The sequence below is a fragment of the Ceratotherium simum genome, chromosome 40, assembly GCF_057802395.1.
Source record: "Ceratotherium simum simum isolate JZ-2026a chromosome 40, ASM5780239v1, whole genome shotgun sequence".
In the NCBI taxonomy this organism is placed as follows: Eukaryota; Metazoa; Chordata; class Mammalia; order Perissodactyla; family Rhinocerotidae; genus Ceratotherium; species Ceratotherium simum.
In genome coordinates, this window is record NC_141939.1 from 4,405,707 (window position 1) to 4,687,795 (window position 282,089).

The window sequence follows — 282,089 nt, forward strand, 5'->3', positions numbered from 1 at the left end:
CAGGAACTGGAGGGAGCAGTTGGCATGGGCAAATTCCTCTCTCTCCCCCTGGGGGCTGGAGGAGAAAGGAGCTTGATCCGAAAGTGTGATCACGTTTTCTAACATGCAGTTGCCTTTTGTCCGTACTCATGGGCAGGCTGTGGTGTCAAAGTGGGAGCGCTCCTCCCCTGAAGAGCCGCCCGAGAGCGACCTCACTGCTTCCACTCTGAGGTTTCAGCTGTGCAGACTCCTGCGCTGCCCACAGGTGCCACGGCCACGGGCTCAGGCAAGCCAGGTTTAACAGAGCAGGCAGATTGGGGGGAATGTTTACAGAAAGGGAGGTGCTTGTATAGGCAGAGAGAGGACATTCCAGACAAAAGGAATAACTCACGCAGAAGCTTGTGTATCGGTGGGCAAGAGTCAGTTTCATCCATCTACCTGTTCCACGGCTATACTCGAGGTGACCCCAACCCCTCAATAAGCCCAGTGAGGAAGACCCCTCTGAGGGAGACAGTCACGCAAGGACCTTTCGATTTGCTGTCTCCTACACCTGGAACACTCCTCCCAGGTCTTGGTGAACCTCACCCCTTCACTTCATCTAAGCCTCTGATCAAATGTCACCTCCTTGGAGAAGCCTTCCCTGGTCACCCCATCTAAAACAGCATGGCCCTAATCCCTCTGTCTGTCCCCATATCTTGCCTTGTTTTTCTCCATAGCACTTATTGCCAGATATTAAAACACAGATTTATGTATTTTCTGTTGTCCCCACACTAGAACCTAAGCTTCGGGGGGGGGACTTTCTTATTCCCACGTAGTCCCAGCGCTAGAACAGTACCTGGTACATGGCAGGCACTCAATGCAGGAAATAGTTGTTGAATGAATGAGTGAATGGGTCTTACAATAAGGTAAGTACTGAATACTACTGGGGAGGAGCACGTAGCTCCCATAACCTTGACCCAACCTAGGCAAGATGGTCGAGGGAGACCAGCTAGAGGAAGTAACGTTTGCAGACTTGATAAGCAGGAATGAGCCAGTGAAGTCACACACAATAGTTATGGGTTTAAAACTCAAGAATAGGGGCCGGCTCCGTGGCTTGGCGGTTGGGTGCGCGCGCTCCGCTGCTGGCGGCCCGGGTTCGGATTCCGGGCGCATGCCAACGCGCCGCTTCTCCGGCCATGCTGGGGCCGCGTCCCAGGTGCAGCACCTGGAGGGATGTGCAGCTATGACATGCAACTATCTGCTGGGCTTTGGGGGAAAAAAAAAAAGAATAAATATTTAGATAAAACATGGAAATGTCTTGAACCAAATGACCAGTACTGAAAATGGCCCAGGGAGGGTCAACGAGGGACCTGAAGGTCAAGTGGCAAGTGTCTCCATTGATGCTGTGACTAACCAGGGGATGGGGCAAAGAATGGCACAGAGCCAAGGAAGAAGGCTGGTGAAGTACTGTTGAGGCCTCTATTGTTGGAAAGTCACTCTGCACGCAGCTTGGTTTGCCCTGTACTGGATTCTTTGTCCTTGAGTATGGACAGTTTAATGACCATTTGTGTTTTCCAAATGTGACCCAATTGTTCTTCTACTCCAAGCTTTTCCCCAAAAAACAAGGTATAGGTTGTTTTCCAAGGGAGCCTGAGACCAAGGAAAACATAACTTGTCAAAGGTCAGAGCCCTGTCTAAATCCATAGGGAGTTTTCCTGTCTTTCCTCTGGAACTGTTCTTGGCTAGTTAGTAACTTTTCAGGCACATGACTCCTTTCAAGCCTGTGATCCATTCTATCTCAATGTCAGCATTTTATCTAGATTTGGAGACACAAGTGAGAACTAAAGGGGCTGAATCCGTTATTTTCTTCTTCAAAGGAGACATGCTGATCCAGTGGAAAGGCTCAGTGGTGTCATAACTGCTTCTGCTGATGGCTTATTCTGTAATCTGCAAGTTAAGGCACACTACTCAAAGGGTGTAGCACCATCTGGGGTATAAAAACTGGAAACACGGAGATGTGGCTGGTCTAGTCACCGTGCTGAGTTTACAGTGTAGAAGAGACACTATTGCCATCCTTTTAAGAGTTTTTCACAAGAAATTTTTTCTTTTGGTCATTCACCATGGGTTTATTCATTTTGGCACATTACCTTCCACACAAACGTTTTCCTTGTGGCCACAGTGCCTATAGTCTTTTATATTATTTTCATGACATAGCAAATGTGTTTCTACAGAATCCTTACACAGATCGTTGTAAATGATGTGTATGAAGTCTTATCAAGGTCTACTTATGTTAGGAAATTTGAAAATACATAAAAGTGTAAAGAAAATACAAAAAAACAGTTAATCTGGACACCCATAGAGAAGCCTTGTTAGCAGTTTGTCTATTTCCTTCCAGCCACATAAAGATCATATATAATGGGTAAAAGAAATTCCACACTGTCAACGGACCATATTGTCTTCTAAAATAACTCTCCGATGAGGAGTCTCTTGAAGAGTTCTTGTTGGTCCTGTGGAGTTATTTTCCCAAGGATGATCTGCTAGAAGTGGAGCGACCAGACACAGTAATTCCTGACAGAGCTGCCGTCTCCTAATGGGGCTGGGATGGTGACGAGGGTATTAGGTCGCGTTGTAATCCAGCATCCATGCCGAGTCATGCTTCACCTTTTCTCCCGTAAAATATTAATAACACGAAGTTGCTGCGAGGATCCAATGACGTCGTGATTTCGCGCGTTTACATATTCACCATCCTCCCCGGCAGGAACGCAGGTTCCTTGAAGGCAGGGGCGGTGTCTCACGTCCCCAGGTCTCCAGACCTACAGCAGAGTGGGGCACGGTCAACAAGCATCTTCAATCATCCTTAGCTTCCCGACGCCCAGTCACCGGTCCTTCTTCCAGCCCGCCCTGCTCTTTAGGTCAGTGGCTCAAGGGGCCCTGCCCTAAGAAAACAGAGTGTCTCCCGGACACTGGAATCTCTTTCTGCAAGCCGCTCCGCTCGGCGCCCGCAGTCCCCAGCCAGGGACTTCCCAGAGCACGAGCCCGGCCGCCGGCGCGCGGGGACGGCCCGCGGGGACCAGACGCCCGCGGAGGCGGCCCAGCTCGCCGCTCTGCGTCCTCTTGTCCGAGGCCACCTCTCGCCCCAGCAGCCGCGGCCGAGCCCCGCGGGGCCGAGAGCCCCACGCCCCCGGCCCGCCCCGGGATCGCGCCGCCGCTTGTTTACTCCCCGGCGCAGCCTAGTCCGACCCTGGGGCCCGCCCCCGCCAGCCGCCTATTGGCGGAGGAGGCGCCCAGGCTGGCGACGATTGGCCGGGGGAGGCGGCGGGGTAGGCTGCACGGGACGCCGAGAGGGGGCAGCAGGCGATGGCGGCGGCGGCGGCGGCGGCGGGTCGGCTAGGCTGGTTGCTCGCTGCGTTCTGCCTGGGCAACGCCGCCGGGGAGGCGGCGCCGGGCCCGCGAGTGCTGGGTGTCTGTCTGGAGGAGGACAGGGCCGCGGGCGCGGGGTGGGCGAGCGGAGGGGAGGTGCGGGCCGCGCCGGAGGCCACCTTCCGCTTGCGCCTCTTCGGCTCGGGCTTCGCCAACAGCTCCTGGTCCTGGGTGGCCCCCGAGGGGGCGGGCTGCCCCGAGGGTGGGCCGGCCTTGGCGCCCGAGGCGGCGGCCCCCACGGGCGAGTGGCGCGCGCTGCTGCGTCTGCGCGCCGAGCTCGTGCGCCCGCGCTCGGCGCTGCCGCCTGTGCGTGGGGAGCCGGGCGGCGCGGCGGCCGAGGAGGCGGCGGCCCCCACGGGCGAGGGGCGCGCGCTGCTGCGCCTGCGCGCCGAGGCCGTGCGCCCGCACTCGGCGCTGCTGGCCGTGCGTGTGGAGCCGGGCGGGGCGGCGGCCGAGGAGGCGGCGCCGCCCTGGGCGCTGGGCCTGGGGGCGGCGGGGCTGCTGGCGCTGGCGGCGCTGGCGCGGGGCTTGCAGCTGAGCGCGCTGGCGCTGGCACCGGCCGAGGTGCAGGTGCTGCGCGAGAGCGGCTCGGAGGCGGAGCGTGTGGCGGCGCGGCGCCTGGAGCCCGTGCGGCGCTGGGCCGGCTGCGCCCTGGGCGCGCTGCTGCTGCTGGCCAGCCTGGCGCAGGCGGCGCTGGCGGTGCTGCTGTACCGCGCGGCCGGCCAGCGCGCCCTGCCCGCCGTGCTGGGCAGCGCGGGGCTCGTGTTCCTGGTGGGCGAGGTGGTGCCGGCCGCCGTGAGCGGGCGCTGGGCGTTGGCGCTGGCGCCGCGCGCGCTGGTCCTCAGCCGCCTGGCCGTGCTGCTCACTCTGCCCGTGGCGCTACCCGTGGGGCAGCTGCTGGAGCTGGCGGCGCGGCCCGGGCGGCTGCGTGAGCGCGTGCTGGAGCTGGCGCGCGGCGGCGGCGACCCCTACAGCGATCTCAGCAAGGGCGTGCTGCGCTGCCGGACGGTGGAGGACGTGCTCACGCCGCTCGAGGACTGCTTCATGCTGGACGCCAGCGCCGTGCTGGACTTCGGCGTGCTGGCCAGCATCATGCAGAGCGGCTACACGCGCATCCCCGTGTACGAGGAGGAGCGCTCCAACATCGTGGACATGCTCTACCTCAAGGACTTGGCCTTCGTGGACCCCGAAGACTGCACGCCGCTCAGCACCATCACCCGCTTCTACAATCACCCACTCCACTTCGTCTTCAACGACACCAAGCTGGACGCCGTCCTGGAGGAGTTCAAGCGAGGTAACGTCCGGGAAATCGCGGAGGGGACTCGAATGCCAGCGGCCTCCCCTACAAAAGGAGTGGGAGTTTATGGAAGCCTCGAGGAAGGGGTTCCATCCCTCTGGAGGGCAGTGAGATCTCTAAGTGCTCTTTTAAAGAAGAGGATGGCCTTGAAGCTCTGAATGATTTTTTGTAATATATAAAAGGCTGTCTTTCAGAGAGTGACAGTGCTACAGAGCGCAAAATCCCCCTTTTCTTGGTCGGCCCCCAGTTTGGGGAGGTGTGTCCACTTGGCTCTGACCCCCAGCTATTTCCCTTTCCCAGGTCATTTTTGTGGGCTTTGGCTTTGTAGCAGGTTGACACTCTTGGGTGGAAACTAAAAGAACATAGAAAAGAGTACAGTCTGCACATATCTGGACGCAATTAGCTGCACACATATGGTATCAAATTAGCTGGGCTGGTGATGTTTCCAGGGTATCGTTGTTAAGGTTGTTAAGGTCACTGAAGGGCTGCTGCCTTCCTGATTACAGAAAAGGGAATGACTCATAAATGCTTTTCTGCAGGTGTGGAAGAAACTTCCATTTTGATTTCACCAAAAGCAACTTCGTTGATGTGGATATAGTCTCCCCTTCCTTTGTCTTCTTTTCTTTCTTTCTCTTTTTATTAACTTTCTCTTTTCTAATCCTGAGTAAGGTCTCTCAAATTCTCCCTTAATTCCACTTTTTCACCCTCTCCTTTCATCTTGGTCTATCTAAACAGTTCTAAGGTTGCAGGTAAAAACTGACACCCACCCTCCCGGTGTGGAGGTGTGAGTTCCTCTGCAGTGCTCTCCATTGTCAGGCTTGGGTGTGCTCTCCAGAGCTTGGCTGCTCCTTGGTGGCCAGCCATGCTTCTCACATCTGAACTCCTGCAGGATGGGCATGGGGGACATCCCAGGACTCTGGGTGGGCCTGACCCTAAAGGCTGCATAATGTGAGGCCAGGAAGTGAGCAGAGCCCTCTGATCTTTCTGGCAGCTGCGATGTCTCCTGGCCCCAGGTGGGCTTGGGAGGTGCTCTCTGAGCCCCTGGACAGTCAGGGCAGGGAGGCAAGGCTTTGTGGTAATGACCCCATTACTCCTGCTGTCACACTGCTGTATGCCAGCCACTTGTAGGTGTTCTCACACATCATCTCCTGTAATCCTTGCAGGAGACTTGGGTGTTAATAGGCTGTTACTGTTATTACTGTGCCTTCAGATGGGGTAGGAGACTTTGATGGGCAGTTCTGATTTTTCTGCTAGAGAATATCTTGGGTGCTCCTGGCAGTTTCCTGAGAAAGTGGCCATGCAGCCCCTCTCTGGGGAGGGGAGCCTGGAGTGGGGGCCAGACAGCCTCTGGTGGTAAGTACTCCATCTGGGCCACTGCAGTTTCCGAGGCAGTGGTGGTTCTTGTGGCCTGGTGGCCAGCAGTGCTGGCCCTGGAGTCAACTGGGGAGGGTTCCGTCCCGCCCCTGCCGCCTCCCATCTTGAGACCCTGGAAGGGTGGACTTGATCGCCAGGGCCGTGGCTGTGAGCAGAGTACGGCACCGTCTGAGTGGTTTTCATAGGTCACTGACGGGTGAGGAGACCAGAGTAGAGAGACCAGTGTTTAGGGGGGTCCAGAAGAGAGATGATGGTAGGCTGAACGAGGGTGCACAGCGGGCCTGGAGAAGAGATCCAAGAGGGCCTTCGGAGGTGGAATTGGGAGGATTTTGTGGTTTGCTGACGGGCTGTGGAGCCAGGGAGAACCTGAGGATGAAGCCTGGATTCCCGGCTTGGTGGTGGTGGTGCCCTTCGCTGAGGCGGAGCACGTGCGGGGAAGACAGGGCATGGAGGTTGCGGGCCAGGCGGTTTGTTATGGACGTTGGGATTTGTGTCTGTGCAGTGGCCCCAGAGGCAGACTCCTAGGAGGCTGTTAATGTGAAATGCAAGTGAAAGAGCACGCAGGAGCAGGAGGTAAATATCTGATCGTTGGCGTAGAAGTGGTCCCTCATGCCTCAGGGGTGGAGCAGAGAGCCGAAACCCCTGGGGGGCACAAGCAGGTAAGGGGTGGAGGGCAGCAGAGGACAGCTGCTGAGGAGAGCCAGAGGCTCGGAATGTCCTGGAAGCTAAGGAAAGAGATCACGTACCAAGGGAAGGAGAGTGATCAGGAGAGGAGGTCAGTGTCATGTCATTTGGATTCAGCAACTGTGACACTTTTGAGCTTTGCAGGAGCAGATTTGCACCATGGCATGGGGCGATGGGGGAGTGCATGGGACGTGAAGAGGCACGACAGCTAACGTAGACAGGCCTTCCGTGCGGTGTGGCTGCAAAGGAGAAGCCAGAGAGCAGTGACTAGGAGAGGACGGGCTGGGGAGGCCTTCTGCTCTTTGCTTTTAAGATGGGCGAGTCGAGTGGGTTTAGGTTGCAGTGTGGGTAGGAAGGAGCCCGTAGAGAGGGAAGGCCGCAGTATGGGCTGCTCCTGCGCTGGGGCGGTGGCCTCGAAGCAGCTCTGGAGAGCCCAGCAGGTTTCGTGCAGCCTGATGCCAGACCAGAAGCTGCCTACTGACAACATGCTGAAAAGCCGCCAGCTAGAAGCCGGTGGGGGTGGGGGATCTGCAACGTAGCTGTTGAGTGGGAAGCTCTTCAGTCCCCCTCGCCCTCCTGCTCCAGTGGTGAGTGAGGGCCATTCTCCGGGCAAAATGACCACGTCTTTCCTGTGACATCCTAGAGCTTTCTGTGCTTCTCTTGTGCAATGCAAGCCTTTCGCGGATAATCTGGTTTTCCTCATTGGAGTCCTTTTTAGCCTAACCCTCTTCTTCATTCTGCTTACGAACAAAGGGCATGTTGCAGCCTCTATGGCGCCTGAGGTTTTAGAAATCACTTCCCTTCCCGTTTCTCTGGCAAGTGTATGAGGTGCTGGTGCCCTCTGAATTTCCTGAAGCCGGAGTCCCTGGCATCTTGGCAGCCGCTGTTCCAGGCCCTGCATCTTTCATTCTTTCAGAGCTCCGTCTGTTCTGGAACTTCATAATCAGAGAGGTGCCTTCCCCGGGAGGCACTCCTCAGCGTGCAGAGTTGAGATGACACCAGTTGTTTTGTGCCAACATTACCAGGAAGAGTGAGTACTTTGGAGCTGTAGTAAAAAAACATGTATTTTCTTTAAGGCCATTAACTCCCGCCTTGTCAACCCCCACTGAGACTGTGCCAGGACATTCAACCACAGGAGGGATTAGGATGGGTGAGCTTTTCAGGGTCTCTTCTTTAAACCAACTGAGTTCTGGTTCGTTGTCTGTCAGAAGTCAAAGGATTGCCACACTCTGAAGGGTCAGACGTGCTGTGTGGAATGTTAGCACAGTACTTTTCTCATAGGACATATTCGGACAAACACAAAAGAGGGAAGGCAGAGGAATTTAAGCCCCAACTGCATTTTTAAGAATAGCCTAAACTGGGGTATTATGGAAGAGTCCTCTGGCATCTATAAAATTTGTGCATGCCTTTGAGCCTGCTAACTAAAATTAAAACTCTATAGAGCTTTTTCAGAGCTCTCTGGTTGATGTTGGCAAGATGTGCCCTCTGCCCCTTGCCTGTGGCTCTGTGGAGCTTGCTCAGGGAGAGCCCGCAGGCACCTGTCTTGGGGCCTGCGGTGGTGTTTCCAGTCAGCCAGCCAGGGGCCTCATATTTTCAGGCCATCTTATCCTGTCAGACAAGAAATCAACTTTAATCCTTCCCGCGGCCCTTTCTCTGTACCCCACTGCTTTCTCGCGGTTTCCTTCTGGACCCCTCAAACATTCTGTCTTGAGATTAAATCACATGGCCACTGTTTTAGGGCATCTTCCAGGGCTCTGCGTTCTTCTCTTCATTACTGAATCATCCCATGAGGCAGATCAGTGAGAAATTTGTGCCTATTTTATAGAAGTTTGAAAGCAAGGGAGAGGCGAGTCCATTCTGTAGGTAACCTGCCAAAGGGCCTGGCTTCCTGGAAGAAGGGAGCTGAAGTGGGTCCTCTCTGCTCTTAGATAGCCACCTAGAACCTGGACTTTGGTTCTCAGAATCCAGAAAGACTGCTGACCAAAATTGTGTGTTGAGCCTTGGCCTTCCTGATCTGGCCTGACAGATTTGTATTGTGTGGCAGGGCCGCCATGGTCCTTGAAGAAATGGTGCCTGCCTGCCTGCCAGTGTGAGCCATTCCCAACACCAATGCTGAGGGTCGGGAAAGATCTAGAAATGCTGCGTTCCTTATTCAGTGCCTTTGTCTCAGCAGGAATGAACAGATAGTTCTCCAGGGACCCCTGGCCTTTTCCTCCTGGAAAGGGAGAGACAACTTAATGTGGCCATTTCCACCTTTGATTTTTGTCCGAGGGTATTAGAGCATTCTGAAGAGTGGTGCTTTCTTTTCTTTAGAAATGCCTCCATGCAGAACAGAGCACCATGGCACTAAGTCACCTAGAGGGGAAGGCTCTCCTAAGGGTCAGCTGAGCATGGTGGTTGAGAGAATGGACTCAGGAGCCAGCTGCCTGGGTTCAAATCCCAGGTGTGCACTTGGGCAGGTTACTGAACCTCTCTTGGCCTCAGTTTTCCCTGTAAACTGTAAAGTGGGAATAACAGTACTATATGCTTCATCAAGTTGTCAGAGAATTTGCTAAGTTAACCAATGAGTAAAGCACTTGGTGGCCAACACACAGTAAGCACTAAAAATTGCATTTCTTCAGTTCTCAGATGCACATTTTTTTTGCAGTTTTTTTTTTTTTTTTTTGTGAGGAAGATCAGCCCTGAGCTAACATCCATGCTAATCCTCCTCTTTTTGCTGAGGAAGACTGGCTCTGAGCTAACATCTATTGCCAATTCTCCTCCTTCGCCCCCCCTCCAAAGCCCCAGTAGATAGTTGTATGTCATAGTTGCACATCCTTCTAGTTGCTGTATGTGGGACGCGGCCTCAGCGTGGCCAGAGAAGTGGTGCGTTGGTGCGCGCCCGGGATCGGAACCCGGGCCGCCAGCAGCAGAGCACACACTTAACCCCTAAGCCACGGGGTTGGCCCTTTTTGCATTTTAACATCTCTGTAATCAGGATGTGTCTCACAATTGACGGCATCTTAGATTTGATGAAATACAGTAAATGTTATCTTTCTATTCTTTTACAGCCTCACTCCTTTCTTGATCATCTGGTTGGTGGTCTGATAATAATAATGATAATAGCTTTTGATGGACTGACATTTTGATTCTCTCCAGCTTTGGGGCAGAGGTCTTCCTGTAGCTGACCACTCGGGGGGAGGGGGTGTGCGTGGATGCTGGAAGAATGAGGTGGAGCATGCCGAATGGACTTCCAAAGGCTGTGTTTCTAAACTCAGTTCACGACACCGTAATTAAACCCAAGGTATGTGAAGTGGGAGTCACATAAGGAAGTGAACTTGACTTTTTGCTTCACCAAAGGATTCTTGAAGCAAGTACCGCCTTTACGTGCAGGTCCAGCCAGCGTTACCCTAAGCTTTTGTCGCTAGAGACAAAGAGGAGCAGGCTGAGCCGAGTTTGCTCTCAGTCCTGTGTCCTACGTGCACACCCAGCCCGGTGGCCACTCCCCACGGGTGGCCGCTGAGCTCTTGGAAGGTAACGAGTCTGAATTGAGATGTGCTGTATGTGCCAAACACGCACCTGACTTCAAAGACTTAGTACAAAAAAATAAAATCTCTCTTAATATTTTATACTGATTACATGTTGAAATGATATTTTGGCTATGTTGAGTTAATTACAATATATTATCAATGTCACCTGTGTCTTTTTTTTTTAATGTGGCTGCTCAAAAATTTAAAATTATCTATGTGGCTTGCATTCTCTGGCTTTTGGACGGGTATAAAGTTTTGTAGGTGAAAAACATGTCCCTGAAGCAGAGCAAACTCCTGACGTTTTCCCAGCATTCCCCAGCAGTCTGAGGCTTGGGCTTTTCTCAAGCTTACATTTCCTTATCAATAACATACAAAACAAATAGTGAAGCTAACCTGAGACAGACATGGAAGAGGAAGGTGAAAAGTTCCAGGCTGCCGCTCCTCCTCTCACGTGGTGTGGGCTCTGACTGGCCGGTTACTGTTTATCTTTATTCCGCTGGATGACTTTCATAGACCGTGGCTTCTGGAAATCAAGAGTAGCTTTCAGAATTGGGAAAACTTCCCTTGGAGAGTCAGATTGGGTGGGCCTCTCAGCTGCCCCCATTTAGACTGTCTCGGGAGCCTGCGTTTCTGGGGTCGGTGCCTTGTGTCTGCAGTCCTGTTGTGTCTTCTAGTCTGGATGTGTCCTTGTCTGAACCACGTTCACAGCATGGAGTCGCACTGCCCTGGGGCTGACTCTGCCTCTGCCACTGCCTGGGTGGCCCTGTGCAGGTGGATAGATGGTCTGAGATTTAGGTTTCTCATGTGAATGGAGGCTAATCCTCAGGAGTGTGTTGAGAGTCTTAAGTAAGAACCTAGAAAGAGTTTCCTCCAGCACCTGGCATGTTGTAGGAACAGAAAACATCATCAGCTTCTGTCTTTTTGTTGGGCTTGTACCAGATGGGACTAAGAAATATGAGAGGCCTCCAGCAGGCTGTAACATGAGTGTCCCCTCCCCCAGGGAAGTCTCACCTGGCCATCGTGCAGAAGGTGAACAACGAGGGTGAAGGTGACCCCTTCTACGAGGTGCTGGGCCTGGTCACCCTGGAGGACGTCATTGAGGAGATCATCAAGTCAGAGATCCTGGACGAGTCTGAAGACTACCGTGAGTCTTGACTCCCTGCAGTTGTCCCTGTCAGCTGGTCTTTCAAGCGTACTGAGATACGTGTGCGCATCAGGATGGCGGGGCTCGGGTTGCTGGAAATGGGGCTGATCTCCGGTCAGAGCTGTTACTGAGCCAGGCCTCGTTCTCCTGAGCCCTGCATAGGCCAGTACTGCCCTCTTGCTGGAGGGCCCACACCTGCGTGCAGAGCCGAGGCGGCCCATCCCTTTGGTGGTGTTGCAGTCCCAGTGCTTGCATGGGGCTCTGTTAGCATCCATACTGTTCCTTCCCTCTGTCGCTCAGGGAGGGCTCTGCCCTCAACGGATCTTGCCCATTCTTCGGTCTTGGTCCTTTTGCTTTCTCATGTTCTTTTACACATTACGGAAGTATCTCCTCCAAGGACCCCATTCTTTACTACTGAGAGGGTCTTCCCCAAACAGATGATCCTGGGGCCTGTGGTTTTGTCTTAGAAGTGTCTGCCTCTTAGGATGATGGCTGAGGTCTGCAGGGCAGACACAGAACCCATGATTGATGGCTGGGGCCTCACACGAGCACTTAGGACACTGAGCCGCCCACCCCTGTATGCTGTCAAGTGAATTGCTTTGCCTATGTGTCTGTCCCCAAAATGCAGCATCTTTAGTTTGGGTCCTCAGACTGCCATGGGCACAGGGTCACCAGGTTAGCTGCTGTTTAGCACTAGTAATCCTCACATACATGCTTTCCAGCAAGGGTCTTTTAATGGCCAAGGATGCCAATTTTCTATAAGCTGCTTTGCTATCATATCAGCATTATCTTCTCCCAGCTCCAAGGAGAGGAGCAGTCTCTTGTAGTACTTGCTCAGGAGATAGCTGGAATGTGGGCTGCTGCCCACTCTGTCCTGGGTACCAGGATTACTGTGTGGTGGGAGTGGCAGCCAGGTGCCGTCAAGGGAGCAGTGCCCAGGACGTGTCCCTGGGCCTCTGATGCTGTCTCCCCCAGGAGCCCCCAGGCCTTGGGAGGAAGGAGCAGGCCACATGCCCCTTGGTTTGGTCGTGTTGATTGGAGGGCTGTGAATGCCTGAGCGGGCTTTCTTCTCCCTGCCTAGGAGACACCACGGTAAGGAAGAAGCACACTTCCCTGAGTGCCCCTCTCAGGCGGAAAGAGGAGTTCTCCTTGTTCAAGGCGTCTGACGATGACTGCAAAGCGAAAATCTCGCCCCAGCTGCTCTTGGCCACCCAGCGCTTCCTTTCCCGAGGTGAGGGTGAGGGCGGGCCTTGTCTCTGCCTCTTGCTTACCCATCCAATGCATCAGGAGAGCCCAGGGCAGACACTGATGCTCCCCGTTCCCAGTACGCAGGAGAGTGTCCAGAACTCGGCGCTTCTCTCTGCAGTCCTGTCAGCATCCCGGGTCACCAGATGGCCAAGAGCTGGGGCCAGGCTGGTGCCACCTCTGGGGAGCCACGGCCAGGGAGCCTCGGCCGGGTGGGTGTATGTGCCTGCCCAGTTCTCTTGTCCTGGGGGGCGACTCGGCTCATGAGCCAGCCGGAGAGAGCCAGGTGGGCAGCAGGAGTCGGGTGTGGTTACGCAGGCTGCTCTGGGCCCCGTGGACACCGTCCCTTTTTCCCACCATGGGGCAGAGGTGGATGTGTTCAGCCCACTGCGAATCTCCGAGAAGGTCCTGCTGCACCTGCTGAAGCATCCCAGCGTCAACCAGGAAGTGAGGTTTGACGAGAGCAGCCGCCTGGCTGCACACCATTACCTGTACCAGCGCAGCCAGCCAGTGGACTATTTCATTCTCATCCTGCAGGTAACTGGGAGCCCAGACTGGAGCCTCCCGCTTGCTCAGAGAGCAGGGAAGGGTCTGAGAAGAGGGAGGCGCGTCCAGATACACACCCCCTGAATAATTGGGGTTGGTATTTTCTCCTGTACTCTCTTCTGGGATGAGAGAGAATCTGTCCACATCTGTTTCTCTCCCTTCACCTCCCAGGGCAGGGTTGAGGTGGAGATCGGGAAAGAGGGCCTGAAGTTCGAGAACGGGGCCTTCACCTACTATGGAGTGTCTGCCCTGACAGCACCGTCGTCGGGTAAGCTGCAGCCTCTCTTGGAGCTGAGGGCTGGGCTCAGCTGCTGGGGTGGTGAGCGCCCCCCGACCTCTGGTTGTGGCTGGGGCTCTCCAGTGCCCAGGATGCTGGCTTCCCTTCCTTCAGGGCCCACGCCTCCTACAGGGTGGTCTAGTGTGGGACGTGCTGGCTGTTCTCATCTCTAGGTTGCCTAGAGGAAGGGGCAGCATTTCTTCAGGGCTCATCTTGGTTGCTCACTCGCACCCCTGCAGACCTTTCCCAGGAGGAAGTGTCTTTCCCATCCTTTCCACAGTTCCTAGCCATGTGCCCTCTCCAGGGTGATTTGTGGGGTGCATCTTAGAGGCTGTGCAATTGTCCCCACCAGGCCTGGGGGGCTTCCCTCATCACTGATTGTTCCCTTCGACAGTTCACCAGTCCCCAGTGTCCTCGCTCCAGTCCATCCGCCATGACCCGCAGCCTGAGCCAGCCGACGGCACCCGCTTGTCTGCGTATTGTCCTGACTACACCGTGAGGGCCCTCTCTGACCTGCAGTTCATTAAGGTGACCGTCTGGGCTGCTCATTGGTGCTGGCTTGTAACCAGCCTTGTGTCCCCAAGGGGCTAGACCATCTGGTCACAAATTGGTATGGATTAAGAGTAAAGTCTGATTGAGCCTATCTGAGACTTTGCAGAGCAAGACCTTGTACTTGCTCTGAAGGACGGATGGCCTTGGTTTCCTGGAGGCCCCTCTAACTCTGGTCCCATCTCTGGCGTGGCCTCTGCACCTGGTTTCCTTCTCAGATCTTAGAAACACTTTGCTCGATTGCGTCTCTCTGCCCTTAGCTAGTTTAAGGTTCTTCCTTTTTCCTCGTCCTGCCAAATACGACTCTCCCACCTAGTTCCGGTGCTTGTGGGCAGAAGGGAGTGGTTGACCTGTCCTACGTCATCTTCTCCAATCTGGCTTCACAAGTCGCACCTGCCCAGTAGTGCTTTCTGTCCTGCAGGTCACGCGGCTGCAGTACCTCAATGCACTCCTGGCCACCCGAGCCCAGAACCTGCCACAGTCCCCTGAGAACACGGACCTCCCGGTCATTCCAGGCAGCCAGACCAGGCTCCTCAGTGACAAGACAGCCACAGCAGCAGGTGAGCCCCGTGGCCCCGTCCCGCAGCGTGCCGACCCAGAGGGCACGCGTGCCCTTTGCCAGTCCTTGCTGCTTGCACACACGGACTTGCTCGCTCTGCCTGACATTCTTCCTTCTTCTTCCCTTTTTCGCCCCATCCTTTTCTCTCCCCCTTCTCGCTGTTTTAAATAGCTCAGACAACACTGAGCTGTAGACCAGCTGGCGTTTAAAATAAGAGTATATGAAGTCAGTGTTTTCTCTTGAGGGCCTGTTAGGATGGGTTGACTTAGTTAGAGAATAGTTGCTAAATGGGAATAAGATCAAGTTCAGACAATGTCTTGGCATTTAGGGTTAGCGTGAGGCCACCTGGAAAATGATTTGTGTTACCAGTGGGCCCAGCTCAGAAGGCGGAGGCTGGTGGACACCATCCAGAAATCCAGAAGGGCACCTGCTGAGGCGTTTGGTCGGGTCAAGCTGACATTTATTTATTTATTTTGTGAGGAAATCAGCCCTGAGCTAACATCTACCAATGCTCCTCTTTTTGCTGAGGAAGATTGGCCCTGGGCTAACATCCATGCCCATCTTCCTCCACTTTATATGGGACGCCGCCACAGCATGGCCTGCCAAGCAGTGTGTCAGTGCACGCCCGGGATCTGAACTGGCTAACCCCGGGCCTCCGCAGCAGAGCGCGGGCACTTAACAGCTTGCGCCACCAGGCCGGCCCCCCAAGCTGACATTTAAAGCATGCCCCTCCCATCCAGGGTTCCATTGTGAGCACAAAGATTGCATTGGAAGAAACAGACTTTACAATGAGGAGTGGGAGCTAGGGGTGTGGGGTGGCAAACCCCACCCTTACTGTGTGAGGAGGGAAAATAACAAGGAGCCTGTGGAGAGTGAGCTTGGGGTAGGAGTGGTAATGTCGGGGAACTTTCTTGTCCTTGTTATTGAGGAAGCTACTTTTATTCTGATTGAGCTCCCAGGTTGGGGTCAGAGATACTCCAGGACTTGGCATTCCTGGAGGAGCGGGCAAGGCTTCTGGAGAGGCCGTGGAAGGAACTGCAGGCCACCCACTGGGCCTGCCCCTCTTTTCTCCCTCTCCCACCTGCCGTGCAGTGCAGTGCTGAGGTCTTATCAGACACTTAACTCTGCCAGGCACTGTGCTCAGAGCTTTCCTCGTCCTGACTTCTTTAAGAAAACTTCCCTGAAGTTTTGATGAGGCAGTAGTTATGCCCATTTTACAGATGAACAATCAGAGGCAGAGGGGCCAGCCAGGTGGCGTAAGCGGTTAAGTGTGTGCACTCTCCTGCGGAGGCCTGGGGTTCGCCAGTTTGGATTCTGGGCGTGCACCGACGCACCGCTTGTCAGGCCATGCTGTGGCGGCATTCCATATGAAGTGGAGGAAGATGGGCATGGATGTTAGCCCAGGGCTGGTCTTCCTCAGCCAAAAAAAAAAAAGAGGATTGGCAGATGTTAGCTCAGGGCTGATCTTCCTCACAAAAAAAAAAAAAGAATCAGAGGCAGAGAGACCCCCAGGCACTGGCCTGGAGCATGCCCGTGGCCTCTGGGCTGTGGGGCCTCACAGGGAGCAGCTTTGGCTACTGAGAGCCACGCTTGAGAACACAAACATGTTTTTAAAATAGAAAGGTGACAGGGCAGGTGCAAGGGACCGAGAGCCCCACGCTGGGCCACGTGGGTGGCTCAGCCCGAGTGTGGGTCAAGGGGACCCCAGGTGGGCTGTGCTGCGGAGTGCTGGTCTGGGCTCGGGTCACAGTGCTCTCTGAGTGAACGCACGCTTTCGGGTGGTGGTCCGCCTTTAAGGGCCGATCGCGCGCCTGTGTGTACACTGCGACGTTCTTTTATTCTGTGAGATGCCCCTTGTACAGAGGGTCACGCCATCTCATTAGACTTGGGTCTCAAAAGCCAAGGCCTTGTTGCTTTTTCAGAATGTGAGTCTTTGTGGCTCCATCTGCTGCTCAGACTGTGCATGTTATATTCAAGGTACAGACTTCAATCTAAGATCGATGGTTGTCCCTTCATTTCGTCTTTTTTCATATACCCAGAGGTTTTTTTAATCCTTTTTTGGCTTTAGCTGCTCATCGGACAGTCGTGTAAGGGAATAATTTATGGTGGCTCTGTGGGTCATTTTTCTCTTTGAAGTGGGTTACCATCCCCCGTTTATAGCCACAGTGTTGGTTATGTTCCCCTAAATGTGCCGGACATTTGCCCCCAGTGCGGCTTGCCTGCTGTCCTTCTGCGCCTTGCCCGGCGCTCTGAGGTCTTGCTGAATTTATCTGTTAGCCTGGCCCTGTGCTGCCCAGGAGAGCTTAGTGCCGCCACACACGTGGAGATGTCACTGGGGGCACTGCTTAAATAGGGCAGGTCAGACCATTCCCTGGGTGACTTTGGCACTAGATTCCCGGCAGGGAAGTGCCTTTACTGAAATGCTTGGAAGGCACAGTAATACAGTGGGGGTTGGCAAACTGGCGCAAGGGCCAAATCTGGCCAGCTGCCTGTTCTTGTAAATAAAGTTTTATTGAAACTTACCCATTTATTTACGAATTGTATGTGGCTGCCTTTGAGCTACAGCAGTGGAGATGAGTCATTGCCACAGAGACCATATGACCTGCAAAACTTAAAAATACTGGCCCTTTACAGAAGCAGTTTTCTGACCCTGCCATTTCCTATTTGGAATACCTCCTCCACATCAGTCATTCACAGAACTGGATTTCCAAGGGCAAGTCCACTCCAGACGCCGTGCTTCCTGATTCCATCTTGCTCTGAGCAGCAGGCGGAGTGTCTGTGCTGGGCCTTGGCTCTCCCTGCCCCGCGAGCCTCCATCTCTGCGGTGCTGCCCGAACAGGGCGGCTGTGCCGTGTCAGCTCCATAGCTTCTCTCCTCTTTGTCTCTCTCTCTCTCTCTGCTCTCTCTAGCCTTCCCAGTAGACCTTTCCCTCTTTGGCACATTTGGAAACTGCAGTTGATAATTGACTGTGGACTAGTGAGCATTTTTTGTTTTAAGAAAACACTCAAGGTAAATATCTTCCCTTTCACGTTGTCTTTGCTTTCCTTTCCCAGACCTTTGGCCACTGGGAGGAGCACTGTAAACAGCTCCCCCAGCCTGGGGCGCATTTCTCCATGGGGGGAGTGGGCCCTTCCTGTCCCTGTAGCTCCTTTTTATATCGCTTTTTTAGAAGACAGAGGGGAGCATGAAATGCTTGCCCAGCCTCAGAAACTGAAGCTTCCTTGCAGTGCAGGCTCTTGATTGTTCGGGGCAGGTTCCTCTTGCCCAGCATCAAGGCCTTGGCCTCCTGTGAGCAGAGCCCCGCCCCTGCTGTCCCCACCTCTCAGTGATGGTTTTGTCTTGTGAGGCGGAGTTAGCTAACCGTCTCCCTTACTCATCACCCCCAGCTCTGCCTTGCTACCTCCTCGGGTGTCCTGAGGCTCCTCTGCCCCCTGCCCCTTCCTGTCCCGAAGGGGATTTGAACGCTTGGCTTTGATAGGACCATTCCCGTGACCAGCTTTGATATGAATTCCCCTTTCCTTCTCTTCTCTAGGGTCCAACCACAGCAGACCGGGCCTCCCAGCCGAGGAGAGCCCTGGGCGGAACCCAGGAGTTTAACTGCTTGCCAGGAGCCCCAGGTCTGGGGAGTGGACAAGCACATGGGGAGCTGGGGAGAGCCGAGGAGTCGCTTCCTGCCAGCCTGTCCCCTTCCCCTCCAGGCCACGTTTTAGATGGCCCTTATCGATGCGGGTCCTGGGCTGTCCTCAGAACAGACTTCGGTGCCAAGAGCCTTCAGCAGGTCCTGCCCTCCTTTAGGAAACGGGGGTCAGCTGGGGCACAGCCCTGCAGGCCTGCTTCTGAGGGAATGAAAGAGCAGTGTCATCTCCAGTCCCTGGGCCCAGCCTTCTCCCTGTGACAGTGCGGTGTATTTATACCTCTTTGGGCCAAGCCATGATGTGAGTGCACGATTACTGCCTTTATGTGGCTGTGACCTGTACTCACTTTGCTTTTCATTTGCCCACCTCCTGCTGCTGGCAGCACTCTTTGAGCAAACCAAGAGCACCAGTTTTGGCTGGGGGTTCAAATCCATGGCCTTGGCCACGGTGAACTGTTTGGCTTTCCTTACATTGCTGTGTTTCAAGCACACGCCCTAGGCTGTCCCATGTGCCAAACCTAGAAGCACGATTACCCACAAGTCTGTCCCACTGGTACTGCTCCCTCCTGTGGAGGCTGCTTTTCTGCCCATCCCAGAGCACTGAGCAAGCACGCTGGCCCCAGGGGGACTAAGGGGGCCTGCTCTTTCTGCTGTTCCTCTGCCTGCCTTGCCTGGTTGCCCCTGACAGTATTGTCCTTCTCTGTGTTTTAAGAAGAGGTCACACGTGGGAGGAAGGGATCTTTCTGCTGCACCTAATGCTGTCTTCACTGCCGGGTCCCAGGGAGAGTCACTATTAGACCAATTTGGTTCCTTCCTCCTAGGCCTCTGTGGGGGTCTGTATGGCTGTAATGTGCATGGAGAACAGGAAGGGAGGGGAGGGTTGGTCATGGACCACGTACATCCCCATCACCTTTCTTTAAAAAAAGAACACGAAATCAGAGTTTTTCTTCTATCTCTGAAACATTTCAAGCTCTTTGCTTTTTTCCTGTTCCAGCTACAGGGTCTTAGAGAAGTGGCACAAGAAGGCATTTGTCTTTTTCTCCTGGTTTACTGTATTTACTTTCTGCAGTTCCTCAGCTGTGTAGAAACTGGGGCGTCGCGGGGACTTAGGACCATAGACTGGATAGGGAGGGAGAAAGATGCCTGGAACCTTTCTCAAAGGAGGTTAGGTCTTTATCTGCAACCAGTGGGAATGAAGGCCAAAGGACAGGCGCGTGCTCGCTCAGAAACGGTTCTCAAGGAATTCTCTCCAAGAGCAAACCCAGGCAGGAAACATACTGTATAATCATCTCTCTCCACCACAGTGGTTCTCAACCTCGGCTGCACATTAGAATCATGTGGCAAATTAAAAATACTGATACCTGGGGCCCACCCCCAGGGATTCTGATTTAATCAGTCTGGGCATCAGGATTTTATTTTTGGAAATAATTTTAGCTTCACAGAAGGATTCCATGTACCTTTCAGCCAGCTTCCCCCTAACGTTAACATCTTACGTAATCTTGGTACATTTATCAAAACTAAAAAATTAACATTGGTACAAAACTATTAACTAAATTACAGACTTTATTTGGATTTTACCAGTTTTTCCAGTAATGTCCTTTTTCTGTTGCAGGATCCAATGCAGGATACCAAGTTGCATTTAGAGCTGTTGCTTTTTTCTTTTTCTAATTTTTATTTTGAAATAATTATGGATTCATAGGAAGTTGCGAAGATAGAGGTCCCATGTACCCTTCACTCAGTTTTCCTCAATGGTTACATCTTACATAGTTATAATACAGTATCAAAACCAGGAATTGGATACTGGTGCAATGTGGGTGTATAGTTATATATCATCCTATCACGTGTAGATTTGTGTAACTGCCAATGCAATCTAGATACAGAGCTGTCCCATCACCCCAAGGATCTCCCTCTGACTACCCCTTTAGAGCCACACCCACCCCCTCCCTTCCGGCCACCATCCCTAATCCCTGGCAACCACTAATCTCTTCATCATCTCTATAATTTTGTCATTTCAAGAATGTTGTATAAATGGGATCGTACAGTATGTGGCCATTTGGGATTGGCTTTTGTTACTCACGAATACTCTGGAGATTCATCCAGGTTGTTGCGTGTGTTAACAGTTCCTTTTGATTGCCGTGTAGTATTCCATGGTATACTCATTGTCCTGTTTAAGGACATCTGGGTGGTTTCCAGTTTTTGGCTATTCCAAATAAAGCTGCTATGAACATTCATTACAGGTTTTTGTGTAAACATTGGTTTTCTTTGAGCTAAATGTCCAGGAGTGCAATTGCTAGGTTGTATGGTCATTGCATATTTAGTTTTTAAAAGAAACTGCCAAAGTTTTTCAGAGCGGCTGTACATTTTTACATTCCCACCAGCAAAGTATGAGTGACCATTTTCTCTGAATCCTCGCCAGCATTTGGTATTGTCTATATTGTAGTCACTCTGGTAGGTATATAGTGACATCTCATTGTGGTTTTCATTTGCATTTCCATAATGTTTAATGTATACCTTTTCATGTGCTTATTTCACCGCGTGAAATGTCTATGTCTTTTGCCCTTTTTTTTTTTGGCTGAGGAAGATTTTCCCTGAGCTAACATCTGTGCTAATCTCCCTCTATTTTGTCTGTGGGTTGCTGCCAGAACATGGCCACGGACGATTGGTGTAGGTCTGCTCCTGGGAAGCGAACTCGAACCACCAAAGCAGAGCATGCCAAACTACACCACTAGGCCACGGGGCCGGCCCCATGTCTTTTGCTCGTTTTCCAATTGGATTATTTGTTTTTTTTACTGTTGAGTTTTGAGACTTCTTTATATATTGTAAATACTAGGCTTTGTCAGGTTTTTGGTTTGCAAATATTTTCTCCCAGTCAGTAGCTTATTTTTTCATCATCCTAACAGGATATTTTACAGAGCAAAAGTTTCAAATTTTGATGAATTCCAATTTACTGATCTTTTTCTTTTATGGATTATGCTTTTGGTGTCACGTCTAAGAATTCTTTACCGAGCCCTTGATTGTGAAGATTGTCTTTTTTTCCCTAAAATTTTTACAGTTTTGTTTTACATTTAAGTCCGTTATCCATTTGGAGTTAGTTTATTTTTTTCCTCCCCAAAGCCCCAGTACATAGTTGTATATTCTAGTGCTAAGTCCTGGTTCTGTGTGAGCCATTGCTACAGCATGGCTACTGACAAACTTGAGTGATGTGGTTCTATGCCCGGGAACTGAACCCGGGCCACCAAAGTGGAATGTGCCGAACTTTAACCACTAGGCCATGAGGGCTGGCTCTGAGTTAATTTTTGTATAAGGTATAAGACTTAGGTCAAAGTTTTTGTTTTTAGCCTATAGATGTCCAGTTGTTCCAGCACCATTTGTTGAAAAGGCTATCTTTCCTCCATTGAATAACTTGGATCTTCGTCGTAAATCACTTGGGCATATTTGTGTGTGTTTCTGGGTTGTCTGTTCTGTTCCACTGATCCCTATGTCTGTTCCTCCATCAATACCACACTCTTGATTACTGGGAGCTAGATAATAAGTCTTGAAATCAGGTAGCCTGATTCCTCCCACTTTGTTCTTTTCCAAAATTGTTTTAGCTATAAATTTTAGAATAATCTTGTCTACATCTACAAAAAATCTTGCTGGGATTTTGGTTGGAACTCCTTAAACCTGTGTATCAATTTGGGTAGAACTGACATCTTTATTATGTTGTGTCTTCTAATCCATGAACACTATATTTCAGTCTTCTTTGATTTCATTCAGTAGTTTTGTAGTTTTCAGCATACAAGTCCTTACATGTTTTGTTAGATTTACACCTAAGCATTTCATATTTTTTTTTAGCAACTGTAAATGATAACTGTGTTTTAAATTTTGGTGTTTGGAGTCATGGCTAGTATGTTGAAATAGGCTTTTATATGTCTATCTGGGATCCTGAGATCTGGCCAAACTTGTAGGTGTTTAGATTCCTTAGGATTTGATTCCTTAGGATTTGCTACATAGACAAGCATGTTGTCTGCATGATGACACTGATACCTGGTTCCCACGCTAGGGATTCTGCTTTAATCGGTCTAGACATCAGGACTTCTAAAATCCTCCCTCGTGATTCTAATAAGCAGGCAAGGCTGAGAACCACTGCTCTTTGAACGTGTCCATCAATGAGCAGAGATGCCTTGAGCATAAGAGCCAAGTGCTGGGACCGCACATTTTGCACTTAGGGGCCTAGCTTGCTGTCAGGCCGGCGAGGTTGACACTTGAGCTTTGCCGCCGGGGAAGACAAGGCCCTGGGGCTAACGCACGGGCCCCCCCTAGCCCGGAACACACGACTAGGCTATGATGGGTAATCAACCAATTTTAATGAACAAAAAATACAGATGTGTATAAAAAGGTATTTTTGTCAGTTGCTTAAGTGCCCCCATTTTCTGCACGGGGAGTCGTCTTCTCTATGAACTTGAATACCTGTCTCTCCCATGGCCTCAGTGTCTGGGTGAACACTGGCTCTGTCACCACAGGGCAGGAGCTGCCCACATGAAGGAAGGAGAGCAGCCCCTGGTGTGGGGCTCTTGTCAGCTTGTCACACAGTAAGAACTGCCTTGTTCTGGGCCTGAGAAGTTAGACTAAAAATAACTGCTGCAAAATGGATGTCAAGCCAGGAACCTGGTGTGAGGGAGGCTAACCTTCATCTTGTAGCCCATCCCTCAGCCTGTGGTTCTCAATTTAGGGCAGAGTTCTTTAAAGATTCACTTTCTGGCATTTAAGGACCCAGCCCCACCAGTAGTACAGGTCTACACCAGTGCGACTGGAAACAGGAAGGACGGGGGAGAGGAAGGAGCCTTTAGGAGAGCTGGTGTTAAGTGGGGTCCTAAATCTACCACCAGCTAGCAGACGAGGACAGGAGGAGGTATGCTCCTCGCCCTCCTTGCTTCCCCTCGGGCTGAGCTCTGAGCTCCTTGGTGTCCTGCCTCTGAGGGAGGATAAAGCAGAGCAGGAGCAGCCGCGGGGTCCAGGCAAGAGTTGCAGTACCAGGGCAGCGGCAGCGGCAGCGCCTGCGGCACAGTAGGGTTACGGGCCACCGCCCCAAAAGTTGAGTGGGCCACAAGCAATCCCCAGCACCCCGGCGCTTCACCCCATAAGGAGAGCCACCAGCCGGCAACTGGCATGCAGCAGGCAGGCCTGAACAAAGCCTTTGGACAGTGGGCACGGGGTTTCCCTAAGATAAGTACTAGCTCTAGCTCATCGGTCTTGGGGCCTCTAGGGCAACCAGGTTGGTCCTGGACTTCTGCTGCAGTGGGGCCTCAAACCTGCTGAGCAGCCCCCTCCAGACCGCCAGGCCCAACTCCAGAGTCCCCAAGACCAAAGTTGTCTAGAGCCGCTCCAGACACTATCAGGGTTGCTGCTGATAGGAATGAAGTCCCCTGGAGAAACCCCGCCCGAGGGCATGGGGCAGCTGCAGAAATGCCTGGCATCTGTGTGGCCTGGATGGCGGCTGCTGGCCATGTGCTGAAGCACCACCCGACGGGAGACTGGCCCTTGTGAAGGGCAGGGACGTAACCAGTCTCCTAGACTGGGGGTCAGTGAACACCAAGGAGCTCTAGCACCCAGCCCTGGGCAGCTCGAGGCTTAGGACTTGTCATTTTCTGCTCCATCCTGGGCTCCCACTTGCATGGTGTCTCGTGTGGACCCACTTTGTTTCCTGCTTACCCATGGTCCTCTGTGTCAGCCCTTCCTAGCTTGTGCCCTGGCAGGGAATGGGCCACCCCTGAGACCTGGAGCCAGGGAGGTCTGCTTGATCTACCTGCCGGATTCGGTGCTGCTCCTCAGTCCTGACAGGGCTGCCCTGGAGGACTGAGGAAACCACCGCGAGAGGAATCAGGACTGAGAGGTAAGGACCACACACGGGTACAGGTGCTTGAGTGGCGTGAGGAGGGGAGGAGGAGAAGGGGATGGAATGGTGGCTGGAGTGACCCACAGGTCTGCTGCCGTCATTAGCACCGGGTACGGGGGTGCCCAACATGGGCCTCTAGTGCTTCCCGGATGCCCCGCTGCCAGTCTCGTGCCAGCTGCACTGGGGTCATTGAAGCCTGGGAACAAGGATGCAGGGTCAGTCCTTTCTTTCCTCTTAGGAACTCCACTCACCCTCCTCGGCCCAGGGGCCAGGGCCTTGGCCCTGCTCGTACTCACCACATTCTGCATGCCCAGCTTGGCTCCATAGAGCAGCAGCAACTTCATGGCTTTGTAGCGGCCATGCCACACGGCCTCGTGTAGACCTGTGTCCCCTTCCTGTCAGGAAAGTGGATGTCATCCTCCCAACCTCCCCATCCCCAGAAGGATCAGGTCAGCAGTACCGTCACTGAGTGCAGGCTCCCTCAGTCACTGTCCCCCAGTGGAGCTGCCCCAAGCTGGAAAGACCAAGCACCTACCTTGTCCTGTGCGTCAACATGGGCTCCACACGCGATGAGGTGCTCTAGACAGTCACAGTGCCCTGTGCGCACGGCCACGTGCAGGGGGGTGCTCCAGATCTAAGGGAGCGAGTAAGCATTAGTGTCGCTCCAGCGTGGCGAGGCCTCATCCCAACTGCAGAGGGCTCTGCTTTCTCTTCTCCAGGAACAGCCTCAGCTGCTGTGCCCGCTCACCTGCTCTTCCTAACAGCCCACCCCACAGCGGAGCGCCCCTCACCTTGTCCTGAACATTGACCTGGGCTCCCTGGTTAAGCAGCTGTTTGAGGATGTCGAGGTGTCCTCCACGGCAGGCCCAGAACACGGGTGTCCTCTCCAACTGCAAAACAAAAACAGCACAGGAACGCTGACGTGCTGGGCTGCTAGGCAGGGGTCTGCTGTGAGGATGGGCCTTCCCCGGTTCTCACCAAGTCCCGAGCGTCCACAGTGGCACCTGCCTCCAACAGTTTGTTCACAAGCTGGCTGTGACCCTTCAGACAGGCCCAGTGCAAGGCCGTGCGGTGGAGCTGGGCGTGGAGACAGGAGATCAGGCAGAACGTGTGCGGCCACTCCCTAGAGGTCCCCCCGACCCTGTTCCCAGTGCTGGATTCCCTGAACAGAGCTGCCTGCTCGCCCATCATGCGAAGGGCCTCTCCCTCCCGGCTCAGGAGGCACCACCGAGTTCGTGCCCCATAAAACAGAAAAGCCCCATAAAACTAGAACACACTGAAGACAGCACCCCTGCAGCTGCTGATGCTGCAGTCCTATTCGCCCCACCCTCACTACCTTGTCGTGGGCATCGGGGTCCCCTCCGTCTGTCAGGTACTTGTCAATCAGGGCCTCCTGGTTCTCAGCAGCTGCCTTCAGGAACATCTCCAGGTCCACAGGCTCCAGCCGGGCCTGGGGCTGCCCCTGGATGAGTTGAAGGACAAGATCCAGTCACTCCCCAAAACTGTAGCTTCTAGGACATCACAGCTTCTCCAGTCTAGCAACATGGTCCCCAAAGAGTTGGCTGAGGACAGCATGCTGTCAGCTTGTACAAATAATATTTTAAAAGCCCACCTCCAGGAGACTCCGATTGAATAGGCATTGGGTGGGGGGTGTTACAGGTTGACTTGCGTCCCCTCAAAGTTCGTACGTTGAAATCCTAACCCCAGGACCTCAGAATGTGACCTTATTTGGAAATAGGGTCATTGCAGCTTTTATTAAAGATGAGGTCATACTAGAGTAGGGTGGGCGCTAATCCAATAGGACCGGTGTCCTTATGGAAAGGGGCCATTTGGACACAGGCAAGCACACGGAGAACTCCATGCGAACCAGAGGCAGAGGTTGGGGTGATGCGTCCAAAAGCCAAGGCACACCAAAGATTGCCACCAACCGCCAGGGGCTGGGGGAGAGGCGGGGACAGATTCTCCCCAGGGCCCTCAGAGGGAACCACCCTGCTGACTCCTTGATCTTGGATGTCTAGCCTGTGAGACGATAAATTTCTGTTGTTTAGGCCCCCCAGTTTGTGGGACTTGGTTCTGGCTGGCCCAGCAAACAAACACTGGGGGGCAGGGACGGGTGGTGGCAGCTCCAGAATGGATTTTGTCGGGCTTGTCAGGCACTGGCTGTGTGGTGGTGGCCGGCAGTGAGGGGCCAGGAAGCTCTTCCTCATGAACTCTGGCCCTGGGGGTGTGCGCCCCCAACTTGTCACTCACCTTAACCTCGGGCTCAGGTGCCCTGGGGGGGACTCGGCGTTTCAGTCGCTTTTCTCTCCGTCTTTGAACCAAGTTTTCCAAGTCAGCCAGATTCTCCAAATTAAGTCGGGAACTGTTAAATCTTTCAAGCTGGGGCAGAAAGGGGGCAGAAGGCAAGCCCATGCCAGCCATCAGCCACTGTCATGGGAGCCTTGGGGGCAGGCTCTTGGTTATTCTAATCCTCGTCTTCCCTGCCCACAGGAGACACGCCAGCCGCTCAGGTGTCTCTCAGACCTTGAGTCCCTGGCTCTCCAAGGCCTTCGCTTCTCAGAGCCTGCCCACACCAGACTAGCCCCTGCCACCCCAGCATCACTCACTCTCTTCTTCTTCTCTTCTTCCAGTCTCCACTTCTCCCGGGCCACAGCCTCTTGGGGTGTGACTCCAGTCACTAGGCCAGCCTCCAGGATCAGGAACTCCATGTCCACATCCCAACACTTTCCTTTCGACTCTCTGTCCACTTACCTACAGGAACAGGATAAGGATAAAGAATCAGAAGAATTAGGAGGAGCCCTCAGAAAATATAGCTGTGCAGACCCTGACAAGAGCTGACCTACAAAGATTAGTATTTTGGATCTGAGAGCTGGCCTGACCCTTCTCAAAGCTTCCCAGCGGACTGGAACATTGGCATGCTCCCCAATCCCTGTGGCTGTTGCTGGCTCTCACCAACTGTAGTGTCGCCCAAGGCCCAGGGGGGTAGCTGACTGCTGCCTGCTCTGTCCAGTCAGTAGGATCACAAGGTCAGGGGCATGACAGCACATCTATTTATACTGCCAGGCTTGTGTCCAGGTAAGATCAGGGCAGATGACACCTCAGCTTCCCTCCTGGGTCGTTGTCCTTACATTCCTACCAGATAACGCCATATTGCCACCTGACCCAAGCTCAGAGGGACTGAGGAGAGGCCTCCTGGGTAAAATTCTGAATTCCTGGGTTCAAATCTTGGCTCTTCCTAAAGCTGTTTCTTCATCAGTAAAATGGGGTAAAACTAGCACTTACCTCATGGAGCTGTGAAGATAAATGAGTTATGGGACTTGTTCTTTTCTTCCTCCCCCACCCCGACCCCCACCCCCAGGAGTTCAGGAGCTGGGGAGCATTGGGGAGTAAGCATGTTAGGGGGAGAGAAAAGGTTGGAATGATAGGAGGGCAAAGCCTATGGCTTCCAGCCACGGAGAACTATATTCCCTCTAAAGCAAGCTCTGGCAACCTAACACTTCTCAGGCCCTGCCACCTGCCTCCCGGCAGAGGCTGTGCCAGGCTGGGGCCAGCTGCGACCCTGGCCCACGGTGGGGCTTGTGGGACAATGTGACCTCCTGGGCCTCACTACCCTCCATGTCCCACCTCACCAAAACAGACATCCCAAAGTGTCACTAGTGTCACTGTTTCTCTCACCGCCCAGGGAACTCAAGAGCCCCCTTCTCCCCCCTCCCCAACCAAGGCTGCCAGACCCCCTGGACCATTTCCAGAGCAACTGAGCTAACCAACACCCCAGCTCTGCTCATGTCTTCCAAGGCCGTCCATTTCCTGTTCCTCTGTTGCCATCACAGTCCAGGGCAAAACTCACTAAACTCCAGGATTTTCATGTGCACCATCACCTGACCTCTTTCCATTCAGTTCCCCTCTCTTGCTCCCTAACCTCCTCACCACCTCCCATGAGAACTGGGCAGACAGACCAGAAAAGAACTGCAAGTTTCTGCTCCTAAGACGTGATCCTCAGGCCACAGAAAACAGCTGCCTGCCCTCCTCTAGCCGGACCTCCTCATTCTGCTGAGACGATTGCCTGGCCTCCCGCCCCTCTGCCCCACGTCCTTACCAACTGCTGGATGCTGATGAAGTCCATAGTCCCCCGACTCCTCACACCCCCAGTGACAAGGGCTGCGCTGCTCAGCCCTGTTATAGGAGAGCCGTCTCTGAGGGGCAAGGCAGGGCAGAGCTTGCGCATGGGCCAGATAACTCTGTGGCTCTGTAACACTAACCAAAATACCAGTGTGAGCGTGCAGCCCGCTGCAGGCAGGAGAAAGGCTGTTTTGAGCTGAGTCAGTTGTATCCTCAGACACCCACTCTCCTGCACCTGTGCCATCCTCCACATCTACTCAGGGGTAATTCAACCAATAAACCATGTCCTGGGGTACCTGGACCACTAGCCCAGCTTCAGGGGGAATATTTCCCACTGTCTAGATGCCACTCGTGATAAAGAGTCGAGCATGAGCCTCCATGTTGCTGTAAGTCTTGCTGCCTGAGACCCTGAAAGACCCAGCCTGACGGCCCTAGCAAAAGCAAGCCAGAACCCTGAAGAGGACCTTGGCAAAGACAGGCCCAGGAGGTGCACCCTCCTCACAGAGGAATCCTCACAGCACCTACGTGAGGAAATCAGGCGTCAAGTGATTTCCCAACTCCCAGCCAGTTTCAAGGCTGCCCTCCCGACTCCTGGTGGTTCCTTCCCCAGACCCCTGCTTCTCCTGCACACGTCCTGTTTCTTCTCCCTCACCACTCCAGGAGCCAACATGTAAAGATACACCACCATCAGGAGCCAAGACCAGCCTGTCATCAGCACCTCATGCCTCTTGAAAAGTATTCCATGCCCCAAATGGAGGTCCCCCACCAGGCGCTCTCCTGGGCAGGGAGTGTGCCCTTCCACAGGGAAGGTGAGATTGGGATCCGCTCCAGGTCTAAGTATGGAGTGTTAACCATTAACCCAGTCGCAGAGCAATCTGTCTTAAACCACCCAAGTCAAACTTGCTAATTCTCCCAAAGACGCCAAGCCCGCCCTTAACCCAGCTGTGCCTTGAACTCTGCCTTGACCTTTGAAAGGAAATCTGATAGCTAGTAAATAAAACTCCAGAATTGGAGCAACCTGAGCAGAGACGACCAGAACAAGGAGAGAGGACTACGGGTCAAGTTCAATCCAAGGCCTCAAAGGGCCGCAAATGGTCCCACCCACAGCTGGCTTCTTGTAAGTACTTCCAAGTTTTGAGACCTGGGGAACCCAGAGCTCTTTAAAGAAACTCAGTCCTTATGCTCCAGGGTGTTTTTGTCAAAGGTGACTTCCTGCCTTTGGTTATGAGGCAAAGAGTCACCTAGACCAGACTGAGGGCAGACAGACAAGAAAAAGTCAGACTTTAGCTCAGGCGTCCACTGTCGCCACAAAAACTCCTCTCCTTCGATGTTCCAGGACAGGGGCATTTGCATCAACAGGCTTGACTGAAATTCTCAGCAGAAAACTAGTTTCTCCCACATGAAATTAATTGGTATTAACTTATTATTGCTATTGACTTATTAAAAAAATTTACCCCTTGTAAAAAATCCTAATGTAGCAAATACAGCTCAAGACCTGCTTGACTAACCACTCTCGCCAGTGGCCCAGAGGAGACCCTGGGGACCAGTGTAATTGATGTCCTCTTTACTTTTTTCCCGTATGTTTTGTGTATATACACACATATTTCTACAGACATATTTTGTTTTAGGAGGCGTCACAATGACGACGACTCGGCACTCTTTCCACAATAGCACACACTGCCCTCCGCCGCGTTGCATGCAGTGATGTGTGTACCAGAATTTAACCATTCCCCAGTTGGGGTGCACTTAGGTTACCTCCATTTGTTTTACATTACACCCCACGCTCCAATGCACATCATTGTGAATGCCCTTGTAAATAAATATTTGCATACGTGGATCAATACTTCTTTAGGTAACTACAGAGAAATAAAAACATTAGCCCTGATCATTTAAATTTTAACAGATACTGCCAAACTGCCATCTACAGTGGTTGTACCATTTCCATGAACAGATACCAACAAAGTTAAGTGACAGCATGACAGAAAAAAAAAAAAAATATATATATATATAAAACGCAAAGGATCAATATCCAGAATACATAAACAACAACTATAAACCAAAAAAAGAAAAAAATTTTAAATGGGCAAAGGGTATGGACAGGAAGTTCACAGAAGACAGGTGTTCAGCCTCACTAGTAATTAGCAATGCAAAATAAAACAAAGCAATAGCACTTGTTTATCAGATTGTTAAAATTAATGAAATTATGGTATAAACACGAGTGCTGATCAGGTCTGGGGGCAGTGGGTGCTCTGATACACTGCGTGCAGGGCCACTCTCTCCACATCCTCCCTCATTTAATCCCCACGCTGACCTGGAGGCAGGGCCCATTGTAATCATGCTCATCTTACAGATGAGGAAACAGAGACACGCCGGGAAAGTGATCTGGACCAAGGTCATGTGGCTAGAAAGCAGCTTTTAATTTGTCATATCTTCCATAGTTTCTTCTAATACTTACATAGTTTTGTGTTTTTATATTTAGATATTTAATCTACTTGAAATTTATGTTTGTGCATGGGATGAGGTAAGGATATAACTTTACTTTTTCCAAATGGATGTTTCCATATGAACTAATTTAGAATATGACCATTTGTCCAGGCTTAAGCACTTGTGGCCCCACTAAATCCACTCCCTCGCTTCCACAGTGGCCAGAATGGGGTTCTTCCTGAGTCTTCTAGCCTCAGTTTCCCACCTTGCACCATGGATGCTGACCAAGGCGAGGGCTTGGAGAGCTAGTCTGTGTGGCAGCCTGAGACAGAAGGGTGGCGATTCAGCTGGCCAGCAGGTCCCGCAGGTCACTGTTGCAGGGCAGCAGGTCGCATGCTAGTCGTGCCTTCCGATCCCGGACGGCCTTCAGGGCTGGGCTGTGTTGCAACAGGAGGGAGCAAATGTCCACGTGACCCTTTTCAGCAGCCTGTGGAGAGAGGCCTGAATCAAAAGCCATACCCCCCTGGGGCCTGCTCTTTCTTTGCTCCACTTCTGGGGATCTCTTGGTCCTAAAAAAGGTCTCCTGGAAATGGTGACTCTGGCTGTTTGAGCAGATTTCCCCTATTTCCTATGGAATCCCAATGGCTTGCATACAGACTGATGGAGTGCTCCAGTTCCTTTCTGGCAGCTAGCTTGAGTTTTTCTTTCTTGAGTCCTTTGCTCAGCAGCTGTTCTTCTTGGTCTAGGCCTGCACATTAAAGACAGGTACAGAACTCTGGATCTCTCTCTCTCTTTTTTTTTTTTTTTGGTGAGGAAAACTGGCCCTGGGCTAACATCCGTGCCCATCTTCCTCTACTTCATATGGGACGCCGCCACAGCAGGGCTTGACAAGCAGTGTATCGGTCCGCGCCCAGGACCCAAACCTGTGAACCCTGGGCCACCAAAGTGGAGCACGCAAACTTAACCCGCTACGCCACTGGGCCGGCCCCCTCTAAATGTCTTTTACGAACATTCAGATCGTCTACAGGGTGCTGGGCACCATGGGCACAAGATACCTCAGACACGGCCCCTGCCCTCTGGGAACTTTCAGATGAACAGAGAAATGTGGGCCCAGGTTCTTCTCTTCTCCTTTGAGATAGATGATCCCAATCTGGACGTCAATTTCTAACCTAGCTCCTCCAAAAAATAACTGAGTTTAAGTGATTTACAAAGACTCTCTTATTTAAACTTTCACAATAACCATCAGAGGTAGGAACTATCATTATTCCCATTTTACAGATGAAGAAACCAAGGCTTATAAAAGTTGAGTAACTGAGGCTGGCCCAGTGGCATAGTGGTTAAGTTCACGCATTCAGCTTTGGTGGCCCAGGCTTCGCCGGTTCGGATCCTGGGCGCAGACCTACTCACCACTCATCAAGCCATACTGAGGCAGCGTCCCATATAGAAGAGCTACAGCTCTACAACTATGATATACAACTACGTACTGGGGCTTTGGGGAGAAAAAAGAAAAAGAGGAAGATTGGCAACAGATGTTAGCGCAGGGCCACTCTTCCTCAAAAAAACAGGAAGTTGAGTAACTCACTCAAGGTCACAGAACTAGTGTGGCAGCCTGGGGATTCTAAATCAGGTCTGTCTGACCTCCAAGTCCGAACTCCCGATAACTATGTTATACCACTACATTCCCTACTCCTCCCAACAGACAAACTGACAGACTCAGTGGCTTTTGAGAGTTATCAAAATTGATATTAGGAGCAACCAGCATCTCAAATTTGAATCCGAATCTTTATTTAGCAGGTCCTCTTAATGAGTACAGACCCAAAGTTCTCAATTTTGTTGCCTCAATACAGGCAGTGGTATGTTGTGAGCAGTTGTGAGATGCATTCCAAATAATTTTTTGTAAAAAAGTGCCAATGTTTGCAAATAGTTATTTAGAAAAACAGAAAGAAGAACAATTCAGTTCTCACACATTTGCATTTTCTGAATGAGAGAAAAAGGGATAGAGATGCATCGAAAATGCCATAAGCTGTGCGCACCAGCCAGCTATATCATGGTGGGGTCCTGCCTGTAAGCACCCATCATGCGAGCTGCGGCAGTAAAACATCTGAGCACCACCAGCTTAGACCTTTGAGAAATAAACAATATGCTTCTCCAACTGGCAATGGTCGCAAAACAAAACGAAACCTCCAGTTGTTCACTCAGCACACACCCACTGAGCACCTGTGCGCAGTGCTGGGGCTCCCACAGTAAACAAGGTCAGGTCCCAGCTCTCTCCAGGGAGAGACAGAGCTCAAACAGGGAATTTCAGGGAGAAGAGTTGAGAAAAGTCAAGTACAGGTGCTTTGGGGCGTACGGTTGGGTGAGTTCCCATGTCGGAGGAATAGGAAAGCTCTCTGAGGGTGTGATGTAGAAGCTGAGGTCCAGAAGGAAGGAGAGAAATAAGCCAGATGAAAAACAGGAGAGGAGAGGCTTCCAGACAGGAAGAGCTTGTTACACATGGCCCGGGAGTGACAGAGTAGTAGGCTCAAGAAAGTGAAAAAGACAGCAGGGCCTGAGTGGAGGGGACGAGAGGCTGAGAGCCCAAGACAAACTGCACAGGTAGCAGGGCTAGCCCCACAGGGCCTTGCAGACCAGCTTAAGGACTCAGTAAAAGCCTCTGAAGGACTCTAAGGTATGGCATGACCAGAACTGCTTTTTAAAACCATTCCTTTAAAAGAGAGGAATAAATTTACACACATATGCCATATACATAAACCACTTCTCAAAGATGCATAAGAAATTGGTAAAAGTGGATGCCTTAAGGGAAGTGACCTAGACGACTGAGGGACTAGGGGTCAGGGGTGGAAGGGAAACTCATTTTCAAGGTACACCCTTTTGTACTCTTCAAACTGTTTACGGGCCAGCCCCGTGGCTTAGCGGTTAAGTGCGCGCGCTCCGCTACTGGCGGCCTGGGTTCGGATCCCGGGCGCGCACCGACGCACCGCTTCTCTGGCCATGCTGAGACCGCGTCCCACATACAGCAACTAGAAGGACGTGCAGCTATGACATACAACTATATACTGGGGCTTTGGGGGAAAAATAAATAAATAAAAATTAAAAAAAAAAAAACTGTTTACCATGTGTAGGTATTTCTAGTCAGAAAGCGTTTAGTTAAATGATTACTCTGGCTACAGTATGGAAAGTGGACTACAGGATAGTAGGTGCAAGTTTCAGAAAACTAATTATATGGAAAGGCATTCAGGACACATCACTAAGGGAAAGAAAAGTAAAAGGACGCTGCACATTTAATTCTAATTTACATGCACGGGAAAAAAGCTGGAAAATTGGACATTAAGCCTAAAGTGATGACAGGTGAGCACTGAGATATCAAATGATTTTTATTTTCTACTTTATGCTTTTGTGTTTTCCCCATTTTTTCCTACAGTGAACATGTTATAACTTTAATAATGACAATAAAAAAAGTTTCTGAAGGGGGAAAGGGGCCCTACCTTATGTAGACTGGTCATGCCATCATCATCTACCAACCTGGGGTTGGACCCATGAGAAAGCAGAAGCCGTGCGATGTCAGTGTGGCCACAGTAGCTGGCCCGGTGCAGGGCAGTGGCACCCCCATGGGTTTGGGCATCACACTTAGCCCCACTTTCCAGCAGGAACTGGCATACGGCGTAGTGCCCATTGCGGCTGGCATAGTGCTGCAGGGAACAGAGCAAAGTCAGACTGCAGAACCCAGGCAGGTGACAAGGGTGGTAGAAGGCTGAGAGCAGGGGCTCTGGAGCGAGAGGCCTGGAATCGTCTCAGATGCCACCCCCACTCGCTGTGTGGCCTGGGCAAGCTTCCTCATTTATAGCATCAGTTTCCTCAACTGGAAAATGGGGATGGTAACCATTCTGACCGCATGGGATTGTTATGAAAATGAAGTCACATAAGTGATGTCAAGCATTTACACTAATTTAAAAAACCCAGGTTCACATGATGCGTAACACAGAAACCCTGCTGGGGTTTCTGCTGGGAGAGAACAGGAGGGAGGAGATGGAAGGTAAGCGCCAACCCCCCTCAGAGAGCCGGTCTCCCTAAGCTGCAGCCTCTCTCCTGACTCTGGGTTCCTCACCAGGGCGGTGTAGCCGGCCGAGTCGGGCTGACTAGGGTCCGCTGCCTTCTGGATTAAATACTTCACTCGGCCCAGGTCTCCATTCAGGGCTGCCGACCAGATTCCTGTGGAAAGACAACCAAGGTAGTGAATAATGTTGAATGACTGGGGACTTTTAGTGCCTCCTTTACGTCTTGAACTCCATTTTCTCATCTATAACGTGAGGAACTCATTCATTCAACAAATAGTAACTAAGCACCTCCTCTGTGCCAAGGATTGTCCTAGGTGCTGGTGACACAGCTGTGAACAAGACAGACAAGGGGCCTGTCTAATCAGGCAGTAGGACTGGGCAGACACAGATATCCCTTCTTCCCACTTCAAACACACAAATGTTGGATAAAGCAATGTTTGAAATGTTTGAATATAAGTCAAATTCAAAAACAAGAAAAGGAAAATTGCTAGGTGCCAGAACAAGGTGAAAACCACAGCCAAAGTGGTGAGCAGGCACTGAATCTGCAGAATCCAGAGTCCTCAGAACTGGACACACATCTCAGGGGCTCTGGCTTGAACACCTGAGCAGGCTCTGGAGCAAAGGTGCAGGCCACATGCATGGCAGGGAACTAGAGCAAAGCTCTGTGCACAAAGACGGGAGGCAGGAAGCGCACATAATGGATGAATGGGGACTGAAAAATCTCCACTCCGCTGCCCTGAAGAGCAGCAGGCCACCATGCCCAGGCTCTTCACTCATTCAGCAAATGTTTACTGAATCCTTACTATGTAACTGGCACTGTTCTGGGCACCAGGGGTCAGCTGAGAACAAAAGATCCCCCCTGCCTTTTTTAGTCTTATGGAGCGTACATTCTAATTAAAGGAGACAGACAAGAAAAAAATACATATATGAAATAAGTCAGGTGGTGCTAAGTGCTATGAAGAAAAATAAAGCAGAGAAGGGGTATAAGCAGTGATCAGGGATGGCATCTCTGATAAGGTGACATCTGAACAGAAACCTAAAGGAAATGAGAAAAGGCACCATTTGAATAGGTGTGAGAAGACAGCAAAGGCAGAACAAATCTAAAAAATCAGGTACCCTGATCTATGCAACTTGAAGGTGTGGGACCTCTATCTACATTACCCTTAGGGAGCAAAACCCCTAAGCTAAGAATCTGTCATAATCTGGGTCTGTCATAAAAACTGATCCAGACAAGTGAACCCTATAAGGGCCAGGCAGAGGCAACTTGTTAAAAAAATGCCCTTGTAAGGATGCCTCTAGAAGCCAGCAAAGATATGTGTGAAAATCTCAGAGGAACCCCCCTCACTCCGTGAGCTCAAAGATTAAAAGTTGCAAAACAAGAAGCAGTCCACTGCCATGTAAGACAGTCAGCAAATACAACAAATGGGAAAATGCATGCTTCAAAAATTAGCCATAATAGCACAATCTAAAAGACTTTAAAACAACTTGAATGTGTTCAGAGATGAAGGAATAGAATCCACAAATCAATAGAACATTAAGAATAAAAAAAACAAACAAACAGGCAGATCTGAAACAAAAGCCAATAAATTAAAAAGTAGAATCCTTGAAATAAAACAGCAACAGATAGTTGAACAGTAAAGCAAACCCAGCTGAAGAGAGAATTAGTGATTTGGAAATCACACAAAATGCAGAATGGTAAAGAGAAAAATATTAAAGACAGGTAAAGAAACATGGAAGACAGAATATACAAACATATGTCTAATAGGGGCTTAACAAAATGAAAAAACAAAGAGAAACTGGACAGAATGGGAAAGAGGCAATGTTTAAAGAGAGAACATCTGAGAACTATTCTAAAGTAAAGACAGCTATGAGTTTTCAGAAGAAAAACCACGTTAAATTCCAAGAAGGATTAATAAAAACAAATCTAGCATAGTGAAATGACCGAACATCAAGAATAGAGAACATTTAGAAGTTACCAAAAAGATCATCACTCATTGAAGAATAACAATTAGATTATCAGCAGAATTCTTAACAGCAGTAGCAGATACAAGAAGATAACGGAACAATATTTCCAAAGGATTGAGGGAAAAAAAATAACTGTCAACATAGAATTTTTTTTTTTTTTTTTAAGATTTTATTTATTCATTTTTTTCCCCCCAAAGCCCCAGTAGATAGTTGTATGTCATAGGTTCACATCCTTCTAGTTGCTGTACGTGGGACTCGGCCTCGCGTTGGACGGAGAAGTGGTGCCTCGGGGCGCGCCCGGGATCCGAACCCGGGCCGCCAGCATCAGAGCGCGCGCACTTAACCGCCAAGCCACGGAGCCGGCCCTCAACATAGAATTTTATACCTGGCTAAGCCATCTTTCAAGTGCGTGCGTGCGTGTGTGTGTGTGTGTGTATGCACGCATGCACATGCTTGGGAAGCATGTGCACTAAAAAAACTATTAAAGAATATACTTCAGGAGAAAGGAAAATGAACTCTGAAAGAAGACCCAAAGAAAAAAAAAATACACCGACAAGAGATAAGGATCTTTCCCACGTGCCAGAAATAGATAATAAAGGAGTAAACACACAAAATAATTGTCAGATTGTAAAAACTGCTTTGATGAAAGCAAGCTGATTGTATCAGAGTAACCTGAGGGGAAGGGGCCCTACTTTGGATATGGCAAGGTTTCTTTGGCATTTTGGGCCAGATAATTCTTTGTTATGGGGAGCTGTCCTGTGCGTTGTAGGATGTATGCAGCATCCCTGGTCTCTAGATGCCTGTAGCACCTTCCCAGTTGTAACAACCAAAAATGTCTCTAGACATTGTCAAACACCCCTAAGGGGTAGAACTGCCCCCAGTTGAGAATTACTAGAATGGGGTATTCAAGGTGGGTCTCTTTGAGGAGGTGACATTTGAGCTCAGACCAGAAGGAAAAACATTAGCTAGCTTACAGGTTGCAAGAAGTTCATTCCAAGGAGATGGGACAGCAAGTACAGCGGCCTTAAGTGAGAAGAGATCTTGCATGTTTGAGAAACCAACAGGAGACCAGGGTTGCTGAAGTACAGTGACCGGGGGAAGAAAAGGATGAGAAATAAAATGAGGGCAGGGAAGCGCAACAGGCAGGGATTCGATCACAGAGGTTTGAGGCCATGCGGGGAATTTGGATTTAATGAAACTATCTGATTTACAACTTTGAAAAGGTTACTCTGGCTTCTGTGTAGTCAGTAGAAAACACTGTAGGCGGGCAGGAGTGGAGCAGGAAGGCCCCCGAGGGAAGTACTTCGGTGGCCCGCAGGACGGCAGTAGGCGACAGGGTGGGAAGTGGGCAGGCGCACGAGCCACCTTACACTAAGGTACACGGGGATGCACAGAGGGCAGGCGCGTCCACCCGGCGACCGAGGCCAGCCCTGTTACCGCAGGGCTGCCTCTGCGCTGACCGAGGACGCACAGGTTCCCGGGAAGAGGGGACTCGATTTTCAGCCCGACTCTGTTCCTTACTGGCGACATCATCCCCTAGAGTCGGGGCAAAAGAGCTACCTCTGGGTCCCGGAGGTAGGGAGAACGTCACCCGCCTCGAGGGCCACCTGTGCCACGTCTAAAGCATACACTGCCGACACACCGGCGCTCACGCCGCGGCTCCGCACGTGTTAGTCCCTTCGCAGCGCAGCCCCCCTGGTCTGAAGCTCCGTCCCCTCGGGGCGGTGCAGCACCCCAGCAGAATCTGCTGCCCAGCGCCTCTCTGGTACCTGAGCAAGCCTGAGTCTCCCGGGGTCGCCCCAGGTGAGGGGGGGCCCAGTCTCTTGCAAAGTTACCGACACCAAAGCCTCAGTTTCCCCACCTGCACGCGAGGCGACGTTTCTACAGGCCGAGCTCGCGCCCGGTCCCCGGCTGGCTCCCCGTCACGCGGCAGCCGTGCGCCCACCGCCCGCCCGCGCCCCCACGAGGCCCAGAGGCCCGGGTCGGGCGGGCCGGCCCCCCGCCGCCTCCCCTCGGGGCCCCGGTTCCCGGCCGCCTCCTCCGCCCCGCGGGCCGGGGCAGAGCCGGAGCCTCCCGGCCGGGCGGCCAGGCCGCGCCGCCTCACCCCTCTCGAAGTCCATCTCGTCGAGCGTCTGCTGCACGCCGCCCGCCGCGCCGCCGCGGGAGCAGCAGGGCCCGTCCGCGCAGCGCCGCGGCGCCGCCATCCCTCCTCGGCGTCCGCCCACCGGCTGGCGCGCGCGCGGCCTCGGCGGGAGGGGAGGGCGGGGCGGCGCCGCCCGCGCGCCGGGATCTGGCCACTCGGCGGCCGCGGCGCCCTCGAGTCCGCGACCCCGCGGGCCGGCCAGTCGCGTGTCAGGCCTTAGCGTGACAGCCAATCAGCGCGGCGGGGCGGGGCCGGGGGCGGGCGCCGGGCCGCGCCCGAGGCGGCCGCGCGAGGGCGTCCTAAGCCCAGCGGAGGGCCGCGCGCCGTGGGGTCCCGGGCCCGGACTCCGGGGAGGGCGGCCGGCGCGGCCGTGTAGGGTGTGGGGACGAGGCGGGCGCGGCCCGGAGCGTTTATGTAACGCTCCCCAGAACCCAGCACCCTCCGCCCCCCTCCGCTTCTCCTTGTCCCACCGGGCTCCCCGGGGCAGGGAGTCGCGGGGCGCGCCCCAAGGACCTTCGCCCCCTTTCCCGCACCACCCCCGGCCCGGAAAGACGGCGCAGGGACACCCTAAATCCTCACGCCCCTCCTGCCCGGTTCTTGAGAATCCGTGGGAGGCAGGTGGCCACAAATTACTTGCCACTAGGAGCAGCTATAGGTAAGCCCCGAGGGCAGAGACAGGGCCTTGGGTTGTGCCCAAGCCCCCAGCCCCACAGTGGGCGCCTGGTTGACTGAATCCACCTTCGTATGTCAAAACATCCTCCGGCTGACGTTTACTGACCTTGCGGTAAGGTAGCACACCCAGTCAGCAGGTCCCAGCCCTCCCCTCCAGCCACAGCAGGCGCCCCGAGACCAGTCAAGTGCACAGGCACTTTACTTGGACTGCCTCTATCTGTGGGCACTAAGTACAGAATCCAGGCTGGGGCCTGTACCACTCCTTCCATAGGACAGTGGCTTGGTGCCCACTGGGTGGCAGTGGGTAAATTTCCATGTCCCACGTAGCTGAAGCATTTAAGACTCCAACATTCCTGGAGGCTAGAAGGCTGGAAGTAATCTTTCCTCCCCTAAGCTAGTTGGGAGCCCCATCCTCAAACAAGCCAATCCACACAACCTTAAGCTGCTTCTAGGAAGTTCCCCTCCTTCAGCCCTCACTCCCAGTTCCCCTGTCCCACAGTCCTGGGAGGCCGGGCCCCTCCTCCTCTCTGGCTTTGACTCCCAATGCCCTGACTTCTCCCTTTGGCCAGGAGCCAAGGCTGGCTCCCAACAGGCTGTGGCCCTGGTCTGGTTCCCAGCCCCACAGCCACCACTGTGGGAAAACACTGGAGCCTGGGTTGTCCCTGCTCTGGAGAAGGGTGCAGGCAGGCGGGGACCACAGAAGGGGCAGCTGCCCCAGGACTATGGGGAGGTGGGGCCAGTCCAGCCTCCCTCAACCCACAGGGAGCCTTCCCTCTTGGCACTCAGAAGGCTTTATCCCAAATGTCTTATCCCCATCACAGTAACAGTTTAATTTTTTCCATTTTATTTGTCAATATAAAAATACTCAAATATTTACAACAAATAAATACGCGGGGACACAATAAGTTACACTGTTAGGAGCCCTCCTCCTAGGGCTGGGAGAGGATGTGCCACATCCACAGCATGCCCACCCTCTCTCCTCCCTCCCCCTCCCCCCACACAACCTTTCCCAGCCCAGTAATGGAGGACAAGTATAAAATACCACTGAACCCCAGGGCCCCCAGGGCCAAGTGGGAGGCCCCCCCACCCTTCCCCCCAAACACACAGGAGGCTCCATCTCCCTCCCCCCACCCTGAAACATTCACAGCCCTAGGAGCAGCACTAGGCCCACCCCAGAGCCCTGCACTCCTCCCAAAGGGGCCCACAGCACCCTGCCCAGCCCACCCCCATATGTACATCGCTGCCCCACACTGGGGACAGGGGCGGGTAGGAGAGGCAAAGTGATACGACCCCTTCCCCTTCATAGCTCCAATGACTCACCAGGAGGACCCCAGGCCAAGGGAAGCCTCGACAGAAAGGAAGACTATCTCACATACATGCACACATATCTATACACAAACACACCCGCATCTGCAAGGGAGGATGCGACAGAAAGGAAGACTATGTCACATACACACAGACACACACACACACATACACAAACACACCCACATCTCCAACTTCTGCCTTGAAAAGTTTTCGCTGCTGGGGTCCCGTGTGTCCGTGATTCACAGCCCCTCACGGAGAGGAGGAAGATGCCTTCTGTGAGGCTGGTGCCCTGGTGAGCCACACCAAGTGGCAGTGCCCGTGCTGAGCAGAGCAGGTCCTCATGGCCGGGCGGGTGCCGGGCAGGGTCTGTCCCAGGCAGAGCAGGTGCCCGCGCCATGTCCCTGAGGTAGCTGGTGCCTGTGCAAAAGCAGGAGGTGCACCTCCCACGCTGCGCCCGCCGCCGCGGTGGGGGCTCCCCTCATACCGAGGACTCCTCGGGGTTGGAGTCCGGCAGTGGCTGGCGCTGCTGCAGTTTGCGCCTCAACTCATCAGCGAGCTCTGGCAGGGGGTGCCCGAGCCCTCCCCGGTCCTCCCCCCCCAGTTGTAAGCGCACATAACCGTTGGCATTTGAGTTCCGCCCACCCCCCAGGTGAAGCCGGGTTGGAGAAGGCAGGGGCTGGCCGGGGATGCCAGGAGGCGGAGAAGGGGGCCCACCCCCGGGCTGGCACCGGGCGTGCCCAGGCACGATCTTGAGGGAGCCGTCAGAGTAGTAGTAGCCGACAGGATCCCAGAGTTTCTCATCTGTCTCGGGGCCAGGCCGGAAGGGGGAACTGGTGGGCTCCTTGGGCAGCTCCAGAGGGTACACCAGGGTCCTCTCTGCCGCCTTGGCACCTTTCTCCAGCTCCTCCCGCAGCCGCCGGCGCAGTGACAAAACCAGCAGCAGCAGCACCAGGCACACGGCCCCCAGGGCCACCACAGCCAGCCACACCAGGCCGAGGTTTTCCAGGGGTGCCCGGGCCTCCAGGGTCACCGACGGGCCTGCCACCACAGCCACCAGGTAGCCTTCAGCAGCCAGCCGTGCCCCCTGCTCCTCCGAAAAGCAGTGGTAGGCCCCGGCGTGGCGGGGCTGGGCGGCCATCACGACCAAGGCCTGTAGTCGGGCATCATAAAGGAAGGAGCCGGGCTGTTCCGCAGGCAGGTCTCGGCCCCCAAAGGTCCAGCGGGCGTGGGCGAGGTTGGAAGAGAGGCGGCAGGGCAACACTAGGTCTGTGCCCGCCACCACCGTGATGTTTTTGGGCGTGAGCCTGACTGCAGCGGCAGAGAGAGAAGAGAGAGCAGAGTCAGTACAGGAAACCCAGGGCCCATGCCACTGGGACGGGGACAAAAAAGACAGCTCACCTTTCTTATTGCCACGGAGGTTACAGATGCCCGAGGTGTCTGAGACTGTCACATGCTGGATCAGCAGGGATCTGGTGGGGGAAGCAGGGTCCATCAGCATCCTGGCTCCAACCACCCTGCCCACCCCTGCTGGTCCCAGCCCTGCAGAACCCCACTCACCCAGAGTGGCCACCCACGGCCACACAGCGGCTGGTGTTGACACTCCAGGCACAGTAGGGGTCCCGAGCGAGGACGCAGTCTGCACAGGAGCGGTACTTCATGCAGTCGGCCAGGGGCAGCTGAACCAGCTGAGAGCGGGAGCCCGTAAAGAGCAGCTTCTGCCAAAGGAGCACAGGAGGGAGGGTCAGCCAGGCCAGGACACAGCCCAGGGGCAGCTGGGAAGCACAAGGGCAGACAGTGCCAAGAGGAGGAAGAGGGCAGTGCTACCATCCCGAGGAGGGAAGTCTAAGGACCAAGGAAGGCATGGAGGGCTTACTACAAGCCAGACGCAATCCTAAGCACCTTATCGACGTGACCTTATTAGAAAGGAACGGCAGACCTGTGAGGCCGAGAAGTATAATCACGCTCACAGACACACAGACACACACACACACACACGACTCCAATGCAGTATAAATAGTGCAGGAAGTCCGTTTTCCGCAAGGCCCGTCAGCCCTCACAATAGCATCAGTGTAGCACAAGGTGTTTTCCTGTTTGAATGGCGATTGCCAATCTGTGTGTTTCTTCAACCACAGACCTTCCTTCTGCCATGATTCCCTTTTCTGGGGAACAATTTGAGCCATAGTAGTTGGTAAAAGGCAAGCACGTGAAAGTTCAGGGGTGCCACAAACAGGCCAGAAGAGAATACTGCACGAGGGTAAGACGTAAGCAGCACTGCATCTCACCAGATCCCCACCAGATCCCTGCGGATCCAGAGAGACAGGGAAGGCAGCGGAGGGGCGGGACTGGAGGGCAGTGGGGGGCTGGTAGGAAAGCCGACATCACGAAGGCATTGTGAACAAGCACAGCCCGCGGCCCAGCCAACGGTGGCACCCTCAGAGAAGAGGCCGTACGGAGCAGAGGCACAGCACAACCTCGAGGGGTCTGAAGAGATCGTGGAGAGCAGCTGCCAAGCGCCAATTCTGGGAACGCAGCCCCGCGGGGACCTGACTATATATAACGCCCGCGAGCGCAGATTCCGTCAGCACTCTGTTTCCTGGAACTGGCCCCAGGCTCAGCAAGGTGTGCTCCTGCCTCCCACCCCTATACTGGGCAAGCACCAGACGGGGGAAGGCGTAGGGACAGTGGTGGGTGGGGCCCGAGTACTACCTTGCTCCGGGATAGGACCAGGCTTTCCACAGGCTCCTGGTCAAACACCTGCAGCTCCTCGATCAGGTGGACCCAGGGCCCCAGGCTCACGGCCTTGAGCAACCAGCCGTCACCTGTGGGGGTTGGGGAAGGACAGGTGTAAATGAGAGGGCACGAGGGCCCTGGGGCATCTCCAGATCTCCCTGCCCTGGGCACACAGGCCTTCACCCAGCCTCCAGCAGCCATGCCCACACACCCACGTGCCCACCTGTGCCAATGAACAGCACTGTATACGTGGCTCCGTCAAGCCCCGTGACGCGGTCAGCTACGAGGTGAGTGAAGTTGGTGTCCTTCTTCACGAGTAGGGGCCGGCCCCACCGAGGCCCCACCTGCTCCTCCATCAGTGGGTGCTTCTTGATGAAGTTGAGGGTGTTGTCGGGCAGCTCCAGAGAACTGGTGTAGCCGTGCCGCCGGTGCCAGTTGCTGATGCACTGGGGGGTTGAGGTGGACGGAGAGCTGTCAGCCCGGTGGGAATGGCACCAGAGCTGAGGGCAGGAGCGCAGCCCTGCCCCAAGGACTCACCGAGCCGGGCCGTGGGGTGGGTACTGGGTCGGTGTAGCGGGCCCACTTCTGGGCCTGCTCACGGTACTCCTTGTAGGGACCCTCAAACACCCTCTGGATCTCTTCTAACTGGTACTCGCAGACTGCTGACAGGTCCACATCGCCCCTGTCACAGCAAGGGAAGAACCCCATGGGTCAGGCCTGGTGCCCTCTTTAGCCCAGCTCAGGGCACACAGCGGGAAGGCAGGGCCCAGCCCAAAGCAGTCATGAGTAGGCGCAACGTAAGGGCAGCTCTAAAGAGCACAGGGCACCGCTCACTTCCCACAGGGAGCTCTGACAAAGGGCAGGTGCCCAGTATCCTCCTTGGCTTCTAGACAACTGAGCCCTTGGACTTCCCCGAGGCCTGCGCCCATAAATCATCCTAATCCGCACACCTGCTCCTCCCTACCCCTAAGCATTCCTGGCCAACTCACCATCGTGCCCGAAAAACCCCAAAGAAGGTGGTGTTGTGCCAAGAGGCGTCCTGCAGGGTGTGCAGCGCCTGCAGCTGGTTGAAGTAGAGCTGCCAGTCGGGGGCCGAGCACACCAGCCGCGCCTTCAGGAACGTGGTCCACTTCCGCTGCAGGGTCCGCGCGCCCCCCATGTCTCCCTGGCAGATGGCAAGGGGACACTGCCGGTCAGCCCTGCCGGGCCAGCAAGGCTCCCAGGGCTCCCCGCCGCAGGATTCTGTACCTTGCAGACGCGGGCTACGCGAGCTACCACCTGCTCCGCGTAGCAGTCGTACTCCACCGCTCGCTCGCTGAAGAAGAAGTAGACCTTGTCATCGTCCCCCGTGAAGCTGCCCACGCTCTCCGGAACGTAGGCTGAGCCTACAAAGTGAGGTTCTACGGGAAGGGGGGGAGGGTTAGCAGACTGGGGCCAGCACAGTGCCTCCCACCCACGGCTCCCCTAGGCCCCACACCGGCTCCTTGGGGCTCACCATTGAGCCAGAAGGCTAGGTACTCCGTCTTCATGGAGTGGTGGGGCCCCATGTTACGCAGGATAACAGGCTCCGTGCCCAGGAAGTTGTTGAGCGTGGCCGAGTACAGCTCGCCGTCTGTGAGAGACAGAGGGTCAGCCAGGCCAGAGGTGAGGCAAAGATACACTCTAGCCACAAAGCCCGAGTGGGAACAAGTCCTGGGGGCCTCCCTCAGCCTGCAGTGGGGACAGCCACTCACCCACAAGGAGGCCAGTGTGGCCCTTAGCTGGGTCATACGGACACTTCCCCTTCCCATCCTCAAACTCTCCGCGCTCCAAAGTGAAGGTGAGCATGTCCTGGGGCAGGGAAGAGACAATGAGACTGAGATGCAGAAGGGCCCGGGGGTACAGAGGGGCGCAAGGCAGGGGCTGAGGGGCGAGAAGCAGCACTCACGATGTAGGCGCACTTGGGCTGGAAGGCGTAGGTGCCACAGACGTACAGGTGGGATGTGTTGTACGGCTGTAGGAAGCGGATGAAGTTGAAACACTCCGTCTGGGGAGAGAAACGCATCTAGTTAAAGGATGAGGGCCCAGGACATGGGGACACAAGGACCACGAGCGGGACCCAGCCCGGCACTGGGAACAAGGGAGTGAGTGCTAAGGAGAGAGCGTGCGCCATAAGGCCCGGCCAGCGGGGGATACTGGGGGCTCTGGCGCTCCCGGCAGTGTCGCGAGCACCCACCTGGTTACTCTTCCCTTTCTGGATACACTCAGCCTTCTTCTCAGCTGGTGCCTCCCACGAGATCTGGGGACAGGGAGGGGGCACATGAGCAACGTCACAGGTACATACTGAGCACGTGCCACAAGCACGGCCTGTGGCAGCAACATGGGGACAGCAAGTGAGAATACATGGTCCCTGTTCTCTGGGAGCCTATTTCAGCAGAGAATAGAACCCCAAACCACCCCAGTGCGGCAGAACCCAGTGAGTCCTCCAGATGAGGGGAAAGCAACATGCTCACTCTGCCCAGAGGGCGGGCCTTGGGGATGAGCAGGATTCCCACAGGGGGAGGAGAATGGGGCAGGGGCATCTGGGCTAGGGGGACAGCCTGACCAGGCGAAGCCCCTCTGGGTCCTGCCCCTCTCACCCGGCCCATGTGCCTCCCGCTCCCCCACCTCTCACCACTCCTTGCAGCTCCAGAGCCTCCACGCTGAAGGCAAACAGGGCCTCCCGGGCCCCCACGTACAGAAGCCCATTCTGCTCGGTCAGGGTCAGCGTGAGGAAATCCTGGATGCCCGTTTGGGAGAAGCGCTGCACCACTGTGGCCAGCTCTGCAGGGACAAGGCGGGAGTGAGCAGCGCTGTGGATGGGCGGGCCTTCCTGGGGCTCCAGCCCCGCCCCCCAGTCAGCCTTTCTCTATACAATGGTCTCCTGAGCCTAATCACCCGTTCCCCACATTAGAGCCAGCACCCCACAAGCAGATGTCAGCGAAGCCCCCTGACTGGCAATAAAGGGCACTTTCTGAATAGCCTTTTTGCTCTGACAACTCCCTTCAGGCCTCTTTGGCCTTTCCCAGCCCAGGAGGAGGCAAATCTGGGCTGGGGAGGAGGAAGGAAGGATATCTCGGCCACAGCTTCCGGCCAGAGGAAGCCATCAGACTGATGGCTCTCACTCTCAGGGTCAGCAGCACCTCTGGCTGCAGAGCTGGGCACTTCCCCTCCCAGCTTCCTCAGCTGCTGCTTCCGCCTTTGCTCTGCTACCCGCTGCCCACCTCGGGGTCCAGCCAGGCCCCAGCCCCTGATCCAGCAGGGCAGGACATACAGAAGTTGTCCTAGGAGACCCTTCCCTCCAGCAGGACCTGAATCCAGGCTGCCAGACATACAAGCATTGCTGGCTGCTGGGACGAGTAGGGATGGCAGGAGACGGAGTCGGGGCTAGGAGGCCAGGCCGGGGAAGTCAGAGGAAGTCAGAGGCTGGGACCAGGGATGGCTGGGAAGCCTTGCTGCCATTCACCATGCAGGGCACTACGACATTCATATAGTCACAGGATTCCTACGTCAGCCCCTAAAATAGCTGCCGACCTGTCCTCAGGGTCCCCCTAAACCAGCCTTAGTCTTTGGAGCCAATAATGGGCCTAGACACAGGCCAGCAAGGGAGGGCTTCATTAGCACCTGAGTGGAGCCTGTGGGAGGTGAGCTCATCCCAGGTCCCCAGAGCACAGGGATGATACAAACATCTGACATCACCTCTTCATACAGGTGTGTGTGCACACAAGAAGGGCTGTCAGGTGTGCTTTCCCCCACGTGAGCATGTGCACGTACACACACCCATCCAGGGCCCCAAAGGGCACGAGTGTCAGGGCAGTGGAGGGGGTCTATTACAATTGATAAAGGGACTCCTGGGGACAGAGAACTAGAAAGACTTTGGGGGCGGGGGGAGTGATACCCTTTGCTTTATGCCTATCCTGGCTCAGGTTTCTCTCTGGGCTCTCAGTGCTAGTGATAATTCCGGAAGCGAGGCATGGGGAGAGTGATGCAGAATGGTCTCTCTCCCTTGCATAACAGGGGCAGCCAGGTCCTAAGCGTCAGAAGGAGGGATATCCCAGGTCCTGCCCTGGACTACCAGTTCTGGGTCCCTGGAGCCACTCACTCACATTTCTTAGAAAGCTATGTCACATACATCAGTGTGCCCTGAGCCTGACAGAATAAAGCTGGCACAGTCTAGGGGGCAATTCCTTAGCATCCCTCTTTCCCCAGCAGTCCCTCCTGGCCGCCCACACCCCACACTGGTCCTTCCCCTTATGACTTCAGGCACTCACCCCCAGAAGATATTGTCTTCCGGGGCACCAGGTTCCACCACACCTCAGCCCCAATGCCCAGGCCCCACAGCCCCACTGTCAGCAGCCAGACAGCCCAGTGTGGGGCCATGGCACACCCCTGGCTCTAAGCTCCAGGCCAGCTGCCCTGCTGGGGGAAAAGACAGCGTCAGAATCACAGCCAGAGAAAACAAACTGGAAGGGGGCCCACAAAGCCCATGCCAGGAGGCACTGACAGGACACAAGACCTGATCAGGCCTCCCCAGGAGCCCCCATGAATTCCTCCCTTCCCCTTGTCCTTGGAGCAGAGACCGACTCCCCTTCCGCCCCTCCACAAGCCTCCACAGGACGACGGGGTCTCCCTGAGGGGAGGCGGAGGAACGGAATCAGCTGGAGGAGTGGACACTCCAAGAAACGCTCTGTGGCCTCCAGGCCCTCCCCCACTCCCTCTCCTCAACAGGAAGTTGTTTGAGAAAATAAAAAGGGGACCCCCATCCCCCACACTCAGGCCTAACAGATTCGAGGATTTCTTAAAATAACCTCTGGAAGCAAGACCTGCCCCCACTGGGGCTCCAGCCCGCCCCAAGATCTAATTCCGGGACGCAAACCCCTTAGCAGGGTGAGGGGGCAAGTGGTGGGGTAGGCGGTTGGAAAAGCCTTCCCCAGGGGGTACTTGGTGCAGCAGGCGTGCGGGGGTCCTGGCCCCAGCCTTTCCCCTCCCCCAGCGCAGACAATAGCCAGGCAGAGCCCAAAACCCCGTTCCACATCAGCAGGGCTGAAGTGGTGCCGGCAGCCGAAGGGGCCCAGCTTCCCGAGGCCCCTTTGTTGCCCAAGAAGGGAGGCAGGAAGTGGGTGGGATGGGCGTGGAAACGACCAGGGCCTCATCCTGTTCCTCGCACAGCCTCCTAGGAGACACTAGCCCTCGGGCTGAGGGGCGGTGGGACAACAGAGGCGGCTCCGGTCTAAACAGGGTTCTCCCCGCGGCGCTCTCAGGCGGGGGCGGGAGACAGTGAGGACCGGGCGGGGAGTGCGAGAGGGGTTCCTCTTGGGCCGCGGGGGACGCCCCGCGCGGGGCGGGCGCCTGCTGCGCTCCGCGGGGTCTGACGAACCTTCCCAACTCCGGGATCGCGCCCCCGGGACTCCGGCCTGGCCAGGCCCTCTGCATTAATTTGCACTGCTCTAGCTCTCCAATGCCGGACACAGACACAGAAGCTGGGGACTTGCTCACCCCAAAACAAAGGGGCCCCGTTCCTGGCCCCCCGGGTTCTCCCCTCCCCCAGCTCCGGGGATTTGAATGCAAACAAAGCGGCGGCGCTGGGAGCGTGGCGGAGCCCGGCCTGCGGGCGCCCCCTGTCGGCCTAGTACCCCAGCGCGGGAAGGGCGGGGGGTTGGGGATACGTTCCCCACCCCATTCGTCCCCAACACACCCCCAGCCCTGCCTCTGCCCCTTACCCCAGGCCCCCGCCGGACCCCGCGGCGCGCTCCGAGGGTCTGCCCGCACAGCGCTGCCCCCACCCCCAGCTCCTCCCAGGGCGGGGGACGCTGGGGCAGCCCCGGCGGTGGGGGTGGAGGGGTGCGGGACCCAGGCGGCGCGACCCCCACCCTGGCCCACCCCAAACGGCGGGCCGCGAACGGCGCTCCCGCGGCTGCAGGGCGAGCGCTCCAGCCGGGGACCGGGCGGCCCGGCTCAGGTCGGGAGCTGGCTTTCCAGGACAAGCCGCCTTCCCAGCGGAACGAGCGCGCCGGCGAGGGGCCGCGGCAGGGAAATCCGATCCCACAACATCGGCCTCAGTCCAAGCCCGCCCCAAACTTTCCGTCGGGGGTGGGGGAGCCGGGGGCAGTTCAGGGACCCGGAGAGGATCCCGGCCGCCGACGAGACAGCACGAGGGACTCCCACTCCCCTCAGCCCCGCTCCCCCTGACTAGTCCGCGCCTCGGGACCCTAAGGCTGCGGGCACTGCTCGCCCCGCTCCCGAGCCCCCGCGAGGCAGCCCGCGGGGGGCGCACGAAGGATCTCGGGCGGACAGCTGTCCCCGCCGCTGCCGCTCCCTGCACCCCCCGACCCTGTCCCTCGCGCGTGCGGCGGCCCCAGCCCGAGTCGGGGGACAAAGTGGCCGCCCCGGGGCTCCGGCCCCGCGCAGCCCTGGCCTCACTCACCTCTTCTTCGCGGCTTGAATCCCTGGGCGCCGCCCTCGCGTTCGCCTCCGACCACGGTCCGCCCCTACCCGCGCGCCGCCGCCCGCCCGCGCTCGCCCGCCCTCCTCCGCTGCCCCTCTGCCACCGCCCCTCGGGCCCGGCTCGGCTCGGCGCCCCTGGGCTCGGGCTCCCCGCGCCACCGCGGCGGGCGCCGGCTCTTTCTCCACCGCCGCGGCTCTCCGCCCCCTCCCCCCTGACGTCAGGCGGGGGGGTCGAGCAGAGGCCGGGGGCGGGACGCGAAGGCCCGCCCAGGAGGGGGCTGCGACCCGCCGCGACCCGCCGGCCCCCCCGCTCCCGGGCCGGGGGCTCGGATCCCCAGCCCCTGCTGGTGCCCTGCCGCCCCGCGCCTCGCAGTCGCGGTCTGCGCCACAGCGCCGGGAGGTGGGGCGGGGGAGGGACTCCGGGCATCGCCATGGGGGAATCGGACTCACCCGGTCTTTCTGAAGTGTCCCCCAAGGCCAACCGCGGGCTGGGCGGCCGGGCTCGGGAATGGGGCTGAGGGGCTCCCCACGCTGCGGTGACAGGAACGAACGCAAGCAAGCCACCTCAGGGCGAGTATCCGAGGGAGGAGCGCAGGGGAAAGCGAGGCTTCTCTTAGGGCGGACCAGAGTGGTCTGTCTTTTGGCTCCAAATTCTGCTTCGTTTCTTGGCTCCTACGCCCACTGGCCCCTGCAATCAGACTGGCACGGGCCTCACCAGCCAGGAAGACCCCCTAGTCGCCGGAGGCAGTTTGCCCCTTATTTCTCACGCTCCACGCAGAGGGACCCTGCTCAGTGTGCCCCTTCCCAGCTCCCGGTGAAGACAACCCTCCACTCCTGTTGCACAGAGCCCACCCCCAGGAAATGACTCCTGGTGCCACTAGAAGGCTGAATAACAAGTGACATGAGCCCTGATGTTCAGATCAGGGGCTGAGGGGAGCTAGGCAGGAGAAGATCTACTACCTTCAGAGCCGTCAGCCTCCGCCCACAGCCGCTCCTATAAGTAACTTGTAGCTCTGGCCTCCTGGGCGGCGCTGGAGTGTCCTCCTTGCCAGCTGGTCCTCGGAGCTGGGCAGGTGGGCAGAGGAACCCCAGGGAGGCCACCCCATTGGCATCTGGAGACAGATGCCACCTCCTGGCTGGGAGCAAGGGGCAGAGGTGCAGAGACTGGAGGCCCTGAGGCTTCGGTGGTAACTTTCAGCCCAGTGCAGTGGTGGAGGGGAGGAACACTTTAGGGCCTGTCAGCAGATCTGGATTATAAATCAGTCCCAACAGGAGCTTTTGTTCTGGGTTAAAACTTGGCATCTGAAAAGTGGAGCCCAGAAGAGGAGTGGAGATAGTTGGGAAAGGCAGCCCAGTTTGGATTCAGTAACAATTGGGTCTTTGCTAATACACATAAAGGCCCCTTCTCCCACGCTGGCCAAAGCCACATTTCCCAGCTCCTTTTCACCAGAAAAAAAGCTGTGCCCTTGGAGATGCTGGAGATAGGGGGCAAGGCAGTTAACAATAGCACGGGGTGGGCAGGGAAGGCTCTCTGCTTCAGCTGACAGGCAAGGAGGAGGTGTGTGGGACCCCTCATCCACATTAGAGCCTGTGTCTTCTTAAGTGGAGGTCAACTGATTGCAGACTCCCTCACCTTTGTTCTGTGCTTGAGACTTTACAACCTGCCTTCACGTACATTTTCTCACTCCATCCTCATGACCACCCTTTAAAAAGCAGGTATTGTTTCTCCCATTTTACAGATAAAATAAGTCTCAGAAAGGTTAAGCAACCTGCCCGAGTCAGGTAGATAATTAGTAAGGTCAGAATGTTAAATCAGGTCTTGGGACTCCCAATTCTGTCTTTCCACTAAGTCACAGTGTCTCCTGACAACTTTTAGGCCCCAAACACTTCATTTCTTGCTGTTTTTCCTCACCTTCAAGCCTTACCTCCACCCCCACCCCCACCCTCTAGGAGTAAGCGTTACCAGGTGGAGACTTGAGCTCCTGGCTCCACCTGCAAGATGGCCCCAGTGGAAAGTTTCAAAAGGTGGTTTGGTTTCACTGGCAGCGAGAGTTTTCTGTACCTCAGGGCTGGCTTCTCTGTTCCTGCTAACAGACCCTGGGAGCCCTTCCCTCCCAAACGCTCCTCCAAGATAAGGCTGCAGCCCCTCTTCCCTGCTTTTTCTACCTTTGCTCACTTCCGGCTGTGTTCTGTCCATTTCTAGCACTGGCCTTTTCCATGGGTGGGTGGGCAGGGGATAAGTTTCCTGCATGACTACTTGCTTATGATTCACACTTTTTAATAGAAACACAACTGGTCCAAAATGAGAATTCCTGGGTCTTAACATTAAGAAAAAAAATACTAAGAAAAAAAAAAAAGGCTCATGTACCTATCAAGTCTCCCCAGGGCCTGTCTGGCATATTCTAAGATGGAAGGTACCCATCCTTCAGCCCATAGGCCTTGACAGACCCACCTACTTGCCCCATTTGCTCAACAGCTTGTGGCCAAGTCAAGGAAAAGACAGAGATGTGCTGAATGCCTTCTGAGGTCCTCTAAGGATCCACTGGCAGTTCAGGGCAGCCCCTAGAGATGGGCCCAGGAGTCTTACTGAAAAGCAAGGCCCCCTCTCTCCCCTACACATTGTCATGCACCATGGTGCCCGTCGGCTGAGCTCCTTACCCCCTAGCTCTCGTGAGGCAGCTTTCTGACAGGAGAGGGGCCCAGCGTTCACAATGGGCCTCTCTAGTCATGCCTGACCAACTCCCAAGGGAGCCAGGGCTGCTGACTACCCACAGAAGGGAAATGAGAAAGCCTGGGTCAGCCACCCTTCAGGGATCTGCCTGGGGACCGAGGTGAGCGGGGACATAGGAAAAGGGCTTCCTCTCTCCACTTCCTCCTCAAGGAGAGTTATCGAAGCCGCCCACCTGGGAAGCCTTTCCCTTCCCAACCCCTCCCTGCCACCATCACCAAAGGAAGCAGGAAAGCATCCGTCATCACAGCCCCGGATGCTTTTCCAGTGGCTTCAATCAGGATATCCCTCAGCCTTTCCCCAGAGGCTCAGGGATCTGGAACGGGCAAGTGGAGAAGTCGCCAGCACCACCGTGCAGTTCCTGGCCTGGAGGAGGCTGAGTCTCTCACTGGTCCCGGACTAGTTTTAGGAGATCTGGTCAGCTCCCAGCCAGTTCCAGCAAGGGCCCATTACACGTCCCAGGGGATGCCGTGTGCCCTTGGGTGACCTCAAAGTGCACATCTCTGCTCAGGTTACAGCCAGGTCTCTGGAGGGACTGAGTTGTCACCCACACCTCCTCTCTCCTTGGTGTCCATTTCTCTCTTGGGGATGAGAGTGTTTGGGGAGAGGCAGGGCAGTGCACAAGATCCAGGCCTGAGGAGAAGGGCTCCAGATGTCTGCACTGATGGACAGCCTGATCCCTTTCTCAGAGCCAAGTAGGGGCAGCTTTGAGAACTGGAAACTCCCCAGTTCAGCCTCTCAGGTCTCCCTACTCCCTGTCTGCCCTTGGCAGTGAGAACAAAGAAGGGAAATTTCAAAGGTGATTTCCAGGTTTCCAGAGCAAACTGAATAGCTGAGGATTAACTGTCAGGATGTGCAGTGTCAGAAGCAGGGGCAGCCCTCAGGGAGGGTGAAGGAGGCTGGCTCACCAGGGCTGCCACACTTTTATCGGAGCATCTCAGGCCTACCTGATGCCGCTGGGGCCTCAGTGGTGCCCCCAGCCAAGGGGGCCCGTGAGGTGGCCAGGAACAGAAACCAGAACTCTCAATCAAGTGACCTGGGCACCCAAGTCACCCTGATAGAGGGTTCCGCCTCTCACCTGGCAGAGGCTGCAAGGCAGGGAGACGTCCCGTATGGCACCCAGCACTCTGCCCTGGGCTCGTGCCCTCTGAATTATAGATGACCCTCACTCCCAGCATTCTGGGGACCCGGCGAGGGAGGCAGCTGTGTCTAAAACAGCCCCAGGAAGTGACAGGCTACATTTCAGGTCTGCAAATTGAGCCACTCGGCCTGAAAGTCCTTTATTTGGTGGGAGTCTCGCTCCTACTTAGCCTGCCTCACCCTGACCCCGGTGGTATGAAAGCGCAAAAGAGAGGGACACACACACACACAGAAAGTCATAAGCACCCGCCGTGGCGGAGCTCCATCGGTGGACACTCGGGTTGAGCCGAGGGGTGGGCGCAGGCCATCCTCTGCTACTTCCTGTCTACCTCTGGTGGCCCCTGCAAAACCCATCCCAACCCAGACAGAGTCAGGAGGGGCCAGAGACTAGAAATGGATTCTCAGGGTTGGAGGAGTGGGCAGAGGGAGAAAGGGGATACCAGGGATCTCCTAGGGGTACAGAGGGCCTACTCACTTCCCAGGGCGGGCAGGTCAAAGACATCCAGCACCCCATCAGGGACCAGGGCCCACAACACTGATCTTGGCTAGGGCTGAGGGGAAGCAAAAGCAGGATCTGGAACTGTCTTTTGGCACTGCCCCCTCGCTCCTAAGTCTGGGGAGTTGATTCCAGAGCTTAACAACAAACTGAATTAAGTGTAATTACAGCCCCAATCCACCATCTCACTCTGGAGATCCTCCCCGGTGGAGGCGGCCAGTGGGGAGTGGTCCCAGACTAGGTCCAAACAAATGTTCCCCATCCCTGCTCTCTGGGTGTCTGACAGCTCTGGGGCCACAGGAATAACTGCTCTTCCTCAGGATTTACACACAGCCCTCGGCTGCAGGGGGCAGGGCCGAAGACCCGGTCACACGGCTGTCGGAGGTGAGAATCTGCGAAAGCTTCAGCAGAGACGTCAGGCAACTGGACACTGGGCGTTAGCCCTCAGGATAGGGATTGAAGGAAATCTTCTAAACCACAGATGCTGAAATAAGACTTTAGTGTGCACAAAGAAACCTCACACTGGTGACAGAGAGAGAGGAAGGAGGGTAGGGAGGCCCGGGAGGGCCCAAGAGGCCCAGGGAAACCAGAGCTGTGGAGATAAAGACCCTGGGTGAAGAGGAGAGGGCTGGGAGAGGAAGGAGAGCTGAAGGCAGGCTAGGCACCAAGCCAGGGATCCCTTGCCCGGTGGGGTCAGGGACAGCAGAGGCAGGCTCTGGCTTCAACAGACTGGTCCTCCTCTGGCCTCCATTCTTCGCTTCCTCCAGTTCCTCAGGCCCCATTCACTTCCTGCCAGAGCCAAGAGCCCTGGCCTCCCCTGCCGCGCTCTGTTAGATGTCTTTCCAGGGGCTGAAGTACTGGGCCTGTGTCAAGGAGAAACACAGAAGGTGATAGCCGGGGCCCAGGTGGTGCCCAGCGTCCATTCACCATCCTCTACTGGCCTCCTCTGTGCCAGGCGCGGAGTGACAGGAGTCCTGTGGCTCATGGTCCATGCGAGGACTCGGCAGGTCAACAGGCCACTTGACCACAGCCCTGCCCGGGTTCCCTCTACTCACTGCTTGCAGGCCCAGGGCAGTGTGAAAGGAAGGTGGAGCCTACCCCCTGGCTTGGCCAGACCACGAATCACTTTTCTCTCTTTTCATGACAAACACATTGTTTCCCACCAGAGACTAATGGGATCTAGTTCCTTGGGGATTGAGGGTGAGGTTTGCTCTCCAACTTTCTCAGAGACTTGCGAAATCTGAGACCCAAGCCACAGCCTGTGGCTGATGTGTCAGCCCCAAGTCAGAGGTTACCGGGGGAAGGACAGGCAGAGAGAAGTCACAGGAAAGGCGAGTTGGGAGCCGAGGAGCATTGGGAGAGGGGGTGGAGAAACAGTTCTCACCAGACCCAGCTGTCTCCATCAAGGGTTGGGGGCTAGGGGAGGGAAGGGCTCCTAAGCCAGCCGGTGCGGCCTGTCAGAGGGACTGAAGCCAGAAGGGAGGCTGCCAGAGCAGGGCTTGGACTGTGCTTAAGTCCGCGGGCTTGGGAGTCAGGCTGGCTCTGTGCCCTGGTTCTGACATTTACACGCTGCCTGTGTGATGGGCAAGCTATTTAACCTCTCACTGACTCGGGTTAGCTTGTTCATCTGTAAAATGGGATCATAACAATACCTGTCCTGTGGAGATTATGTGGATTCATGTAGAAAAGGGTCTTCATTCAATAAATATCAACTATGCATATTATTACCTTGAGAGTCTGAGAAAATTAGGGGTGGGGAGGTTGTTGCTATAGAAATTGGAGGGATCAGGGCAGCCTGGGAGCGTTTCTCCTAGCAGAGCAGGCGGCCAGCCTCAGGCCTGCAGATATGCAGGCAGAGGGTGGACAGCTGCTGCCTCTGGTGCCCCTTCTCGGCACTGCTCATGACCAACTGGCACTCTGGTCCAGGCTCTTCCCTCTCCAGGGCGAAGTTTTTCTTCGCATTTGCTCAGAAGCTGGCTTCTCTGTACCCTGCTCACCACCATCCCCCCACTGGGCACTGGACTCTTGATAAGAATGATGAAGGTCCTCGGAGGCATCTCCACCCTCCCCCCACATCGCCCTCTCCACCCATCTCCCAGCCAGGAGCTCAGCAGCTGCAGTGGGGGTGGACTCGCTGCTGGCTCTGGTCAGCCGCCTGACCACTTCCCTCCCCTCCCAAGTCTGGGGGCCGGAGGGGGCACCACCTGGGGCTGGCAGTGGGTCAGCAGCTCCTGCCAGCGGATGTAGGTCTGGGCTGCCAGGTCCTTGAGTTTGGTCCGGTGCATGGCCTGGGGGCTCTCTCGGATATGGGTGTTGATGTGGCGGTCCAACTGCATGCACAGCAGCTGCAGCTCCCCCTGCGGAGGCGGGCAGGGGGTGGGGGTGGCACAGGCCAGGCACATCCACAGTGGGGGAGGAGGGAGAACGAGTGAGAGAAAGAGAGGGACGCATTTGAGTGGCTGCTCAGAAGTCGGGCAGGAAAGGGAGGAGAGGGATGGGGCAGCTGCTGGGGCACAGGTCAGCATCCCCTGGGAACGCTCGTGGGAGGCTGGGGGAAGGAAGAGGCCTGGCTCCCCCAGGCCTGCTGCATTCTCAGCCTCCCATTCTTTGCAGTTCCTGACAGCGGGCTGGGCTAGCCCAGCCTCTTGGGAGACTCACCCATTGGTCTGGAGTAATGTCCTGGCAGCTGACCACCACCTCGGCCAGTGTCAGGAGGCTGTGGCACAGGTAGCAGACCTGGAGAGAGAGGACAGCGAGACAGGCTTCCCTAACTCCTTCACCTCCAGATTCCTTGTTCTCAGGCCTGGTGGGCCAAGGGTGACAGTTTCCAGTATCTTCAAGGAGGGCCCTCGGGCTCCACTCACTCAGAGCTCTCCCTCTGATGAATGACTATCCTCCCTTCCTTCAGGAAAAGAAGAAATCTCTGCCATCCAGAAACCCACTCTGTCACCCAGTCCTGTCCTGGGGCCCCAGCAAAGAAAGCCCACTGTGGGGAGGGGCCTGTGAACTCTGACCTCTGCTCAGTGTCTGTGGTCTCTGCTCTGCTCCCTGAGGCACCCACGCCCATGGCCCTGTGACCGGGTGCCGCTATCCTCTATGGGGGGAACGTGGCCCATGGGTGCCCAGTTTGCCCCTCGTGGGACACCACCTGCACAGACGGATGTGCATCCCTGTCTGCACAGGAAAACCTTGTTGATACGAGGAGGCACGCAACGAGAGAGAGGCCGATGGAGATGGTTTGGGTTAAGCATCTGCGCACCTTACCCACAAACTCATACCCTGACTCTTGCCCACTGCACATTTGAGGAGTGAAAACAGGACAAAGGCCAATTCCATCTGATCAGAGAATGGTTTGATCCCAGGATGCCCTCAGACTCTGTTGGTGCCCATTCATTTATGGGACATTCACCTGCTGTGCAGAGAAAACAAGGTACAGGAAGCACCCCGAAGACAGGCGAGGCTCCTGATGTGAAGACAGCCTGCTCCTGGGACGCTGAGCTCCTGTCTGTGGGCATGCCCCTCCCCCAGTGAGAGGAGCCTGTTGCCCGGTCCCCTTGGCCTCCTTATGTCTAAGATAGGGAGGGTGGCAGGAAACAACCTCACCATCCTGCCCGGGCCAGATAACCAGCCCTGAGGCTCAGCCGGGATGGGAGAGGCGGGCTCAAGTTTGGTGATAAGGGGGCTGGAGCTAAGAACCAGCCCAAGGCTCCCCTGTCCCCCCATTTCCCCTGCCCTTGTCATCCTCCCCTCTTAGAGTACCAGGTGGTGCTCCAGAAACAGCGGCAGCCTCTTTGCACAGACCCAGCAGCCTCCTTTAGGGCAGAAGCAAGAACCACTCTTGAGGGCACCAGACCTGGCACCATCGAGTACTTCTTGAACTCAAATACCACGGTGCAAAATCCTGAGGATGGAGACCACCTGCTCCCCTCCCCCAGCACCTGCCCTGCCCAGAACCTGGCCTGTTCTTTAGCACAACAGCTGAAGCCCACAGGTGGCCGGACCCCACAGGCTGGCCAGGTGGGTAGCCCTGCACGCCAGAGGCACAGAGAAGACACAGTGGGGAAAGCCGGGGGCCCATGGGGCGTGCCTCCCAGTGCTGCCGTGGGCTGGGGAAGATGCAGCCTCTGAGGCAGCTCCACCTGCCGGGTCCTGCAGCTGCCTGTGCCCGAGTCCCCCAGTGGGCTGGCTTGCTGGCAAGCTGCTGCTTCCCACAGGCTCCCCTTCCCCAGCCTGGCCTTGCCCTAGGGAGTCCACAGCATTTGGAACTCCTTCCAAACTCTGCAGTCCTGGCAATAGCTCCCGGCCCCCTCCTCACACAGCAGGCTCAGGCCTGTGTGCCAGACACTGTACCTTGACTAACACAGCCACAAACACTCAGACATTAGAGGGAGAAAGACACTTCATTTGGAGTCATTTGGTCAACAAATACTGAATATCAGCTTCCCCATGAACCAAAAGGAGAAAGGGTCCTTCTAGGTTTTTGGGGGTGGTGGTGATGGTGTGCAGCTCAGAAGGATTCAGGGAGGAAGTGACTAAGCTAAACCAGGCCTCAAAGGAACAGGAGGATTTAAGGTGAAGGTGGCCCTGTAGGGGCGGGGCTGTGGCCGAGATTACACCACCAGACAGATCACAGGGCTGATGCAAGCAACAGAGGCAGGGCACGCTGGGGGACTGACTGACAGGTGGCTGGCTGGGCTGGGGTGGGGGCGGGGGAAGGGAAGGGGCGCCCTGAGGACAGGCCTGGCAGCAGAGGGTCTGGACAGTGGGCAGTGGAGGCCGCTCAAGGCTCTCGAGCAGGGAGGCTGTCAGGGACAGCCTGGAAGCGCCTGGGGGAAGCAGGTGACAGAATGGGCTGGGATGGAATACACCAGAGGGAAAACGCAGCTCTCGCTGAGAAAGGATTACAGGACATCCTTTCTCATTGTTTTTTTTGCTTTTTAAGATCGTTTCTCTACAACGTGTATGCTTTACTCACATAATCAAAACTCAATGGAAGTTTTTAAAATTTAATTTTAAACAAGACCATGCCAATTATAATTGACTGAGTCTAGTTGGGTTTGGGGTGGGTGCAGGGCAAGGGAGAGGGACATGACCGTAAAAAGCAGCAGAGACCCCAGGACTGACACCCTCTTTGAGGGAGTTGAACGAGCTGATGGTGAGGTGGCATGAAATACCAAAGAAAATGTCCCAGGGCAATGGAGCCATCGTTGGTCGGAGGATGATTGGGAAAGGGGTCTGTCTGCAGGGGGTGGGCGGGGCAGAGAGGGAGAGAAAGGGGGCACCTCTCAGACCTTTCACTTGTAAATAGTCCCCAGGCAGGGCGGGGCTCTTCCCCTGGCCCGAGGCCCAGGTGGAGGCCTTTGCATTTCAGAGGCCCCTGTGCTATGTACAATGCCGGGGGCTAAAAGGGACCTCAGAGCCGCCCCGGGATTGGTGCAGAGGCCAGTCCCAGTCCCTGGGGTCCCACCCCGGGATTGGTGCAGAGGCCAGTCCCAGTCCCTTGGGTCCCAGGCCCCCTGCCCCCTCACCACCCCCTCCTTTGTCTGCAGAGTTGATCTTCCTAGGAGGGAGGCGTGGTGAGGGTGAGCCCAGGATCTGAGGAATGCCCTGGAGGAAAATCTGTGCAGTGGGGATTTACGGAGAAAAAGCCAGAAGGACTGGGCGAGCGTGGTTTCACAACTTCGCTCTTATGCTGGTTCCCATAACTGAATCTGGAGGGAAAATCCCAGGCAAACTATTCTGAATGTGTTTGTTTTGGGGGGTGGAGGCGGGAACAGCAAGAAGGAAACAGCAGTTCTGAAGAAAAGCCCTGTTAACCATATTGTTTAAGCCGATTTTCCAAAGGCCGGGGGGGGGGGCGGGGGGACCTGCCCACTACCTGGAAGGAGGGCAGGGTGTGGTTTTTCCTTGTACTCAAGGGTGATCCCAGGAGTTGGGTCTCGGTGAGGGGAGGCCGTTTAAGGAAGACTTTGATCCAACTTAAGGGGATGAGGTTCCAGCTGTAATCAGAAATCATGACAAAGACAGCAGCAGTCATACTTTGTAGTAGCAGGACTTGAGGAAAAAAGGCTTCATCATTGGCACGGGAAGTGCCCAGACCACCATCTCCTGCCCTCACTTCCTGACACCTGAGGCCTCAGCGTTGAGGAGAGGTAAGAGGGGGTCCCATCTGGTCCAGACAAAGAAGGACAGACGGTTGCACCGGGAGCAGGCCTGGCTTCTTCTGAACTCCAACCTCCTCCCAGGCTCCTCTCCCCTGCCTTGTTTTTGTGAAGGTCGGAAACAAACATTCGCAGAAACTGGGGCTCTGCGGCTAGAAAGAGGCTGGACCTGAGTCTCCTTCTTCTGAAAATCCCGGTGGATTCTGGGAGACCAGAGGCAGGCCCAGGAGTGCCAGCGGGGGTGGGTGAGAGCGGCCGTTCCCGTAGGACACAAAGTAAACAGCCAGGTGTGAGACCTGCGTTTCCTGCTGCAGTAGTGCTGTGACCAATTCCTGAACTTAGCAAGCCCGTTCCTGTCCTGGCTGGCACCACAGTGACGTGGGACTCTGTCTTCCCTTTCAAGAGCTGGCTGGGGCTTGTAGATACCCAGGCCCCCTGCCTGCTCCCATTTCCTCCACAGCTGGAAGCACAAGGTGGCCCTTCCACAGGCCTGAGGTCCCTTCCAAGTCCCTAGGGGGCGTGTGTATGGGAGGGAGTCAGTGTAGCTTCAGGAGAGCAATGCAGAGGCCCTCCTTGAGTGGGGGGCAATGCTTGTCCAGCCTCAGGATCTTGTCTGAAAAATGGGCCCTCACCAGCTCAGGCTGCCCAGCACCTCCCTCACTGGGTGTGAGTGGAGGCTGGGAAGCCTCCATGGGAAACGGGGCCCGGGAAACCTCAGTCAACTACGTGGGGAGGCAGAGTATGAGGGCAAGGAACTGACGTGCCTGAACCCAATGCCGACAAGACAGACTGTCCCGTGCCACGGCTGCCAGCAAGGCCTGCAGCTTCCATCTTCTGGGTTTCTCCCCTGAGTCTGGCAGGCCGACTTTCCTGAGAAGTTCGGTCAGGGTGCCTCCTTCCGGGCTCCAGAGCCTTAAAGCAGGCCCTGCCCTCCCCCTGGGGAAGGATGACAAGGGTGAGAGATAGGAGACAGCTGACTAGACTTGTCACCCACCGAGGCAGGGAAGGGGAATGGGAAGGTCAACGTCTCCGTGTTCTGGTCCAGCTAGTTCTGACCCCAGGAACCACAAGTTCTCCTTTGCAGCACTTTCGTCATAAGACGAAAGGGAAAAAGGGTGGCCATTTCCCAGGAACTTCATCCTTTAGAAAATTCCCCTCTAGCTAATGCCAAAGGAGCAGGCTGTGGCCTGGGTTATTTATGCCAAAAAAGGGCAGAAAGGAGGAGGGAGAGGATCTCCCAGGAAGCCACTCACTCTGGCCAAAACATTTTGGTTTGTCCCATCTCCGGTTATGACCAAGAACCCGGGCTTACCCCAGGAGAGTCTTCAAACCAACCTCTTTCCCTGCAGGCTGCCAGGCCGGGTGGGGATGGCAGATCTTGCCATTGGCAGGAGGACCCTGTGGGACCAGGTCCAGCCAGGCTCTGGGGCAGCTGCTGTGGGGGCTTGCGGGGGCGCGGTGCAGGGGAAGAACTACGGCTGACCCAGGAACAGCTGCTGAGGAGGATGGAGACTGACCCAAGGACACTGCCCCCCCAGCCAGGCTGCTGGGGCCCAGGGGCGCACACTACAAGTGTCCCAGTCCCGCTCAGAAAACTGGCCCTGGATGCCTCCTGGTCCTGGACTCCCCATCTGGGACATAGGCCCCCAGAGCAGCCTCCTTTGGTTTTGCCTCTCCACGCTCACAGGCTCTGGGCGGTGGCTGCCCCGGAGACCTGCGTTCAGTCACAATCCGGCTGGGTCGCTCTCAGCCCCATCTAGAGAGTCTGGAGGTCCAGCCCAGCCTGACCATTGACCCCAAGAGGAGAATTCTACCATGGGTCCCATCACTGTCACATGTGCGTCCTCTCAGGGGGCTTGTTCCCTTGGAGACACTTAGCTACACACACACATGCTGGAGGTCAACTCTAGAACCAGCCGAGTCTGGGAAAGACTGAAGCTCTGCTGGTCCACCTTGACACATCTCAGACCCGAGGCTAGAGCCGGCCCCTGATGAATTCTCTTTCTTTTTTTTTTTTTTTTGTGGGGAAGATTAGCCCTGAGCTAACATCTGATGCCAATCCTCCTCTTTTTGCTGAGGAAGACTGGCCCTGAGCTAACATCCATGCCCGTCTTCCTCCACTTTATATGGGATGCCGCCACAGCATGACTTGACAAGCGGTGCATCGGTGTGCGCCCGGGATCTGAACCTGGGAGTCCCGGCCGCCGCAGCGGAGCGCACGCACTTAACCACCAGGCCACCGGGCCGGCCCCTTTCTTTCTTTTTTTCATTAAATGTAAAGCTACAGTGCCACTTCACAGTGCCCGGACCCAGTGGGGCTGGCAGAGAGAGCCCTGTGAGCCTCACTCTCAGCAGACGTGAAGCTGAGCTTGGTGAGGCCCCCCGACGGCAGAACCAGCTCCAGCAAGGCTTGGATCTGAAGCAGACGTGTGTACTCGCTCTAGCTGGACAAGCACCCCGTGCATGTGCATGTGTATGTGTGTGTGCGTGTGTGTGTGTTACCCAAAGGGGATTTCGCACCGAGACGTCCCCCTTCAGAGAGAACAAGCCCCCTGCACTGCACGGCAAGTGCCTGAGGGCCTGCCGCAGGCTGCTCCAGGGCCCCCAGCCTGAGCCTCAAGGGCACAGTCTAGGTACTCCACCACAGGCTGGGCAAGTGACAACAACAGGCATCAGTAATGAGTAATCCTGAGGTTGGGCTACTTGCGGGCCCCAGGCCAAGAGCCTCAGCTTGGTGAGAAAACCGAAGCTCACCTGGCTGTGGTTGTCCACTAGAGGGGACGCGTTTTCCTAGGTGAACCTCGTCTGGACCCTGTCCTGAGCGTGGCACCTGCCATTATCTCTAGGACGCTATCTCTTCCTTGCCCCCAGAAGCAAACTGCATGACCTACTCCCCTTGCCCACCCGGCCCCTGCTCCGAGGTTACACTCCCCGACCTTGGCTGGGGCCAGCACTAAAGCAGCAAGCAGAGGGCTGTGCCCAAAAGAAAGTTAAGTCTGGAAGTGACTCTTACAGGACAGGTCATCAGTCATACGCCCCAATGAGAAGGAAATGATGAGGACGCACGACTGCTCACTAGGAAATGAGGAGTGACCCAGCACTTCTTCCTGCCCAGGGTCCCTGAAGGCACAGGGCAGAGAGGTCAGGGGGCAGAGAGGTCAGGGAGTAGACGTCACAGGCGGGGCCTGCCAGACTCAGCCCTCCTGCGAGGCCAGACAATCAATTCTGTAAATGAAAGTGCCTGCCTGGATGGCGGGGTGGGCGGAGCCCGAAACATGGAGCAGAGATGAGCCCAATTGAGGGTGATGGGAGACAGGCTGGCAGCATCTGGACAGGAAGAGGACTTCCTGCTCAGCTGATGGGAACGGCCACTGCCTGGAAAGTTGCTCTCAGGGGCCCCGCTGGGTGGAAAGGCAGAATGTCTCTGCTGAGGCTGTTGGAGGACCTCGGAGACCCAGCACGAGTCCACCTCTTCAGACTCCTCAGAAGATGAGCCCCTCACTTATACTTCTAGCTGCCCAGAGAAAGTGAGTTCAAAGACCTGAGATCCTGAACATACTCACAAGAGACAGAGGGATTCTCTTTTAAGCTCTACCCTGAATTTGGGACTGCACCCTGAGCAGCCCTGGCCCCTGCTCTTGGTACTGAGCATAGGGAGGGGACGAGGAAGCCATGGCACAGTGGGAAAGAGATGGCGTTGGGACAAAAGCAGGAAGGTTGAGGGCTTTTTGTTCCTGTGGATCTGCTGCAGGGAGGTCATCTCAGAGCATCTGACCCATTCCTATGTCTGCTGATGGGAGGAACCGAGGGGCTGTAGGCAAACCCTCGTGGAGGGCTCCCACCCAGCCTACCCTTCCCTTCTGGCTTCCTGCTGGCCCTGGGGGGTGAGGGAGAGGACAGGAGGGGATTGGCTGGCTCTTCCTGCTCCACCAGCTGGGACTCGGGACCCTGACCCTGGGGGGATCTGGACCGGAAACCCAGCTCTACTGGCTGCCAGAGAGGGATGAAACTCTCGGTGCATATGTTTGAGAATCTATAACTGGGTGTGCACATGCGCACCTGGACGTGGGTGCCAGCACTGGAGGAGCCACTGAAACCAGCCAGGAGGTTGGCACAGGCATCCCCGCAGGGCTCAGCACAGAGCAGTGGCTTCCTCAAAAGCCATTTCCTCAAAAGCAACGGCTTCCTCCCTTCTCTTTCTTCTCTTTCTCACTCACTGAATTGTCTCCCAGCGTGTTGGCATGGCCACAGCCTGGGAGCACTGCCCTCCTCCTGCTTCCCGAGGATATCAGAGCATAGAGCCACTGCCACAGCTGAAGACCAGGGGGATGCCACAGACGTCTAAGGTTTCCGGGTGCGCAGGATCCTGCCCCCTTCTTTGTCAGAGTGTCCCAGCCTTCCGTCACCTCCACCCAGGCCACGTTGCTCTACGGTGGTGACTTCAGCCCTGACACATGACCTGGGCCAGCCAAACACTGTGGCCTGGCTATGTGATTGGCTTAGAGATGAGCAGATGACCCAAGCCAAACCAATGAGACGCAACTCTGGGACTCTGGTTAGGACTCTAAGACAGAAGCTCTTCCCTTCCCCCAGACTAGGGTTGCTGAAGGAAGGATGTAGCCTAGAGTTTCTCATAACCAGCAGGGAAAGCCTGCCTGGGAATGCACCAAAGGGCAGGGCTGAGAGACGCAGAGAGCAACACTGAGCTTTCATGACATGGCTTAGCCCCTGCTCCAGCTGAGCCTAAGGAGCTGTCCCAGGACCTTTCAGAGGCGGGTTTGTGTTTCCATCACTACAGAGTCCTGGCACAGACAGGGGAGCAGGGCAGTGGTTTGCCTGGCAACTGCTCCTGCAGATTGAGCACAGAGAGTGAAGGACCTCACACACTCTTCCTGGTCCCCTGCAGGGGCCTGGTGGGAGCTGAGCCCAAGCTGCTTGGACGCAGCACTTGGAAGGCACTGCTCCTCCACTCACACTGGGAGTTGGGAGAAGAGGCAGGTGGGAAGGGCTGGGTGCAGGGCAGGTGGGGAAGGGTCTGGCATTTCAATGGGAGTCTAGGGGATGTGGCTGAGACGGACTCTGGACCCAGCCCTTGAAGGCAACTCTGTTGAGGTGTGTGAAGCAATGTGTGGGCAAGCCACAGGCTGGGTGAATAGACTGTAATGACCACGGGAATCCAAAGACAGGAGAGACAGGCCAGGCATTGCCAGGAAGGAGGAACAGAAGGAGCAAAGGCACGGGCCTGAGAATGGAGGGTTTCTGGGAAAGACACCCACTACAGAATCAAATGGTGTGGTTTGATTTGCAGGAGAAAAACCACAGGGATGAAGTAGGCCCAGCTGACGGAGGCCGTGGATGGCAGGGTTTGAATATGATGCGACAGGCACTAAGGATTGCCTTCTCCTAAGTAAGGATGGGAGGAAGACAGTCACAGAGCTGTCCAGGAGGACTTGAAGGACGAAGAGACCCAGGTAGGCTGTTAGGTCGAAGCAGATGTGTCCCCCACATGGGGTGAGGACTGCACCCAGAGGAGGGGCCCCTGCAGGGTCCTCAGGAGGACTCGGCTGGGGTGGGGAGGGCAGAGGGCAGGCCCAGAAGATGCTGAGGACACAAGCTGCCCCCCGCCCCCAGCTTCACTCTGTCACTTCAAGGCCTACTCATACACCTGCAAAGCCGGAATTCCTGGGACCCAAACAAAGCTGGCCCAGGCCTGGGCCCGTGTGTCCTTCAGACGCTCAGAGGTACCATTCCGAAGAGGTTCAGCGGCCACTTAGGTGGGTGTGACATGTGGCCAGTGCACACATCTCCCCTTAGGGTGAGCTTCCCAGAGATCATCTCGTTGAGGTTTATTTCAAAAGATGTCTGATGTTCCTCCTTTTGGAGGAAGTCAGGAGGAACCTACCACAGACTAGTCAGGAGAGGAAGTCAGGAGTCCTGAATATCCATTTTCCGTTCCTCAAACCAGACAGTTTCCTCCAACATTCCTAATCTTGGCCTGACCAAAGTCCCCAGCCCTGTGGGGCGTAGCTCTCCCTAAGGTGCAGGGGGAGGGGCAGGAAGGAGAAGACTTGCAAGGGAGAAGGCAGAGAGTGGAGGGAGAGGGAGAGACTCCCACTCCACCTGTCCTTATGGGTGACACAGGGCAGGGGCCTGTGCTCAAGCCAAGCCTGAAGAGCACGCGTCCCCTTGCTGGTGTTGAGTGCCAGCAGGAGAGTGCAGGGGAGAGCACAGAGCTGCCAAGGGCAGCAGTACTCTCCCTCCCTCTCCCACAGCCTCCCAAACCACACCCCAGTCACTTAAGGCGGCTCTTGGCAGGGTCACCCGACACAGGGACAGGCCAGCTGTAGTCACAGCCACCAGAGCAAAAGCGGTAAAACTTGTTTGTCAACTCTATTAACACATGGGCACACCACAAAGATATAGGAGACGCACACAACACACACACACACACACACACACACACACACACGCGCGGCAGGCCCACACCTGTAGATGATGCACAGAGACCCCCAGAGGGAGCTCAAAGGAGTCTGTGCAGCAGGGTGCCGTTTACCCTAGAGCATCACCCAAGCTCGAGCACATGCCCAGCCCATAAAATCAACTCTTTACACACGCACTTCTCCTGTAAACAAGCCACCCCCAAGCCTCACGAGCTCAGAGACAGACCGTCAGCAGTGCACGTGGTGAGGAAGCTGATCGGAGTCACCTGCAGTCGGCCAGGCTCAGGCTGCGTGGTGTGGCCTCTTAGATCTGGCCCGCGGGGACAGGGACCATCACAGGTGCAGAACCCTCAGTGGGCCCCCGGCCGCCCGTCCCATGAGGACACTCATCGGGCTGTGAAGAGGACGCGCCCAGGGATCCGGCTCCTGGGGCCTCAATGCAGCACCAACTCTGGGACTCCCCACTTTGTGGGCCTTCGTTTTCTTTCCACACAATGAGAGACAGTAAACTTCCTCAAAGTTCCAAAATTTAACCAAATGGGGGAAAAACTTCCACCCCACCATAAAGATCCTGGTTCCATACACCTTCCAAATCCTTAGGGGAAAAAATGAAACCAAAAAATCCCTTCACTATAGCACCCATGTAGCAAAAGGCCGGGGGAGAAAGCAAGAAACAGCAGGAGAGTGTGGTCAACAGGAAGACAACAGCCGACGGAGGTTTAACAAGACCGAGAGGGCAATCACCTCCATAAAGCGAATGTGCCCAGACCCTGAGATTGGGCAGAAGGCAGCTAGACAAAATCCGTCCAGATACGGTTGACACAAGTCAGCTACAAGGGAACAAAAAGCCCCAGGAAACCCCTGGTTCTGAGTTGGAAGGCAGAGCCAGTAGCTTTGAGGAGACAGGGGCGAAGTAAGTCCAGTTACGAAATGTCCGTCTGCACAAGGGCCGAGAGCACAGTGTTGCACGGAGGCCTGGGGACGTGTGGGGCTCTTGCAGAACTGGTGTCCATGGGGAGAGGGAAGCACATGGAGGCCAACTCTTGGAGCATCCTCCTGCACGGAGTTGTCCTCTCCTGCCTCCCTCAGATACACAGGCCACCCGCCTCTCACGGGGCTGTCCCAGACCCCCAAGCCTCTCTCTGACCTACATGTTTATTCTCCTCTGGGAGAGCCCCTCTCAAACCAGGCAAGCACAGGGCCACCAAGAACCACCAAGAGGCTGAGCAACCATTTCTTTATCCAAAAACACTTAAAATGCTGAAAGTATTCTAACTTCTTGTTAAGAAGCAGGATTCTTATATCGTACACAAGCTCTGCAGTGATTTGCTGGGACACTTTGTGGCTTTGACCCCACTAGGACAAGCAGCCCGTGCAGGAACCCACCCCGGCCTCCTCTCCAGCCTCCCACCTGTATGCCACCCCTCGCAGTGCTGCAGCAGGAGCGTGTTGCTTCCTTTGCTGTACTTGGTGGTTCGCTTTCCCAGGCAGGAGTCTCGCTAGCTTATAATTACAAACAACGTGCTCTGATTGGCTCTCTCATAAGCAGGTAACACTTCTGAAGTAAGGGCCTCCAGCAGGAGAATCCAGGCTATAAACCCTCAGAGCCGCAAGGAAAAAGGACATTAGAAGACACGGGGGCCGACACGCAGAGGCTGGTCAGACGGTGTGCAGACGAGGGAGGTTTCCAGAAGGCGGGCAGGATGGCCAGAGTGGGATGGAAGAAGAGAAGGAGAGAGGAATTAAAAGGGCATTCATTCATTTGTTCATTCATTCACCCATCTAGTGCCAAACATACCATGCGATGCTGAGAGACACCAGCTGTGCCCACCGTCTAGCTGGGGAGACAGACAAGGAAAGAGACAACTGCAAAGGCATGGGATCAGTGAGGAGAGAGAGTCGTGCCCCTGGCACCAGAGCGCAGCTCTCCCAGCCTCCCGGGAAGGCAGGAGAGAGGAAGAAGGCTGGGAGCTCCCCAGAGGAGGGAGGAGACTGGGCCAAGGCCCCAGGCAGAGAGGAGGTGGGGAGACCAGGGGGAGCGGAGCCTGGCAGAAGTGTTTATCTGCAGGGCTGGAGGAGGGCTGTGACCCAGCAGTCGGGCAGGAAATCTCCCAGACAGGAGTGAGCTGGGCCTGGGGGATGGGGCCCAGCACTGCGGCCCCAAGGGCTGGGAAAGGGCCTGTCCCCATTTCCTCCAGGCTGGGTCGCCTCGGGCCAACCTCACTCTGGCCTTAGTTTCCCCGCTGCACCTCAAGGAGAAAGAAGGTGTACTTTGAGCTCTGGGGCTAAAAGGCCCAGCTGAGGCCCAGACCACCACTCCCTGTAAAACAGGGCGGATGACGCCACGGCTCTTTTTGGCTGGTGAGTAGCCTAATCATCTTTGAAGATGAAACATGACTGGGCCTAATGAGGAGTCAGTCGGCTGAGGTGGGAGTGGGGCTGGGCTGCGGTAGCCCAGTCACCTGCCCCACCTGGCCCCTTCCAGTCAGAACAGTACTCAGCCCAGGGGGACAGAACACTTCACATTTCTGCGCAGACCACCTGTGTCCCCCACCAGCCCCAATCCTCCCCCGCCCTCCTCTACTCTTGGCTACCTCACCCTCCAGCCAGAACCAAGCCCAAGTGGGTTGAGCTGCAGCAAAGGCACATGAGAGCTGCCTTGGCCTCACGTGCCCCTCTCACTGCTCTGGAGCAGCACACCCAACACTTTGGGGCACTCTGCAGAGCCACACCAGCCCCTCCATGTTTCTAGGCCAAACACGCCATTTCCAATACGGCAGCTGATGTGGGTGTGCACGGTGGGGTTCTTCACAGGCTCCTTCACACGTGTGAGATCAGTCCTCACAGTAAAGGATACCCTCAGCCCACTTAGTCCCCTCTCTTCCCAGGCTGTTGAGCGAACATCTGCTACCAGATGGGCTCTGAAATGCAGTGAGCCAAATGGCAGCCTCTGGACTGGCAGTAATGACACCTCTGCTAGGTGAGGTCACGGGGGTGGCCCCCAGGGTGCCTGGAGGTCGCACTTTTCACTTGGCCAGACCAGACGCAAGCCTGTCTTTTCCCCCTCACCATCCCCCTTCTTCGTCTCTCTTTTTTCCTTCCCCTAGCCCAGGACTGGGGCCAGCCCACTTGTGCCCTGCTCAAACAGACCCCCAGGGGCTGACCCACCTCCTTCCTAGAGGTCCTGGAAGACCCAGACTCAGCCTACTCTGCCAGCTCCAGCTCCCTGGGAAAGAGTTGGCAAAGGAGGACGGGGCACGTAGACAGCTCACCTCTCCCAGGAGGCAGCAGCCTCGTAAATGCACTAACATTAGGCACAACTGAAAGATAACCTTCCCTACGTGTTCCGGAAGGGGAGCCTACACCTGGGGACTATCATATCTTTTTAATGGTTTATTTGTGTTCATTAAGTAATTAATTCATTTATCTGATTTGCAGAATGATGCCCAAAGGTTGGACTTCTGCATCATCAACATGTAAGCTCTGAGTGAGCTTCTGGAATTACCCCCTTCCTAAATTAGGAAGATGTCTATCTGCATTCTTCATCCCCGAGTCCCCAGGATAGCGGAGCTCGCTGACATCTACCCCCGGCTCCCCCAGGAGCCAGGCTTGGGAATCCCAGTCTGAAGCCCCTACACTACCACCCCTGCTTGACCTTCACCCCAGGGGCCACAGGCTTCACCATTCCAAGCCCCACAACCTGCAGGCTTGGGGGTACCTCGCTGCGCCTGACTCCTGCCAAAGCATGACTTTCAGGAACGCTGGGCAACGTCTGGAAAGTCAATTAGGAAGAACTGGGGACAAGCCAAGGACTCAGCCTCCGTGACCACCACAGTGAACAGGAACAGGGAGGGTGGACCCAGTTCTGCCCTGGAAAACAGGGTGCCTGTCACCTCTGGACACTCCCTAGGCTGCTTCTTTTGTGTGCGCCCTTCCCACCCCGACTCCCCTCACCAGCATGTCAGCTCCTGCCTCCTCTCTCAACTGTGCTGTGAGATGAACAGAGCACCCCATGGCTAACAAAGCCACGCCAGGCTATACAGGACGCAGCGAAGCCCACGAGCAGGGCAAGGTGGACATTCGGCCTGCACACCTGTGCACACGGCGACCCCGCTGCGCCTCTGTGAAGCACGGGCAAGGGCACTAATTACAGGCTGTGCAGAGGTAGTGAGCACCTCCTCTCGCCAGAAGGAGGCAGCTTACTGGGCTTTGTCCCCACAGGGCCCAGGGGTTTCAGGAGAACTGGTGGTCCTATGGCCCCATAGGCTGTGCAGCGTGGACAGCCCTGCCTTCCCCGCTACCCGTGGTGCTGCACCTTGGTGGAGGGGGCAGGGGCTGGGTGCTCACCTTGTGGTCTAGCTCTGCCCTGGCCTTTGGCTGTTGCTCCCGGCAGGGTGGCAAGGTCTCAGCGCCCAGGTACTGCCCGAGGGATGATGGCCTCATGAGGCTCAGGAGCTGGCTGAGTGAGGATAGCTGCGGAGGAGAAGGGAGGCCATCACTCACAGAGGGTGGCAACCGAGTGCGTGGGGCACTTTGGGGACTCTTGGCCTGGACGCCTTGGCTGGCAGGAGCCGGTCAGAGCATGGGCTCTGGAACCAGACCTCCGGCCTCCTAGACCCGGTCCACCTCTCACTTCGGAGCTGTGTGGTCCCTTGGAGCCTGAGTGTCCTGTCTGTAAAACGGAGACAGCCACAACCCCTCTCCCCAGGAGAGGAGGGTCACACGCACACGGCACCTGGCACAGGGTGAGCCCCCTCAGAGAGGGAACCAGGAAGATCTCCAGAGGCTGGAGGTCTAATCCACTTCCCTGGAGGAAGCAGACACTCGAGGTTTAGAAGAACCAAGACCAGCAGAGAGGTCTCCTCTGCCACCAGGCAAGACCCTTCCCACCCTGAGCTGCTGCTCATGTCTGCTGGCCCACTCTCCCCTGCGTCCCTCTCTTGTCATTTAACTTGTTATCGTGGGGGTTTTCAACACTCATGACAGAAGAGAGGCTGTGTATGAACCCCATCACTGTGAGTGATGACCGCAGTCACCATCACTCTGCCTGCTCTGGTTCACCACCCCCCAACCGCCTGCCCTTTCCCTTCCAGAGAATTTTAAAGCAAATCCAAACATCATATCATTTTACCCATACAGAGCTTCTAACAGAAAAGGATAAGGATTTTTTCAAAACCCCAACATAATCACAATATCACTCTCTTGGCCAACAAAATTACCAACAATTCCTTATACAACCTAACACCTGTGTTCAGTTTTCTCTGTCTCAAAAATGTCCTTACACATGTGTTTTGTTGAAATGGGGATTCCCCACAAGGTCCACACATTGCATTTAGTTGCTATGTCACTTAATCTGCTAGCTGCCCTCCCCCCACCCCCATTTAAACTGCCCATCCTCTTTGAACAAGTGGGCTGAGTGCCCCCTCCCCCCAACCCGGGACCGTGGCCTCCACGAGTCCAGGTGTCCGCTGCGGGCCACTGCTTCCTGCCCAGCCCCTGCACTTGGTTTGGACAGCCTAGGCTGGCAGGCTCCGAGCCCCTGGCCCCTCTGAGGCCACGTGCCACCCTGGAGAAAGGGAGGATGCAGAAGGAAGAAGCAGAGCTAGGGGAGTTCACAGAGGCACCGTCTCTTCAGATGTAGCAGGTGCAGGGTGGCCAAAAGGGCTAGGGGCCGAGCACCCCCCACCCCAGCCCAGCTCCCTGCTCAAGCCCAGCCCTGCCCAGCACACCTGGCTTCCTCCCCCTGACTCACCCGCAGACACCTGCTCAGCACCTCAGCCGGCCGCGGGCTTAGAAAGCCCACAAGAGCAGCTGGGCTGAGGGCTGGAGTCAGGCCTGGGGCTCTGGCTCCTGGAAGGAGGCCAGGGCTTCTTGGCCTAGTGTCTGAGCCCTTTGGAAGGGAAGAGGAGGCAGGGAGAGAGAGGGAAGGTCTGGGCGGAGAGAGGCACCATCTGGAGCTTCACCAAAACCATAGCTGGGCTGCCTGGCTCAGGCCTTGTAAGTCTGAGGACAGTTTCCGAAACAGCCCTGCTTGCTCAGGGCTCACAGCTGTGAAAGCACAGGGGCCAGGCTTTGCAGTCCACGCCCCCAGAAGCAGCCCTCAGGCAGGCAGCCTCGCCCCAGTTAGGACCCTCCCTGCTAGGGGAACCCTGGGCGGGACTGGGCAGAGGAGCACACAACAGCGGCTCGCCAGCTCCCATGTTTTTCCTCTCACTCCACGAAAACAGCTTCCCCCTGCTCAGCGCAGCAAGCTGCCGCCTTCTGATCACTTTCTCTCTTTCGTTTCCAGCTCTGCAGCCCCGGCCAGCCCCTCTCAGGCACACAGTCCTCTCCGGGATAAGGGCTTGTTTGGGCCGCGGAGGTTCCAGGAGGGCCAGGCCTGACCAGCACATCTCCCCAACTTGGCCCACTGCTGGGAGCTGTCTCTGTAAACACAGCCCGTGAGGACAGACACCTCCAGGCAAGAAACAGGATCACCCAGGAAGGCAGGCCTCCACTGGCCTTGTCGGTTTGCCTGGCAAGAGGCGGCAGACGAGTTCCAGCGAGGCAGCGGTCCACACAGCGTGTCACTCCTGTGCTCAGATCCTGACAGCGGCTCCTACTTGCCCAGTGGAGAGGGCCAGGATCTTAAGTGTTCGCGAGGCCTCAGGTGGCCCCTGCTGCTCCCCGGAGCCTGTGCCCTGACTGGACCTTCTGACCAGACACTGCACAGCTGCCCGCTCTCCTCCTTCCAGCCCCTGCTCCAGGCAAGCCCGCCCCAGCTCCCCATCTGCCCTGCAGCCCACACCACCACACCTGCCAGTCCGCTTACCCTGCACTACCCTGGTCTCCGCAGCACTCACCACCTTCTAACATGCTATGTAATTTACTTGTTTATTATGATCATCTGTCCCCCCATCCCAACTAGAACGTAAGCCCCAGGAGGGCAGTTTTGTGCACTGCAGTGTCCCCAGAGCCTTGCACAGTGCCTGGCACGTGGTATGTGGTTAGTAAGTATTCATTAAATGCACGACTGACTGAACGTCAGGTCAGGACAGCAGTCAGCCTTTCTTGGTAGATGCAAACCCTTATTCCCCTTGAGTGTGGCCATTTGAAGCCCATGTTTTCCAAACTCCAAACTGGAAGACACGGCTTGACAAAAGAGGTTTGCTGTGTTGCAAGAGGTGGCCTGGGATAGGAAACGAGCTCCCGAGTTCTCTCCAAACCTGTTCCACCTGTGTCTTGCCTGTCTCAGTAAAGGGCTTCTCCATCCTGTCAGCTGCATAGATCTTGGGGCCTCCTTTCTCTCACATCCCACATGCCACTGGCTGTACTTGGGAAATACACCTAGAATCTGACCACCTCTCACCGCCCACACCACTATCTCCCCAGGCCAAACTGCCATCATCTCCTACCAGGAGGGCTGCAATCGCTTCCTTCCTCCCCACCCCCAACAGGCTATTCTCAGCACAGCAGCCAGTCATTTTTTAAAATTTTACAAATCAGATGTTGTTTCCCCTCTTATCAAAACCTTCCAATGGCTCTCCACTGTGGCAGGAAAGTCCAAGTCCCCACCTTATCCTTGAGGCTCTGGTGGATTGAGTCCCCATTTACCTGTTTGACCTCAACTCCTGCTATTCTACCCTCAGCTCTCTACTCCAGCCACAATGGCCTCTGTTTTTTCTCCAACCTAAGAGGGCTTTGCCTGCCCCAGGGCCTTTGCACTTGTTGTTCCCTCTGCCTGGAATGCTCTTTCCCAAGAGGCCTGCATGACTCCTTCAGGTCTATGCTCACACGTCCCCTTCTCTGTTCACCCTTATAAAACAGCATCCTCCCAACACTCCCTCTCTTCTTTATCTGGCTTTATTTTTCTCCATAGCATTTATCACTATCTGGTATGCCAAATATTTGCTTTTTTCTTGGTGCCTGCCTCCCCTGACTGTGAGTTTCACGACGGAGGGACTGAGTTCTGTTCAGAGCTGTATCTTCAGTGCCCTGAGCAGTATCTGGAGCACACTGCTGCGTGAGGCCAAAGCCCTGCTGTTTCTGGGATACTCCCAGGATTCATGGATCAACAAGGAGCAGTATGACCTTGAGACTCTTCTAGAACATGCAAGCCTTGGGGCTGTTGCGTCCGGACCACCTACAGAAGTCCTGTCCCTCAAATTCAGTTCTCCAGCACTGCTCCTGCGGCCTCAGACTGCAGCCTGAGACAGAGAGCCAAGCAATCCAGCCATTAAGGACTCCTCCTGCCCAGTGGTGCCCCAAGAATCCTCTACCTGGGCACTCACCCCAGATCCTCTCCTCCTAGACAAGTCAATTCTCAGCCCTTGTACTCTCCTTCACAGTGAATCAACTGATCGAGTTTATCAAGCACTCATGCATCGATGAAAGAAGAAGGGATGGCCCTTGTCCTGCCTGCCACGCAGGACTAAAGCTCAAGGGACCAGCAGGGCACCTTCAGCATGAAGTGGCAGGTGTGGTCCAAGCTGTCACCACAATGAGAGCCGAGGAAGGGGCTGGAGAAGCAGAGATGGGACCCTGCCTGGGGTCAAGGGCATGGACTCTGGGGTCAGGGCCCCTGGGTCTGAATCCCAGCTCCACAGCTTTCCCGGGGTGTGACCCTGAGAAGTTTCCTAACCGCATCTGCCTGGGTTCCCCCGTCTGTAAACGATGGACTACGATAACAGTCCTTACCTCCTGGGGCTGCTGTGAGAGGTAAGCTCTGAGAACAGCACCCGGGACACGGCCTGTGCCGTGCAGCAGGCTACCACCATTTCAGTTGGGATGTGATGGGAGGGGAAGGAAAAGTGCCAAGGGTGTGCAGAGGGCGGCTGGGCTGGCCTGTGAGGAGGGCCGAGAACAGGCAGCACGGGCAGGCCCGTCGAGAAGCTGGGAAAGTGGGCGTGTGGGCTTGCCGGGGCGGCTGTGGGGCCGAGGTGGCCCTCTGAAGGCGTGTTGCTTGAGGATCTGTCTGACAAGCCAGACTGGAAACGGGAGTGCCTGCAGCCCGAGACCTGGGAGGAGGCCGCGCAGCAGCCCCGGGCTCGCAGTCGGGAAGGGGGAAGCACACGGGAGGGCAGTGGGCAGGCCTGAGCTGGTCCTTCCTCCCCTCGAGCTGCCACGAGTCTGGGGCGGCTCTGCCTGGGCCATACTGCCCACCTGCAGACTCTCTCTCCTCTCTGCAGCAACAACACTGACTCATCCTTCAAGACCTGGCTCAGGACATCTCTGGAAGCCACTTCACTGCCCTCGGGCAGAGTCAGTCACTGTGCCCTCAGTCTGCCTCGCTCACACCCTCTCCTCTGAGGTCAGTTCCTGGTGCAGAGCTTGGCACACAGGGGCTGCTCAGCGAGGGTCTCATGAACAGATGGGCACATGGTGGACACGGAGCAGGTGGGTGACTGGTGTGGAGGGAACGCCCTGCAGCTGGGAGCCACATAGGCCAGGATGGACCTGGCTGGCCCCTGACAGACTGTGAGACCCTAGCCCTGGGGAGCAGCTGGGAGCTCCCAGGCCAGCTCTCCCTGGGGAGTCATCCCCACTGTACGAGCCCTGTTCACTGGCCTCCCTCGCAGGGCCCCTCCCAGCCCAGATGACCCAGCTCCTTCTCCATGACACTTCCCCTCGCCACTCTCTGGCCTCCCATCATGCTCCCCTCACTCTCTCGGGCACAGGCTCTGGCCAACAAAAAAACAAAACGAAACAAAATCCCAAGCCTTGAATTGACCCTGACGCTGGAGCACCCTCCGTCTTTCCAGTCACTGCCATTGCTGCTGGAGGGCGGCACCCTCACCCACCACCCGCATGGTCCTGCCTCTCCTGATCTTCCTCTCGCCTCCGCTCTGCTGACACTGTGCTCTGTTCTCGAGGGGCTCCGTGACCCTCCTCTGGCCAATGCCATTGCCTCTCAGCCCGGCTGCCCTCTGGAGCCCTCTGGGACCACTCGGTCTTGTCCCTTCTGCTGCATCTCTGTCTGCCCCTGCCCCTAACCCCTTGGCACGACACTGTTTGGTCCCTCTGTTCTCCTTCTTCAGAGATGCTCTGTCATCAGGTTTCCACCTCCGTGAAGTGACCCCTGTGCAGGCCACTCCCTCACCCACCCCTCCCAAGGTCTCTGCCTGGGGAACGTTCCCCTCGCACACCCCAGCTACTCAACCTCAATTCACTTGTTCACTCCATGAGTGTGCGCTGAGTTCACTCCATGAGTGTGTGCCAGGCACCGTGCTGGGTGCTGATGGGCAGCAGCGAGCGGAAACCAGTTGGTTCCTGCACTCAAGGAGCTGCTGCTGGGGTGTGTGTGTGGGTGAACACAGACCCTGAACAAATAAACAAGAAAATATCAGGAGGTGAACACCATGAATGATTTAAAACAGGGTGACGGTGCCAGGGCACTTTGGGTTGGGTGGTCAGGAAAGGCCTCCTGGAGGAGGTGACATTTCAGCTGGAACTGGAGTGACAAGAAGCTCCAGCCATGCTACGTCCTGGGGGAAAGCATGTAAGGCAAAGGGGGCAGCTGGGGCAAAAGCCAGGCCGGGCCCACTCTGACAGGCCAACCCAACCGTCACCTTTCTGAGCTCCCGCCCTGCAGTCATGGCATCTCGGACTCAACCGTACTGTCCACCCCACTCCAGGATGTGCCAGAACATTCTCTCAGCACCCTGGGCAGGGGGTTACACGGGCTTGCCTTCCACACCTCCAGCGACTAGAGACACACCGCCTCTCGCCGGGACCGTTCTGCCTCTCTCATGTTGCTGAGCTAGAGGTTCAGCTGAACCCAGCAACTGTTCCGGTGCTCCAGGGAGATTCCTGAGGTGAGAGCGTCCTTCGCCTCCCTGCTGTCCATCCTTGGGCTGTGACCCTGCTGCCCCCCCCGGTCCCTGAAGTGAGGTTCTCTGAGCTGCAGGGAGGTTGCAGTTGGAGCTTTTTGGGGAGAAGAAGACTGGGGAAAGAAGATGAAACTACCTTCCTTGCTGCACAAGAATGCCTAACGCTGGGACCGAAGGGACGCTGGGAGCAGGCAGTTTTAATTTAGCAGTATTTGTTTTCAGCTTTACTGTTTTTCCACCTATAAAAGTAACAGCCCCCCAGGCGCTGGGGGAGGAGGGCATGGGGAGTTAGCGTTTAACATGTACAGAGTGTCTGGGTTAATGAAAAAAAAGTTGATAGTAAAAAAAAAAAATTAAAATGATAAATTTTATGTTATGTATATTTTACCACAATTTTTTAAAAATGTAATATACTCTCCCAGTTCACTGCCCCATCCTCAGCGCCCAGCACACATAGTAGGCCTACTAAAAGTAACTGTCGAATGGAAGAATATGAGTGAAAAATTCAAACTCAACTTGGCTCTCCGGGCCCGAGGCTCCCAGCCTTTGGGAAAAGCAGCAGGAGTGACAGGCCATGGGGAGAGCCGCCTGCTCACCCACAGGCTTCCCAGGCCAGACGCACGCGGCCGGGCAGAGGCAAAGACTCACCTGGGCCTTCTCTTGCCAGAGAGGGAGCGCCTCTTGCTGGCCCAGCATCCGGGCGATGACCACGAGGCTGAGCTGGCTTCGAAGCTGCCTGTGAGAGGAGAGAGAGGCTGAGGGGGTGTGACACTTTGAGAGGGGGGTGGGCTTGAAGTCCACGCGGGGGCAGGACACGCCGAGACAGAAACATGGGAGGGCCACTCTCCCTCTGGAGTACTTTGGCTTTCTCCTTTGGTTTACAGAATTTATAACTGATTTTACAAGTAATAAAACATGCATATGGGAAAGTTAAAAAATAAGCAAAAAGAAAAAAAATTAAGGTCACTGGTAATTTCAGAGGCTGGCATAGCAGTGTTTTTCTTCGTTTGTTTTCTCTGTCTATACTTGTCTGTCACATAGAGAAAGGGAATGTTCAACAGCTTTTGCACAGACTTTTGCCTTTTCTCTCCTTTGCAGCATTAAAATCTTCCAGTCTCTGTAGGGTGGTGGAAGGTGAGTGACCTGGCCCAGTGAGACCAAATTTTGTTGTTTTTTTTCACCCAGCATCCAGTGACTTTCCTTTGGAGAACCCCTCCCCCATCCAGCCCAAACCCGGGCTCCCAGGGCCGGCTCGTGAGCCAGGCCTGGCCCATCAGAGTTCCTGTGACTGAGCCACTGAGAGGTGGCCTTGGGGCCCTGGCTGGAACTACCAGCAGTGTGTGTAACAGCCTTTCCAGCGAGGCCACTAATCTGGCAGGAGGTGATCCTACAGCTGCTGGTGGCCATCCTACCTCCTGTGAGAAAGCCTGGAGGATGAAACAAGCAGAGATGGAGGATGAAAACAGAGCCCTGACAACACCCAGAGCCCGCCATGTCCGAACCTCCAGCCCCTGGACCGTTTGGTAGGTGGGTTGGTTGGTCAGTTGTGTGAGTCAATAAAATCCCTTTTGCCTCAGTCAGTTTGAGCTGGGCTTCTGAGTCTAGCACCCAACAGTCCTAGCTGATTCCCTCAGGATGGAACTAGTGTCTCCTCTCTTCAAGAGTGAAGAGCTTGGATGGGGAGTTCAGACGCTACTGTTTGGGGCTCTGACTGGCATGGGTCTTTGAGGGCTGGAGTGAGTAAACAGAGAAGAGAGGCGGGAGGTGGAGACCAGAGGATGGGGCTGGGGTGGCAGTGGCTAGGGGAAGCTGGAGAGGGGCGATGGGAAGAGGGGTCGAGGGTCCCTCCTGCGCCCGTGCTCCCCTGCCAAAGCCCATCTCCACGTGAGGGTTACATCTTCCATGAACCTCCACACACTTGTTGCCCGCCACGGGCAGCAGATGGACTTTGATGTGGCCACAGTCCCTCATTCCTGCAGAAAGCCACCACCAGGGGAAGCCAAGAAGTGGTCCAGAACCTGGAGGAAACTAAGGAACATGAAGGAAGACATCTGGGATGGAACAGGCTCCCTAGAGAAGAGATGAGCTCAGGTGACCACACTGCTGGAGGAACCCCACAGGCACCCTCACCCACATCCCTGGATGATACCACAAGGAACTGCAGGACCAGACGCTGGGAACAGCAAGGGCAAGCAGTGCTCAGAAATGATGTCTCCCTAAGGAAGTACTGTGGGGGAGGCAAGACTCAGCCCGGCCACTTCCTGCTGGTGCTGAGGGCTCCACTGCAACCTGCCCAGGGCCTGCTGCTGCCCAGGCCTCACGTGGAGGAGGCTCCCAGGTGATGGGGAACTGAGGCAGAATGGCCACCTCAAAGCTCCCATGGGGCTGGGCAGGCTGGTATCTGAACCAATGCCTTATTTATTTTCTTTGCTAGCACTTTGATAGTCTAGAAAGTCAGAGGAATCAAGAAAGCAAGAAGCTCTTGATTAACAAAAGAAAAAAAGAGGCAGCAGGCAGTACCACCACACACTAGAAGGGTGAACATGAAAAAGAGGGGAAACGCCCAGGGCTGGTGAGGGTGTAGGGCAACGGGGATGCGCACGCCCAGCTGGTGGGAATACACATCGGTGCATCCACTTCGGGAGACTATTTGGCAAGATCTACTAAAGATGTACAGATGCTTACCCTACGACCCAGCGGTCCTACTCTTAGGTACATACGTATAAAAGAAAGAAAGGCAGAAGTGCAATACTGATACACCGTTAGAACGGATCAACAGCCTGGGCTCTCTCCTTACAACTCGATCCTACGTGTGATGATTACGAATGAGCTACAAGCAGATCCAACAGCGTGGATCATCTTGCCAGTGCTGTGTGCAAGAAGCCAGATACAAAAGAATACGTGTATGATTTAACTTATATGAAGTACAAAGATAGCGAAATATCAGCTGTTGGAAGTTGGGATTCTGGTGACGCTTGGGGTGGGGCTGCAGGTTCTGCTCACGTTTCATGTCTTGATCTGGGTGCTGGTTTCACATGTGTTCAACTTGTGGCAATCCACTGAGCCGCACACTTATGGTCTGTGTTCTGTTCTGCCTGTATGTTGCACTTCAATAAAACTATTACTTACAGAAGTTCAGCTGGAGGAGCAGATAGGATTACCAAATTTAGCCAATAAAAATACAGATGCCCAGTTAAATTTGAATTTCTTATAGATAAACAAAGAATAATTTTTTTAGCATAAGTTTCTCCCATCCAATATTTGTGTTTTATCTGGCAACCCTGGGAGGGACTAGCCACCCCCATCCATTTTTGATGGGAATGACCTGACAGTAACCAGTGTGGGGCCCTCCCTGATCCTGTCTCTCTCCAGCCTTGATTCCTTCCTGCAGAGCACCTCTGTACCCAACTTTCCAAGTCTGGAGGAGAGGCATCCCCATCTGGACTGTGCCATGGGACAGAAAACAGAGCTCCTCATCCTGGCGTCCCCCAAACCAGACCCTTGTGGGTGCAGCCAGACCCCCGCCTCTTACCTGGAGCCCCACCCTCCAGTCTCTCTCTGGGCCCTGGCCACATCACACACCCACATGGCCTCCACCTCACTGTCAGCCAGGACCTGCTCTCCAGCTGTTCCCCGGGAGCCGCTGCAGCAGCTGGGCCGGGAACACTGTGGGAGGTAAATGGCCCCTCTGTGCAGCCGCTCCAAAGTGAACTTGCAGCCAGAGTCAGAAGTCCTGCATCTGGGCTTCATTAATCCAAAACCCAGGCCTGCGCGGAGCTCCTTTACCCGCAGTGGGTGGGGAGGGGCCGAGCTGGGAGTGGGGGTGCTGGCAGGCCAGCAAAGCAGGACTGGGGGTGGTTCCAGAAGGGAAGAGGCGGGCCTGGGTGGGTCAGGACAGGGCTGTTGTCCAGAAACGAAGAAAAGCACCAGAAAAAGCAGTGAGGGGGTGAATGGATGAAAAGAAACCCATATCTGAGGGTGGCGTGCTCCCCTCGCTGTCCCTGCACGCCCACTGCCTTTCATCCTCCCTGCCTTTTAAACGCAGTCCCCTGCGCTCTCAGTTTCCACTGGGACACAGGGAGAGGGGACAGGACCACTTTTTTATTTTAGACTGAGAACTTACTCTACAGAAAAGAAAAAGCAAAGACTCACCCCAAACACCACCCAAACTGTGCAGGGGCAAGCAGAGGGGCCCGTGGGCCCGGCTGAGGTTGGCCACAGGCTGTTCCTCCCCCAGAAGCTGCTGACCCCACCCAGGGAGGCCTCCCCGGAACTCAAACCAGGCGGACAAAGGAGGATGCAGAAGCCAGTGGAGCCATCCCAGCCACTGTCATATAAGGCAACAGGCTCCAGCCCCCTGTGCTCACACCAGGCCAGGCCTCTGCCTCGGCCCTGCCCCCTCCACCCTGACGGGCCTCTGTAAGACCAGGACACTGGATTAGCACTCAGAAGAAGTGCCTAAAGCACAGGGAAATTTGAAAATGACTTTTCCAAACCCACAGCGGGGCCGGGAAGTGGAACGCAGGCTCTCTGCTTCCTAGTCTGCAGCCCTCCCTCCAGCTGCTGCAGGGCGCAGCCGGGCACCCTGCAGGAGCTCCGAGGAAGGCAAAGGCACCGGCCAGCATGGGCCACTAGGATGTCAGACAAGCACACGGTCAACGCAGCCCCCTCTGGTGCCCCTCGTCTTCACTCCTTCCAAGGGGAATTAGGTCCTGCTAAGGCTGAACTACCCTAAAAGGCCATCGGGCATCTGGCCAAAGGCGTGAGCTGCCTTTTCCACGTCTCTAGGGCAGCTCAGGAAGCAACAACAGCGGCCTGTTCTGCCGTGGAAATGCTGCCCAATGCCCTCCCTCAGGGCGTCTGCCCGGCTTGCCTCTCCGGGGCTGCCCACGCCGCCTCTCATGTAGCACGGCCGCCTCGAATGCCACCTGCCCCTCAGTCCTTCACTTGGAATCTTCTTTCTTGCACATGAGCATGTGCTACGCAGGCAGGACGAACCAGGGCCTGGGCTCAGGGGTTAGGGTAACCTCCTCGGTGGTCTGCCTGGTCATCCACAGGTTGGGGCACTCACGCATACGGGCATATACGGTGCGGACAGGAAGAGACAGCAGGATGCACACAGCCACAGATCCATACAGTGGACTACCACATGGCACTGCGGCTGCCACCACTCACTTCAACACGGATGAATCCCGGAAACGAAATGTTGATGCTACGCCAAGGAAGCTAGACACGAGAGAGGAGGCTTTGCGTGGTCCCATTTATACAGTCCCGCGCCGCATAAGGATGTTTTGGCCAACAATGGATCGTATTTACAATAGTAGTCCCACGAGACTATAATGGAGCTGAAAAATTCCCACTCCCTAGTGATGTCATAGCTGTCCTAAAGTCAGCGCAGCGCGCTGCTCACGCATTTGTGGCGATGCTGGTGTAAACAAACCTTCACGTCCTTCAGGAGGTATTCCAGAAGAAGGCATTGTTATCCTAGGAGACGATGGCTCCATGTGTGTTACTGCCCCTGAAGACCTTCCAGCGGGACAAGATATGGAGGTAGAAGACAGTGCTACTGATGATCCTGATCATGTGTGGGCCTCGGCTAATGTATGTGTGTCTTAGTTTTCAACAAGCGTTTAAAAAGTAAAAAAAAAAAATTTAAAACTTTAAAAATAGGAAAAGCTTATAGAATAAGGATATAAAGAAAGAAAATATTTTTGTACAGCTGTACAATGTTTGTGTTTGTGTTTTAAGCTAAGTGTTATTACAAGAGTCTAAAAGTTTAAAAAATTTAAAAAGTTTATGAAGTAAAAAAGTTACAGTAAGCGAAGGTTAATTTTTTTTTTTTTTGCGAGGAAGATTGGCCCTGAGCTAACATCTGCCAATCCTCCTCTTTTTTTGCTGAGGAAGACTGGCCCTGGGCTAACATCCATGCCCATCTTCCTCTACTTTATATGGGACGCCGCCACAGCATGGCTTGACAAGCGGTGCATCGGTGCGCACCAGGGATCCGAACTGGTGAATCCCGGGCTGCCGCAGTGGAGCGCGGGCACTTAACCGCTTGCGCCACCAGGCCGGCCCCAAGGTTAATTTATTTTTGAAGAGAGAAAAATATTTTTTTATAAATTTAGTGTGGCCTACGTGTACAGTGTTCATGAAGTCTACAGTGGTGTACAGCAGTGTCCTAGACCTTCACATCCACTCACTCACTCACAGCAACTTCCAGTCCTGCAAGCTCCATTCAGGGTAAGTGCCCTACACAGGTGTACCATTTCTTACTTTTTTTTTTTTTTTTTTTTTGGTGAGGAAGAGTGGCCCTGAACTAACATCTGTGCCAATCTTCCTCTATTTTCCATGTGGGATGCCACCACAGCATGGTTTGATGAGCAGTGTGAAGGTCCATGCCTGGGATCTGAACCTGTGAACCCCGGGCCACCAAAGGGGAGTGCGTGAACTTAACCACTACACCACTGGGCTGGCCCCCATATTTTATCTTTTATACCGTATTTTCATGGTACGTTTTCTATGTTTAGATATGCAAATACTTACTATTGTGTTACGACTGTCTACAGTATTCAGTATAGTAACATGCTGTATAGGTCTGTGGCCGAGGAACAAGAGGCTACACCACGCAGCCTAGGTGTTCAGTAGGCTAGACCATCTAGGTTTGTATAAGGACATTCTACGATGTTCACACAACAACAAAATCACCTAATGACGCTTTTCTCAGAAGTATCACTGTCATTAAGGGACACGTGACTGTATTCATGGTCAAAAACAGGCAAAACGAATCTATGGGACGGAAGGAGGGGAAGTGGTTTTCTTTGCAGAGGTGGGGAGGGGCCTGAGGGAGCTTCTGGGGAGCAGGTGACATTCTGTCCCGTGACGTAGTGCTGGTTACACAGAACGGTCCCCTTTGTGAAGTGCACTGAGTGTCCACCTCTGATGTGTCCTTTCCTGCATGCACATTATAACTAAATAAAAAGGTTACTACTATAAACAAACAGGACTACATCAGACTAAAGAGCTTCTGCAAGACAAAGGAAACTATGAACAAAACAAATAGATGACCTACCAACTAGGAGAAAATATTTGCAAGTCATATATCTGAAAAGGGGTTAATCTCCAAAATATATAAAGAACTCACACAACTCAATAACAAAAAGACAAACAACCCAATCAAAAAATGAGCAGAGGATATGAATAGACATTTTTCCAAAGAAGACATACAGATGGCCAACAGGCACATGAAAAGATGTTCAACATCACTAATCATCAGGGAAATACAAATCAAAACTATAATGAGATGTCACCTTACACCTGTCAGAATGGCTATAACTACAAAGACAAAAAACAAATGTTGGAGCGGATGTGGAGAAAAGGGAACCCTAATCCACTGCTGGTGGGAATGCAAACTGGCACAGCCTCTATGGAAAACAGTATGGAGACTCCTCAAAAAATTAAAAATAGAAATACCATATGATCCAGTTATCCTACTACTGGGTATATATCCAAAGAACATGAAATCAACAATACCAAAAGATCTACGCACCTCTATGTTCATTGCAGCATTATTCACAACAGCCAAGATGTGGAAGCAACCCAAGTGCCCATCAACTGATGAATAGATAAAGAAGATGTGGTATATATATACAATGGAATACTCAGCCATAAAAAAAGACAAAATCATCCCATTTGCAACAACATGGATGGACCTTGAGGGTATTATGTTCAGTGAAATAAGCCAGAGAGAGAAAGACAAACACCATATGATTTCACTCATATGTGGAAGATAAACAAAAACATGGATAAAGAGAACAAATGAGTGGTTACCACAGGGTAAGGGGGTTGGGGGTGGGAGAAGGGGGTAAAGGGCCACATATGTATGGTGACGGATAAAAAGTAGACTATCGCGGGCCGGCCCGGTGGCGCAGCGGTTAAGTGCGTGCGCTCCGCTGCGGCGGCCCAGGATTGGCAGATTCGGATCCCAGGCTCGCACCGATGCACCACTTGTCAAGCCATGCTGTGGCGGCCTCCATATAAAGTAGAGGAAGACAGGCACGGATGTTAGCCCAGGGCCAGTCTTCCTCGGCAAAAAAAGAGGAAGACTGGCAACAGATGTTAGCTCAGCGCTGATCTTCCTCACAAAACAAAACAAAACAAAAACTAGACTATTGGTGGTGAGCACAATACAGTCTATACAGAAACTGATATATAATAATGTACACCTGAAAGTTCACAATGTTATAAACCAACATAACCTCAATAAAAAAAAAAGCTTACTACTACTTAGTAAGTAAATGAAGTTCATATGGATAACTGCAACCCAACTTCCACCCTCCTCATCTCCCTCGCTCACCTCTCTCTCTCTTTTTGGTATTATGATAAAATCCCTAGAACCTTAGGCTTAGGAAACACCTCAAGGATCACCTAGTCTAATGTCCACGTATTCGTCCATTTAGTTCGGCCCTCCACGTACTTGAAGGAAGGTGCTGTACTTCCCATGGCTACCCCTCCTCTAGGCGCAACAGCCATACTTTTCTACCTTTCACAATCTTTTTGCCATTCTGGGTTGGGAGGTGTCAACATTCCCAACAAGTGAGGCTCTCAGAGCTGAGGCTGATGCTCATTTTCACGGCAGACCTGTGACGATGCGCAGTTAACAGATCGAGCCAAGTCTTTTTCACACGTCTTGCTGTCAAATCCCACATCCCAGATCCTGTTCTGAATTGTGCAGCTGGCTCTCTCTTCTCCACTCAGCCCATCATTATAGTCTATTGAGATCTTCTGGGATCTTCAATTTGCTGTCAGTTGTATTCATGTCACATGTCTGGCCATTGCTCCATTAATGGCCTCAGCCAAGACACTGGGTCCGCCCCTGCCAACTGTTAGTGAAGACAGAACTCTGGGTGGCCACAGGGGCCTGCCCTCCACACGGGCTCGGACGGCCAGCAGTGCCTTCTGATGAAGAGCTCATCTAATTCTACATCACTCAGCCCACTACCAAAGGCCCTATAGAAACCCAGAGAGTCCTCTCCAGAGCACCATTCAGGTTGGCCTGTCGACAAGTAAAAGAGGCTGGTCTGGGATGATGTGTTCCTAAGAATCCTGGAAAGCAGTGCGTCCTTTTCTATGTATGTGCTCACAAACCAGCCCCCGGGGAATTATGTTGAGGGCAGATCAAGCTCACAGTGCTGAGTAAAGAAGGCCCCTTCTGCACTCTTCCTCCCTCCTCCCAGGAGCTCTCCCACCTCCAGAGGTCTCCCCGGAGTCAGGACACTCTGTCTGCACATCTCCCAGGACTGATGTAGGACATCCTTCCACTGGAGGGGACTTAAACTCACTCTGCACAGCTAGACGCTGTCATACAGTCTCCTCCACTATCTGAGGCTTCAATTCCCTTGGATCAATATTTAAGTCCAGATGAAAAATTATGCAGACAAGCAAAATAGGAATTATGTAGTGTTGTTCTCTCTTCGTCTGTGTTAACACTTCACTGTCAGGCCGAAACAGCACTCCTGGCTTCAAAAATAACTACACAGAAGCTCCTTCCATGGGTCCTGGGTTTTCTAACAACACTGTCACTGGTCCATGCTATCTGATGCTTGTCTTGCTTTTGTATCCTTCTTTCCGTCTTCCATATCTTTCAAAATCTGAGATCCCACATGAGCCCTGGGTACAGCCCCTGCAGCCTTTAGCTACTTCCCCCTTTTTTCCTCACTGGGTTCACCTGCAAGCAGCATTCAAAGTTTTACTACTAGATCTCCTAGTCCACCTGAGCCGTCTTTCTTTTTGGAATCTGCTACTAAACAATTACCTCTCTCTATGCTTTCTGAAATCTGCCCTCCAGAAGCAACCACTCCACAAGCGTGCTGCCTGAGCCCTTCCGCCATGCCAGGCTCCAAGGGACCCAGAGTCACAGCAGGTCCTCAAGATGCTCACAGCCCAGGGGGTCAGCAAAGGGCACCAACCGTCAGGGCCCCAGGTTAGGGGGTTTCTCGGAAGGGAGACGCCTTGGTCTGAGCCTGGTCTTGAGGGTGAGGAAAGGTCAACCAGGCAGAGAGGAGGAGGAGGACGGCGAAGAGGCTTCTCCAGGAAGAGGGAACAGATGTTGAAAAGCTCAGAGACAAACGCTCATCATGAGTTTGGGTGGCTGCAAAGTTTTAGGATATGGCTGGAGCATGGGAGCCTGCAGGGGACGTGGGGAGATGGGGAGGGGAGAAGGTGGGATTGGAAAAGGAGGCACAAAGGCCCTGGTACACCAGGCTGCGCTGTTTGAATTTCATCCCGAGGAGAGAAGCCTGAAGGATTTTAAGCAAAGGAGTGACACAGCCAGACGAGCATCTGATGGGAGGTCACATTGCTGGACAGTGTGGGGATGGGTCAGACGGGAGAAAGCCTTGAAGGAGACAGTGTGGACTCCCCAGCAGAAATCCACGGGCGCTGCAGTAAGAGCCAGAACTGTGGCAGCGACAGTGAGGGTGATGAGGAGAGATGACTATTGCGGGAGATAGGGAAGCTTAAAGGGACAGAAGGTGCCCCAGACTCCCAGGCTTCAGGCAGTGGGCAGGTGCTGACGCCATCGTGGGGCCATGGAAGACTCAGGAGGTAGTCTTCCTTAGAAGGTGGTGACTTGTTTTGCACATGCTGAATTTGAGATACTCGCCCACACACATCTGGTGCTTAGAACAAAAGTCTGGCCAAGGGAACTGAGTTGGGAGCCCCAAGGACATAGCTGGAGTTGAAGCCACGGATGTGGATGAGATGGGATCTCAGGCCGAGTTCCCCAGGAGGTGGTCTCTGAAATGGAGATGAGTATGCAGAGAATTTATGGAGGGAAAAAGGAGAATGGTGCTCTCGGGATCGCCTCCTTTAGGGGAGTGAAGGAAGCAGGTTTGGGCCAAAGATGGGCTGTGAGGTAGTCACAGCAAAGCCCTCAGCTGACCCCACAAGGAACTCTGGAGCTGGCAAGGTCCCTGAGAGACATGCCAGAATAAGGCCATGGGGCAGGGCTGCTCCCAACCAAGGGGCCCAGCCTCGGGTAAGGTCACTACCTTCAGCAGAGGCAAGCTCTGGGGCGGCTGGCAGAACACCGTCAGCGCCTGAGTCCTGAAGTGGGGCCATATGGACAGAACACCACGGCACCCTGCCCAGAAAGCTTCCTGAGACTGAGCCAAGTGACCAGAGAAGAGGACTGGGACAGAATCCTGAGGCAAAGCAAGGCTTAAGGAACAGTGGAGGAAGGACAGTCGATGACGGCGACTGAGAAGGGTGGAGGGGGGCGGTGCAGGAATCAGGAGAACGGAACTGTGCAGCCAAGGAAGAAAATGATAAGCTCGTTCGTGAGAAAAGGCCATTGGGCCACTGGAGACAGAGCAGTTTAGGTGGAGCGGCTGGTGCCAGATGAAGTCTGTCTCCTCTACTCCTGGTTCTGCAAGTCACTCCTACTACCCCCTTACACACACCCACTCATAAAAGTGAGCCAGATCCTCTTTAGCCCTCACACTCCTGGCTTCACCGTGACCCACTTTTCCTTTGCTGTCCTCCCAGCTCCAGCCATGACCCCTTGACCCCTAGATGTGACCTTCATCTTGCCTCTTGTTACTTCAGATTTTAAGCCCTTCTGAAATCTTGAGGGCTTTTGGACCTTGGCTGCCTCCTTCTACAATGTACTGGCCTTATCCATCCCTGGAAGCCTAAATGTCTGTTTTCTCAGATGAGAACTCCCTATGATACTCTGAGCTCTGAAGAATCCAACATGTGTCCAAGGTGGGCAAGGTTCAGACAAGGAGGGAGCGAGAACTGGGGGAAGGAGAGCTTGGAGATGCAGCAGGAGCTGGAGGGAGAGGCGGGTGGAGACAGAATTGTTGTTCTAAGGTACGAGACATACATACGAGCACACGTATTTGTTGAGGAGAAAGAACCAGCAGAGAATAAAAAACTAAAGGTAGAGGAATAAGAAGAGATGACTATAGAAGGAAGGTTCTAGAAGAGACAAGACTGTCGGGATCCTGAATATGGGAGGAGGGGTGAGGAAGAAAGGAAGGAGGTGAGAGTTGTGGGTCCACTGGGTTTCCGTGGTGAGGGTGGCTGTCAGACAGCAGAGAAAGAAGGGACCCTGACGTTTGCTGAGGGCACAGAGGCTTCAGCAGCAGGAAGTGTGGTCAAGTCTGGAATCAGCTGAGGGCCCCAAGGAGGCTGCTGGCTCCTGGGCAGCCTGAAGGGGTCAGGGGCTGAGGTAGGGACAAGGGACGTGTGGTGACACTACTCCACGTAGCCGTGCAGTTTTCAGGGTAGGCAGATCTAAAGAACATGAAGGAAGGGAATTAATGGTGGAGCAGGGAGCCCCGGGGAAGCCAGGAGAGGCTGATGGACTGGGAGAAAGTGAACCGGCTCAGGGCCTGGACGTAGGGGTAAGCTGCCGGGACCGAAGGCGCGACCCTCTGTCCTGTCCTGAGGACAGTGTGGGACACAGGAGGAAACAAGGAGGGCTTTGGGGAAAGCTGCGGTGCTCCTGCACATGTCACCGCTCTCGTCCCCAGTGCCCAAAGACCTGAAGACTCCGAAGGCTGCTTTCTCCCAGGGCGGCCGGCACTTCTACTTTATCAGCCACCTCCTCCTAGGACGTCAGAATCTGGCTGACCAGGCAGTCTGCTTAAGCTGGTTTCGTCTTCCCTCTACTTGAAGGCCACAGGGAAGCAGCATGCAAAGGGTATTTAGTAAACATTCATGGGGGCGTGAAGGAGGAGGGTCCCCGGAGCCTGGGAACATCAGCTTACAGTGCAGCAGAAGCAGCCCTCAGCTTCCGTCTTCCTAACAGGGCTCTGGGAGTGGCCGCAGGTCTGCTCAGGGCACATGCTGGAGCCCCTGGACAGAAGCTGGGATGGCACTCCACTCTTCCTAAGAGTTCCCTGGGCTAGCCCAGAGGGGCCACAGTCCCAAGACAGACTTTCCCCCCAGAACCTCCTCTCCCCATTGGCCCCATTTCAGGCGGTGTGCTCTAGTATTTACTTTTACATTTCATGACTAAGCTCAACTTTGCTTTAAATTTACAGCGTGCATCCCCTGAAGCCTTGGTCAATGGGAGCGGGGGTGGGAGTGTGTGGGGGTGGGGGGTGGGGGGCGTGCATCACACAAATGTTGGTGGGGGCTCTCACTCTGTGTTTAACCAGTCAGTAGACTATGAATGTGACAGCCCATCCAGCAACAATACGCCCTCCTTCCTAGGGTCAGTCTGGGCACTGAGCCCAGTAGGGCAGCCACCAGCGAGCGCAGAGCAAGGCTGCCAGCAAGCTTCTCCAACATCACCACCACAGGGAGCGGGGGGGCTAACTAAAGACCACAATGCATACAGCGCAGCTGTGAAAAAGCATCAGAAGCTCTTTCTGATCCAATTTGGAACAACCGCCAAAACATAGGAGGTGGGGAGAACGTGCATATAAGCTCAGATGAGAAAGGGTCACAGGCTAGGCGGCTCAGCGGAGGGGAAGGGACACATTTACAATATGTACTCCTTGGTGCCTTTTGAATTTTGTTCTATTTGAATGCCTTATCTATGTAGGAAAAAAAGAAACAAAATTCCCAAGTAAATGAATAAATAACACCCATCCAGATGATGAACCCTTCTTCCAACAAAAGCTCTTGGCAGGGGGGACCGCCCTAGTTGGTGTGTCTGTTTGACAGGGAGGTACAGCTGCTCCATCACCTCACTCCTGGCATCTAAACGGCACTTACAAAGGGCCCTGGAGCTACAGGGAGACCTTGTAAGAGACACTGATTCCTGAAATCACAGTTTGACGTGGCTAACAGACGAGTGACAAATTTAGGATATGACCAAGGTAGTTTCAAATCAGTTGGGAAAGGATGGATTATTAAGACACAAAACATTGGTGTTGGGTCCACTGGCTCTTTGGGGTGGAAAAAATCAAGTTAGATCCCTGTCTCATACCTACAAAAGACAGATTCCAGGTGGGATTAAGAGCCAACAGAAACAAAGAAAATAGAACACAATATTTTCATGCTCTTAGGGTGCGGAAGGCCTTCCTTTTCAAGAGAGAAAGATTCAATTACAATCAACTTTCTGTACTATCCATGGAACTTCTCTGTAAATCTAAATCTATTCCAAAATAAAAAGTTTATTGAAAAAGTAAAAAAAAAAAAAAAAAAAAAATTCAGTTCATGGAAAGATATCATACAGAAGGTTTACAAAAGGACAATTTACAGCCTTAGGAGAAAACAAGTGTCTGAAACATACATAATAAGCAATTTGTAAATCAATCTAATTAATAAGAAGATAAATTACCCAATAGAAAAGTGAACAAGGAATATCAAGAGATAATTTACAGCAAAAGCAACACAAAAGGCTAATCAACATATGAAAAGATTCTCAATTTCACTGGCAATCAGGGAAACGAAAATAAGAACCACAGGATGACATTTTCCACTCACCAGAATGACCAAAACTCACAAACAAATCTGAGAATAAACAGTGTTAATGAGAATGAGAAGAAACAGGTATTTTCACATCCATTTGGTCATATTATTATTATTCAGTATAGCTTTCTTCTGGAGGCGAAATTTTAAACGTACATACTTTAGGACTGCAATTTCACTTCAAAGAATTTATCCTATACAAATATTTGCATAGATGTGCAAAGCTTGTAAACTGGACGAAGATCCAGAATAGGGGACTGTTGTGCGCACACTAGGGAATACTATGCAGCTATGAAAAAGAATGAGGTTCATCAAATAGACACACACACATACATGTACATCAAAACATACATGTACAATACAAATACAAATAAATGTGTCATGGTTGGAGCAAATGGGAAAATGGGCTGGACAACATGTGACCTTAGATGGATGACAAGGCCACCTAAGGCATTTGGACTTGGCTGTGCAGGCTGTGGGGAACAAGGCAAGGCAGGGACATGATAACCACATGCATCCACAGAGGAGACAGACTCCCCCAGACAGGGAGGAGGAAGAGAAAATGCCACTGCCACCATCCAGGTGGGAGATGGTCAAATGAAAGTAGGAGCAGTGGAAAGGAGGTGGCTGATTTAAAGTGACCCAGACAAGGAACCTGCTTTCCTGGAGCCGACATGGAGAGGCAACCATAAACAAGGATTTAGGATTTAGAAGGGAGAACGGACAGGATGTAGTGATGGAGAGAGATAACGAGGTGGGGTTGGGAGAAGTCTCTAGGACTGCAGTTTCTGACTTATGCAACCGAGTGGATTAGCGGTTTGTGGTTGAGCAGGAAACCTGGGCAGAGGCTGGCCTCCTCTGGAAAGAAGGCCCAGGTGTCTGGGCTTAATGGAGATGGCACCCACTGAGGCACTGCTCCAGTGCTCACATCTAAAGGCCTCAGACTAGAGCTTCCAGAAGCCCAGTTCTTTTTTTTTTTTTTGTGAGGAAGATCGACCTTGAGTTAACATCTGCCAATCCTCCTCTTTTTGCTGAGGAAGACTGGCCCTGGGCTAACATCCATGCCCATCTTCCTCCACTTTATATGGGACGCCGCCACAACATGGCTCGACAAGCAGTGTGTTGGTGCGCGCCCGGGACCCGAACCGGTGAATCCCGGGCCGCCGCAGCAGAGCGCACCCACTTAACCGCTTGCACCACCAGGTCAGCCCCCAGAAGCCCAGTTCTTTCAAATATAGAGCAACAACTTCCCTTTCAGAACTGGGGAAAGGCCTCCTCTCTTTCAACTCGATTCAGAGGCAAGAGACTGAGCTTCTAGTCTCAGGACTGAAGCTGAGCGCAGGATGACTGTACCTGGCTGGGCCCTGGGGATGTGAGTCTGAATGAACCTCCAAGCCTGCTCCTAGGAACCGCCCATCCGCCCGTAGGGAGGGAGCCACAGGGGGACGGCCCCAGTGAAGGCCGGGGTCTTCCTGAAGGGGGCCCCAGGACAGGCCTGGCTGGAAGGTGGGAAGGGGTGTCACTCTAGGTGGGAGGAGCTGCTAATGGACGGGCTGACAAGGAGAGGAGATGGGGGTGGGGGGGGTGCGGGCTGGCGTGGGACGACACACCTGCTCAGGGAAGGGCAAGGAATGCCCTGCAGCTGTGGTCTAACACGGGGGAAGGACGGAGAGAGGAGCGAGACGGGGCGGCTGGTGGACGGGTCTCATCTCCCTGTGCCTGAGTTTGTTCGTTCACCTTGCTCACTCATTCGAAAAGAATTTACAAAGTGCCAACAGCGTGCCAGGTGCTGTTCTAATGTGGGTGATAGGGTAGTCACCCCAATAAGGATCTGCTCTCCTGGAGGTAACGTGGAGGAGAGGCTGCCACAAACAAGGAACAGTGAGATAATTTCGGGCAGAGATCAATGCTGCGCAGAAAATACAACATCATGAACTGAGAGCTTGGGAGAGGGGTGGGGGGGCAGTGATTAGGGGACATAACGGCAACTGAGGTCTGAATGACAAGAAGGAGCCCCCACCAAGGAGTGGGGAGGGAGCGGCAGAGGCGGAGGGTGGATGCTGCCGTCAGAAGCTAACTGTACAAGGCAATTGTTTTGCTAATAAGACTGTGGTAAGAAAATTAGTTTTTTTCTCTGTTTGTAATGAACTCATTTGTGAGTTGTATTTTTAGTTCTTTCTCCTGGGTTTTAGAGATTGAGCGGGAGGGGGAGGTTTGTGGGGACTGATGGGGGAGGATTCTGGACCCCCACACCCCACCCTGTCACAGGGCAGGGATGAGTGCCCGAGGGAGGAGGCAGAGGCGGAGGAGCACCCACCTGCTCCGGGAGGTCACGTCCAGGAAGAACTGCACGAGCGCCAGCAGGTTGTGGTGGTGATCCGACACCCAGCTCAGGGCGCAGCACAGCGGCCGGAGCTGTAGGGACAGCGGGCACCACGCTGGGCCGCCCTCCACCCTGACCCCTCTACCAGCCCACTCAGCGAGGACAGCCCAGAGAGTAAGAGGGTGGGTCACGGAGGCCAGGAACGGGAGGGAGCCGTCCTGGTATTCTGATGACCTCCAGGCAGTGCCGTCCCCTTCTAGGGCGCTCTAGGGGCAGCTTCACCCTAGTGACAAGGCCATGTGAGGAGTGCTGGGGACCTCACCCCTCCTCAGATGAGGTCAGGGGCTTTGGCTCTGGCTCTGGCTCAGGGGTTGTGGTACCTTCCCCGGCCACTCCTGGATGTTCTCGAGGAGCAGGAGCAGGAGCTGTTGCAGGTCGGTCTTGGGCAGCAGGCGGAGCCCCACGTCCAGGCCGGCTCGGCACAGCAGCTCGATCAGGACCAGGAGGTTCCCATCGGGGTAGGCCCCTGGCTGGGCCAGGGCATACAGTGTCAGGATCTGGAGAGCAGAGAGCACTAGGGCAGGGCGGCCTCCCTGGGAGACGGTCAGGGCAGGAGGAGAGGGCACTGGGAGCCCCCCCGGCCGTGCTGGGGAGGAGCTGAGAAAAACAAAAGCAGCAAGGCCGGGAGTCGAGGCCCCCCACGGGGTCCTCGGGCGGCAGACACAGGCGTGGAGAGAGCGAGCGTTCCTGGCATCGGTCCTGGCAGCCAGCATGGTGCCTACAGTCGTGCTGACCCACTGCAGGTGCTCAGTGGGATGGAGTGAAACTGCTGCATAGGTCTGGATTGTGAGCAGAAAGACGGGTGTCCGACTCACCTTATAGATGTAGCTCAGGCTCACGTCCAAGGCAATCTCCACGGGGGTGTCCTGCTGCTCACTCCTGCTCAGGCTGCTCTCACTTTTAAGCCCTCTAAGGTAAGACAAAAAGGAGTGGAAACAGGAGGAGGTGGGCACAAGAGGAGAACGGAGGCACAGAGGGAGGCCCCCACTTGCTCAAGAGCAGAGAGCCCATGGGTGACCCACGCAGCCTGGGACACTGATGCCCTGTGTGTGTGGGTCATCTGCTGCTGCAAAACAAATGACCCTGAAACGTAGAGGCTTAAAAACAACAACTATTTACTATCTCATGCAGTTTCAGAGGGTCAAGCATCTGGCAGCAGCTGAGCCAGGCGGTTCTGGCTCAGGATCTCTAGGGAGGTTGCCTCCAAGATGTTGGGGGGGGCGGTGCTGCAGTCATCTCAGACTTGACTGGGCTGGAGGAGCTGCTTCCAAGCTCACTCACATAGCCATCAGCAGGCCTCAGCTTCTTGCCACGTGGGCCTCTCTACAGAGTTCCTCAACATGGCAGCTTGACTTCCCCTAAAGCGAGTGATCTGAGAGAGGAGAATGCGCGAGACAGAAGCTGCAGCCTTTTATAACCTAATCTTGGAAGTGACAGCCCATCACTTCTGCTGATTTCTACTGGCTACACAGGTCAACTTGACTCAATATGGGAGAGGAATACGCAGGGGATGAATACCAAGAGGTGGGATCACTGGGGCGCTCTTGGGGGCTGGCTCCCCCATGCTGCCATTCCGGTCAGCCTTCAGCTTTAGTTTTCTGGAACTCGGAAACCAGAAAACCATACTCCATTGCCCCAAAAGAGTCTTCCTCAAAAGAGTTCTTTGTCCATATGGGTATGGTGACTCTTTGCATGCACTGAAAATTACACTATGTTGCAGCTTACACTGGGGTTAGTTTCCAAAGTCAGCAAGTAAGGTGAAAATCAGAGTAAAAAAGATCCTTGAAAACTCTCCAAAGGTGTCACACCAACATGCTGTCCACCAGGAAGCCCAGCATGGCCAGTTTTCCCCTAGTGAGGAAGCAGATCTGGCTGAGTCCAGATGAAGTTAGAGGCCAGGGTCATATAAAAAACCCCGCTTTGGGGCTGGCCTGGGGGCACAGTGGTTAAGTGTGCACGCTCCGCTGCAGGGGCCCCGGGTTCACGGGTTCAGATCCCAAGCGTGGACCGCCACACCACTTATGGAGCCATGCCGTGGCAGCGTCCCACATAAAGTAGAAGAAGATGGGCATGGATGTTAGCCCAGGGCCAGTCTTCCTCAGCAAAAAGACGAGGATTGGCATCAGATGTTACCTCAGAGCTAATCTCCCTCACCAAAAAAAAAACAAAAAACCCCTCTTTAAAGACCAGAGTCACACTCAGGTGGCAAGACCCTCACAGTGAGACAGGCATTAGTGGCCAGCAGTCACACTACTCTTTGCATAAGCTTCCCAGGCACACAATCACTGGAAGAAACACTGAGCAGGACCTATCTCACTAAATGGTTCTCTCTCCCTGGCCAAACACATACTGTTGATCTTACGTATGTGAGGAGAGCTTACGACAAGGCTCCCTTTGCTGTCTCACCCACTTCTCCACTCTTTTTAACTAGCTTGGGGTTCCTGCTAACAGTGTGCTCTCTACAAATGAAGATGTTGGTGATGACAACAACACTGTCGACAATTACAGCCTCTGGTGTAGCCACCCCGGCCACTGACAAGGGAAGAGTGCCGTTCCTGCATGTGGGAGTGAAAAGCCTCTGCTCTTTTTTGCTTGTTGGCACTGGTGCTCCTTCTCAGAGAGGAGGAAGGAGAAATCCATCTCTAGGCACCTGTGAAGTTGGTGCCAACAAACCAAAGTTGTGGGGGGCTAGGACTGGGCTCGCCCGTTCTTCCAGATTTTAGCATTTATTACGGCCAGAGAATGGGTGAGGCAGGCATTCGCACACCTGGGCACACACTGAGCCTGGGTCAGTACGTGAGAGAGAGCTCAGGTTTGTACCAGCCTGTGAGTGTGCACGGGACACGCAAGCATGGATGGGAATGCTCTCAGATTTCCCAAGCGGTGGGGGCAGTCAGGGAGTCGACTTCGTGACTCTGCTGAAGAGGAACGGGCTTTCAGACAGTTTGGTGCTGCCAGAGGGAGGAGGAGTGTAGAAAGTGTGAGCTTGGTGATGCGTCTTCTCCGAGCTGGGGAGGGGAAGTGTGGCTGTGACAAGCGCCCCTCTCCTCCTCGAGAAGGAATGCCAACCTTCCCAAGCGGAGAGGGCGGACAGCCTCCCGGTGCCGCACAGGCTCCAGCATTTCCCTGTGCCGCCCGCCTCTCCTCGGGAACAGCAGGCAGTATAACGAGGTCTTCTATACCCTGCCGTTCTGAGGAACCACTTGATTGCAACGACGGCGTCTGTGACTGCTGTTCTGGGATGCAGTATCAGCTGATCCTCAGGCCTCCCCACTGCTCCAGCTGGAGGCCACGGATTTCATGGCCTAATAACCGCCCTCCCCCCGGACTCAGCAGGTTAAGGGCGAGCTGCCGGTCCCACCACTGGACTCGGAGCAAAGCAGCTTCCCTGTCCCACCCGGCCCCTCAGCCCCCACCCCGCCCCAGGCTGGCTGAGGTAAGACTTGCAGCCTGTGGCCAGCATCCAGGAGCTGGAGTTTGGGTCACGACGACACTGTTCTACACTCATTAAGTAATCTTGAGAGGGGCACTCCCTGACCTCTATGTCAGTTTCAATATTTGTTTTCCTCCAGGGCTGAAAGAAATAATAAAGTTCCTATCTGTGCAGTGCCCCGACAGCCCCAGCGGGATGATGGAGAGGGAAGTGTCTGAGCACTGCTGCCACCCATACTCGAGGGCCCTTCTGAAGGCGCCCAGCGGTCAGGGGCCCCGCCACGCAGGCTGTGAGCAGGGTGCTCTGCCCTAGGCCCGTACCGCCAAGCCAAATGGACCTGTCATCTCGGCTCTACAGCCGAGGTCAATGCAGTGAAGAAGAATCGATGCTGAGCTAATGAAAGGGAGAGAGAAGCAAATTTTACCTGGATTGAATTACACTGTCCCAGGCCTGCCAGTTACCAACTGTCCCCACACTTAACAGGACGCCCTTTCTTCTTCTTTTTTTTTTTTTGTGAGGAAGATCAGCCCTGATCTAAAATCCGATGCTATTCCTCCTCTTTTTGCCGAGAAGATTGGCCCTGGGCTAACATCTGTGCCCATCTTCCTCTACTTTATATGGGACGCTGCCACAGCACGGCTTGATGAGCGGTGCACCAGTGCGCGCCTGGGATCGGAACCTGTGAACTCTCAGGCCGCCGAAGCGGAGCGCGCGCACTTAACCGCTACACCACCGGGCCGGCCCCAGGATGCCCTTTCAATGGACTGTCATTTATTTACCCGATTTGCCTCTGCCCCAGGCTAAGGTCTCAGAGAACCAACCGGACCAGGCTTTAACATCAGGCAAGAGCAGTGGCCAGTCCTGAGTATCTGACCAGAGTTCTCCAGCTGGGCTTTCTAATCAGGGAACAGCCTTCGAAAACCAGCCACTGCTACCTAAGGCCCTTTCCTGTCTTCCCAGGTGAGACTGGGGGCACCCGACGAAGAGTGTCTGTGAAGCCGTGTGGCACAAGACCCTTCTGAGGATGCTGAAGCTCTCGCTCCCGTTTCTTACTCCGTGTTCCTGCTCTGGTCCCTCCTCTTCTGCCCTTTTGCCCCCAAATGTCCTCCTGATTTCTCCCTCCCCAGCCTCATCTGGGCAGAGGGCTACTCTATTTGCAACAAGGCAGACATCAGACGATCCGCAAGGCCCGGCAGCAGAAGGGCTGTCTCTTTCTGAAAGGACATCTTGAAGCATTCGATGAGATGGTGATGGGTTTTCAAGGAAATCTGAGATTCGGAACAAATGCTGAAAGACCTGTCTTTCTCACAGGAACTAGAAAGAGAGCCAAGTCGTAGGGTCATGTGCAGAGACATCTCAGCCCCTCATTTCAGCCTTGGCATTTACGAGGCTCTGTGGGGGCCCCAGAGCATCTGTTCTGTCAGGGAAGCCCTAGATGGGGACATCCCTGGAAGTCAGCAGAGAAGTGCCTGACGTGCAACCAGCTGGCACGGGAAGAGCCTCTGAGCTTGGTCAGGAATGGATGAGGAGGACGATGGGGAGAAGGCAGCCTGTCCTGAAGTTTCCCTCGTGGCTCACGCATCCATAAAGGATGCCACAACCCTAGATGGAGGAGATGCTAGAACCTTCTTGATGTTTCCTGAATACTCTAGAGGCGTTGTCTTCCAACCCCATGACTCCCAGAGCTTCCCCAAGTGCTACAGCGAGCCAGCAACCCAGGAAACCTGCCCAAGCATCTCTGCCACCCCCTACTCCAGGGAGGTCACAGGAGAGGGCTCCAGGACATGTCTGTTTGCTTCTCAAAAGGAGGTTGTGTTCGGGCAGAAAAATGTCCCCAGGCTGAGTGGCTTGGCAGGGTGGTCCCAGGCTGCTCTTACAGAGCCACAACAGGGAAATCACCCTGGCGGCCTAGCCAGTTCTGAATCCTCTGCTGGGCACCAGTGCCAACAGCCAGTTCAAGGTGTGGGGCCCAAGGAAAGAGGCAGGGGTGTCAAACAGCACATCTGGGAACGCGACCGTGTGGCTCCGGCAGCGCTCTGCGCCGTCCTCCCACACAGGGCTGACTGCGCCCGGTAAAGCTGGAAGTCTGCACGCGGAGGTCTGTGTTCCCAAGTATGATGTTTAAACGGCCACAGGTCTAATGCCCACAGGCAGAGAGGGTGGGTTTGTCCTGAAGCATAAGGGGCAGGAAGCCTCAAATCCTGGGGGAAGGAGAAGGGAGGGCAGGGGGAAAGAGGCTCTTGGCAAAGTGCAGAGTAAAGCGGTTGGTTACAAGCCTCCGGTGCCACCTCCCACTTTCCAAGTGTATGCCAGGTGCGCCTCAGAACAGTTAGCAGTGGCCCTTCTGAACCCTGCAGGCCCCCCAGACCCTCCCCCTCACATGCATTTGTTTTTCTGAGTGTGATTCTTTCCCCGACTCATCCTAGAACGGAGTATGACTGAGGCTCTGTGTTGGGGAGGAGGCAAGTGGATTATTAGACCAGACAAGGAACTCTGAGGGGGAGGGGGCAGGAGCGCGGCAGGCTGGCACACGCGCAGGGTATTTATAGCAGAGCGAGCGTGGTTTGGTCTGGTTTGGTTTGGCAGACAATTACTAAACACAGTCGTAGAACAGGTTCTTAAGAAAGCTTTGGCCTTCCCTGACCTTCCTTGCAGAGGAACATCCTGCGAGGGAAAGGGTCCTGGCACCCCCTGGGGCCCAGGGATCACTGGCAGGATGGGGGTGGCTCCCATGTAACAGCCTGTCCAGGGTTCTAAACACTCTATCTCAAACCAACTCCTCAAAGAATTCTCAAGAAAGAGTTCGGATGTGCTATAATGTATAGAATAAGCTTATGATATGTAACACTTTTGCAACCCAGATCTAGTCACCATCCACCCAACGACAGTCATTTACGTATTCTATGGCTCTGTTCCTAGAGGGCAGAGACAACACATATGCAAATTAGCATCACTGTCCTCCTCACCCCGGAACCCAACCCAGTGCACAAAGGGGGCACCCACAAAACAAAATTGAGCACTGTGGAAATTACATGTAAAACTGCCTTGTTGGCCATGAGTTGATATTAGGTAATGGGCCAAAAGAGAGGCCTGGAGATAGACCAGAGAGACTGGGACAGGTCTTGGAAGAGGAGGGGCAGTGAGGGCTCTGAGTCAGGAAGGGGCAGGAGCAGACGTCAGCCAAAGCAGCAAGACTCTTCCCGGCCTGGTTCTTCCTGGCCCCCGAGGCTGGGAGCGTGGTAATTCACACGCCATTCCTGGTGTGACACTTATATCCACAGGTACTCGTGTGTGGTTGTTCTGTAATTCCCTCAGACTTTGCTTCACCTGGTGGGCTAGGATAGCCACAGGTACTCGTGTGTGGTTGTTCTGTAATTCCCTCAGACTTTGCTTCACCTGGTGGGCTAGGGCCCAGAGTTCAGTAACTTTTTTTTTTTACTTCAAAAAAATGCACATCATTTTATATAATAACCAGAGGAAATCTTTCCTTTTTCTAATTTATGCTCGTTGAGCTGAGGATGCATAGCACAAACAATACTAAAATCAACAGTTTTGTACAATGAATGGCCAGTTGTATTACATTTATAGAACAGGAAATACTTTAATATTTCTCAGCATGAATATGTGTTTAGAAGAATCTCTCTTTCTTTGGTACTATTTTGTTGTTTTTAAACATTTTTACTGAGGTGTAACTGGTACGGAAAAACCTGCACATATCTAATGTGTACAGTTTGATGGATCTGAACTGAGTTCAGTACCTGCTGAACAAATGAGAAACGGCCGTGAGGAAGGGGAAGTACTCACCTCCCACCGTGCCGGAAGGGCCCTTGGGGGTACAGAGCAGGGCTGTAGGCTCCCAGGCTGTGAAACGCCTCCTTGACCTCTTGCAGCGAGGGGCACCACAAGTGCGTGTCTTCATCTGTCAGGCCAAGGGAGGGCAGAGGGTTAGAGGGGCAGAGGACAGGACACATTCCCTACAGGAGGGGCTGGGCATGACGACCCCCGGCCCGAGGGACCAGTCTCTGGCACTGTAGGTGTTATCTGCACAAATGAAGCAACCAGTGGTTCTCAGACACTTGCTGGAGCTTTGGGAACCTCACGTTCATTCTCCAGTCTTCGAGCTACGGCCACCTTGAAGTGCAAGGGCCCGGCACGGCGGGACCCTGACCATCTCCATCAGGCAGCCTCAGGGCACTGAGCCGCCCGGAGCTGAGCCAGATGAAGAGTTCTGAACCAGAGGCCTCAAAACTGCGAGACTCAGAAGACACTAGTCTCAGCACCTGGGCTCTCTGCCACTTAGGGCTGAGGCCAGCTCTGAGCCTCCTGCTGACTCCACATCGCCCTTCCTGCAACATCTGGGTGTTCCCAGGGCCACAGTCCCTGCCAGGGGCACTCTTTGCAGCCTGGGAGGTGTCTTCTCAGCCAGCTCGAACTGTGAGTACCATTCTCTCTTGACTAGTTTAACAAAACGTGAATGATAACCTGACCACATCAACAAAGAGGAAAAACCTTAGGGACCCAGGGCCTTTTCTTCTGTCAGACTATTTAAGGATATTTTCAGAACCAAGAGAATAGAAAAATAAAAATCAATGTGGCAGAGCATACTTCCCAAAGATGGGACAGTACCTCCCATCCCACCCGCTCTTCTGCACTGTGACCTCCCTATGTGTCATCAAGAGGCAGAGTCCATGTCTCCACTCCAGCATCCCTCCACACTATCTTATTTATTGGTCTACGTGCTTCTGGTCAGTCTCTGCCCATTAGAATGTAAGCTCCATGAGGGCAGGGACCACGTCTCTGTTGTTCACCTCTGCACACCCAGGGCCCAGAGGAGTGGCTGGTGTGCGGAGGAAGCTGAATGAACAAAGAGAGAGAATCCTAAACAAACGTGACCAAGTAGTACACCACTAAGAGGGAAACCGAAAACAAGTCACAAGATAAACTGGCAGCGTCAAGAACACAAATGTTGAATTTGACAACGGGTGAGGCATCGCAATGAAGAACCTGGAAACTGGGCTCGGGGCACATGAGCAGTGCCGGCTTGAACCTTCGCCATCCTGGAGGGTATGTGTTCCCTCCTAAGGGCCCACCTCCAGGCAGCCCACGTGTGCAGGAACCACGCCAGGTGCCAAAGATAAAAAGGTGACCTGGTGGACCCCTTGACCTCAGGGAGCTCACAGTCTAGGAGGAAGAGGAGCCAAGCAGATAAATAATACAAGAGAGTGTATTTGTGCAAAACCCCAAGCAGGTCAAAGATGCAAAGCCTGCTCAGAGGACCGGGAGTTAATTGGGGGCAGGAAGACAGGGGAAGGCAAGGAACACACCACAAGTGATGGGAAAGGAAGCACACGCCCAGTGAAGGGACAGAAATGACAAAGGCAGAGAGGCATGAAAGGGCACAGCAAGTCCGTGACCCAAGGCAAGAAACAGAGCATCCTAAACTCAACAAGAAGTTTCGGAAACAGTCTGGTATGGCTGCAGAGCCAGCAGATGCAGGAACGGCGGGCAGAGGGTCTCTGAATCCCACCCCAGGACGTTTCTTCCAACGGCATCCAATTGTCTCCTTCTTCGGAAATGTATATGGGTCGGGCTCACCCAACAAGTAATTAGACTCTCGGAGGAGGAAAAACTTTCTTGTTTGTTTTTTTCCTCTCGGGCAACTTAACAAGCAAGAGAAGGGTAATGATACCCCTTGCCCGCTTCTCAAACGACCTGGGAAGAATGAAGTCTGCAAAACACAATGAGACTCCACTCGAGAGAGGGAACTGTGTGCCAGTGCCCTAGGGGGACTGTGCACGTACGTGCATGAATGTGTGGGCGGGCCTACGAACTTTCCAGGGAGGGGAAGATGCGTGTGGAAAGAGCATCAACCTCGGGCGAGGCCCTGGGAGGTCCAGCTGGGTGGGAACATCCTGCCAGCAGTCTAGGACCCCAAAGGCTGCTGTGCGGCCAGCCCTCGGCCTCCCACCTCTGCCCCACAGGTGCATCTGCTGCTGTAAATGCCCTCGACAGAGGCAGCGCATACTCCACCCGCTTCAAGCCTGGAGCCTGCCACCGTGCCTCTTCCCTGCTCCTACCCAGTAACTACTCCAGGCCACAGCTTGACCCAGGCTGTGTGTCAGGCGCAGTTTCAGAGAAAGGGGCCCGGGCTGCCTCGGGGTAAATCAGGCTGATCACCAGCCCCGGAAGTTGGTGAGTGACGACAGGTGCTGAGAGCCCATAATTAACACGGCTTATGAGCAGGCCACGTGCTTTTCCTGAGCGCTGTTTGCCCCGAATGAGGGTTTTCAGGAGAGCTGACACAGAAGCAGCTCAGACGCGAAGCTGCCAGCGCCATCTCCCTAACTCGGTTTCTCCACGCCCACAGCACAGTCATCTGAGGCGATTCCCCAGGGGAGCACCAGCGCTAACAGCCCGAGCATCTGGGCTCTGTTTAGAGGCTGCGAGTCTGAAAGCGTCCCTTTTGATGGCTTTCTGGGGATGGAACTGATGCTTCGGGGGAAGGCAGGGGAAGAAAAGCATCAGGCCTAAAATCAAAGGGACTTTTCCATCTGTGCCTCAGAAGAAGCTGTTACTTCACGTAACGCCACCGTGCTCCTGGCACCGTTTGTGTGGAATGGGAAAACCATGCACATTCCAAGAACCTCCTCGGCGCCCGCCTGCCTCCCTAGGCCTCCACCATCCCTTGGTCTCACCCACCAGCTCTCATCTTGGGCCTTAGGGGTAAGACGACAGAGAGCAGGGTCCACAGTCCTCTGTTCTTGTTCGCCCCCCTTTCCCGCCCCCCCAGTCAAGCTGCCAATGAGCATTGTGGGGTGACTGCACTGGGAGGCCCAGGCGGCACCAAGTGCCTGGGTCCTGATTCTCTGACACCACCTCAGAGACCCCACAGTGCACAGCAGGGGGAGTTCCCACCAGCCTTAAAGGCGGATGCTGGTTCCTAAAAGAAAACAAGCTACTGACCCACCAGACTGAGCCCCAATCCTAACTGGAGTATGCGGCTCACAACATTTAGGGGAGGCTTAAAATCTTATTGTTTCTTATCTTCCCAACTCTAATTACCTAACTTTCCTCAGCGCTTTTGTATTTAAATTTAAACTTGTTTCAATATCAGCTTTAGCCTTAGTCATTTAAAATTTTTATTTGCTCAACAAATGGTAACTGAACACCACGGGGTGTTCTAAATACCGGGGCCCAGCAGTGAACAAGAGACAGAAGTCTTGGTCTCAGGGAGCTGATGGTTTGGTGGGGAAACAGACAACGTACATGAAAAATAAATATACAAACGATGCCAGGTGGTATAAATGGCATGGAAGAAAGGTGGTCAAGGGGTTGCGGGGGACGATGTTACAGACAGAAGAAAGAGCCTCGCAGAGACCTGAGGCCAGGGCGCAGTTCCCTGCTTCAGGTCCCCAAGGAGCCCAGGGTGCTGGGGCAGGTGCAGAGCCCAGGGGTGGGGGGTGAGGACAGAGGGGCGGGAGGCTGGGGAGAGGGAGAGGGATCCGCCCACTTTGCAGACTGGGGCAAGAAGGAACGGCAGGGCCGGCTCCGTGGCTTAGCAGTTAAGTGCGCGCGCTCTGATGCTGGCGGCCCGGGTTCGGATCCCGGGCGCGCCCCAAGGCACCACTTCTCTGTCCAGCGTGAGGCCGAGTCCCACGTACAGCAACTAGAAGGATGTGAACCTATGACATAACAACTATCTGCTGGGGCTTTGGGGGGAAAAAATGAATAAATAAAATCTTTAAAAAAAAAAAAAAAAAAAAAAAAAAAAAAAGAAGGAACGGCAGAGGGAAGCAACCGGTCTTGTGAGGAGGGAGTGCCATTATCAAAAGGATTCACGTCTGGGGTGAAAACACAGAATCCTATCAATTCCATCTTGTAAAAACGTGCACAGTCCATTGCCGCGACTACAGTGTGAGCACAGGACGGAGCCTAACGCTCCTGCCCCGGACGCTGCCTCTCATCACAGAGAACTGCAGCCCAGAAGGACCTCGGGAAGCTCCCACCCCCACTGGCTCCTTCTCCAGACCTACTCTACCCACGTTCTTTCAAAATCTTTTTTGTTCCTTCTCTGCTATGCAATCCACCCCACTGGCCCCTTCATCTTCCCTTTTCTTCCCACTCAACCTGAGCTGAGGCCCTCCCTTTGGCGCCCCCATAACCTCCCTGCCTGCCTTGCTGTAACGCAGCCTGCACCCACTCCCCCCACACACCCATACGCACACACACACCCATCCAGCCACCCACCACACCCACATGCACACCCCACACACACCCATACATCCACCCACCACACACACATGCACACCCCACACACACACCCATACATCCACCCACCACACACACATGCACACCCCACACACACCCATACATCCACCCACCACACACACATGCACACCCCACACACACACCCATACATCCACCCACCACACACACATGCACACCCCACACACACCCATACATCCACCCACCACACACACATGCACACCCCACACACACACCCATACATCCACCCACCACACACACATGCACACCCCACACACACCCATACATCCACCCACCACACACACACACCCCCCACACACACCCATACATCCACCCACCACACACACATGCACACCCCACACACACACCCATACATCCACCCACCACACACACATGCACACCCCACACACACACCCATACATCCACCCACCACACACACACACCCATACATCCACCCACCACACACACATGCACACCCCACACACACCCATACATCCACCCACCACACACACATGCACACCCCACACATACCCATACATCCACCCACCACACACACATGCACACCCCACACACACCCATACATCCACCCACCACACACACATGCACACCCCACACACACACCCATACATCCACCCACCACACACACATGCACACCCCACACACACCCATACATCCACCCACCACACACACATGCACACCCCACACACACACCCATACATCCACCCACCACACACACATGCACACCCCACACACACCCATACATCCACCCACCACACACACACACCCCCCACACACACCCATACATCCACCCACCACACACACATGCACACCCCACACACACACCCATACATCCACCCACCACACACACATGCACACCCCACACACACACCCATACATCCACCCACCACACACACACACCCATACATCCACCCACCACACACACATGCACACCCCACACACACCCATACATCCACCCACCACACACACATGCACACCCCACACACACACCCATACATCCACCCACCACACACACCCATACATCCACCCACCACACACACATGCACACCCCACACACACACCCATACATCCACCCACCACACACACACACCCATACATCCACCCACCACACACACATGCACACCCCACACATACACCCATACATCCACCCACCACACACACATGCACACCCCACACACACACCCATACATCCACCCACCACACACGCACATCCCCAAATGTACACCCATATATCCACCCACCACACATGCACACCTCCCTAACGTGCACCCATATATCCACCCACACCACACATGCACACCCCACACACGTACACCCATATATCCACCCACCACACATGCACACCCCCCACACGCACACCCATATATCCACCCAGCACACACACCCCCACACGTGCACCCATATATCCACCCAGCACACACACATGCACATCCCCAACACGTACACCCATATATCCACCCACCACCACACATGCACACCCCACACATACACCCATATATCCACCCACCACACATGCACACTCCCCACACGTACACCCATATATCCACCCACCACCACACATGCACACCCCACACATACACCCATATATCCACCCACCACACACGCACATCCCCCAAATGTACACCCATATATCCACCCACCACACATGCACACCCCCACACGCACACCCATATATCCACCCACCACCACACATGCACACCCCACACATACACCCATATATCCACCCACCACACACACATGCACACCCCACACATACACCCATATATCCACCCACCACACACGCACATCCCCAAATGTACACCCATACATCCACCCACCACACACACATGCACACCCCACACACACACCCATACATCCACCCACCACACACACACCCATACATCCACCCACCACACACACATGCACACCCCCACAGGTACACCCATATGTCCACCCACACCACACATGCACACCTCCCTAACGTACACCCATATATCCATCCACACCACACATGCACACCCCACACACGTACACCCATATATCCACCCACACCACACATGCACACCCCCACACGTGCACCTATATCCACTCACCACACACACATGCACACCCCCACACACACACCCATATATCCACCCACACCACACATGCACACCCCACACACGTACACCCATATATCCACCCACCACACACACATGCACACCCCCTACACATATACCCATACATCCACCCACCACACACATGCACATCCCCAACACGTACACTCATACATCCACCCACCACACACAATGCACACCCCACACATACACCCATATATCCACCCACTAGACACATGTGCACACCCCACACATACACCCATACATCCACTCACCACACACACATGCACACCCCACACACGTACACCCATATATCCACCCACCACACACACATGCACACCCCCACACATACACACACACCAATCCAAACATACCATATACACATACCACCTATCCACACACACACACCCAACACATGCACACCACACTCATACTCACCACACACATACCACATATACACACACATATCCCCACACACATATACACCCATGTACTCACCCCCTCACACACACCCCACAACACCAACACACCTCACCGATCCACACACATACATCCCTCAACACACACACACACACACACACACACACACACACACACACACACTCTCTGAGACTCTGTCAACCTCTGGTCCATTTACTCATGGGCGTGAGGGTGTGTACAAGGCAGATGATGCCGTCCCCAGGCCACCTCTCCTCTCTCCTGCCCTCTGTAACTCACACCACTGCCTGGTGTCACCTAACATCGTTGAGCATTCTGGGCCCCCGGGTGTAGGACAGACTTGCATTGTGCCAACACTGAACCACTCGTATCTGCTAGAATTAGGTTCAGCTACAAATAACAAAAAGACCAAAAACGAAACAAAAAACTCACCTGGGCTAAAATAAGTTAGAATTTTATTTCTCACTGATGAAAAAGAAGTCTGGGGGCCGGCCCCATGGCGTAGCGGTTAAGTACATGCGCTCTGCTGCTGGCAGCCCGGGATTCAGATCCCGGGTGCGCACCAACGCACTGGTTGTCAAGCCATGCTGTGGCAGCATCCCATATAAAATGAAGGAAGAAGGGCACGGATGTTATCCCAGGGCCAGTCTTCCTTAGCAAAAAAAAAAAAAAAAAGAGGAGGATCGGCAGATGTTAGCTCAGGGCTGATCTTCCTCACCAAAAAAAAAAAAAAAAAAAGAAGTCTGGAGGTAGGCGAGCCACACTGGTGCAGGGACCTGACTGGTGTGTAGGATCATGGGTGCCCATCTTCTGCTCTGCCATTCTTGGCATGTTCCTCTCATTCTCAAAGTCACCTCAGGGTCCAAGGAGGCTGGTAGGGGCCCAGCTACTACATCTCAACTCCAAGCAACCACTTCCTCACTTTGCTACCTAAGCATGCATTCTTGGGTTGTTCTTAAGGATGCAAGGCCCCCTCAGTGTGACTCGGGAATGCAGTAGCAAATCACCCCCTCAAGTTTAAAAAGAAGAATTTGAGACTGATTTAGACTCAAACAAAGAGCTCCCAGTAATGTCCCTGAATGCAGGGCCCACAAGGTTCTCTCTCACTTTGGATTTCTGAACTTGAGATTTCTGGAATATTCCTGATCTCTGGAATAAAATGAAACCAGAAGACACCAAATGCTGGCGAGGCTGTGGAGCAACAGGGACACTCATCCATTGTTGGTGGGAATGCAAGACGGTACAGCCATTGTGGAAACGAGTCTGGCAGTTTCTTACGAAACTAAACATATTCTCACCACACAATCCAGCAACTGTGCTCCTTGGTATTTACCCAAATGAACTGAAAATGTATGCCCACACGAAAAGCTGCACATGAATGTTTACAGCAGCTTTGTTCATAATTGTCACTAAATGGAAGCCACTCAAATGTCCTTCAATAGGTGAATGGATAAACAAACTGTGGTACACTCAGACAATGGAATACTATTGAGTGATAAAAAGAAATAAGCTATCGAGCTACGAAAAGACATGGAGAAACCTCCAATGCATATTGTTAAGGGAAAGAAGGCAGTCTGAAAAGGCTACACACTGTATGATTCCAACTACATGACATTCCGGAAAAGGCAAAACTACAGAGACAGTGAAAAGAGCAGGCGTTGCCAGGGGTTTGGAGGGAGGGAGGGAGGAATGAACAGGCAGAGCAGAGGCTTTTTAGAGCAGTGAAACTATTCTGTACAGTACAGTAATGATGGACATGTCATACATTTATCAATCCCATAGAACTGGACAACACAAAGAGGGAACCCCAATTTAAACAATGGATTTCAGTTAATAACAACGTATCAATAATGGCTCATCAATCCTAACAAATATACCACACTAATGCAAGATGTTACTAACAGGAGAAACCCTGTGTGTGGGGTAGAATATGGGAACTCTCTGTACTTTCTCACCAATTTTTCTGTAAGCCTAAAACTGCTCTAAAAAATAACAAGTACAAAGAACTCTTAAAAAAAAGAAAAGAAACTTAAGAAGAGGTCTGCACATAGAGCACCTTGGGCAGCGGATCCCCGCGGTCTCAGGGATGGTGATGTTTGCCGTATTCCAGACCAAGGACCCAGCTGAGAACCTAATGCAGCGGTTCTCAGACTTGTCTGCACATTTTGGAATCACTTAGGGAGCAACTTCAAAAATTAATGCCACCTGTGTCCCACCCCCAGTGACTGTGGTTTAATCAGTCTGGGGTGTGGCCTGGGCTTTGGAATTCTTAAAAATCCCCAAGTGATTCTAATATGCAGCCAACTTCGGGAACCACTGAACTAAGGAAAGCCGTGGCCCTCGCTCCAGAACAGAACACAGGAGCCCATCCTCACAGGCTCTGACAGGTGATGCGAGGGGGCGGGGGGAAGGGAAGGAACCAATGGAAGGCAGCCCCAGCTCCCCATCAAACCCACAGCTCTCAGCCTTGCACCTGAGGCCACCCGCCTGTGGCCCAGTAGCCCAATGGCTCTCAGCCCTGGCTGTTTACTGGAACCATCTGGGGAGGTTTTAAAATGCCCACTCCCAGGCCACACTCCAGACCAATCTCAGAGGGCGGGACCCCGGCCTCACTACTTTTTAAAGCTTGCCACAGCTGAAAACCGTGGCTGCTGGAGCCTGAGTCCTGGGGGAGCCACCAACACCCTCTGATCAGTCTAAAAGACAAGCATTAAGAAGTGCTCACTGGGGCCAGCCCGGCGGCATAGTGGTTAAGTTCGGGCGCTCCGCTTTGGCGGCCTGGGGTTTGCAGGTCCAGATCCCGGACGTGGACCTATGAATCACTTATCAAGCCATGCTGTGGAAGGCGTCTCACATATAAAGTAGAGAAAGATGGGCACGCATGTTAGCCCAGGGCCGATCTTCCTCACAAAAAAAAAGAAGGAGAAGAAGAAGTGCTCACCATGTTCAAGTCATTTAAATTTATTTCCCCCTCATTTTAAAAGACGGGTTGTGAGTCTCCAGCTAAAGAGGTGGGATAAGCCCCTGTTATTGCCTGGCCTCTCTCTGCTCTGCCAAAAGGTGTGTGCACTCGGTCAAAATCCTAACCTGGTGCCTTCTCAGCCTGGCTGCACGTTAGAATCACCTAGGAGCTTTAAAGGGTCCCGTGCCAGGTACTGTTCTAAGTGTGTTACAGGAGTGAACCCACCTGCGCCTCAGCAGCACCCATCGAGCGGCAGCACACAACCCCGGCTGTACATGTGGTGGGATGGAGTGGCGGGTCAGGAGGCGAATGCTCCAGAGGCAGGGAGACAAGGGAGACGCCGGCCGAGCTGGGGTAAAGCACGTGTACCTGTCCCTACGGAGCCAGTGGATCCCACGTCCTGACCTCAGAGGACCAGACAGCATGTCCAGAGTTTGGCCGGCACACGTAGCTCCACAGCCAACCAACTGCGCAGGATCAGTGGAGCTGGTGGGGAAAGATGCTGATGTCTGCTGTGGGCAACGCACAGGTTCCCCTAGGCTACTCCACTCATGCAACGAATACTACCCGAGTTCTGCTGTGTGCCCGGCTCACGTAGCTGCCAGGAACTCAAGAGACAGCTAAAGCTAAAACAAGCAAAGACATGGTCCCCATGCTCTGGAGCTCACAGCCTAACAGGAGACAACATGAATCAAAGAATCCACACGTCAACTGAAGAGCCACAAAGAGTGGAAAAGGAAGCTGTGAGAGCACAACGGAGGGGGACTGGACGGGGGTGCAGCAGATCTCCCTGAGGAGGCAATGCCAGAGAGCTGAGTGATCCAGGGGAAGAGATGGAGGGAAGAACGAAAAGCCAGGGAGCTGCTGGGAGGAGGGAAGGGACCATCGCAGGCGGAGAAACCGGCACATGCAAAGGCCCTGAAGCAGGAGGCGAGATGAAAAGAACAGAAGGCCAGCAATCTGGAGCACAGGGAGCGAGAGAGACTACGATACAACGAGCTGGATGAGGGGTCGGGCGACCACGCAAGAGACTGTGCATCACATAAATAGTGGGAAGCTTGGGCTTTCCAGCCCCCTGACTATCCGTAAAATGGGAAAATAACAGTGTCTACTTGTTGGGAGTGTTGCAGTGATTAAATGAGATGGGCAAAGCCTTGGGCTCAGTGACTGGCACAAGCTCTCTACAAATGTTAGCTATTATTTTCAACGAAACTACTTTTATTATCACGACAGACAATAATATGTTTTAAAAATGAGGATCAATTATGAAGTTGAATTACTGTTACTGTCGCATTCCAACTGGGACTTTGAAGCGAGGAAACGACAGCTCCGAGGGAGCTGGGTGAGGGGATCTCCTGGGTGGTCCCCCAAGTGCTTTCCTGTCCATTTGGGTCTACGCGCAATGCTCTCACAGGACCAGTGTGGGGATTAAGAGCACAGCTGGGCGGCAGACCTGGACCCCAGCCTGCCTCTCCGGGCCTGGGGAGAGAGGCACCTGCCCTGCGAGGTTAAGGAGTGAAAGGCACCCACACATGAACAGAGAGTTGTGCCCTGGGCCTGGCACACAAGTGTTCCTCACGTGTGGGCGGGTGCTGCTGCCACCATGAGATGTGATCCACTCACAAGGCCGTGTGGAGTCCCAAGGGGTAGCTGCCCACAGGTGGGGCCTCCACTCTGGGAGGCTCCAGGAGGCTCTGAATGGATTGCTTCCTGCCACCCCAGCTGGAGACTGTCCTGACTACCATGACAGGCAGATCAGACAAAGTGAGAACAGCTCCTAGTAAGACAGCACAGAGCAGTAAGTGTGAACTGGACATACAGACTAAGGGATTTTTGACTGCTTAAAAAGCATGTGAGAAAACAAAAAGAAAAACACCAATCATCTGAGAATAGGCTGAGACAGAAATGGCCAAAACAAAACTATAGACACGAAGAGGTACAGATAGTACAGTCATATGCCGCATAATGACGTTTCGGTCAACAATGGACCACATATACGACGGTGGTCCCATAAGATTAGTACCACATACCCTAGGTGTGTGGTAGGCTATGCCATCTAGGTTTGTGTAAGTTCACTCTATGACGTTCACACAATGACAAAACGGCCTAACGATGCATTTCTCAGAACACATCCCCGTCGTTAAGTGACAATGACCGTAGTTAGAATATTTGTGCTACTTAGTTCCTTCGGTTTATCTAATGATCTCCAATTCATAAAGAAATACATTTTTGTTTTGATAATAGCTATCATATTTTGAGTGTATACTCAAATATGAGTATACACTCAAATATGAGTATATACCAGGTGCTTCACACATGTTAGTACTGCCAACTCTGACAACAATCCTGAGTGCTCCGTGCTGGCCACTCAGGTGAGCACTCTGTCAGTCTGACGGCCGAGCTCCATCTGTGTCCTGATGCCGCTCCATGCTGCTGCACAGTTTTTCCAAGGGAGTGACTGTCGGACATCCTGTCTCCATTCTATCCACCCCATCCTACGCTCTGTCATCCATCATGCATCCCCGTGTTCCCATGATATGTTGTTGCTCAAAATTTCCAATAAGGAGTGAGCTCTAATCAAAAGCTTTTGCTGGTCTACAAATTTTTTTGACAGTGCGTATCTATCATTAAAAACATTAATTTATACCTCCAATAAATATACATTTATAAGCTATATAAATGTATCATGATACTAATATGCTATGTACATGACATAACTAACATTACAGAGAACTTAAAAAAGATGAGCTACTATGATCTAAGTTTCCACCTTAAGAAACTGGGGAAAAAAAGAGCAAATCAAACCCAAAACAAGCAGAGGAAAGGAAATAAAAGTATGAGCAGCAATCAGTGAAATAGAAAACAGAAAGGTCATAAGGAAAATCAATGAAACCAAAAGCTGGTTCTTTGAGAAGATCAATAAAATTGATAAACCTGTAACCTGACTGATCAGGAAGAGAGAAACACAAATTACCAATGTCAGAAACAGAAAGAAGTCATCATCACTATCCAATGGACATTAAAAATAATAAAGGAATATTATGAACAAATCTATGCCAATAAATCAGACAACTTAGACGAAACGGACACAACTAACAAAGCTCACTCAAGAAGAAACAGATAGTATAAATAGCCATATATCTAGTTTAAAAAATCAGATTTGTAGTTAAAAATCTTCCCACAAAGAAAACTCAAGGCCCAGATGACTTCACTGGCTAATTTCACCAAACATTTCAGGAAGAAATAATGCCAATCTACACAAACTCTTTCAGAAAATTGAAGAGGAGGGAATACTTCTTAACACATTCTATGAAGCCAGCATTACCCTGATGCCAAAACCAGAAAGAGAAAACTACAGACTAATATCTTCCATGAACATAAATGTAAGAGTTCTCAACAAAAATTCAGCAAACTGAATCCAACGATACTTGAAAAATTAATACATCATGACCAAATAGGATTTATTCCAGAATGCAAGGATGAATGAATAAACATTCAAAAATCAATCAATGTAATTCACCATATTAAGAGACTAAAGAAGAAAACCATACAATGATCTCAAAATCCAATATCCATTCCTGATAAAAATTCTTAGCAAAGTAGGAGCTTATCAAGATTGTAGGATACAAGGTCAATATACAAATATCAATTGTCTATCAGTACACTAGCAATGAACAATTTGAAAATGAAATTAAGAAAACAATCCCATTTACAATAGCATCAAAAATAAAATAGGCATAAATTTAGCAAAAGAATTGCAAGACTTGTACACTGAAATGTTGAAAGAAACTAAAGAAGATCTAAATAAATGGAAAGACATCCCATGTTCATGGATTGGAGGACTTAATATGGTTAAGAGTGTCAATTTGCCCCAAATTGACCTAAGATTCAGTGAAATCCCAATAAAGACTCCAGCAGGATTTTTTTTTGTAGAAAATGACAAGCTCATTCTAAAATTGATATGAAAAATGCAAAGGACCTAGAAGAGCCAAAACAATTTTGAAAAAGAAGAACAAAGTTGAAGGATTTAAACTCTCTGATTTCAACACTTACAAAGCTACAGTAATCAAGACAGTGGCAGTAAACTTAGACATAAAACAACGAAACAGAATAGAGTCCAGCAATATACCCACACATATATGATCAACTGATTTCTGACAAAGGTGCCAAGATAATTCAGAAAAAATAATCTTTTCAACAAATGATGTTGAAACAATTGGATAGCCATATGTAAAGAAATTAACCTTATCTTATACCATAAACAAAAATTAACTTGAAATTGATCATTGACCTAAAAGTAAAGCTAATTATAAATTATAAAACTTAATTATAAAACTTCTAAATTATAAAACTTCTAAAAGAAAACAGGAAAAGATCTCAGTGACCTGGGTTTCACAAATATTTCTTAAATATGACAAAAAAAGCACAAACCATAAAATATCAATAAATTGTACCTCATTAAAATACAAAAACTTTTGTTCTTCAGAAGATACTGTCATGCAAATGAAAAGGAACGCCACGGATTGGGAAAGAATGTTTGCAAAACATGTATCTGACAAAGAACTGTAACTAGAATATACAAAGAGCTCTTACAATTCAATAAGAAGACAAATAACTCAATAAAAAAACGGACCAAAAAAACTGAACCGGCACTTCACTAAAGATATACAGATGGCAAACGAGCTGATGGAAGGATCATCAGTCTTTAGGGAAATGCAAATCAAAACCATGATGAGCTACCAATACATACCTATTAAAAAGACTGACTATACCAACTGGTGGGGAGGATGTGGAGCAACTAGAACTCTCCCACACTGTAGGTGGGAAGTGGGACAACCACTTTAGAAAAGAGTTTGGCAATGTCTTAAAAACTTAAGCATGTATATACACGACATGACCCATCCTATCCACTTGTAGACATTTACCTCGAGGGGAAAGAAAGCAGAGGTCCACACAAAGCCTCGCATAAGAATGTGCACGGCAGCTTTATTTTAATAGCCCCCAAACTGACAACAACCAAAATGTCCACCAATAGGATGACTGGATAAACAAACTGTGGTGTGCATACAACAGAATACTGCTCGGCTATGAAAAGGAATAAATTACTGATACACACAACAACATGGATGAACTTCAAAATAATTATGCTGAGTGAAAGAAGCCAGACAAAAAAGAAGAGTCCCTACTGTATGATTCCATTTATATAAAATTCTAGAAAATGCAAACTAATCCGTAGATTAGTGGTTTCCTAGAAACAAAAAGGGAGGGAGAGATGAATTAATTACAAAGAGTCACAAGAAAACTTTGAGCGCAATGGACATTATGATCTTGACTGTGGTGACAGTTTTATGGGTATATACACACGTCAAACTGTACACTTTAAACGTGCGCAGGCTAATGTATGTCAATTATATCTCAATAAAACTGCTTTTTTTTAAAAAAGATGAGCTAAAATATAAATATAAGTGTTAATGTTTTCTTTTTGCACCGTGGTGGCTCACCCCACCTCCAGGACCCTCCACTCTGGAGAACGCTGGTCCAGAAAACCCTGCCTGACTTGTATGGTGCAGGCTGTCACCTCTCCTGACATCCAGGGGAGAGAACAGGGAAACTTCTAGAAGAGTAACTAGAGATAATTTCAGATGACTACCAAAGTGACAGAAGAAATATGATGTGAACAAGTCTATAAATATAAAAACACGTATTATGTGGACTGTGCATTAATTTTGCGCCTGGAAATAATCACCAGAAACTGTTGACGATGAGTCCTTGGGGAGAGGAAGTGGCCACGGGGAGTGGGGGGAAGGAGGCTTTCACTTTTTGGTTGGCACCTTTCTCTAGTATTTGAATTTTCTGCACTTGCTACATAAAATACTTAAAAAACATAACGACAGGGGTTACCTGGCTACTGAGATTATTGGTCTTTCGTTCGTTTGTTTTATTCTTTTTATAAGAAGGAATCTTACAAATATTATCTGGGAAGGAGTAAGGAAGGAAGGTAGAGAGGAGGAAGAAGATACAATGCAAGCAAGCATGACAGAAAAGAAAGTGACCCACAAAATAGGGGCCTGTCCAAGAGAGCCCCAAAGCCCCCACGACCACAACACTGGAGCTCCGGGGACAGAGGGAGAAGCATGGTGACCAAGTGAGGAAGAACAAAGCGTCCACAGACACGCTCATGGAAATGAAACTAATTTGTTCTGAGAGCTAAATTTCTCGCCCACTTAAAAAATATCCAAAGCATGTACCGGCCAGGGTCATTGTATTTTATTATACTCTCCCTCTCCCACACAAATACTATAGAAGCTGGCATGGAATGGAAACGGTAGGTAAGAATGAACCACAGTGTCTTGGAAGCTAGTGGGAAAGAACCTAGGCGTGTTTTCCTGCTTTTCTGAAGTGTTTCAGTCTCCCTGACGGAGCTCCTTTCCTCCAGGCACTGCTGCCCACTCAGTAGGATTGGCACTGGGTTACTGGCCAGGCCCACGCTGGCACAGCCAAAGCATGGTTGTTAAAGAAACATGAGGTCACTTCTTTCAAGCAATTAGTTGCACAAGAATATGTTTGCTTTCAAAACCAAATTCTGCCATAAAAAAAAAACTATTAGAGTTAATAAACGAGTTTAGCAAGGTTGCGGAATACAAGGTCAATATGCAAAAATCTATTGTATTTCTAAGTACTAGCAAGGAACAATCTGAAAAGAAAATGAAGAAAACAATTCCAATTACAATAGTATCAAAAAGAATAAAATACTTAAGAATAAATTTAACAAAAGAAGTGTAAGACTTGTACACTGAAAACTAGAAAACGGTGGTGAAAGAAAGTAAAGAAGACCTAAATAAATGGAAAGATACCTCATGTTCATGGATCGGGAAGACTCAATATCATTAAGATGGTAGTAAAACTCAAAGTTATCTACAGATTCAACACAATTAATATCAAAACTCCAGCTGTCATTTTTGCAGAGATTGACAAGCCAATCCTAAAATTACGACAGAAATAAAAGGCACCCAGAATAGCCAAAACAATTTTGAAAAGAGCAAAGTTGGAGAACTCACACTTCCCAATTTCAAAACTTACTACAAGCTACGGTAATCAAGAATTTGGGGTACTGGCACAAGGACAGACACATAATATAAATCAACGGAATAGAATTGAGAGTCCAGAAATAAATTCATACATCTACAGTCGATTGATTTTCAACAAGGGAGCCAAGACAACTCAATGGGGAAAGAACAGTCTTCTCAACAAATGGTGCTAGGACAACTGAATATCCATACGCAAAAGAATGAAGCTGGACCCCTATCTCACACCATATACAAAAATCAACTCAAAACGGATCAAAGACCTAAATGTAAGAGCTAAAACTATAAAACTCTCAGAAGAAAATATAAGGGAAAATCTTCATGACCTTGGATTAGGCAATGGTGTCTTGACACCAAAAGCCAAGACAACAATAGAAAAAAAATAAATTAGACTTTATAAAAATTAAAAACGTTTGTGCATCAAAGGCCACTATCAAGAGAATAGAAAGACAACTCACAGAATGGGAGGAAATATTTGCAAATCACATATTTTCTAAGAGTCTAGTATCCAGAGTATATAAAGAATCTTGCAACTCAACAAAAAAAGACCAACAACCCAATCAAAAAATGGGCAAAGTATTTTAATAGATGTTTCCCCAAAGAAGACATACAAATGGCCAATAAGTACATGAACAGATGCTCAAAATCCTCAGTCATTAAAGAAATGCAAATCCAAACCACAAGGAGATACCACTTCACACCCACTAGTTTGGCAACTATCAAGAGATGGACAATAACAGATGTTGGCAAGGATGTGAAGAAACTGGAACCCTCATACATTGCTGGTGGGAATGTAAAATGATGCAGCCACCTCAGAAAATAGTTTGGCCGTTCCTCAAAAAGTTAAACATAGAGTCACCACATGACCCAGCAATTCCACTCTTAAGTACATACTTGAGAGAACTGAAAACATATGCCCCCATGAACACTTGTGTTCAAATGTTCATAGTAGCATTATTCACAATAGTCAAAAAGTGGAAACAACTCAAATGTCTATCAACTGATGAATGGATAAAATGTGGTATATCCATACAATGGAATACTATTCAGCCACAAAATGGAATGAAGCACTAATACGTGCTACAATATGCATGAACCTTGAAAACATTATGCTAAGTAAAAGAAGCCAGACACAAAAGGTCACATATTCTATAATTTCATTTATATGAAATGCCCAGTATAAGCAAGTCCATGGAGACAGAACATAGATTAGGGATTGCCAGGGCCTGGGAGGAGTGGGGAGTGGGAACTGACTGCTGATGGGCATAGGACTTCTTTTTGGGGGTGATGACAACATTCTAGGATTAGATAGTGGAGGTGGTTGAACAGCTCTGTGAATTATACTGAATTATACACTTTAAAAGAGTGAATTGTATGGTATGTGAATTATATCTAAACAACAACAACAATTCTGTCCTGGTCTTGCCAAATATTAACAAAGCTTCACTGTGCCTGCAATGGCCCCCACTGTCCTCCAAGATCTGGCCCCGAACATTCAGTCTTATCTCCGACTCTGCCCTCTTTATGGAAGCCCCAGTCTCCCCACCTACTTGTCTTTGTTCCCACTGCTCCCTGCTTCTCTTGCATCTCTCCACGTCCAAATCCTACCCCCAGGGCTGCAAACCAGTGGAGCTATATTCCATCTACAGTCGAATACAGTCTGCAGATGGGTTCACAGCGGGAGTTTTTTGGGTTTTGTCTCTTAGCTGAATTAGTTACCGAGAGACTTCACGTAAACATCCATATCCTGCGGACGGCAGATTCTGCTGGCTGCCTGTCCAAGAGCCATGCTCCCCTTCCTCCCTGGTGAGGGAGCCCTGGTTTTGTTCTGGTGACTGCGCAGGGAAAGCAGGTCCCCCCCAGCAGATGCAACACATCATCCCACTTCTCTTTGCAGGGACTGGTCTAGGGTGGCAACTGAAGCCGTCAGAGCTCTGAGCCACAGGCAACAGAAACAGGCTCTGGCTGTTCGAGCAGAAAACAGTTTTATTACATGTCAGGAGCCAACTGACCATAAAGCTAATGAAGCTTAAGTGCCAGGGCCCCTCGCTTGCGCCACCCCCTGTGAGTGTTCTAGGTTAGGTAGGGAAGCCAGGTGGCAATCAGCAGGCATTTCTGCACGAATATTTCTGGAAAATATGCTAAAGAGATGTAGGAGAAAGGGACCTGAACCTCCCAAGGTCCAATATTTGGTATGATTTCTTTACTCGGCCTAAATAAATGTTCACTTTCATACTTAATTTTCCAAGTAATGAATTGATGATTCAGATGTTAGAACTACATCAAAAGATTTTAAAGCAGCTATTATACTATGCTAAAGGTAGTAAGTGAAAATATGCTCATATTGAATGAACAAATAAGAGATCCCAGTAGAGAAATAGAAACTATAAAATAACAATAAAGAACTAAATGGAAATTCCAAAACTAAAAATTCAAATACTTGAAAGGAGGCTGTAAAAGTGAATCTCCTGGATCCTGCCCTGGAGGGGCAGGATTCATGAGGCTGAAAATTCTTCAGACATAGCCACGCTGTTCAAAGGGCACCGGTCAGTCAGGAAATACAGCCGGTGTCCTCTAAAAACTGTGATACAATTCTAATGAAACAAAATGGACAGAATGTCCTCATAAAAAGAGAGAAAAGTATGAGAAGAGATGGGCTCTTATCCTCCACCTTTCTCCTTTCTGCCTTGAACACTGTTGTCTCATGAGAACATGATGGTGCTTGGAGCTATGGCAGCCATTCTGCAACGTTGAGGGGAAATAGTGAGAAGTGAGACACAGAAGCTAAGTGAGAGCCCTGATACTGTAGATCTGCTGTATTGCCACTGCCTCCTTTCCATCTCCTATCGTAATTGCCTCTTTCATCCCCTCCCACTATCAGCTATCAGTCTTCTGTGGGCAAGAACCATGCCCTATTCATCCCTGTCTCTCCCTCTGCCATCTAGCGAGGTGCCTGAATATAGAAGGCACTCAATGTGTGTTTGCTGAATAAATGAAAAAATACTCCCTGCAATGAAGAACGTCAGTGTTCCAGAATATCCCATTCTCCAGGCTCACCAAGAAGCCTTCAACAGGTGACGTGTGCTGCTTCTCTTTCCAGGAAAATAATTCTCACCACACTCTAATACTCCAGCAAACCCTGGGCGGCTCAGCGCTCAGCCCCAGGTACCCGGAGCACATTCAGAACAGTCAACTCTGCAGCCTGGGTCCCAGGCCCCACCAGAGACCTGGGCCCCTCAGCTCTCCCCTTACTCAGGAATGAGTGGGATATAAAGGCGACTGTTAAGACTCTTCCCAGGACAGTCTGGGAAGAACCGCTGGTCACCACACACTCCAGGAAAGGGTGGAAATTTACACACACACCAATCTCCCGTTTTACAAAAGAGAAAGGCCAGGCAACTCAAAAACACACACACCAGTGACGGATCTAAACGGGAGGGAAGGCAGCCCCCCGGTTCTGCCCCAGAGGCAGTGCTCCCCACGGAGGACGAGGACACTCAGAGCACCCTGAGTTGCTGACGAATCCTGAGGAGCATGACTGCCTTTCGTATCAATCCTGGATCTAATTTAACCTTACAAACGCTTCCTGAACTGGCAGTTGATTTTCAGTTCCAGCTTTGGGCAGATTCTTTCCTGGCACCTGGACTTGGATTTTTTTTTAAAAATCATGGTGAAAAACACATAACATAAAATTTGCCATCTTAACCATTTTAAAGTGTACAGTTCAGTAGTGTTAAGCATATTCACATTGTTGTGCAATCATCATCACTATCCATCTTCAGAACTTTTTCATCATCCCAAACGGAAACTCTGTACCCATTAAACAATAACTCCCCATTCCCCCTTCCCCCAGTTCCTGGCACCACCATCCTACTCTCTGTCTCTACGAATCTGACTACTCTAGGTACTTCATATAAGTAAAATTGCACAGTATTTGTCCTTCTGTGCCTGGCTTATTTCATTTAGTGTAATGTCCTCAAGGTTCATCCATGTTGTAGCAGGTGTCAGAATTTCCTTCCTTTTCAATGCTAAACAACATTTCAGTGCTTGTGTTTACCACATTTTGTTTATCCATTCATCCATCAGTGGACATTCGGGTTACTTCCACCATACGGCCATTGTGACTAATGCTGCGATGAACACTGGTGTATAAATCTCTCTTTAAGTCTCTGCTTTCAGTTCTTTTGTGGACCTGGCCCTTGACGTGCCCTGAATCAGTCAAGATGGTGACCTCGGGCATGGAATCCTCTAGGCCAGTCTCTATTCGAACAGGAGGGAAAGAGAACCCCAGGCTGGGCTCTTAGGTGATGCCATGAGAAACACCCTGGAGTCAAGAGAGCCAGAGCTGCACTGAATAGGGACTCAGAAGCAGGTTCCTGGCCGCTCCTGATGGGGGGGGGGGGCGCATCAGAGACAACGTGGCAAGAAGCAAAGAGGAGTGGGACGTCCCCTTTGTCTCTGCGGGAGGAGACACATACCACTGCATGGAGGAGAAGAGCAGGACAAGGGAGGCTTCTGTTCCCCAAAAGGGCAGGCATGCCGCAGAGGCGGCCCCAGAGGCTGGAGAAAGGGCAGCCCAGGCTGCGGGGGCAGAGGTTATGAAAAGGGAGAGCACGTCGAGACTGGTGCTATTCAGAAGACCTCAGTCAGACGGGTCCCAGGTGTGGGGGTGGGGAGTGGGGGAGGGGGGAGCAGGAGGAGTCTGGAATGCTCCAATTTGACAGATGGCCCCCAGCTCAGCCAACTCCCGAAGGAAGGAAGGCACAAAGCAGAAATTCAAGGGGGGGGGGTGGTTAATGGTGCACCGTGGGTCTATAACCTTGACCTTCAGAGCTACAGGCTTCAGTGTTTTAGTGGGAGGGTGGGCAGACTACAGCCAGTGGGCAAAGGCAGGGTCTGGACACCTGTGAATCCCTCTCAGCCTCTGCTGCGAGCACCTTTCAACCCGTTACATGACATTTTTTGGTGCAAAGTGTCTGGATTCAGGTACCAAATGATGACAGCCTGGGAAGGGTGCAGCCACTAAAGGGAAAACTGATCGCTTCTGCGGAACTCTGAACATCTTGAAGTATAAACACGACTTAAATGTACCCCTTAAATGTCAGGACCGAGGTACAGCGTCAAGGCTCTCATTTCAGCCCAGACCAAACTTAGGGGCTCTGCTGATACCACAGGAGCCCAGGAAAGCTGCTGGTGGGGGCACAGCTTCAGGGCCCTCCCCTCGGTGACTCCAACCCAAAGAGCTTTCGTGATCTGATGTGGACGCTCCTGGAACCCTCCCAAACAAACCGGGGTTTTCAGGAAGAACTCAGAGGCCAGCTGTCCCCTTAAATCCAGAGAACCCACCTCCCAGACTGTTCTAGGATCCCAAGAGTCTGCAAGGTCACCCTGGACTTGGCCACGGTGACATGAATCTGAGGGCAGATTAAGGTGCCAAGGAGCCTGTTGGCTCAGCTTTTTACCAATGCCAGAGCCAGAGCCAAAGATGGCCTGATGTCTCATGTCCCAGTGATGTAATGTCCCCATCAGCATCTCTCCTGCCTGCCGGCTCCAGGGGGATTGAGAGCTGGGAACTATACAGGCTCTCGAGCTTCGGTACTCAGGACACAAGTCTCCAACCCACATCCTAGTACTGACCGGACTGACAGAAGAGCCCATCCACGCTGAGATCCCACAGGAGACCAAAGGCTCTCGAAGAAGTTTCTGGAGGCCATGTCAACAGCTGGGAGGAGAAAAACAGGTTAGCTGGGTCATTCCCATGGAATAACAGTAGTAAACCTTTATTACATATTAAATAAATCCCATTTAATCCTCACAAGTCCATGGGGTGGGAGGATATTGTCACTATTACCATTTTACAGATGAAGAAACCAAGCTCAGAGGGGTCAAGCAACTTCCCCAGGGTCACACAGCTAGCAAGTAGCAAAGCCAGGATTCAATCCCAGGTCAATGTGACTTAAAATCTACTTTGCCCAGCTCCTCGTGTGGGAGTCTTGGTCCTTCTGCCCCTCACTCCCTGTGGTCACAGCCTTGCCCCTCCAGGGCAGGGGCCAGAGTAGGGAAGAGAAAGAACTCGAAAGCACTGACCACAGTCAGCTGAACGACAAGTTGGACCCTCTCTGTGACCCTCACATGGTTTCCAGGTCAGCACCTTAACCTCTGAGACCCCCAGCTCTGGGAGGTCCTCAGTACTAAGTGCAGAGCCTCAAACAACCTGGCAGGGGGCAGGTCATCCCCCCTGACTCAACTCACTGGGATCCTTACTTGAATGCTTCTTGAGTCTGAAGGTCATAAGCTGGGGATTTGGAATGTGAAGAGAGCATGACATGGAGATGGGCAGTGGGACAGCGCCCTCTCCATCAGTGCCATCCAGTCTGGGGACACACAGCTGAGGCCAGACCTCAGAGGTAAGGCAGTGCCTTGGCAGCCCTGCTCCTGGCTGTGGTTGGCCATCCTCCCAAGACTGCTGAGGAAAGCCCGCTGTGGTGGGTGTTGTGGGCACACCCCCTTTAGGACTGAGGCTCTCAAACCCAGGGGCTGGGCACTGTTGCCGGCTGGGGGCCCTGAGCTGAGTCCCTCTCTGGGCATTAACCTGGGAGGGAGGGAGGGCCTCACCCAAGGTCACACCCCCTCTCCAAGTGCAGCCTTCATCTGATAACTGGCTGATGAAGGGTCCAAAGGCCTGGACCCCTTGCCTCAATTGGCACAAGTCTAAAGGGTCACTCCAGTTCCAGAGCCCCCTGCAGGACTGGCTGTGGGCTCTCTTGCATTTGCTTTGCCAGTCAGCTTCTCTCTCTGCAAACCTGCTGCTCTCCCTCCCTCACTGGAGTGGTTCCTGAGTGTGCTCCCCAGGAGACCTACAGAGAAACCACCTTTCCGAGTCTGCTTCCCGGGGATCTGACCTAAGACACCAGGACTCCGTCTTCCTCTTCAACTTCTTCACAGCTGAACACTTGATCATTTCCCAATACGAATGTAAATTCATTGAGAGCGCATGCTACCTGCTTTTGTCTACCCTCCCCAGCAAAGCTCACCAGGCAGGTACACACCGGGTGATGTGCTTACGTAATCCGTGAGCACTAAGGCCGAAGCCCATTCACCCAGCACCCACTGTACACCCCACTGAAGCCCCTGGGGAGGGGGAGGGGGGTGGGCAGCAGGACGTAGTCCCCATGGGAACTCAGAATGTTTTTTCCAAAGAAACGGCTGAATGAGCAGGGTTGGGAGGCCTGCCCAACTCACCCATCCCCTAGCTCTCAGAATCAACCCCAGGTACACACCCCTGAGACCTTGCGCACCTAGCTGCCTTTGATTGGACCCTTTGACTGGGGGGTCACTTAACCCCTCTTAGGCCAACCAGACTCTCCTTCCTGGGAATTTTCTTGGCCCTGGAGCCCGGGACATAGAGAGAAGGTGAGGCCTGTCCTAAGATCCCAACCCTTCTCCATCCTGGTTCCAGCTCTTCCTGAGGCCCAGCTGTACCCCTGCCCTTGGATCCCACGAACTACCCCCGCACCTTTATAATAATACCCCCAGTAGCTTCAGGGAGACCCCATGGACCCTGCCTCTGCAACCAGAATCCTCACTTATAACGGAGCTTCTGAAGTTCGCTGAGCACCACGGCCACATTCTGTGTTTACCTGGGACACCATTTCCAACATCTAGCGCTTAGGACGTAGCAGGTCCTCACGTCTGCCCGTTAATGAAGGAATGCTACTGTTCCTATGGGAAAATATGTCCCAAGTGGCAAGAAAACCCAAACCTCAGAAGTGAAATATCAGAGTGCATCCTGCTAAGGCCTGTCATGAGACCATGTGAGTGGCCACATGGTCACTGTGCTTGGCAGACGTCAGCGGCCCTGCCCCTGCTTCCGCTCCAGAGACACAGACGTTGGGCAGAGTCTCGCCCAGAAGGCTCCCCAGGCCCAGTGCACCCCTTTCACCGATCTGGCTTCAGCAGTGGGGGAGGGAGAACTTTTGTTTCTCCTTCCTTAAGATGGAGAACCAGAACCAACCGCTGTGCTAACACCGTTCCTTCCAGATGATGCCCAGGCCCAGGGCAGAGCCATGGGGGGACTGTAAGGACAAGGCAGGTCCCAAGATTTCCTCCTTTCACCTTCACATGGGACTATCGGCCCCAGTTTACAGAGTAAGAACCTCAGAGTAAGGCACAGAGCTGACATTAAACAACTCACTCAAGGCCACACAGTACTAAGTAGCAGAGCTGGAACTCACACCTAGGCTGTCTGGCCTCAGAGCTGGCTCCTCTGCTCCATGGCCCCCTCCCAGGGTGACAGAGGTGGGAGAAGAGACGCGAGGGCTCGCTCACCCCTCTCAGGGCAGATCGACAGGGAAGGGTCTCCACGCCATGTCAGGGTCACACAAGGACCCTCTGTGGGCGACGTCTCAGACGGGCTCTTTGTACCTCCCAATGCCCGATTGTGCATTTTGTCATATACTGTGCAAGGAGCAATGAGGCGCTGCACTGACTGGAAGGCAGAGAATAATGGCTGCACTGTTCCCTGTTACTGGCCTCCATTCCCGCTGGGTCTGGGGGAGGGGCAAGGGCCAGAGCCACACACAAGGGCCCCAGGAGCCGAGAGTGTCTTTTTTCCTCTGGGGCAGGAAGGGGCAACAGGAAGGATCCCAGAGGGAAGAAGAAAGAGCTGGAGGGCTCTTTCTGGAAGGCAGCCAGTCTGCTGATGCTGAGAAGTTCCTAGAACAATCCACCCCGCACAGGGGCTCTAATTTACAGCTGGGGTCCAGGCTCCAACTGGCAGGAATGAGACCAGCTGGAACTTGTGACCTGCCCATCCCCAGGCAGGGATGGGCCTGGGTGGAGGGCCAAGGCCGCATCCTCATGCCTTGCATTCAGATCACAGCAGCTGGCTCCTGGGCTATCCCTGCTGGCTTCTCACTGTCTTTCTCAGGACAAAGGTTTCAAGCATGGGGTAGAACGCACGTTCCCCCAAGACAAAATGTCCCAGCAGCAACCAGAAGAGAAGATAGGGGAAGACAGAGCAGCTAATCTAGGCTTTTCGAGTCCACCTACAACTCCAGAGAGGGAGGCAAACGCTCTAACATCCCAGCTCTAAATTCACGAGGTGTCTTCACACGTCCAGGGGTGCTGCAGGGCTACGGTGGGCCTGAGCAGCCCTCCTGCTGCGTACGGGACGAGGGCCAGGACCTGTGACTTGGAGGAGAGGTGAGTTTGGACACAACGGCAGCACCCGTTGAAGAGCACGGACTGAATCTCAGAGAGGGCTTCTGGTGGCACAGGCAACGCCCTGTGAAGCACATGCTCTGGGGGGAGTGGAGGGAGACCACAGACTGCTCCCTGCACCTCCCTGACTCTGTCGTCACAAGCCTTCCTCCCTCCTCTTGCCTCAGCTAGGACTCACGCAACAGCACCCAGGACCAGAAGTGGGTACGCGCCCAGCCCCTCCCTGCCCCGGCTATTCGGCCGGAACGCTCCTGCCACCTAGCGGCAGGTCTACGGTCCTCACCTGAAACAACCACGGGAGCAGGGGCGTGGGGCAGTCACGTATGTGCAGGTAGAGGTTGCTCAGGAGGCCGCTGCGAAGGAAGGAGAGCTGCTGGGCTGGCGGGGAGCTGTGGGGGGCAGAGGAGCAAGGTTAGGGGAGGCAGCCTGCAAGCCTGTCTCCGTGAAAACTGAGGGGCATTCTCATATTGCAGCTTCACAGGGACACTAGAATCATATCAGTAACTGCTATGGACAAAACACTTGTAGAGCCCTTGAGGCAAGCAGCTGCTGGAAGGAAAACCACTCACGCCTTGATCAGAGCCATTTGCTCTCTGTGAACGCATCTCACAGTGTTTGAAACACGCAACAGGTAGTACACTTTGTCCTTTCCATTTGAAAGACGGGAAAACTGAGGTATTTATCAGCATTGCGAAAAGGATCTGTGTCGAAATGAGGAGAGAACCCAGGAGTCACACCTCTTCGCCACGGGCTCCAGGCTGCACCAGGCAGACAGAATTACCCAGGAGGCCCACGTGGGGCCAGCGTCTAGGGTCTAGTTACACAGAGCGTTTCTGCCCGGGCTTGCGTTTTCCAAAACAAAGGGGACATCTGAGAAGGTGGGAAAATAACAGAAAGGGGCCCAAGATGGGGAATTTCTGGGAAGGAAATAACAAACAAGGGTGCCACAGAAGATTTTTAAGAAACCACATGGGCAGCCACTGTCGCAGTTGAAGGGGAATGGCGCTCAGACTCGCCACGCGCCAGTGGCCATAACCTGCATTTCCGTTCACGACGGGATACTGTCAAGCCTCTCCCTTCTAACAGGAGCTCTCAAAATCAAACTGCTGGGCCTGCCCCGTGGCTTAGCGGTGAAGTGCGCGCGCTCCACTACTGGCAGCCCAGGTTTGGATCCCGGGCGTGCACCGACACACCACTTCTCCAGCCATGCTGAGGCAGCGTCCCACATACAGCAACTAGAAGGATGTGCAACTATGATATACAACTATCTACCGGGGCTTTGGGGAAAAAAGGAGGAGGATTGGCAATAGATGTTAGCTCAGAGCCGGTCTTCCTCAGCAAAAAAGAGGAGGATTAGCATGGATGTTAGCTCAGGGCTGATCTTCCTCACAAAAAAAAAAAAAGAAAAAGAAAAATTTGAAAAAAAAAAAAAAAGTCAAACTGCTGGGGTGGAGAGGAGCTGGCTTTGAGTACATTGTTGCCCTGGCAGATCATCTGGCCCTACAGGGTCCCAGGGCCCTGTAAAATGAGGAGTTGAAATATCTCACGTGGTTTTAGGGCCTCTGCTGGAAGGTCATTTCAGAGGGGGTTGCTGGATTTCATCACCCTCCCTGTGCTCCTGGTTGTCCCCGGGGAGGCTGGGTTTGGGGTAGGATTCTCCAATTCTCTCCGCATTTTGTGAAAATGTTCTTTTGCTTTCTCTTTCTAGATAACGTCCTAAAGGCAATTAATATGGATTCCAGGAAATGAAAAAGTAATTTCATGTTTTTTCTTCTTTTTAATGGCCAAATCCATGCAAAGAACATTACTGATGGCATTTAAAGTCATGACTCTAGATAGAAATTTCCTTGGTCAGCCCAACCTCCTTCTCCTCCTTTTTAAAAAGGACATATTTTAATCTGCCAGGAACAGAATGCTCCCCAACAAAGATTCTCCTCCGAGCCAAGCTGCTGTCTCCTTGAGTATGTCCAGGCAATTAACAAATTGTATATTTTTTTTCCCCAAATCATTTAAGTTCAGAGGAGAAAGAGGCTTTGTTCCTGTGTTTGTGAAGTTGACCGCTCTAAAATAGCCCTTTATTTGTACATACAGACACGTGTACACCCCAGGGCTGCTGGCACACTCCACTCTGCTCCACGTGCTTGGTCACAGGCACACTTTCATGGCCTGACCCTGCGGTGCATGCATGGTTCAAGCACAGCACCCCAAATGCAGACAATAGCCAAGCAAACAATGTCTGGAAGACCTCACAAATTGGCAGGACCTGGCCAGGGGCCATGTGGCAAGGAGGCGGGCACTCTGAGGAGGTTCTGGCTCTGCCATTCTGCTCAGGGGGCACCCCGCCAGTTTCTTAGTAGGGGAATTGATTGTACAAGCCCCTGTTGGCTCAGATCAACACATTTCCAACTGCTGCTCCAAGGGAGAGACACCTCCCAGGTTGCAACATCTCCCTTCTGCTACGCCAGCCTTGCAGCATAGTTTCTGCCACAGAAATATCAGTCTGCCTTCAAGTTCACTGCCGCTGAGTTAGGTTTAGTCTGTAAGACCAGGAGCAAGAGACAGGCAGAAAGAGCTTGGTCCAGTTGTGTCCTGAAGCAAATGGCTTTCAAGGAATTCTGTGCCTGGAGCTACACGAGACCGCAAGGAATCTCCTCTGCAGGCTGGATCCCACGCCGAGTGTGTGTGCCCGGCTCGAGGGGAGTGCTGCTCCACCTCGGCTGGACCACGAGCCCTCTCACTGTTCAGTGGAAGGTGTGAGGCTGACGGGCATAAGTGACCTCCAGCCTGGTGGAAAGGCAGGGACAGGCTCGGCTTTGCGTGCAGACGCTTCCTCATCTGAGGCAGGAGGGAGAGTCCCCACAGCGGCACCTGTCCAGGAGGGCTGGAGGAAAAGCGAAGGAGGTGGGAGGTGCGTGCCCGGAAAGCTCCAAAGCCTTGGGTTACAGAATGAACTGTTAGAGTCACAAAAACCCACATCTCGTCCACGAATCAAGAATGCTGACACTGGGTCCATGTGGGCGGACGCTAAGGTCAGAAGTTACCCTGAGAATGTCAGAGGACCTGGAGCGAGAAGGGGGAGGACAGAGCCTCCCTTGGCAGCAGATGCCATGCGAGCATGGCTGAGCGCGAAGCCCCAGCTGTCAGTCCTGAGGATCCCAGTGAGGGGGTTCCCACCCGGGACAAGGAGCAGCCACAGTCAGAATACTGTGAATCCCCAGCAATCACGGCCAAGACAGAGGGCCACAGGAACAGAAGGAAGAAAGGGGGGAAGTGAGCCAAAAAAGGGGAATCACACAAAATAAGGGGACAACAAGAGAGAGTGCCAGCTTGGGTCAGCATGCTGGGCTCCTGGGCAGAGCTCTGACTTGTACTTTCTGTTCCTGATATCGCCCAAGTAAAGCTTCCCCCAGCCTCTACTCCTCATCTATTTTATGGGCAGCAGTCCCAGAGGGCAAAGTCTCTAAATGCCTTGGGAATCCCAAGCGATGGCAGAGGGATAAACACCAAGTGTAGTTATTTATACAGCATTAATCTCTGTGTCTTTGCCAAGTTACTCAAATGAAAGTTGAGATGCCCAGGGAGAAGAGACACGAGTAATGGTCAGAGCACTCGTCCCTGCTCCTCCTCTTTTTCTTTCTTTCGTTTAGAGATAAGTGAGCACAACCCCCGTCAGGAGCCCAGCGACCCCAGCAACGCCCCAGCTGGCTGCTTCTGCCGCCTCTTGATTTTCGGGGGCTGCTGCAGCCAGCTAGGCAGCTCAGCCCTGTGCACACTCTGTAACTGCTGAATTTACTTCACCCAGGCTTCAATCCAGCATGCCAGGAAGAGGAGGAGGGGGTGGTAAAGCACGAGCTGGGGTCCATTTGCATCGAGGAAGCTCAGATCCCCCCACTTTCTCCTGCCTGCTGAAGTATTCCTGGAGGAGGCCCCCGAAAGCGTGTCGGGCTCCCTGAGAACACTCTGCAAACACCTCACTAGAACAGTGGCAGATGCACCTGGAGGACAAACGTGGGTCCTGACACTCCTGCGCACACTGTGGGGGCCCGGGGAGGACCAGGAATAATTCAGCAGGCAATCTCTACCCTTCTCATGGAGCCTGCTCCTGCCTCTGAGCTCCACGTGGGCGTGGGCCCTGAAGCTTTTCCACTCAGGGGGATCAGATTTCCTTTAGAACTGCTATCGAGGGAGGAGGAAAAAGTTCAGCCCCTGGTACCAACTTCTGTCATAAAGGCATGTGACTTTGGTCTCAGGGAACTGACCTGCAGTCACACATCCAGCCAGGTGAGGAAAAAGAGAGGATCATCCGGGCCATTTCCAATCCCACGGCTGTGGGCTCCGGGGAGACACGCTCTGGCACAGAAACCTGGGTAGGTCCAACTCCAGAGGACGAGGATGCGGCCTGGAGCTCAGACACTGAGGCCACTTGCAGTTGCTCTGCGATCTGAGACAAACTGCTTGCTTACTCTGTGCCAAGATTTCCCACTTTGTGTGGTGGGAAGAAAGATAATATCCCCCTTCACAGAAAGGTAAGGAGAAATGCATCTATTTCCAGAAGTGATTTTATAAAATTGCATTCACTTTTTTTTCCCAAACCTCTAATGATAAAAATGATACATGTTCATTATAAAAGTTTGGAAAATACAGAGGAACATAATGAGGAAAATAAAAATTACTTGCAATCTCACAAAGTGTTAACTTGTTGTATGGCAAAAAATTGAACCATATCGCTTTTTGAGAGATCAAGTAACCTTTTATTCTTCCTCCATTTTCATGTTTCCTGCTGAACACAACGGGATAGTTACTGAATGACTAGCCTCTCCCACTCTTGTGTCTGCACTGGAAGTCCTTGGCACAAACAGGAAATAAAAGATGACCCCAAGGCTAAATGGTGACCTTCAGGAAGTGGCCCTTACCCACTGCATAGCAGGAGGCCCCTGACCTGACCGTGTGCGAGGCGGCGGGCATTCCTCCAGAAAGCCCCTGGGAGCTGCGGCGCTGGCAACACCACCTCCTCTGTGCTTCATTAGCATACTTGAGGGAGGAGGGCTGAATTCCTCGCTCCAGGGAAGCTGGCCGGCCACCTGGCCCCATTTGGCAGGGCTGCTCTGATCCCAGGTCACTGCTCCATGGGCCATCTCATCTGTCAGACACTTCCTGTCTGCCATCCAGCCCGGGACAGAAAACCTGCTGTCAGCACAAACCACGAGGCCGAGGCTGGAGCAGCCCAGGGAGATGCTTCCTTTCTCGGCCCCTCTCCACCCCATTCCTGCCCAGGCCATGCTTTGTCCCTCTCCTTTCTCTAGCTCCACTTTCTTTCTTCTTTTCCCTTCATTCCTTTCTTTTTCCCTTTTCATCGTGTCTCTTTTTTTTTTTTTTGGTAAGGAAGATTGTCCCTGAGCTAACATCTGTGCCAGTCTTCCTCTATTTTGTATGTGGTTCGCCACCACACCATGGCTTGATGAGTGGTGTAGGTCCACACCCGGGATCCAAACCCAAGAACCCAGGCTGCCAAAGCGGAGTGTGCCAAGCTTAACCTCTACGCCACTGGGCCAGCCCTTCATCATCTCTTTATTAGATACCTTTTCAATTTGGCAAAGTGAATCTTTACCAATGTTCATACACTCAGACCCAATCATCTCACATCACATCCAGGGATCTAGTCCAGACCTCCAGACAAATATTTACATATAAAGACATTCTCTAACACATTATTTATAATAGGGAAAAGTTGGAAATAACGTGTATGTCAAGAAAAATGAGGAAAATGGTTAAATATGTTGGGCCATCAATGCCATGCAGCATTATTTCACCATTAACGTTACACTGCTTACTTGTAATGTTTGGGCCTTGTTTAGATCCTGATTTGACCAATATATTAAAAACAATAATCAAGGAAATCTGAGCACTGACTGATATTCATGATATTAAGAAATTACTATATTTTTTCAGTGTAATAATGGTATTTGATGGTATTATGTTGAGATAGAGTCCTATCTTTTAGAGACACAAACTGACGTACTTACAGATTAAACTATGTGTGTCTGGGATTTGCCTAAAGATAATCCTGATGGGATGATGTTAGGGGGCAGGGTTAGAGATGGAACAAGATTGGCTTTGAGTTGATAATTGCTGAAGTTGAGCGATGAGTACACAAAGGTACATTATACGGTTCTCTCTATTTTTACGTAAGCTTGCAACTTTCTGTGATAAAAAGTTTTAAAGGAAACACGTCAAAATGTGATCTTTCTGTTACAACATAAGATGGATTTAGAATTAATGAAACGACATAAGAAAGCCCTGAATAGCTGGAAAAGAGAACAAGATTCCTGCATTCAAGTCCTAATGTGGCTGAAGCGGCTACAGAAGCAGCCCAACCTCTGTGCTCCTCACGGGCGAGGGTGGGCCAGGTGGCTGCTTCTCCATCCCGTGGGCAGCCAAGGCCCAGCAGGGCGCCGGCCTGCGTGAGCACCCAGTGGACGGCTACTGCGCTGAATCCTGCCAGCTTTCTCTCTCTCTTATTCTTAAAGCAGCACAGTGGTTAAGTGATAATGATTGTGAACTTACTTCCAAAAAGAAGAGGAACCAGCAGCTGTCCTAATGCTAAACAGAGCGTACTTGTGGCTGGGGACAAAGTCTTCAGTGTTAGCATCACAAACAGACTGAAGAAGCACAGTGTCTCCAATGAGTAGATGGAAGGGACGATGAGGTGCTCTGGAAAACTACTGGCTGGCCCAGAAAGTGGCTCCAGTGTTGACGGAGACATAACCCTAAAGGCATGTATGATGAGCTGCCTAAAGTTGTTCCATGAAACTAGGGTGTGGGGGAGGGAAAAGCCATATGAATATGTCAGTACATAGTCTAATATTTGCTGGAATGTGGGATTTTTAAAAAACAATGTGCATCTAAATTAGTAAATTAAATATTATAAGTAAACACCTGTGACTATTTTCATCTCTATTGCTACAAGTTGACATATCCAATTGGCCAAACACAGCTTTGGATTTCCTCATTTGGGGTGGTTCATAATTATCACTGGGTTCCATGAGGGAAGGGGCCTGGCCACACACACCGACATGTACCTTAGGAACAGCCCTTCCAGGTGGCTGCGTGGCTTCAGGTGTGAACAGTCCAGGATGCAAGGCAGAGGGTGACGCCTGGGTAGAAACACGGTCTCGCCCGGATGTACTGGTGGGATGACCTGCAGTGACATGGAGAACCTCTCCACCAGCATCCTGGCAAAGCAAGGGGCAGGAGAGCCGGGCGTCAGCTGTGTGGAGGGAGGCCAGGGATGGCCAGATGGCTGGCTGCCCCTGCCCTGCAGCCGTGGCCTGGTGGGGACAGGACCAGGGGGCACAGCGCCACCTGCTGACAGAGAGAGAGCCCATGAGAGGCAGACGGAGGAGCCCTTCCCTTCCCACCCTCTGTAAACACCCTAATCCTTTCCTCAGGGCCTTCGTCCAGGAGCCAGAAGTCCTGGTCCCAAACCCAGCCCCACTGGTGGGCTCCAGTGCAAACTTTCACTGAGTGCCCACAACATGCAGGTACCAGGTGCTGAAGGATGAGTCAGCATGAAGGGCGTGGGCTGCCCTTGTAAGCCCAGGAATAGTGTAAACAAATCACCACAATACCCTCCAGCAAGTGGACCGGCCACAGAGCTGCCTACAGGGTGCCGCCAGGGACCAAGGAGTGCCAGGTGCAGCCAGGGTCAGGGAGGGCGCCCGCGCAGTGAAGGAGCCTGGACTCTTCCTCTGGGCAGCAGTCCTCAAGCTCTCGTGATCAGGAGGACTCCCCAGGGAGCCTGCTAAATGCAGATGCCCAGGGCCTGCACTGCCTGGGAGTCTGATTTAGCAGATCAGAGCTGGGGCCCCGGGCCAGGGAAAGAACAGGGAGGAGGAGGGCATGCATTCCAACTACATCGGGAGGGGTAAAAACCGTCAGCACTTGATGACCCATTTCTGAGGGAAGGAGGGAAAGACAGGCAGCTAAGATGATTCCTAGAATGAGGTAAATCTCTACACCATGAAGGACTGGAATGAACACCTGACCACGGCACACTGGTGGTGAAAACAGCAAGCTGCAGAATAGGAAGTGTGCGTGCGTGTGTGTAGACACACAGACATGCGCACACACACATTCTTAGACACACGCCACACCCCACACACACCTGACACACCCAACTAGGGATGGTGTCAGGTCATCCCTAGGGGACACAGCTGCGGGAGGGGGAAGGAAGGGGAGATATTTCCTGTTTCCTTCATAGAGCTGTGTTCTGCTTGACTTTGTAGTGATATAACACACATTTAACAACAATGACAACAAAATAAACAAGCTACAGGCACTGCGTCCCCTCCTCTCACAGAGACCAGCCATACCCTGGTTCCCAGCGGGCCCTGAGACAGGGAACACGGAGAAGGAACAGTGCTTGGGGCTCCTGTCAGGTTCTGGGGCACAAGCAGCTGGCACTGGGGGCAGAGCAGCATGGCTGGCGGCCTGCCACTGGTCAGGTGAAGTCTGTCTCACTTTCTGGCCAAGTGACGCAAGGTAAGGCACCGACCTGCATCACAGGGTTGTCCTGAGGATGAAATGGCACAACGAACGGGAATGACATTGGAAAACCGGGAGATTCTGATCCTGCAGCCTTTTGGAAGCAGTCTCGGCAAACCACCACCCAAATGGTAAAACAATTTTCTGTTTTGTTAATTTCTTTGCCGCTTGAGTTTGTATCTATGGCTTCCTATGTCGCTTTTATAATTTTAAAACACATACAAATTATTAAACATCTGTAAGAACTAGGCTCATCTGTAAAAGGCTCTTAGCCCTGTCCCTCAAACCGTCATACAAAGGGACTTTTGTGATATTAAATATAATGTATGTGCATTATTAAGAGTTCTCAGATGACTCTCATACATCTAATTGAGGATTTCCTGTGCAGCCCAAAAGTGAGGATAAAGGATGATGTTGTGGTCTAAATATCCTCCCCTCCCCCGCACCAGCACACACATAAGGTCTTTTAAATTAAGAAATAGAGAATGTAGGACATCACCCATTCAAGATGCAAGCCAATCCTTAGAGCAGGAGCAGATGACCTGCTCGGGATGCTCCCGTCCTTTCCACGATGAGCGACTGTGGCAGTCACGTGACTCCTGGTCACAGGCAACTTGTCTGGCAGATGATGGCTAGCCCCCAGCCTCAACCTCACCTCTTCCAGACCTACACCCCTCCTTGTTCCTCCCTGGCCCCATTCAGGGATGGAAGAGGCTGCTGGCTTTGTACATCAGTGAGTAATTTTCTTTGAAGCAAAGAGTTGAACAGTCCCATCAAAATGATCCCACATTAAAACCACCACATCAAAGTGGCTGTTGTCAAAAAGGGTTTCTCACAGTACTACTTGAAAATGTCATGGACCCAGAAAACTATTAGCGATTTCAAAGTCTGGAACACCTTCTGTCTTAAGCCAGCTGCCCAGATAACTCCCTTCCTGTGGGGAATTTCAAAACATCCAAGCCGTGACTTCCAGAATCCTGGATGTACTCAGTAGAAAGGCAAAGAGCTGGAATAATTATGCTTGCTACAGAGATTTTAAAAGGTTTTGAAAGATTTAATTCCAAGGCTGTCTATCCAGGGAATGGGGAACCTGGAAATCACTCCACAAGCCCCGACAGAGAAAATTGCTTTCACCACCCATGATGCCGCGGAGGCATTCCTGTCCAGGGAGGCCCTTAGCTCAAACCTGCTGTCTCCACTCAGTCTGCGTGCCCCACATCTCCCCTTCCGGGGTTCACCTGGCACGGCACCCTTCCCTGGGTCTCTCTGGGCAGCATGCGAGCAGCTCTCAGCCTATCTGGATGGCTCTTCAAACGTGAACGCTCTGATTTCCACAGTGAAAACTGTACTGGTTAGGAAGCAGAGGGCCTCTTACTCCAGGCCAGGGGTCAGCAAACTACAGTCTTCGGCCAACTCCTGCCCGTTTCTGTAAATAAGGTTTTACCTCAACAGAGGCCCCCTCACCATTTACGTATCCTCTGCAGGAGCTTTCCCGCCAAAACAGAGACTGTGTGGCCCACAAAGGCTAAAATAGTCACTAATTACAAAGTTGACAAAGAGTTTGCTGATCCCTGATCTAGTCCAGATATGATTATCAGAAAAACCTGAGAAAAAAAAGCAAACAGCCAGCCAAGGTGTTGCTCATAATCATCTCTGGGCAATAATGACAATGTAAACAATCTGGGGAGCCTAAAAGTGGGGGCCCCGAGGAGGTCTGTATGTTATCGCTCACAGATCCCTTAGTAAGTGGATGCAGATGCTAACCTAGAGTGTGCATCACACCTTGACCTGTCACCGCCCGGACCAACGCTCAATAACGTAACTCAGACTTGCAGAAAAAGCAAAGCCTGGACAGGCAGATGATCCAGGGCGTGTTGACCTACCTGCCCCCAGTCACGTGGCTGAGGTGGCCTCCTCCTGTAGCCCACCCCAGCTCCTCCTGGCACATGGTCCCCGAGGGAGGGAGAGAGGGAGAGGAAGAAAAGAAGGAAGGGAGGGAGGGGAAAAAAGGAGACAGACAGACAGTCAGAAAGATCTACCCTGACTCCACTTCTCTCTTCAGCTACTGCCCATTTTTCTCTTTCGACCTCTCCTCCTGTTCACCTATAAACTTGTTCCAGTCTGGTGCACCCCAACTCGTCCACCAGACCTGTTCTTCTCGAGGTCACTGTGCCCTCCACGTTGCACCCTTGGGCCCCTGCTCTTCTCTCTATAAACTCACTCCCCAGGTGACTTCATCCAGTTCTGTGGCTTTAAGTGTCACTTACACAAGGTGACTCCCAAGCTTGCGCCTCCAGACAAGGGTGTCCAAGCCACCTACTTGATCTCACTCCTGGGATCCCCCAAATGAACTCTTGATCCCACACCCCCACCTCCACCCCAGCCTGCATCACTTGGTCTTCCCCAATTTAATTAAAGACAACTCCAACCTTTCAGTTGCTCAGGACCCTCAGGTCCCCTTTGATTCCTGTCTTTCTCTCATATCCTCCATCCAGTTCATCAGTAAATCCAATCAGTACTACCCTGAAAATATATCCAGAATTTGCCTACTCCTCACCACCCCACCCTCACTCCCAGCCACCACAACCTCTCTCAGATTACTACTGTAGTGTCCTTTGCCCCTCTGTCTCCCTTCTTCCACCCTCGCCCCCCACGCCCCTCCAGTCTACCCACAACACAGCGGCAGAAGATCCTGTTCAGATGAACGGTGGCCAGCTCAGGCACAGGGAAAGGTCTGGCTTCAAGCCCACCCTCAGCCTCCCTGACCTGCTCTCCCCCACCTGCCCCTTCTTGTGCTCCCCCAGCACACCAGGTGCACTCCCGCTGCAGGGCGCCCCCCAGAGCTGGCTCTCACCTCCTCTAGGGCTCTGCTTAGAAGTCATCCGCTCACGGAGGCCTTCCCTGACTCCTCATCCAAAACCTCACAACCCTCCCAACCCTCCTTATGCCCCTCCCACTTTATCCTTTCTCATTAGCAGTGTCACACATCTTCACTCATCCTGCTCACTGTCTGTCTCCCCGCCCGAAAAGCGAGCAACATTGAGGGCAGAGGTCTCTGCCTGGTTTTGTTCCTGCTGTATCCCCAGAGTCTTAACAGAGTCGGGCACAAGGTTGGCACTCAAGGGAGGGAAGGAGGGAAGGAGGGAAGGAGGGAGGGAGGGAGGGAGGGAGGAAGGAAGGAAAGACTGATAGACACATGGATGGGTGGATGAGAGGGTACTCTGAAGATGGATTCAAGTGCAGTCCTCGGGCATCTCTGAGACCCTGTGGTACAGATGAATCCAGCCCTCCCTCCAGCCAAGAGGCCCGCAGACTCCTGCCTAGATGACAGCACTGACAGAAGCCACCTTCTTCTCTCCAGACAGGGGAAGATGAAAAAGGTGGGTGTACTCTCCCCTTTAAAGGCAGTTTTCGTTTAGACTGTGGTTTTGTGTAGTTATTTTCCCAAGAGATCTGGTTCTATAAATTTGGGCAGACAAGGCGCAAAGCAGGCTGTGTTTTACATCTGTGTCCTCAAAGGCCCACACTAGACCCTGACACACAGGTGAATAAATATTTCTCGAATCAATGAATGAATGTGGGTTTAAGAGAAGGAGGCAGCTTGGGAACTCACAAATGTACACAAATTGCTGGTTGAAACTCTATCCAAAATCGAGAGCAGGGTGGGCACTTAAACCCTTTGTCTTGAGAGGTAGGTGCGGGTACCCCACCCCAAGTGGGCTGACCATTGCCCCCCACCTGTGCCCACTCCCCCCACCTGTGCTCGGGTGTGAGAGACGCTTCATCTTCATTGAGATCCACGGAGCTGAGGTCAGGACAGCCCTGCAGAAGCAGCTTCTCGCGCTCCTGCTCCAGGGCCTGTTCCCTGCAGGGAGATGAGAACCAACGACAGGGGTCAGCGCTGCTCTGGGTCATGCAGCCCTGTCACTGGGCTGCAGGGACCCCCACGAACACAGCAAGACCTAGGAACGGAGGATCAGGGGGTGCACTGCCCCGGTCTCCCTGCGAAAAGGCTCCCACACTGAGATTCTGGGGGGCAGGGGAGAGGGACTGCATCGCATCGATTGTGCTGTCTCTGAACGAGCAGATGATTTTCATCACACAACTTCAAACACGCCTTTATCTGTGTACCTTGTTTTGGCATTTGCTCACTTTTTAACACACCAAGGCCTGTGCCTAGCCCTTCTGCTCCTCCTGGGGTCCAGCCTCACTGACCAGGTGAGGGCCCTGTGCCCAGCGCTCCCCGGACCCCCGACACATGGCCTGCCTCTCCAGCCCCAAAGGTGGCCCGTCCAATCCCGCTCATTCCCTGACTCTCCCTACCCTGTGTCCTTCAGCCCCAGAGGCCTGGAGGCCCACATTCTCCCCCTGGGCCTGAGTGCCTCACTTCTCATTCGACTGGCCCCTCCACAGGCCCTGAATGCCAACGTTATCTCGCAGGAGCCCCGACTTCTCCCCCTCCCTCCTGCCCTAACCACACGGCAAACCTGAGCCGGCTCCAGCCCAACCCTTACCTTCTCTGTCCTTGTTCCCTCAGGCCATTGAGGGAACCCCGGGAGCCTCCTCAGCCCCTGTCCTGCCCCTCCAGGTGCTCACCCTGGCTTTGCCCACAGGTCCTCATTTCTCAAAGATTTTTGTCTCCAGCCCAGGCCTCTGTCTTGAGTTCAGATCCTCCTAGCCAGCCATAACTGGATGACTTCCAGCTGAACGTGCCCTGGCCCCTCTGACACCACATGCCCAATTCTGAATTCCTTTCTACACAGGTCCCAGCCACCCAGGTCAGCAGATTCACCAGGGTCCCCATCGCCCTCCTCCCAGGGCCCCATCTCATTTCCATTCACCCTACTTCCTCTCTCGCCCTGACCATCCTTTCTCCATAACGCAGCCTGAGTGATCTCTCTTAAACACGTGGGAAAAAACATGTCACTACTTGCCTAAAATTCTCCCACGACTCTACCTTATGCTCTTGAGGTCCCTCACGACCCAGCCTGCACACTGCACACTCGGCTGTATCTCCTGCTATGTCCATCCCCACCCCCCACTGCCCAGCACTGACAATATCAGTCCTAGCCAGCCACCAGAATTTCTGTCCCACCTACCTTTATGTGTATGGTCACCCCTGCTGTCCCCTCAAATCTTCTTATCCCCCAAGGTTCAAGGACAGGGACACCTCTGGGGAAACTTTTCTGACCCCCAGGTTAAGTTGGGCCCTGGAGGGCCCCTCCATGGCAACTCTACAGCATGGTAAATACTAGAATCATCCTATTAAATCACCAGGCGAGCAGGGGCTGCACCATCAGCTCCGCATGTCCACTGCCTGGCCCAGGGCCCAGGGCAGAGCGAGAACCTCCCAACGCCAGGCGCACTGATGAGCAGGCATGGCAGTTCCCCACAACTGTTCACTTTCCTGGCTTGAGGACCAGAGCATCTACGGTCAACCTCAAACTCTGGACCCAGAGACACTCCCTGCAACTGAAATCTGGGACCCACTCGTCTCCCATGCTCAGCCCCAAAGCTGAGGTCTGGGACCAAGGGATTCTCAAATCCTGAACCCTGGACGAAGGCCCCAGCTTTGAACCCAGGTCAAGGCATTGCCAAATCTTAAACCCAAGATCCAAGTGTTCCCAGTCCCCACCCTGGTGGAGGATTCAGGTGTCCTGACCCTGTTAAACCCTTGGTCCCGGGTGACCCCAACACTCACCAGTCCCACTTGCCTCCCTCTAGCTCTGCTTAGGGATTCTGATCCCCCACCAAAGTTCCACAGTGGCCAGCACCAAGTGGTGGGGTGAGGTGGGCGTAGGCCCAACCGAGAATGGGGCATATATATCAGTGTTGCTGTAACAATAAAGGCTGTTGCATCGCTCAAGCCAAAAAAGGAAAAAAAAGCATCTACTACATTTGCAGCACAGAGCTGGGCACTGCGGAAATATATACGCATGGTTCCTCCCCTAACTTACACTCCAGGCATAGGAGAAAACATACTCAGGTGAAGGAGTCAAACTACAAAAGCCATGAGTTATTAAGAGCCCAGAGGTGTGGTATGGAGGAGGGAGATGACGCTGGGGTGGGCCAGAGGGCCAGGAATGGACAAAGGGGAGAAAACAATAATTCGTCCCACACGTATGTTCCATCAGAGAACATGCCCAGGAGTGAAGCTGACCTGGACGCAGGAGCATGCCATCCCAGCCGGCCCCAGTCCTTCAAGCAGAGTGAGGAACCTACCGTGTAGAGCAGGGTTCTAGTGTTTTCACTCAGAATGGGCCCTCAGGGTAAGCCAAGCACTTCACCTGGTGTTGGACTAAAGAAGAGCACGGGTGGTGTTGGCCTGTTGGTCTCCAAGGCCACCTCTGCCTCCCTAAGGGATTTCCTATTCTGATTGGATGTGACTTTGCCTTTAGAAACTAACTTCTACGTGCCACGAGGCTCACCATCACACCAGGGAGAAGGCAGACGAGAAACAGATGCAGTGCTACGGGAAAATGAGCAAAGCGTGATTAAGCGCCAGAGCAGAACGGGGCAGCAGGAAAGGCCGGCACTTCACATCTGCCCTGCATCCTGTCGAGGCAACAGTCAGGCTGTACCCCTCTGTCGAAGCTACTCCTCTTTCCACTTCTCTCTAACAGAACACGTGAATGGGTGTGGAGACCCCCCAAACTGGCGTGAACTGCACAGAACAGAGCCCAGGGCGGGAGAGGACCAGGAAAGACGGGTCTGTACATGGTGGGGGTCTGGGAGGCAAGCTGTGTAGGGGTGGGGTAGGCTGCTTTATCCTGAGAGGAATTTACTATGAGTCTTAGAGGATGACCCTCCTGAAATTACTGCCAACCCCACAGAAACGAACAACCCAGGATGGATCCTTTCCAACACTTACCTCTTCTCCTGCAGTAAGTATTCTAAGCTATTGATGTAGCTCTCTGAGCCCCCAGAGGCAAACTGGAGAGACAAGACATGAGAATGGGGAAGAAAGAGAGAGACAAAGATGGGGGTGGGGAAGAATAACATTTAATCTAAATTAAGCCCTTTATTTATTTTGTCTACTTTTCTGAATAGGCAATACATTCACATGATTAAAAAATCAAAAAGTACCAAGGCATACAGTAAAACATCTCCTCCTCACCCCATCCCCAGCCAGCCAGGTCCCTCCCGACAGGTGACCATGGGTGTTCCTTCCCCGGTGTGCTTTCAGAGACATTTTACGCACAGACAAGCAGACAGTAATGTAGCATAGCTTCCCTACTTTAGCACAAATGATAGCATACTCTACACCATGTCCTGCACTTTGCTCTTTTCAATTAGCAGTCTGCTTGAGGGTCATTCCATATCAATACTAAAGAGAGGGTATTCTGATGTATGACTAGAACATAATAATTTATTAGTTCCCTAGTGGTGGGCACTTAGGTTATTGACAACCTTGGGCTATCACAAATAATTAAGCCCTATTTTTAGAATAAATTTCCTGGGTCTATGTCCCCACAGTCTACCTAGCAACAGCAGCTCATTCCCAACTTGAAGTTCATCACTGAAGCGTGCATTTAGGAATATGGATCCACTGGACCAGAGTCAGCTCGAGTCTTTGTGCCTGACCTAGACCAGACCCCAGTAACACGGTCCCTCCTTTCTCCAGGGCCATAAACCCAACGTTGGCTGTGAAGGCCTTGAAGGGCCCTACAGAGGAGCGGCATCAAATTTGGCACCACCCCCACGCCATCTGTTAGCAGGAATTAAGAGCAGAAATAAAGAGAGAGGTGCAGCCCAGCCTTGGGGGCCCCAGCTCCCAGCCACGAGGGGGCTGGGGAGAGATGGGGAGTATGAGGACGAGAAGGGATGCTCAAGGGGAGGTAGTTGAAGAAGGGCAGTTGGGGCGTGGCCAAGGAGTGGCCAAAAAGGGATGGCTTGCGGGCGACTGAGGAGTGTGGCCGAAGAGGGGTGGCCACTGGCTTACCGAGGTGCAGGTGTCCACCACTGGAGCTGCAGCCTTCTGACGAGGGCCTGCCATGTTCCAGAACAGACCCCCCAAGGAGGCCAGGCGCCCCCTGTGGTCTGAGTCCTGAGGCTCCTGCTGTAACTCCTCGGGCAGCTGGCAGGCCAGTCTCCTGAGGCCCTGAGGCCCCCCCGTGCCCATGCAGCTCTGGGCTGGGGGGCCCCCGCCAGCCTGCAGTGCCCTCGGGTTCAGGAACTCTACAGGTGGCGGGCTCCAGTCGGTGGGGAACATGTCCCCGGTTGCCTGCATCCTGGGCTTCTTCGATGATTTGGGAGCGGGAGCTGAGGCGGGACTGCAGAGGCGCCGGGTGGGGCGGAGGCGCCGCTGGCGTGGAGCATGATCAAAGCAGCTGTGCTTCAGGCCCAGCAGGAGGACGGGCTTGGCGGCGGCTGCCTGGACCTCTGTGGATGGGACATGGTACTGCAGTGTCCCCACCTGCCCACCACCACCCCAGCCACCACACCACGCTGGGTGAGGAGAGGGGGAGCTCGGAACTGCTGTGGGCAGGATACAGCGGAATCCCTCAACCATGGGTTTCCACTCCCTTGTGGCCCCAAAGCTCAGAAGGGCTCTACCTGTGCAGGTGAGAGACACCTACCTTCTCTCCGAGGAAGGGCTTGCACAGTCTTCTGGGGCCTGGCCATCTGCAGACCACTGGACGTCTTGTCCTGGAAGGAATGGCCTGTGAGGTGAGAGAAGCCTCCGGAAGAAGCCCTAGGTTCCCCAGAAGGGAGCGCCTGGCCCACCAGTGCTGAGGGGGGAATCCTCCCTCCAGCTCCACCCCAAAGACCGAGCACGTGCACCATGATCAAGCTGCTGAGGTGAAGGGGCCCTGATCTGACCTCTCATTTCAAGGGTGTGACGGGCAAGTCTAAGGACATCAACATTTGTTTAAACCTGCATAAAATTAAAACCAACACAGCCCAGTAGAAAAGTTGTGTTCCGAGATGACATCCTGCACTGTCTCGCTTGCTTGGTGTCACCCTCGCATGGCTGTTTGCTCACAAGGGGTGGTGCAGGCTGTCTGGTCACTGCCATTTCCCCAGCACCAGCACAGACGTGGTACACAGTAGGGCTCGGTGCATTTCTGTTGAATGAATGAATGATTTAAAGATCCCCCAGGACTGGTCCAACAAGCCTCTTCCACTGCTTGGAGCTGCGTGCCTCCAGCTAAGACGGACCATGCCACATACACAAACATCTCTCATCATATTGAGCCCAGGCCCAGAGGAACTGAAATGCAGATGAAAGGCTAATATCTGAACAGGCTCAAGAGTCTAATGATCAAAGGAAACAACGGTTTACAAAAAGACAAACACTAACTCAACAAGGGTTCAAATTCAAAAATAGTGAAAGAAATGCAAATCAATATGACTGTGAACAATTTATTACTCAATAATAACTAAATCATCAAAAAATTTTAAATTTATAACAATGCATGTTGACAAGGCTGTGAGGACATGCATTGCTGATAGCAAAGTAAAACAGTTGACTCTTTTTAGAAGGCAATCTATCAGTAGAAAAATAACTGTAAAAATATCCATACCTGGGAGGAGGGAACCCCAAAAATCTGTCCCTTCACAAAAGCAACGATTAAGCTGGCAAAAACGGTCAGAACCAACACTTACAGAACTCTGGCATGTAATAAAAAACTAACAACAAGTAGGGGAATGCTTAATGAAAAAAGAACCTGCTAAATTTCAGTAAGGTTGTGCTCTGGCTTTCGAACTTACTCGCCTATCATCCCCCATTCCCCAGCTCAGAGGCAGCCATGGGGACTGCATTCCTGGTGTGGCCTGCTGGTGCCAGAGGGGGCAATACAAACTTGTTCTCAAAGAATTGTAGTTGTGTGTTTTGACCCGTCAGGTGGCTCCCTGAGGCACTGACTCAGGGCCTTGCCTTTGTTTCACTCCCCTCAGAACTTTCTCAGGGCTGGAGTGGTCTCCTGGGCAGCACTTGTCGAAAGTGTTTAAAGGCAAATCTAATGGCACAGCCACTTGGGGCAAGGGATAACAGATGGGGCAAGCAGCAGAGAGACTGAATGGCCTGAAAAGGAAGGGGCTGAGGAAGGAGATATGCAGAGGAATACAGGTTTTGAAAAGCTCCCATACAAACCAGAGAGTCGAGAAGGCCCCATGCATGCCCAGGGCTAAGGCATGCTGAGGAAAGGCCTGAGAAGACGGTAAGCTTTCACCCGTGGCTGCCTGTTAGGCTCTACATAACCCGGCAGTGAAGGCAAAGGCAGAGTTGCAAACAGCCTGGCTAAGCATCGAAGGATTGCTGCAACACAGAGCCAAGCTGCAGAGACCAGGAAAGCTTTGTTGTTGTCAGGGTTTTTTGTTTTTTTGCTATAGGCATTTAAGGAAATCTCTATCAAATCACCAGTTGACCACTGAGCTAAAGGAACAGTGACTTCAATGACTGTACAACAAAATAATACAGTCTTTAGGAAAATAGTTTAGAAAGTCACTAAACAAACAAACTGCAACTCACAACAAGCAGCAATAACAAACCCTGAGGAGGGGGTAGAATCTTATTTTCAGGGTTACTGCATTATAATATTCAAAATGTCCAATTTTCAACAAAAATTACAAGGCATGCAAAGAAACAAGAAAATATGGCCTATTCATAGGAAAAAATTAATTAATGAAAAGAAACTGTCCCTGAGGAAGGCCAGACATTGGACTTACTAGACAAAAACTTTAAATGAACTGTCTAAAATATGCTCTAAGAGCTAAACGAAATGATAGACAAAGAACTAAAGGATACCAGGAGAATGATACCTCACCAAGCAGAGAATAACAATAAAGATACAGAAATTATTAAAAGGAACCAAACAGAAATTCTGGAGTTGAAAAGTACAAAAACTGAAATGAAAAACTAACTAAAAGGTTTCAACAACAGATGTGAGCAGGCAGAAGAAAGAATCAGCGAACCTTTTTTTTTTTTTCCGAGGAAGATCAGCCCTGAGCTAACATCCATGCCAATCCTCCTCTTTTTGCTGAGGAAGACCGGCTCTGAGCTAACATCTATTGCCAATCCTCCTCCTTTTTTTCCCCAAAGACCCAGCAGATAGTTGTATGTCATAGCTGCACATCCTTCTAGTTGCTGTATGTGGGATGCGGCCTCAGCATGGCCAGAGAAGCGATGCGTCAGTGCGTGCCCGGGATCCGAACCTGGGCCGCCAGTAGCGGAGCGCGCACACTTAATTACTAAGCCACAGGGCCGGCCCCATCAGTGAACTTTTAGATAGCCTAATTGAGATTACTGAGTCTGAGGAACAAAATAAAAAAATAATAAAGAAAATTTACAGAAGCCCAGAGACCAGTGGGACACCATTAAGTATATCAACATATGCATAATAGGGGTCTCAGAAGGAATTGAGAGAGATAGAGATGGGGGGATGGAGAGAGAGGGGGAGAGAGAGAGAATATTATATTTCCAACAAGCTCAACAAACTCCAGTAAGATAAACTCAAAGAGATCCACACCTAGATACATCATAATCAAACCATTAAAAACCAACAAGAGAATCTTGAAAGTAGGAAGAGAGAAGTGATTCACCACTACAAGGGATTCTCAATAAGATTAACAACTGATTTCTCATCAGAAATCGTGGCGATCAGCAGGCAGTGGGATGGAATATTCAAAGTGCTGAAAGAAAAAAGTATGGACCAAGAATGCAATATCTAACAAAACTATCTTCAAAAAAGGGAGAAATTAAGATGTTCCCAGATAAACAAAAACTGAGAAAATTCTTGGCTAACAAACCTGTCCTACCAGAAATACCAAAGTAAGTCCTTCAGGCTGCAGTGAAAGAATATTAGAGAGTAACTTGAATCCATATGAAGAAACAGGTACACTGATGAAGATAACCACACGGGTCTTTATAGAAGACAGTATAAATGCAGTTTCTCTTTATAATTCTTTTTCTCCTATCTGATTTAAAACACAGGTGCATAAAGCAGTAACTATAAATCTGTCTTGATGGTTGCACAATGTATAAAGTTATGTATATATTTATATATGTATAAATTTATATGACAATAACAGCACAAAGGGGGAGGGAATAAAGCTATATAGGTGCAAAATTTTTGTATCCTATTGAAATTAAGTTGGTATTAATCTGAACTAGACTGTGAACTATGTGATATTTATAGGTAAATAAAAATGCAAGTATTACTGTATTTTTGGTTTGTAACTCTTCTTTTTCCCCTACATGCTTTAAAAGAAAAATGCATAAAATAATAATTATACATCTATGTTAATGAACATACAATGTTTAAAGATGTAATTTGTGACAATAAAAACACAAAGACAAAGGATGGAGTTGTATAGCAGCAGAGTTTTGTATACTATTGAAGCTAAGTTGGTATTAATTCAAATTAGTTTGTTATAGATTTAAGATATAAATCATAATCTTTAGGGTAACCACCAATAAAATAACCAAAAAATATACAGAAAAAGAAATGAGGAGGGAATCAAAATGGTACACTACAGCAAAATCAATTAAACACAAAAGAAGGCAATAATTGAGAAACTGAGGAACAAAAAAGATGTAAGATATACAGGAAACAAATAGCAAAATGGCAGAAATTCTTCCTTATCAGTAGTTTAAATGTAAATTGATTAAACTCTCAAATCAAAAGGCAGATACTGGCAAAATGGATTAAAAAAACAGGATCCTTGGGCCGGCCCCGTGGCTTAGCGGTTAAGTGCGTGCTCTCCGCTGCCGGCGGCCCGGGTTCGGATCCCGGGTGCGCACCGAGGCACCGCTCCTCCAGCCATGCTGAGGCCGCGTCCCACATACAGCAACTAGAAGGATGTGCAGCTATGACAGACAGCTATGTACTGGGGCTTTGGGGGAAAAATAAATAAGTAAAATCTTTAAAAAAAAAAAAAAAAAACAGGATCCAACTACATGCTGTCTACGAGAGACTCATTTTATATCCAAAGACAGAAAAAGGCTGAAAGTGAAAGGATAAAAAAGATACTTCATGCAAATAGAAACCCAAAGAGAGCTGGTACGTAGCTATAGTAATATCAGACACGACAGACTGTAAGTCAAAAATTACTGGGGCCGGCCCCGTGGCTTAGCAGTTAAGTGCACGCTCCGCTACTGGCGGCCCGGGTTCGGATCCGGGCGCGCACCGACGCACCGCTTCTCGGGCCATGCTGAGTCCGAGTCCCACATACGGCAACTAGAAGGATGTGCAACTATGACACACAACTATCTTCTGGGGCTTTGGGGGAAAAAAAAAATTACTATGACACAAAGAAAGCCATTATATATTGACATCAGGACCAATCATCAAGAAGATATAACAATTATACATGCATCTAAAAACAGAGATCCAAAATATGTGAAGCAAAATGACACAGATGAAGGGAGAAATAGTTATAAAATAAGAGTTGAAGACTTCTATATCCTACTTGCAATAATGCAACTAGGCAGAAGATCAAAAGAAAATAGAACACTTGAACAACACTATAAAGCAACCAAACATAACAGACACATACAGAACACTTCACCCTGCAACAGCAGAATACATATTCTTCTCAAGTACAGATGGAATTTTCTTTAGGACAGATCATATTCTAGGCCCCAAAACAAGTCTCAATAAATTTAAAAAGACTGAAATCATATGAAGTATCTTTCCCAATCACAACAGAAACCAGAAATAACAGAAGGAAAACTGGGAATTTCACGACTATGTAGAAATAAAACGACAAACTCTTAAACAACCAATGGATCAAAGAAGAAATCCTAAGAGAAATTAAAAATACTTAGAGATAAGTGAAAACAGAAACACAACATACCAAAATTTATGTCATACAGCAAAAGCAGTGCTCAGAGAGAAATTTACAGCTATGACTACCTACATTAAAAAAGAAGCTGTTGACTAAGTAACCTAACTTTACACCCTAAGGAACTAGAAAAAGAAAAGCAGACTAAACCCAAAGCTTGCAGAGGAAGGAAATAATAAAGATTAGAGGGGAGACAAAAGAAATTGTAGAAAAATTACAGAGATAATCAATAAAACTAGATGTTTGTTATTTTGAAAAGACCAACAGAATGGACAAATCTTCAGCTAGACTGACCAAGAGAGAAAAACTCAAATTAATAAAATCAGAAATTAAAGTGGGGACATTACAACTGACCGTAGAAATTAAAATTACGAAAACGGAGAATACTATGAACAATTGTACACAAACAAATTAGTTAACCTAGATGAAATGGACAATTAATATACTTAGGAATAAATTTAACAAAGGTTAAACTCTGAAAACAACAAAACATTGTTGAAAGAAATTAAAGAAGACATAAATAAATGGAAAGACGTCGCTTGTTTGCAGACTGGCAGGCTTATTATTATTAAGATGGTGAAACTCCCTGAAGTAGTCTACAGAACCAATGCATCCCTCTCAAAATCCCAAAGGCCTTTTTTGCAGAAAAGACAATCCTAAAATGCATGTGGAATCACAAGGGATCTTGAAACAATTTTGAAAAAGAAAAACAAAGTTGGAAGACAAACTTTCTGATTTTGAAGCTTAGTACAAAGGTACGGTAATCAATACAGTGTGGTACCGGCATAATGACAGACGTATATATCAACGGAATAGAATGGAAATTCCAGAAATAAACACATACATCTATGGTCAACTGATTTTCATCAAAGATGCCAAGATCACTTAATGGGGAAAGAAGAGTCTCTACAACAAACGGTGCCAGGACAATTGGACAACCACATGCAAAAGAATAACGTTAGACTCGTCTCACCAGACACCATACACAATAATTAACTCGAAATAGATGAAAAACCTAAATGCAAGCATTAAAACTATATGACTCTGAGAAGAAAACACAGGGGTAAATCTTCATGACAGATTTAGCAACAGATTCTTAGATATGACACCAACAGCACAGACAACAAAAGAAAAAATAGATAAATTAGATTTCATAAAAATTAAAAATTTTGTGCTTCAAAGGATACTGTCAAGAAAATGAAAAGACAAGCTAGAGAATGGGACAAGATATCTGTAAATCATATATCTGATAAGAGTCTAGTATCTAGAATATATGAAGAACTCTTACAATTCAACAACAAAAAGGCAAAAAAAAAAAAACAGTTAAAAAAATAAGCACTGGGGCTGGCACTGTGGCCTAGCAGTTAAGTTCAGAGCAATCTGCTTTGGCAGCCCAGGTTCGTGGGTTTGGATCCCGGGCAAGGACCTACACCACTCGTCAGCTATGCTGTGGTGGCAATCCACATATAAAGGAGAGGAAGACTGGCAGGGATGTTAACTCAGGGCAAATCTTCCTCAGCAAAAAAAAAAATTTTTTTTTAAATAAGCAAAAGACTTGAATAGGCATTTTCAAAAGAAGATATACAAATGGTCAACAAGCACATGAAAAGAGGCTCAATGTTATCAGTCACTTTATTAGGAAAGTGCAAATCAAAACTACAATAAGATACCACTTCACATCCACTAGTATTGCTGTCATCAGAAAAAAACAAAAAATAACTAGTGGTGGTGAGAATTAGAGAAATTAGAACCTTTATCCACTGCTGGTATGAATGTAAAATGGTGCAGCCACTGTGGAAAACAGTTTGGCAGCTCCTCAGTAAGGTAAACATAGAATTACCATATGACCCAGCAATTCCACTCCTAGGTATACACCCAAAAGAAATGAAAACAGGTACTCAGACAAATCCTTGCACGTGAATGTTCATAGGAGCCCTATCCACAGAGCCAAAATGCAAATGTCCATTCAACTAATATACGGATAAACAAAATGTGGTACATCCATATGATGGAATTTTACTGAGCCACAAAAAGGAATGAAGCACTGATACATGCTATAACAACAGATAAACCTCAAAAACATTATGCTAAGTGAAAGAAGCCAGACACAAAAGGCCACCTACTATACGATTCTCTATATATGAAATGCCCAGAATAGGCACATCCATAGAGACAGAAAGTAGATGAGTAATTGCCAGGTGCTGGGCAGAGGGTGGGGTGGGGAGGAGGAATGGAGAGCCACTTCCTAACGGGTACAAGGTTTCCTTTTTGGATGATGAAAATATTCTGGAACTAGAAAGTGCTAACGGTTGCACAACACCGTGAATGTACTAAATGCCACCGAATTATACACTTTAAAATAGTAAGTTTTATGAAATACTTATTACACCATAATAATAGATAAATAAATATACAAATATACCAGGGTAAAAAAGTACATGTAAAATAATGTCAAGTAAGTAGAGGTCAATACAACTTGGTAGAAATCATGGATTAAAAAGAGAAAAATACTTAGAGAAATGTGAAATGACCATATTAAGTGAACGATTTATGTACAATGTATGTAATTTTTGTACAACTGTTTAAACAATAAAACATTCTGAATCTGTGCCTATCTAAGCACTGGAGGGCAGCACTGGAAGCTCCTAGGGGACCAGGGAGACAAGGATGGCACTAAAAATCATCCTTTGTCCTCGTTCTGACACCCTGCCTGCCTTTGGGCCTTTGGGAGGCGTTGCCCAGGATCACCCATCCTTCCACTCGCCAGTGGAATTTTGTTCTAGTTTTTCCGCCTCAAAAAATAACCAGTCTCTTTTCCTTCTACACTCTCTTTTCCTTCCAGTCTTCATGAAAATTGCTTCTGATGCAACCTTCCTAGAGCTTCAACTCAATCATGTAACTTCCTCTGCTCAGAAGCCATTGCCGGGCAAAGGTGTGAGAGGGATCTTTAGAGGATGACGAAAATATCCTCCATCTGGATTGTGGCAGTGGTTCCTCAAACCATATACACTTGTCAAAGCTCACTGAACTGCACCTCTAGAAACGGTGAATTTTACTGTATGTAAATTATACCTCGATAAACCTAGCTTAAAAATATCACCAGCTTCTACTTAGCAAATGTTGAGGCCAGCTTTTCAACATATAAAATCACTTCCACATTAGAAATCATCTGAGGAAAGCACAGACGCAAATTCTGTTAAATGAAATGAAAATGCTCCCGGGATAATCAAAGCCATCTTTGCGTAGAAAGCGTCCACCGTTGGCCTTCCCAGTCCTGCCCTCCTAGGGGACCCTGGTAAGGAATCACTGAACTGCCCCTTGTAAAGGAGAAGTGGGAGCAGGGGGAAGAGGTGGTTCAAGGCTTGACAGGAGTCCCTGATGGCATTCTCTCCCTGCATGGGGTACTTGGCCAGGGTATGCCTTCTACCCGGGAGGCACCGCTGGCCCTGGGGAAACAAGAAGGACCAGGGTGAGACCAAGGGGAAAGGCAGCCAGAATGGAGGCTTCAGGATGACCCAAGCGGAGGATATGGTCTGGGACTTAGGGGAGCAGTTGTCCATCAGGCCCACAGCACAAGGTGTCAGGACAAAGCAGCATCAGGGTGCACGCATCAGTCAGCTCAAGCTGCCATAACAAATACCACAGACCGGGGGGCTTAAGCAACAGACATTTATTTTCACAATTCTGGAGGCTAGAAGTCCAAGATCAAGGTGCTAGCAGGGCTGGTTTCTTCTTCTTCTCCTTTTTTTTTTTTTTTTGGTGAGGAAGATCAGCCCTGAGCTAACATCCGTGCTAATCCTCCTCTTTTTGCTGAGGAAGACCGGCTCTGAGCTAACATCTATTGCCAATACTTCTTTTTTTCCCCCCAAAGCCCCAGTGGATAGCTGTATGTCATAGCTGCACATCCTTCTAGTTGCTGTATGTGGGACGCGGCCTCAGCAGGGCCGGAGAAGCGGTGCGTCGGTGCGCGCCCGGGATCCGAACCCGGGCCGCCACTAGCGGAGCGCGCACACTTAACTGCTAAGCCACAGGGCCGGCCCGGGCTGGTTTCCTCTGAGCCTCTCTCCTCGGCTTTCACGCGGCCGTCTTCTCCCTGTGTCGTCACATGGTATCTCCTCTGTGTGTGTCCGTGTTCCAATCTCCTCTTCTTATGAAGACACCAGCCATACTGGATTAGGGCCCACCCTCGATGACCTCATTTTACCTTAATTACCTCTTTAAAGACCCTATGTCCAAATACGGTCACATTCTGAGGTGCAAGGGGTTAGGACTTCAACATATGAATTTTAGGGGGTCACAATGCAGCCCATAACCGTATATTTGGCGGCAACGGCACTGAGCTCCGTGGAAGGTGGAGGCTGGTGGTGGAGGCCTCTGAAAATGTTAAAAATCGTTTGTGTGTATCAGAAAGAGTGATACTCAAAGTCCAAGGTCTTTCCTATGTTCCTGATTCCGACATCATTTTGCTGCTATGGCCACGACATCAGCATGATCACAGAGGACAATCCAGACATCAGCTCAAGCAACCAGAAGTTGTGAGCAACCTTCCACCTAAACGCGCAATGGTTTAACATGTAGGTGAGATCACAGGTCAAGATCAGCAAAACAAATTGCTCCTCTAACGAGAATTAGCTGAAAAGCTGTTTGGTCCATAAATAACAACGCAACTGGGGGAAATGTCTCTATTCCTAGGAGCACTGAGGACTTGTAGAGGATGAGAAATACATGGAGAGCAGGAGGTGTAAGTGTGGTGCTTACACTGTCAACTTTTTTATGAAAGTATTTTAACAGACAACTGCGAAGTTGGTCAGTAGTACAATTTGCAAAATCCTACAAAAGTTAAAGAGCAATAAATTATTTCCTTTGCTTACTGATAACGCAAGGAAAAGGGCGTCGGAAAACAGCCTGGCAGTTCCTCAAAGGCTAAACACAGAGGTACCACGTGACCCAGCAATTCCATTCCTAGGTGTATACAAAAGGGAAATGAAAACATACGTCCACACAAAATCTTGTACATGAATGTCCAGAGCAGCATTATTCACAACAGCCAAAAAGTGGAAACAACCCTAATGCCCATCAGTTGCTGAAAGGATACACAAAATGTGGTATAGCCATATAACGGAATATTATTCAGCTACAAAAGGAATGAAGTAGCGACACATGCTACAACACAGATGAACCCCGAAAACATTACACTAAGGGAAAGAAGCCAGACTCATAAGACCACATGTTGTGTGGTTCCATTTATATGAAATGTTCAGGATGGGCAAATCCACAGAGACAGAAAGCAGATTAGTGGTTGCTTAGGGCTGGGAGGGAGGAGGGAAGTTGGGGGGTGATAGCTAAGGAGTACAGGGTTTCTCTGTGGGGTGAGGAACATGTTCTAGAACTGACCAAGGTGATGGCTGCAGAACTCTATGAATTGTATACTTTAAGTGGGTTGAACTGTGTGGTATGTGAATTGTATCTCAGTAAAACCGCGTTTAAAAAAAGAAAGTACAAGGAGACCAAAACTGAAGGTCACCCCTGATGGTGCCGTTGAACCTCCGAGAGCCCCCAGGAAAGCTGGAGAACACGTTTAAAGCTGTTCACACTGTAGATGCTAATCAAGAAGCAAGACGGGAAAGAGAAACGACGAATATAAAGCATCACTAAAGTGTTCCAGAAATAGTCTACGTGAGTGACAATGCCTTTCGAGAATTTACTGGGGAGAGGGGAATTAAAGTTGCTCTTTAAAAGATCTTTTATTTAGGGAACTTAGAGTACCAAGTTGAGTCTGGAACATTTACCCAAGACAAGAAAACTGCCCTAAACCAAGCAAACGCTTCAGCGTTCAGAAGTCCATGGAGATGATAAAATAAAATATAAAAAGAATCAGAAACTGCTGACGCAACCAGACCAATTCTATGCAGCAGAAGCTGCGTGCGACGGAGGGGGCAGGGGGAAGGATATTTTCTCCTTTTTAAATTGGTTTCTTTTCTGAGCACAAGTGCTTTCTGTGTCTTCCTAACAATGCAGAGCCCACTGAGTGTAGGAAACACAGCACCAGCCTTTGTTCCACGCCAGAGCTGAGGGTTTTTGCTGCTCCCCAGGACCGTGAGAAGCAGCACGCTCCGGTTTCTGGGAGCTCAGCCCTTCACTCTCCAGGTGGAGCACAGAGCGGGGGGCACTCTGAAGTACACCAGAGGAGCAAATGTGTCACTGCTGCCTGAGGACGCCGCACGGTTTCTCGCCCCTCCTCTCCACCCTCACACACTTCACGCATCTTTACCACACTGATGACTTAGTTCTCTCCTTGAGTCACTTGAGAGCACAGATCCAGTCTTGTCTTGGTCCCCAGCACTCAGCCCAGGCTCCTCTCGGAAAATTCGGTGGTTGATGCTATTGTACGTTTATGTGTGTCTTAGTCTGCTCAGGCTGCCATACCAAAATACCATAGACTGGGGGGCTTCAACAACACGTTTATTTCTCATAGTTCTGGAGGCCCCAAGTCTAAGATCAAGGTGCTGGCAAGGCAGGTTTCATTCTGAGGCATCTTCTCACGGCTTGTGGGGGGCTGCCATCTCACAGTGTGCTCACATGACCTCTCCTTTGTGTGCTCATTGTATCAGGGGGGAGAGAGAACACGTGTGCAAGCTCTGGTCTCTTCCTCTTCTTATAAAGACACTAATCCCATCATGGGGCCCCATCCATCATGACCTAATCCAAGTTTAATTACCTCCCAAAGGCCCCATCTCCAAATACCATAACACTGGGGTTTAGGGCTTCGACACATGAATTTGGGGGGAGACACAATTCAGTCCACAGTGACACGCAATATACCAAACATCACTACGCTAGGGACAAATAAAATCAGTCAACTTCAAAGTAAAGTACAATATACACACAGAAAAGTGTACCAGAGTAAGAATACAGCTTGATGAATTTTCGCAAAGCGAACACACCTAGGTAACCATTACCTAAGTAAAGAAAATAGCACATGCCAGCACCTCAGAGTCCCCCTCATGCTCCCTCCCAGTCAGTACTTCCACCCTCTGCCCCAAAGGGAAGACCTTACACCACAGATTCGTTTTGCCTGTTTTTTTTTTTTTTTAATAATGTATAAATAGAATCATACAGTATGGATTCTTCTGTGTCCGGCTTCTTTTGCTCACTTTTGTGTGTGTGTGTGTGTGTGTGTGTGTGTGTGCGTTCATTTTCATTGCTGTATAGTATTCCACTATACGAATATAGGCTTAACTCTTCCACTACTGACGGACATCTTTGTTGTTTCCAGTTTTTGACTATGATAAATAACGCTTCTATGAACACTGTTATCCTTGCCTTCTGTACACACACACCCACACATCCAATCACAAACATTTCTGTTGGGAATACACCTATGTGTCAAATTGATGTGTCACAGGAATAGGTGTGTCCATTTGCGGTAGATAAAACCAAACAGTCTCAAAGTGGTAGAATGAATTTACCCTCCTACTAGCCATTTTTCAGTTCCCCTATCTATAATTCTTATTGGAAAAAATTGTAAAAACCAGCCTTTTCTATTTTTTATTGTGAAATAATTCTAGACTTATCAAAAATAATATAAAAAATTCCCATATGCCCTTCATCCAAATTCTCAAATGTTAACATTTCACTATATTTACTTTATCATTAATTCTCTCTCTAATGTGTGTGTGTGTGTAAATATGTGATCTTGACACTATTGAAGAGTACTGGCCAGTTACTTTGTAGATTCTATAAATTTGGGTTTGCGTGATGTTCCTCATGATTAGATTCAGGTTATATGTTTTGGGCAGGAATACACAGATGTGATGCTGTGTCCTTCTCAGTGTGTCATATCCAAAGGCACATGGTGTCGATTTGTCCCACTACTGGTGTTGCTAACTTTAATCTCTTGGCTAAGGCGGTATCTGCCAGGTTTCTCCACCATAACATTATTTTTCCCTTTGTAATTAATCAGTATCTTATGGGAAGAAGCTTTGAGTTTATGTAAACATCCTGTCTCTCATCATACTTTCATTTCCTAGTTTTAGCATCCTTTGATGATTCTTGCCTGAAACAATTTTTGTGGGAGTGGCTGAAAACTAGTTTTTGTTTGTTTTTAATAGCTTCAAATTTTTTGACAACATTATAGTGATAATCAGTAATTCTCACAAATCAAACTGAAATCTGGAAGATCATCAGACATTTACCATAAAAACATCCCCAAAGTCACCATCAAAGATTAAAAAAATAATGCTGGCCAACTGGTGGTGGCAGTGGCAGTGGCAGCCTTTCCAAGCAATGTAACCCTCTCCTGGAAACCTGAGAGTCAGCCCAAGAAGAGAAGGAACTCACCTAAGTCTCCACTTCTATACACTCTATATGGGGATGGGGAGCAGGGGTCAAAGCCAGCAAATCCTGAGGGCCCCCAGGATCCCGCCCACGTCTTCTCTGGAGACAAAACAAAAGGTGAACTTTGGCCTTGTGTTTCCAGGAGATTCTCACTCACCTGTCTAGCTCTCCCCAGGCTAAGACCTGCTCGCCTCTTTAACCACCAAACCCAGCAGAGACAACCTGCTGCACCAACCAGGACCCTAGCATCTTGTGGTTTAACTAGTGATGCTCTCCGGGAGCAAAGTCACCAAGTGGGTTGACATACAGGCAGGTTCCAATTTAGAAGTGGACTAAGTCCCCAAAGCTCATCCTGCAAGCCAAGGGTTAGAAATAAGAATGGGGGTTGGAGGTCTCCAGGTAGGCTCACAAAACCAACAGCTCACAAGGCAGCTGCACGGAGGATTAAGGGCTATGAATGGAACCTTCACCCAGAACATGATTCCTACGAGATAAAGACTTTGACTTAGGCACCAGGAAGACAACTTGCCCCAACTTGTCCAGTATAGTTCTGCTCAGTAAACCCCAATTTAGCATCCCTGATGTGTCAGGCACTGTGCTGAGCATGGGAAACCAGGACGGGGAAGATATGGTCTTTGCCCTTGAGAAGCTCACAGCAGCAGGTCACCAAGACTCCAGCAGATGGTGGAGCCCGGGTCCCACTGTCCCAACAGGTATATCCAGACTGGCTGGTCATGAGCAGGCTCACGGGCCTGGGCTGCCTGCCCAGTGGACAGCTAAGCCTGGCTGCCACGAAGCAAGGTTCACTCAAAGGTATCGATCCACCAGTGGTTATACGGCAGCCCAATTTTACCTGGAAAGGAGACACAACCACCAGCGACTTCTTCCCTCTCCAACCCATGAAATAATACGCTCTTCATACTTGAACCTGTTGTTCTGGGCTTTTACCAACCCCCTCCCTCACATTCCTTGAAAACATGAGCATTTAAAGAAAAAGAAATGAATGACAGTAGAAGGGGACAGTCTGATAACAGGTCATCTTTTCTGCCTGAGCCTCCAACTCTGAAACGTGCAATTACTGGACCAAGGTCACAGGAGACTACAGTGCTTCATCAGAGCTACATGCTGCTGATGTTAAGAGCACCGTGACTTTCTGTGCCACCAAGAAAAACAAAAAGCTACCAAGAGAACGATGACATAAAGGAAGACATCACCCATTGTGGGACCCAGCTCAACTTCAGAGCTGTTAAAATGTGAACAAAGATGCGTCCCAGAATCTATTAAAAATGACAATTCTGGGGGGCCAGCCCCATGGCCTAGTGGTTAAAGTTCTGCACGCTCTGCGTCGGCAGCCCAGGTTTGAGGGTTCGGATCCTGGGCCCCGACCTACTCCACACCTCAGCCATGCTGCAGTAGGCGTCCCACCTACAAAAAATAGAGGAAGATTGGCACAGATGTTAGCTCAGGGCTAATCTTCCTCAAGCAAAAAGAGAGGAAGATTGGCAACAGATGTTAGCTCAGGGTGAATCTGCCTCACCAAAAAAATAAAAATAAAAAAAAAGACAATTCTGGTTAATCTGACATGCTCCAAGCACTGTGTGTTAGGTGTCGAGACAGGAACACAAGAAGGGACAAAAGCAGCGATGTTAAGGACCCACCTTACAGTCAAAAGGGGAGACACACTCAACATCGAAACTTTACTTCTCCTTCTGCCCTCTCCCTCCCAAGTCCCCAACACCCAACCAGCCAGGACCCCATTCCTCCTCAATCTCACTCATATTCTTTCCAGGCTAAGGACTGACACCATCTTGTTTCATCCATGCTCTCTCCTCTCCAGTCCAGCCCAGAGACTGCAGCTCCATCTGCCTAACACATCCCACTGCAGGGTTAGCACCTCCTCCAATCCTGCAAACCCAAGTCCAAAGCCTTTATCCTTCGTTCAGCCTCCCTCCCCAATCTCCCCACTCTCCATCACTGTCTCACAGTGTGATTTCAACATGTCACCTCACTTTTTCGTTCTTTTACTTTCCTGGCTACAAGAAAAATAATGTCTTGCATTTTTCCAAAGAAGATATACAGACGGCCAACAGTCACATGAAAAGATGCTCAACATCACTAATCATCAGGGAAATGCAAATCAAAACTACACTGAGATATCACCTTATACCCGTCAGAATGGCTATAATTAACAAGACTAAAAATAACAAATGTTGGAGTGGATGTGGAAAAAAGGGAACCCTCATCTACTGCCAGTGGGAATTCAAACTGGTGCAGCCACTATGGAAAACAGTATGGAGATTTCTCAAAAAATTAAAAATAGAAATACCATAGATCCAACTATCCCACTACTGGGTATTTATCCAAAGAACACAAAATCAACAATACAAAGAGATTTATGCATCCCTATGTTCATTGCAGCATTATTCACAATAGCCAAGACGTGGAAGCAACCCAAGCATCCATCAACTGATAAATGGATAAAGAAGATGTGGTATATATATACAATGGAATACTACTCAGCCATAAAAAAGGACAAAATCGTCCATTTACAACCACATGGATGGACCTTGAGGGTATTATGTTAAGTGAAATAAGTCAGACAGAGAAAGACAAACACTGCATGATTTCACTCATATGTGGAAGACAAACACACACACGGATAAGAACAGATTAGTGGTTACCAGAGGGGAAGGGGGTAGAGGGTAAGGCAAAAGGGGTCAAGGGGCAGATATATATGGTGATGGATAAAAACTAGACTATTGGGGGTGAGCACAATGCAGTCTATACAGAAACTGATATATAATAATGTACACCTGAAGTTACACAATGTTATAAACCAATATGACCTCAATAAAATAATTTTAAAAAATAATAATCTGTTTTAAAGTATAGCCATGAGGCCAAATAATTATGCAATCCAAAATGCATCGAGCCTTGATGTAAAAAGATCCAAGATTAACTCAGAATATTACAACTGTCCTATTTCTATGAATACTGCTTTTTCAAGATGCCTTATTCATAACACCATGCTTTATGTCTGTCCTTTTAAACAAATATTTGATAGTTTAGGAATGTCAGTGAGAGCAGTGGCCCTGGTCAGCAAGGACTCAGCTCGCAATCTCAAAGATGAAACGAGATGAGTCTAACCCACAAAGAAAAGTTCAACGGTCTCTAATATAAACTGCACATCCATCACACTGGGAACAGAAAGCCTTTCTTTCCAGAAAAACAGCAGCTACCCTTTGTGCCCTGGGAAACATTAAAAAAAAAAAAAAAAAGCCAAATCAACCAAAACATAAACCAATTCCCACATTAGTTTGGAGAAAGTTCCACCTCAACAAAGCAAACCATGCCTTGGCGACCGTGCCACCCAGGAGAGGAGGGCTGGCCCGTCTGGGTCTGGGCTAGCCGTGTGCCCAACACAGTGCCCGGTTCAGAGCAAAACGCGCACACACACGTGTCGAAGGAAGGAATTCATGAAAGCGCACAAGAGGAGGCGGGCAGCCGTGCCAGAGCGGACCAACTCCAGGCCTGGGGCAGGCAGGAGTCCCGGGCTGGCCATTTACTGCCTGTGAGCCCACCACAGCCCCCGAGGTGCCTCAGCCTCAGTTTCCTCACCTGTAAAATGGAGCTGCTGCCGAGTGAGGCCCGCACTCGGCAGGAAGCCTTCCCCACGAAGGGCGGGCAGGGCAGGGTCAGGAGGGCCAGGGAGGGCGGCTGGAGGCGCGGGCACGGGCCTCGGAGGACCGGGCCCGCTGGCGGGGAAAGGAAGCGGGCGCAGGCTTCCTGGACGGTGGAGGGAGGACGGGTCCCTACCTCCAGGGCCACCGGGGCCTCCTCGCGTCCCAACGTTGCACCTCGCCAGGCAACAGCCGCCCAGTTCGGGGCTCGCAGCAGCGGGACTCGCGCGGACCTGCGCCCCCCAGCCAGCCCAGGCCGCCCCGTGCGCGCAGCCCCGCCACGTGCGCACCCACGTGCCACGTGCGCGCGAGCCCGGGCGGGGGCGCTCCCTGCGGGCCAGGCCCCCGGGCCGCTCTGACCGACAGCTATCCTCTCCAGCCCTCGGTCTGTGCCCGCGCGTCACACCGCTGTACGCTGGCACGTCACTGAATGCTCACCTGGGGACGATGACTTCCGTTTTACAGATGGGGACGCTGAGGCCCAGAGGGAAAGGGCCACTTGCCTAGGGCACACAGACAGAACGGGGGCGCGCCAAGATTTGAACCCAGAACGGACCCTGGCCACTCTGCCGCTGTCCCACCGCTCAGGATCTTTCCAGAGTTGAGACACTGCAGGCGTCGCGTGCTGAGAGCACTCCGCTCATAACCTCCATCCACGATTGTTATTCCCAACGTTCTGCTTTGAGAACAGATCTGCCCTGGGCGTGTATCTGAGTGCGTGTGTGTGTGTGTGTGTGTGTGTGCGCGCGCGCGCGCGCGTGCACTGTGGCATGGAGGCCCTCAGATTCACACTCTGCAAATACTGGTTGAGTCCCTACCCTGTGCCTGGCCCTGGGCTAGGCCGTTTACACACACTATTTCTCTTTCCCAGCAGCCAGCCCTGTCATCAGTTAAAACCAACTCCTACTCTTCTGGGGAACTGATTTGTTTTTTTGTTTTTTTTTTATTGATGTTTTAATGGTTTCTAACATTGTGAAATTTTTGGGTTGTACATTTTTGTTTGTGAAATTTTTGGGTTGTACATTTTTGTTTGTCCATCACCATATATATGACTCCCTTCACCCCTTGTGCCCACCCCCCACTGCCCCTGGTGATCACAGTCCAGTTTTCTCTGTCCATGTGTTGGTTTATATTCCACATATGAGTGAGATCATACAGTGTTTGTCTTTCTCTTTCTGGCTTATTTCATTTAACATAATACGCTCCAGGCCCATCCATGTTGTTGCAAATGGGACGATTTTGTCTTTTTTTATGGCTGAGTAGTATTCCGTTGTATATATATACCACATTTTCCTAATCCAATCATCAGTCGAGGGACACTTAGGTTGCTTCCACTTCTTGGCTATGGTGAATAATGCTGCAATGAACATAGGGGTGCATAAGCCTCTTTGGATTGTTGATTTCAGGTGCGTTGGATAGATTCCCAGTAGTGGGATGGCTGGATCATAGGGCACCTCTATTTTTAATTCTTTGAGGAATCTCCATACCGTTTTCCATAGAGGCTGCACCAATTTGCATTCCCACCAGCTGTGTATGAGGGTTCCTGTTTCTCCACATCCTCTCCAACATTTGTTGTTTTTTGTCTTGGTGATTATAGCCATTCTAATGGGTATGAGGTGGTATCTTAGTGTTGTTTTGATTTGCATTTCCCTGATGATTAGTGATGTTGAGCATCTTTTCATGTGCCTATTGGCCATCTGTATATCTTCCTTGGAGAAGTGTCTCTTCATTTCCTCTGCCCATTTTTTGATCGGGTTGTTTGTTTTTTTGTTGTTCAGTTGTGTGAGTTCTTTATACATTATGGAGATCAACCCCTTGTCAGATGTATGTTTTGCAAATATTCTCTCCCAGCTGGTTGGTTGTCTGCTCATCTTGATTCTGGTTTCATTAGTCCTATAAAAGCTCTTTAATCTGATAAAGACCCACTTGTTTATTTTTTCTTTAGTTTCCCTAGTCTGGGAAGGCATGTCATCTGAAAAGATTCCTTTAAAACCAATGTCAAATAGTGTGTTGCCTATATTTTCTTCTATGAGTTTTATAGTTTCAGGTCTCACCCTCAGGTCTTTGATCCATTTTGAGTTAATTTTTGTGAATGGCGATAGCACATGGTCCACTTTCATTCTTTTGCATGTGGCTGTCCAGTTTTCCCAACACCATTTATTGAAGAGACTTTCCTTTCTCCATTGCATGTTCTTAGCACCTTTGTCGAAAATTAGCTGTCCGTATATGTGTGGTTTTATTTCTGGGCTTTCAATTCTGTCCCATTGATCTGTGTGTCTGTTTTTGTACCAGTACCATGCTGTTTTGATTACTATTGCTTTGTAGTATGTTTTGAAGTCAAGGATTGTGATGCCTCCTGCTTTGTTCTTTTTTCTTAGGATTTCTTTAGCTATTCGGGGTCTTTTGTTGCCCCATATAAATTTTAGTATTCTTTTTTCTATTTCTGTGAAGAATGTCACTGGGATTCTGATTGGGATTGCATTGAATCTGTAGATTGCTTTAGGTAATATAGACATTTTAACTATGTTTATTCTTCCAATCCACGTGCATGGGATATCTTTCCATTTCTTTATGTCATCATGGATTTCTTTCAATAATGTGTTGTAGTTCTCATTGTATAGGTCCTTCACCTCCTTGGTAAGATTTATTCCTAGGTATTTTATTCTTTTTGATGCAACTGTAAATGGTATTATCTTTTTGAGCTCTCTTTCTGTTAGTTCATTATTAGCATACAGAAATGCAACTGATTTTTGTAGATTGATTTTGTACCCTGAAACTTTGCTGTAGTTGTTGATTGTTTCTAATAGTTTTCCAACAGATTCTTTAGGGTTTTCTATATATACAATCATGTCGTCTGCAAATAGTGAGAGTTTCACTTCTTCGTTACCTATTTGGATTCCTTTTATTCCTTTTTCTTGCCTAATTGCTCTGGCCAAAACCTCCAGTACTATGTTGAACAGGAGTGGTGAGAGTGGGCAGCCCTGCCTCGTTCCTGTTCTCAGAGGAATGGCTTTCAGTCTTTCCTGGGGAACTGATTTTTAATTAGGCATCATGAATAACTAATTAATGATCCTCCTGCATGGTTCTCCAGGCAGGAGGATGGTACATCCGAGCTGAGCTGGCCAATGCAACCCTGCGCCTCTGGCAAAGCCGGTCCCCTGAGCCAGCCCTTCTCCTGGGGCCAGGTAGTGATGGGTGGAAGGCAGTGGCCCTGGTGTGTTGGGAGGCCTTCCCAGCAACATTGCTGCTTGACCTTTCCTTCCTTTGGTAACTCCTCCTAGAGTTTGGATCCATTAATTCATCTGACTTCCAGTTGTCAAAAGGGATATTGGAGAGGTTGAAAGGATCCCATCCGAACTCCTTACTGGTCTTTGGAGAACTGCCATTTTAAATGTTTTAAACATACATAGGTAGATCCCTTTTAATGAGCATTTGAAAGTTTAATATAAAGAAACAGAGCTGGCCCCAGGCAAAATTGAAAATAATAACCTACACAAGAATAATCCTTTTTCAGTGTACAAATTGCTTCCATCAACATTACCTCATTTTATCTTCACAGCAGGCTGGAGGCACCATTACTACTTTCATTTTTCCGATGAAGAAACCGAGGCTTGGAGGCCACCTGCCAGGCCCAGGGCCGTACACTGGGTTCCAGGGCTCTTGTTACTGGCCTATCTTTTTGTTGTTGTTGTTCAGGGAAAGAGTCGCCCTGAGCTAACATCTGTTGCCAGTCTTACTCTTTTTTTTTTCCCCCTCCCCAAAGCCCCATTGCATGGTTGCATCTCCAGTTGTAAGTCCTTCTAGTCCTTCTTTATGAGCCGGTGCAACGGCATGGCCATTGACAGACAGGTGGTGTGGTTCCACGACCGGGAAATGAACCTGGGCCACCAAAGCGGTGAGAGCGCTCAACTTGAACCACTAGGCCATCAGGGCCGGCTCTGGCCTATCTTTTTTTAACCCCACATATCTCAGGGTTTTGCCTTCATTTTAGGGGCCTGTTGTCCTCACTTCTTTGTCTGTTCAGGCTCCGTGTCTTTGAGGCCCTCCATGTTCCTCCCAGAGGAGTCTGGAAGGAGCAGAAAAGGAGGTTTGGCCAACAAAGGTTGCTCAGAGACCCCAATAAGGGCCCTTGCATGGCCTGGCCATGCACAGCTGAGGACCTGCCCACTATTCCGCCCTCCGCCTCAACTGCCTGCTCCTCCTCCTCCTCCTCCACATCCTTTCCAGGATCTCTGTTCCCTCAGGCCCTGCTCTGTGGGACCATGTGCTGCGTGTGCCCACTCCTACTGACTTGAGCTCTTAGCCCAGTTAAGAAGCTGTGTTTCCAAGAGTCCTTTGAATAGTGCCCCTAGTGATGGGGCTGACTCGGGAGAGAGGGGCTTTAGGCAAGTTGGCCTTGTGCCTTCTCAAGTCATCCCATGTGAGTAGCTGCTTATTCTCCCAATGGCCAGCCTGGAGTGACACTTTCGGTTATTCATTTATAGCTTCCACTTCATGTGGTATAAAGTGATAGCTCATTGCGGTTTTGACTTGCATTTCTCCAGTGACTAATGATGTTAACCATATTTCCCTGTGCTTATTGGCCATTTGTGTATCTTCTTTGGAGAAATGTCTATTTAAATCCTTGGCCCACTTGTTAATGGGGTTTTTTGTCTTTCTATTGAGTTGTAAGAGCTTTTTATAAATTCAGGGTACTAGACCATTATCAAATATATGACTTACAAATATTTTCACTATTCACTTTATTGATACTGTCCTTGAAGCCCAAAAGTTTTTAATTTTGATGAAGTCCAGTTTATTTTCTCTTTTATTGCTTGTGCCTTAGGTGTCATATCTAAGAAACCATTGCTTAACCCAAGGTCACTAAGATTTACACCTATGCTTTCTTCTAAGAATCCTATAGTTTTAGCTCTGATTTAGGTCTTTGATCCATTGTGAGTTACTTTTTGTATATGACATGGAAAGGTCCACATTCTTTTGCCTGTGGATGTGCAGTTTCCCCAACACCATTTGTTGAAAAGACTCTTCTTTCCTCCTCTGAATGTCTTGGTGCCCTTGTTGAAAATCAATTGACCATAAATATGTAAGGTTCTTTCTGGACTGAGGTGGGCATTTCTATCACCATTTGACAGAGTTCAGAGAGGTAAAGCTGCTTGGCCAAGGTCACAGAGCTGGTGAAAAAGAGGACACTAGATCCAAACCCAGCTCCTTAGATTTGTGCCAAGTGCTATGAGAAAAGAAGAGCAGGGAACAATTCACTCCCAACCCCAGGAGGCAAGTGTCAGGATTGGTCCTGATATCCCCACAGGGAAAAAGCAGAGAGGCCTTTGGGGAAACAGCAAAGAATGTGTTGTGGCCGGAAGGCCAAGGGCAAGAGCAGTGGGGGCAGGATTTAGAGACTTGCCAGGGTATTTGGTCGTCCTTCTCTGGGAGAGTGGGAGTCACTGAAGGTTTGCAAGCAGGAAGAGATGGATAGGGGAGGAAGGAGTGGAGGCGACTTGGAGGGGAAAGAAGGTGAGTTTGGATAACGTGACTTTGCAGTCCCTAAAGAACCACGAGGTGGAGATGGGGGGAGGCAGCTTAGCTGGGGAGAGCGGGCTGGGAGTGGAAAGAGGGCTCTGGTGGGCTGTGAATGAGAGAAATGGCAGCTGGGGACCAACCTCCAGTAGAGGAAGGAGAGCCAAGAAGAGAGGCCGAAAGGCAGGGGCGAGGAACCTCAGTTTGGGGGAAAGCGAGGCAGCGATGGTCAACAACGCGAAGGTGTCTAAGAGGACGAGGTTGTAAACAGAGTCTGGGGTGACAAATATCCAGGCGTGATCTTAGCGACAGAATTTCAGGGCACAGTGGGGTCAGAAGTCAGGCTGGGTGAGACCACCAGTCAGTGGTTGGTGAAGATGTAGACAGAGAGAGGGAGCAGCTCTTCCAAGAAGTCTGGAAGTGAAGGGAAGGAGAAGACAGATCATGACAGAGAGGCGCTGTACTGAGGAAAGACTTGTGTCTCGGCGTCCTTGAAGGCCAAGGGAAGGCGCCTGATGCAGGGAGAGGGTGAAGAGCCCAGCAGGTGAAGGCGGAGGCTTGGGGAGGAGAAACCCAGTTCCTCCAAGACCAGAGGGAGGGATGAAGGAAGAGGAAGAGGAGGGTGAAAGAGGAAGAGGAGGGAAGGGAGGCTGAGTGAAGTACAAGAGGGGCAGAGCTGGGGCTTAAGAATAGCGAGTGAAAGAGCCGCCAAGCTCCCAACATCAATGGCTCAGCCAAGGGTGACAGTCACAGGCCTGTCATGGTGTATGGTTTTCTCCAGCAGCGCTAGCCACCTTGGAAGCGGGAGCCCAGAAAATAAATGGCTGGGCTAATTTAGTATTGGGTACCAATGGGCAAGAGAGCAAGGAACTGAGAATGCCAGTGACAGTGTGGTTGCACCATCTGAGCAGGGGATTGTCCCAGGTAGAGACCATGCTGGTCACTCCCTGTCTGTCCCTCCAGACCCACCCTGCAGCCTTCTCTCCACTTTCTGTGCCTGAGGGGCTGTCCTCCATGGCTCCCATCAAGGGACTCTCTCACCCTCTGGTTTCCAGTTAGGTTCACTGGCAGGAACAAAGAGGGTGGGAGGAGAGAGATGTCTGCGTTTGTCCGGCACCTCCACCCCGCCCTCTCTGCCAAGGCTCTGCTGCTACAGCTCTCACCAGGTGCCAATACCGCCAGGTCCAGAGTGGTCAGAGCGCCCCACCGTGGCCGTCTCTGGTCCTCACCATCCCTTGGGGCTCCGTCAACCCTGCACATCCCTCTGCAAGCAGTTCTTTAATAACCTCTTCCATGTGGTTCAGTGGGGCCCTAACAGACTTAGGAAGAACAGGGGCTGGCCCAGCAGGAGGGGGTGAAGGCTGGTTGAGGAGGGGAAGGAAGGGGTGAATGGGGAGGAAGAGAGGAATACCAGGATTTCCCAGGTGGAGCTCAAGTTCCTCTCTGGAATAATAAATGGAGCTCGTGTGTGTGTGTGTGTGTGTGTGTGTGTGTGGAAGATCAGCCCTGACCTAACACCCAATGCTAATCCTTTTTTTTTTTTTTTTTTGCTGAGGAAGATTGGCGCTGAGCTAACATCCGTGCCCATCTTCCTCTACTTTATATGGGACGCCGCCACAGTATGGCTTGACAAGTCGTGCATTGGTGCACGCCTGGGATCCGAACCTGCGAACCCCGGGCCGCTGCAGTGGAACGCGCGCACTTAACTCCTTGCACCACCGGGCCAGCCCTAAATGGGGTTCTTTTGGATTGGGAAGGGGGGTCAACCGGTGAGAGAAGGGTACTGGGAGGGGAAGGGTGGCAATTCATGTTTTCTCCTGTGTGAGGTCCCCTGTGCTGCCCCACCAGTTCACTAGACTCCTTTTGTTTCTTAAAAAACCACACACACACACAAAACCTTTAATTAAGAAGCCTCCTCTGATCCCTCTCAGCCCCAGCTGCAGCCAGGCCCTCCTGCTGACAAAAGGTCCAGGTGATCCATTTTGGATTTGTGGCATCTCAGTTGGTTCTGACCTGGCTTTTCCGCTGGAAGGGTCCCAGCTCTCAGCAGCCTGCTGGAGGTTCAGCCGCTTTGTCACATCTTCCTCAGGTCTCCTTAGAGGGCCCTCGGGGTCTGGGCTGTCCCTGGCTGATATGGGATCTGGGCAGGCCTGCATAGAGCACCATCTCCCCCAACCCCATTTTAATTAAAAACTGGCCTAACTTGTACCTTTGTGAGTGGTCAGGGCCTCTGATGTTGGAGCTGCTCCTTCGGGCAACAGAATTGCAGATTAAGTCCCATTTTTTGACCCCATTACTTTAAGCTTGTGTGAACTCTGCCCAAACCAAGAACAACCTCCTGCCCTTTCTACTTTAAGATAGATTCAAGGCAGAACCCACATTTTACTCACTCCTGAATAGTGACCAGCCTAGGCCCATAGAAAGGACTGGATATAATCTTCCTAACATTCTAAGAGTCTGTAAGTCAATAAGATAATCTCCCCAAACAAGAATATGAATAACCAATTTAAGAAATGTTTATTTCATTTCTGAATACGTAATACATTCACATAGTTAAAACAAAACCCCAAAATAGTATAAGAGGTCTCACTCCCACCCCTGCCCTCAGCGGCCCAGTGTCCGTCCGACCCATTGTCCCCCCACTTCTTCTGCCTCCCCTCCCCAACGCATACACAGAGGTAGCTACTTGTGTTAGCTTCCTGTGCATCCTCCCAGAGTTCCTCTAGGTAAACACAAGCAACTATGAATATACTGAATAGAAGTTTTTAAGCCAGCATTAACTGAGCGCTTACAATGTGGTAGGCACAGTTCTGAGCGCTTTACAAGTGTTAACGCCTTCAGTCCTCACAACAGCACCAGAGGTAGGTGCTATGCCCATTTTAAAGAAAATGAAACTGAGGCAAAAGGAGGTTAAGGAGCTTGCCGGAGTGGCTGAGCCCGGCAGTTCACAGTAGAGTAAATGTAAATGATCAATAAACATATGACAAGATGTCAGCTGCCTTAGAAGTCAGGGAACTGAAAATGCAGACACCAAGAGCATCTGATTTTTCACTCATCCCTGGGTGAACTTTGCACAAGGCCCGCAACTCGCAGGCTGTGGCGGTAGGGACTGGCACTTACACACCCTGCTGGCGGGAGCATGAATTGCTTCCAACTTTTGGGAAAACAACCTGGCAGAATTTATGATAATGTGTAATGTACACACCCTTTGACCCTATTGCCCAGAAACGAAGGCTCCAGAATATAAGGCTATATGTACACAGACATGCACTGCAGCATTGTTTGAGAGGCAAAAACCTAGAAACCACCAGATTATTCATCAAGGGGGAAATGGTCTGGGAGATTACAGTACATTCATAGTGGGGAATATTATGCAGCAATTACATAAAATGAGTTATATCTATATGTATTGATTTATGATGTCCACAAAATATTTTTTAAGTGAAACAATCTACTTACTAATAATTTGCATAGTAGTTATATATTTTTGTGTCTTATATTCATTTATATATCTGTACACTTTTAAGAAACATCCCAAATGTGTGCAATTGTTTGACTATGTCTATATGAGCATTCAGCAGTGATTCTCAGTCGAGGGCAATTGTGCCCTCTAGGGAACACAGGGCAACGGGTGAAGACACTTTTGGTTGTCCCCACTGGGGAGTGCTACTGGCATGGCTGCTCAATGTCCTACAATGCATATAGGACAGTCCCCCACCCCCATGCCCTGCAAAGAATTATCCAGTCCAAAATGTCAACAGTGCTGAAGTTGAGAAACCCTGGCATAGAGAGAAGAAAAGGGTAAGCACAAAACTGTTAACAAGTAACTTTTTCCTTACACATACATGTTGTTTGACTTAGTATAATGTGCATTTTTGACTACTAAAAATTATCCTATAAAAGTAAAAAAATAATGCTCAATAAGTTTGCTTTGGCAAAGACAATGATGGAGCAGGAGTGGGAGACTGCTCCCCAAGCCAAACTATTTCCCAAGGAGACATTAGGGGGCAGGGGTGTGAGCGGAGGGTGGTGGGAGCTGGAGAGAGCAAGGGATGGTGGGGGTGGGGGGTGCCCTGGAGCCTGGTCCTGACAGTGGAGCTCACTCGCATAGTGTAAATAATCCCAGGGATTTTGTGAGCTGAACAAGGACCTGCAAAAATGTCCTAGGATTAGGCGAGCCTACTATGAGAGTGAGAAACAAGCCTAAACTCTATTTCCATTTCATAGTCTGGAATGAACCATCTTATGGTCAGGCGGCAGGTACTTGTGACACATCAGAACTGAAATTTCTCACTGGTCCGCTGAGAGTTGGGTTAGTAGGTGTTTCTTGGCAAAGAGTGGTCAATTAAGATGGTAAAACTCTGGCTTAAACCACAGGTAAATTAAACAGGATAGTCTGTTTCAGGCCTAATCAGAACCTTTAATATGCTAGAACGTGCATCTCCAAGAGGGTGGTCATCAAATGCAAGACTTCCGCGTCTTGACCAAGTCCTTTTTACTGAGAGCATCTCCTGAGACTAGGATTCCACGGAATACACTTTGGGAAATACTAATCTAGTCTAATCACAGTTTTACTGATGAGGTAAGGGTGGCCAAAAGAAAAAGTGACCGGCAAGCTAGCTGGTGGGGTTCCGTCCCCAAACACCTGTCTTCCAGACCAATGCTTCTTTTTCCAGTAGTCAACATCCAACCAAATCAACCATAGATTCTCGGGGAACATTCCTAGGATTTAAGGAAAAAATTTTTTTTTCCAATTTAATTTTGAGGGGTTTGTGGAGGTCAGAGAAGGGAGTAACAGTGGAAGCCATTCAAAGCGAAACCCACCTTTAAAGAGGATCAAGACATTTTTGGCCTCAGAATAGAGACCATTTTTGTCTTGGGGGAGGGGGCACCCATGGAGACGAGAGGTACTCCTGTGAAGGAGTGCTCCACCTGGTCCTTTTGAAAATAAAACTTGCACAGGACAGGCGGGAACACCTGGGCTTGCAACCCTCCCCAATTTACCTCAAATGGACTTTACTAAGCCAGGAGAAGCCCTACAAAACTGATTCTGTATATTCTGTCCAAGCAGCAAATTTACTAAATTTACTTGATCTTATTATATGCCGGGCCTCTGCAAGGAATTGAGGATTCTAAGATGAAAGGGCATAATTCCCGCCGGCTCTGAAGGGATTTTCAGTCGGGTAGGGAAACAGATACTGCAAGCAGCCAGACTGACAGGGCTACACTGACAAAGTGAACCAAGCCCTAGGAGCCGATGGAGGGCAGTGTTTACAAGGCCTTTCGAATGCCCGCCTTGCTAACAAGCTTGCACACTTTAGCTTGCGGGCAGTGGAGAGCTGTGGAAGATGTTGTCAGTTTTCAACAGAGAACTCTGGCCCCAGAACGTTCTGTCACTCCTTTTCCCATTATCAACACCCCTCCCTTAACCTCTCCCTTGGTTAATTAACCTCCCGGTGTAGTCACCCCCTCACTCCCACATCACCAAGGGCCTTGGTCCTGGGAGGGGTCCTAAATCTGGCCCTACTCTCCTCCCCTCCCCGGGCTCCGCCTCAGGGCTGGACCTCACCGCTGGCAATGACCTCCTCACCCCAACACAACTGTCACAGGAAACTGATGCCAGGACTGCGGGGAGGTCCTGCGCAGGTTGTTCAGGACTGGCCAATGGAACAAGTTCGCGGTGGCTCACCCACTGCCAGGCGAACCAGCGTAAAGATCAACACAGCGGCTTTCAGGAAGCTGCTCCTAAAGTTCAATCGTTTGGGGTCTAGCGGGCGTCGTGACAGACGCGGGCTTAAAGACTTCCATCAGCAGCCTCCAGGTTTACCGAGCACAACTATCAGGCAAGACGCACAGGAACTCCAGTATGGTTACCCATTCTACGGACGAGGTCACTGAGTCCCACGGACGCAAAACGAGTCGCCCCAAATCTCAACATTAGTGAACAGCTCGGCCCCAAAAGCCTATAACAGAGCCCGTGCCCCACCCCACACCCCCAGGGCTGGGCAGCGGAGGCAGTGAGGCAGAGCTGGGCATGCGCAGCCGTCGTCGTCCCCCGCGGCGTCACGTGAGGGGGGCGGGATCCCGGGTGGACGGAAGCGGAAGGCTGAGACGGAGGGGAAGATCCCGCCCCCGGAAGTCCCGCCCGTCTCTGGAGCCCGTTCTCGGAAGTGCTGTTGTTTGTAGCGGGCGTGATGGCTTCAAGGTTACTTCGCGGAGCTGGAGCGGTGGCCGCGCAGGCCCTGAGGGCGCGCGGTCCCCAGGGAGTCGCCGCGGTGCGCTCTATGGCGTCTAAAGGTACTCGTCCCGCCGGGCACGCCGGGGACCGGCGCCGTCGCCCTCCCGGGGTGGGGCTAGGGCGGCAAAGCGGGGCTGACCGTTCAGCTCCTCGGGGCCCCGGTGACCGCTGCGCAGCCCCCGCCGGCGTCTCCCTGTTGTTCCTGGCTGCCCCTGCTGCCGCCCTCCGAACTGACCCTGCTGCCGCCCTCCGAACTGACCCTGCTGCGAAAGACTCCTAAACGGAGGTGCCGGGTGACCTTGGGGGACAGGAACTGCAGCGGGATGTGGGAGGCTGAGCCGCCGTCAGACCCGCGCCCACCTCAAATCGGAGGAACCCCACTAGGACTCTGATGGATCTGCTTTTAGGAAAAAAATGTGTCGAAAACTTGGCCTCCGTGGTTGAAGGAAGAAGAGATTCCCCCCCGTGCTGCCACTTTTGGGGATCATTGTCTTGGGGGACAAGGTGTATGAGTAGCCTTTAGGAGTTTACGAACTGTATGCAAAGATTTATGTATGTGCGTTTTCCGTCGTGATCATTTCAGACGACATCGTAATTCACGGGTCTTCCTTTAGGTGGTGTTCCCACTGATGAGGAGCAAGCGACTGGGCTGGAGAGAGAGGTCTTGGTGGCTGCACGCAAGGGACTGGTGAGGAGAAACTCCTTTCTGTGTCTTCTCTGGAGCTCGTGGTCTTGGGTGGGATCAGAGCAGTCCCCTCTCTGGGAGCATTTGATGCAGGAATCCTGGCTGGTGGGAATAGTACAGCTAGCCTCTGGAGGGTAGGGGTCATTTGGCATAACGGCTCAATTCTTGTTTTATCAGGACCCGTACAATATACTGGCCCCAAAGGCAGCTTCAGGCACCAAGGAGGACCCTAATTTAGTCCCCTCCATCACCAACAAGCGGATAGTGGGCTGCATCTGTAAGTACCTCGCCACTGTTTACTTATCCATTTGTTTAATATATTCTGCTATACAGCATGTCTATAAGCTGCTCTATATCTTTTGCATGTCTATAAAGAGGAGATGTGTGTAAAGGAGTTATTCTAAGGGTCCTGGCCCTCTCAAGCCTCGTTAGTCTGAGTAGGTCATCCTTACTGTAAAGAGACATAGACCATCATTAATACTGGCTCATTGGCGATGCAGCATGAAGGAGTACTCCTGCAGAAAATATTGTACTTCCTCTTTGCCAGACACCATTTGAGGCACTAGGAATACATAGCAGAACGGACGCTGCTTTGGGATTCTATTTAGGCAGTGGAACTGTTAGAACTATAGTGACTCTGATACGAGGTCAGTTTACTCACAGGTAAACTCAGGGCCTCAGTTTCTTTATCTGAAAAGTGGGGAGGAGAGCTTGAACTGATCTCTTAAGATGTCAGCCATAACTTTGTGCCTCAGGTGTCTGAGGATGAGACTAATATTGCAAGTCTCCCCTTCTAGGCTGGATGGCCTTCAACCACCTTTTTCCTTTCAGGTGAAGAGGACAACAGTGCTGTCATCTGGTTCTGGCTGCACAAAGGCGAGACCCAGCGATGCCCTAGCTGTGGAGCCCATTACAAGCTGGTGCCCCACCAGTTAGCCCACTGAGCCTTTGCACTAACTTACTCAAAATGTGCTGTAAAGTTTCTTCTTTCCAGTAAAGACTAGCTATTGCATTGGCCTCTTCTCCCATAGTTGCCTGGTCTTATTTCTTCCTGGTATTTTTGGGAAGGCATGGGTGATGCTTGTATCAAGAATAGCTGTCTCTTAATATTAGCTTATCATCCACTTGCACACACCGAGATTGGCAATCTCATAATACAGTGCTTGGGACCACCTGGTATGGGGAGACCGTGGGCTGTGGAGCCAGGCTGACTGGACTTGGAATAGTGGCTCCCTCATTTCTCTTTGTCACTGGGGGCATGCTCTCTGAGCGTAGGTTATGTCTACCAAAAAAAGCTAAATACCTTCTGAGGTGTTAGAGGTAATAATAACATATAAAGAGCCTAGCAAATGGTAGGTCCTCACAGTATTATTAGAAAGACAGTGACCTTGTGAGGAGCGTTCTGGGGGCTTTAAAGTCTTGGGGGACTCAGGTTTAAAACATAGTTCATGGGGATACCATCAGCAAAATCTAGAATATGGGACAATTCCAGAAACCAGTGACCAGTTTCTTCAAATAAATTGCGAGGAGGAAAGAAAATGTAGAACCTGTCACGTGAAATGGTTGTGAGGGAGATACCAACCAAGAGCAATGTGTGGACTGTTTGGGTCTTGATTTGAAAAACCAACTGTAAAAAAAAAAAATAAGTAATTTGAACTCTGGATATTCAATATTTAGGGATTTATTAAATCTTAGGTGGTTATTAAAATTTATTAAATTTTAAATCCAAAAATTTAGGGATTTTCATTAAATTTTAAAATTTAATGAAATTAGTTTTTTAATGCTTTACAGATATGTACTGAGGTACTGAGAGGTGAAACATGTCTGGGATTAGCTTTAAAACAGTGGGAACAAGGGGGAGAGAGTAATTTGCGGTATGATTGATCCATTGTAGCCAGGTACAAGAGGGGTTATTGTTCTTTCTACTTTTATGTATGTTTGAACTTGACCATAATAATAAAAAAACAAACACAAAAACCAAGTTGAGGAGGAGAGAAAAAAAGTCCGATTCAGCCACTTTATATTTGTTACATTTTGGACAATTAACTTCTCAAAAGCTATTATCTGTAAAATGGAAATAGAACCTTTCCATTTTGTGTTTGACTTAGCCCCAGAGGTGGCTTTAGTCACTGACTCCACAAAATTAGTTCAAACTAGATCTTTCAGTTGACAGGTGATGAGAGGTGAAGAGAAAAGCCCTTTTCCCCCAGTCTTGCCTTACCTCCTTTTAAAGGTCGAGTCAAAGCTGCTTCCATTCCTTGCTATCAGTCCTCTCGTTTCCAGGAAATGCCCTGGCATGTATCTGGCACTCAAGGCCCTTCCCTTTGGGAAGGGAACACCTAGACAGCCACGTTAAATCTACCCCTACCACTCCCACCGTCAGTGCTCTTCTCAACAAGTTTCCCAATAACTTGATCATGAAGACTGCTCTGGGGCTGCCACTAAGCCCTCCTGTCTGGCCCGCCTCCTGCATTCCTTTTCTCGCTGCCTCACTTTCCAATCAAAACTCTGCTTAGGGTAAACTTTTGATCCTCCATATTATTAATCTGGTCTGTCTTCTCCCCAACTCAGCTCCAAGGCCCCCCTTGCTTTGTCTTTTTAAAATTTTAACCAATTCTCCCCTAAAGAAAGAAAAATCTCCAGTACATTTCCAGACTGGTAGGCAGAATAACGGCCCCCTAAAGATGTCCATGTCCTAGTCCTAGGACCTAATGGTCACGTAGTAAAAGGTTATTAAAGTTGCAGATGGAATTAAGGTTGCTAATCAGCTGACCTTAAAATAGGGAGAGTATGCTAGGTTATCCAGGTGGCCCAGTAATCACAAGGGCGGCAGAAGTCAGAGGGAGATGTGACTATGGGAGAATGGTCAGCGAGATGCCTTGTTGGTTTGAAGATGGAAGAAGGGGTCCTCAGGCCAAGGAATGCAGGTAGCCTCTAGAAGCTGAGAAAGGCAAGGAAATGATTCTGCCTTAATCTCCAGAAAGAACCACAGCCCTGCTGACACCTTGATTTCAGCTGAGACCCATGTCGGACTTCTATAGAACTATAAGATAATTGTGTTGCTTTAAGCCACTAAGTGTGTGATAATTTTATTACAGCAGCAGTAGATCTGAAAACTCCTGCCTCCTGAGTTAGTGGGTCTCAAATTTAGCTGCATTGGGATTGATGACAAATCCCAATGCGCAGGTCACACCCAGACCAATAAGCAGTCTCGGGGGGTGGGGCCCAGGCTTCAGAACTTGAAAGTTCCGCAGGTGATTCCAACTGCAGCCAAGGCTGAGAACCTCTGCCTCTGGCTAACCACTTAGTATGAGTAGCTCTTTCCTTTGCCTCTAGGGGCCCAGAGGAAATGTCATGTCCCCCACTAGGAGCACCAAGCCTTTGCTTTTTGGGTAGAAGTGGGCTCCATCTGAATCTTTGGCCACTTAGCAGTTTAGAAATTGGATCCCATCTCCCCTCACCAGGGAAGAATATAGGCCTCACTCTAATGGTATCTATTAAGCAATCTGCAAGTACAGAATAAAGAACTTTTCTTCTGGAACTGTTTGAGTGTAAGTTGCTGATCTGATGCCCCATCACACTTGAGTGTGTATTTCTTGCAAAGACGTTGTCTTAGGTACCTACAAAATGATCATCAAAATCAGGAAATTACAATTGATACATGTCTACCATTTAATCCTAAGACCCTATTTAAGTTTTGCTACATGTTCCTATAACATCCTTTACAACAAAAGGATCCAGTTCAGAACCACTTGTTGCCTTTCGTTGTCATGTCCCCTTTGTCTCCTCCACTCTGGAACAGTTCCTCAGTCTCCTTGACTCTTGTGACCCTGACACTTTTGAAGTTATACCAATACCTTGGGTTTGTCTGATGTTCTCCCATGATGGGATTCAGGTTATGCACCTTGGGTACAAGTACCACGAGGTGATGCCGCACCCTTCCCGGGAGGCACAGGATGTCGATTTGTCCCACTGCTGATGGGGTTCACTTTGGTCACTTGATTAAGCTAATGCCTGCCAGGCTTCTCCACTGTGAAGTTACTCCTTAATTATTAATAAGTATCTCATTATGGGGTAATACTTTGAGATGCCAATACCCTGTTCCTCACTGAACTTTCAGTTTATTACTTTATATCAGTATGGACTCGCTTTCTTATGGTATTCAGTGGATTATATTTCATAACTGTCATTATTTAGTTTTTGATGTTAAATTTGTTCCAAATTTGGCCAGTGGGAGAGCTGTGTCCTTTTGACATGTCCCTGTCATTGTTTGAGCACTTCTCTTCTGGCACAAAATGTCCCAGGCTCATCTTCCAGGCTGTTCGTATACCCATGAAGTAGGTGCTATTATTATCACCCCATATTAGAGATGGGCCAACCCAGGAAGAGCTCAGGATTACGCAGCTAGTTAGCTGTGATGGCAGGATTGTGAATCCAGGCCATTTAGCTTCAGCCTGAGCTCTTTTTTCCCCCTTTTTATTTGGAAATAATTTTAGACTTACAGAAACATTGCAAAAATAGCAGAATTCCTGTTTACTCTTCACCCAGTTTCCCCTAATGTTAACATCTGACATTAGATGATTGAAACCAGGACGTTCATATTGATACAGTGCTATTAAAGAATTTTGCCGGCTTTCCCAGTGAGGTCCTTTTCCGATCCAGGATCTCACATTGCATTTTGCTGTCCTACCTCAGTCTCCTCCAATCTGTGACAGTTCCTCAGTCTTTGTCTTCATTACCGGTCCCTTTTGAACAAGAGAATCAGTCCATTAATTTGTCGAGTGCCCTGTTTGGGTTTGCCTGTTTGTTCCTTGCTAGATTGAGGTTATGCAGGAATAAAACAGGTGACACTGGGCTCTCAGTGCATCATATCAAGAGATAGTGACTGAGTACTGGGGATGTTAACTTGGAACATGTGGTTCAAAAGTGGTATCCACTAGGTTTCTCCACCAGCAAGTTATTTTCTTTTGTAATCAGTAAGTATCTTGGGGGGAGATAGTTTGAGGCAATACAAATGTCCCTATTTTTGCTTACTAATTTTTGCCTGCAACAGTCAGTACTGTGGTGTTTGCCTAATGGTGCTTTTCTTTTTTCCATTATTCCTTCTACATTTATTAATTGTGATTCTCTTGTAAGGAAGAACTGTCCCTTCTACCCCATGTACGTATTTATTCAATTATTTCTATCAGCATGGACTCATGGATATTTTATTCTGTGGCTTATAATCCATTACAGATTTGGCCACTGGGCCCTCCTTCAAGTTGGTTCCTGTGTCCTTTAGACAAGCCCTCTTCTTTTTTTGAGCACTTCCTTACTTTATGGTACCACAAGATATTCCAGGCTCATCTTGTTCTTTCTCTGCCCTAGATCTGGAATTTCTCCAAGGAGTTCCGGTTGCTTTTACTGAAGAATGATATTTAGAAACCAAGATCTGTATGTGCTCATTGCTCCTGACCTGTCACTGCCTCTAGGCCCTCAGTAAACAGGGCTAGGAAATACACACAAGTATCCTAACCCTAGCACTCACACACAGATGCATATTTATTTCAGTATCTATCTGTATGTACATGAAAAACCATGAGTCTATACCTCCAATCCCAGTCCAACACCACAAGGTTCATTCTAGCCTTACTACCTTCTCATCTGTGGCTTTTCTCCAACAGTGAGAAATCTGGCAGGGCCAGAGCTCTGTAACCATGCCATCCCTGCTGGAAGAGAGAAGTAGGGAGGAGGTTGCATCGTGCTTGGCCTTAAAGGATGGGATTTTGACAGACATAAGGGAAAGTTCATTCCCAGCAGAGAGAACAGCATGCGTAGAGGCTGGCAGGCAAAGCAGGGCATGACGATGCATAAGCCTAAAATGAAGACCCCAAAGGGCCAGCATTAAATGCAACATCGTGTAGTCTATGAAGGTGATCTCACCAGGCAGTGGCGAACCACCTGACAGTTTGGATTAGGAAGTGGCAGAGCCAAGGCTATCTGGGCTTTAGATCCAAGAGCAAATGGAGTGGGTGGGGAGGAGAATGGAGGGGTGGTCATGAGCTGGGAGGTAGTGGCCACTATGGAACAGACATGACGGGCAGGGAAGGTACTACAGAGGAATCAACAGAACTGGGTAACTGGCAGAATGTGGAGCAGGTAAGCAAGATGGAGGAGTCAAAGCAATAAGGCTTCAAACCTGTGTGGTTGGGAGAGAGTGGTACCATGAACAGAACCCCAGACAAAGGGTTCTCTTTAAATTGTTTCCCCCCTGAAGGCAGGTTCAGGCCTAATGGCTCTGTGACCACAAAGCCTCACAAAATGCTCTCAAAGACAGGCCTGACACAGTCATCTCTCCCCTCCCACCTGATCTCCTTAGTTCTGGGCCCTTCCTCAGCCCCACCAACTCCAACTGCCTTCAACACACAGCTATGATAACCATCCTCCCATGGCTGGCTGCCCATCACCCAGGAGTTAAAAATCCTTTCAAGGCCCTCCATATGCGGGCCCCAACCTACCTTTTTGGTTTATCTTGCCTTATAGCCAGGGGAGACCACTTACCCTTCCCTGCTGACTTGGTATCAGTCGGGGCCATGCCCTTCTGTCCAGTCCCACTGGTCCCTCTTACCTCTGCCTGGAACACCCTCCCCTACCTGGATAACCCCTCCTGGCCCATGTAAGTCAGCCTGCACCACCTGCTGGGTTAGATGCCCCTCCTCTTGGCCCCTCACCTCTGTACCAAAATGGCCTATCTTCCTCCCATGACCTGTACATTTTTGGAGGCAGATGTCGTTTACCATTGGCCCCAAACACATGGCACCCTCCTGGACATACTGCAGGTGTTCAAATACTTGATGAAGGAAAGGGCAGACACTCTCTGAACCCTCTCGTTTCTCACTGCTCGCTCTGCCTCCACCGCCCTTCCTCTCCCTGCCACTCAGCCTCTTCCTTCAGAGCCCAGCTCATCAACAGCCTTCTCTACCTCCCCATCACTCTCCTTCCTGACCTGTCTGAATTCTGAGCCTGCATCATTGTTGGTCTGTCAGCCTTAGCCACTTCTGGGCGGGGCAGCAGAGGTACTCAAAGAGCACAGGGGAGGACGTGGATGCCCTGCCTGCCACGAGGCCCTGTCCAGGGATAAGGCAGAGAAGGCAGCCTTGTTCTTTGTTTCCAAGTTCTCTGCTTCTCCTGGTGGACTGCAGCAAGAAGGTAACGAGGCTGGGGAATTCTGCCACCAGGTGGAGAGCCCAGCCTCCTGGGGCCTCCTGTGCCACTCTACCCTGCCAACCACTGAAACCGTTAGGCTTCTGAGCTGGAGCCAGTGCCATGCTGCATTCTTGCCAGTCCTTTCCAAGTCCCCAGGGATGGATGAGCAAACAACAGCACAAGGAACCACGAGAAAAAAGAGCCACACACCAGTCCTTGTCCATAATTATTACTATAATGACTTACAAAAAGTTTTTTTCAGGCAACTGTGTTAAATTATTGTACATATGTGGGAGAGGGAGGTGGGGGTCCTGGCCACAGAGGGTAAATGAAGACCTCTTCCGTGGGAGAAAGAAATGTGTCCCCCTCCCGCCTCTAGGTCTGACTCCTGATTAAGTGGCTTCCCCTCAACAAATGAAGCCATCAACCCTTTCCCGTCCAGGGTAACATGGTAACAGAGAGGGAGCAGCAAGTCCATGAAGTGCTTTGAAGGGGAGAACACAACCAACTGTGGCCGCCTGACCCCAGGCACCCTCTGCCCTGGCTCCAAAGGGTCTGACCTTGAGCCACACCCCCTCACTGGGGACGGGAGACTGCCCAGTACTCAGTCTACACCAAGGCATCCACCCAGGAAGACGGGAGGACAGAGTGTGAAAGGTCAGGGATGCCTGGGTGTGGCCCTCTGGGCTACCCTTCGGGTCAGGAAGAGGAGGTGGCACGAGAAGCAGTGGTGCACCAGTGGGGAGCTGCTGGCTGCCCCCTCCCCCACCCCACCCCCCAAGGCTAGTTACACAGGCATCCAGGCACTCTGGCCCTGGGAGGGATCCTGTCGGAGGAAATGGCGGGTGTTTGAGTATCTGGCCTTGGCACTCGGGGAAGCAGCCCTGAGGGTCAGAGCAAGGAACCATAGGCCTAATTGGCCCTGCCAAGGGGGATCCCAGAACAACCCAAAGCTGGGCTCTTCAATTCCTATATTTCAGCTCAAGACTTCCATCCATGCAGCTAAATGTCACTGTGCGTGCGTGCGTGTGTGTGTGAGTGTGGAGGGAGGGCTGCAAGGAAGCACAGCTGTACCACCTGCCCAGAGTTCAGGGCATGCAGGGGACCCTAAGGCTTAGAATGTGAGCCCAAACCAGCAAGGTTAAAGGCTCTGGCTCCCCTTTCCTCCCATTCTCCCAACACGCTACACCCTCCTTCTTGGGCACTAGAAGGTTTTACGATGAATAGCACGGGAGCCATCCTCTTCATACTCCTTTTTGGATACCCACATCTTCTTAAAAGTGTCCAGGGAGGCCAGGATGGAGCCACTGTGAGGAGGGAGGGATAGTATTCTTGTGGACCTGAGGGCTGAGCCAACTGCCCTCCCTGGGCACTCAGACCTCCATTTCCCTTACCTGGGAGGGAAATCCACCCACCTCCACCTGGCCTGGGCCAGCCCAGGGAGAACTGTCCAGGGCAACACGGTCTCCTCCCAGAGCCCTCCCCGTGAGCCCCGCCTCACCCGATCCACGTGGAGTACAGCCGTTCTTGAGGGGCCGAGATCTAGGGGAGCAAGTGGCAATGTCACTGCCCTGTCCCCATACAGCAGCCCCTGTCTCAGCTTTGGGGGCGTTTCCGCCAGGGCCCGAGGCCAGACAGCAAGGGCATCAGCTGGGAGCAGTGGGAGCAGCCGAATGGGGAGGAGCAGACTGCGGTGGGAGTGAGAGGGGTCTGGGGGTGGCACTTGCCCTTTCCTCCCTGAGTCAAGGTTGCCCAGCACCCCCAGGACCCACGGGGGCTCCTCGTAACCTCACCTTGATTTTGACATCCTTTGGGGCAAGCTTCTTCACTTCACTTAGTAATCGGTCGCCAAAGCCTGTGAACACAAGGCTGGCTGAACCCAGGGTCCACATCGACCCTGACCACTAGCTGCCCCGTATCCGCCCTCTGCTGCCCTTCTTTCAGCAGTTCTCCCCAGGATTAAGGGTAGGGGTGAGCCACTCCAAGGGCAGAAAAGATCCAGCACCATGCCTGCAGGGCCCAGCTTCCTCAGAGAGGCAACATGAGATGGAATGCCAATCCCAGAGCTCTGGCCGACCCCACACTCCTCACCCAACACTCCAGGAGCCAGAACCACCAGAAGCAGAGTCAAAGGCAAATGACAAAACCGGAGAAAATGCCTCCCATTTCTCCCCATCAGATGGGCAAGGATCAGTGTGGGGAGGCGGTGGGGGACTCGCATGCGTAACTGGTGGGGACATAAGTGGCACAGCCTCTCAGGCAAGATCTACCAAATACCAAATGCACACGCCCGCCCTCTGACTCAGCAATTCTACTCCTAGGATTTGTCTTTCAGGGATATTCCTATCATGTGAAATGACAGCACGTGAGGTCATCTATTACAGCATCTTTGTGAACAGAAATGACTGTATCTTAAAGGCCATCAGCAGAGCCATGGTTAAATGGCACATCCATTCAGTGAAATACCATGCGGCCATACCCAAGAACTCACACTGATAGGGAAAGAGCTCCCAGATATGGGGCTAAGGGAGAAATACACGAACATGCAGAGTATGCTACTATTTGTGTAGAAAAGGTGGGGGGAAATGCACATTTGCTTACGCTCACAGAGACACTGCTGAGAGCACACCTCAGTCACTGATACTCTTGTGACTGGGTGCCCAGGACGGTGGAGAAGGGAGACTCCACCTAATACATTCTACACCTCACGTAAACTTATCAGCTATTTAGAAAGTAAATAAAATTTAATTTTAAATCTTTCTCTTAAAAAAAAAATGCTCACTGAACACTAAAAAGCCAACAGAAAAAGGGCCCTGTCCCAGACTCCAGGGAGTGGGGTGCAGTCTGAGGGTCCAGCTGACCTCAGCCTCCAAAGTCTTACCACCACCTTTGCATCCACGGTACCTTTGAAAAGCGTGGAGCCCCCCGAAAGCACAATGTTGGCGAACAGGATCCGGCGAAGGTCCATGTCGGACTTGTGGATGGCGAAAGCCAGCACCTCGTGGAGGCCCTCACTCTCATCCCCTATGAGGTCTGGCTGGAACAGCAGCTCGGGGGCCCGGAATCGCGCTGGCCCCACCTTTGGAACACAAGATTGAGGCAGACAGGCCTCTTCTTCCTCCAGATCCCAGCAGCACCGCTGCCACCCAGTGCCATGCCTGGCAACTTACGTCGAGTGTGCTGCCATCTGGCAAGGTGTACTGCACCTTCTCTGTTTCCAGAGCCTCATCCTTCTGTGGGTTGATGGACAGGTAGCAGGCTCGCTGAGGTGGGCAGGGACACAACCCTCAGAAGGCTGCAACCAGGACACCCACACCCCAGGCTCAACCTCATGCCTTGGTCCCACCTCCCCTCATTTCCCACCCAGGTCATCCCCATGCCCTCCTGCCCTTCATCACCTCTTTGATGGTCCGGACAACCTCAAACTCAGCTGAGGTGTGAAAGTCAACTCCTTCCTTGCGCAGCAGCAGCCGGAGATAGCGGGAGACGTCGCGGCCGGCAATGTCCACCCGCATGATGGAGTGCGGCATGGCAAAGCCCTCGTAGATGGGGACAGCGTGAGTGACCCCGTCCCCCGAGTCTAAAACCACTCCTGTTGTGCGTCCTGTTGCGTACCTGTCACCAGGTCAGCATTCCTTCACCTCAGCCATTGAGGCATGAGGACCTCCTCACCCCTGGAAGGGACCCTGGGACATTTCACTATCTGGTCTGAAAAACGGACAGGAGGAACTCCCTAAAGGAATAGTCATCGGGGGGCTGTCGCTACAGGGAAATTGGACACTTGGTCACCTCAAGCAGGAGGATGGCCATGGGGAGGATGGGGACTCAGGGGACCCCAGGGCTTAGAGACCACTCACAGGCTGAGCACGGCCTGCATGGAGATAAACAGGGCTGGCACGTTGAAGGTCTCGAAGAACACCTCTGCTGCCTTCTCCCGGTTCTTACTTGGGTTGAGTGGAGCTTCCGTAAGAAGAACAGGATGCTATGAGAGATGGTCGAGTTGTGGGCATGTGCAAAGACAACACGCTAGGCCCTAAAAGGATCTTTCCAGAGAGCCAAAACCCCGCTGGGAGCACGTGTAGTTGCAGCCCGCTATCCCTCCCAAGGGCACCATCCTGTTATCTGCCAGCAGGTACCCTTCCAAACATCCAGCTCTCTCTGGAAAACAGCACTTGGCAGTACCCACATGCACACAATGAAAAGGCAGCAGATGCTAACAAAACGCAGATGCTAACAAAACGCAGAGGCAACGTGGAAGCCCGACCAGGAAGGAAGCGGAGCAGGGAGAGGAGGCGGCTGAGAGAACCCAGAGCCTGGCGGGAGGGGCCGCTGCCACACCTCCTCCGAGAAGGTCTGCAGCTGGTCCTTGGAGTAGACGTACTGCCAGATGCGCTCCATGTCGTTCCAGTCCCGCACCACGCCGTGCTCCATGGGGTAGCGGATGGCCAGCAGCCCCCGGTGCTCCTGGGGGGTGGGGGGAAGACCAGCTGTAGCACCAGGCCCCTCACCCAGCAACTGCTTTCTGCCTTCCTGGACGCTGCCCCTTCATCTGCCCTGAAGAGAGCCCCCGCTGCTTCCTGGGTGTCCCAACGCCCTGTGGCGGGTCCTGAACTCAGCACTGGCTCACCTGTCCAACAGCTTCTCAGGCTCTCAGAGCCCAGCCAGCTTCAGCCAGCCAGGGACCAGCGAGGGTGGCGATGTGCTCCCTCTGTCCTGCAGTCTGCCCGTTCCTCCTCTGGCCAGGCTTCCGGAGCTTCTCTATGCTCACTGCCAGCCATGTTCTCCCCCTTCTCTCCTCACACACCGCCCAGCTTCCCTCCCCACCACTCCATAGTTACTGCTATGTCAGCACCAGGGGCCTCCTCACGGCCGATCCTACACAGCCCCCTCCTGCGGTCACCTGATGCCCACCGCTCCTCCCAGCTCTTCAGCCAGTGCTCACGTCTCTTGCACAGACCTGCCCTTCGACGTCCCCCCACAGCAAACCCCTTCTCACCATGCACTACTCGGCCTCCCTCACCCACAGCCGTGCCTCCTACTCACCCCATCTCTAAGGAGCCCCATACCTGCACCTCCACCTCAGGACCCCCAGTCCCTGGCACCCCACGTTGTGTTCCCCAGGTGCCTAAACTGCACTTGCATGTCATTCCCTGGACGCCCACATTCGCTCCTCCTCTGAAGGCCTCATCTGGCCATACAGCCCCCAGGCAACTCGCCCAGCTGGAGCACAAGAGGTGGCCCCCACAGCTCTTGTTCGGATCAGGCATCAAATCCAGGTGATTCAGATTCTTAAGTCACTTTTTAATCAGTTCTTTCCCTGTAGCTTCCAAATAGCTCCTAAGAGACAGGGCATGAAGTGGTCTACCTGTGTTTCCCCACACAGGACCCATGGCTCCACCTCACAGAGCGAAGCTTCCACGGAGCCGTACTTCAGAGCTGGAGCCTGGAGAGCCCAGGAGGGCGCCCAGCAGACGGCCCCAGAGAAGAGCTTCCCGGGGGCCTCTCTGGAGGTACAGCTCTGACCACCAGCCAATGCTCCAGACTATGAGGACGCCAAACCCAGGCAAAGGCAGGCTCTACAAGTATTACCTCTGCTTTCGGTCCGATGAAGAGGTCCCCCTCCAGGGCTCCAGCCATCACCCGCATGTGCTTAGGGCGCCCGACACTGTGAGGACAGGTCAAGTCAGCGAGGCAGGCAGGGGCACGGCCCAGCCCAGTCTAGGAAAACCCAAGTCCAACGCCGACAGTCAAGAGGGTAACTGTACTCCAAAGCGCCAGGATGCGGCCATGGAGCAAAGGTCAGAAGCAGGCCTGTGGGACACGGGACTACAGAGCAGGCCTTGGCGGGGCGGAAAGCTTGGGGTCAGAAGAAAAGGTGTTCCTTCCATTCCCCACCCTCCCTCCCAGAGAGGGCTGAGGGCTCTGGCACGCCGGCCCTTCATGGCCCAGCCCTGGCAGAGGGTCAACTTCTGCAGCCACAATGACTCAGCCCACGCTCTCGATTTCAGGAGGGTGGGGTTGCCGGCACCATCTGCAGACCAAGGGAGGATGGGCCCAGGAAGGTGGGTGAGGCTCCCTTGTGCACCCCTCTCTCATTCATTCCTGCCCCTTCCCACTGCCAGGGCTTCCAGAATACAGATTCAGTTCTTGGAAGACTGGCTGAGCTACTATTCCAAAATTTGCCCCAAGTGCCCTGCACATCAACAGGAACCTTAACTTACATCCAGGAGGAGTTCAGAAGAAAGTTGAAGCCCTACTGGGTGCTCCATGCTGGCTCTGTCCCCAGACCAGGCCTGGGGTTCTTGGTATAGCCAGCCACTTTGGGGCCCTTAGGATGCCCTACCCTTGCTGGGGCCAGTAACTCCAAAGCCTCCCGGATTTGACAAGCTGCACTGCCAAGGGAAAGCTTCCGAACGGGCTAGAGTGGCTGCAGGAGCCCTCCAGGCTTTCTCCAGGTTTCCCCACCCTTGCCCCTGCCATCACTGGCACCATTCAGGGAAAGCTCCCTTGACTGAAACAAAATATTTTCTAGAGTCTGAAAACACAAGCCCTGAAGAAAACATTTCCTGGAGGAAGTGGTGGGTGTGCATTAACTCGCCACTCCTTCTCCTCCGAGTTTAAGTGTTTCTCTCTCCTAGATGTCTCCCTTTTATTCTTGCTGCTGCTACCACGCCCTGTCCCCAGGGGAATGCTGGCAGCTTCTCCTCCTCTCCGGCTCAAGGAGCAAACAAAATCAGAGACTCCAGAGAGGAGGGGGAAGCCCAGAGCACTCGTCTTATCCTCTCAGAGCCCTCAGCAGCTTCAGCCTCACAAATCTGGTGTTTTGCCTTACAGGTGGGGACCAGAGTTGTCCTCAAAGGGAGCTGTGACACAAGGCCAATGTTCTCCCAGGAAGCAAACAAAAGGGTTAGGGCTGCAGCCTGAGCACGACTTACTAGTTTGGGAAACAGTATTTGGGAATCTGGTCTCCTGCAAAGCCAGCCTTGATCACCCCCGAACCCTGCAAGGAAAAACAATGTTTAGCTCCCAACATTCACCTCCAGCTGAAAGCAGTGCCCTGCAGCAGAGAGAGCGGGCTGCCCAACCATGCAGCCCGGGGAGGAAGCCTGAGATCCTGCCAAGGGGGCAAGATCATTTACAAGTACACCAGCGGTTCAAAACTGTGGGTAATTTTTCACCCCTTTCCCCAAATCTGACACTGTCTGCAGACTGGGAAGGAGAGGGAGGAAAGGGATGCTGCTAAACATCCTGCCATGCACAGGCCAGCTCCTCATAACCAAGAATTATCCAGCCCAGAATGTCGCTAGTATGGAGACTGAGAAACCATGAAGTACGTCCTCCTCTGCACACTCCAGGGTCAGCTCCAGGCAGGAGAAATCCGTAGCACAAACTACTCCCAAAAGCCAGCCAGAAGTGACTCCTAAACAGTTTTCTTTCAACAGCCCCTGTCCCCCTCCCAGCAGACATGGACCACATACAGGACCCACGGGGAAGATCGCTGGGTGCACGGGGACAGCTGGCACTTCTCCTAAGTGGCTTCCCCAAAGACTTCAGGGCAAGGAAAACTTGGTCCTCCACTGGTCCAGCATGGAAGCTGGACTCAGGATCTTAAAGGGAACCTGGCATCTAGAAACCTCCCACCCAAGGAAGGAAGCAGTGTCTCAACCTCTTCTCCCACAGATCTTCAACACAACCCCTCCGGTCTGTAGTGCAGAAATAAACACTCCCAAGTTACACAGGAGGGGCTGGAAGCCCACAGGGACCAAGCAGGTTGCCCTCTGAACTCATAAGCTTGTTGATTAGCCTAAGTGAATTATTTGCCCACCAAGAAAAGAAGTGGCCTGGTCCTTCCTGCAGCCTGCTGGAGAGCATCCCCAAGCCCAGTTTTAGCCTTCTTATTAAACATTCCCTGCTGAAACTCAGGGAGCCCACATGGGTACTCTAAAGACAGCCATTCAGGGATTACATGGGGGTCATGTGGGAGGGAGACAGATCCCAGAACGAGAAGTGAGTCATTATCAAAAACTCCAAAGCTCACACACCAGAGGCAGATACCCAGCTAGAGGCAGATCTACAGGTCCCTGCCCTTTATTTCCTTCTCATGGACCAGAAATTTCTGAGGGCAGAAATCCTCGAAGGGCAGCTGAAAGCATGCTGAGCCCCAGTGCTGAAGGACAAGGCCACAAGGAAGCCAGGCAACTTTCCTCTGGTTTCCAAACAATTATCCCAAACCGCTTATGGAACCAAGTGGTCCTCAACTCTCTCCACCGCCCTGCCGCCAGTGGAATTTCTGCGGGGCACAGAGAGCACTTAAGGAAAGAGTCAAAGTAGCCAAGTGGCCAACCAGGCGGTGCTGGATATGTGGTTGGCAGAGCTTAACTTGTATCTTCCCCAGTCCCAGGAAAAGAGTGCAGGAGGGCCTGTCCACTCTGGAGGTCCTGCCGGGGCTGCAGCCCCTGGGGAAGCACTGTTGTAGAAGTCACCAGGCCGACCCTCTCCAAAAGAGGCGGCCAGCAGTGTGCAAAACGGCAGATGCCATCCCTCCTCCACTAGGAGGGGCAGCCAGAGCCCGAGCCCGCGGAGGGGTAAAGGCGCTGGGCTCCAAACCTGTCCAGGGCTTCACTCTTAACCCAGAAGGGTCCGGGGTGCGTCCCCTGGCCTGACCCACAGGTGCACCGGCTGGGACGCCGAGCTGTCACGCCAGCTCTCCCGATGCCGATCAAGGGCCGCCAGACGAACGGGACGCCTGCCTCTCCCGTACCTCCCTGCCCGGCTCGGGGAGGGCTCGGGCAGGGGCTCCGCGGCGCCGCTGGCCCCAAAGCCGGGCTAGAGGGCAGCGAGCGAGACCGGCGGGAGTCCCTCCACGCGCCGCCTCGCGTGCCCCCAGGGGCGGGGCGCCCGCCCTCCCCCGGGCTGCCGGGCCTCACGTTGTCGATGACCACGGGCTGGTTGGCGATGATGTCGTAGGACTCCATGGCCGGGCCGGGCCGGCCCTGCCCAGCAGGCGGGCTGCAAAACGGACCGGCGGGCGAGCAGGCACGCGAGCGGACCCCGACGGCGGCGGCTCCAGACGCGGTGCCGCGCCCCTCCCACTCCGAGCGCGCAGCCTACGCAAGCCCGGCGGGCTTTCTGGGGGGCGGACCCCCTGGCCAATCACCGCTCCCACCTGGGCGGATTGACGGCGGGCGCCCCGGGCCGAATGCGGTCAAGGGGGCGGGGCCTCCGAGGGCCGGCCAGCCAATTGAGGCCGCCCGGAAGGACTGCCGCGGCGCTTCCAAGGTAGGCTGCGCCGCGCGGAGGGGATGATGTCATGGCTCCGGTGTTAAAGGGGACGCGGTCGGAGTCAGGAGGGCAGCGGGTTCACGTGTCCTGGAAGACGGCCTTCCCGAGTCCCAGGACCTCCGACCGCGCTCCTCGAAGCGCGCAGTCCCCGCGGAGGCCGGCGCTGGATGTCTCACCCACAGCGTGAAATTGAGCCCTGAGGATTTTTCCTTGTAAAAATTTTTCCTTGTGAAATTGACAATTTCGTGGTAACGGTGGTTCGTGTTGATCAAGCACCTGCTATGTGCTTGCGGAGCACTTGTACTTACTTTACATAGATTCTATTAAATCCTTGCAAATACTGTACCAGGTAGTTGTATTAGTACAGCCGTGGGGGCTGAGGAATTGCTTGTGTAACTTGCCCAAAATTATCCAGCTAGCAACAGCGGGGATGAGCCCGCGCGGGGGTCAACTGCTGCGGCAGTTCCAGATACCGAGTCCTAAATTCACTGACCATCCTGAGCCGAGTCCTAAACTCACTGACCATCCTGAGCCGTAGTTGTTTGCCTCTGTACCTTTCCCGCTAGATTGTGAGATTCAGTTTGGTAAAACTGAAACACAACATCACTCAGAGAAGTGCAGAAATCCTAAGTATACATTTCAATGAATTGTTGCAATGCGGACACACTTGTATAACCATCACTGAGTTGGAGAAACAGAGGAGCAGGCCTGGTGGCGTAGTGGTTCAATTCCCACACTCCGCTTCGGTGGCTTGTTCAAATCAGTGGCGGGGACCAAAGCACTGCTCATCTAGCCATGCGGTGGCAGTGACCCACATACAAAAAACAGAGAAAGATGGGCAGGGATGTTAGCTCAGAGCCAGTCTTGCTCAGCAAAAAAAAAAAAAAAAAAAAAAAAAAAAGAAAGAAAAAAACAGAGCATGCTCAGCATCCCAGAAGCACCCCATCACTCTGTCACTGCTGTATTCCTCCTCTGAGGTGACCACTATCTTGAATTTTAACACTGCAGTTTTGCCTATTTCGGAACTTTATGCAAATAGAATCATAGATGTGTATTCATTTGTATCTGGTGTCTATGCGTTCATAAAATGGATCAGTGTGCAACTGTTAAGAATAGTGAGGGAGTTCTATATAATCTGATGTGAAACATCAGGACATATGGCTAAATCAAAGCAAAGAAAGCCAGGCACGGTGTCCAGCATGTTGTGTGTATGAATGTCTCTGAAGAGTATATGAGAAAGAGACTGTTGGTAAATGTGGGTGAATGAAGGGAGAATTTTTTTTTTTACAATATAAACTTTTGTATTGAATTGTTTTTAACATGTTCATGTATATTACTTTTTTCCTCATTTTTTATTTTTTTAATTTTAATTTTTTTTTTTTGTGAGGAAGACCAGCCCTGAGCTGACGTCTATTGCCAATCCTCCTCCTTTTTTTTCTTTCTTTCTTCCCTTTTTCTCCCCAAAGCCCCAGTAGATAGTTGTATGTCATAGCTGCACATCCTTCTAATTGCTGTATGTGGGACGCTGCCTCAGCATGGCCGGACAAGCGGTGCGTTGGTGCGCCCCAGGGATCCGAACCTGGGCCACCAGTAGCGGAGCGTGCGCACTTAACTGCTAAGCCACGGGGCCCGGCCCCCTCATTTTTTAAATTGTGGTAAAATGCATATGACATAAAATTTGCCATCTTAACCATTTTCCATTTTTTTAAATTGAGGTATAATTGACATATAACATTAGTTTCAACTGTACAACATAATGATTTGGTATTTGTACATATTGCAAAATGATCACCACAATAAGTCTAGTTAACATCTGTCACCATAAAAAATTACAAATTGAGCCAGCCTTGATGGCCTAACTGTTAAAGTTCTGCCAGCTCCGCTTGGGCGCCCTGGGTTCGGTTCCTGGGTGCGGAATCACACCACTCGTCTGTCAATAGCCATGCTGTGGCAGCAGCTCACGTCGAAGAACCTGAAGGACTTACGACTAGAATATACAACTATGTACTGGGGCTTTTGCATGGAGAAAAAAGGAGGAAGATTGACAACAGATATTAGCTTAGGAAGAATCTTCCCCTGCAAAAAAACCATTAAAAAAATTACAAATTTTTTTCTTGTGATGAGAACTTTTAAGATTTACTCTCTTAGCAACTTTCAAATACGAAATACAATATTATTAACTGTAGTCACCATGCTGTGTATTACATCCCCATGACTTATTTATTTTAAAACTGGAAATTTGCATCTTTTGACCCCGTTCACCTATTTCATTCCCCCACTCCTCCACAACTATCAATCTGTTCTCTGTATCTAAGAGTTCAAGGTTTGTTTTGCTTTGTTTTGTTTTTATTCTTTTAGATTCCACATAAAAGTGAGATTATATGGTATTTGTCTTTCTCTGTCTGACTTATTTCATTTAGCACAATGCCCTCAAGTTCCATCCATGTTGTTGCAAATGGCAAGATTTCTTTCTTTTTTATGGCTAAATAATATCCTATTATATATACCCCATTTTCTTTATTCATTCATCCATTGGTGGCCACTTAGGCTGTTTCCATGTTTTAGCTACTGTAAATAATGCTGCAATATTATTGCAGGGGGTGCAGATATCTTTTCAAGTTAGTGTTTTTGTTTTCTTTGGATAAATACCCAGAAGTGGGATTGCTGGATCATGTGGTAGTTCTATTTTTGGTTTTTTGAGGAACCTCCATACTGTTTTCCATAGTGGCTGCACCAATTTACATTCTCACCAACAGTACACAACGGTTCCCTTTTCTCTACATCCTCGCCAACTTGTTATTTCTCATCTTTTTGATAATAGCTATTCTAACAGGTGTGAAGTGGTATCTCATTATGGTTTTGGTTTGCACTCTCCTGATGATTAGTGATGCTGAGCATCTTTTCATGTGCCTGTTGGCCATTTGCATGTCTTTGGAAAAATATCTATTCAGATCTTCTACCTATTTTTTTAATCAGATTTTTTTTTTTTGCTATTGAGTTATATGAGTTCTTTATATATTTTGGAGACTAGCTGCTTATCAGATATTTGATTTGCAAATATTTTCTCCCATTCAATAGGTTGCCTTTTCATTTTGTTGATGATTTCCTTTGCTGTGCAGAAAGTTTTTAGTTTGATGCAGTCCACTTGTTTATTTTTAATTTTGTTGCATTTCCTTTTGGTGTCAAATCCAAAAAATCAAAGCTTATCTCAATTTTCTCTCTTTTAACTCATTCATTCTCAGTCTCACCTCCACCCCCCACCCTCCCCAATTTCCCCTATTATTAACATCTTGCGTTAGTATGGTACATTTGTTACAATTGACGAACCAATATTGATACATCATTATTAACTAAGGTCTATAGTTTACATTAGGGTTCACTCTTTGTGTTGTACATTCTATAGGTTTTAACAAATACATAATGTCATATATCCGCCATTACAGTATCATAGGGAATAGTTTCATGGCCCTAAAAAAAATCCTCTGTGTTCCACCTATTCATTCCTCCCTTCCTCCCTCCCCTTGAATCCCCAGCAACCACTTATCTTTTTACTGTCTCTATAGCTTTGCCTTTAACAGAATGGTTTATAGTTGGAATCATACAGTCTGTAGCCTCTTCAGATTGGCTTCTCTCACTCAGTATTATGTATTTAAGGTTCCGCCATGTTTTTTTGTGGCTCAATAGCTCATTTCTTTTTTTTTTTATAATTTTATTTATTTATTTTTTTCCCCCCAAAGCCCCAGTAGATAGTTGTATGTCATAGCTGCACATCCTTCTAGTTGCTGTATGTGGGACGTGGCCTCAGCATGGCCGGAGAAGCGGTGCGTTGGTGCGCGCCCGGGATCCGAACCCGGGCCACCAGCAGCGGAGCGTGCGCACTTAACCGCTAAGCCACAGGGCCGGCCCGCTCATTTCTTATTACTGAATAATATTACGTTGTACAGACGTACCACAGTTTGTTTATCCATTCACCTACTGAAGGCCCTCTTAGTTGCTTCCAATTTTGGCAATTATCAACGAAGATGCTATAAGCACCCACGTGCAGCTTTTTGTGTGGGCATACATTTTCAACTCTTGGGTAAATACCTAGGAGTGCGACTGCTGGATGGTGAGCCTATACTTAGCTTTGTAAGAAACTGCCAAACTTTGCCCCAAAGTGGGCATTTTACACTCCCACCAGCAATGAATGTGAGTTCCCGTGCTCCACATCCCCACCAGTGTTTGGTGTTGTCAGTGTTTTAGATTTTAGCCATTCTAATATGTGTGGTGTGGCATCTTCTTATTGTTTTAATTTGCAATTCCCAAATAACAGACGATGTTGAGCATCTTTTCATATGCTTTATTTACTACCTGTATATCTTCTTTGGTGAGGTGTCTAGATGTTTTGCCCATTTTTTAATTGGGTTGTTTGTTTTCTTGTTGAGCTTGAAGAATTCTTGTATATTTTAGATACAAATCCTTTATTACATATATATTTTGCAAATATTTTCTCCAAGTTGTGGCCTGTCTTTTCATTCTCTTAATACAAGTGATTTTTAAAATATTGACCTTGTATCTTGCAGCCTTGCTAAACTCATTTATTTGTTCTTAGGATTTCTTAGAATTTTCTACATAGATAATCAAGTTGACTGAGAATAAAGACAGTTTTACTTCTTCCTCTCTCATCTGTCTTTTACTTCTTTTTAGTCTCTTGTTGCGTGGGTAAACCCTTTAGAACAGTGTTGAATGAAAGTGATGAGAGTGTTCATCCTTGCTCTGATCCTGAGATTAGGGAGAAGGCATTCAAACTTTTACCATTATATAATGATGTTACTTTAGGTTTTTTTATAGATGCCCTTTATCAAATTGAGAATGTTCCCTTTATTTTCTAGTCAATGGGAGTTTTATTTTGAATGGATGTTAAATTGTGTCAAGTGCTTTTTCTGCATCTATTGTGATAATCCTATGAGTTTTCTATTAATATGGTGAATTACATTGATTTATTTTTGAACGTTCAGCCAGTCTTGCATTCCTGGAATAAACCCTCCTTAGTTAGGATATATTTTCCTTTCAAAAATATGTTGGATTCCATTTGCTAAAATTTCATTAAGAATTCTTGCATCTGTTTATGAAAGATATTGGCTTATAGTTTTCTTTTCTTGTGATATCTTTGGTTTGGTATCAGGATAATGCTGGTCCAATAGAATGAGTTGGGAAGTAGCCCCTCAAATTCAATTTTTCAGAAGAGTTTGTGTAGAATTGGTGATATTTCTTCCTTAAATATTAACAGAGTTAACCAGTGAAGCCATCTGGGCTTTAAGTTTTCTTTGTGGGCAAGTTTTTACCCACAAATTCAATTTCTTTAATATAGAGCTTTTTTCTTTTTTAAAAAAGAAAAGCAATTTCTTTTCTATAGAGCTATTCAAGTTATTTATTTCTTCTGGAGTAAGAAATAATGTTGGTTTGTGTCTTTCAAGGAATCTGTCCATTTTATCTAACTTGTCAAATCTATTGGCAAAAAGTTGTTCATAATATCCCCTTATTTTTCTTTTAATGTCTGTAGCATCTGTAGTGATGTCTACTCTCTCATTCCTGATATTGGTAACGGGCGTTTTCTGTCTTTTTCCCTGATCAGTCTGGCTAGAGGTTTATATATTTTATTGGTTTTCTCAAAGAGCCAGATTTTGGTTTCCTTTATTTTCTTCAATGGTTTTTACATTTCTAAAAGGTTGGAACAACAACAGAGAAGAGTATGCAACAGACACATATGTGGCCTGCAAAGCCTAAAATACTTTCTCTCTGGCTCTTTACAGAAAAGGTTTGTTGACTTCCACTCTAGACCTGGATGACTGCATAAATATAGATGTTTTTCTCTCATGCCTAGGTACTCAACAAGTCTGCCTGGAAAGAAGATAAATCAAGCAGAGAAAGTCTGATGATCACTTAAAGGTAATTGATAGATTACATAAGAGCCCTACTGCGCACTCAGGTTGCAAAGCAGCCCCTACTCTCTTCCTCTGGTGATGTGAGGATATAGGAGGGAAAGGAAGGGGTGAGAGGGAGAGCAGGTGGTGAAGATTTTGGGAATGGGACTCATTGGGGTTCAGCAGTGGCCTGAGAATGTTAAAGGGACTTCGTTGGCTTCGTATTTCATCAGCAGTAAAATGAAGATGATGCTGGTCTGGTCTCGGCTGGGGCAGTGGAGGTGGGCAAGGGTTGTGAAAATCGAACCGAGAGGATTTGCTCATGGATTGGAAGTGTGGTGAGGGAGAAAGAGAGCAGTCTGGGATGACCCCTGGATTTTGGCGTGAGCAGATGGAAGGATTAATTTTTTGCTGAGACAAGGAAGATGGGGGGTAACAGGTAACAGGAGTGGGCAATGGGGATCAAAAGTTAGGTGGTTATGCATGTTGAGTTTGAAGTTAGCCTATTTTCCATTTCTTTGGTTTCTACTTACTCTCAGCATTGTGTGAAATCTCCCAGGCAAGTCCCCCAAAGGACTCCATCTCCACCCCTCGCCCAGCCCACACTCAGCCCCTTCCAGGGTCTTGTTTGATTGAAGCCTCACCAATCTCCTTGCCCAGGTCTGGGTGTTAGTTTTGAACCACCAGGACACATTTGCAGCATTTTCACATATAGGGTGGGTTTTCTCATTCTGGAGGAAATTTTAGACCATTTTGTGCCATCGTGTTTCCTCTCTGCAAAGCCAAGCAGCAGAAGCGAGCAAGTCAGTACCTGGGGTTAGGGTTTATTTTCCTATTTACTGGTAATCTGAAGTTGGACATTTTCTTTCTTCTGGTTATGCTGAGGGTGTGAGTTTTGTGTTGTTTTATGTGTTCTTTTTTGTGCTGTTTTTATTTTTTTGAAGATACTTCAGAGAAATAAGATTTTTGCTGCTGCCATTACCTGATGTTATGGGTTGAATTGTGTCTCCCCCTGCTAAATTTATATGTTGATGTCCTAACCCCCAGTGCCTCAGAATGTGGCTTTATTTGGAGTGTCTTTACAGAGGTCATCAAGTTCTAATGAGGTCATTAGGGTGGGCCCTAATCCAATATGACTAGTGTTCTTATAAGAAGAGGAGTTTTGGACACAGATGCATATGGAGGGAAGACAATGTGAAAGAACAAGGAGAAGACGGCCACCTACAAGCCAAGGAGAGAGGCCTCAGAAAGAACTAACTCTGCTGACACCTTGATCTTGAACTTCTAGCCTCCAGAACTGTGAGACAATAGATTTCTGTTGGTTAAGCCCCCATTTTGTGGTACTTTCTTACAGCAGCCCCAGCAAACTAATATGCCTGAGCTACTTGGAGTTCTATTATATAACTTTTTGTGTTCTTTTTGTCTCCCAAAGATCTCTTCCATCCCATCACTGCATATAGTGTGTGAACATGAGGACTAAAGGGCAGGGCTGGCTACCTGATTTGTGGGATCCAATGCAAAGTGAAAATGCAGGAAAAAAAGTGCAGTTAAAGGTGTTAAAATATAAAGATTTTTCCTTTGAAAATAGTTTAATACTTATAAAATGTAATAGGGGAAATAGTAACACGTGAATGACAATGTCAACTTACACTTTTGTTTATAATAGTTTTGGTGGTATAATTTTATGTAATACAATAAATTACCATACTTAATGTGATATCTTGATTTATTATGAGATTTTTCAGGCTACTCTAGTTACTTCCAATTCACTTAAGCTGATTTCGTTGAGTTTGTGTCATTTGCAACTTAAGAGTCCTGGTTAACATCCTACTGCTTCCAGGCTGCGGTGCACATGGGATGAGGAGGGCTCTGCAGAGACAAAGGGAGTGAGCGCAGAGGCGATTACCTCAGGGCTGCCAGCATCCCCCTCCTGTGTCCCTGTCCACAGACACCGGGCCCTCCCCCCTTCCCACTCTAGAATTGCCCCCCACCTCGATGCCAGGTGTGACTTCACAGACCGTCGTGTTCCGCAGTATCCTGGAGTTCAAGGCTGTTATGTCTGAGGATTTCAGGAGATTTGCTTCTTTCGAATGGTGTTCAGACTATGGCACAGGAGAGAGGAGCAGAGACCCTCTTCTTTATTCTCTTCCTGGGCTGTTGGCAAGGTGCCGAGCTCCACCCTTTCCAGCTGATCCAAGGTACTGTCACAGGTACATTGGTAGAGAAGCATGAGACCCACCGTGAGCCTGAACCAGGCGGGAGATGGTGCTGTCCTCCCGCGGGTCCTGGATAGTCAGCACGGGGCCTCTCCCACCCCTATCTGCTTTACCTCCCTGAATCTGCCACAGGGAGTTCTTGCTGAGAAGAGACTACCTTTAACCTTTTTCCTAACTTTGAAGCTTTCTCAAAATCCAGAACTCCATGGGAGGGTAGAATACATGTACATTTGAACTTTTCATTATAAAAATTTTCAAACATAACGCGGAATAGAAAAATTAATATAATGAACCTCCATGTGCTAACCATGCCAGTCTTGTTTTATCTATCCCCTCATATATATACACACGCACTATATTTTAAGTAGTAGCTTCAGATATAACTCATGTAACATAAAATTTACCCTTTTAAAATATATAATTCAGTGGTTTTTAGTATATTCACAGAATTGTGAATAACTGCTATCTAATCTTAGAACATTTTCATCACCCCAAAAAGTAATGTCACTCTCACTAGCTGTCACTCCCCATTTCCCCTTTCCCACAGCCCCTGGCAACCACTAATCCACTGTCTGCTCTATAGATTTGTCTGTTCTGGATATTTCACATATAGAATCATACAGTATGTGGTCTTTTATGACTGGACTCTTTCCTTTAACATGTTTTCAAGGTTCATCCGCATTGTAGCATGCATCAATACTACATTTCTTTTTATGATTGAATAATATTCCATTGTATGGATATGCCACATTTTGTTAATCCATTTATCAGTTGATGGACATCTGGGTTTATTCCACCTTTTGGCTCTCTGAATACCTATGTTATAAATATTTTATGAACATAGCTTTTTCAAAGCGAACATTAGATTTCCATGCTCTATATTTAGGGCCAATGCACTAAGACACTAAGTCACTTAGTGCATTTGGAACCATATTTGCTATTTACTAAACTAACTGGCTGACCATATTCTGGAAAATTCTCTCAATGTAAAGATATCAGGTCTGTGGAGAAAAGCAAAAGCAGTAGACACAATCCTTGTGATAGAGGAAGCTACAGTATTGTTCTCCAAAAACTAAGTAGACCAAGATCCCAAAGTAGTGTCATGTGTCATGAAGGACAGTAGGTACATTATGCAAACTGTCAGTCAGGAGTGACAACAGGAAAAGGGGAGACAGTAACTACTCTTGTCAGGCCACTTTAAAAACCAAAGGGTTTTTGTGAACAAATATTTTACTTCAGGGGCTTCCTTCACTTCCATTGTATTGATTCTTAATGATTCACTAATATCTCAGCAAGGGAGAACTTTTTGTTTCTTTCATTCGCCAAAAGCCATAGTACCTGGAAGCAATGTCCATGCACCATTAACGACCTGATTACCAATTTTTCTGTAGAGTTGAAAACTGCAATGTGCACAAATTACTCAATGGCTATGTAGATTGTCTGTCGGGAAACCGGGGGGGAAATCAGCACTGTCACTGGTTTTGCGTTAAAAGTTCGGATTCTGCAGACTTCATGAATGCTCTGTGGCACTCAGAATAGGTGGGTGCTGTGGCTCTGACAACCCCTTCATTAGGGGATAGGTTTCTCCTCCTTGGTGGTTTTCCCACTCCCCTGGGGCCAGAAAAAAGGGCTGGCCTTGACCTTGAATCAAGAAAACAGCAGGTCTTGAAATCAGTCCATGACGGCCTAGGGGAGACTGTTGACATAGTCCATTTCCGTTGGCACCTTAATTTTCCTTCATCAGTGACAACATCAGGAATTCCTTGTGCTCATCAAACAGGTCAAGTAGGGATGGCCTCAGGCCCTCTGAGCCCCTCCCAAACACAGACCCCCAGTGTGCATTCGTGCAGAGCGTGCAGCCGTGTTGTTCCCTCTCCTCCAAAACAAGGAAGCTCCACATTTCCAGAATGGCCAAAGTCACTGCTTGTTGGCATCACTTCCTATGGAGGGGAAAGTTTTTGTTGAAAAGACCCCGAGATGTGTGTCCATCTGTCTTTGTCTCCCCCGCCCCCAAACTGAGCGCTGAGCATAACCACGCTGGGAACCAGTGCCATTCATTGCAGTTCACCTGAGACGTGGTAAAGGGAGGGCACTTTTCAGTCTGCAGATGACACCAGCAAATTTTATCTCCCCCTCCTCACATGTGGTTGGCATCTTCCTCATGAGTCTCAGATGAGAATACCAAATCCCACAGAACTTTACTGCCCAAGATCACGAGGCACTCAAAGGGTGGACTAGAACCCGCGTCCAGTGCTCTTTCCCCTAGAGCCGGCCAATTGCATGATGCTCGTCTCAAGATACCAAGCAAGAGAATATCAAGTTAAAACGATCACATTCAGATCCAATGAAAGATTTACTCACAGCTAAGGTGTATTTTTCTATAGGTTATCCTCAACAAAAGAGCTTGGAAAATACTGAACTTGCATCCAGTTCAAATAAGCGAGAAGAACATTTGGCTAAACTATTTGGTAAGTACCCGCTTCATGTGAAACTGTCAGGCTGTATTTGAAGAGTTTCGTGCTGTGTGTGGTTGTCTCTCAGAAAACCTGTTCCTGCTGCTCTGATGGGAAGGAAAGTGCCTTGCCTTGAGGCTAGAACCAGTTCCTCTAAGTTTCTGAGTCCTGAGAAATTATTAACATGGAAGATAAGCACTAGGAAAGGATTCTGCTCCTCAAACAGGGGTCCATGTAACAGCAGCAGGGCCACCATCTGGGAGCCATAGGAAGTGCAGCATCAGACCAGCCGCATCACGTCTGCCTGGATGAGGTGCCCGGGAGATTTCTGCATGTATTCGAGTTGGTGAGGCTCTGAGGCTGAGATAGACCTTCTCCCCAGGTCCTCAGCCCTAATTGAGCATGGGAAGCCCCTGGGCAGATTATTAAAGAGAGATCTCCGGACCCACCCCAGCGATCAGGTTCCTTGGTGTGTAGTGAAGCCTTTGCATGAGGAGTTTTTAAAGCCCTCCAGGTGATTCTAGGTTGGGACTCGTTGATTTACTCCAAGCCTCCCATTTAATGTTTGAGAGTAACTAAGACCCGGGGAAGTCCTCTTCAGCAGAGAGCTGAGACTCAGGGAAAATGTTTGAAACCACAGCCATCTGCTGAAGGAAGCCATCCGGATTCCAGAGAAATCTCTCGTCTCTGGGGCCCGTGTGTGGGTCAGGAGAGTCACCTTTGGTCTGAGAAAGAGCTTCCAGGAGTGTGAGCGCTGACGCTTCCCTCTGGGTCAGGAGCTGTCAGATGTTCTGATCACAGAGCGAGCCCTGCCAGTCCTGCTTGCAAGGGGGACATCTCTCTCCATGGGATCTGGACCTTGTTTCCAGGGACTCGCCTGTGTTAGGGATTCTGGGTTTGCCACTCTTCCACGGGTGCTATTAAAGAGGCTTCAGTAATTCTGCACTGGCCGGCTGATTGATGATGGGTAGGTTACCACGACTGAACGGATGGATGCAGGTAGCTGTTACAGTCCCACTGTCCTTGCTTTCAGGAATTCCCGTCTAGGAATCGGAAGACCTTCCTCCTCCCTGCAGGTGCCCCGCGTCTCTGAATCCAGCCCCAGATGTGTGGAAGGGGAGTGAGTGCCTCTGAGGATGGGTGTCTGGTTCAGGGTTTGGGAGGATCCATCACCCCCGAAGGCCTACTGACCCGCCCAGTGCCATGCCAGTGTTGGCCTTGGCATTGGTGGGCCACTGATAAACTTGCCAGGTTCTCTCTGAGCAACAACTCAGGAACTTGTAGGTCAACACATTCATCAAGGAGGGGGCTGGCGATGAGAACTCATCATTTTGAATGAGTGAATGTGATAATTTCTTTGTGTCCTTATTGTAAGGGTCTATTCCATCAGGCAAGTAACCATCCCCCAATGTACCAACGGCCCCTGAAAAAGGACTCAGAATAAACACCAAATGAATGGAATTTGTGATGGTTATTTTCTGTGGTTTAGCAAAGTAAACCTAGAAGGGGAAAATATAACTGTTGTCCCTAGGGACAGATAGAAATCTGAATGCTTTAAAAGGGAAGGAGAAATTGATATATTTCAAAAAATGTAACTATGAAAATTACTAGCAGTTTTATAAACGAAGAGGTTTCTCAGAGAAGCTTATGGAATCCATTTTTTCTCTTCCCACAGCTTCCGCCCGTTTTTTGTGGGTACAGTTTTCATACGCGACATCTGTAAATGAATCTTGAAACTCTCTGAAGACAGCCTTGTGCTTTGGATTTGTTGTGTCCTGGGCAGTCCTGTTGTGACGTGGAATTGTGTGGGTCAGGATCCCTCTCACTCCAGGTTCTTCTCTGAAGCACAAGGAGTGTCATGTGGCATCTTGGTGGGGGCTGTGTCCTCAGTCTGCAGTAGCCCCTTGATGCCTGACCGCTCCAAGGACTTTTCATGATGCTTGTAACTCACCAAGTTAGTGTCCCCAAGGGGCTATTCCCAGGTTTCCTGCATGTCACATAGTGACCCACCAGGGCTGCTGTGAGACCATGGTGCGCACCAGATGTTGGTGAAAGGAGTCGACTGACACCCAACATCTGTGGACAGGAGGGACCTTGGGAGTCTCAGTAAATGTCATGGTCAGCTGGATCCAGAGCTCGGCCTCACCCGGTAGGGCCCACCACTTCTTCCTGAGGTCTGCTCAGCCGAGTGCGTGTCTTCTGGCTGCCTCGGGCTGAGCTGAGTTCTGCCTCTCCCAAGTGTTGATGGCTCAGGGATGTAGACCGGCCAGCAGGTCCCAGTCCTAGTTGTCTCTGTTTTCTCTAACATATGTAACCATTCAGTGCCTACCATGTACAAGTCACCCATCATACAGAGTTTCTTTGTGCAACGTGGGTTCCAAATGTTTATTTTGGTCCTGTTGTTTTGAAGTTGGACCACATTTTATCCCAAAACAGTGCTATAAATGGTAGGCAGTTTTCCAAGTCAGTTCACAAAAACTCATTTATCACTTTATATACTCCCCCCCACTTTATTGAGACATAATTGACATACAACATTATGTAAGTTTAAGGTGTAAACATGATGATTTGATACACATATATATTGCGAAATGATTAACACCATAGTGTTAGCTAATTCCTCCATCACGTCACATAATTACCATTTCTTTTTTGTGGTGAGAACATCTAAGATCTACTCTCTTAGGAACTTTCAAGTTTATAATACAGTGTTGTTAGCTATAATCACCATGCTGTACATTAGATCCCCAGACCATATCCATCTTATAACTGGAAGTTTGTACCCTTTGACCAATATCGCCCCATTTTCCCCAGCCCCCAGCCCCTGGCAACCACCACTCTGCTTTCTGTTCCTATGAGTTTGGCTTTTTTAGATTCCACATATAAGTGACATCATACAGTATTTGTGTATCTCTGTCTGAATTATTTCACTTAGCATAATGCCCTCAAGGTCCATCCATGTTGCAAAAGGCAGGGTTTCCTGCTTTCCCATGGCTGAATAATACTCCATTATATTGGAACACACACACACACATAGCACCTTGTCTTTATCCATTCGTCTGTTGACAGACACTTAGATTGTTTCCATATCTTGGCTGTTGTGAATCATGCTACAGTGAAAGTGGGGGTGCAGATATCTCCTTGAGATCCTGTTTTCATTTGCTTTGGGTATATACCCAGAAGTGGGATTAGTGGATCATATGGTAGTTCTATTTTTAATTTTTTGAGGAACCTCCATGCTGTTTCCCATATGGCTATAACAATTGACATTCCCACCAACAGTGCACAAGGGTTCCCTTTTCTCCATAGCCTCACCAACACTTGTTATTTCTTGTCTTTTTGATGATAGCCATTCTAACAGGTGTGAGGTGATATCTCATTGTGGTTCTGATTTGCATTTCCTTGATGATTAGTGATGTCAAGCACCGTTTCATGTATCTGTTGGCCATTTGTATGTCTTCTTTGGAAAAATGTCTATCCAATTCCTCTGCCCATTTTTAAATCAGATTGTTTTTTTGCTATTGAGTTCTATGAGTTCTTTATATATTTTGGACTATATTTATTAACCCCTTATCAGATACATGATTTGCAAGTATTTTCTCCCATTCTGTAGGTTGCCTTTTCATTTTGTTGATATTTCTTTCGCTTTGCAGAAGCTTTTTAGTTTGATGTAGTCCCACTTATTAATTTTTGCTTTTTTTGCCTGTGCTTTTGATATCATCTCCAAAAAATCATTTCCAAGACCATGTCAAGGAGCTTTTTTCCTATGATTTCTCCTAGGAGTTTTATGGTTTCAGTTCTTTTTTTTTTTTAAAGATTTTATTTATTTTATTTTTTTCCCCCAAAGCCCCAGTAGATAGTTGTATGTCATAGCTGCACATCCTTCTAGTTGCTGTATGTGGGACTCGGCCTCAGGATGGACGGAGACGTGGTGCCTCGATGCACACCCGGGATCCGAACCCGGGTCACCAGCATCGTAGCGCGTGCACTTAACCACCAAGCCACAGGGCCGGCCCTATGGTTTCAGTTCTTATGTTTAAGTCTTTAATCCATTTTGAGTCAATTTTTGAGAGTGGTATAAGATAGAGGTCCAATTTCATTCTTTTGCATGTGGTTTTCCAGTTTTTTCAACACCCTTTATTGAAGAGACTATCTTTTCCCCTATTGAGTATTCTGAGCTTCCTTGTCAAATGAGTTGACTGTAAATGCAAGAGTTTATTTTTGGGCTCTCAATTCTGTTCCATTGGTCTATGTGTCTATTTTTATGACAGTACCATACCGTTTGATTGCTATAGCTTTGTAGTATAGTTTGAAATCAGGAGGTGTGATGCCTCCAGCTTTGTTCTTCTTTCTCAGGATTGCTTTAGCTATTTGGGGTCTTCTGTGGTTACAAATGGATTTTAGGATTGTTTTTTCTATTCCTGTGAAAAATGTCATTGGAATTTTGATAGGGATTGCATTGAATCTATAAATGGCTTTGGGTAATATGGACATTTTAACAATATTGATTCTTCTGATCCATGAATATAGGATATCTTTCCATTTGTTTGTGTCTTTGTCAATTTTGTTTCATCAAATTCTTGTAGTTTTCAGTGTACAGATCTTTTAACTCCTTGGGTAATTTATTCCTAAGTATTTTATTTTATTGTTTTTGATGCTATTGTGAATGAGATTGTTTTCTTTATTTCTTTTTCAGATGTTTCATTGTTAGTGTATAGAATTGCAACTCATTTCTGCATGTGGATTTTGTATCCTGTGACTTTACTGAATTTGTTGATTAGTTCTAACAGTTTTTCGGTGGAGTCTTTAGTCTATATAAGATCATATCATCTGCAAACAAAGACAATATTACTTCTTCCTTTGTGATTTAGATGCCTTTTATTTCTTTTTCTTGCCTAATTGCTCTGGTTAGGACTTCCAGTACTATGTTGAATAGTAGCAGTAGGAATAGGCACCCTTGTCTTGCTCCTGATCTTAGAGGAAAAGCTTTCAACCTTTCACTGTTGAGTATAGTATTAGCTATGGGCTTGTCATATATGGTCCTTATTGTGTTGAGGTATGTTCCTTCCATAATCAATTTGATGAGCATTTTTAACATGAAAGGATGTTGTATTTTGTCAAATGCTTTTTCTGTGTCTGTTGAGATGATCATATGATTTTTATCTTTCATTCTATTAAAGTAACGTGTCATATTTATTGATTTTCATATGTTGAACCATCCTTGCATCCCAGGAATAAATACAACTTGATCGTAGTGTACAATTTTTTAAAAATGTGCTGTCGAAATCAGTTTGCTAATATTTTGTTGAGAATTTTGCATTTGTGTTCATTAGGGATATTGATCTGTAGTTTTCTTTTCTTGCAGACTCCTTATCTGGCTTTGGTATCACAGTAATGCTGGCCTCATAAAATGAGCTTGGGCGTATTCCTTCCTCTTCTACTTTTTGGAAGAGTTTGAGGCAGATTGGATTAATTCTTCTTTAAGTGTTTGGTATAATTCACCAGTGAAGCCATCTAGTCCTGGGCATTTCTTTGTTGGGAAGTTTTTGGTTACTGATTCAATCTCCTTGCTCATTATTGGTCTATTCAGATTTTTTATTTCTTCATGACTCAGTCTTGCTAAGTTGTATGTTTCTAGGAATTTATCCATTTCTTCTACGTTATGCAATTTGTTGGTGTATAATTGTTCATAGTAGTCTCTTATGATCTTTTGTATTTCTGTAGTATCAGTTGTAGTGTCTCCTCTTTCATTTATGATTTAGAGTCTTCTCTCTGTTTTTCTTGATTTAGCTAAAGGTTTGTCATTTTTTTTAATGTTTTCAACAAACCAACTCAGTTTTGTTAATCTTTTCTATTATTTTTCTGGTGTCTATTTCATTTATTTCTGCTCTGATCTTTGTTATTTCCTCCCTTCTGCTAACTTTGTGCTTAGTTTGTTCTTCTTCTTCTAGTTCCTTGATGTATAAAGTTAGGTTGTTTATTTGAGATCTTTCTGTTTTCTTAATGTGGGTGTTTATTGCTATAAATTCCCCTCTTATAACTGCTTTTGCAGCATCCCATAGGTTTTGGTGTTGTGTTTCCATTTTGGTTTGTTTCAAGGTATTTTTTGATTTCCTTTTTGATTTCTCCTTTGATCCATTAGTTGTTCAGGAGTTTGTTACTTAATTCCCACATGTTTTTGAATTTTTCAGCTTTTCCTCTGTTATTGATTTCTAGTTTTATACCATTGTGGTCAGAAAAGATACTTGGTATGACTTCAAGCTTCTTAAATTTGCTAAGACTTGTTTTGTGATCTATCCTGGAGAATATTCTGTGTGCACTTGAGAAAAATTTGTCTTCTGTTGCTGTTGGATGGAGTGTTCTGTATATGTCTGTTAGGTCCACTTGGTCTCAAATATGGTTCGAGTCCAATGTTTTGTTTTTGCTTTTCCTGTCTGAATGATCTATCCATTGTTGAAACTGGTTGGCGGAGGCTGGTTGTTCACCCTGCTCTTCCTTCACCAGCAAGGGGAACTCTTTCTAGCTAGGGAGTTTCCTCTTGGCATGGAGCAATGCCAGCTTGGGGGATGGGAAGATGCCAGCAAAATGAAGCAGTCTTCCTTCTCTTCTTGTATGGTTATTCTCAGGTTTTTTTGTTCCACTGTAGTGCTGAAGTTTCTTAAGTGGACTCCAGAGCTGTCCCAGGACTGTTTTTGTTTGTGACTAGCTGTCTAATTGTTGCTCTTTGTCAGGGGGATGGAGGCTGGGATCTCCTACATCACCATTTTGGTGATGTCACTTTCTCCGTCCTCTTTGAACCCCCAGCACCGTGTGCAGTTTCTGAGCAGAGCTAGGGCTTGGTAAAAGCTTGTGTACAAATGATCCACAGTCTTCTACTCTGTCCCAATCTACATGGGAATTATGATTTTTAGGAACTTATGCATGGTTCCTCCATCTAATATTGGGTCATCAAAACTGAGTGGCCAAGATCATCTCAGTGAGGAACGTCCAGGTGTTGCCTTAGTTACTATGCCAGTTAAGAAAGCACTTGGATGCAATTACTAGAAGACCTGAGTTTAGTCACTTAAACAAGTAGTTTATTTTCCTTCTGTTTCAAGCAGTCCAAGGGAGGCAACTATAGCTTTGGTACAGTGCTCAGTGACTTCAGGTCAGGGCCTGTTTCTCTGAGATCATCAGGTCCTTCCCTGGTGCTTATGTCTCTTGGTCATAAGATGGCTTCTGCAGCTCCAGACATCACATCCACTTTCACGGCAGGAGGTAGACGGGCTGGGAAAGTGCAGCCCTAGCACTGCTTTCTCTTCCATCTGGAGAAGCAAGATCCTTCCAGGGTCTCAGGATTCTTTGGAAGACCTTTGTGTGTCCCATAGCCCTCCCCTGTCTACCAAGGAGGGTGGAAAGGAAGTGTCTCTCTGAGGGCTGGCCCCTGAGGCTCCAATCACAATTAGGCACAGAAGGAGGCAAAAATGGCTGGTGATGGAATGGCACAGAATCTGTGGCAGATGTCTCTTTTTTCTGTCATGTGTTAATGACATCTTTGTTTCCTTTGTATTTTATGTCTTTTTTCTTCATTATGTACATATTATTCCATTTTTTCAGGGTTCCAATGAGCAGAAAACAAGCAATATTTACTAACGCATCTAGAGATTATTATAAATAAGATGGTAATTAGCAGTTTTCAAATATTTAGGCTTTATCGTGATCCTCACACTGGCGCTATGGGAAATGCTTTTACCTACCTAGTTTTATTCAGTTTTTGCAAAAGTTCTATGAGCTAAATAATCGTATCCCCATCCTACCAGTGAGGGAACCAAAGATCAAAGAGGTGGAGTCGTTTGCCCAAGATCACATTTTGGGAAACAGCCAAATCAGGATTTGGGTCTAGGTCTGCTGCCACAAAAGCTGGACTCTCACTGTGAGAAGCTTCCTAGGAGAGGCAGTAGGTCTTAATGGAAGAAAGTGATGTGCATCTTGTAGAAACAGGAAAGAGGTTTGTTCATACAGAGGGACAGCTTGGGGACAGTCTCAGAGGTGGGGAGAATGACAACAGGAGCAAAAAGAAAAATTATGACATTAAATATCATGAGATTTGGGGCAAAATTTCTAGCCACGTATCTATAGCGGCTAATGTTTCCTGTCTGGGATATCTAGTGAAATCACAATTTTTAAGAAATGATTTAGATAGACCAAATTCCCCTCCCCAAGACAAGGCATTTTAGAGCATAACATACATCCGTTGCGTTTGTATCATTTGTTCTCCGGGTTCATAGACTACTTTAGGTGCTTACAAAACAGACTATATTAATCCTAGATTACTGGTATTAACATGCCTGTCTTTGCTTCACTTGAGATGAAATTCTACTGCAAGTGTTTTCCAAAGTTCCATTTCATGAAACAAGAACAGCAGGCAAATCAAGGACAAAGAGTGACATGAAAGAAAGTAAGCATATGGCTTTAAAACTATAAGTGCACATATTTCTAAAGGCCTATGTATTGTATTCTTTGTACTATCCTATCATTTTAGTATTTTTTAAACCAGGTACTTATGGGGCAAATGCAAATTGAGATATGGAAGAAAGAATTGTCTGAAATACTCTATAACCTTCTAGCAAGTCTGTGGTCTAAAGTGTCAATATCCCTGTATTTTGGGGTGATCTTTGAAGTTCATGTGTCAGGCAGGTTCTCTCACTCTGGAGGCTGTTCAGAGGACAGGAACTGGGTCTGCAAGTGGCATTCACTGTTCCTGGTCAGACTTGCCATGAGTGGTGTAATAACTTTCTATTCAAAAGCACTTTATAGTTCAACGTGCTTGAGTGCCCCAGTCACTGGTTGGGAGAGTGAAGCCTTCCCATATCTCTCCCCATCACCTCCTCCTACCCCAGCCTCTGGAAAATATTTGCACTGAGGAGCAGAGCCGATTTCTCCCTTTGTGGTGATGCTCAAATGCCAAAGCTGAATGGAAGAAGCTGCTCATATATGCAAAAAATAGGTCTATTAGCCCAAATCATGCAAGTGACAGAGAAACCCTTTAAGGGGGACACTATGTACATTATGAAAAAATTAAAATTGGGTATTTAGTTGTCAGGATAAGCAGGCATGCGTGTCATGTTGAAATTATAAAACTATTAGCAAACCAATTTTATAACTAACGACCGTGCCAATGCGTTTCATAAACCACGTGATTACAACAGCGAATATTTTACTGTGTAATGGTGATAGTGTGCCCTGCACAATGTTTTATTGTGCTCCCTTGGCTGACACAATGTGATGGACACATTTTTGGCAAAGTGCTTGCATGATTGAGTGTATCTATTCTGAATGATTCACCAGTGTCTCATTAACAGAGAACCACGCATTTGTCATTATTTGATCAAACTAGTCATACTTGAAGCCATTTGGCATACACCATGCAGGCTGTCCTATCAATTTTTTTGTATGGTGGGGGGCTGTCATGTGCACAAATTACGTGGTGGCTATAAAGAGTATCTGTGAGGAAACCATGTGAAAATTGTTATTGTTACTGGTTTTGTATTAAAAGTACAGATTCCACAGACACTTCAGGAATGCTCTGTGGCACTCAGAATAGGTGGGTGCTGTGGCTCTGACAACCCCTTCATTAGGGGATAGGTTTCTCCTCCTTGGTGGTTTTCCCACTCCCCTGGGGCCAGAAAAAAGGGCTGGCCTTGACCTTGAATCAAGAAAATGTGTCCAGACACTGAGACATCACAACCTCCATAAAGAAAAGCCTGAAAATATAGCTCAGAATTTCTACAGATGCTACAATCTGTTAGCACAATTAATCCGTATGCTTGATGTAGCCACGTGAGTGTCAGCAAGTCTTAAAATCAGTCCATGACGGCCTAGAGGAGACTGTTGACATAGTCCATTTCCATTGTCACCTTCATTTTTCGTCAATGACAACGTCAGGAATTCCTTGTGCTACAGGTGCTACAGGTCAAGTAGGGATGGCCTCAGGCCCTCTGAGCCCCTCCCAAACACAGACCCCCAGTGTGCATTCGTGCAGAGCATGCAGCCGTGTTGTTCCCTCTCCTCCAAAACAAGGAAGCTCCACATTTCCAGAATGGCCAAAGTCACTGCTTGTTGGCATCACTTCCTATGGAGGGGAAAGTTTTTGTTGAAAAGACCCTGAGATGTGTGTCCATCTGTCTTTGTTTCCCCCAACACTGTGTGCTGAGCATAACCACGCTTGGAACCAGCACCATTTATTGCAGTTCATAATAGATAATAACCCTGAGACGTGGTAAAGGGAGGGCACTTTTCAGTCTACAGATGACACCAGCAAATTTTATCTCCCCCTCCTCACAGGCCTCTTGTGGTTGGTGTCTTTCTCATCAGTCTCAGGTGAGAATACCAAATCCCACAGAACTTTACTGCCCAAGATCACAAGGCACTCAAAGGGTGGACTAGAACCCGCGTCCAGTGCTCTTTCCCCTAGAGCCGGCCAATTGCATGATGCTCGTCTCAAGATACCATGCAAGAGAATATCAAGTTAAAACGATCACATTCAGATCCAATGAAAGATTTACTCACAGCTAAGGTGTATTTTTCTATAGGTTATCCTCAACAAAAGAGCTTGGAAAATACTGAATTTCCATCCAGTTCAAATAAGCGAGAAGAACATTTGGCTAAACTATTTGGTAAGTACCCTCTTCATGTGAAATTGTCAGGCTGTATTTGAAGAGTCTCGTGCTTGTGTGTAGTTGTCTCCCAGATAACCTGCTCCTGCTGCTCTGATGGGAAGGAAAGTGCTTTGCTTTGAGGCTAGAACCAGTTCCTCTAAGTTTCTGAGTCCTGAGAAATTATTAACATGGAAGATAAGCACTTGGAAAGGATTCTGCTCCTCAAACAGGGGTCCATGTAACAGCAGCAGGGCCACCATCTGGGAGCCATAGGAAGTGCAGCATCAGACCAGCTGCATCACATCTGCCTAGATGAGGTACCCAGGAGATTTCTGCATGTGTTAGAGACAGGGAGGCCCTGCGGCTGTGACAGACCTTCTCCCCAAGTCTTCAGCCCTAACTGAGCATGAGAATCCCCTGAGGAGATTGTTAAAGTGACACTTGATCAGATTTTCTGTGTGGGATGAGACCTTTGCATAAGTAGTTTTTAAAGCTCTCTAGGTGATTCTAGGCTGGGACTCATTGATCTACTCCAAGCCTTTCATGTAACATTTGAGAAAAATCAAGGCCTAAATTGAAGATAGTAGGGTAGGAGGCTCCAGGATTACATCCTTTCACCAAATCTACAATTAAGCTGGCAAGAATTATCTGAAGCAACTATTTTGGAACACTGGATTCTAATTGAACACTTGCATCATCCACGGGAGAACTCGATGAAGAGACTGGTTAATTTTGGTGAATTTCGGTGTTCATGTAGATCCTATCATTCTTCATCCCCCAGCCCATGGTAGGTAGCCACGTGGTCAGCAGCCCACATTCTCAGTCTGGCTTGCTGGGCCAGAATGGACAATAGAGAATTTGTCCTCCAAAAATTTGGGTGTGTGTTGATCACTGCTTTTGATCACTGAGGGCTGGCCATTGTTTCAACCCCCATTATCTGAAGAGGCTTCCAAGCAACTCTGTCAAGGGGATTAAAAAGGCAGTATTTTTTTGTTTTTATTCTTTTGGGAAACAGACACTTAAGGGAACCTTTCTCAGGTCACTGAGTGACTGCAAAGATAACAGCCTGGAAATTCAGCACCAACACACTGAAAGAAATACACACTTTGCCAAAATAGTTTGGAAAAGTCACAAATTGGTGGCTCCAGCCCTCAACAAGCAGAAATTAGCAATCCCTGAGGAGTGGGAGAATTAGATTTCCAAAGTTATCAAAATGTAATACTCAGAATGTTCAGCTCTCAATAAAAAGTTACAAAACATACAAGAAACAGGGAAGTATGGCCCATTCACAGGAAAAAAAAGAATTTGACAGAACCAATCCCCCAGAAGCTTAGAAATTAGAATTACTCATCAAAGATATTAAATCAACTGTCTTCACTATGTTCAATGAGTAAAGGAAATGATGGACAAAGAAATTAAGGAAATCAGGAAAACAATGTTTAAAGAAAATGAAAATATCAATAAAGAAATAGAAATTATAGGGAGCCAGCCCCATGGCCGAGTGGTTGAAGTTCTGTGTGCTCTGCTTTAGTGGCCTGGGTTCACGGGTTCGGATCCTGGGCACAGACCTACACCACTTGTCAGCCATGCTGTGGTGGTGACACATATGCAAAATAGAGGAACACTGTCACGGATGTGAGCTCAGGGCTAATCTTCCTTAAGCAAAAAATGAGAAAAAGAGGAAGATTGGCAACAGATGTTAGCTGAGGGCGAATCTTTCTCAGCAAAAAAGAAAAGAAAAGAAAAGAAATTGTAAAAAAGAGCTAAAGGGAAATTCTGGAATGGAAAAGTACATTAACTGAAATGAAAAACTCACTAAAAGGATTCAACAGGAGATTTGAGCAGGCAGAAGTAAGGATCAGTAAATTTGAACGTGGACAATTGAAATTATCCAGTCTGAGGAGCAGAAAGAAAAAAATTAACAAAGCATGAGGGACCTGTGAGATACCATCAAGCTTACCAACGTATATGTTATAGAAGTCACAGAAGGAAAAGAGAGAGAAAATATTTGAGGAAATAATGGCCCCAAACTTCCCAAATCTGATGATTATACACATCCAAGAAGCTCTGTGAACTCCAGGCAGAATAAACACTAGATGGGCCGGCCCCGTGGCTTAGCGGTTAAGTGCGCATGCTCTGCTACTGGCGGCCCGGGTTCGGATCCCAGGCGCGCACCGACACACCGCTTCTCCGGCCACACTGAGGCCGCGTCCCACATACAGCAACTAGAAGGATGTGCAGCTATGACATACAACTATCTACTGGGGCTTTGGGGGAAAAATAAATAAATAAAATTATGAAAAAAAAAAAAGAATAAACACTAGAGATCCACACTGAAACACATTATAGGCAAATTGTTGAACCCCAAAGGCAAAGAGTGAATCTTGAAGGCAGGAAGAAAAAAGCTACTCATCATGTACAAGGGATACTCAGTAAAATTAATGGCTGATTTCTCCTCAAAAATCATGGAAGCCAGAAGCAGTGATATGACATAAAGTCCTGAAAGAAAAGTACTGTCAACCAGGAGTTCTATATCTGAAAAAAAGTATTCTTTGAGCATAAGGGAAAAATTAAGACATTTCCAGATAAACAAAAGCTAAGAGATCTGCCCTGTAAGAAATGCTAAAGCGAGTCCTTAAGGCTAAGTGAAAGGACACTAGACAGTAACTCAAAGCCATGAGAAAATGTGTGAAGATGTAATCTGTGACAATAACAGTATAAAAGGGGAGGGATGGAGATATATATGAGCAGAGTGTTTGTATACTGTTGAAACTAAATTGGTGCTATTAAAATTAGGTCATTATAAGTTTAAGAGGTTAATTGTAATCCCCAATGTAACCACGAAGAAAATAACTAAAAAATATACAGAAAAGGAATGAAAAAGACAATCAAAATATAACATTACAAAAAACCAACTAGCTCCCAAGGAAAAGCAGTAATAGAAGAACTGAGGAACAAAAAATTTATAAGGCACAGAAAACAAATAGCTAAATAAATGGCAGGAGCAAATTCTTCTTTATCAGTAAATACATTAAATGTACATAAATTAAACTCTTATTAAAGGGCAGAGATTAGCAGATTGGATAGAAAAAACAGGATCTATTTATATGCTGTCTACAAGAGACTCACTTAGGGTAAAAAGACACAAAGAGGTTGAAAGTAAAAGGATAGAAAAAAGGCATTTCCATGCAAATAGTAACCAAAAGAGAGTTGGAGTTGCTATATTATTTTCCAACAAAACAGATTTCAAATAAGTTTACAAGAAACAAAGAAGGACATTATATATTGATAAGAAGTTCAATAAAGAAAGAGTATATAACAATTATAAACACATATGCACATAGCAACAGAGCCCCCAAAATGTGAACCAGTAATGGACAAAATTGAAGTGAGAAATAGTTATACAATAATAGCTGGAGACTTCGGTACCCCACTTTCAATAATAGATAGGACTAGAGGGCCAGCCCCAGTGGCCTAGTGGTTAAATTTGGTGTGCTCCACTTCAGCAGCCTGGATTCAGTTCCTGGGCATGGACCTACACCACTCATCAGTGGCCATGCTATGGTGGCAGCTCACATACAAAAAGAGGAAGATTGGCAGCGGATATTAGCTCCGGGTGAATCTTCCTCAGCAAAAAAAATAGCTAGGGCTAGAAAGACAATCCATAAGGAAACAGAAGTGAACAACACTATAAGTCAATTACACCTGACAAACTTACACAGAACACTCCACTGAATAACAGCAGAATATATATTCTTATGAAGTACACATAGAACATTCTCCAGGATAGACCATATGTTGGCCACAAAACAAATCTCAATAAAATGAAAAAGATTGAGATCATACCAAGTATCTTTCCTGATCACAATGGAATGAAACTAGAAATCTATAATAGAAAGAAAACTGGAAAATTCACAGATCTGTGGAAATTAAGCAACACATTCTTAAATAACCAATAGGAACTTAGAAATTACCTTGAGATGAATGAAAATCATATACAACCTACCAAAACTTATGCAGCAAAAGCAATGCTAAGAGGGAAATTCATAATTATAAATGCATATATGATAAAAGAAGAAAGATTTCAAATAAATACCCTAACTGTACACTTTAAGGCACTAGAAAAAGAATAGTAAACTAAATTTAGAGCTAGCAGAAGAAAGGAAATAATAGAGAATAGAGCAAAAAATAAATGAAATAAAGAATAGAAAAATAGAGAAAATCAATGAAACCCAAAATTGGTTTCTTGAAAAGATAACAAAATTGACAAAACTTTAGCTGTATTGAAAGAAAAAAAAGAGAGAAGACTCAAATTATCAATTCAGAAATGAGAGTGGGGACATTACTACTAATTACAGAAATAAAAATGATTATAAGAGAATACTGTGAACAATTGTATATCAACAAATTAGACAGCTTAGAAGAAATAAACACATTCCTAGTGTTATGAGAGGTTCGGGGATTCGATCAGAGACGTAAAAGACACTCTCCATTCCAAACAAATGAACTGAAGGTATATTTTATTATATAGAGGATAGTAAAGGTGATAGTCTGCAAACAGATCCGAATAGGTCAAATATTAAGAGGGAAAAAACATCAGCTCGACTGGAAAGGGAAAACATCCACATTGACTGAAGAGAAATGACACAAATCAACCGGAAAGAGAAACACCAGGTTGACCGAAAAGAGAACACATCAGATCAATTACTTCATATCAAATCAATTACTTCACATCAAATCAATTACTCACAATATTCATGCCCCACTGCCGGGAGAGTCTTGTCAATCGACGCGGCTGAGCAAGGATCACACGTCCTGGGCAAGGCGTCCCTTCCACAGGTGGAGCTCTCATCAGGTCTCAGTTTCCAGCAGTTTTTATACCATCAATAATTTTCAGAGTAAGCAATTACAGAGTTTGCAGAGCAAGCATTTAGTGTTTCCATGCACAAATGGTTATCAGTGGCGTAGGTGCACTGAGCCCCCTGGCTAACGTCCCAGCCCAGTAATTGTGTACGTGCATTGTTCTCTTTGGTTATCTTCTTAGCCCGGCACAGATGGCCAGTCCATCCCGTGCTACGACGCTCCAAGAGCCTTGAAATGTTACAACTTGCAACTCTCTCCGTGGGAGAAAGGCCAGTTCCCGGGAAAAGGCCAGTTCCCACCACACAGAAAGCAGCTTTATATTTCTTTGTGTGCTGGTGGCTGTAGGTCAATGGAGAGGCCAAACATGCTGTACTCATGTCAAGACACCTAGAAACACACAAACTACCAAAACCAATTCAAGAAGAAATAGCAAATTGGCATAGACCTATAATAAGTAAGGAGATTGAATTAGTAATCAAAACTTCCCAATAAAGAAGAGTCAGGATCAGTTGGCTTCACTGGTGAATTTTACCAAACACATAAATAAGAGCTAAAACTAATGCTTCTCTAACTCTACCAAAAAACTGAAGAGAAGGAAGCACTTCCTAACTCATTCTGAGAGGCCAGTATTACCCCGATACCAAAGCTAGACAAAGACACTATAAGAAAACTACAGAGAAATATCATTTATAAATATAAATGCAAAATTCCTCAACAAAATAACAAGAAAACTGAATCCAACATCATATTAAAAGAATTATACACCAGGCCAAATGGGACTTATTCCTGGAAGGCAGGCATGGTTCAAGATATGAAAACCAATCAATGTAACATACCACATTAACAGAATGAAGTAAAAAACCACATAATAATCTCAACTGATGCAGAAAAAGCATTTCACAAAATTCAACACTCTTTCATGATAAAAACACTCAACAAACTAGGAACAGAAGGAAACTATGTCAACATAATAAAAGCCATATATGAAAAGCCCACAACTAACATCATACTCAATTATGAAAGAATGAAAACTTTTCCTTTAAGATCAGGGACAAGACAAGGGTGCCTACTCCCATCAATTCTATTCAACATAGTACTGGAAGTTCTAGCCAGAGCAATTAGGCAAGAAAAAGAAGTAAGAGGCATTCCAATTGGAAAGGAAGAAGTAAACTTATCTCTGTTCACAGATGACATGATCTTATAGTTAGAAAATCCTATAGACTACACACACATACACACAAACACACAATGTTAGAACTAGGAAAAGGATTCAACAAAGTTTCAGGATACAAAGTCAACACACAAAAATCAGTTGCATTTCTATACACTACTAATGAACAATACAAAAAGGAAGTTAAGAAAACAATTTCATTTACAATAGTATCACAAAGAAAAATATACTTAGGAACAAACTTAATCAAGAAAGCAAATTATTGTACGCTGACAACTATAAAACATCATTGAAAGAAATTAAAAATGACACAAATAAATGGAAAGACATCCCATGTTCATGGATTGGAAGACTTAATATTGTTAAGATATCAATACTACCCAAAGCAATCTACAGATTCAATGCAATCTCTATCAAAATACCAAAGGCATTTTTTTCCCCCAGAAATAGAAAGATTCATCCTAAAATTCATATGGAATCTTAAGAGACCTCAAAAACCAAAACAATCTTGAAAAGCAGGAATGAAGCTGGAGGCATCACATTTCCTGATTTCAAAACATATTACAAAGCTACAGTAATCAAAGAAGTGTAGTACTGGCATAAAGACAGACATAGAGACCAATCAAAAAGAATAGAGAGCCCAGAAATAAACTTTTGTGTATATGGTCAAATGATCTTCAGTAAGGGTGCCAAGACCACTCAATAAGGAAAGAACAGTCTCTTCAATAAATAGGGTTGGGAAAACTGGATGTCCTCATGCAAAAGAATGAATCTGGACCCTTACCTAATACCATAAACAAAAATTACTCAAAATGGATTAAAGACCTAAATGTAAGACCTAAAGCTATAAAAATCCTACAAGAAAATGTAGGGGAAAAGCTTCCTGACATTGGATTTCACACTGATTTCTTGGATATGACACCAAAAGCACAGACAACAAAAGAAAAAATAGATAAATGGGACTACCTCAAACTTAAAAACTTTTGTGCATCAAAGGACACAATCAACAGAGTGAAAAGGCAACCTACAGAAAATATTTGCAAATCATATATCAGGTAAGAGGTCAATATCCAGGATATATAAAGAATTCCTTCAACTCAACAGCAACAAAACTCTGAATAACCTGATTTAAAAATGGGTAAAGGACTTGAATAGACACTTCTCCAAAGATGATATACAAATGGCTGACAAGTATATGAAAAGATGCTCGACATCAATGAGCATTAGAAATGTAAATCAAAACCATAATGAGATATCACTTCATACTCATTAGGATGGATATTATAAAAAAGCAGAAAATAACAAATGCTGGCGAAGATGTGGAGAAATTGGAACCCTTGTGTGCTGTTGTTGGGAATATAAAATGGTGCATCCTCTATGGAACACAGTATAGCTGTTCCTCAAAAAATTAAAAACAGAATTACCATATGATCCAGGAATCCCATGTTTGGTTATATACCCCAAAGAATCAAAAGCTGGGTCTCAAAGAGGTATTTGTATACCCATGTTCATAGCAGCATTATTCACAATAGCCAAGAGGTAGAAGGAACCCAAGTGTCCATCAATAGATGAATAGACAAACAAAATGTGGTATATAAATACAGTGGGATATTATTCAGCTTTAAAAAGGAAGGAGATTCTGTCACATGCAACATGGATGAACCTTGAGGACGTTATGCTAAGTGAAATAAGCCAGTCACAGGAAAACAATTACTGAATGGTTCTACTTATATGAAGTACTTAGAGTAGTAAAATTCATAGAAACAGAAAGTAGAATGGTAGTTTCCAGGAGCTGGCAGTGGGGGAAGGAAGCAGGGAATTGTTGATTAATGAGTATAGGTTTCAGTTTTGCATGATGAAAAAGTTCTGGATATCTGTTGTACAACAATGTAAATATACTTAACACTCCTGAACTGTACACTTAAAAATGATTAGGATGGAGGTGACGTCAGCATCATGACAGAGTGAGCTCTCCCCTTAGACTCTCCCTGCTAAGATACAACAAAAAAGACATTCATATAGCAACAGAGGACATTCACACAACACAAAAGATCTGAGAGACCCACGCAGCCATACGTCTGAAGGTGGAGGTGCTGGACCCCCTGGAGGAAGTGGAAGGAGGTAAGGAGAACTTCTCTCCCTCCCAAATGGCAGTGACCCTGGGACCACATGCAGCTCTGAGAGGAGGGGGGGAGGAGTGGCCCTCTGAGGGAACAGTGTCACTCTCCAAGTTCCCTCACAGCCCATGGGAAAGCTCCTCAAGGAGGTGACTGAACTATTGTGGGGGTATCTTCATCAAGCTGGCACCCCAGGAGAGCAGATAGTGAGGGAAAAGTGAAAAGCCCCCCAGAATGTGCATGCGAAAGTGCCCCTCCCCCCACCCGGTGCTCTAGCTCAGCTGGTCGGCCAGAGCGCCCACACATATGATAGAAAAACAGCAGCTAGAGGCCAGGGATTTTGGCAAGCTCAGAATACACAGCTCTTGACTCCTACCCAGTGGCGGCAGGTGGAAGCTGCAACCAGATACTATCACTATGCGGAGGCACAAATCCATGCTGTCAAACAGTATGAAAAAATATATTAAATCCCCAGACCAGAAGGAAAATGACAAGCACCCAGAAATCAATCCTGAAGGCACAGAAATTTATAATCTAAATGACAGAGAATTCAAAATAGCTATCATAAAAAAGCTCAATGAGTTAAAACAAAATACAGATAGTTCAATGAAATCAGGAACTTCTTCACAAAAGAGATTGAAAGTATAAAGAAAAACTAATGTTGGAGATGAAAAAAACAATGGATGAGATAAAGAAAAATCTGGAGTCCTTAAACAACAGAGCTGACAATATGGAGGATAGAATTAGCAATCTAGAGAATAGGAACACAGAAATGCTTCAGATGGAGGAGGAGAGAGAATTAAGACTAAAAAGAAATGAAGAAATTCTCCAAGATATATCTGACTCAATTAGGAAATGCAACATAAGGATTATAGGTATTCCAGAGGGAGAAGATGAGAATGGAGCAGAGAGCTTGTTCAAAGAAATAGTAGCTGAGAACTTCCCAAACCTAGGGAATGCGCTGGAAATACAAGTGAAGAAGCCAATAGATCTCCTAACTATATCAATGTAAAATGACCCTCTCCAAGGCATACAGTAGAAAAGCTGGCAAAACTCAACGACAAAGAAAAAATATTAAGGGCAGCAAGGCAGAAGAAAATAACTTAAAAAGGAACCTCTACCAGGCTTTCAGTGGATTTCTCAGTAGAAACCCTACATGCTATGAGAGAGTGGAGTGATATATTTAAAATTCTGAAAGACAAAAACTTTCAGCCAAGAATACTCTATCCAGTGAAAATATCCTTCAGATATGATGTAGAAATAAAAACTTTCCCAGATAAACAAAAGCTAATGGAGTTCATCGCCACAAGACCTCCACTACAAGAAATGCTCAAGGAGGCCCTCATACCTGAAAAAAAGAAAAAAAAGAAAAGAAAAGGGTTACAAAGCCTTGAGCAAGGAGAAAAATAGGTAGACAAAATCATAAAAATTGCAGCTCTCTATCAGAACAGGTTAGCAAACACTTAAGTATAACATCAAAGATAAAGGGAAGGAAAACACCAAAAATAAATATAATCTCATCATTTTAACCACAAACGTACAACACAAGATGGAATAAGTTGTGACAACAATAAGTTAGAAGGGGAAGAGTAAAGGGATGGACCCGACTTAGTCTAAGGAAATAAGAGACTATCAGAAAATAGACTATCTTATCTATGAGATTTTTTTATGCAAACCTCATGGTAACTTCTAAACAAATAATCAGAGACACAAATGATAAATAAAGGGAAAACTAAGAAAACCATCATAGAGAACTACCAAACTGAATTGGTAGTCTGAAACACATGGGATGAGAAACAAAGGAATGCAGAAGAACCAGAAAATGAGTGATAAAATGGCAGCATTAAGCCCTCATATATCAATAATCTGTCTAAATGTAAATGGAATGAATTCTCCAATCAAAAGACACAGAGTGGCAGGATAGATTAAAAAACAAGATCCAAAAATATGCGGCATCCAAGAAACACCCCTCAGCTCTAAAGACAAACACAGGCTCAGAATGAAGAGATGGAAAAGGATACTCCAGGCTAATGGCAAACAAAAGAAAGCAGGTGTTGCCATACTTATACCAGACAAAGTAGACTTCAAGATAAAACAGGTAATGAGAGACAAAGAGGGGCAGTATATAATGATAAAAGGGACACTCCACCAAGAAGACATAACACTTATGAATATATATGCACCCAACACAGGAGCACCAAAGTACATAAAGTAACTATTAACAAATCTAAAAGGAGATATTAACAACAACACGATAATAGTAGAAGATCTTAACACCCCACTTATATCAATGGATAGATCATACAGACAGAAAGTCAACAAGGAAATAGTGGACTTGAAAGAGAAACTAGACCAGATGGACTTAATAGATATATATAGAACACTCCATCCAAATACAGCAGAATACACACTCTTCTCAAGTGCACATGGAACATTCTCAAGGATAGACCATATGTTGGGGAAAAAAGGCAAGCCTCAATAAATTTAAGAAGACTGAAATCACAACAAGCATCTTTTCTGACCATAATACTATGAAACTAGAAATCAACTACAAGAAAAAAACTGGGAAAGTGACAAAGATGCAGAGACTAAACAACATGCTACTGAACAACCAATGGATCATTGATGAAATTAAAGGAGAAATCAAAAAATATCTGGAGACAAATGAAAATTAAAATACACCACACCAACTCATATGGGATGCAGCAAAAGCAGTCCTAAGAGGGAAATTCATAGCAATACAGGCCCACCTTAACAAATAAGAAAAATCTCAAATAAGCAATCTTAAACTACATCTAACAGAATTAGAAAAAGAAGAACAAACAAAGCCCCAAGTCAGCAGAAGGAGGGAAATGATAAAAATTAGAGCAGAAATAAATGAAATCGAAACAAACAAACAAAAACAGTAGAAAGGATCAATGAAACAAAAAGCTCGTTCTTTGAGAAGATAAATAAAATTGATAAACCCTTAGCCAGACTCACCAAGAAAAAAAGAGAGAAGGCTCAAATAAATAAAATTAGAAATGAAAGAGTAGAGGGGCCAGCCCAGTGGCGCAAGCAGTTAAGTGCGCATGCTCCACTTCAGCGGCCTGGGGTTTGTAGGTTCGGATCTTGGGCACACAGCAAAGCACACTTGTCAAGCCATGCTGTGGCGGTGTCCCATATAAAGTAGAGGAAGATGGGCATGGATGTTAGCTCAGGGCCAATTTTCCTCAGCAAAAAAAAAAAAAAAAAGAGGAGGATTGGCATTGGATGTTAGCTCAGAGCTGATCTTCCTCACACACACACAAAAAAGAAATGAAAGAGTAGAAATGACAACAAATACCACAGAAATACAAAGGACTATAAGAGAATACTATGAAAAGCTATATGCCAACAAATTGGACAATCTAGAAGAAATGGATAAATTCTTAGACTCATCCAACCTCCCAAAACTGAATCAAGAAGAAATAGAGAATCTGAATAGACCAGTCATGACTAAAGAGATTGAAACAGTAATTGAAAACCTCCCCCAAAACAAAAGTCCAGGACCAGATGGCTTCTCTGGAGAATTCTACCAAACATTCAAAGAAGATTTAATACCCATCCTTCTGAACTATTCCAAAAAATAGAGGAAGATGGAACACTTCCTAACACATTCTATGAGGCCAACATCATGCTGATACCAAAGCCAGACGAGGACAACACAAAGAAGGAAAATTACAGATGCTGATGAACACAGATGCAAAAATTCTCAACAAAATATTGGCAAACTGAATACAGCAATACATCAAAAAGATCATACACCATGATCAAGTGGGATTTATACCAGGGACACAGGATGGTTCAATATCCGCAAGTCAATCAATGTGATACAGCACATTAACAAAATGAGGAATAAAAACCACATGATCATCTCAGTAGATGCAGAGAAAGCATTTGACAAGATCCAACATCCATTTATGATAAAAACTCTCAATAAAATTGGTATAGAAGGAAAGTATCTCAACATAATAAAGGCCATATATGACAAACTCACAGCCAATATCATGTTCAATGGGGAAAAACTGAAAGCCATCCCTCTGAGAAGAGGAACAACACAAGGGTGCCCACTCCCGCCACTCTTATTCAACATAGTACTGGAGGTTTTGGCCAGAGCAATTAGGCAAGAGAAAGGAATAAAAGGAATCCAAATAGGCAATGAAGAAGTGAAACTGTCACTGTTTGCAGATGACATGATCTTATATATAGAAAACCCTAAAGAATCCATTGGAAAACTATTAGAAATAATCAACAACTACAGCAAAGTTGCAGGGTACAAAATCAACTTACAAAAATCAGTTGCATTTCTATACTCTAATAATGAAATAACAGAAAGAGACCTCAAGAATACAATCCCATTTACAATCACGACAAAAAGAATAAAATATCTGGGAATAAATTTAACCAAGGAGGTGAAAGACCTATACTATGAAAACTACAGGACATTAGTGAAATAAATTGATGATGACATAAAGAAATGGAAAGCTATTCCATGCACATGGATTGGAAGAATAAATGTAGTTAAAATGTCCATACTACATAAAGCAATCTACAGATTCAATGCAATCCCAATCAGAATCCCAATGACATTCTTCACGGAAATAGAACAAAAAATCCTAAAATTTGGGGCAACAAAAGACCCCGAATAGCTAAAGCAATCCTGAAATAAAGAACAAAACTGGAGGCATCACAATCCCTGACTTCAAAATATACTACAAAGCTATAGTAATCAAAACAGCATGGTACTGGCACAAAAACAGACACACAGATCAATGGAACAGAATTGAAAGCCCAGAAATAAAACCACACATCTACGGACAGCTAATCTTTGACAAAGGAGCTAAGAACATACAGTGGAGAAAGGAAAGTCTCTTCCATAAATGGTGCTGAGAAGACTAGACAGCCACATGCAAAAGAATGAAAGTAGACCATTTTCTTTTGCCACACACAAAAATTAACTCAAAATGGATCAAAGACTTGAAGATAAGACCTGAAACCATAAAACTCCTAGAAGAAAATATAGGCAGTACACTCTGACATCTATCTTAGAGGAATCTTTTCGAATTCCATGTCTACTCAGACAAGGGAAACAAAAGAAAAAATAAACAAGTGGGACTTCATCAGACTAAAGAGCTTCTGCAAGACAAAGGAAACCAGGATCAAAATGAAAGGACAACCCACCAGCTAGGAGAAAATATTTGCAAATCATATATCCGATAAAGGGTTAATCTCCATAATATATAAAGAACTCATACAACTGAACAAAAAAACAAACAACCTGATCAAAAAATGGACAGAGGATATGACCAGACATTTTTCCAAAGAAGATATACAGAATGCCAATAGGCACATGAAAAGATGTTCAACATCACTAATCATCAGGGAAATGCAAATCAAAACTACACTAAGATATCACCTTACACCTGTTAGAATGGCTATAATCACCAAAACAAAAAATAACAAATGTTGGAGAGGTTGTGGAGAAAAGGGAACGTTCATACACTGCTGGTGGGAATGCAAACTGGTGCAGCCTCTGTGGAAAACAGTATGGAGATTCTTCAAAAATTTAAAAATAGAAATAATATATGATCCAGCTATCCCACTACTGGGTATTTACCCAAAGAACTTGAAATCAACAATCCAAAGAGACTTATGCACCCCTATGTTCATTGCAGCATTATTCACTATAGCCAAGAAGTGGAAGCAACCCAAGTGTCCATTGACTGATGACTGGATAAAGAAGATGTGGTATATATATACAATGGAATACTACTCAGTCATAAAAAAAGACAAAATTGTCCCATTTGCAACAACATGGATTGACCTTGATGGTATTACATTAAGTGAAGTAAGCTAGACAGAAAAAGATAAACACTGTATGATTTCACTCATGTGTGGAAGATAAACACACACAGGGACAGAGAGAACAGTTTGGTGGTTACCAGGGGAAGGGAGTTGGGTGGTGGTCACAATGGGTGAAGGGGCACATTTATATGGTGACTGACAAATGACAACGTACAACTGAAATTTCACAATGTTATAAACTATTATGACCTCAATAAAAAAATGATTAGGATGGTCAATTTTGTGTTATGCATTTTTTACCACAATTAAAAACAAAACGTTTAAAAATTCAACATCCTTTCATGATAAAAACACTCAATAAACTAGGAATAGAAGGGAACTTCCTCAACGTGATAAAGACCATTTATGAAAAACACACAGCTAACATCATACCCAATGGTGAAAGAATGGAAGCTTTTCCTCTAAGATCAGGAACAAGACAAGGATGCCCATTCTTGCCCATTCTATTCAACATAGTACTGGAAGTCTTAGCAGAGCAATTAGGCAAGAAAAAGAAATGAAATTGGAAAGCCAGAAGTAAAATGATCTCTTCATAGATAACATGATCTTATATATATAAAATCCTAAAAGTTGTATTTCTGTACTCTGATATGAATAGTCTAAAAAAGAAACTGAGAAAACAGTTCTATTTACACATCAAAAAGAATAAAATACTTAGGGATATGTTTAGCAAAGGAGGCAAAAGACTTGTATGCTGAAAGGTACAAAACATTGCTGAAAGAAATTAAAGACCTAAATAAGTAGAAAGACAGCCTGTGTCCATGGATTGGAAGACTTACCATTGTAAAGATGACAACAGTCCCCACAGTGATCTACAGATTTGAGGCAATCTTATCAAAATCTCAATTGCATTTTTTGCAAAAATAGAAAAACCCATCCTGAAATTCATATGGAATCTCAATGGACCCCAAGTAGTCAAGATAAGCTTGAAAAAGAAGGACAAAGTTGGAGGAATCCCACTTCCTTATTTCAACACTTACTACAAAGCTACAGTTATGAAAACAGTGTGGCCCTGGCATAAGGCTAGACCTACAGATCAATGGAATAGAATAGAGAGTCCAGAAACAAATGCATATATCCACAGTCAATTGATTTTCAGCAAGGGAGCCAAGACCATTCAAGGGGAAAGAACAGTCTCTTCAACAAATTGTCCTGTGAAAACTGGGTATTCACCTGCAAAAGAATGAAGTTGGATCTTTACTTTATACAAAAATTAAAACTAAAGTGAGTCAAAGACTTAAATTTATGAGCTAAAATTATTAAACACCTAGAAGAAAACATAAGGGAAAAATCTTCATGGCTTTGGATTAGGCAATGGTATCTTAATTTTGACACCAAAAGCACAGGCAACAAAAGAAGAAATAGGTAAATTGGACTTCATCAAAATGAAAAACTTTTGTGGATCAAAGGATACTATCAAGAGAGTAAAAAAACCCACAGAATGGAAGAAAATATTTGCAAATCATATATCTGATAAGGGATTAATATCTAGAATATAGAGAGAACTCCTACAAATCAAAAAACAACAACAAAAGTCAACCAAACAACTCAATTTAAAAATGAGCAAAGGACTTGAATAGACATTTTCCAAAGAAGATGTACAAATGGCCAATAAGCACTTGAAAAGTTACTCAATATTACTAGTCATTAGGGAAATGCAAATCAAAACCCCTATGACATACCACTTCACACCTATTAGATTGTCTATTATATAAAAAAAGGGAAATACGTGTTGGTAAGAATGCAGGAAATTAGAACCCTTGTGCATTGGTGGTGGGAATGTGAAATGGTGAAGTCTCTGTGGAAAACAGTTTGGTGGTTCTTCCAAATGTTGAATTACCATAGGACCCAGCAATTCCACTTCTGAATATATACCCACTAGAATTGAAAACAGGAGCTCAGATACTTGTAACCAATGGTAATTGCAGAATTACTCATAATAGACAGAGTGGCAATAACTCAAGTGTCCATCACAGATGAATAGATAAACAATATAGACATACAATGCAAGATTATTCACTCATACAAATGAATGAAATTCTGTTACATGCTAATAAATGGATGAACCTTCAAGACATTACACCAAGTGAAATAAGCCAGACACAAAAGCACAAATATTGTATGATTCCACTTACATGAGGTATCTAAAATAGGCAAATTAATAGAGATAGAAAGTAGAATAGAGGTTGCTGGGGGATGGAGGAATGGAGAGCTATTGCTTAATGGGAACAGAGTTTCTGTTTGGAATGATGGAAAATTTCTGGAAATAAATAGTGGTGATGTTTATACAACATTGTGAATGTACTTAATGCTCCTGAATTGTACACTTAAAAATGGTTAAAATGGAAATTTTATGTTATGTGTATTCTGTCACCATAAATTTTTTTAAAAAATTAAAAACAATGGCAACAAAATAAGACCCGGGGAAGTCCTCTTCAGCAGAGAGCTGAGACTCAGGGAAAATGTTTGAAACTACGGCCATCTGCTGAAGGAAGCCATCTGCTGAAGGAAGCCATCCGGATTCCAGAGACATCTCTCCTCTCTGGGGCCCGTGTGTGGGTCAGGAGAGTCACCTTTGGTCTGAGAAAGAGCTCCCAGGAGTGTGAGTGCTGACGCTTCCCTCTGGGTCAGGAGCTGTGGGATGTTCTGATCACAGAGCGAGCCCTGCCAGTCCTGCTTGCAAGGGGGACATCTCTCTCCACGGGATCTGGACCTTGTTTCCAGGGACTCGCCCGTGTTAGGGATTCTGGGTTTGCCACTCTTCCACGGGTGCTATTAAAGAGGCTTCAGTAATTCTGCACTGGCTGTCTGGCTGATTGATGATGGGTAGGTTACCATGACTGAACGGATGGATGCAGACAGCTGTTACGGTCCCACTGTCCTTGCTTTCAGGAATTCCCGTCTAGGAATAGAAAGACCTTCCTCCTCCCTGCAGGTGCCCCGCGTCTCTGAATCCAGCCCCAGATGTGTGGAAGGGGAGTGAGTGCCTCTGAGGATGGGTGTCTGGTTCAGGGTTTGGGAGGATCCATCACCCCCGAATGCCTACTGACCTGCCCAGTGCCATGCCAGTGTTGGCCTTGGCATTGGTGGGCCACTGATAAACTTGCCATGTTCTCTCTGAGCGACAATTCAGGAACTTGTAGGTCAACACATTCATCGAGGAGGGGGCTGGCGATGAGAACTCATTTCATCATTTTGAATGAGTGAATGTGATAGTTAGTTTGTTTGTGTCCTTATCGTAAGTGTCTGTTCTATCAGGAGAGTAATCATCCTCCAATGTACCAACGGCCCCTGAAAAACGACTCAGAATAAACACCAAATGAATGGAAGTTGTGATGATTATTTTCTGTGGCTTTGCAAAGTAAACCTAGAAGGAAAAATAAACTGCTGTCCCCAGGGAAAAATAGAAGCCTGAAAACTTTAAAAAGGAAAGAGAAATTAATATATTTTAAAAATGTAATCACGAAAAATTAGGAACAGTTTTACAAGTAAAGAGCCGTCTGATTTTTAGACATCTGTTCTGCTTTATTTCTATCACCACAGCCTCCACCCGTTTTTATGGGCCATCTTGAGGAAAGTCTCACAGGGTGAGAATGACAACAGGAGCCAGAAGGAAAATTATGACACTAAATCTCATGAGATTTGGGGCAAAGTTTCCGGCCTCGTATCTTTAGTGGGCAATGTGTACTGCCAAGGATGTCTGGTGCAATCACAATCTTTTTTAGGAGTTAGGATTTCCCTTCCCAAGGCAAGGTCTTTTAAAGTATAATTTCACATATCCATTGAGTTTGTGTCGTTTATTCACTGCATTTATAGACTGCTTTAGATACTCACAGAGAAAAATATGTCAGTCCTCCACTGCTGGTATTAACATGCCTTTATTTACTTCACTTGAGATGAAATTCTACTGGAAGTGTTTTCCAAAGTCCCGTATGACGCGCCATTTGACGATACAAGAACAGCAGGCAAATCCATTACGAAGAGAGACATGAAAGAAAGCAAGTATCTGTCTTTAAAACCATAAGTGCACATATTTCTATAGGCCTATGGATTGTGTTTTATGTACTATGCTAACATTTTACCATTCTTTAAAACAGCTATTTGTGCAGCAAAGACAAATCAAGATATGAAGGAAAGGATTGTCTGAGATTCTCTCTATGACCTCCGCGTCCATGGTCTAAAGTGTGACTATCCCTCTGTTTCGGGGTGATCCCCTGAAGTTCACGTGTCAGGCAGGTTCTTGCTTTCTGGAGGCTGTTCAGAGGACAGGGACCAGAACTGCAAGTGGTGTTCAGGGTTCCTGACAACAGGAGCCCTGAATAGTGTCATCATTTTCTGCTGAGCACACTTTATACCTCCACATGCATGACTTGGTTTGATGCTTATCTCACCCCTTGGTGAGAGCTGGTGTGGTCATAGTACCCCATTCCATGGATAAGACCAAGGCCAAAAAGTCACTTGCCCTAGGCACACCGGGAGAAATGACAAAAGTGAAGAACGTACTCTTCCCCAAAGCAGCTTCATATTATTATTTTTTTTTTTAAAGTAGCACTTTGAGAATTAAGACAGGTATTTGATCACAGGTTATAAGGATAGAATTGTGTATCAGAAATTGCCAGCAGTGCACGAAAGTGCCCTGGGCAGCAGGGGAATGAACGCTGCGTTGGAAGTTTGCATACAGATGTGAATTCTAACTCCTGAGGTTTCTTCCCACAGCATCTGCCTGGGCTCCAGCCTCTGCAATCGGCAGTCAGCTGGCGCCTCTCTCTACACTGACATGTAGACTTTCAAACACACACTTCCAAGTACAAGTTGAATTCTGTATCAGCATTTCAACACTTAAAACGAAATGTGGTCCTAAAGTGCTTCTAAGTGTGTAATGATAAAAACTTTTCTCTTTCAATTCTTTTTCATGTGTTTCACCAAAGGAGCCGGTGTTGCTGGGAATCCTTCTGAACCAGAATTTTTCCTTGGCAGCGAGGACAGAATTTCCAGTGAAGGTAAATGCAAATGGATAAAATTGGAGTCGGGGATCAAAAAGTAATATCCTTTCTTCCTCTTGCCTGAGTTCAGAACTAAATGTGAGACTGAGCTAAGGGTCCAGCAGATGGAGTTCAAACTGTCTTCTTGAGAAATACTTGGCTGAATAATGCGGGTGCTTCGCCCTGAGCCAGGAAGAGAGCCCCAGTCACGGGTAAGGTTTAGGACACCCATGCACTCCCCAAACCCCTACCGCGAGAGAGTTTGCTTCTGGAAAATTCACAGTATGGAGGAGCACATCAGGTTTGCTCCCTGCAGGGATGCCAAAAAAGAGAGAAACAAGCCGGCCACAGGCATCCGATCCCTTCTCCCAAACTTACCAGTGAAGTCCCTTTCTCCCCCTGGGGCGGGGCTCGTGAGGGGCTGAGCACATTCCTGAGTGATACCCAGAAGCGCGCTCTCCATCCTCGGGAGGAATGTGGGAAAGCAGCCCCTCCTGCCGATGGGCAAAGGCTGTCTCACAGGTCCCATTGTGGCGGAGGCAGATGGGCTCTGAAGACAGGAAGAGGAACTAGAATCCTGTGAAGCAATCCTTCCCTGGAAAGATTTAAAGATTTAAAAGGAAAAGCAGACCACTATGTCACTGTCCGAGCTGGCACACGCATGGTCTTTCCTGGGCGCAGGAACCTGAACCCGGTCAGCGGTATGTTGCATTATCATGCCCCCACTTGACTCGTGTGGATCCTGGAGGGAAGTAACTTGCCTCAGGTCGAGCAGCCAGTAGAAGACAGTGCTGGTGTCTGAACTCAGGATGCTTATGAGAGACACCAGCTATGCGTGCACAGTGTGTCCATTTTAAGGACTTTAAGGCAGAAGGAGTTCCACAGACATCACGTAAAACAACGATGTCATGACTAGTCCTTCGATTTTCTAACTAGACCAGATGCCCAGTGTCCCCACGGTGAGACCTCCAGCCCTTCTGCCTTCTGCTGAGTGGGTTCCTCCTGTGCTGCTGCTGATGTACTGAGATGTTGCCGCTGGAGAACAGTGAGGGTGATGTTTTCCTTTCACGAGGTCACTGTATGAAATAATTTTCCAATGCAGAAGCTGACCGCGAGCACTTCCGGGCCCCCTGTTATGACACTGAAGGGGACCGGGGATGCTCCACTGAGATTCAGTCCCCTGGAAAAAGTGTGGCATCCCCTCTTAGACTCCTGTGGCATGTCCCAACTTGTCATGTTGATAGATTTCTCTAGAACTTTTGCTTGTTACCAAAAATGACATCACCTTTTCTGAAACTGTCCTTCCGTAATTAGCTTTATTGATTTTTCTCCCTTATAGGAGCTTATTCAATGCTTGACCACTTTCTAAGTACAAAATGGACTGATTTTCCTCTATCTTCCCAGATCTTCAAGGTGTGCAGTGATCAATCTACACTAGATTTGAAGTCAACTCCATATTTTTTTTGTAAACAAAGGATCAAATTACAAATTGATCATTACACTCATTTTGATAATCCATGGTGTTGGGTTTCTAGGAGTTTCAAAATTAGAAGAAATATGTAGTTTAGAAAACTTCCCTTGGGACTAGAATGTTAGGTTGAATTATTTGAACTTCACTGTTTTTGTAGGTCAAAAATGGTCAAATATCTCCAAATATCTCTTCATATGGCTCAACCTAATATTTTGGAAATCATTCAGGGGTCTCTGCTTAATGGTACATGTCACATACCCAAGTCCAGTCTTCCTGCGGAGTGTAGATGCCTCTGTAAGGGTGTCACTTTTCTCCATCCACAATTCTGGCACAAAACCAGAGATAACTGATCAAAATCCTTATGCTCATATGGACACAAGCAAATGTTTCCTTTGTTCAACTGTCTTTCTTGGAATTTCATTCCTACTGTGGTTTTAAAACATGTCCACAATTCTTTAATACCCCTCCCTCCAAGAGGAATTTAATCTCCCTCCCCTTGAGAGTGGGCTGGACTTAGTGACTTGGTTCTAATGAATAGAACATCTTTCAAACTCTCCAAAGAACCTTAGGTAAATGAAAACTTGGGATCATATTCATGATAAGTATAGACAGTGGCTCCTAATTCTGTTTTTTTGTTTCTGCAGTACAGAGACAAGAAAAGTAAAAATTTGTGTTCAAGTGACAAGTCTATCTCTTTTACAACCCTATGAAGGAGCAAGGCAAACGCAGCCCCTTAGTGTTATAACCCTCTATGTTATCCAGAGTGTTCTGTCTGTGGCTGTTAATCTCTCGATTCTGATTCGACAAGCTGGCATTTCCAAAGTCAAGTAATTATGAGTCATATTAACTTGGGATTTTTCTCTCTTTTCTAAGCCAAAGTGAATAAGGAACAAATTTCTCTCTTTCCCCAGAAATAATTAAGATCTCATGAGGCTGTTATCACATACTCCACGACAGTCTTAACCACATTGTCTCATTCCCACCCCTTCAAGAACTAGGCCAGGGCAGATTCACCAAACTCACCCCAAAGCTGCGGCTCAGCTCTCAGAGGTCCCCTATCTGGGACTGGGGCTCCGGCCTCGAAGACTTCTGGTGGCACGGAATTAATTACTTCTCACTTTCTGCATTCCCTGTTTGCTGGCCCTGCTTTCTAACTGCTAAACAGTTAATCTAAACAGATCTCTCTGGAGCTCCTGCCCATTGGTTCTAGTTTGCTCCCTGGAACTTCTCAGAACATCTCCCAGCCCCTCTCCAGGGCCATTCCTGTGTTGGGCAAAGACAGCTCTCCTGGCTTCCCAGTTTTCTCCAAGCTAAACTCTCTCAGGTCCTTTGACAGGTCTCATATGCAAACGAGTCAAAGATAGCCAATGGCAGAGTTAGGATGCAAATATTTCTGATTTTCAATCCTGTTTGTTTCTGCTAAACCATTCTGCAGTCCCTCTACCCATAAATGAAGATTTCGGTGTAGTTAATTTTTCTGTCTTGCCCTTGCAATTCTAGAAACGTTTTTTTATAGTACTTTGTGGTTTATAAATTATTTTCATGAATATTATGCCATCTGTAAGTAGGTCTTATTATCTCTGTTTTATACTAGTGGAGACTGGTCAGAGAGGCTCAGCGGCTGACTGAAAGGTTCTCGATGGGGTCCCTACCCAGCAGCATCAGTGTCACTTGGGGCCTGTGAGAAATGCACATTCTCAGGCCCTCCAAGACCCACTGAATCAGAAACTTTGGTGGTGGGGCCCGGGGATCTATGTTTTAACAAGGTCTCCTGGTGATTTTGATACACACTCAAGTGTGAGAACCATGGCCTCAGTCTATGGGTGGGTCACCCAGACATTTGTTAGATTAAAAAAATAAACAAAAACAAAACACTGATGTACACTTGGACTCTTCTCCAAAATCCTCCCTAACGCCTCACTTTGACTCTAGAGGAAGTTACTTTCATCATAAAAACAGAACTGTTACTTAGATTCACTGAAATAAGACTGTACTGAAAGCATCTTTCAAAAGAAAAGAAAACCAGAACTAATCACAGGCCAATGGTTGTTTTTGGATGAACACACATTTTGTCTTTTGTCTTCTGTAGATCACATTTCAGAGGAGAAGAGGGATAAAGAATCCTCTCTGTTCAGTACCGATAGAAGTGAGCAGTTAACTACTGTAGGTAAAGAAGCACTTCAAGAAGCAATTAGTCCAGGTAATCTACATAGCGTGAGCTACATAAGATACTCAAATACAGATGACTTCAGAATGTGTCCATTTGCCTTTCATGGTATTTTAAAAGAATAGATGTCAGCATACCTTTAATTCACCCTGAAAAGCCTACGATCTGCAGTTAAAATTACGAATTAAACTAACTCTAGGAATTTGATCCCCCTTTCACAAAGATGCTACTTTTATGTTGTTTCTACACAGCCATGGTCATTCATAACATGGGCATCATCTTCTGAGTCCCTCCCATTACTGGGCACTGAGGCTTTCTAACAAGCAGGAGGGAATAAAAGTCAAATATTAACCTAATCCCTGATCGTCAGCCTTGGATTACCTGAGCCCGGGCCCGTTCAGAGTGTGTAGAAACTTGCCCATTATGTCAGCGTGCTGGTACCAAGCCCAGCTCACTCCCTCCATGTAGCCACCTGCTGTCAAAATGATACCTGGTTGTCTCTTCCTAACTCCAAAAAATTAAATGCTGAATTATTCCAACAGAGCCCTTAGAGTTGCTTGATGCTGCTGCCCCTTGATGTAGCACAGAGGAAGGCGGAAGTTGGATATATGAAATTTTCTCCCCATAACCCAAGAAGGCCCTTGGCCATGGTTCTCCTGCCTGCACCACTAGGCTCCCCTCAGGAGCTCTCCACACTAAACCGTCCGATTCCTGTCATTGTACCTCTGTGCCCCGTTTCCCTGATTCCTTTTGCTTTTTTGGTCACATTACAAATGGCGTGACAGAAGCTCTAGGCGTCCCCGATGTCAGCTGGGGTCTCCTTCCTGCGTGATCTAGCTAAGATTGCTTTGTATGCCCAAGCCCACACTTGGTGGCATTCCAAATCTACCCTCAAGATTTCTCTAAGTCCCTAGAGGGCTGTAAGAGCTTGGCATCATCTCTGGCGTTATGATTGCCTTACGTCATGAAATTCCCCCACACCTACACACATCAGGCAGATTATGTATCTAGTAGAATTTCCTGAAGCTGGGGGAATAGGGGGATGAGGGGGGAGCAGAGAAGAGGTTGTATCACTGCCCTGTGAAAAGCTTCAAACCGAGTATTTGACTCCGTTGTTCTTAAAAAGCCATCACTGCAGGCCTGTCGGCCTCCTCCAGTGCCCCGCCTCCTCCCTCCATCTGAACTCTCCTTTCCTCTTCCCTTGCCTCCTGCAAACTCTGGTTTGTGAACCGTTTTTTTTGGTTGCTTTGCCACTTGCCAGCTCATACCCTCAGCATCTCACCTCCACCACCAGACAGCATCTCAGCTCACCTCCCAACATTTTCCTAAACAAAACCAGTTCCTTCCCCGAGAGGTTTTCCGGAGCCAGCAGCTAAGATGCTAAGGCTTTCATTTCTGCTACAAGCAGAGCTCACAGGTTGTCCCTGCAGATCTGTACGGGGTCATCTCCCTCTGTTGACTCTGCCACGTGTCTTCTGTTTAGATACTCGAAATAGGAACATGCCATGCACACAGCTTCTGCACTTCCTCCAGAGGAACATCATCATCGCCGCTGTGTTGGTGGCGGGGATCCTCATGGCCACAGCGTTGGTGCTGCTGGTGTTGACCACATACCTCAGGAGGAAACAGCCTTTGTGAGTGGCTCTTAGCTCCCACCTTCCTGCCAGGAACTCGTGGGTGTTTGTACCAACGTTGCCCCAGAGCTTCCTGCTGATCCTGGATTTAGGGGGTAGGCAGGGATCTCTAAGCCTGGTTGTGCATCAGCATCACCTGGCATGCCTTGTAAAAGTACAGGTGACCCAGGCTATTGGTTTTTAGGCATTGCTTTCATGGTTCTGATGCACAGCTGGCTTGGGCCATGCTTGTCTCTAAAGGCCACCACAGATTAGGTCACACCTATTCCCATACCGAGGGCTACCAAAAGAGGAGATGGCACAGTCTCTGGCTGAAAGGTCGGAGAATAGGAATACGGATGTAGAGAAGAAAGGAAAAGGACAGCTCTAAGAGGGTGGGGAGGGATGAGGCTCTGGAGGAGATGAGAGCAGGGCTGATATTCGGCCCGTTCACACTGGTACAGTGCCCTGGTTGTTAGAATACTGAAAGATGCCTCTGCTGATTGGTCAACAGCCCTTTCACAGAACCTCCCACAGACGTGCCAGTCTTCCCCATGATCCCGAAAATGAAGGGTTCATGCCTGGCACAGCACTGGCCCTCCAGGGCTCTGCTCCAGCAGTGGCCCTGTTGACTAGTCAGTGCCTGTCTGTACCAGTTGTTAACTATTTCCATTATCCCCCTGATGAGAGGGCTTAAGCACAGTGGCTTTAACCACAAGTAGGCACTAGAAAGCAAACAGTTTACATGACTGCGCCTTTGCAGTAATTGTGCCTTGAAATTGTGTGCCTCGCCCTGCCTCCCTTGGGACACACATTCCTGACCACAGTGAAGAGCAGCCCCCCAAGGCTCCTCAGGTCCTGCCCGACACTGTTGGGTGCTCGGCTTGTCCAGAGAGAAAGGGGGCTGTGGTATGTGATGAGGGGTGAAGTGTCCACCCCCCACGCACCCACCCAACTCTGAGGCTGCAGTATTTAAATTTGCCCACAAGCGTGGCATTGCTTTCCCTAACGGTTTCCTTTAAAAGGCCAAGGCTCCTGGGACTTGTAATGCCTTCAGGCCAGCCACTGCCACCTCACATCTAACTTCTTCCTCTGAGACAGAAACGGGTCCCCTGAGGCAAGGGGGAGCCCCGAAGCGGCAGAAGTTAGAGAGAGAAGATTTAAAGAGCTCCTGGAAGAAAGCTTGACCCACTTCACAATTCTGACTGGGGCTTATCCACAGGATTCGCCATTTCCCTCCCATACCTCTTGGAGGTATCAAAAGAAGTGGTCAAGACTGTGGCTCTGTCTCACAGAGATGAGTCAAAGCTGTGGAGACCCTGGGTTATGAGAAAGTGGGGGGAAAGGGGTTCCCCAGGGCCTCTGTGCTGCTGCCCGGAAGCAAAATGAATTTCACACACGCCAAACCTTCCTGATGGGAAGTAGAATCTTCACCCCTCAGAAACATCAGCCTCTGTCGCCACCCAACAAGTAGACAGTAGGAATTCCTACACATTTAATTGTGCAATATGGTTTCTGTGTGTTTTATTTTAGACATCCTCCGGCAAGCATGACATATAATATTTTTATAATGAATGGAAAGTCTTGGTGGCAAAAGTCTCAAGAAAAGAACCCCAGAAAACATGCAGGAAAACAGAAACAGTTGAATTGCAACTCCTGTGTCTAAGCCAGGTGGTGGGGCCAGCCAAACCAGAAGCCAAACCAGGACTAAAGCGATGATGCGAGGAGCTTCTCCATCCAAACACCATGGAGAGGCAATGAACTTCTGGCTGTGAGGTGTACTTACAAAATGTTGGCCTTCTCCTCTCAGTCTGGAATGGACCGTGAAAAAACATGGTTTACCACAGGATGCTTATAGTGGTATGGCATTAATGATTCGTGCAGGAGACTTAGCACATTCACCCAAAGACAAACCTGACAAACACTGGATTTGTTTATTTATTAAAGCATTGATTCATTGATTCGGCCATTCATTGAACAGATGTTAACAGAACACCTCATATGCAGACAGTCAAAATAGGAGGCAGCCAAAGTTATCAGAAGCCGGCATGGCCCTCGCCGCTGTCTGAGCAGATACACACAGCAGGCTGAAGCTCTTTGGTAATCGATTTACGCCTCTAGGCCTCGATGGCTACAGGGGCCAAGGGTAGGAGGCTTGGGGTCTAGAGGGGAAACGAGGGGTGCGGGAACTCACATCGGTGTTGCAGGAACAAGCGGCCCTTGCAGCTCAGACAATACGAGCCCCTACCTTGGAGGGCGGGGCCGAGAGGGAGGGGGCGGGCCGCCACCGCACGTGCCGCTCCAGTCTCCTCTCTGGTCCACGTAGTCCAGGTCCGGGCCCCGCCTGCCGGCCGCGACCCGAAGGAGACGCGCACCCTCCGGTAGCACCAGTCGGGGCATGCGCAAGGGGCGGCGCGGGGAGTCCAGCCACGCGCACAACCGCGGGCTGGGCGCCACGCCCCTCGGCCCCGCGGGGGCCTCCCCGCTCCTGGGCTGAGGCGGAAGGGCGTGGAAGGAGGAGATCTGAAGTCAGAGTCAGGCTGTCGTCAAGGGAGGGGTGTGGCATAAGCAAAGTGTCACGATCAAGGAGGGGGGACTGGCCCAAGACACGCGTGAGGGGCGTGGCCGGAGGGCCCAAGCACAGGGGCACAGCTGGAAGGGGTTCCGGGTGGGGTGTGTTAGCTGGCGAGGGAACGGGGCTATAGAGAGGGGGTGGCCTCAGGAGGGCGGGGACACACCAAAGCGAGGCCAGAGCAGATGGAGAACCCGGGCGCGATGGGGTGGGCGTGGTCCAAGGGCCAGAGGCGTGGCCTGGGTGTGAGGGCGTGGCCGGCGCGCACCCTCGTGGGTGGAGTGCACCTGCTACCGCGTGCCCTCGGCCTCTGGGATGCTGCTGGCGGGGCAGCGGTTGCTCTTCCTCAGACGTCCACAATTTCCCCAGCTGCAGATCTCCTGCAGGCCGAGGCGCCCACCCAAGCTCGCCCGCCCCTGCAGCTGGAGAGGACTCAGGGCTCCCACTCGCTGCTGGTTTCCACGCTCCTTTCCTAGGTCTCAACAAGTCTCTTGGGTCATCTTGCAGGCTTAGCCTGAGACCCTTCCTCCGCCTTAATAAGCTGCACTTACTGAGAACCTACTGTGTGCGTAAATTCCTTTAGGCATGATTGTCCTCATCTTATTTGGAGATAGAAGGAAGGCTCAGACAGATAAGGTTATTTGCCAGAGTTCACAGAGCTAAGGGGGCAGCCTGGGCTCTAATCTAGATCCAGGGTCTGTGCTGTAACCATTGCGCAGCCCAGCCCCCGTCACCTCCCGAGTCTCCAGAAGGACCCTTGGGACCTGCTGAGAAGGAATGAGTAGGAAGGATTCTGATCTCTTTTAGCAGGTGGAGTGGGTGAAATAGCCCCAGGGAGATGGAGGTGGTTCTGAAAAATCAGGCGTGGTGGATGGCTCAGATCAAGGGCTGCATCTCTAGTTTTCCCAGTTGTGTGGTTCTCCTTATTTGTGCTCCAAAACTGGGGAAGCTCCCAAAGCTTTAAGCCATGGGGAATTGGGGGGGGGGGGGGCAAGGCCAGGCTTGGTCTGAGTGGGATGTTCCTCTGCAACCCTCTCCTGGTGAAGAATCAGCCTCATTTTTTCTTGTCTGAATCCTACTGGGGCTGACCCAGGCTCTGGCCTGGAGAATGGACCAGCTCCAGAGTCACTGTGACCCTGTAGGTCAGGTTGATATCCTTGGACAACCCCCGTGGTTTCAGCGCTCGGCAAACACCTTGGACCCTCTAGCCTACATTCCACTCTAATTTCAAGGGTCTTCCCTTTGAGAAGTGGGATGTTCTGTCCTCTTAAAAAAAAAAAAGTGTAATCCTCTCTTTGAACCTAATCCTTACAAGCTTTGAGAACTTGGAATTGGACAAATGGCTGTAGGAAGGGACCCTGCCAAAGATAGCTCCTGAGAGATACCTACTCATGGCAGTTTGGTGGATTTTCCTCAAATCTGCTCCCTCACACCTGTTCCAAAGAGTTGCTGCCTTCTGCGCCCTCACAGAAGGCATTTCTCAGCTAAAATCGCAGCCTAGTTTTCTGACTTCATTTGGTGGGTGTCCTGGCCATTTCAAAAAATGTTAGTCCACTCTCAATCCCACTTCTGACACCTCTTAAGAGACCTGCCTTATCCCAGCCCTGCCTTAGGCCTCCTCTCCACAGAGAGGCACTGTAATATAACTTGATGAGCCTTGGGTCACTCTGGGAGACCTCAGCCCATTGCCCCTCTGTGGGCCTCAGTTTTCTCTTTTACAGGATGGTCAATCTAACATCTGTGAGGGCTTGCATGAAATGCCCTGTCACTGGGTCACAATGACCACATCTCTGTGGATCAGGCACTAGGCCCAGCACTTTACATATGTTATCCAGTTCACAAATTGCAAATCATTTCCCCCTTTGCCTTGAGGGACAGAAGATGTTTCTTCAGAAAATAAAAGACTGAATTCAATATAGAGCAGTGCCAACTGTTTGTGCCGAGCCTCCTTTGCTTGGTGTTCTTGTTCCCACCTGAAAGCTCCTCTCTTTTTCTGGGTATCCTGACAATATCATCATTGTTAGAGTAATCAAAACACAGTAGATCTCCGGATGTAGCTTCAGAATCCTTTAGAAATTCATTAGAGGGCTTGGTAGTTACCAGCCAAGTTAGGGTCAGGGACACGGGCAGGATGGAAATTAAATATAAGTTGTTCCAGAGTTTGTCTCCTCCCCCCCGCCCCCGTGCTTCCCCCCGCTCCCCCACTGGTGGCTGCTCAACATCTGTGAACAAAGAAAATGAAGTGGGGGGATTTTAACAGCTGCTCCATCTCCGTTTCGAGTTAACATGCCTCTAGCTTGGATATAGTCTGAGTAGGTTGAATGGTGGCCCCTCTGTCCATGTCAAGATCCCTAGCCCTGTGAATGTCACCTTCTTTGGAAAAATGGTCTTTGTAGATATAATTAAGTTAAGGATCTTGAGATGAGATAATCCTGGATTACCAGGGTGGGTCCTAAATCCAATGACAAGTGTCTTTAAAAGAGACAGAAGATGAAAAGACAGACACACAGAGAAGATGGAGGCAGAGATTGGAGTGATGTGGCCACAAGTCAAGGAGCCAAGGATTGCTGAGAACCACCAGAAACTGGAAGAGGCAGGGAAGGTTCTCCCCTAGAGCCTCCAGATGGACTGCCGCCCTGCTGACACCTTGCTTTCAGACTTGTGGCCTCCAGAATGTGACAATAAATTTCTGTTGTTTTAAGCCACCCAGTTTGTGGTAATTTATGATGGCAGGAAACAAATGCATGGCCATGTGAACTGAGTCTTTTTTTTTTTTTTTTTTTTTTTTTTTTCTTTTTTTATTGCAGTAACATTGGTTTATAACATTGCAAAAATTTCAGGTGTACATCATTGTACTTCTATTTCTGCATGGACTACATCATGTTCACCACCAAAATACTAATTACAACCCATCACCACACACATCAACCGAAATATCCCGTTCACCCTCCCCTCCCCCCTTCCCCTCTGGTAACCACCAATCCAATCTCTGTCCCTATGTGTTTGTTTATTGTTGTTATTATCTACTACTTAATGAAGGAAATCATACGGTATTTGGCCTTCTCCCTCTGACTTATTTCACTTTGCCTTATACCCTCAATGTCCATCCATGTTGTCACAAATGGCTGGATTTCGTCATTTCTTATGGCTGAGTAGTATTCCATTGTGTATATATACCACAGCTTCTTTATCCATTCGTCCCTTGATGGGCACTTAGGTTGCTTCCAAGTCTTGGCTATTGTGAATAAGGCTGCAATGAACACAGGGGTGCATGTACCTTTGCAAATTGGTGTTTTCAAGTTCTTTGGATAAATACCCAACAGTGGAATAGCTGGATCATATGGTAGTTCTATCCTTGATTTTTTGAGGAATCTCCATACTGTTTTCCATAGTGGCTGCACCAGTTTGCACTCCCACCAGCAGTGTATGAGAGTTCCCTTCTCTCCACATCCTCTCCAACACATGTTGTTTCCTGTCTTGTTAATTATAGCCATTCTGACGGGCGTGAGGTGATATCTCATTGTAGTTTTGATTTGCATTTCCCTGATAGTTAGTGATTTTGAACATCTTTTCATGTGTCTGTTGGCCATCTGTATATCTTCTTTGGAGAAATGTCTGTTCAGGTCTTTTGCCCATTTTTAATTGGGTTGGTAGTTTTTTTGTTGTTGAGATGCATGAGTTCTTTATATATTTTGGAGATTAAGCCCTTATCAGATGTATGGTTTGCAAATATCTTCTCCCAATTGTTAGGTTGTCTTTTCGTTTTGTTGATGGTTTCCTTTGCTGTGCAGAAGCTTTTTAGTTTGATGTAGTCCCATTTGTTTATTTTTTCTATTGTTTCTCTTGCCCGGTCAGATGTGGTGTTTGAAAAGATGTTGCTAAGACCGATGTCGAAGAGCGTACTGCCTATGTTTTCTTCTAGAACTTTCACAGTTTCAGGTCTTACATTCAAGTCTTTAATCTGAACTGAGTCTTGATGGCCTGTAGGATTGGGCTGGGCACGGGCCACTAGGGGCTGAGGCTGTGAGGACTGCGGGAGTGTGTTTAGGGAATCAAGGAAGGTGCACAGTGGTGGGGCAGACCTGCGCTGAGTGGCGGCCCCCTGCGGTTGTGGCTAGCAGGTGTGCAGCTTCCTGGGACAGCTGATGGGATGTCTGAGGGCGGATGTAGCCTGAATGCCCGAAGGGGGCTGGCAGCCCCAGGCAGGCAGGGAGCCCTGGAGCCCTGGGGCCCTTGGCCCACCTTCGCCCCGGCCTAGGCAGCATTCTCCCCCTCCAGCCCCCCAACGGCGTCACCACTGAGCAGGGGGGAGGGACCACAGAGGAAGGCAAGGGGAAGGCACTTCCTGAGAGCCTGAGCCTGTCAGGGTTGTAGAAACCCCTGCCTGCTGGGACCAAAGGCTGGACCCACCTGGGCCTAGTGCCCAGCAAGTGCAGAGGAGAGTGGCTGGAATGGAGTGAGAGAGGGGGGGGGGGGGAGGGTGGAATCAGGGGAGAGCGAGAAGCGAGGGCCAGGATAATGGCACTGGAGAGGAGGAGGGCTGGGGAGGAATAAAGTGGGGATGAGGTGGGGAGGGGAAGAATTGGGTGCAGGTGGAGGAGAGGAGAGAAAGGGGTGGGAAGAGAATGCAGGAAGAGGGAAATGGTGTGTGTGGGGGGAGGATTGAATGCGGGAGGGATGGGGGGAAGGAATAAGGGTAGGAGGGGGGTGGGGAAGAATTGGGTGAGGACAGGTTGAGTGCGGTAGAGGGGCAGGGAGGGGACAGCCCTCTCCCTAGTCAGCGTCAGCAGCATCAGCGACAGCTGTTATTTATTGAGCACTAGTCCCCACTCAAGCAAGCATTTTTGGGCACCTCCCTGTGCCAGGCACAGTGCCCTGGGGGTGAATACATCCCAGCTCTCTGCTGGAAGTTGACCTGCATGTGACCTAACCCCTTCCTCATGAGGTGGGCACGACCGTTCCCATTTCATGGAATGGTGAAACTGAGGCCAGAGAGGGGAAGAGTGGACGCTCTATGAGAGTGGGGCCCTGGTCACTCCAGATGGGCAGCTGCCCCCAGGTCTCAGGGCAGGTGCTCCAAGAGGGATACGCAGTGACTGGGATGTGGCCAGTTCCACCTGAGATCTGCCTGCCCCAGACCTCACAACTCCAGGCATTCCCCAGGCATGGCCCCCTGGGAAGCTTGGGCCCAGCTGGACTCCAATACTCTCTTTTTTTTTTGGTGAGGAAGATTAGCCCTGAGCTAACATCCGTGCCCATCTTCCTCTATTTTTTATATGTGGGACGCCACCACAGCATGGCTTGATGAGCGGTGAGCAGGTCCGCGCCTGGGATCCAAACCTGTGAACCCTGGGCTGCAGAAGCGGAGCCCGCGAACTTAACCACTACGCCACTGGGCCGACCCCTGGACTCCAATCCTCTTGCCTTGACCTTCTTTGAGCCTCAGTTTCCTCATCTTGGCAATGGGAGCAGGAATTTACCCCCTTTACAGGGCCGTTGGGTGGCTTATTCAGCAGCCAACATTTGTCGAGCACCTGCTGTGTGCCAGGCACCGTGCTGTGCGGAGCTGGCTGCTGGGTCACCGTGGGGAGCCTTCCTGACAGCAGGTTGCTGGCGTCCTCCTGGGCTTGGAGGAGGTGCGGCTGCCAGGGCTTGGGTATACAGCAGGCGCACCATGAACACTGGATTCTTCCTTGAGCTCCTGATAGGTTGCATCCCCACCCTCATCCCGACCTCTCGGGACCGACCCCAGACCTGAGAGGCAGCCCACGCTCCTGTTGGCCTCCCAACCCTACCTCAGGCTTCCATTTGAGGAACAAATCAGGGTCAGCCACCTCCAGCCTCCGCCAGCGGTCTCCCCACTGCCTGCGGCCCAGCTAGCCTGCCCTGAACTGTCTTTCATTTCCCTCTCTCCCTATCAAAGAGGTGGCCCCCTTTGCATTCTCAGGCTAAGGGCTTCCACCTTCAGCTCAGCGGGTGGTCCAGCCAGCCTGTCCCTGGCTTGGTGAGAGGCGGTGCCAGACGGCACGGGGGTTTTCAGAGTCGAGCCCAGTGGGGTTCTGGGCTCCCTTTGAGCCAGGCGTTCCCAGGATCTGCCACTTACTAGCTGTGCAATCTCAAGCCTCAGTTTCCTCTTGGCCTCAGTTTCTGTGACTGTAAAATAGGGCTAACCTACTTCATGTGGCTGTTGTGAGCATTAGACGCACCTTAGCTGGCGCCACCACACAGTAGTGCTCAATATAAATGAATAAACCAATCTCAGCTGTTACGATTATTCTGCAAAACTTTGGCCATTTGCCTACCCAGCATCCTTTTCCCCTCCTTCCAGCCATAGCCTCTGACTTCTCTTGGGGTTCTTCTCCTCCGTCTCACTGTGGTGGGGCAGGGCATGTGACCTGGTCCTCAGCCGTTCTCCCATCTCCTCCACAGGCTTGAGCGACTGGTTGGGGGACGGACATGTGATGCACTCAGCCAGTGAGCTGTGTTGGGACTTTAGCTGGGAATACTGAGAGATAGATTCTTGCTCCCTGAGTGGGATTTGAAACTGTCTTGGACCATGGGAGAAAACTTGTCTGAGAATGAAGACAACAGGTGGAGGAGGTAACAATTCTGGGGCCATCATTTGAGCCCTGAGCAAGCTTTTCCTAAAGCCCATACCTGGGCTTTTCATGCCGTATTTATTGAACACTATTATGTGCCAAGTGCCACTCTCGTCCCTGGGGATGCAGCCAGGAACAAGGCAGTCTCCACCTCACAGAGGTCACAGACCTGCCCCAGGGCCTTTGCACTTGCTGTTCCCTCTACCTAGAATGCTCTTCCCCCGACATCTCTATGGCTCCCTCCTGCACTTCCTTCAAGTCTTGCCTCACAGACTATCCTCTCAGTGAGGCTGGCCCTGACCCCTCTGTTGGAAGTCACACACCCACACACCTCTTCTACCCTTTCCTGATTTATTTTACTCCTCGCACTTGAAACCACCTAATACACTCTATACTTATACGTTACTTCTCTATCTTCCCCACTAAAATGTCAGCTCCACGAGGGAAGAGATTTTCGTCTGCATTGTTCCCAACAGATCCATAGCGCCTAGAACAGAATCTGGCCTAGGGTAGGTGCTCAGTGTTGAATAAATAGGGAGCCCCCAACGGATTATGTGAAGAGGGGACACTGTCCTTGCGGTTTGAAGGTTTAAGGAGCCAGCCATTTGATGACCCCCAGGGGAGGGCACAGCATGTGGCTGCTGTAGCCAGTCGATTCTCTTCTGATTTCAACCAGGTTGGATTAAATTTATTTTTTGAGAGGGGTGGTGTCACTTTCAACCTTAGGGATCCTGAGTTGCGCTGCGAAGGATGCAGTATTGGAGAGCTGCCTCTGGAGGGTGCAAGGGAACCCCGTTGCTGCCCCTGGACATTCAGTCACCAGCACATTATAAAAAGTGGGAAAATCCAGAGAGATGGTGGTGATGATGATGATGATGATGATGGCAATAATGGAGCATTTGCTTTGAAGTCTGTTTTAGTTTCCACAAGAGCCCTAGGAGGTAGGCACCGTTCTCATCCCTATTTCCTAAATGAGGAAAGTAAGGCACAGAGAGATCAAGTAACTTGCTCAAGGTCCTTCAGCTATAAGTGGCGGAACCAGAAAAGAATACTAAGGAGATAAAAGTCACCATTGCCTGACCACGCCCCCTGCGCCCCCCGCCCCCCAAGGAAAGGCAGGTGAGCTGCATGGCTAGGACGCCCAGGTGGGAAGGAACTCAGGAGGGGCCCTGCGGGGAAGCGGCTGTCCCCGCTTTGGGGCTCATTGCGCTCTCCACTCCCCAACCCACCTGCCAGAGGTCTGGGGCCTCTGGGGCCAAATCTGGCCCGCTCACAAGTCAGGTGAAACTGACTCAAAGCCCCACCCCGCCCAGTTTGGGGAGGGAAGGCTGCCTGGAGGAAGCCGCGTTTGCTCATTGCCCTGGAGGAGGAGGAGGAGTCAGGCAGTTGAAGGGGTGGGGGAAGCGAGTTCAGGCTGGGACACAGCGTGGGCAAAGCCCCGGAGGCGTGAGAGTGAGCAATCAATTTCTTCCAAGGCCCTGCGTGCTTTGAGCGAACATTGACCCAAGCCCACCCCCGGGCAGGCGCGCCGCAACTCTCCCGGCCCACGGTTTCGTCCTCGCGCTCTTTCCTCTGCACGATCGAAGGACCGTCCACCTCCCTGCACTTGGGCTGCGCCTCGGTCTTATCCGCAGGCCGATCTCACACCGGGCCTGCGTCTCAGGACGCGGCCTCCGGGACCGGAAGGGGGTTCGGGGCCTCGCAGAGGCTGAGAGTCGTCTTCTCGGGCCTGAAGACCCCGGAGACTGGAAGCCCCACACGCAGCCCGCTCACCTCCTGGCCCTCTGGAGGCGCCGCGGGGGCTGCTGTGCAGTCCAGGTTCCTTCCTCCACTGCCCACCGGCGCCTGGGCTGTGGGCTGCTCGCTCCAGTCCCGCCTGGCCCCTTGGATCTGTTATTTAACCTCTCCGGGCTTCACTTACCTAATCTGGAAAATGGGTTAAGTGGGTTCCATGGATTCAATTGTAAACTGTTTACAGCTGTTGTCTGGCACACAGTAGTGCTACTATGTTGTAGATTATGTGGCTCTGGTGTTCTGGTTTCTCCTCCCTTCACTCTGCCGGGTCATTCTTCTCTCATTACCCCAAGAAAGGAGTTTCCAGTATGGAAAGTGACTGTTTTTTTCTGCATCTTGAGTTTCATGATGCCTGTGGGGAAAGGGAAGCCTTTTAACAAAAACAGTTTGGGAGGAAATCTAGGTAGGAGAAAAGTTCCCCAGCCTGGAGCTTAGAAAAAAGATTTCCTGAGTGGGGAGAGGGGGGGTTAGGGAACTGGGGGATAGTAGAGACTGCGGAGCGGGTCCCCAGGAGAGGAGACCTGGGCTGCAGCGTAGAGAAGACATCAGGCAGGCTGGGGAGCAGAGCCCACTTCCCCCAGGGTGGCAGAACCAGAGAGGAAAGGTTCTTAGGGTCTCAGCAGTGGGCTTGGGACAGCCCCACACAGGTCCCTGGGGCCCCACTGGGGGGCCAGCTGCTGAAAAAACCCCCCAGGCCCCAGAGGGCAAGGAAGAGGGGGTGAGAGAGCCCCAGAGGCCTTGGGGCGCGGGAGGAAGAGATGGGGTGAAGTGGACGTCAGAGACGGGCACTGGCTGTGCAGCAGAGCCGCTCTGTAGGCCACTGAGGGACAAGTGTGAGGCATGGCCACCTGGTCAGAGGGGCGTGGGGGCCATCACGGGGGTGGGTGGGTGTGAGGGAAGGGAGGAAAGGAGCGTGAGGAAGGGGCTGTGGCCAGAGCAGAAGGTGGTGCTTAGCCAGGGCCAGCGTGTGGGGAAGGTCCGAGAGGGCCGAGCTGGGATTGGATGGGCACTGTTCTTGACAATATGACCGATTCCTCTCAGAATCCTTCCCTGGCACCCCCAGGCTGCACTGGGCTCCTCTGGGTACACACAGAGCCCAGGCTTCCGCCGTCCCAGCCCTGGTCTCCTTGTTGCCTCAGCTGCCTCCTCCTCTAGCCTGTGAGCCCTTGGAGGGCAGAGACAGGGCTGTCATTGCTGTCCCGATGCCTGGCACATGGTAGGTGCTCAGAACCTTTGAGGTATGGAATTATTTAGTAGGTTTCTCCTCTCTCCAGCTTTAACCTGTTTGTGGAATAAATAAATCACCCTTATGAGCAGTTCAGCCAGGGGCAGGCCCCGGATCGACGCCCCCTTGGGCGGGGAAAGTGGGGGCATTCCAGTTTCCAATGAGGCCTGGGGATCCTCCTCCCACCGCCAGTGCCCCCCCAATTCCAGCACACACAGCTCCCCTCCTCCCCCTCCCCAGGTCTGGGGATGCTGTTGGAATCGTTTCTGCATCGTCCCTGCCTGCAGCCAGCCTTGGGTCCCCAGCGTGGGCTCGCCCTGCTTGGCCCCGGAAATGCCCTCTGCCCTCCCCGAGCACGTGGCCCCGATTTTCCTTGAACGCAGCACTTTGTAACTTTGACACAAACTTCAAACGCAGCCCCCTTTCCTGTCTTCGCATCGCGGAAATAGGTTGAGTTTCAGAGAAACCCGCCGCCAGGAGCACAGCAGGCCTTCCGGCCCGGCTCCCTGCCCAGCCTGGGCCTCCGCGCTCTGCCGCTGCGTCCAGGTGAGTGGCCATCCTCCGGCCCTCTGCCTCTGTCCTGCAGCCACGGCCACCACAGGGGACTCTGGGGCAGTGGCAGAGGGTGAATAAAATTCCCGCTGAGCGAGAAACCCTCATGGGGTGTGACCTCCTTATACCTTGCCTGCGTGTGTGAATGGGGGTGAACCGGGGGGCCTCAGGCTGGGGGCTCAGGCTGCAGAGAAATGCAAGTTGGTTTTCTGGGTCCCACTTCTTCACCTAGAACCTGCTGTCTGTCGGCGTTGGGGACCACAGACCTTGCAGGTGGCCTGTTTGGCTCGACGCCCATCTGCACATCTCCAGGTAAGTCATCCTGGATAGAGCGGCCGCTGGCTGCCTTCTCCAGGGGTGGCCTGGGTCTGTTGGAGGAGGACAGAGTCATGAGGCCACTGGGGAGGACCAGGAGGGCTGTAGGACTGGGATGGGTGGTGTCCAGCTGGAGAAGGAAGCAGACATGGTTTGTGCCACCCTGAGGGAAGCAGCTCCCCTCCAGACCGTCAGCAGAGCGGTAGTGTCCAGGGGACACAGAGGTGTCTGCTCAGCCCTTGGCCTCCTTGGGCCCCATCAGGGTGGCATCTGTGGCTCCAGGAAGCAGAGAAACCTCCAGAGAAAACAAACGTGTGGTCTGTCACCCACCCACCGCCCCCCCTCCCCCCGGCCCCGTGAATATGAGGGTGGCTTGGCAGGGCGGTGAACTGGAACGACAAAACGCCGATGATTGCCGTGAGGGGGCCCAGGGCAGGCTCGAGCCACCTGTAGGGGAGCTCAGGTTAAAGGGGGGCCCGGAGAGGTGAAGGAGCAAACAGCTTGAATCCTGCTCAACCGCTGTGTGTCCTTGGCAAGTTGCTTGGCCTCTCTGAGCCTCAGTTTGCGCATCTGTTAAATGCAGATGCAAATATTGGCTCCTGGCTGTTGGGCCAGTGGTCAGGGAAGGCATCCCAGGCAGGAAAGAGTCTTGGCAGGAAGGAACAGGGGTCATGTGGGAACAACTCAAGATAAGTGTCATCATTACTCTCATCTCAGCCGGGGCAGCGTGCACACAGTAGGTGCTTAATAAAGCTTTGCTGAGAGATTAGGGTCAGGGACTCCTGGGATGGACGGTCCTAGGGGCCACATGTGAAGGCTCCTCTCCTTCGCCACTGCAGAGCTTCTCTTCCTTCTCTCGCCCGTCCCCAGCCCCACGCCCGCACCCTGGCAGGGACACAGGGCGGGCAGGCAGCCTGGATGGTGTTTCCGTGTACCCTCTGGAGCCAGGCAGCCCAGATTCGAGTCCTGGCTCTGCCACCTACTGTGTGTGCTGTGTGACCTCGGGCAGGTCACTCCACCTCTGTGTGCTTCAGGTCCCGAATCCACATGTCCTCCACTCACAGGGTTCTCTCGAGGATTGGGCGAGTGACTACCTCTAGAGCATCTGGCGCATAGTAGGCACTATATAAGCATCTCGCTATAATCCTCATTATCATTACCAGCTCCGGGCGGTCTTGGGCTCTGGACTTGATGGCTCCTGGAGACTCTCCTGGGGCTGCAGCCTGCTGGCCCTGCTGGCCCTCCTGCCCCACCCCGAAGTGTAGGGTTGAGGCAGCGGTTCTCACCGGAGCCAATTTTCCCTCCCTCCCCTGCTCCCCCAGGGACATTCCATAACGTCTGGGGACATTTTGGTCATGACTCAGGGTGTTACGGCATCTAGCAGATAGAGGCCAGCAATGCGGCGAACAACTACAATGCACAGGACAGCGCCGTGCTGTCCCCACCTCTCTATCAGGCGCCGTCCCCCCGACTCGTCCCACCTTTTCCATCCCCTAAGCGTTTCCCCATCTCCCTTTTACAATCACAGAGCTTGACACCCAGAGAGGGAAAGTTCCTGGCTGAGGTCACACAGCCCTTAGAACCTAGGCAGCAGAGGCTGGGGCGGGGGACTGGTCTTGTAGCATTGTTCAGTCAATCCACAGACACTGAGAGAGTCTGCTGGACGTGGGGACCTGTCCCTGCCCCCCAACAGCCCAGCAGTCTGGGCCCTGACAGTCAAAGGCAGCTCAAAGGGCAGCGACACCTGGGTCAGCCTGGGCTCTGTGGGGAGGTGAGAGCCCCTGGGCGCCAGCTCGGGGCCGTGGCTTCTGCTCTCCCGATGCACATTCCCTGGAGTGGTTAGTGCCGGCTGCTGGGTAAGAGAGACCTGGGTTCTAATCTCGACTGCCAGTTGTAGGCTGCATGATTCTGAACACGACATTAACCTCTCTGAGCCTCAGTTTGTTCAGCTGAGGGATGGGGATGACAGTTCCCGTGTAATGGAGTTGAGGTGAGGTTTAGATTAGATGGATGATGCTCCTAAGAGGGATAAAGCGGCACTGAGGCTCTGGTTCTCGTCGCCTGTTTGACAGACATTTGTTGGGAGGAAGCAGCGGCTACAGGAGAAAACAAGAGCTGTAGCTCTGCCTTGGGGGCTCGGCCTGGCCAGAGACAGAGGAGCAAACAGCCAGCCGTCACACGCGGCCATCAGGGCTGGGACATGGGAGGACGGGGCTCTGGGAGAACAGAGGAGGCGCCTGACTCCGCCTGGAGCTGGAGGGGTGGGGATCATGGAACACTGCTGGGTGGAGGGGACAACGAGGGGACCTGGATCATGTGGCCAGGCGAAGGGCACGGGTGCCGTTCTGGGCAGAGGGAACGGCCCGTGCAAAGGATCCTCCAGATCGGTCCTCTCCTCTCCCACGGTCAGTTAGTGAGGAAGCCTGTAGGTCCACTGCTCCCCCCTCCCTCCTAAGGAAGCCCCCAGGGCCCCTCATGTCTCGCCAGGCTGCCAGGTTCCAAGGACCCAGAGAGGTGTCTCCACCCATCACAGCGGGCTGCATACCCTTTCAGGCACCCAGTATTGATGGCCTGTGCACACCACAAACATTTATTGGGCACCTACTGTGTGCCTTGCTGGTATAGGCAGGGGAACAAGACAGGGGCTCCACTCTCACGGTGCTTATGTTCTAGCAGGGGACAAAGATCATATGTCAACAATTTGATACACATATCATTTTTGGTGGTGAAGAAAAATAAGGCTGGGCCAGGGATAGAGAGAGAGGGGAGGCAATTTTAGAGAGGGAGGTCAGGGAAGGCCTCTTGGAGGAGGCCATTTAGGTGGAGACCTGAATGAAGTCAGGGATATCGGAGGAAGAGTGTCCAGGCAGAGGGAACAGACAGTGCAAAGGCCCTGAGGTTGGATCATGCCTGATTTGTTCAAGTGACCCGAACAAGTAACATAAGGAGGCCTGTGTGGCCAGTGGGAGTGAGTGAGGGCAAGTAGGTGATGGGGCCAATTGTGCAAGGCCTTGGGGGCTGCTGTAAGGACCTGGGCTTTAACCGTGAGTGAGGTGGGAGTGCTGGAGGGCTGCAAGTAGAGAGGACACGATAGTATAAGTGAGGCCAGGCCCCGTGCTCAGTGCGTGGCGAGACTTATCTCATGGAATCCCGCAATCTCCCAGTGTCGGGCACCTCTGCACCAGGCCCCATTTTCCAGATGGGGTCTGGCGAGCTTACTGCCTGCCCAGGACCACACCACTACTACACAGCAGATCCAGGGTTCCAGAGTTCAAATCTGATGCCCTGGTGTCAGGAAAAAGATACGAAGGGGCCTGTCGCCATCCATGGCACAATGCTAACTGCTGCGACTTAGAATGTAACCATTTTGTCGGCTGACTCATGCCCGTGCTGTCTCTGTGGGTGGGCACAGGGGGCCCACCGTGGCCTGTGGACTGAGGAGTGTGAATGTGGTTTTAGGGGGGACTCGAGATCTTGGGCAGAGGACTGGGGTCAGTGAGAGGAGCATGGGTTGTGAGGAGTTGGGCCCCCATTTCAGCAGCGCCTTGGGTAGACATGCTTCCGATGTCTGGCTGAGGGTGGAATGTGGAGCCCCCAGGCCTGGCTGGTGCCACTCCCGCCCCTTCCTGCCAAGTCCCATTGGATCCGCTCATTCACTCTGCAGCCTGACTGCCGCAGCCTCCCCTTTGGGCTCTCACGATGGACATTTAATTGGGACTTTTGACGCTCAGAGTATGTTCTGTGGAACAGCAGAGCTTCAAGGCCCTGCTGTGTAGGTGTGTGGATTGAACAAAGCTAACAAGGGTCCTTGTGTGCAGGTCTTCTCAGAGCCTTTACTATGCTAAGATGCTTTCAAAAATGTATGCAATCACTTGACTCGTTTTTCCTTTGATGTATGTTTGGAGTATCAGGTCTCTCAGGAACAGGTATAATTGAACCCTGACTTTACCCAAGGAGGACGCTTGAATGGTGGAATTTCAGGCAGATATGTCTGGCCAAGGATCGAAGGTTTCCTCGTCCTCCTCCCAGGGCCTGGGTGGTGAGAATAAGGCTGGTGTCCTCTGGTCTCTGGCGGAGCTGAGAAGGCCAAGTTCAGATCTGTGAACTCACAGGGAGCTCACAGGCCCCAGGGGGAGGCTGTGTGGGGTCAGCCCAAGCAAGACAAGGGTGGGGAGTCACGGTGGGCACGTCTCCTGGGAAAGCCATCGAGTCTGCAGGGACGCAGCTCAGGATGGAAACATCGGGTCCTCTCGCCCGGGTCATACCAGGGTCACACCAGGAGGCTGTAGCCTGGCCCAGCTCCTCTGAAAACTGTTTTTACTGTTGTTGTTGCTGTTGGCAGTGAGACAAGGAAGATGGGGCAAAGCTGAGGTAATGCACAGGGAACGCTACTGTCTCTGGGACACCCTGGCCTCGGGTCTGAGGTGGCCAGTCCTGGCTTATGGCCCTGCACTGGGCCCCAGGGGCCAGCCTCTCCCCACCCCCTCTTCTGCACTAACCCGCCTCTGGCTACCCAGGCTGCACCTGTGGCCACCGCGGGGAGGAGCTTCTCAAACTGTGTTGCCGACAGTTTCCTACCACAGCTTCCTGCCCCGAAGAGCAGCTTTGGGACCCTACCCCTCCCCAGGGTCCCTGGACAAGTCCTGACCTTGCTGCCTGGTCTTGTGTCCTGATACGCTGTGGGGGAGTGGCTATATGAGTCTGTGAGGCAGGGCTGGCTGGATCTGGGAAGTGGAGAGGAGCGGGGAGGGGGTACCCAGTGGAGGGCATGTCATGGATAAATGTACACAAGTGAATTTGAAGGAAGGCTAATAGCACAGCCCAGCTGGAGCAGAGGGAGGGCTGAGGAGTTCAGTTAGAGTCAATGAAGTAGGCAGGACGGAGTCACAGTAAGTTCTTGAGCAAGGGAGGCCTTGGGGAAGAATTGCCTAGAAGCAATTTGCAGACCCCGGAGCTCAGCTCTTGTGGGAAACAGACTGTGGGGTTCAGCCAACCACAGGCTGAACCTGTGTGAGTTAGATCTGGATCTCAGGTTTTATTAATAGAAACAGCTGGTGGAGATCAAAGGAGGTGATGCCAGCACAAATCAACCTCAGGAGACAGAGCTGGACTAGACAGGTGGGCATGGTAGCATGTGTAGCCAGAGATAGGGTGGCCGAAGTAGGGGACAGAAGAAGAAGGAGAGAGCACAGGAACCATCAGCGAGGGAGGAGGCACCCAGGGAGTTCATGAAGGACCCAAAAGGGCCATGATGCTCGGACAGGAGGTGGGTGTCACTGGCGTCCCTCACTCAGGGGACCCAGCATTGAGGAGGGCACTAAGTGCTTGCCTGGTGCCCACCGGGTGGTGATTTCAATGCTCCCCACAGCTGGAGAGCAGCCGGGTGGGGAGCAGATTGGGAGGGTGGATGAGAGGGCGGGAGTCTCTTTTCCATCTCAGTTATTATTTTTAGTGCCTGGTGTGTCTATCTTTTTGGCTCCTTTTTCTTCTTTTAATTAAAAAAATTAAGGTATAATTTACATACAGTAAAATTCACCCATTTTATTGAAGGATTTTGTGAGATTTGACAAATGCATACAGCTGAGAAACTACCATCTCAATCGAGATATGGACTATTCCCCCAAATTCCCTCATGCCCCTTTGTAGTCATCCGTCCATCTGACCCGCAGCCTCTGGCAACCACTGATGTGTTCTCCCTCGATACCGTTTTGAATGGAATCATAGTTTGTAGCCTTTTGAGTCTGGCTTCTTTCAACTCAGCATGATGCCTTGGAGGTTCATCCGTGTTGTTGCGTGTATGAGCGTTTCATTCCATTTTATTGCTGAGTAGTATTCCATTGAAAGGATGTACAGCAGTTTATCTATTCATCTGTTGAGAAACATTTGTTTTTTCCAAAATTTGGCAATTTTGAATACAGCTGCTATAAACATTCCTGTGCAGGTTTTTCTGTGAATGTAAGTTTCCATTTCTCTAGGATGAATACCTAGGAGCCCTCCCGACTCTTTTTTTTTAGGAAGATGGGCCCTGTGCTAACATCTGTTGCCAATCTTCCTGTTTTTTCTTTTTCTTCCCAAAGCCCCAGTACATAGCTGTGTATCCTAGTTGTAGAGTTGTAGCTCTTCTATATGGGACGCCGCCTCAGCATGGCTTGATGAGCGGTGAGTAGGTCTGCGCCCAGGATCGGAACCAGTGAACCCCAGGCTGCCGAAGCAGAACGCGGGAATTTAACCTAACCACTATGCCACCGGACCGGCCTGTTTCTCTCTCTTAATACTACTCTGTTTCCTCTATAACTCTGTCCTCAATCTGCAATTATTATTTTTGTCTCTTTTCTTGTTTATTGCATCCTCTCCCCCCTTAGAATGTTATCTTCAGGAGGGCAGGGACCATGTCTATCTCATTCACCCATCTCTCCAGCACCAGACTGAAACAGAGTTAAGAATTCAACACGTGCTTGGGAAATGAATGAATGGTTCCAGGTGCTGGTGTGCGGGGGCCAGTGGGGGTGTCTGGGCGCTCCGCACAAGGTCTCGGAAACGTCAGAAGGTGGTTTGGACTCCCGGATCTGGGCCCAGCGGGCTGGGGCTCCTCTCCACGTTGACGCTGGCACAAAGCAGGCTCGGCACCGTCAGCTTTGCGCACGGACGCCCCTCAATGCGGCGTCTCCCCCACTGTCTCCGGGCCGAGTGGACGGGGTTGAGGAAGGGAAGCCGAGGCCCTGACGTGTTCCCAATCTCGCTCTGAACCCGCAGGGTCTGGCGAGGCGCAGGGGCGCGCAGCCTGCGCGGGGCGGCGGCGGCGATGCCGGACCCCGCGGCGCACCTGCCCTTCTTCTACGGCAGCATCTCGCGCGCCGAGGCCGAGGAGCACCTGAAGCTGGCGGGCATGGCCGACGGGCTCTTCCTGCTGCGCCAGTGCCTGCGCTCGCTGGGCGGCTACGTACTCTCGCTGGTGCACAACGTGCGCTTCCACCACTTCCCCATCGAGCGCCAGCTCAACGGCACCTACGCCATCGCCGGCGGCAAGGCGCACTGCGGCCCCGCCGAGCTCTGCGAGTTCTACTCGCGCGACCCCGACGGGCTGCCCTGCAACCTGCGCAAGCCTTGCAACCGGCCCTCGGGGCTCGAGCCGCAGCCTGGGGTCTTTGACTCCCTGCGCGATGCCATGGTGCGCGACTATGTGCGCCAGACGTGGAAGCTGGAGGTGAGAGTGCGCGGCCCGGGTGTGCCCGACCCCGGGCCAAGGGAGCAACGGGGACTGCGGCAGAGTGGTCGTGTTCGCCAGTCTGCGCGGTGCTGTGCTGCGCCCCGTTTGGAAGCTGGAGGCATGGGGCCCTGGTGGGGGGCGGGAACCTTAAGGGGGGCCTCGGAGGCACGGGCTGCATGGTGGCTGTCGCCTTCCACGGCCTGAGCGGTGCCAGAGTGCACGTCTATGCCAGACGGGCAGGCGGAGGTACATGCTGGGCCTGGAGGGGGCGACGCATGGACTGGGGGCTGGGCCTGAGAGGATGATGTGAGCGGCGCCCTGGAGTAGGGTGGCCAGCGGGGCTCTGGGCTGTGGTCTTCGACAGCCTGCACTACACCACGGTGCGCATCTTTCCAGCGTCAGATCTTCAAGCTAGAGATGAGCTTGGGGCCGGCTGGAGGGCAGGGCCTGAGGCCTGGCCCTGGATGGGCGGGGCCTGGTGGATTGGGACGGGACCATGGAGATGTGGGGGGGGGGGGGGGTGGCTGTCCTCAACAGGCTGAAGGACTCACCCTAGTTGCGCCTGGCTGGGATGGGGGTTGGGTCTCGTAGAGACGGAGGCAATTGGGAAGGTCCAGGAGATGGAAGAGGTTCCTGTGGCCGCGCACTTGGTGACACTTACAAGTCTCCTTGACCCTCCTTCCCTAGGGCGATGCCCTGGAGCAGGCCATCATCAGCCAAGCCCCCCAGGTGGAGAAGCTCATTGCCACGACGGCTCACGAGCGGATGCCCTGGTACCACAACAGCCTGTCGCGCGAGGAGGCCGAGCGCAAACTCTATGCGGGCTCGCAGACCGACGGCAAGTTCCTGTATGTGGGTTTGGGGCCTGGGGCTTGCGGGCGGTGAGGCTGGGGCAGACCTCAGTGTGCAGGTGGGCCGTGAGGGGTGTGTCTGTGCCTGCTGTGCAAGTGGGTAGTGTGTTTCTGCATGTGCAAAGGGACTGTTACATGGGAAAGCAGCAGCAGTGGTTAGGACACCAGAGTTGGACTGCCTGGGTTGGAGCCCAGCGTCTGCCCTTTACCAGCTGGGGACGCTGGGCAAGGAGCTGAACTTCTGCATGCTTTGAATTCCTCTCTTTCATTCAACAAAGATTTACGGAAGACCTGCTCTGTGCCAGGCACTGTTTCAGGCCCTGTGGACATGGCAATGAATGAAACAGGCACAAATCCCAGTCCTGGTGGAGCATGTAGATCAAAAACAGACCAATCAGTAAAATGTAGAGGAAGTGCTGGGTATGTAGGTGGGGAGGGGGTTGCCATTTTATTTTTATTTTTATTTTTTTATTTTTTTATTTTTTAAAGATTTTATTTTATTTTTCCCCTCAAAGCCCCAGTGGATAGTTGTGTGTTGTAGCTGCACATCCTTCTAGTTGCTGTATGTGGGACTCGGCCTCAGGATGAACGGAGAAGTGGTGCCTCGATGCGCACCCGGGATCCGAACCCGGGCCACCAGCATCGCAGCGCGCGCACTTAACCACCAAGCCACAGGGCCGGCCCCAGGGGGTTGCCATTTTAGATTAGGTGGTCAGAAAGGTCCTCTCCGATGAGCTGGCTTTTGAGTAAAGAAGTGAGCTGTGCAGCTCCCTGGCAGAAGGGTGTTCCTGGCAAATGGGAATGGCCAATGCAAAGACCAGGAGGCAGGTTCTTGGCATGTTCGAGAAACAGCAAGGATGCCAGTGTGCTTGGAGCTGAGTAAGTGAGGGCTGGAGGGGGAGGAGGTGAGGGCAGGGAGGTGACTTCAGCTTTTCCCCTGAGTGAGGTGGGAGCCTGGGAGGGTGTTGAAACAACTCCCTCTCACTGTCCTGTGGATGACTGTAGTACCTACCAAGGTCAGGTATAAGGATTACACGAATTAATGTATGTGAAGCAATAGTATAGTATCTGGCATATGCTAAAAATGCACTAAATGTTAGCTCTTATTATAGGTGGGTGAACGTGTCTGAGCCACAGCTGAACCAGGTGGCTGTGTGTGGGTTTGTTATTGTGAAAGAATTTCTCTGAAGCTATTTAAAAAACCCTAGTGGGTATTGAAAGCCTTGCTGGGGCTGCGGCTTTCTGGTCTGGACACAGGTTCCTTTTACCCAGATGTTACCTAGATGTCAGCTGAGGTCACTGAGGCCTCGAGATCTGGAGAAACTTGGTGCCCGCCTCTTTGCAAGACCTCAGGAAGTCCAGCGGCCTCCCTGAGCTGTCTGTGAATTCTCCAGGGCCTCCTTTCTCATGCAGCTCCTGGGCCTGAGACCCTGCCTGGCTGCCTCCTCACTCTCACCCACCTCCTCTAGGGCTGTTCCCTCTCCTGGGGCCCACCCACTTGGAGGCACTGATCTCTTTCCTCAATTTCTCCCCCCCAGGTGAGGTCTGTGCATGTGTACCACGTTGCAGGTCTCCCACAAGATGCAAGTCCCTCCACAAGATTCTGCTGTCAGCTGATAAAATAGTTTTTTTTCACCCTGCCTAAGAGATTTAGGCTGTAAATTGGAGTGAAGTTCCCAAGGCTTCTGAGGGAACTCTTGAATGCATGTTACAGATAATGCTCAGCTGCAAGGATGGCTTTTGAACAACTTAAGATGGGGCTGTTTTCTCTAAGAGGGTAAACTTACCTTTGCGTTTGTATCAGTTAGCTCTTGCTATGTAACAAACCACCCCAAGACTTACTGGCTGGAAACAACAAACAGTTTATTGCTTTTCATGATGCTGTGAGTTAACTGAGCCATTCCTCTGGTTTGGGTCAGAGGGGCTGGGACTGAGTAGGTTGAGATGGCCATATTCGTACGTCTGGCTGTTGGCTCACTGTCACCTGGGTGATGGGGATGGGTTGGCTGCAGTGCTGTCATTGTCTGGCAGGCTAGCCTGGGCTTGTTCACACGGTGCTGGTTGCAGGCTTCCCAAGAACAGTCAGAGAGGGCTAGTTACAATATGACAAGCGCTTTTCAAACCTCTGTTGTGTGATGTTACTGATGTCCTATTGGCTGAAGCAAGGCACGTGGCCAAGACCAGAGTCACTGTGGGGAAGGGACTGCCTAAGGGAGAAGGATTAAGCAGCCAGTTCTGCAAACAGTCTGTCACATGATTGGAACAAGGAGGTCATGATGAAGGGGATGGGCATCTCGAACACGGGCATTTGGGGCCATCTGTCTTTCCTTTTGGACTGTAAACTTGAGGCTGGAGCTTGGCTCTGGTACCTCTAGAGGGCTCCATCTTCTAGTATCTAGGGATGGCTGACAGTTGTCCAGATGTTCCCCACCTTCGTCCAGATGCTGCACACTCCTCCTCTTGAGTGTGATGCTCGCCGAGACCTTGCCAACATTTGGGCATACATCTCACACATGGTCATATCTCGGTTGCTCAAGCACGTTTCCCCAAATGCCCGAGCGTCCGGGGCCCTCTGCAAGCCAGAACAGCGCAGGGAGGTGGTACGACTCTCCTGTTGGTGTAGCCAATTCTTCCTCCTCGTCTCTGCTGTCTCCCTCATCACATGTCACTTCATTTTGCTCTGTTTTCACAGTCTTAAGTTTCCTTCTCTGGTTTCGTGTCAAGTCCCTAACTCAGCTTCAGCACACAGTCTCACATAGTCTTTGCCTCTCTTTTCTTTCTTCTTCTCCCCTGCCCTCCCCGCCTCCATTCCTCCTTCCTACCGCACACACACACACACACACACACACACACACACACACCGATAACGATGCCACCATTCCAATGGCGTTAAAATTTCCCCCGGATTCCCTAAGGCCCCCTGAAACTCTCAGAAGATTCTGGGGGAGGGGGTGGGAGAAGTGGGTGGAGGGTGGAGTAAGGGGGGTCTGGAGCCCCCATCCCAGCTCAGCTTTGACTTGTTTCATATCTGAAGCTTCCATGGAAGGTGTTGTTTGACAAAGAATTCCACTGGCCAAGGGAAAAGTTTGCAAACTTTTTGCGGAGTTTATGACAAGCTTAGAGTTGAGATGAGAGGAATCTCAGGAGAACCAGGGCCACCGGCTCTGGGCGGCTGCAGGTGCTTTGGTGACTCATTCTGATGTGTACGAAGGTGCCCCAAGAGCTCACCAGAGCTATGCTTACCTTTGTTGCTCTTCATGCAGAAATGGCTTTCTCTCCCCAAGAAAATGATCTTAAGTCTACCTGTTGAAGGCTGTGTGTCCCGCTGTGAGTGGCTCTGTGTCCCCTACAGAGGGCCAGATCTCTCTCCACGGGTGGCCAAGTGTATGGCCAGGTATACTCCCCTGGTTAGCTGAGTGTCCCCTGTGGATGGCCGAGTGTTCAGCCATGGGTGGCCAAATATTCAGCCATGGAGGACGAGGTGTCCCCCCTGGATGGCCAAATGTCCAGTTGTGGGTGACTAACAGGGCATGCAGGGCTACATGTCTGCCCTGGATGACCGTGTCTCCTGTGAACACTGCCGTTCTCCTGTTACCAGTAGGTCTGGAGGTTGAGTGGGGCCTGACCTCGGCTCTAGTCCCTGCCCCTTCTCTCTGAGGCTCTGGGGGGCAGAGCTCATAGGGTGTGTGTGTATGTGGGGGAACTGGGGCCCAGTAGGAGGCCACACAGGAGGGACCCAGGTGGTTGTAGGGGTGACATGCCCTCCTTGCCCCCACTAGGCTGAGGCCCCGGAAGGAGCAGGGCACATACGCGCTGTCCCTGATCTATGGGAAAACTGTGTATCACTACCTCATCAGCCAGGACAAGGCTGGCAAATACTGCATTCCCGAGGGGACCAAGTTTGACACGCTCTGGCAGGTAAGCCGCCACCCATTCTGTTGTGGGGGAGACGCTGTGGCGGGGTGCCCAGGCTCCTGGGGAGGAGAGGAGCCCGGCCCTGACGCCCCCTTCCTGCAGCTGGTCGAGTACCTGAAGCTGAAGGCCGACGGGCTCATCTACTGCCTGAAGGAGGCCTGCCCCAACACCAACGCCAGCGCCGGCGCAGGTGAGCGGGGCAGCGGGCGGGCGCGCGCGGGAGCCGGAGAACCCGTCCCCCGCCTCCTCACTGTCCCTTCTGCTCCCCCAGGGGCCGCTGCTCCCACACTCCCAGCCCACCCATCCACCTTCTCCCACGTGAGTCAGCCCGCATCTCAGAGTCGGGGCCTCAGGGGTGGAGCTGGGCGGGCGATGGTCCTGTTCCCCGGGTGAGGCTGGGATGGGGAGTAGGGCTGCCATGGAACAGAAGAGGGCCCCCCTAGCACCGTCCCTGGGAGTCCTCAGAGGATACGGGTCCTGCTGACCCTTGCTGACCCATGACCTTTAGCCTCAGAAACGGATTGACACCCTCAACTCTGATGGATACACCCCTGAACCAGGTGAGCTGGCAGAGTTGGTGGGGTGTGTGTGGGCTCGTGCCAGGCCGAGAGCAGCTCCCTGGCTGGGCTCTGGGCTGTGGCGGAGGAGGGACCTGGGCCAGGCCCGGCCTGTGGCTGTTGGCTCGGTTTGTCCTGTGCACACGCCTTGCCTGCGGATACCCGCCTGTGTGCGTGTACATGGGTGCATGCTGACACACGGGAGTACACTGCCCATACCCAGGCCGCCTGGGGTACAGACACGGGTTTGTTAAGTACCTACTATGTGCCAGTCACTCTCCATGCTCACTGTGTGTATGAGCTTGTTGAGTCTACCCGACATGCTGTAGGAGGAAGTCACACTTTACAGATGAGAAAGGAGGGCAAGTAATTTTCTGAGGTCCCACAGCTGGGCAGTAGGGGAGCGCGGGCTCCAGAGCCCACGTTCGTAAAATGACCTGCTACAGATGCTCCTGCGTGGGTGCAAGCCTGTCCACATGCATGCACAGGGAACACACGTGGTTGCACGTGCACACAGAGGCCCACCTTTGGAGCCCTTGTAAACGTGGCTGCATGGAGACATGGGCAGGCACAGACATAGGTGCACACACGTCAGTGCACACACATGCATAGATGTGCATGCTCCAGCTGGCACACTAACGGTTACTCGTGCAGACATACCTTTGGACCCCCATCACCGAGCGACATGGGTGAGAGTGTACGTGGGTGCATATGCGTGAACACACGGGGCACACGTGTGCACACTCCAGCCGGTGTACACATGGTTATATGTGCATGTAGGTGACCGTGCCTTTAGAGTCCACTTGGATGTGGCTTCCCAGTTCACCCACAGATGGGACCAGGAACACACACAAGGGCACACATGTGCACACACGCAAACGAGCACACACATGTGCCCGTGGCCTGTGCATGCTCTGGCTGGTGCACCCTGTCTGGGGCACGTGCCTTGTGGGTGCCGAGGCTGCCCTGCCCTCCTCGTCCCCCTCCCCGCTCCTGACTTGGGAGCACCCGTGTGTGTGTGCGCCCAGCACGCCTAGCGTCCCCAGAGAAGCCGCGGCCGATGCCTATGGACACGAGCGTGTATGAGAGCCCCTACAGTGACCCCGAGGAGCTCAAGGACAAGAAGCTCTTCTTGAAGCGTGAGAACCTCCTCGTAGCCGACATTGAACTTGGCTGTGGCAACTTTGGCTCCGTGCGCCAGGGCGTCTACCGCATGCGCAAGTACGGCGGCCCTGCCGCGGTTTGGGGAACCACCGTGGGGGGCAGAGGAGGGGACTGGCCTCACCAGGCCTTGGGGGTTGGAGCCCGGGTGTGATATCAGTTTGCCTGGGAAACAGACCCTGGGACAGGAAATCGCATGCTGGAGAATTACCTAGGTGAGCTTGGGGACAGCACCCAAGAGGGAGTGAGAGAAGCAGGCCTGGACAGGGAGAGGATGGGCTGAGCTGCAGTTGCAACCGAGGCCTCAGCCGATCCCAGGGGAGCTGCAGAGGGGCCCCCTTGTACCCCTGCATTGACCAGTCATTGCCCCTGGGGAGAGTGTAACGTTGAGGCGGTTCTTTTCCCTGAGGGGCAGTCCCAGTGAGGGACTCGGCTATGAGCTGTCCCCAGTGGACGCTCCTGGCAGCGGAGGGAGTGTGCGCCTTGGCCCAGAAGGGAGATCTGGGTGGCAAGCCACAGCGTCCACTACACAAGTCCGGGGAGAAGAGAGGCAGGTCGGGTGGGAGTGAGGGGGCCTGAACAGGGCCGTGCCGGCTCATGGGTGACCTCTGCATGGGCGTGCATTGTGGCAGGAAGCAGATCGATGTGGCCATCAAGGTGTTGAAACAAAGCACAGAGAAGGCGGACAAGGATGAGATGATGCGCGAGGCACAGATCATGCACCAGCTGGACAACCCCTACATCGTGCGGCTCATCGGCGTCTGCCAGGCCGAGGCCCTCATGCTCGTCATGGAGATGGCGAGCGGCGGGCCCCTGCACAAGTTCCTGCTCGGAAAGAAGTGAGCTCCCGGGCCGGCTGGGTGTTTGGGGCTGGGGGGCTGGGACGCTCATCCCATCCGCTCATGCGTGTGCGTCACCCATGACACGCTCACACCTACCCCCCTGCTCACCCTGACATCCACACTCACACCCACAAGGCAGAGCTGTTAACAGTGCAGGGGGCAGAGTCTGGCCTCCAGGTTGGAGTTTCAGCTCTGCCACTAGCTACTGTGACCCCAGGCAGGTCTCTTAATTCATCTGTGCCTCAGTTTCCTCGTTTGTACCACAGTAGTGATCATGGTATCCACCTCAAGGGGAGTTTGTGAGGATTAAATGAGTAGGTGTTTATAGACTGCTGAGAACGGTGTCTGGCTTTCTAAGCTCTGTCATTATTGCCACCCCAACTCTCTCACCAAATTCATGACCCACGTGAAGTTGCTGAGAGTCGATTGTCCTTGACAGGGGTCAGCGAACTGCAGCCCACGGCTTGTCTTTGTACTGTGTGGTTTTGCATTTTTCAAGGATTGTAAAAGAAAGAGAACAAATAAGAATATGTGACAGAGACCACGTGTGGCCTGCAAAGGCTAAAATATTTACTATCCTTTTACTGTCCCTTCGCAGAAAAAATGTGCCGACCTCTGATCTAAAGAAATTGTAATTTCTCCTGTTCCCTCGTGCCTCCAACTCTTCCCCTCACAGACTTGATCTTTTCCACTCCCTGAGGTGTGTGACTGTCAGCCAGGCTCTCGCTGGTGCCCATGCTGTCACCGTGTGCCCGGCTCACGCATTCAGTCATCCCACAGTGTTTACTGGGCCATTGCTCTGTGACAGAGACTATTACCAGCACTTGGGATATGTCAGCGAACAAAAGAGACAAAGATCTCTGCCTTGTATTCTGGTTGGAGAAGAGAGGCTTTAAATAATAATTATAATGTATAAACTATACGTATCAGAGTATAAAGTATAATCAGTGTATAAAGTATAGAGTATGTTGGAAGATAAGTACTGTGGAAAAGAGGGAGTGTCAGGGTGGAAGGTGACAAGTGAGAAGGTGAGGTTTGTGCAAACTGAAGGAGGCAGCCAAGTGCAGCTCTGGGGAAGAGTGGTCCAGGTGGAGGGCGCAGCCAGTGCAAAGGCCCTGAGGTGCGCCCATGCCCGGTGTGGTAGAGGAACCGTGAGGAGGGCCCCGTGGCTGAAGCAGAGTGAATGGAGGGGAGAAGGGGAGCCGATGTGGGTAGGAGGTGACAGGGCAGATCATGCAGGGCCTTGTGGGCCGTGGGGAGGACTTGGGCTTTCACCCTGAGTGAGGTGGGAGCCCTGGGGGACTGTGAGCAGAGGAGGGGCAGGGCCTGACTCCGGGGTGGGGAGGACAGGCTGTGGGGTGAGGGCCGAGGTGACTGTTCTGGTCTAGGCTAGTGAGGATGGGGCTGGGCTAGGGTGCAGGAGCAGAGGTGGAGAAGGAGGAGGGTTCTGGAGGGTTCTGAAGGCAGAGCTGCCAGGGTTTGCTGACAGATTGGTTGTGGGGTGTGGGAAAGAGGAGCTGAGGGCAAGGCCGGGCTTCTGGCTGGAGTAAACGAAAGGATGGATGGATGGGGCTGCTGGAGAAGAAAGGGGGCAGGGGGAGGGAGGAGCCGGTCGTGGTGTGTGTGTGTGTGTGTGTGTGTGTGTGTGTGTGAACACCAGGAGCTTAGCTTTGTCCGTGTTACCTCTGAGATGCCCGTGAGAGCCCCTGAGGGCACGTGGAAGATGCAGGCAAATGTGTCAGTTGGGAATCGTGGTATATGGTAATTTAAAGCCTTGAGACTGGCTGGGGGCAGAGGTTTTGCCTGCTTTGCTCACTGCTCAGGAAGCCTCTGTTGAACACCTGCTGAGCTGGGTCAGAGAAGTGGGCTTTGCCCCCTGGGAACCTGGGCTGTCCCCTCCCAGCTGAGCCTGCCCGCCCTGCCCCCAGGGAGGAGATCCCCGTCAGCAATGTGGCAGAGCTGCTGCACCAGGTGTCCATGGGCATGAAGTACCTGGAGGAGAAGAACTTTGTGCACCGTGACCTGGCGGCCCGCAACGTCCTGCTGGTCAACCGGCACTACGCCAAGATCAGCGACTTCGGTCTCTCCAAGGCCCTGGGTGCCGACGACAGCTACTACACGGTGAGCCCCCGCCCCCGTGATGCCCAGGTGGAGGAGGGTGGGGGGTGGAGGGGCCCCGAGCCCCGCCCTGGCCGCGTCTCCTCCTCTGCAGGCCCGCTCGGCGGGGAAGTGGCCGCTCAAGTGGTACGCGCCCGAGTGCATCAACTTCCGCAAGTTCTCCAGCCGCAGTGACGTCTGGAGCTACGGGGTCACCATGTGGGAGGCCTTCTCCTACGGCCAGAAGCCCTACAAGGTTAGCGTGGGCAGAGGCGGGCGGTCGGCTGGGTGGGCAGGGTGAGGGGCCCTGGTTACTCACACGTGCCCTTGGCTCTGGCTTGAGCAGAAGATGAAGGGCCCCGAGGTCATGGCCTTCATCGAGCAGGGCAAGCGGATGGAGTGCCCGCCAGAGTGTCCGCCCGAGATGTACACACTCATGAGCGACTGCTGGACCTACAAGTGAGTGCCAGTGGGCGGGGAGGGGGCCCTGGCTGAGCTCACGCCTGGGCCTGGGGCAGGAGGTCGTGGTGCCCAGTGGTCCAACATAGCTCTTCCCACCCAGAGACTCTCACCCCATTCTCGCCTTTCCAACACTCAGCGGCTTTAATGTCCCTGCGTCCCTGCTCAACTCTTCAACACACTGACCCTACGGTGTTCTAGTGGGCCAGCATCCCAGCAACCGACCCGTGGACACCCGGTACCCCAGCATCTAAAACCTCAGTCCCCCACCAGCCAACACTCAACACACTGACCCTGCAATACTCAAACAAGTCGGCACTCTGTTACCCAAAATGTGATACAGTACTCAGGGCATGGGATAATACTCCTGTATCTAATTCCGCAGTCCTCCACCAGCCAACGCTCAACACCTAATTACCCAGACAGGCCAACCCTGAAGCCTCTGAATACTCAGTATATTCAAAAAGCCCACCTCTGTCTGGTTGAAGCTCAACACTTGAACACCCCAGCTCCTAACACCGTCAGTATCTCAACTTCCCATCAGACAATAGGCAACATTCACCCAAACAAGCTGTTACCCTACACTGACCGTGCAACGCGTGGGCATGCCAACATTTGATGCCTCTCCTACTCAACATCCATTATTCCACCTATGACTGTGACACCCAAACAATCCAATAAATAGACACCCTATTTGTGATGAGTAAATAATAAGTGATAAGTCCATCCCTATCCAACATGTATTAACCCGCCTCCTTCAGGAAGCACCCAGTACACCAACACCCCAATACCCAAGGAGGCTAGCACCTAACACCCCAACACAATACATGGGTATTGCACACACAGCACCATGACTACTCCAGCTCTCCACTAGCCGACCCTCCCTCAATACTCCAACGCTCTGCTTGATTTCGGGCAGCGTACTTGCACCCAGATAGGCCAGCACCCAGCACCCAAGTACCCTGGCCCTCGGCGCATGCTCAGTCCTTCAGCATTCAATATCCCAGCTCCCCATGGTCAATAGTTGTGATCCCAGCACTCAACTGATAGGAACTGATCCCAGAGTTCAGTTCCCTGAGTCTTTACCGGTTAACCGTCGGCGTACGGTTCCCCTAACATCCCGTGTGTCAGTAGCTCTTCTGTTAGGTGCTCCGGCCACACCCGCGTTCCAGTACTCTCACACCTGAGACCTCTCCATTACCCCGTACCCCACCGCCCGACGGCCCCACTGATTTTCTGAGCCCTGTGCACATCCAGCCTCTAGCTGAAGTTGGGTTCTGGGGGTGTGGTCAGTGGCCTAGATCTACCCGACCCCCGCAGGTGGGAGGACCGTCCAGACTTTGTGACCGTGGAGCAGCGCATGCGGACCTACTACTACAGCTTGGCGACCAAGGCCGAGGGGGCCCCCGGGGGCGAAAAGGGGGCTGAGGCCCCTTCTGCCTGAGTTCCAGCCTGCTCAGGGCCTGCAGGCCCCGACGCCCCAGCTTTTTCTCTGTGCCCTCAGCCCCGTCCCAGGACTGCCAGTCTGGCTGGGGCCAGCTCGGTCCTCTCCCCCCACCAGCTGGGCTGTGGTAAGGGGGGCAGCTGAGGCTTCAGGGCCACACTGGTCTGGCGTTCCCCACCGGGTCACCTGTCCTCTCTGCCTGGGGGAGGAGGGAAGACCCTGGGAGGGTGGGGTTGTAGCCTGGTCCTGGGCTGGTTTCTGCTGGGGGGCCCTGAGCTGAGGGGCCATTCCTTACAACAAGGACCGTCCTTCCTCTGGGCCCTGAAGGGGGAGACTCGGGGAGTCCTCAGGTGGCAAGACCTCAGTCATTGGAATAAACTCAGCTTCTCTCTCGTTTGAGGTCCCTCGTCTTTTCTGGGATGAGGGCGGGACCAGGAAAGGGGGATGGGTCATTGGAAGGGGTCGATGGGAAGTGCCTGAAAACAACTGGACGTGACCCCAGGGTCTGGTGCACTGGTTTTCCCACTTCTCTGCCCTGGGAACATCTTCCTGCAAGTGAGAGGCTATGGCAGAGTGGAGAAACTGAGGCAGGTGAGGGTGGGGGCCGAGGGCTGCATGCACTGCTGGGTTCAGCTTCCCTGCCTTTGTGGATTGCATGAGATGGGTGCTCTCCACACTGGCTGTGTGTTAGCATCACCTGGAGGGATTTTAACAAACGCCGACCCCTCCCCCCGCCCCCCGCCCCACGCCCCGACACTGGCGCATTTCAAGTCTCTCCAGGTGAGTCTATCACCCAGCGCCCTGTTCCGCTGCCCTGCCTTCCTCCCTGGACCCAGACGGCTGCAGCTGGGATCTTCGTCACCTGGTGCCCCAAGTGCTGGCTCAGTTCCCCTCAGGGGAAGACCCGTCCCCAAGCTCTTGCTGCCTCAGTCTCCCCACTCGGAAAATTGGGGTGTTGGAGTGCAGAAGCCAACAGGCGGGTGAAATGGAGCCAGGTCCCTGCATTTCTTGCATGAGCTTGCGCCCGGTTCCTCAGCAGCAATTGGCCCACCCCCAGTCCCAGCCAATACCTCATTCTCTTGGCTTGGCCTCTAGAGCCATTGGCTCAAGGGCGGCCATGAACCCACTCAGAGCCAAGGAAAGGCAAGGAGATTTTCTGCGGCCTCTGGGAAGGCAAATTTTCTTTCTTTTTATATGTGAAGATCTAGAATGCCTGTGGCTGTTTTGCGGAACCAGTGGGGAGGGACTGGGGCTTTAACTGTTGTGGGGAGTGGGAGCATGACGCCCACATGGGTGATGCCCGAGAGGAGACCCCTGAGCCTTGCTGACATGAGAGTACATTGTCAAAACTCGGAAATTGACAGTGGGATTATTAACTTAGGTACAGACCTTACTCTGATTTCACCCTTTAGTGTTGAATTTTAATAATTTGTATGTTAGCTCCGTATTAGCATCTGCTTTTGTGAACTTTCTGTTCTACGTGGAAGTTAACTCAGAGAACCTCAGTTATACAGTCAACTCCAGACACATGGAGGCTCGCAGCTGTGTGTTTGTTTGGAGAGTGAGTTGGTGATGGATTGGAATTGTTTGAGGATCTCCAAGCCCCCCCGACAATATCTTCCTGCGTTTAGATTCAAAACAGACAAAGAGAGCTCAGTGACTGGAAAGATAAAGCCACGAACTTGAATTACTTCCATTTTGTCATTCTGTGTGATCACTTGAAGATTTTGTGTTTAAAACTCAAAACAGTGAAGCTTGCAAACCATGAGATATAATACTTTTAGATGGCAAATGTGCATCTTTAGTTCATGCGTGAACTATATTACTGCATTTGAATAACACCATTAAATGATTAAATTAATTGTTTTAAAACCAATGAATGAATCAAGAAAAAAATATTACATCAATGGTACAATTTTGCGTCTTCCCAAATTGTACTCTTTGTAGATATTTCAGTTTTATTAAAATTCACTTGTTAGTTACTGGACAATTATTTACGTTATTACGTAAAGTATTGATCAGAAGGGAAATGAATTTTCATTGTTGGCTTTTCTTCTATAGTCGTCACTATTATTTGTTTTATTTTATGATTATTGCTGAAAATAATTTTATTTTATAGGAAGAAGGTGTTAAAAATGGTCGGCTCTGGGTGTCAAATACCCTGGGAAGGCTAAAGATGCTCCCAGTAACTGTTGAATGAACCAATGAAAGAGGGTGCGGTTCCACATAGACACCACCAGGTGCCGCTGTTCCCCAAGCCAAGGTCGCCCAGTGCCTGAAATCTAGCCCTCGCTGCCTGCCCTACTTTAGGATCCTGGAGCAGGTCCCCAGGCTCCTCCCGGGTCTCCACGCCCCCAGTCCTGTCCCATGCAATCCATTCACTCCAGAACTACTCGCAGGATCTTTCCTACCAGCAGCTCTAAGTCCCTCCACCTCTTCCAGGGTTCCTCAAACATATCCACGCCACCTCTTACCTCTGGGCTTTTGCATTTACTGTTCCCTCTGCCTGGAATTCTTTTCATTTCCATTTGACTAAAGTCCCCAAGGAAAAACTCATACTTTTTTTTTTTTTTTTTTTTAGCTTATTTGTTTATTGCGGTAACATTGGTTTATAACATTGCAAAAATTTCAGGTGTACATCATTGTACTTCTATTTCTGCATGGACTACATCATGTTCACCACGAAAATACTAATTACAACCCATCACCACACACATGTACTGAATTATCCCTTTCACCCTCCACCCTCCCCCCTTCCCCTCTGGTAACCACCAATCCAATCTCTGTCCCTATGTGTTTGTTTATTGTTGTTATTATCTACTACTTAATGAAGGAAATCAAACGGTATTTGGCCTTCTCCCTCTGACTTATTTCACTTTGCATTATACCCTCAATGTCCATCCATGTTGTCACAAATGGCTGGATTTCGTCGTTTCTTATGGCTGAGTAGTATTCCATTGTGTATATATACCACAGCTTCTTTATCCATTCGTCCCTTGATGGGCACTTAGGTTGCTTCCAAGTCTTGGCTATTGTGAATAAGGCTGCAATGAACACAGGGGTGCATGTACCTTTGCAAATTGGTGTTTTCAAGTTCTTTGGATAAATACCCAACAGTAGAATAGCTGGATCATATGGTAGTTCTATCCTTGATTTTTTGAGGAATCTCCATACTGTTTTCCATAGTGGCTGCACCAGTTTGCACTCCCACCAGCAGTGTATGAGAGTTCCCTTCTCTCCACATCCTCTCCAACACATGTTGTTTCCTATCTTGTTAATTATAGCCATTCTGACGGGCGTGAGGTGATATCTCATTGTAGTTTTGATTTGCATTTCCCTGATAGTTAGTGATTTTGAACATCTTTTCATGTGTCTGTTGGCCTTCTGTATATCTTCTTTGGAGAAATGTCTGTTCAGGTCTTTTGCCCATTTTTTAATTGGGTTGTTAGTTTTGTTGTTGTTGAGATGCATGAGTTCTTTATATATTTTGGAGATTAAGCCCTTATCAGATGTATGGTTTGCAAATATCTTCTCCCAATTGTTAGGTTGTCTTTTCGTTTTGTTGATGGTTTCCTTTGCTGTGCAGAAGCTTTTTAGTTTGATGTAGTCCCATTTGTTTATTTTTCCTATTGTTTCTCTTGCCCGGTCAGATGTGGTGTTTGAAAAGATGTTGCTAAGACCGATGTCGAAGAGCGTACTGCCTATGTTTTCTTCTAGAAGTTTCACAGTTTCAGGTCTTACATTCAAGTCTTTAATCCATTTTGAGTTAATTTTTGTGTATGGTGTAAGGTAAGGGTCTACTTTCATTTTTTTGCATATGGCTATCCAGTTTTCCCAACACCATTTGTTGAAGAGTCTTTCTTTTCCCCATTGTATGTTCTTGGCTCCTTTGTCAAAGATTAGCTGTCCATAGATGTGTGGGTTTATTTCTGGGCTTTCGATTCTATTCCATTGATCTGTGTGTCTGTTTTTGTGCCAGTACCATGCTGTTTTGGTTACTATAGCTTTGTAGTATATTTTGATATCAGGGAGTGTGATACCTCCAGCTTTGTTCTTTTTTCTCAGGATTCCTTTAGCTATTCGGGGTCTTTTGTTGTTCCATATGAATTTTAGGATTCTTTGTTCTATTTCTGTGAAAAATGTTGTTGGAACTTTGATAGGGATTGCATTGAATCTATAGATGGCTTTAGGAAGTGTGGACATCTTAACTATGTTAATTCTTCCAATCCAAGAGCACGGAATATCTTTCCATTTCTTTGTGTCTTCTTCAATTTCTTTCAGATATGTTTTATAGTTTTCGGTGTACAGATCTTTCACCTCTTTGGTTAAATTTATTCCTAGGTATTTTATTCATTTTGTTGCAATTGTAAATGGGATGGTATTCTTAATTTCTCTTTCTGCTACTTCGTTGTTAGTGTACAGAAATGCAACTGATTTTTGTATGTTGATTTTGTATCCTGCAACTTTACCATATTCGTTTATTACTTCTAAAAGTTTTCTGGTGGATTCTTTAGGGTTTTCTATATATAAAATCATGTCATCTGCAAATAGTGACAGTTTCACTTCTTCCTTTCCAATTTGGATCCCTTTTATTTCTTTCTCTTGCCTGATTGCTCTGGCTAGGACTTCCAATACTATGTTAAATAGGAGTGGTGACAGTGGGCATCCTTGTCTGGTTCCTGTTCTTAGAGGGATAGCTTTCAGTTTTTCACCATTGAGGATGATATTAGCTGTGGGTTTCTCATATATGGTCTTTATTATGTTGAGGCACTTTCCTTCTATACCCATTTTATTCAGAGTTTTTATCATAAATGGATGCTGTATCTTGTCAAATGCTTTCTCTGCATCTATTGAGATGATCATGTGATTTTTGTTCTTCATTTTATTAATGTGGTGTATTACGTTGATTGATTTGCGAATGTTAAACCATCCCTGCATCCCTGGAATAAATCCCACTTGATCATGGTGTATAATCTTTTTAACGTATTGTTGTATGCGATTTGCTAGTATTTTGTTGAGGATTTTCGCATCGATGTTCATCAGTGATATTGGCCTGTAATTTTCTTGTTTTGTGTTGTCCTTGTCTGGTTTTGGTATCAGGGTAATGTCAGCTTCGTAGAATGAGTTAGGGAGCTTCCCCCCCCTCCTCAATTTTTTGGAAGAGTTTGAGAAGGATAGGTATTAAGTCTTCTTTGAATGTTTGGTAGAATTCACCAGGGAAGCCGTCTGGTCCTGGACTTTTATTTTTGGGGAGGTTTTTGATTACTGTTTCGATCTCCTTACTGGTGATTGGTCTATTCAAATTCTCTAGTTCTTCTTGATCCAGTTTTGGAAGGTTGTATGATTCTAAGAATTTATCCATTTCTTCCAGATTGTCGAATTGGTTGGCATATAGCTTTTCATAGTATTCTCTTAAAATCTTTTGTATTTCTGAGGTGTCTGTTGTAACCTCTCCTCTTTCATTTCTGATTTTACTTATTTGTGCCTTCTCTCTTTTTTTCTTGGTGAGTCTAGCTAAAGGTTTGTCAATTTTGTTGATCTTTTCAAAGAACCAGCTCTTGGTTTTATTAATTTTTCTATTGTTTTTTTGGTCTCTATTTCATTTATTTCTGCTCTGATTTTTATTATTTCCCTTCTTCTACTGATTTTGGGCTTGGTTTGTTCTTCTTTTTCCAGTTCCTTTAGGTGCATTGCTAGATTGTTTATTTGAGATTTTTCTTGTTTGTTGAGATAGGCCTGTATCGCTATAAACTTCCCTCTTAGAACCGCTTTGCTGTATCCCATAAATTCTGGCATGTCGTATTTTCATTTTCATTTGTCTCCAGGTATTTTTTGATTTCTTCTTTGATTTCTTCGTTAACCCAGTCGTTGTTCAGTAGCATTTTGTTTAATCTCCATGTATTTGTGGCTTTTCTGATTTTCTTCCTAGAGTTGATTTCTAGTTTCATACCGTTGTGGTCAGAAAAGATGCTTGGTATTATTTCAATCTTCTTAAATTTATGGAGACTTGTTTTGTGGCCTAATATGTGATCAATCTTGGAGAATGTTCCATGTGCATTTGAAAAGAACGTGTATTCTTCGGTTTTTGGATGGAATGCTCTGTATATATCTACTAGGTCCATCTGTTCTAAGGTGTCGTTTAAGGCCAATGTTTCCTTATTGATCTTCTGTTTGGATGATCTATCTGTTGGTGTAAGTGGAGTGTTAAAGTCCCCTACTATTATTGTGTTACTATCTATTTCTGTTTTTATGTCTGTTAATAATTGCTTTATATATTTAGGTGCACCTACATTGGGTGCGTAGATATTTACAAGTGTTATATCCTCTTGTTGGATTGTTCCCTTGATCATTATGTAATGCCCTTCTTTGTCTCTTTTTACAGTTTTTGTTTTAAAGTCTATTTTGTCTGATATGAGTACTGCTACCCCAGCTTTCTTTTCATTGCCATTTGCGTGGAGTATCTTTTTCCATCCCTTCACTTTCAGTTTGTGAGTGTCTTTAGGTCTGAAGTGTGTCTCTTGTATGCAGCATATATATGGGTCTTGTTTTTTCATCCAGTCAGCCACCCTATGCCTTTTAATTGGGGCATTTAGTCCATTGACGTTTAAAGTAGCTATTGATAAGTATGTACTTACTGCCATTTTTTACCTTTTTTTTTTTTTCCTCAGTGTTTAAGTAGTCCTTCTCTGTTCCTTTCTTCTTCTATACAGAATTGATGGTCACTTTAGTTTGACCTCTGTCTGAAAGCTCTACTCTTTAACTACCCTCCTCCCTCCTTTTATGTTTTTGATATCATATCTAACCTCTTTTTTGTGCATTTGTATCCATTACGTTCTAATCGTGGAAATAGATAATTTTTCCTATTTGTGGTCTTCTCTTTTCCCCTTAAATCAGTCCCTTTAACATTTCTTGTAACACTGGTTTCTTGGTGACAAACTCCTTTAATTTTTGCTTATCTGGGAAAATTTTGATCTCTCCTTCCATTTTGAACGATAACCTTGCCGGGTAGAGTATTCTTGCCTGTAAGTTTTTTCCTTTTAGCACTTTAAATATATCGTGCCATTCTCTTCTAGCCTGTAAGGTTTCTGCTGAGAAGTCAGCTGATAGCCTTATGGGGTTTCCTTTGTATGTAACTTGACATTCTCTTGCAGCTTTTAGGATTCTCTCTTTATCTTTAATTCTGGACATTTTGATTATGATGTGTCTTGGTGTGGGCCTCTTTGGGTTTATCTTGTTTGGGGCTCTCTGTGCCTCCTGTACCTGGATGTCTGTTTCCTTCCTTAGGTTAGGGAAGTTTTCATCTATTATTTCTTGAAATAGATTCTCTGCCCCCTTGTCTCGCTCTTCTCCTTCCGGGACACCTATAACACGGATGTTAGTGCGCTTGATGTTGTCCCAGAGGTCCCTTAGACTGTCCTCACTCTTTTTAATTCTTTTCTCTTTTACCTGTTCACCTTGGGTAATTTCTTCTAGTCTTTCTTCCAGCTCACTGATCCGTTCTTCTGTATCCTCTACTCTGCTTTTGAGTCCCTCTAATGAATTTTTCATTTCCAGTATTGTATTCTTCATTTCTGATTGGTTCTTTTTTATATCTTCCATTTCTTTGTTGACATTCTCACTGAGTTCATCTATTCTTCTCCCCAGATCAGTGAGCATCCTTAACACTCTTAGTTTGAACTCTCTGTCAGGTAGGTTGCTCATTTCTGTTTCACTTAGTTCCTTTTCTGGGGTTTTGTCCTGTTCCCTTACTTGGAATGTATTCTTTTGCCTCCTCATTTTGCCTCTTTCCCTGTGCCTGTGTCTACGTATTAGGTAGGTCAGCTACGTCTCCTGCTCTTGGATAGGTGACCTTATGTAAGTGATGCCTTAGGAAGCTTCCAGTGTGCTTCCCTCAGTTCTCAATGTTCCAGGGGTGGCCCCTATGTGGGCTACGTGTGTCCTTCTATTGTGGCCTGTTAGCTCTCCCTATAGGCGCCCAGGGAGGCTGAGTTATGCTCCTGGCCAGCTGTTGTAATGCTCAGCTGCTTGTAGTTGTTGTGGGCCCTTCAGTCTCTTTATCAGGTGTGAGGAGCCCCAGCACAGTTGGCTGTAAGTTCTAATACCACATTTGTATTGCAGTATTTCTTTTAAGTGAGTAGGCCCCCAGTGTGGCAGGTTGTTAGGCTCAGGGCCTTACAATTGCTGCAAGCCTCTAGCCTATTATGTCTCTTGTCAGCTCTCTGAGGATTGCAGCTGGGTGGGGCTGGCCTCAGGCACAGGAGCACCCAATTGTTTCAGGCTTTGGAAGGTGGGGCAAACCTCCTATGTGGGTCTTTGAGAAGCACAAGTCTTCTGCAGCTGACAAGCCCTGCCGCCCACAGGTCCACACACACAGTCAACACAGTCCTGCCCAGTGTGCACGCCCCGACCTCCCGAAGCGGACCCAGTCTCTCCACGGTGGGAGCCCCACACACTCCTCCACCACCCCACACTCTCCACCCGCTCCTTGTGCACACCCTGCCCCGCTCAAGTCAGCTCAGTTGCCAGGCTGCAGAAAATCCAGTCACCAATCTATGCAGGCCCACACGTTGCCTGAGGGCTTGTTGTTGGGTGGGGCCAGTCTCTAGGGTGGGCTGCCTGCCCTGGCTGAGCTGGATTAAATCGGTGCTCTAGCGGGTGGAGCAGACCCTGGGCTAGCAGGTCTCAGGGAAAACTCCAATGGCGTCTGTGTCAGCACGCTCACACCAGGCCACAACAATGGCCGCCGCCAATGTCCCAGTCCCTGGAGAGGTCTCACCCCTCACCGAGATGCACTCAGGGCCTGTTAGGTGAGTCTCTTGTCACCAAAGCACTATGCACCTTTCTTTCTGGTGATTTTAGGATGCTTTCTGGAACGGGTGAGTTTGTGCGCGGGCCCTTTAAGAGCCAGTTTTAGTTTCTTTGTGAACCGGGTTTTCTGGGGGTGCTGCCCAATGCTTTAGTAGCAGGCAAGGTCAGATATTATGCTGCTGGTGTCGATTGTGCTGGGTCCACAAAATGCCCACAGCGGGGGCGCTCCCGGCTCAGGGCCCCGCGCCTCCAGGGAGGCTGCGCACCTGTGCGCTGCTCCCGGCGGCCGTGACGCTGGCGGCTTGTGAAGGCGGCGTTTCCTCTCCAGAAGGGAGTCTCTGCCTCTTCTACCCCAGTTAGGATTGTCCGTTGTTGCAGGAGTTCCTCTTATCCAGTTTTTAGTTCTGTCTCAGGGGTAATTTTTCCACGAGTCGTTGTAAATTGGCTGTGTCCACGGGAGGAGGTGAGTTCAGAGTCTGCCTACGCCGCCATCTTCTTCCTTTCCTCTCATACTTTAATTAAAGATTCAGCTCTAATTTTCCCTGGGGGCAAGTTACGTAATCTCTCTGTGCCTCAGTTTCTTTGGGTGGGTTGGCTGGAAAGAGAAGGTAAATCCAGGACAATGAATTAGAAAATCTCAAAGGCCATGGGGAGCCACAGAGGGTGTTTGAGCAGGGGAGTGTCCTGGGATGTAAAGAGAGACAGGCCTCCCCTTCCTCCTGCCCTCCAGGGTAGGCGGCTCTAGCTTTGGCCTGCCCAAGCCTCCTCGATGGGTCCCTGGTGGCTGGACCAGACTTCCCACTCTCTGTGCCGTCCCTGGTGGGCTGCTTGTATCCTGCTGACCTCCCCTGAGCCTGAGCCTGAGCCAGCTCCTGGCGCCTCAGACGCCCTTCCGAGTACTTGGCTGCATCCTTCCTGGCATTGGGTTTTATCATTTAAAAAATCTTTTCAAACTTCAGATGGGAAAAATGATATCTCATTGTGGAAATGAGATATGAAGACAAATTCGCATTTCTCTTGTACGTGGCGTGGTTGAACAGTGTTTCCACATACACCTGTGAGTGTTATGAGGCCTCACGCCCGCAGAGAACGTGCATCACCTCAGGAACCAGGCAAAAACCCTGGCCTCCGGCCTGCGGGTGGGGAGGGATGTGGTTGTCCCCCTGCTCTCCTTTTTTTTTATCTTTTTTTCCTTTTCTTTATATCTCTTTGCCATTTTAAATCTCTCTCTTCCCTGTTGGAGGCTGGGGTCCCATGTGCCTGTAGCTTTGCCCTTGTCTGGGGTGTCTCTGAGCTCCAAGGACGGGGCTGTGAAGCCCCAGGAAGGCGCTCCATGCATGACACCCTTGATGTGCTGGAGGTCTTATACACACAGCTTCCCATGTAATTCTCAGAACATCTGCTTAGGGTGGGGGCCCTTGAATCCATTTTGCAGGTGAGGAAACTGAGGCTCAGAGAGGTTAAGACACAAACCGAGCATCCAATGACCAATATGTAAAAGGCGATTCTAATGGCTCCTTTTCTAGGCTTGACTTAACCAACTCCTCTTCAGACATTTAGATTCTGTTTAATTTAACGCAAGTTCTAGAGGAGAGGGGTTGCTAGCTCTCCATCTCGAAGAGAAAGCTCTGGTCTCATCCTGCCCAGTCAAGCAATAGAGGCCCTGTCTCTCATCTGGGAACAGGCTGTGGAGTGCAGTTCAGTACCAGCCTTACTCTTCAGGGAAAGAAAAGAGAAACAAGAAAGAGAGAGAGAGGAAAACACAGATCATCCATTCTCCTTGGAGAACCTGACTCCTGAGTCTGGCCTTGGTTCTAGTTCTAGGTCTGCCACTAAAATCCAGTGTGACCTTGTTAAATTCCTTCCCAGCTCTGGGTCTCCATTTCCCCATCTATTGAGCTTTTATTCTAGCAGCTATCCTTTTTATATCTGAGCTCCTTCCTATTTGCCTGTTTTTGTTTCATATTCTCCTGTTCTTGTTTTATGGCTATTGTTCCCTCCTTTATCTCTTTGAGTCATTTAATATATTTGTTCTTAAGCCCTTTTTAGATGCTATTATTCTCGGTTTCCTCAGATGTAATTTCTTCTAGCCAGGGAGTTTGTGGGAACTTCCTGAAGTGGTTGTGAACGCATCATCACTTCAGGGCTTATGAGAGCATCATAAGATCATTATAAGCATCATAAGCCACATCAGGTCAGGGCTTATGAGAGCACATGCTGTTGACCTCATATAGTAGGGGGCCCTGCACTGGTTCTGTCTTCCCATGAGTGGGGGCTTCAACCCTTGTCACTGGGCCCCTCTACTGCGATCTCTTGCTCGTGTTAGTGTTTTCCTGTCATTGTTAAGTATTTGGAGTGGGATGGGTGGTTTTGGTGTGTACTTGGTTTGCTATCTTAAACAGAAGTCCAATGTTATCATCTGTAAACGTTTCACAGGGAAGGAAATGGAAGCTCAGAGAGGTGGCCTGACTTGCTCAAGTACACACAGCCGGGAGGGAGAATTTCTTTCTTACTGTTTGGAATTTCCTGTGGTAAGGAGGAAAGTGGAATGCACTCAAGAAAACAAGCTATGAATAATCTGATCTGTCTACACCCTGGCCAAGGGCTGATCTGCTGAACTGCAGGAGTATTATCATCTATGTAGCAGAAATATTAGGGTCTTTTAAGATTAATGATTATACTGGCCTCACCTCTTTGTGGCCACAGCGCTCTGGGTTGTATGTGGCATATGGAAGGTGTTCTGTGGTCTTATGGGAATTTTTTCTCCACTCTGTCGTTTGGTATAAAGTAGTTCAATGGCATTTTCTTAGAAAGTTCTCAATGCAAAGCTTATCCAATATGAACTCACCAAGATCCATGCGACTCTAGAAGTAATTTCGCATTCTGATTTGATAACAAGTACAGCTTTGTAGCACTGTAAGGCCAATTTTTAATTTCTAAAAGTAACATAAAGATAGAGAGGAAAATCCCCCAATATTTGGAAATTAAACACGGCACTTCTCAATAACTCATGGGTCAAAGAAGTATCACAAAAAATAAGAAAGAAATACTTTGAACTAAGTGAAAATGAAAATATAACATCACAATTTTGGGGATGCAGCAAAAGCAGTATTTAGAGGGAATTTTATAGCATTAAATGAATATATTGGAAAAGAAGAAAGATCTAAAATCAATAATCTAAGTGTCCACCTTAGGAAACTAGAAAAAGAAGAGCAGTTTAAGCCTAAAGCAAATAGGAAAGAAATAATAGAAATTAGAGCAGAAATCAATAAAATCATAAACAGGAAAACAATAGAGAAAATCACCAAAGCCAAAAGCTGGCGATAAATATCAATAAAATTGATAAAGCTCTATCCAGGCTAAGCAAGAAAAAAAGAGAGAAGACACAAATTTCTAATATCAGAAATGAAAGAGAGATCATCACTATTGATTAAAAAGATAACAAAGGAATACTATCAACACCTCTATGCCCACAGATATGATAACTTAGATGAAATGGACATGTTGAAAGACAAACTACAAAAACTCACCTAGAAGAAATAGATAATCTGGGTTGGCCTATATAATTAAAGAAATTGAATCAATAATTAATGACTTCTCCCCCCTTCCCCCCCAAAAAGAATGAAAGCACCAGACTCAGATGGTTTCACTGGTGACTCCCACCACATTTAAGGGAAAAATGATACTAATTCTCCACAGTCTCTGCCAGAAAATAGAAGCAGAGGAAACACTTCCAAACTCATTTTATGAGGACAACATTACCCTAATACCAAAACTAGAGAAAGACATTACAAGAAAGGAAAACTATAGAGCAATATCTCCCATGAGTAGAGGTGCAAATTGAATTCAACAATGAATTATACACTTGGTTGTAACCAAGTGGGATTTATTCCAGGTATGCAAGGCTGATTCAACATTTGACAATTAATTAATGTAATTACCACAACAATCAACTAAATAATAAAAATCATATAATCATATCAATTGATAGCAGAAAAAGCATTTGACAAGATCCAACACTTATTAATGATAAAAACTCAGCAAACTGGTGATAAAGGAGAGTTTCCTCAATTTGGTAAAGAACATCCATAAAAAACCTACAGCCCAACACCCATTCATGATAAAAACTCTTGGTAAACTAGGAATAGAGGGAAAATTTCTCAACTTGATAAAGAATATCTACAAAAACCTACAGCTCACATCATACTTAACAGTGAGAAACTTGAAGCTTTCCCTCTAAGATCAGGTACAATGCAAGGATATCCCCCTCACTACTCCTTTTTGGTGTTATACTGGAAGTTCTAGCCAATGCAATAAGACAAAATAAAGGAAATAAAAGATATACAGATTGGGAGAGAAGAAATAAAACTGTCTTTGTTCACGAGTGACATGACCATCTGTGTAGAAAATCCAAAGAATCAACCAAAAAATTTCTGGAACTAATAAATGATTATAGTAATGTTACAGAATACAAGGTTAATATAGAAAAGTCACTTGCTTTCTGATATACCAGAAATGAACAAGTGGAATTTGAAATAAAAAACACAATACTGTTTATATTAGTACTCCCCCAAAATGAAACATTTAGCTATAAATCTAAAGAAATACCTACAAGATCTATAAGAAGAAAACCACAAAACTCTGATAAATGAAATCAAAGAACTAAATAAATGCAAAGATATTTCATATTCATGGATATGAAGACTCAATACTGTCAAGATGTCAGTTCTTCCCAAGTTAATCTGTAGATTCAATGCAATCCCAACCTAAATCCTAGCAAGTTATTTTGTGGGTGTCGACAAACTGGTTCTCAAACTGGCCCTCATGAGAGGCAAAAGACCCAGAATAGCCACCACAATTTGAAAGAGAAGAACACATTTAGAGGATTGACACTACTTCAAGACTTACTATAAAGTTGGGCCGGCC

At 50.0% G+C, this 282,089-nt stretch overlaps 9 protein-coding genes and 2 long non-coding RNA genes across 19 annotated transcripts; 6 read left to right on the forward strand and 5 right to left on the reverse strand.

Moving 5' to 3' along the window:
• The first annotated feature begins 3,290 nt into the window (after nucleotides 1–3,290).
• CNNM3 (cyclin and CBS domain divalent metal cation transport mediator 3) lies at nucleotides 3,291–20,432 on the forward strand. Of its 2 annotated transcripts, XR_015550315.1 has the most exons (9): nucleotides 3,291–4,672; nucleotides 11,243–11,386; nucleotides 12,468–12,617; nucleotides 12,999–13,168; nucleotides 13,349–13,445; nucleotides 13,849–13,982; nucleotides 14,425–14,563; nucleotides 17,472–17,571; nucleotides 18,095–20,432. XR_015550315.1 is itself a non-coding variant. In XM_087426172.1 (8 exons), the coding sequence occupies exons 1-8, from the start codon at nucleotides 3,316–3,318 to the stop codon at nucleotides 18,157–18,159; spliced, it is 2,256 nt and encodes a 751-aa protein (XP_087282298.1). In that variant the 5' UTR covers nucleotides 3,291–3,315; the 3' UTR covers nucleotides 18,160–20,432. The 2 variants fall into 2 exon arrangements, 1 of the variants encoding a protein (XP_087282298.1); XM_087426172.1 differs by lacking the exon at nucleotides 17,472–17,571.
• A 2,088-nt stretch (nucleotides 20,433–22,520) lies between these two features.
• On the reverse strand, nucleotides 22,521–30,966 carry ANKRD23 (ankyrin repeat domain 23). Of its 2 annotated transcripts, XM_087426173.1 has the most exons (9): nucleotides 30,880–30,966; nucleotides 26,678–26,822; nucleotides 26,322–26,450; nucleotides 25,408–25,533; nucleotides 25,050–25,148; nucleotides 24,863–24,961; nucleotides 24,607–24,705; nucleotides 24,368–24,466; nucleotides 22,521–24,267 (listed from the first exon to the last, which is right to left on the reverse strand). In XM_087426173.1, the coding sequence occupies exons 2-9, from the start codon at nucleotides 26,777–26,779 to the stop codon at nucleotides 24,172–24,174; spliced, it is 849 nt and encodes a 282-aa protein (XP_087282299.1). In that variant the 5' UTR covers nucleotides 26,780–26,822; nucleotides 30,880–30,966; the 3' UTR covers nucleotides 22,521–24,171. The 2 variants fall into 2 exon arrangements, with proteins under 2 accessions (XP_087282299.1, XP_087282300.1); XM_087426174.1 differs by lacking the exon at nucleotides 25,050–25,148.
• Nucleotides 30,071–38,882, reverse strand: ANKRD39 (ankyrin repeat domain 39). 2 transcript variants are annotated; one of them, XM_087426175.1, is made up of 4 exons: nucleotides 38,739–38,881; nucleotides 34,720–34,823; nucleotides 34,100–34,303; nucleotides 30,071–31,101 (listed from the first exon to the last, which is right to left on the reverse strand). In XM_087426175.1, exons 1-4 carry the CDS (start codon nucleotides 38,836–38,838, stop codon nucleotides 30,958–30,960), a joined length of 552 nt encoding a protein of 183 aa, XP_087282301.1. In that variant the 5' UTR covers nucleotides 38,839–38,881; the 3' UTR covers nucleotides 30,071–30,957. The 2 variants fall into 2 exon arrangements, with proteins under 2 accessions (XP_087282301.1, XP_087282302.1); XM_087426176.1 differs by lacking the exon at nucleotides 30,071–31,101 and adding an exon at nucleotides 31,110–31,362 and having other exon boundaries at nucleotides 34,137–34,303; nucleotides 38,739–38,882.
• A 1,701-nt stretch (nucleotides 38,883–40,583) lies between these two features.
• Nucleotides 40,584–50,803, reverse strand: SEMA4C (semaphorin 4C). Of its 4 annotated transcripts, none has more exons than XM_087426178.1 (15): nucleotides 50,400–50,803; nucleotides 47,777–47,921; nucleotides 46,141–46,289; nucleotides 45,703–45,765; nucleotides 45,415–45,513; nucleotides 45,221–45,317; nucleotides 44,983–45,099; nucleotides 44,736–44,887; nucleotides 44,477–44,652; nucleotides 44,025–44,169; nucleotides 43,711–43,933; nucleotides 43,464–43,576; nucleotides 42,315–42,472; nucleotides 42,156–42,226; nucleotides 40,584–42,065 (listed from the first exon to the last, which is right to left on the reverse strand). In XM_087426178.1, exons 2-15 carry the CDS (start codon nucleotides 47,883–47,885, stop codon nucleotides 41,236–41,238), a joined length of 2,502 nt encoding a protein of 833 aa, XP_087282304.1. In that variant the 5' UTR covers nucleotides 47,886–47,921; nucleotides 50,400–50,803; the 3' UTR covers nucleotides 40,584–41,235. The 4 variants fall into 4 exon arrangements, with proteins under 4 accessions (XP_087282304.1, XP_004435882.2, XP_014647130.2 ...); XM_004435825.3 differs by lacking the exon at nucleotides 50,400–50,803 and adding an exon at nucleotides 49,930–50,131; XM_014791644.2 differs by lacking the exon at nucleotides 50,400–50,803 and adding an exon at nucleotides 49,930–50,130 and having other exon boundaries at nucleotides 47,777–47,924.
• A 3,123-nt stretch (nucleotides 50,804–53,926) lies between these two features.
• Nucleotides 53,927–163,100, reverse strand: FAM178B (family with sequence similarity 178 member B). 2 transcript variants are annotated; one of them, XM_087426179.1, is made up of 17 exons: nucleotides 162,818–163,100; nucleotides 145,154–145,223; nucleotides 144,517–144,956; nucleotides 143,446–143,507; nucleotides 140,332–140,439; nucleotides 135,110–135,262; nucleotides 128,314–128,419; nucleotides 124,446–124,530; nucleotides 101,770–101,884; nucleotides 95,348–95,441; nucleotides 94,853–95,029; nucleotides 94,467–94,564; nucleotides 78,371–78,458; nucleotides 71,262–71,387; nucleotides 56,972–57,049; nucleotides 56,518–56,670; nucleotides 53,927–55,176 (listed from the first exon to the last, which is right to left on the reverse strand). In XM_087426179.1, exons 2-17 carry the CDS (start codon nucleotides 145,197–145,199, stop codon nucleotides 55,144–55,146), a joined length of 1,962 nt encoding a protein of 653 aa, XP_087282305.1. In that variant the 5' UTR covers nucleotides 145,200–145,223; nucleotides 162,818–163,100; the 3' UTR covers nucleotides 53,927–55,143. The 2 variants fall into 2 exon arrangements, with proteins under 2 accessions (XP_087282305.1, XP_014647131.1); XM_014791645.2 differs by lacking the exons at nucleotides 94,467–94,564; nucleotides 94,853–95,029; nucleotides 95,348–95,441; ... (7 more) ...; nucleotides 145,154–145,223; nucleotides 162,818–163,100 and adding an exon at nucleotides 81,875–82,019.
• Nucleotides 60,191–72,174, forward strand: LOC147912061 (uncharacterized). The gene is made up of 3 exons (XR_015550317.1): nucleotides 60,191–60,465; nucleotides 65,783–65,945; nucleotides 70,353–72,174. It is a non-coding gene; the product is annotated as an uncharacterized LOC147912061 (long non-coding RNA).
• Nucleotides 73,028–79,363, forward strand: LOC147912062 (uncharacterized). 2 transcript variants are annotated; one of them, XR_015550319.1, is made up of 4 exons: nucleotides 73,028–75,611; nucleotides 76,082–76,289; nucleotides 77,528–77,707; nucleotides 78,908–79,363. It is a non-coding gene; the product is annotated as an uncharacterized LOC147912062 (long non-coding RNA). The 2 variants fall into 2 exon arrangements; XR_015550318.1 differs by having other exon boundaries at nucleotides 76,082–77,707.
• Nucleotides 163,101–174,037: 10,937 nt separating the features above from the next.
• On the forward strand, nucleotides 174,038–175,842 carry COX5B (cytochrome c oxidase subunit 5B). Its single transcript, XM_004435827.3, has 4 exons — nucleotides 174,038–174,193; nucleotides 174,749–174,822; nucleotides 174,997–175,096; nucleotides 175,651–175,842. Exons 1-4 carry the CDS (start codon nucleotides 174,091–174,093, stop codon nucleotides 175,761–175,763), a joined length of 390 nt encoding a protein of 129 aa, XP_004435884.1. The 5' UTR covers nucleotides 174,038–174,090; the 3' UTR covers nucleotides 175,764–175,842.
• Nucleotides 175,843–182,217: 6,375 nt separating this feature from the next.
• On the reverse strand, nucleotides 182,218–191,088 carry ACTR1B (actin related protein 1B). The gene is made up of 11 exons (XM_004435828.3): nucleotides 190,932–191,088; nucleotides 188,940–189,004; nucleotides 187,594–187,669; nucleotides 186,343–186,468; nucleotides 185,862–185,986; nucleotides 185,403–185,619; nucleotides 185,175–185,267; nucleotides 184,909–185,083; nucleotides 183,798–183,859; nucleotides 183,506–183,546; nucleotides 182,218–183,311 (listed from the first exon to the last, which is right to left on the reverse strand). The coding sequence occupies exons 1-11, from the start codon at nucleotides 190,977–190,979 to the stop codon at nucleotides 183,209–183,211; spliced, it is 1,131 nt and encodes a 376-aa protein (XP_004435885.1). The 5' UTR covers nucleotides 190,980–191,088; the 3' UTR covers nucleotides 182,218–183,208.
• An 8,205-nt stretch (nucleotides 191,089–199,293) lies between these two features.
• On the forward strand, nucleotides 199,294–238,431 carry C40H2orf92 (chromosome 40 C2orf92 homolog). Its single transcript, XM_087426360.1, has 8 exons — nucleotides 199,294–199,407; nucleotides 201,807–201,873; nucleotides 210,206–210,295; nucleotides 212,430–212,513; nucleotides 230,429–230,530; nucleotides 235,075–235,185; nucleotides 236,636–236,786; nucleotides 238,299–238,431. The coding sequence occupies exons 1-8, from the start codon at nucleotides 199,294–199,296 to the stop codon at nucleotides 238,429–238,431; spliced, it is 852 nt and encodes a 283-aa protein (XP_087282486.1).
• A 10,932-nt stretch (nucleotides 238,432–249,363) lies between these two features.
• Nucleotides 249,364–268,751, forward strand: ZAP70 (zeta chain of T cell receptor associated protein kinase 70). The gene is made up of 14 exons (XM_004435829.3): nucleotides 249,364–249,501; nucleotides 249,740–249,819; nucleotides 256,576–257,026; nucleotides 257,717–257,877; nucleotides 261,660–261,798; nucleotides 261,898–261,985; nucleotides 262,067–262,113; nucleotides 262,304–262,355; nucleotides 263,381–263,573; nucleotides 264,146–264,352; nucleotides 266,284–266,476; nucleotides 266,568–266,708; nucleotides 266,799–266,911; nucleotides 268,232–268,751. The coding sequence occupies exons 3-14, from the start codon at nucleotides 256,625–256,627 to the stop codon at nucleotides 268,353–268,355; spliced, it is 1,860 nt and encodes a 619-aa protein (XP_004435886.2). The 5' UTR covers nucleotides 249,364–249,501; nucleotides 249,740–249,819; nucleotides 256,576–256,624; the 3' UTR covers nucleotides 268,356–268,751.
• Nucleotides 268,752–282,089: the final 13,338 nt, after the last annotated feature.

Excerpts from the sequence above, each read along its gene's own strand:
- COX5B (XM_004435827.3), top strand. The coding sequence starts at position 174,091 with ATGGCTTCAAGGTTACTTCGCGGAGCTGGAGCGGTGGCCGCGCAGGCC. Across the intron at positions 174,823-174,996 it reads TGGCTGCACGCAAGGGACTG|GACCCGTACAATATACTGGC; the intron begins GTGAGGAGAAAC and ends TTGTTTTATCAG. Across the intron at positions 175,097-175,650 it reads GCGGATAGTGGGCTGCATCT|GTGAAGAGGACAACAGTGCT; the intron begins GTAAGTACCTCG and ends TTTTCCTTTCAG.
- ZAP70 (XM_004435829.3), top strand. The coding sequence starts at position 256,625 with ATGCCGGACCCCGCGGCGCACCTGCCCTTCTTCTACGGCAGCATCTCG. Across the intron at positions 262,114-262,303 it reads ACCCATCCACCTTCTCCCAC|CCTCAGAAACGGATTGACAC; the intron begins GTGAGTCAGCCC and ends CATGACCTTTAG. Across the intron at positions 266,709-266,798 it reads ACGGCCAGAAGCCCTACAAG|AAGATGAAGGGCCCCGAGGT; the intron begins GTTAGCGTGGGC and ends TGGCTTGAGCAG.
- SEMA4C (XM_087426178.1), bottom strand. The coding sequence starts at position 47,885 with ATGGCCCCACACTGGGCTGTCTGGCTGCTGACAGTGGGGCTGTGGGGC. Across the intron at positions 45,514-45,702 it reads AGAAAGGGAAGAGTAACCAG|ACGGAGTGTTTCAACTTCAT; the intron begins GTGGGTGCTCGC and ends TTCTCTCCCCAG. Across the intron at positions 42,227-42,314 it reads GCCGTGGGTGGCCACTCTGG|ATCCCTGCTGATCCAGCATG; the intron begins GTGAGTGGGGTT and ends TTCCCCCACCAG.
- ANKRD23 (XM_087426173.1), bottom strand. The coding sequence starts at position 26,779 with ATGGAGTTCCTGATCCTGGAGGCTGGCCTAGTGACTGGAGTCACACCC. Across the intron at positions 24,706-24,862 it reads AGGTCAATGTTCAGGACAAG|ATCTGGAGCACCCCCCTGCA; the intron begins GTGAGGGGCGCT and ends TCGCTCCCTTAG. Across the intron at positions 24,268-24,367 it reads AGCTGGGCATGCAGAATGTG|GCTTCAATGACCCCAGTGCA; the intron begins GTGAGTACGAGC and ends CCTTGTTCCCAG.
- CNNM3 (XM_087426172.1), top strand. The coding sequence starts at position 3,316 with ATGGCGGCGGCGGCGGCGGCGGCGGGTCGGCTAGGCTGGTTGCTCGCT. Across the intron at positions 4,673-11,242 it reads CCTGGAGGAGTTCAAGCGAG|GGAAGTCTCACCTGGCCATC; the intron begins GTAACGTCCGGG and ends CCCCTCCCCCAG. Across the intron at positions 14,564-18,094 it reads CAAGACAGCCACAGCAGCAG|GGTCCAACCACAGCAGACCG; the intron begins GTGAGCCCCGTG and ends TCTCTTCTCTAG.
- C40H2orf92 (XM_087426360.1), top strand. The coding sequence starts at position 199,294 with ATGGCACAGGAGAGAGGAGCAGAGACCCTCTTCTTTATTCTCTTCCTG. Across the intron at positions 199,408-201,806 it reads GTACTGTCACAGGTACATTG|AGCTTGGAAAATACTGAACT; the intron begins GTAGAGAAGCAT and ends CCTCAACAAAAG. Across the intron at positions 235,186-236,635 it reads TCAAGAAGCAATTAGTCCAG|ATACTCGAAATAGGAACATG; the intron begins GTAATCTACATA and ends TCTTCTGTTTAG.
- ACTR1B (XM_004435828.3), bottom strand. The coding sequence starts at position 190,979 with ATGGAGTCCTACGACATCATCGCCAACCAGCCCGTGGTCATCGACAAC. Across the intron at positions 185,987-186,342 it reads TGCAGACCTTCTCGGAGGAG|CATCCTGTTCTTCTTACGGA; the intron begins GTGTGGCAGCGG and ends CATCTCTCATAG. Across the intron at positions 185,268-185,402 it reads TTGTCCGGACCATCAAAGAG|CGAGCCTGCTACCTGTCCAT; the intron begins GTGATGAAGGGC and ends TGCCCACCTCAG.
- ANKRD39 (XM_087426175.1), bottom strand. The coding sequence starts at position 38,838 with ATGGCGGCGCCGCGGCGCTGCGCGGACGGGCCCTGCTGCTCCCGCGGC. Across the intron at positions 34,824-38,738 it reads CGAGATGGACTTCGAGAGGG|GAATCTGGTCGGCAGCCCTG; the intron begins GTGAGGCGGCGC and ends GTCTTTCCACAG. Across the intron at positions 34,304-34,719 it reads CGGCCGGCTACACCGCCCTG|CACTATGCCAGCCGCAATGG; the intron begins GTGAGGAACCCA and ends TGTTCCCTGCAG.
- FAM178B (XM_087426179.1), bottom strand. The coding sequence starts at position 145,199 with ATGGCCAGGCCCCAGAAGACTGTGCAAGCCCTTCCTCGGAGAGAAG. Across the intron at positions 135,263-140,331 it reads TCTCTCACACCCGAGCACAG|GATGCTGGTGGAGAGGTTCT; the intron begins GTGGGGGGAGTG and ends TTGCTTTGCCAG. Across the intron at positions 95,442-101,769 it reads CCCTTCCGGCACGGTGGGAG|AGGGCTTAAAAGTGAGAGCA; the intron begins GTGAGTACTTCC and ends GTCTTACCTTAG.